Below are 270,552 nucleotides of genomic sequence, written 5' to 3' on the forward strand. Positions count from 1 at the left end.
ATAAAGATAGTAGGCAGCTGTAAGGAGGGGGGAGGGGGATGCTCTGAGATGTTAATACATTCTCATAAGGGCAGTGTCATGAAGAAAAGTTTCTTTTTTTTTTATCTTCTTTCTTTTTTATTGTTGTCACAGGCATGGATGTCTATGAATCCTTTCAAATTTTTATTTATTTATTTATTGTTATTTTTAAAGAGAACTAGAGAGCTCCGCACACTCTGTTGCGCGGAAAAATTAAGACTGAGGTACCTCAGGCAGAGCGAGTGATACAAGATGGAGTGCCTAGCTGAAAGACTTAATCATACTTGGAGAGCTCCGCCACCTAGTGGCATGGAGGACATACCCAGACAGCATGACTAATTCAGCTGCTTATCTACGTGAAAATATTAATGATTCTCTGCTCCACTAATTTCTATCACAGTACAACGTTCTTCATGTAAACTAAACAACTACTTAAAATAATTTCCCACATGGCCTGCAGATAATTAATAGTTGACTGGTGCTGCATGTTTATGGCCTTACTTTTGGGTCCAGTGAAAGCAAAATTATACAAGAAAATATCCTTTTGTTAGTTCTTGTACACTATCTGGACACGTATAATGACTCTTATTACACTTGCGGATCAAGTTTTTCAATTTGGGACTGCCCTCCTATATATTTAATTTTGTTTCAAAGGAGGGTTGTTGGGATTATTGTATGGGTAGTGATTTAATTCATGTGGGTTAACTCCAGATGGGTTGGGAAAGAAATATGGAGGAAAGGGGGAAGAATGGGAAGACTAGGGAGGATTGCTTATCGTGGTAATGAGGTGTTTTTTTTTTGGGTCATCTTTCTAAAGGCTTACTTCTGGGTAATGCATGGAGGCCTAGGTTGGGAAGCCTTCTGTGGGTCTATAAGGTTCCAAAAGTGACATAAGTAACAATTGAGACACATGAATAAAGCAGGTATACAATTGGTTTCATGAAGTGTGTGCAGGATAAACTCTCCTATTAAGAGAACCAAAATTCTTTCTGTGTTAAACAAAATGGTTGCTGACCTAGCACTGTTGCAGAAAACATTTATCTGACGTGGAACACAGGAAACTGCAGAAATGGTGGGTGGGAGAGGTAAGATATGTCAATGCTTCTATGAAAAAAGCTGGTGTGGCAATTCTGATAAGGAAGAATTTGCCTATAGGGTCAAGCAGGAAATTAAGGATCCTGAGGGGCATTATATTATCCTGATTGCAGAGTTTTGTAGGAGATGTTAGTCAGTTTTCAGACAAAGGGCATCCAGTACCCAGCATCTCCCAAGAATACTTATACTAATTAATAAAAAGAAATTATACTTTCTACTGAGTCTAAGTGTTCTTGTGTCCCTGGCCATAAGCATAGAGTGCGCTTTACATTACAAACCTGTAGCCATATGTAATTTATATGCCCCAAACCAGTACTGTCATTCCTTTTTTTTTGTAAATATCATTAGGCTATTATTGCCTAATAGAGAGGATTGTGTAGGAGGAGGATTTCAATTTGGTACAGGATCCTGGCTTGGATAAATCACACCCACTTATAGGAGATAAACTGCAGGAATATAAAGGGATATTTTTTGGTTAATGCCTGGAGGGTGTTGCACCCCTTGGAAAAAGATTTTACCCACCTTTCTAGGGCACATGCTACATTTTCAAGGATATATTTCATTTTGACTTCTGCAAGCCGCTTTTCAACTGTGATGGAGGCAAGAATTGGAGAGATTAAAGTATCAGACCATGCACCAATTTGGCTGAACTTCAAGATACTGGGGAGACAAGGAATAGTACAGATTGGAAGTTTCCTTATTTTTTAGCTAAAGATTTCAGCTTCCATGAGTTTTTAAAAGAGAAATGGTCAAATTATATTCACAATAATAGGGCATATGTACAGGATCCTATTTTATTTTGATATGCTGCTAAAGCTGTCATGCGAGGGGAAATTATTTCCTTTATTATTAAGTGCAGAAAGGATTTAGATGGGAGAATTCTGGACTTCAAAAAATGCCTGAGTAAGCAAAAAATATTTGCCAAAAACAATTTGGTCAAAAATAAGGAAGAATATCTTTCTATTCAAGTTACTGGTGGCTGGGGTAGTAAGGCATTTGTGCTCTGAGTGCCAAGGGCTGAGAATTTGAATCCAGCTTAGGGAAATAGGGAGGAGGTGAAAAATGGGTACTATTCAAGCTTTTAGCTCAGAAACCCTCAATCCAGTGGGAGCCCTGAGAGGAGAGGATCACCTTGCTGGTGGCTGAAAGGAATCAGTAAGTTCTGCTTGGGAAATTTTTAAAAATATTGGGGAGAAGTATAGAAACATAGAAACATAGAAATGACGGCAGAAGAAGACCAAACGGCCCATCCAGTCTGCCCAGCAAGCTTCACATTTTTTTTCTCATACTTATCTGTTTCTCTTAGCTCTTTGGTTCTATTTCCCTTCCACCCCCACCATTAATGTAGAGAGCAGTGATGGAGCTGCAACCAAGTGAAATATCAAGCTTGATTAGTTATGGGTAGTAGGGGAAGTAACCGCCGCAATAAGCAAGCTACACCCATGCTTATTTGTTTTACCCAGACTGTTATTCAGCCCTTATTGGTTGTTTTTCTTCTCCCCTGCCGTTGAAGCAGGGAGTTATGCTGGATATGCGTGTAGTATCAGTTTTTCTTCTCCCCTGCCGTTGAAGCAGTAAACTATTGTGGTATATTATTTAGTGTGTTTGTGCTTTAAATAGTCAGTAAGGCGGATAATAAACAGAAGTTAGTGTGTTTATTTTTTTTTTTAATAGTCAGTAAGGCAGCTAATAAACAGAAGTTAGTGTGTTTGTATTTAAAAAAAAAAAAAAAAAGGTAGCCAAAAGCTAGAAATAAGCTAGTAGCAGTGTATACCCAAGTAAAAAGGTTGAAAAGTTCAGTTACTCCCCTTGGAAAGATTAAAGAAGTTAGGGCTGTTCAGCTTGAAGAAGATATGGCTGAGGGGGGATATGATAGAGGTATTTAAAATCATGAGAGCTCTAGAATGGGTAAATGTGAATCGGTTATTTAACTCTTTCGGATAATAGAAAGACTAGGGGGAACTCCATGAAGTTAGCATGTAGCACATTTAAAACCAATCGGAGAACATTCTTTTTCTCTCAACGCAAGCCCTACGGGTCCCCAGCATCGGTACGCGAAGCTGGCTGACTGACGGAGGCTGGCTGAAGCTTCACCAATACCAATCCTCATTCCCCGCAGGTTGGGCCCTTGGGTACCGGGACCAGCTGGAGCTAGGTGGGCCTCAGTCCAAGGTCTTCTGATGGATGAGGAGGAGGTTAGCCAGGGACCAGCAGTGGTAAGAGTAATAAGTCTGATCTGGATGAGGCGGAGTCCCAGAGACCCAGGCACCAAATAGAACAAGAGGCAGACAGGGGGTGGCCGAGTAAGAACAGGCCAAAGCTTGGGAAGCCAAGACCAGAATGAGTATAGCAGAGGCATCGTTGAACAGGCTGGAGTCAGGGCAGGCAGCAGGCAAGGTAGAGCGGTAAGGCAAGGCAGTGGTCAAGTACAGGAGATAATCAATAGCATAGTCAGACAAAGCAGAGGTCAGGTGCAGGAGAAGATCAGTAGCGTGGTCAGGCAAAGCAGAGGTCTGGTCCAGGAGATGATCAGTAGCGTGGTCAACCAAAGCAGAGGTCAGGTCCAGGAGATGATCAGTAGCGTGGTCAGGCAAAGCAGAGGTTGGGTCCAGGAGATGATCAGTAACGTGGTCAGGCAAAGCAGAGGTTGGGTCCAGGAGATGATCAGTAGCGTGGTCAGGCAAAGCAGGAGTCAATCCGTAGAACAGGAACAAGGGAGAATACCAGAACTAGAATCAGGAACACGAATAAGACAGGAACCAGGAACATGAAGGAATCACCAGAGGAAGCAACGAAATACACGACCAGTGTGGAGACCTGTTGCAAAGGCAACTAACTGTGGCTGGGCCCGGCCTTATATACCGAGACCCAGTGACGTCACCATCTGGGGCCGCAGGTTAGTTTCCCGCCTCCGGCCCTTCAAAGGATGAGAAGATGCGCGTGCGCGCCTAAGGAGGGGCATGGCGCGGGACGGCGGCGTATCCCCGCAGAGCATGGACGTCCATCACGGAGACAGGAGCACTGGGGGTGGCCTGAGGTCGTAGGTGAAGGCCCATAGCCGCAAGAGGTGGAGCCAGACGATGGAGCAGGCAAAAGAAGGTAAGAGGGCCTGGCAGCGGGCCTGCTGTGGCCGGCACACGCAACAGTACCCCCCCCCTTACGCCCCCCTCTTGGAGGTCTGAGTTTGCCCGGATGGGCACGATGAAACTACAGGAGGAGGCCTTTATCCAAGATGTTATGAACTGGCTCCCAAGAATTTTCTTCTGGGCCGTAACTCTCCCAGGCGAGGAGGTATTTCCACCGATGGCCCCTACGGTAGACATCAAAACTTCATGGACCTTGTAAGTAGTATCAGATTCGGCAACCAGATGAGATGGTTCTGGTACTTTACGAGACGGCCATGAAAGATTCACCGGCTTCAGTAGTGACACATGGAATGTGTTGTGGATACCCAGAGTCGGTGGTAACCGAAGCTGGTATGTGACAGGTCCAATACGATGGGTGACTGGAAAAGGTCCAATGTACCTAGGTGCAAATCTTTGAGATGGTATCTTGAGACAGATGTATCACGTACTTAACCAGACTTTTTGACCAGGAAGGAATTCAGGAGCGGAGCGTCAATGGGTATCTGTGGATTGCTTAGCCCGGGCCGCTGCTTGACGCAGCCAGAGATTAGACTGATTCCAAAGGGCTTCAAGAGCGTCAGCAGTGGTTTGCATGGCTGGTGAGGGCACTGCCAGCGGGATAGGTAGTGGAGGCCTTGGCTGCCTACCATAGACGATGGTGAACGGCGATTCTCCTGTAGCAGCGGCGATGTGGGAATTATGGGAAAACTCCTCCCACGGGAGAAGCTCTGCCCAGTTGTCCTGCCAATCATTTATATAGGCATGTAGAAAGGCTTTCAGGGAACAGTTCATACATTCTGCTTGACCGTTGGCCTGTGGATGGTAAGCTGTGGTAAGGCTGATGTTGATGCCGAACTTGCAGCATAGAGCATGCCAGTAGCGGGCTACAAACTGGAGTCCTCTATCCGAGACTATGTCCTTGGATAAGCTGTGCAAGCGGAATACGGGTCATGGCCCTGAGGGGAGCCGCCAGAGTAGAGTAGTTGGCGATGAAGTGGCGGCAGTAATTAGTGAACCCTAGGAATAATTGTAGGGCTCGGAGACCCACTGGTTGGGGACAATCCTGGATTCCTCTAAGTTTCTCTGGGTCTATGGAAAACTCTCGTTGAGAAATGATGTACCCTAAGAAAGGCAGACTAGATTGCTCAAAAAGGCACTTGTCCAACTTGGCAAAGAGATGGTTCTCACGAAGACGTTGGAGGACAGTATGAACATCTGCACGGTGAGTAGCCAGGTCCTTAGAAAAGATGAGAATATCATCTAGGTATGCAACTAATTTAACGTACAAGAGGTCTCTGAAGATCTCATTGATTATTCGCTGGAACACAGCAGGGGCGTTACAAAGGCTGAAAGATATTACCAGGTATTCGTAATCCCCATCTCTGGTATTGAAGGCTATTTTCCAGATGTCATCGGGGCGGTTATACGCACCAGGTTGTAGGCTCCATGTGTTGGATTTGTGAACCCTTGGGCCAACTAGGACAGTTGGTGGCTCACTGAGGAGATACCCAGTGGGTGTCGAAGCCGGGAGATGGCACACACAGGAGACCAAGAGATCACCACTGGAGACCCGAGGTCCCCCGGGAGGAGCCCGTGAGGACCTGGGCCGCTTGGATTTACGAGTGGTCTCCTGCGAGGCGGTATCCAGGGAATGGAGACGAAGAGCTGGAGCCAGGAGGCCAACTGGAACTTCACCACTGGAAGCCCGCGGTCCCCCTAAGAGGAGCTCGTGAGGACCCGAGCCGTTTGGACTTAGACGAGGCCTCCTGGATGAAGCCAAAGTCGGAAGCCAAAGGACGAAGTTGAATCAGAAGTCTGTGGATGGAAGCCGGAGTCGAAAACCAGGAGTCAGAAGCCGAAGTCAGAAGCCAAAGGATGAAGATGAATCAGAAGTCTGTGGACGAAAGCTGGAGTCGAAAGCCAGGCATCAGAAGCCGAAGTCAGAAGCCAAAGGATCCGAAGCAGCAACTAGCAACTCTTACCAGAGTGAACCTTGTTGCAAGGCAAGGGAGAAGGGCATCCGGCAGGGTTATATACCTGCAGCCTCTGACGTATTCCTGAGAGGTGGAGGCTTCCTTTCCCACACTGGGCCTTTTAAATATCTGGGCCTTGTGCGCGCACGTGCCTAGGGGGCAGGGCCTGAACAGACCTTGGCGGTGTCTCCCCTGCAGAGGGGATGCCGCACCGGAGGCTGCATGCCCGACCAGGCCTCAGCCAGATACCCGGGGGTAGGTGGGGGGCCGGCCCGCGGACCTCCGCAGGTCGGGCACGCAACACCATGTAAGTCCAATTTAGTAAAGATGGAAGCCCCTTGGAGGCAATCGAACAATTCTGAGATCAGAGGCAGAAGATACTTGTCTTTATGACTTATGGCATTTAAGCTGCGATAATCAATACACAGCCTTGATCCGTCCTTCTTCGTGATGAAGAAAAATCCCGCTCTGGCAGGAGAAGTTGAAGGTCGAATAAACCCTTTAGCCAGGTTCTCTCGGATATACTCCGTCATGGCACGGGTCTCGGGCTGCGACAGAGGATAAGTCCAGCCTCGAGGAGGCATGGTACCAGGTTAAAGTTCAATTGGACAATCGAACCTACGAAGAGGCAGAAGGATATCAGCCTTCTGTTTTGAGAAAACATCCTTAAAGTCTGCGTATGGAGCTGGAATGCCGGAGGACATGGTCGCTAGAGAAACTGTAGGAGGTGGTACCACCTTTTTCAAGCAGGTCTGATGACAGGCTGGGCTCCATTCAATGAGCTGGAGATATCCCGAATCGAACTGGGGGGAATGACGCTGGAGGCAGGGTAAGCCCAAGACCTAACACGAGGAATTCCACCTCTTCAACATGGAGAGCGCCAGTGAGAAGGCGAACTGGCTCGGTTATCAAAGAAATCCAGCCGGGTAATGGCTCACCATAAATAGATAAAATACACAGAGAAGTCTATAGGGAGCGGGTAGCAATACCCAGGAGCTGAACTAAATCCTTGAGAATAAAATTCCCCCCTACTCCGGAACCAATCAGAGCAAGGATTGGGAAGGACCAGGAGTCCCAGGTTAATGTTACTGGGACAGACAACTGAGGGGCCGGAGAAGTAGCGTCCAAGTTCAAGACCCCTACTGAACTTAGGCCCGGTAGTTTCCCGGATGGACTGGACAGGTCTGGAGATGGTGGCCTGAAGCTCCACAGTATAGACATAGGCCCGACTGCCTCCGCTGGAGGCGCTCTTCCGGGGACAAACGCCCATGGCCCAATGCATGGGCTCTTCCGCTTTTGCTAACGAGGGAGTCCTGCCAGAGGCGGGACTTGTTGTAGGTGGTAAGCCAGAGCGCTCCAAGGTGGACCTCCGGGCGTTCAAGCCTCCCGATGGCACTCTTGGAGGCGATGGTCGATGCGGCCTGTTAGGTCGATGAGGACTTCAAGGGAAACAGGAGGTCTTCTTTTTAAATATTCAGTAAAGCAGCTAATAAACAGAAGTTAGTGTGTTTGTTTTTTTTTAATATTTAGTAAGGCAGCTAATTAACAAGCTGGTGTGTTTGATGTTTTTTTTAAATAGTAAAGCAGCTAATAAACAAGTTAATGTGTTTGTTTTCCCACCCCTCCCACCCACCCCTAGCTCATCCTTTAATTTATAGGCAGGTGCCACTTTCACACACACAAAAAAAAAATCAGCCCTATAACGTCACTTCACGAATTCCCCACACTTTATTGAGAGTTTGATCATTCCCTTGTAGGCCACTACCAGATATAGAGTGAATACACTAATACATTTAAAGGACGTTAGTTAGACACATTCCTACTCCCATAGCAACCTAAAACTTAACTAAGAACTGAACAAATTTGAGATGAACGCAGCAGTCCAGCAGCAAGAGGGGGGCCTCCCAGTCTTTTGCATCAAGTGTCACATGTATGATTTTTTTTACCTGCCAAGTTGTATGTGTGAATCTGATGCAAAGAGCTCCTGTCTCTCAGAGAATGAGTCAGATCTCTGGAGACTAGAGTGGCACACCTGGAGGAACTGAGGCAGACAGAGAGGTATATATAGAGATGAGAACTTCAGGGTCATAGTGGCCAAGTCCCAACTTCAGACTGGTAGCCCTGGTGCTGCTTTGAAGGAAGAAGGTCTCATGATCAGAGAGCATTAACCTGGTGTAGCAGGAAAGGATCCTATAGCAAGGACCTGCTCTATATATGGTGCATTGTCCTCTCACACCAAGGATGTGTCTCCCAGGGCTACTGCCCAGGAGGGAAGGGTTAGGTCGGCCTCATAGTTTGTGATTCGATTATTAGGAATGTAGACAGCTTGGTGGCTGTTGGGCACTTTTAGGGAGCAATTTTAGATCTAATTCTTAGTGGAGCTCAAGATTTGGTGAGAGAGGTAATGGTGGTGCAGCCGCTTGACAATAGGGATCCTAATATGATCAAATTTGAATTAATGACAGGAAGGGGGACAGTAAGTAAATCCACGGCTCTAGCGCTAAACTTTCAAAAGACAAACTGATAAAAAGAGAAAAATAGTAAGAAAAAAACTGATCATAGCAGCTTCAAAGGTAAAAAGTGTGCAAGAGGTGTGGACATTGTTAAAAAATACCATCCTAGAAGTACAGTCCAGATGTATTCCACATATTAACGGGCCGATACAATACAGTGCGCTCCTGCCATTGGACGCGCGTTTTCCCTTACCCCTTATTCATTAAGAGGCGGAAAACGCGCGTCCAACCCGCCAAACCTAATAGCGCCCTCAACATGCAAATGCATGTTGATGGCCCTATTAGGTATTCGCTTGCGATTCAGTAAGTAAAATGTGCAGACAAGCCGCATATTTTACTTTCAGAAATTAGCGCCTACCTTTCTTCGGGCACCGGGAAAGTGCACAGAAAAGCAGTAAAAACTGCTTTTCTGTGCACCCTCCGACTTAATATCATGGCGATATTAAGTCAGAAGTCCTGAAGGGTAAAAAAAGTAATAAAAAAATTAAAAAAAATTTTGAAGTCAGCCAGCGGCTGTCAGGTCGAAAACCGGACGCTCAATTTTGCTGGCGTCCGGTTTCCGAGCCTGTGGCTGTCAGCAGGCTCGAGAACCGACGCCGGCAAAATTGAGCGTTGGCTGTCAAACCTGCTGGTAGCCGCAGCTCCGGGCCAAAAGGAGGCGCTAGGGACGCGCTAGTGTCCCTAGCGCCTCCTTTTGCCCGTTTCTACCGCCGGACCTAATTTAAATACTGAATCACACGCACAGGTGAGTGGCCTGTGCGCGCGCCGGGAGAGCGGGCATTCACCCGCTCTCCCGCAGACTTTACTGAATCGGCCCGTAAGAAAGGTGGAAATAAGGCAAAATTTTAGTCAAAAGATCTTCATTCAAAAATTGGAAGAAGGATCCACAGAATAATATAGAATAAAGTATAAGCGCTAGCAAGTTAAATGTAAACCTTTGATAAGGCAGGCTAAGAAGTTGGCCGTAGAAGCAAAAACTCATAGTAAAAACTTTAAAAAATATATCTGAAGCAGAAAGTCTTCAGGGAGTCAGTTGGATCGTTAGATGATCAAGGGGTTAAAGGGACACTTAGAGAAGATAAGGCCATTGTGGAATAATTAAATGATTTCTTTACTTTGGTGTTTACTGAAGAGGATGTTGGGGAGATACCTGTTCCGAAGAAGGTTTTCATGGGTAATGAGTCAGATGAACTGAACCAAATCACAGTGAACCTAGAAGATGTGGTATCCCTGATTGACAAACTGAAGAGTAATAAATCACATGAACTGGATGGTATATACCCCAGGGTTCTGCAGGAACGCAAAATGAAATTTCAGATTTATTAGTTAAAATTTGTAACCTATCATTAAAATCATCCATTGTACCTGAAGACTGGAGGGTGGCCAATGTAACCCCAATATTTAAAAAGGATTCCAGAGGCGATCCAGGAAACTACAGACCAGTGAGTGTGACTTCAGTGCCGGGAAAAATATTGGAAAGTGTTCTAAAAATCAAAATCATTGAACATATAGAAAGACATGGTTTAATGGAACAAAGTCAGCATGGTTTTACCCAAGGCAAGTCTTGCCTCACAAATCTGTTTCACTTTTTTGAAGGGGTTAACAAAATGTAGATATAGGTGAACTGGTAGATATAGTGTATTTGTTTTTTCCGAAGGCATTTGACAAAATTTCTTATGAGAGGCTTCTAAGAAAAGCAAAAAGTCATGGGATAGGTGGTGATGTCCTTTTGTGGCTTACAAACTGGTTAAAAGACAGGAAACAGAGAGTAGGATTAAATGGACCATTTTTTCAGTGGAAAAGGGTATACAGTGGAGTGCCTCAAGGATCTGTACTAGGACTCTTGCTTTTCAATATATTTATAAATGATCTAGAAAGGAATACAACGAGTGAAGTAATTTGCAGATGATGAGATATCTGGTTGAGAACCAAGATGGCGGCTTGAGAGGCTGCTTGGAAAGCTGCTCTTCTGAGTATTTGTTACTACATAGAAATGCCTGCCAAAAGGAAGGGTAAATTTCAGGTGTATCCTCCCGAACCTGCCTTACCCACTGGTCAGAGGATGATTACGGCTTTTGCTGCCTCGATGCCGGAGAAAACGGGGGAGGAATCCCCGCTGTGGATATCGAAGGGGGAGCTTCATTTCCACCTGGGGAAACTACGCTCAGCCCCCCAGATTGTAGGCCTCCTCCGGCCCCAACGACACAGGCCAGCCTCCAGGAAGCGGCGCAGATTAGTGATGTCATCGCCCCGACAGGAGGGGAATGCCAAGGAGGCGAATCTATGCAGCTCTACTCAACCCGTTGGGAGCAACGGAGGTGGGGGCAATGGGAGAAAATTCGTCACCTATATCCCCATTCGACTCCGCTGAGGAGGAGCACAGGATCCAGGAGGTGCAAAGATCGGAGGCAACAGGCTTATCGCTTGTTCGAGCAGGGGATGAGTTTCAATTACCCCCTAAACTGACTGTCGTTACCCTGGATAAGTTGTGGGACCTGGTGGCTAGCTTGGGACAGCTAGTCACAGAATGTGACTCAAAATACCTAAAGATAGAAACGGAATTACATTCTTTAAATAAAAATCTTGGGGCCCAAATAAAAGATCTTGGAAGCAAGCTGAATGTAGTTGAACAAACGACGAGTCAAGTACAGGCTGTGAAAGTTAAAGTGATTAAAGACATTGGAATGCATTCCAAATGATTGGAATTGCTTGAAAATCACTCTAGAATTTAAATTTAAGATTTCTTAACTTTCCTAGAACTCTGGGTGAAAGTATTCAATGTACTTTTAAAAAGTTTCTGATTGAATGTCTAAAATTTGAAGAATCGCAGTTACCAATAATTAACAAAGCTTTCTTCCTAACGAAGTCAATAAGAAAACCAGGAGGTGCTCATATAGGAATTATGGAAAAGTTAACGCAATTTATTGAAAGTTCTGACATAGAAGTTATGGATAGAGGTACCTTGCTAGTGTCCTTTGTCACTGAAAGGGACATTAGCAAGGTTATGAAGGTTTATTTTCAGAACCAGAATGTTGAATTCTATGGTCAATTAATTAAAATATTTCCAGACCTATCTAGACCCACCCAGGTTAGAAGGAAAGAGTTCATTGAATTGAGGCCTCAAGTGCTGGCTTTAGGATATACCTTTGTATTAAGGTATCCGTGTAGATGTAATGTTAGGCGTAAGGATGAGAATTTCGTATTTACTCTTGTAGAACAATTAAAGTCTTTTTTGTATTCTAGAAGTGTTGTTAGTCCATCTGGACCAGATCCCACATAACAATCATGAAAATAAATCTGGCATAGAACGTTAAGCTAGTTACTATTGGAAATAATGCTTAAATAACTCCCTATAAGTTTTGGTTCTACTCTGATCCATATGATACCTCGTTTTAAAAGCATGCAAATGTGATAGATCCTTGATTAAGAATGTATGGTTATAAGAAATGCTACAAAATATGCTTTTTATTTTTCCTTAAAAGTATGAATTGTAATACTTTGTAAACAATCAATAAAGTATAAATTAAAAAAAAAAGATTTGCAGATGATACAAAATTATTCAGAGTAGTTAAATCACAAGCAGATTTTGATAAATTGCAGGAGGGCCTTGTGAGACTGGAAAATTGAGCATCTAAATAGCAGCTGAAATTTAATGTGGATAAGTGCAAGATGATGCATATAGGGAAAAATAACCCATGCTGTAGTTACACGATGTTTGGTTTCATATTAGTTGCTACCACCCAGGAAAGAGTTCTAGGCACCATAGTGGATAACACATTGAAATCATCAACTCAGTGTGCTGTGGCAGTCAAAAAAGCAAACAGAATGTTAGGAATTATTAGGAAGGGAATGGTGAATAAAACAGAAAATGTCATAATGCCTCTGTATCACTCTATAGTGAGACTACAAGTTGAATACTGTTACAATTGTGGTCGCTGCATCTCAAGAAAGATATAGTTGTGATGGGGAAGGTACAGAGAAGGGCAACCAAAATGATAAAGGGAATGGAACTGCTCCCCTATGAGGAAAGACTAAAGAGGTTAGGGCTGTTCAGCTTGGAGAAGAGACGGCTGAGGGGGGATAAGATAGAGGTCTTTAAAATCATGAGAGGTCTAGAACGGGTAAATGTAAATCGGTTATTTACTTTTTCAGATTATAGAAGGACTAGGGGGCACTCCATGAAGTTAGCATGTAGCACATTTAAAACTAATCAGAGAAAATTCTTTTTCACTCAACATACAATTAAACTGTGGAATTTGTTGCTGTTAGGATTTGTGGGTATGTGGGCCCTTTGGCCCAGGTGAGAGATGGTACCGCCCAGGGGAGGAGCCCCACTGAGCCTCACTGTCGGGAGGCGAGGTCTCGGCTGCGGGATGATATACAGAAGTAGAGAAGGAGAAGGAGAGAGAGAGGGTGACCACAGGAGGCGGGCTATGGAGCAACAGCACAGGTGCTGACATCAGACTCAGCTCGGGATAACTGGAGTCAGGCAATAGGTGAGGCATTACCTGACGAGCAGGGGTGCCAAGCGAAAGTACAGTCACTGAAGTTTCACAGGGTCCGTAGAGAAGGTACACAAGAGGGTTCCTCGGTGGGAGGTCACGGTAGTGGTCCACAGAGCGGGGTACACCTGCAAGGGTTCCTCTAGGATATCATAGCACTGGTCCACAGAGCGGGTACACCGGCGAGGTTCTTCTAGCGATATCACAGCAAAGGGCTGCAGAGCAGGGTAGACCCGGAGAGGACTCCTCTAGCGATATCATGGCAATGGTCCGCAGAGCAGGGTACACCGGAGAGGATTCCAATGTACATATCACAGCAGTGGTCCACTGCATGGTTACTCACAGTGACTGAAGATAAGGAGTAATTCCGTAGAAAGCCTCGGGAAGCGAGGCAGGCAGGAGTCCGGGTGAAAGGCCCTCCGAGGAGCGAATAGCTGAGAGACGAGGAAGAGCCCCCGAGGAGCAGATACCCGGTAGTCTCACACCACGGAAGCAGGAACCAGAACAAGTACTGAAGCGAGAGTTGGTGGATTCAGCATGATGAACTCGTTTCCAAGTCGTCGGCTGTCTGGGCTGGCGGGCTTAAGTATTCAAGCTGAGTAACGTCATCTGAGGGGTATGCCCCCAAGGTTCCCGCCATGATATGGTTAAAGGAGGCCTGGGAGCGCGCGTGCGCCTAGGGAACCCCAAGGGTAAGATGGCAGTCAGCAGCATCCATGCTGCTCAGTTAAGCCCGGGAACGGAGGCAGGAAGGCCGGCGGTAGCTGGCAGAGGCCGCGCGTTCGCCCAATGGAGCCAAAGCAGAGAAAAAGGAGGTGAGCAACAGAGGTCGCAGTTGTCTGCGGCCGCGGAGCGTAACAGTTGCCAGGGGATGTGGTTAGTGCAGTTAGTGTAGCTGTGTTTAAAAAAGGTTTGGATACGTCCTTGGAGGAGAAGTCCATTACCTGCTATTAATCAAGTTGACTTAGAAAATAGCCACTGCTATTACTAGCATCAGTAGCATGGGATATACTTAGTTTTTGGGTACTTGCCAGGTACTTGTAGCCTGGATTGGCCACTGTTGGAAACAGGATGCTGGGCTTGATGAACCCTTGGTCTGACCCAGTATGGCAATTTCTTATATTCTTATGTTCTTATAGTTGTTTCAATTCCTCTGCCGTCAACTGAACTGCTGGAGAAGGAACACTTAGAGGAAGCGGTAGAGGGGGTAGTTGCTGCTTGCCATACACAATTTGGAATGGAGACTCCCCAGTGGTGGTGTAGGGATGGAAGTTATGGGGAAAACTCCACTCAGGGAAGCAGAGCAGCCCAGTTATCCTGCCAGGAATTAACGTAATTTAATAACCAACCTCGTTTCCTTGAACTATAATTCTACAATCTCCAGAAAATCCAGGAAACCTCTAGATTTGTGGTCTTGGTGCGGTTGCTATCTATGGTTCAGCCCCTTATTTTGGCTGGCCCACTTAGATGGCTCCCGTGTTTTATTCTTTAATTTTCTTAATAGACAATTTTCTTTTTTTATTTTTTGGCCCCTGAAGCAGGCAGACAGCTGCCGAAACATGGCCAGTGTCGGGCAAGCGGAGGTGGTCCCATGAAATAGCGGCGGCAATTGAACAGCTCAAAGTTAATTTTTTAACAAAAGACAAAAATTAACGAGGGATCGCACCACACACCGGGGGAGTAAATGCACAGAAAATTCTTTTATAAAAACAAAATAGAAAAAAATAAAATTGTCTATTAAGAAAATTAAAGAATAAAACACGGGAGCCATCTAAGTGGGCCAGCCAAAATAAGGGGCTGAACCATAGATAGCAACCGCACAAAAACCACAAATCTAGAGGTTTCCTGGATTTTCTGGAGGTTGTAGAAAGAGGAATTAACGTAAGCCTGAAGGAAATGTTTCAGGGTACCCTTGGTCCTTTCATACCGCCCATTTGTTTGTGGATGGTATGCAGTGGTGAAATCTAACTAGATGTTTAATTTTTTACAGAGAGCCCTCCAGAATCTTGCTATAAATTGAATGCCACAGTCCGAGATAGTATGCTTGGGAAGTCCATAGAGATGGAACACGTGCTGAACAAAGAGTTGTGCAAGTTGCAGAGCAGAAGGAAGACCAGGCAGTGCAGTGTAATGTAACATCTTAGAGAAGCGGTCAATTACCACCCAGCTTACCATGTTGCCATTAGAGAGAGGTAAGTCCACGACGAAGTCGGTGGAGATGCGAGTCCAAGGTTGTCCCATCAGTTTCTGCTGTTTGCAGACAGGACAAGAGTCCGTATAAGCCCAGGCCACCAGTGTTGGGATTTCTGGCCATGGCAACCTGCAGCCAGTTCCCCCTACCTGCCCCGATGCTCAGCAGGCTCCCCAGCGCTCGGCGCAGCATGCTCCGACCCTGAGCCGGCCAACGGCATGGCCTCCATGTGGCTCTGGACGCCGCCGACCTTCCCTTCGCATGTGTTTCCTTAGGCGCGCGCGCGTGAGTCAGCTCGACTCTTAAAGGGGCCGCGGCGGGAAACGGCAGCCTGGACCCTGAAGATGACATAAGGACTGAGGGGGTATTTAAACCCTGGCTCAGCCCTCACTTCCTTGCCTTGGCAACAGCTCCTTCTCCATTGGAGTACGTAGTTGCTGTTCCTGATCCAGTGTTCCTGTTGTTCCTGATCCAGTGTTCCTGTTGTTCCTGATCCAGTGTTCCTTTTGTTCCTGACTCCGTGCCCTTCCTTGTTCCTGGTTCCTGCGTCCGTTCCCTTGGCTTGATCTCCTGGTTATGACTTCGGCTTAGCTCCTCGTCTCTGCTCGTCTGCTGCCTGCCCTGACCTTGGCTTGATACCTCATCTCCACTCGTCTGCTGCCTGCCCCTGACCTCCAGTTTGTCTCTCTGTTTTGCACCTTCGCTGCCTACCTCAACCCAGATTCCCGACGCTGCCTCAGCCTGCCGCTGGACTCCGTTTCTCCGAGGAGACCCGCACCTAAGACCTGCCGGCCCCGGTACCCAAGGGCTCAACCTGAGGGGAACGAGGGCTGGTATAGGCGAAGCTCCAGCCGGGTTGTCCTCAACAGCACCACCTTCCGGCGGTGAGAACCAGTGGGGGCCATCCCTCGGTGGTGGCACCAACTCTCAACCAGGCCCAAGGGTCCACAGTGCTAACACCAGTAGAATTGCTGGAGCAATGCAAGTGTTCGGGCTCGTCCAGGGTGGCCTGCAACATGGGAGTGGTGGGACCAACTTAGCACTTTGTTACGGAGCTTACATGGAACGACCATCTTCCCTGGAGGGACAGTCATGGTGGCTGCGAGAAGCATCTGGGCTGGATCTATGATATTTATTTATTTATTTATTTATTTATTTATTTAAAAGCTTTTATATACCGAAGATCATGTACAAGTACATATCGCTTCGGTTTACAGATAACCAGAATTAGAAATACCATGGACATGGTGTACATGGAACAATAAACAATAAACAAATAATACAAATATAAATTATATACTAATAGTAATAATGTTAATAATAATAATCATAATAATCATAATAATAATAATAATAATAATAAAATAAAATGAAGATCAATAAACGTTGAGCATACAACTAACAGGGTAGACAGAGTATGTGATACATTGAAGAATTATGCATGTAGAACATTAAAAATGTAAGTTATAGTTATGGTAGCATATAACTTTATTTTTATGATATGTCGAGTAGGTTCAATCGAATCCTCAGGCTTGAAGGAACGAGAGAGGGCGTTGGCTCGGAGGTTTTTTGCAGCAGGTCTATACCTGAGTTTGAAATCAAAACAGGTGAAGAAAAGTGCCCAACGAGCATGCCGTGGGTTCAGACGCTGGGCCTGGTGGAGGTATTCGAGGTTCTTGTGATCTGTATAGATGGTATTACGGTGCGAGCCCCTTCTAACCATTAGCACCATTCCTCCAATGCGAGCTTGATAGCTAATAGCTCCTTGTCTCTGATACCATAGTTTCTCTGAGCAGGAGTAAATTTCTTCAAGAAAAATGTGCATGGGTGGAGTTTCCCTGAAGACGAGTATTGACTCAGAACGGCTCCTACTCCATTGGAAGAGGCGTCTACCTCCACAATGAAAGGAGGATTGGGGTGCTGAAGACAGGGTTTCTGGAGGAAAGCCCTCTTAAGATCCTGAAAAGTTGCTACCGCCTCAGGAGGCCATAACTTAGGGTTGGCCCCTTTTCGAGTCAGAGCCTTGAGTGGGCTGCCAGCTTGGAATAGTTTTTAATAAAGCTGTGATAATAATTTGGAGGGCTTTTAAACTAGTAGGCTGAGACTAGTCTTGGATACACATGCAAAGGTCAATGTGAAACCCCTGTCGGGAAACTATGTACCCCCAAAACGGCAGGCTCTCCTTTTCAAACAGCATTTCTCAAACTTCACGTAGAGTCAGTGGTCATGGATGCACTGGAGTACCTGGGAGATGCCTCTGCGATGAGAAGGCAGGTCCTTAGAGAAAACCAAAATGTCATCCAAATAAATGATGACACAGTTGTGAAGAAGGTCCCTGAAAATCTCATTCATCATGTTTTGGAATACGGCTGGAGCTTTGCAGAGGCCAAACAGCATGACGAGATACTCATAACAGTCGTCTCTAGGGTTGAAAGCCTTCTTCCATTCGTCGCCTTCTCGGATCCTGATCAGGTTATATTCAAGTCACTGTCCAGATAGAAAAGTTAGCCAGATAAACTTATCTGGCTAACTTTGGAGGTATATTCAATAGTACAGCTAGCTATCTTAAAGTTAGCCAGATAAAGTTTAGGGCAGCTCTTTGGCACAACCAGTTTTAGCCAAATAAGTTATCCAGCTAATTCTGAATATCGGAGTTAGCTGGATAACTTATCCCACTAATGTGACTTCTTCCTGAATCGCCCTGGAACACTCCTAAGTTATCTGGCTAAATTTTAGCTGGTCAATAAGATATCTGGCAAAGCTTATCCGAATAAGTGCCCAAATATTCATTTAGCTGAATATCTGGTGAGTTATTTGGCTAAATGCCTCTGAATATGGATCTCCTTGTTGCCTAGACAAAATGTATTCTGTGCATTGAAATAGGTAGAAAGAAAATCAAATAACAGCTAGCATGGTTTAATAGTGAAATGAAAGAGGCAATTAAAGCCAAAAGGGCATTCAAAAAATGGAAAGCAGATCCAAATGAGGAAAATAGGGACGAACATAAGCACTGGCAAGTTATATGTAAAAAGATTAATTAAACAGGCTAAGACAAAATTCGAAAAGAAGTGTGCCATGGAGGTAAAACCAAGTAACAAAAACTTTTTCAAGCACATGCAAAGCAAAAGGCCTGTGAGCGAGTCAGTTGTTTTGCTAGATGACAGACGGTCAGGGAGGATAAACAAATAGCAGCAAAATTAAATGAATTCTTTGCCTCAGTCTTTTCTGAGAAGGATGTCAAGGTTATATCCACACCAGAAACATTTTTGATGGTGTGACTCTAACAGGTAAATTTTGAAGGCCTGCGCAGGCGTCTGTCACCGTGCGCATGTTATAAAATCTGATACCCGTGCGCACATGCGTGCGCGATTTTGTATCGGCACATGGGGGGGGGGGGGTGTGATTTTTTAACACAAGTGCAGCGAAGCGAAAGGGCCTTTGCCCAGTTCCCCATCCCCATTACTCACGTTTCTCATTTTTCCCCTCTCCACCTCTCCACCTCTCCACCTCAACCCCTAAACCCACCCTAACTATCCTATTTTTTTTTTTGTTTTCGAACTTACCCGCTCAACGGAGCAGGCGTAAGTTCCGTGCATCGGCTGGCTACTGGCACGCACTTCACTGGGAAAATGCAAAATGACACTGTCCCGGCCAGCCCCTGCCTTCCCTGCCCCACCCCGACTTCCACGCGGACTGACAGATACACACGTGGCCAGGCCGCAATGAAAATGCTCTTGGCGTGCATGCAGCCCAGCCACATGCGTATCTGCCGCAATTGGCGTGCGCTGGGCTTTGAAAATTAGCCCCTATGCGACTAGATGGAAACCAGAGGATGTAATAACTCAGATTGAAAGACTAAAGAATAACAAATCACCAAGACTAGATGGTATGCACCTTAGAGTTCTGAAGTAAATAAAAAATGAAACTGCAGACCTGTTTCTGGTGATTTACAACCTATCATTTAAAAAGCCAGAATACCAAAAGAATAGAGGGTGGCCAACAAGGGCGGTTCTATAATGAGGCAGGGTGAGGCAGCCGCTTCAAGCAGCAGAATTTTGAGGGGGCGAAAAATGCCCCTCTCACCCTACCTGCCCTTGCTGCGGCGGCCTCAGCTCAGGCCACCGCGGGCTGAAGAAGAACAGAGAGAGGCTGGGGCTGCTGCCAGAGCTCAGGCCGGTGGCAGCTGAAGAACAGAGAGAGGCACCACATGAGAGAGAGGCAGCTTGCTTGTGCGTGTGTATGAGTTTGAGAGGCAGTATGTGTGTATGTGCGCATGTGTGAGGCAGCTTGCTTAGGTGTGTATGCTTGGGTGAGAGGCTGCTTGTGTGTATGTGTGCATGTGTGAGGCAGCTTGCTTGTGTGTGTGAGTGGCAGCTTATGTGTATGTGTGTGTGTATGTAAGATTGCGAGTCTGGTGGGGGATGAGAGAGCATGTGTGAGGGTGCTTGGAAGTGTGTGAGAGAGAGCATGTATGAGGGTACTTGGGGAGGAGACAGCATGTGTGAGGGTGCTTGGAGGGGTGTGAGAGAGAGCATGTGTGAGGGTGCTTGAAAGTGTGTGAGAGAGAGCATGTGTGAGGGTTCTTCGGGGGAAGAGAGCATTGTGAGGGTGCTTTCGTGTGGGTGCCTGAGAGAGGGAGCCTATGGAGGCAAAGGGGGTGGGGGGAGGGAGGCGGAGGGTGAGGGGAGGGGGCGCCATCTCATCCTTTGCTTCAGGCAACAGATTGTCTTGAGCCACCCCTGGTGGCCAATGTGATGCTAAATTTTAAAATAGCTCTAGGTGTAATCCAGGAAACTATAGACTGGTGAACCTGATGCCTATGCCAGGCAAAATGGTTGAAGCTATTTTTAAAAACAAAATTACTGGCCACATAAATAAACATGGTTTAATGGGGGTGAGTCAAGAGTCAACGTGTTTTACAAAGGGAAGTCTTGCCTTACCAATTTACTAGATTTTTTTGAGGGTATAAATAAACATGCAGACAAAAGTGAACCAGTTAATATAGTATATTTGGATTTTCAGAAGGCATTTGAAAAAGTCCCTCATGAGAGACTCCTCAGGAAATTGGGAGATCAAGGGATTGGAGACAGTGACCTATTGTGGATTTGTAACTGGATAAAAGTCAGGAAACAGAGGGTAGGACTAGTCAGTGTTACGCTTGCCGCCCGTGGGAGGCCCGCGGCGCGGCCTTCTCACCTTCCCAGATGGACCTCAACACTTGGTTCTCTGTTGCTGGCGGCAGTTGGCTGTCGGCTCCGACCTCAGGCCCCTGCCAGTGTCCCTGGTCCCATCGTGCTGCCCAGAACCTCCAGCCAGGATTCCACCTCCAAGCAGGCCTCTCCGATCACTCCATGGAGAGACGCTGACGACGGTGCTGTGCCCCCTCCTAGGCGCGTGCACAACTCTGACGCCTTTAAAGGGCCCATGGCGGGAACTTGGCCGCGGACCCGGATGTTGTTGTCATCGATCCCAGCGTACTTAAACCCGGGCAGCGCTCCTAAGCGTTGCCTTTGCAACAGGTCTCCTTGGTTCCCTGTTGATCGAGTGCTCATTGCTTCCAGAGATTTGACTCAGCCTGTGTTCCAGTTTCTTCATTGTTCCTGATTCCTCGCTGTTCCTGGTTCCTGTTCCTTCGTCTACCTTGCTCCTTGTATCGGATTGATTTCACGGACTTGACCCTGCTTTGCCTGACCTTGCCTTTCGATTATCTCCAAGCTTGACCCTGCTTTGCCTGACCTTGCTTTGAGACTATCTCCAAGCCTGACCTCTGCTTCGCCTGACTACGTCTGCCTTCTCCAAGCCTGACCTCTGCTGCGCCCGACCACGTCTGCCTTCTCCAAGCCTGACCTCTGCTTCGCCCAACCACGTTTGCCTTCTCCAAGCCTGACTTCTGCTACGCCTGGCCACGACTGCCTTCTCCGTGCCTCGACCATTACTACGCCTGACCAGCCTGCCTTCTCCGTGCCTTGACCATTGCTTCGCCTGACCACGCCTGCCTTCTTCATGCCTGACCATTGCTACGCCTGACTACGCCTGCCTTCTCATGCCCTGACCATTGCTACGGATAACCTTGCTATAGACTCTTTCTTGTCCAGAGTTCTACGTTGCTCACAGCTTCCATTGGCCGCCAGTCTCCATCTGAGCTCAACAGTGACGCCACTGCCTCTATCCTCTGGATGTGGACTTTCAAGGCCTTGGCCTTTCTTTGCTCAAGCACCTCCTGTCACTCTTGGTTCCTTGGTGCTTGGGTTCCAGTTCCGTAACCCATCTTGAATAGACTTACGCCCACCTGCTGGCTGCTGTCTCTGGGCTGAACCATCCACCTCTAGTCTCATACCTCGAGGTCCGCCTAAGTCCTACCGGCCCCAGCACCTGAAGACTCAACCCGAGGGGAACGTGGGCTGGTATAGATTAAGCTCCAGTGGCCTCTAGCTTCAACCCACTCCACCTGCTGACGGTGGGGACCCATGGGCTCTTGCCACAGGTAGCATCAACACCACCTCAGCACAATAATCCACCTCCAGCGCAACAGTCAGTTTTCCAAATGGAATGTCCCTGGAGTCTGTATTGAGACCTGGACTATTTAGCATATTCTGGAGAAAGGAATAAGTGAGGTGATCAGATCTGCAGATGACACAAAATTATTTTGAGTCATTAAAATGGTGGTAGATTGTGAAGAACTGTAGAATGTGAGATTAGGAGACTGGCCTTCCAAATGGCAGATGCAATTTAATGTAGACAAATGCAAAGGGGCCGATGCAATACAGTGTGCTCAGCCGAACACACTGTTTAACCCGCTGTTGGACGCGGGTTAAATAGGTGCTAATCTACCACCTAATGCAATAGGGGGATTAGCGCCTATTTAATGCACGTCCGATGCGGAGTGAATGAGTTAGCGCTCATCACATGCAAATGCATGTGAATGAGGCTATTACTCATTCACTCCAAATGCAAAAAAATAAATGTGCATCTCAAACACACATTTATCGCTCAGCTATTAACGCCTGCCTGGAGCAGGCGTTAATAGCTGAGCGCACTGAAAAAAGTACAGAAAAGCAGAAAAAACTGCTTTTCTGTACTTTTTTAAAAGTAAAAAAAAAAAGAAAAAAAATCTCTGCCGGCTGCTTTGAAGACCGATACCGATATGCTCGGCGTCGATTTTCATAAACGGCTGGCTGCAGTAATGAAAACCAACTCTGATAAACTCGGCATTCATTTTCATATCCAGCTGACTGCAGTTATGAAAACCGACGCCGAGTTTATCGGCATCGGTGTTCATAGCCAGCAGACTGCCGGTAACCGCAGGGTCGCGTTAGCAAGGAGGTGCTAAGGTCGCGCTAGTGACCCTAGCACCTCCTTGCTAGCGTGACCTCCTAATTTGCATATTGCATGGTGCCCCCCTTGCGGGCGCCATGTATGCGTTATGAAAGCATAATGCCCGCTTTCCGCGAATAATATTGCATTGGCCCCAAAATAAGGCACATAAGGAAAAATAATCGTAACTACAAGAACATGATACTAAGTTCTGTCCTAGGAGTCACCACCCAGCAAAAGAACCTCTGAATCCTTGTGGACATTATCTTGAAATCTTCAGCTCAGTGTGCAGTAGTGGTCAAAAAGCAAATAGAATATTAGGAATTATTTGGAAAGAAATAGAGAACAAAACTGAGAATATCATAATGTTTTTGTATAGATCCATGGTGAGTATTGTTTGCAGTTCTGGTTGCCCCATCTCAAAAAAGGCATAGTGGATATAGAAATGGTAGAGAGAAGAATGACAAAAATGATAAAGGGGATGGAAAAGCTCCCTTATTGTGAGAGGCTAAACAGATTAGTGTTACGCACCCCACCCGCGGTCGTACTGAGCACGGGACCGCTCACCTTCGGGGTTCCACAGCAGGTCCTGGTCCTGTCTCTCTCGCGGCCCTTGCAAGTCCAGCTAGGCCCCGGCGTCCTGCGGCAGCGGTCGCCGGGTCTTCGTCTGCATGCCAGGCCTCATGCTGGGCCTCGGCGTCGCAGCAGCTAGCTATGCCCTTACGTGCGCAGGCGGACCAGCTGCCCTGATGTAGGTTCCAGGGCGGGGCCTAGTTCCGCGGCGCACCCTGATTGAACTCATGTTAAAAGGAAGTTCCTGGCCTTGGCAATTGGGTCGGTTTGTTCCTGAGATTGCCCTTGCTTGTGTTCCTGCATGCTTGTTCCTAGTCTCGTTCCAGGATCCTTCTGTTCCAGTTCCATTCCTGCTTGTTCCTGCTTCCTAGCCCTGCTTGTTCCAGTGTTCATTGTTCGTCTCCCCGGTCTTACCTCGGACTGTCCTTCTGGTAAAGACTTCAGCTTGTTCCTGACCTGTCTGCCTGCCTGCTGCCTGCCCAAGACCTCAGCTTGTTCCTGACCTGCCTGCCTGCCACCTGCCCAAGACCTCAGCTTGTTCCTGACCTGTCTGCCTGCCTACCGCCTGCCCAAGACCTCAGCTTGCTCTTCGACCTTGCCTGACCTCTGGATCTTGACCCTTGCTTCATTGACCATTCCTCGGACTGACTTCTGGACTCTGACCTTGCTTGCCTGACCTTGCTTGATTCTGACTCTGTCCCTAGCCTTGTCCTCACCATCTCTATTCTGGTTCGCTCTCCTCCAACCTGTTTCCAGCCTCGAACCCGATAGTGCTCCTCTAGCATCTTGGGCACGCCAGACTTATACTTTTCCAGGAGACCCTGCAAGGCCCACCTAAGTCCAAGCGGCCCGGGTCCCTACGGGCTCCTCCCAGGGGGACCTCAGGCTTCCAGTTGTGAAGCTCTATACTGCCTCTGTCTCCTTCCTTGCTCCGCCCCCTGTGGACAGTCCCTGTACTACCACAGGATAAGAGTCCACCCCCGAGCGCAACAATTAGGGCTCTTTAGCTTGGAAAAGGGACAACTGAGATGGGATACGATTGAAATTTCTAAAATCATGAGTGGGGTGGTAAATAGGGAACAGTCATTTACCCTTTCAAACACTAGACCTAGGGGACACGCCATAAAATTAGCCACCGGCAAATTTAAAACAAATTGTAGGAAATATTTCACTCAGTGCACAATCACGCTATGGAATCTGTTGCAGGAGGACGTGGTCAAGGCGACTAATACAGCATGGTTCAAAAGAAGACTGGACAAGTTCCTGAAAGAAAAGTCAATAAACAGCTTTTAGCCAGACAGAGTGAGGAAAGTCAGCGCTTATCCTTGAGAGCGTGATACAAGAAACAGATCAACTATTGGGGATCTGACAAGTATTTGTGACCCAGACTAGCCACTGTTGGAGACAGAATGCTGGGCTCCATGGACCCTGGTCTGACCCAACATGTCACATCTTATGTTCTTACCTTTAATCTAATCCTGCATGCCCCCCTCCCCCAAGGCTTTGGCCCAGAACAACAACCCCATCCATTGGCCCTTCTCCCTAATTCATCACTGCTTGACCTAGTTTTGAGGCATTATTGTTCCTATTAGCCATAAAACCAGGAATGAAAAAGCACTCATTGCACGAGTGACTAGACAGGAAGAGAAAACAATGTGCTTCCAATTTCTCATTAAGGGTCTCTGCTTCACTCAGCGTGAGACTTTTTGTTTTCATAAAATAATTTAAGAAGCAGCTCCAGAGAGCCTCCAGCGCAATTATTAGGAAGATAACCAGCTCGGATTCTTGGAAAATAGAAGTGGCAAAGGTGTTTTACATACAGTATTTAGTGAAATGAAAGGCCCAATTGAGCCATATTTAACTTTGAAGCCTCAAGCAGGGTAGCATTAATATAGCCTACCTTAATTTTGTAAAACAACTGAAAGTACCCAAATCATATTTCATAAGTTTTCTCCAAACAAGCAGAAAAACACTTGAGGAAAATGCTTTAGCGCATTGCATTTATTGTTTGATAACCTCTTAAAAAAAACAGAAGAGGGTGCAAACAGAAGCTTACAGGTTGACAGTTTTTCATAGAAAACTGGGGTCTTTTTATGGAGTTGTTCATATGCTGAGCTCATTGCATTCGGTTTTAACCATCAGTCTAGGGCAGGGGTGGGCAAACGAAGACCCATGGGTCAAATCCGGCCCTTTATTACTTTTAATCTGGCCCATGGAAGAAATAAAAAAATGCATTAGATGTGGCTCGCTGAGGCTTTGCAGCCTGCCCGAGCTCTCAATGTCATCATTAAAAGCCCAAAACGTAGCCTTTTTGATGACACGCTGAAATGGGCCTTTAATGAGTCAGCAGGCGGACGGGCGGACGGGCGGGCAGGCAGGACATCAGCATCAGCTTGCAGCCAGAATGCTGTGGACGTCAGCATGTGACCTGACAGTGCTGGCAGGAAGCCCACCAGTGAGGAGAGACTTAGAGAAGTGGCCGCAGCGCCTGCTGGAGTTCAGGTCGATGGGGCCAAAAAAGAAGAGAGATGCAGCAGCGGCGTCGAAAACAAGGAGCGATGCAGTAGTGGCACCCACCGGAGCCCAGGCCAGTGGGACTGAGAAAGAAGAGAGATGCGGCAACGGTAACCGCAAGAGCCCAGGCTGGCAAGGCCAAAAAAAGAAGAAAAAAGACACGGCAGCAGTGCTTGCTGGAGCCCAAGCCAGCGGGGGCCAAAGGAGGAGAAGAGAGATGCAGCAGCAACGACACCCTCTAGAGGAGAAGAAAAGAGACTGGGTGATGGGCCGCTGCTTCAACCCAGGCCAGAGGGGCTGAATAATGAGCAGAGGTACAATCTTGTGTTTGGGAACCTGCTTGTGTCTGTGCTGTGAAAGAGAGAGAGATTTGGAACCTGCTTGTGTCTGTGCTGTGAAAGAGAGAGAGATTTGGAACCTGCTTGTGTGTGTGCCTGTGAAAGAGAGAGAGAGATTGGGAGCCTGTTTGTGTGTGTGCCTGTGAAAGAGAGTGAGAGAGATTGGGAGCCTGATTATGAGTGTGCCTGTGAAAGAGAGAGAGAGAGATTGGGAGCCTAATTCTGTGTGTGCATGTGAAAGAGAGAGAGAAAGATTGGGAGCCTGCTTGTGTGTATGCCTGCACAAGAGAGAGAGAGAGATTGGGAGCCTGCTTGTGTGTGTACTTGTGAAAGACAGAAAGATTGGGAGCCTGCTTGTGTGTATGCCTGCACAAGAGAGAGAGAGAAAGAGAGACTGGGAGCCTGCTTGTGTGTATGCCTGTGAAAGAGAGAGAGAGCTTGTGAGCTTGCTTCTGTTGCGTCCGTCGGTCTCAGACAGCTTCGACCTCTGTGCCTCACCTTTCTTCCTTCTCTCTCCTCAAGCCTTGGGAAGATGGCTGCTGCCACGTCTTCATGCCTCTCTCTCCGGTGTCCCCGGATCGGCAACGGCGACGGTGTTCGCCATGATTTTCCTGAGGACCTCCTAGGTGCGCGCGCGCATGCCACCCACATCTTTATCCACGTCATGGCGGGAACCTTGGGGGCGTCCCCTCCGAGTGACGTCATCACATCCTGGTATTTAGCCTGCCCTTCGTTTGCTAACAAACAGGCCGATACAGTACAGTGTGCTCCGGCGGAGCGCACTGTTAACCCGCAATTGGACACACGTTTTTGACGCGCTAGCTTTACCCCTTATTCAGTAAGGGGTAATAGCGCGTTGAAAACGCACGTCCAACCCCCCCCCCCCGAACCTAATAGCGCCTGCAACATGCAAATGCATGTTGATGGCCCTATTAGGTATTCCCGCGTGATTCAGTAAGTAAAATGTGCAGCCAAGCCACACATTTTACTTTAAGAAATTAGAGCCTATCCAAAGGTAGGCGTTAATTTCTTGCCGGCGCCAGGGAAGTGCACAGAAAAGCAGTAAAAACTGCTTTTCTTTGCACCGTCCGACTTAATATCATGGCGATATTAAGTTGGAGGTCCCGAAAGTTAAAAAAAGAAAAAAAATTTGAAATAGGCCCGCGGCTTGAAAACTGGACGCTCAATTTTGCCGGCGTCAGGTTTCTGTACCCGTGGCTGTCAGCGGGCTCGAGAACCAACGCCAGCAAAATTGAGCGTCGGCTGTCAAACCGAAAAGAGGCGCTAGGGATGCGCTAGTGTCCCTAGCGCCTCTTTTTACCGCTGGCCTAATTTAAATAAATTAAATTACTGTATCGCGCGCACAGGAGAGTGTCCTGTGCACGCGCTGGGAGAGCTGGCACTCGCCCGCTCTCCCGCGTTTTTTACTGTATTGGCCCAAAACTGAGTTAGCAAGGATTGGAGTGGCTCCGGTCTAAGCTGCTCTGCCGCTTCCCAGCTGCCGCAGGAAGCTCTCTCTGCCCTTCGGGGTATTTCTCCACTAACCTGGGTACCCGCTTCTTGGGGCCCTTCTGTTCTATTTCAGGTACCTAACTTGGGATACCTGGTACTCGCTCCTCAAGGGCCTGCTCTCCCTAATCTGGTGCCTGCTACTGAACTACTTCTGCCTGCCAGGACCTTCAACAATACAGCTTTCTGCTTCAGTGAGTACTAACCCTTTCAGTCTGTCTCATATTCAGCTTCAGCGCTCGGTGTCCGCATCCGGGACCGCTTCCTGCTACGCCACGCTGCCTATCACCTACCCGAATGTGAGACTTTTCTCCTCTGCTGAGGACCCCTGGACTACTTCACTGGGTTACCTTCACTGCTGCCCGCTCCCCGGGCTGTACCATCGAGCTGTACAATAAATGCAACTTCTCTATGTCTGCGTGTATAGAGTCTAGCCTAGTACTGCGGTTCCTCACGGGGCTCCTCCCTGTGGGAGTGGCCATCTCCGCAGTACCCAAGAATCCACTCCAACACCTCAAACCCTAACAACTTGTGTGTGTGCCTGTGAAAGAGAGAGAGAGAGAGAGATTGGGAGCCTGCTTGTGTGTGTGCCTGTGAAAGAGAGAGAGAGAGATTGGGAGCCTGCTTGTGTGTGTGCCTGTGAAAGAATGAGTCTACAATCTCAGGGTGTCTGGAAATGAAAGGTTTCCAGGTATGGTTTGGGGGGGTGGGGGTTATCTATTTGTCATCTGTTTTGAAATATACTTTGTATTTGTATGGTTTCCTCACTGTTATGATTGCTTTATATTTCTTGTTTTATGAGGAATGGTGATAGTTCTGTTTTTGATTTATGGCACTGCATATGAGTTTGGCTTTTAGTGGTTTCCAGTCCAGTTTTTTGTTTGCACCTTACTATTTATACTTTATGGCCTGCATTTGTGACTAAGGTGAAGTAGCCTGCTAACTGGGAAAATGCCTTGTAGCTGTTGGGTTGAAGGTTTTTCTGATTTTGGTAGAGGCTGGGGATCAATGACTGAAGGGACTCCTTGGGTACTAAAAATGATGGCGCTTAAGCTTGTTGGATACTGAAATGCTGCAGGAAGTGGTGATTTGTTTGCTATATGAAGGACTCACTGTGCCTCACCCTGCCCCACCCTCTGGCCCTTTTTATGCTTGATAACAGGAAATGTGGCCCCAGCACAAAAAGGTTTGTCCACCTCTGCTGTAGGGGATCACTATCCCCCACTTTTCTTGCCCTGAACTCACATTTGACTCCTCCCTCTCCTCGACTCATATTCTGTCCCTTACTAAACATTATTGCTTCTTCCTCAACATAGCCTGAGCAGAAACTTCTTTCAATACTTGTCATCTCTCCCCTTGACTACTGTAACTTCCTCCTTTCCAACCTCACAATCTCTTTTTCTGCTCCTCTGCAATCCATAGTGAATACAGTAGAATCATTTTCCTCTTGGGCAATTGTCTCCCCCTTGTCTTGAACATAAGAACATAAGAAATTGCCATGCTAGGTCAGACCAAAGGTCCATCAAGCCCAGCATCCTGTTTCCAACAGAGGCCAAACCAGGCCACAAGAACCTGGCAAGTACCCAAACACCAAGAAGATCCCATACTACTGATGCCAGTAATAGCAGAGGCCATTCCCTAAGTCAACTTGATTTCTGTACGGTTGTTTGTTATTTGTTAGATATTCACAAATACTGTAAACCGTTATGATGGTTATATCCAAATAGCAGTATATAAAAGCTTTTTAAATAAATAAAAATAAATAAATAATGGACTTCTCCTCCAAGAACTTATCCAAATCTTTTTTAAACCCAGCTACACTAACTGCACTAACCACATCCTCTGGCAGCAAATTCCAGAGTTTAATTGTGCGTTGAGTGAAAAAGAATTTTCTCCGATTAGTCTTAAATGTGCTACTTGCTAACTTCATGGAGTGCCCCCTAGTCTTTCTATTATCTGAAAGTGTAACAAACATGATTTTAAAGACCTCTATCATATCCCCCCCTCAGCCGTCTCTTCTCCAAGCTGAACAGCCCTAACCTCTTCAGCCTTTCCTCATAGGGGAGCTGTTCCATCCCCTTTATCATTTTGGTCGCCCTTTTCTGTACCTTCTCCATCGCAACTATATCTTTTTTGAGACACAGCGAGCAGAATTGTACACAGTATTCAAGGTGCGGTCTCACCATGGAGTGATACAGAGGCATTATAACCATTCCCTTCCTAATAATTCCTAACATTCTGTTTGGTTTTTTGACTGCTGCAGCACACTGAGCCAACGATTTTAAAGTATTATTTATTTATTTATTTTTATATACCAACATTCAATCTGAGATATCACATCGGTTTACATTCAGGTACTGTAGGTATTTCCCTATCTCCAGAGGGTTTACAACTAAGGCCTGGATTTATCAAAATGTGATAAGTATTGCATGCGATAGCAAAAGGGGCGTGTTTTATGCTAATATACAGTTTATCGCAATTTGCGCTAATTAACTATGCAAAGAGCTAAGTTAGCGCAAATTCGATAAGTGCCATACCTCTTGTATTTCCTGCATACAACCACTGGGGGACCATTGTTAATGGGGGGAGGGGGAGAGAGAGAGAGTGAGAGCGAGCGAGGGAGCCTAGCCATAATGCCCTCTCCCTAGATAGGTATTTGTATCCCTATGGGAGGCCCACCTAGTAACTTGAGGTGAGGTTTAGGTATTAGTGTAGGGGGTTAGGGGCCACTTTGACATTCAACGTGAGACGTAAGAACAGAACAGTCGTCTCTTGTGAAGATTTGATGACTTTTGGAGTGAGGAAACTCACTCCAAGATGATATTTGTGCAAGGTTCTCCAGTGGGAGCAGACATTCCAGTGGAAGCACTGAGAGGAGAGGATCACCTTGCTGGTGGCTGAAAGGAATCAGTAAGTTTTTGCTTGGGATATTGTCTTTTTCAAACGTATTGGGTCAAAGTTAACTATTTGGGAATATTATTTAGTATGTTTGTGTGTTTGTGCTTTTAATAGTAAGGCAGCGAATAAACAAGTTAGACTGTATTTTTAAATAGTTAGTAAGGCAGCTAGTAAGCAGTAGTTAGTGTGTTTATTTTTAAAGTCTGTAAGGCAACTAGTAAGCAGAACTGAGTGTTTGCTAGAAATAAGCTAGGAGCAATGTATACCTAAGTAAAAAGGTTGAAAAGTTCAGTTCAGTTACTCACCTTGGAAAGGTATTGAGGTAGTGTGATTTGGTTTGATTAGGTACCAACATTTGATAATCAAGAGAGCAGTGAGTCACTCTGGCTGACTAACTGAAGTTAGACTGTTTGGATTTCCCAACCCTCCCACCCCTCGCCCACCCGTAGCTCATCCTTTAAATTATAGGCAGGTGCCACTTTCCAAAAAAAAAAACAAAACTTTATTGAGAGTTTGATCAGTCCCTTGTAGGCCACTACCAGACATATAGTGAATTCACTAATACATTTAAAGGACGTTAGTTAGACACATTCCTACTCCCATAGCAACCTAAAACTTAACTAGGAACTGAACAAAATTGAGATGAAGGCAGCAGCCCAGCAGCAAGAGGGGGGCTTCCCAGTCTTTTGCATCAAGTGTCACATGTATGATTTTTTACCCGCTGGTGAGAAGTTGTACATGTGCATACGATGCAAAGAGCTCCTGGCTCTCAGAGAACGAGTCTGATCTCTGGAGGCTAGAGTGGCAGACCTGGAGGAGCTGAGGCAGACAGAGAGGTATATAGATGAGACCTTCAGGGACATAGTAGCCAAGTCCCAACTTCAGACTGGCATCCCTGGTGCTGCCTTGGAGGAAGAAGGTCTCATGATTGCAAAGCATCAACCAGGTGCAGCAGGAAAGGATCCTGTAGCAAGGACCTGCTCTCCAGGTGATGCATTGTCCTTTCACACTGAGGATATCTCCCCAAAGCCTACTGCCTAGGAGGGAAGGGTTAGGTTGGCCGTCATAGTTGGTGATTCAATTATTAGGAATGTAGATAGCTGGGTGGCTGGTGGGCGTGAGGATCGCCTGATAACATGCCTACCTGGTGCGAAGGTAGCGGACCTCATGCGTCACCTAGATAGGATTTTAGACAGTGCTGGGGAGGAGCCGGCTGTCGTGGTACATATGGGCACCAACAACATAGGAAAATGTGGGAGGGAGGTTCTGGAAGCCAAATTTAGGCTCTAAGGTAGAAAGCTTAAATCCAGAACCTCCAGGGTAGCATTCTCTGAAATGCTCCCTGTTCCACACGCAGGTCACCAGAGGCAGGCAGAGCTCTGGAGTCTCAATGCGTGGATGAGACGATGGTGCAAGGAAGAGGGATTCAGTTTTGTTAGGAACTGGGGAACCTTTTGGGGAAGGGGGAGTCTCTTCCGGAGGGATGGGCTCCACCTTAACCAGGGTGGAACCAGACTGCTGGCGCTAACCTTTAAAAAGGAGATAGAGCAGCTTTTAAACTAGAACAAAGGGGAAAGCCGACAGTCGCTTAGCAGCGCATGGTTCAGAGAGAGGTATCTTCAAAGGATACTAATGATGCATTACAATTAGGGCATCCCGACAGTGTGGTTCCAATAATAAGAAAAGTAGTCCAAGTGCCTGTAACTAAAACTCACCTGAGCTAAAAAAATTCTAACATATCCCTATCAATTAAAAAGCAGAATGAAAATACAAACAAAAAACAAACTTTGAAATGTTTGTATGCTAATGCCAGAAGTCTAAGAAGTAAGATGGGAGAATTAGAATGTATAGCAGAGAATGATGACATAAGCTTAATTGGCATCTCAGAGACGTGGTGGAAAGAGGACAACCAATGGGACAGTGATATACGGGGGTACAAATTACTCACTCATAAGAACATAAGAACATAAGAAAATGCCATACTGGGTCAGACCAAGGGTCCATCAAGCCCAGCATCCTGTTTCCAACAGTGGCCAATCCAGGTCATAAGAACCTGGCAAGTACCCAAAAACTAAGTCTATTCCATGTTACTGTTGCTAATGGCAGTGGCTATTCTCTAAGTGAACTTAATAGCAGGTAATGGACTTCTCCTCCAAGAACTTATCCAATCCTTTTTAAACACAGCTATACTAACTGCACTGACCACATCCCCTGGTAACAAATTCCAGAGTTTAATTGTGCGTTGAGTAAAAAAGAACTTTCTCCGATTAGTTTTAAATGTGCCCCATGCTAACTTCATGGAGTGCCCCCTAGTCTTTCTACTATCCGAAAGAGTAAATAACCGATTCACATCTACCCGTTCTAGACCTCTCATGATTTTAAACACCTCTTGGGCTATCCTCCTGAGGGCATAGTCATCTGCCATCGGCCCAGGGAGCCACCCACAACTATATCAGATTCATTACAGATTGCTACTCCTTAGCAAGACGATATCTGAAACACTACAAGGTTGCTGACTCCTCCCTCTCCAGGAGCCCGCTACACAGAGCTTCCATCAGATTGCTCCTCCTATCTGACTGCTCCTCCCATCAAGCAACTGTTGTAAATCTGCTGCTCGAGTTAGCAATCTGTTATGGGTTAGACTGCGGAGTTAGCAATCTGTTAGAGATCTGATGGAAATCAGATGCTTGATGGGAGGAGCATGAATGAATGAAACGAGCGTGATAGAGCGTCTGCATACGATGTGTTTCGATCTCCAGGGCGAAACTTAAGCACAAAATTGAAACGATTAAAGAATAAGGCCCATCTGGCCTGTCTGTAATTCAGACGTTGTGCATAGTGGAGATACTCTAGGTTTTTGTGATCCATGAATACGGTTATTTGATGTTGAGCGCCTTCGAGCCAAGGCCGCCATTCTTCAAATGCAAGCTTTATTGCCAAGAGTTCTTTATCGTCTATCTATCCCATGGTTTTTCTAGGCTGGGATAGAGAAGAACGAACAGGGAAGTAAGGCTTTCGAATCTCCAGGTTGTCTTAATACAGCCCCTACCCCCCACATCTGAAGCGTCAACTTCTACTATGAAGGGCTTGTTGGGGTCTGGATGCTACATTAAATTTTTTTTCAGTCCATTTTCGAACACAGCACCCTTCTAACACTTTTTCTCCCTCACTCCCCCTTCCCCTCATTCACTCACCCCCTTCCCTCCACTCAGTCTTACTCACCCTCTGTCTCCCACTGCCTCCTTCCCCTCACTCTCACCTACCTCCCCTTCCCTCAGTCACTCCCACCTCTCTCCCCTTCCATCAGTCACTCCCCCACCCTCTCTCAATCCCATCCCCTCTCCCTCAGCCCTCCTCCACTCCCTTTTTCTCTGCTCCACAACTTCTTACCCTTCCACTTACTCACATCCCTGTCTCTCACCTCCCCTTCATTCTCTCTCTCCCCTCACTCTTCCCCACCCCCTACCTCCCTCCCACACACTCACCCCTCCCTCCCTCTCAGTCCCCTCCCTCCCTCAGTCCCTCTCACTCCCTCCCTCCCCCTCCCTCACTCCCTCTCCCTCAGTCCCTCCCCCTCTCACTCCCTCCCTCTCTCCCTCACCCCTCCCTCTCATGCCCCCCTCCCACTCCCTCCCTCTCTCTCACTCCCTCACCCCTCCCTCTCACTCAGTCCCTCCCTCTCTCTCTCCTCCCTCCCTCTCACTCAGTATCTCTTTCCTCCCTCCCTCTCACTCAGTCCCCTCCCTCTCTCTTTCCTCCCTCCCTCTCACTCGCTCCTCCCTCGCTCTTTCCTCCCTCCCTCTCACTCGCTCCTCCCTCGCTACTGGCCGTCGCCGCTGCCGCCGCCGCTCCTCGTCACCACTGCCGCTCCTCCTTGTCGCCGCCACTCCTCCTCGCCGCCACCACCGCCGCAGCCGCTCCTCGCCGCCGCCGCTGCCGCTCGACAATGCCGCCGCTCCTCGTCGCCGCCGCCGCTGCTCGATGCTGCCGCCGCCATGTTGGTAAATTCAGCTGATGCTCGCTGAGACCGATGTGCTTGCCCGCACATGCGCAGTAGAGCTGCTCTCTACTGCACATTTGCGGCACGTCGGTCAACCTTCATTTATTAGGTTGATTGGATCTGATTGTTTTCTATACTTGAAATAATTGAAGTAAATTATTTTAAAGTTTCATAGGTGACACATAATGGCTGTTGCAAATTACTTAAGCCATTCTAGGGTGCAGTATATGGCATTATTTATCAACAAGAAAACAACTAGTAGATCTCAGACCTGCATGCCTACAGCCCACCCATGTTAACCTTGTACCCACCCAAAAATCAATTCTGGCTACACCACTGAATGTAAGACATTGATAAGACAGGCTAAGAGAGAATTTGAAAAGAAATCAGCCATAGAGGCAAAACCTCACAGTAAAAACGTTTTTAAATATATCTGAAACAGAAAGCCTGCGAGGGAGTTATTTGAAACGTTAAGATGATCAAAGGGTTAAAGGGGCACTTAGAGAAGATAAGAACATAAGAACATAAGAAAATGCCATACTGGGTCAGACCAAGGGTCCATCAAGCCCAGCATCCTGTTTCCAACAGTGGCCAATCCAGGCCATAAGAACCTGGCAAGTACCCAAAAACTAAGTCTGTTCCATGTAACCATTGCTAATGGCAGTGGCTATTCTCTAAGTGAACTTAATAGCAGGTAATGGACTTCTCCTCCAAGAACTTATCCAATCCTTTTTTAAACACAGCTATACTAACTGCACTAACCACATTCTCTGGCAACAAATTCCAGAGTTTAATTGTGCGTTGAGTAAAAAATAACTTTCTCCGATTAGTTTTAAATGTGCCCCATGCTAACTTCATGGAGTGCCCCCTAGTCTTTCTACTATCCGAAAGAGTAAATAACCGGGGAGTTCCAAGATGGCCGACTGAAGCGTGGTCGACGTGGACGCTTGCTCTTGCTGCTGCTACCAGGCTCGTAATACCGATCGATCCTGGTAACGTTTACCTCAAGAAATTACTTTATGGGACGGAAAAGAAAGCCAAGGACTGCTTCTTACCCCGCGATCTCTCCCGGGCAGTCTTTCACGGGACCCATGGATGCCCATGTCTCCCGCAGTACTCCTTTGCCGGGGAAACAGCCGCTGGAGAGTGGGGGAGGGGAATTTGAGCTTCCCTCTCTCCCTGGCTCTATATCACCATTGAGCCCGGCGCGAGGAACGCCTCCTGGTAACCCAGCGGATGAGAGACCCACCTCGATAGCTGTGGAGGCTCCGTGGACCCAAGTGGTACAATCGGTTTTCTCTGCGGGGGACAGCGAGGTGGGGGAGGAATTCGCAAGCCCGACGGCCATCTTGGGAGAGGGAACCAGGAGAAGAATGAGAGACGGGGGAGGAGAGGAAAACCTCAGAACCGACCAGGAGCCCATATGGACTGAATTAACAATTCCAGAACTGCCCTCTGTCCAAAGACCAGGTGAGATATCTTTAATCTCTATTTGGGATGCAATAGCTGAATTACATGCTTCCATAACTAAACAGCTGGCACCGATAGTTAAAAGAAGTAATGAAATGGAACAAAAAATAACATCACTGGGAAATACAACAGTGGATTTAAATCAACAAATATCTACTATTAGAGTTCAAGCAACCTCTATTCAACAATCTCAATGTTTACTGGCTAAGGATAATGCTAATTTAGCATTAAAAGTGGAGATGCTAGAAAACAATATTAGAAATAAGAACTTGAGGATTATAAACTTTCCCAAAGTTCCTCTTGTTTCGCCACGGGATATGTTCAAGAGATACTTAATTGAAATCCTCAAAATACCTGAAAATGCTATTCCACCAACATCTAAGGTATTTTATTTGCCAACGCTTAGAAGAGATTTAAACCAGCAAAGGGGAGGAATGGAAGCATTACAGTCTGCAACGGAGCCACCAATGGACTTGACTGCAATAATTGAAACATCGGATTCAAACATTGCAATACCTGCTACACTTATAGTATCACTGGTCTTAGAGCCTGATCGGGACTGGTTACTGAAATTGTTTTTCAGGCATAGAACAGAAACCTTTCTGCGATTCAAAATAAATATTTTTCCTGACGTATCTCGCTCAACGCAGAAGAGGCGTAAGCAGTTTCTATTAATGAGGTCTATGGTACAACAGATAGGGGGTCATTTTGTTTTAAAATTCCCTTGCAAATGTTTAGTGAAACATCAAAATGTTTCTTATGTTTTCTTTGACCCTTCTCAGTTGTCACAATTCCTAATAGGGAAAACCCCTGAGAGTGGTTCTGAGGTAGAACCTCCACCCGTAGACCCTCAGGATAGCGCTCCGTAAATATTAAATGTACTGCACTGCATCAGTCATTGAGCCATTCTATTATTAGTATTGTATTACAATTTTCTTTGGATTGTGTCTGGATAACTCCCCAGCATTGAGGACTTTGAATGGTATTGTGTATATGAAGAATGTTTAACAATTTTGTTTCTTGCTATTGGTTTTTTGTAAAACAATACCTGTTTTCCATTCAAGATTATTCTTGTATTTAATTTAAGAAAATTCAATAAATAAATAATTTAAAAAAAAAGAGTAAATAACCGATTCACATCTACCCGTTCTAGACCTCTCATGATTTTAAACACCTCTATCATATCCCCCCTCAGTCGTCTCTTCTCCAAGCTGAAAAGTCCTAACCTCTTTAGTCTTTCCTCATAGGGGAGTTGTTCCATTCCCCTTATCATTTTGGTAGCCCTTCTCTGTACCTTCTCCATTGCAATTATATCTTTTTTGAGATGCGGCGACCAGAATTGTACACAGTATTCAAGGTGCGGTCTCACCATGGAGCGATACAGAGGCATTATGACATTTTCCGTTTTATTCACCATTCCTTTTCTAATAATTCCCAACATTCTGTTTGCTTTTTTGACTGCCGCAGCACACTGTACCGACGATTTCAATGTGTTATCCACTATGACACCTAGATCTCTTTCTTAGTTGTAGCACCTAATATGGAACCCAACATTGTGTAATTATAGCATGGGTTATTTTTCCCTATATGCATCACCTTGCACTTAACCACATTAAATTTCATCTGCCATTTGGATGCCCAATTTTCCAGTCTCACAAGGTCTTCCTGCAATTTATCACAATCTGCTTGTGATTTAACTACTCTGAACAATTTTGTGTCATCTGCAAATTTGATTATCTCACTCGTCGTATTTCTTTCCAGATCATTTATAAATATATTGAACAGTAAGGGTCCCAATACAGATCCCTGAGGCACTCCACTGTCCACTCCCTTCCACTGAGAAAATTGCCCATTTAATCCTACTCTCTGTTTCCTGTCTGTTAGCCAGTTTGCAATCCACGAAAGGACATCGCCACCTATCCCATGACTTTTTACTTTTCCTAGAAGCCTCTCATGAGGAACTTTGTCAAACGCCTTCTGAAAATCCAAGTATACTATATCTACCGGTTCACCTTTATCCACATGTTTATTAACTCCTTCAAAAAAGTGAAGCAGATTTGTGAGGAAAGACTTGCCCTGGGTAAAGCCATGCTGACTTTGTTCCATTAAACCATGTCTTTCTATATGTTCTGTGATTTTGATGTTTAGAACACTTTCCACTATTTTTCCTGGCACTCAAGTCAGGCTAACTGGTCTGTAGTTTCCCGGATCGCCCCTGGAGCCCTTTTTAAATATTGGGGTTACATTTGCTATCCTCCAGCCTTCAGGTACAATGGATGATTTTAATGATAAGTTACAAATTTTTACTAATAGGTCTGAAATTTCATTTTTTAGTTCCTTCAGAACTCTGGGGTGTATACCATCTGGTCCAGGTGATTTACTACTCTTCAGTTTGTCAATCAGGCCTACCACATCTTCTAGGTTCACCGTGATTTGATTCAGTCCATCTAAATCATTACCCATGAAAACCTTCTCCATTACGGGTACCTCCCCAACATCCTCTTCAGTAAACACCGAAGCAAAGAAATCATTTAATCTTTCCGCGATGGCCTTATCTTCTCTAAGTGCCCCTTTAACCCCTCGATCATCTAACGGTCCAACTGACTCCCTCACAGGCTTTCTGCTTCGGATATATTTAAAAAGTTTTTACTGTGAGTTTTTGCCTCTACGGCCAACTTCTTTTCAGATTCTCTCTTAGCCTGTCTTATCAATGTCTTACATTTAACTTGCCTACGTTTATGTATTATCCTATTTTCTTCTGTTGAATCCTTCTTCCAATTTTTGAATGAAGATCTTTTGGCTAAAATAGCTTCTTTCACCTCCCCTTTTAACCATGCCGGTAATCGTTTTGCCTTCTTTCCACCTTTCTTAATGTGTGGAATACATCTGGACTGTGCTTCTAGAATGGTATTTTTTAATAATGACCATGCCTCTTGGACATTTTTTACTTTTGTAGCTGCTCCTTTCAGTTTTTTTCTAACAATTTTTCTCATTTTATCAAAGTTTCCCTTTTGAAAGTTTAGCACGTGAGCCTTGGATTTGCACACTGTTTCTTTTCCAGTCATTAAATCAAATTTGATCATATTATGATCACTATTGCCAAGCGGCCCCACCACCGTTACCTCTCTCACCAAGTCCTGTGCTCCACTGAGAATTAGATCTAAAATTGCTCCCTCTCTCGTCGGTTCCTGAACCAATTGCTCCATAAAGCTACCATTTATTCCATCCAGGAACGTTATCTCTCTAGCGTGACCTGATGATACATTTACCCAGTCAATATTGGGGTAATTGAAGTCTCCCATTATTACTGCACTACCAATTTGGTTAGCTTCCCTGATTTCTCTTAGCATTTCACTGTCCATCTCACCATCTTGACCAGGTGGATGGTAGTATACCCCTATCACTGTAGTCTTCCCTGACACACAAGGGATTTCTACCCATAAAGATTCAATTTTGTATTTAGTCTCATGCAGGATGTTTGTCCTGTTGGACTCTATGCCATCCCGGACATAAAGCGCCACACCTCCTCCCGAGTGCTCCTCTCTGTCATTGCAATATAATTTGTACCCCGGTTTAGCACTGTCCCATTGGTTATCCTCTTTCCACCATGTCTCTGAGATGCCAATTAAGTCTATGTCATCATTTACTGCTATATTTCAAAAAAATGGTACACTTGGTATTTTCCTCTGTAAGGACGACCTCGATATGACCCTCTTTGTTGGCCCAAAAAAGGCTGCGTGTACTGGTAATTTTGATATGATTTTTTACTGTTATCGCCATCACTACTATTAGAATCTTCGGAACTGTCTTGAAAGGTTACATGTGGTGGCTTCGATGATTCTTTTTTGTTTTTCCAAAAATAAATATTATCTGTACGAGGAAAGCGACTCCATCCTGGGGTCGCATATGGAGAAATGCGATGTGAAAATTTAGCTACTAAACTCTCCTGATGGGTTGTTTGTTGTCACTGAAGAACGTTAAAACAATTTTTTCCCCTGAAGCAGGACCTTAAAGTTGTGGGTCCGAAACGCGATCGTGTTGGGATGTGCAGATAAGTACTGTGTTGAACGCTTTGAGCTTTGTGCAAAGTGACAGATTTTCAAACATGGGACTGAGTTTGTAGAAAAAATGAAAAAATGTGAAAAAAAGTTTAAAAAATATAAAGTAAAATGGACCTATGACCATGAGAGAGAGCCTGGTAAAAATACTCTGACCCTATGAGGAAAGGTCCTACAAACATATTGTAGCTATATGATTGATTTATAGAGAATACCAAGTGTACCATTTTTTGAAATATTGTTTACAACTGCGGTACTTGGAATACATAAGGGTTTAGAGCCTATTGTTGTGTGATTGATATCATTTACTGCTATACATTCTAATTCTCCCATCTTACTTCTTAGACTTCTGGCATTTACATACAAACATTTCAAAGTTTGTTTTTTGTTTGTATTTTCATTCTGCTTTTTAATTGATAGGGATAAGTTAGAATTTTTTAGCTCAGGTGAGTTTTTAGTTACAGGCACTTGGACTACTTTTCTAATTATTGGAACCTCACTGTCGGGATGCCCTAATTCTAATGCATCATTAGTATCCTTTAAAGATACCTCTCTCCGAACCATGCGCTGCTGAGCGACTGTCGGCTTTCCCCTTTGTTCTAGTTTAAAAGCTGCTCTATCTCCTTTTTAAAGGTTAGCGCCAGCAGTCTGGTTCCACCCTGGTTAAGGTGGAGCCCATCCCTTCGGAAGAGACTCGCCCTTCCCCAAAAGGTTCCCCAGTTCCTAACAAAACTGAATGCCCTTTCTTGCACCATCGTCTCATCCACGCATTGAGACTCCGGAGCTCTGCCTGCCTCTGGTGACCTGCGCGTGGAACAGGGAGCATTTCAGAGAATGCTACCCTGGAGGTTCTGGATTTATGTGGAAAGATTAAATGATGTATTTGCTTCGGTGTTTAGTGAAGAGGATTTTGGGGAGATACCCATTCCAGAGAAGGTTTTCATGGGAAGTGATTCAGATGAACTGAACCAAATCACGGAGAACCTGGACGATGTGGTAGGCATGATTGACAAACTGAAGAGTAGTAAATTATCTGGACCAGATGGTATACACCCCAGGATTCTGAAGGGACTCAAAAATGAAATTTCAGATCTATTAGTTAAAAGTTGTAACCTATCATTTAAATCATCCATTGTACCTGAAGAATGGAGGGTGGCTAATGTAACCCCAATATTTAAAAAGGGCTCCAGTGGCGATCCAGGAAACTACAGACCAGTTAGCCTGACTTCAGTGCCAGGAAAAATAGTGGAAACTATCCTCAAGATCAAAATCACAGAACATATAGAAAGACATTGTTTAATGGAACAAAGTCAGCATGGCTTTACCCAAGGCAAGTCTTGCCTCACAAATCTGCTTCACTTTTTGAAGGGATTAATAAACATGTGGATAAATGTGAACCAGTAGATGTAGTGTATTTGGATTTTCAGAAGGTGTTTGACAAAGTTCCTCATGAGAGGCTTCTAAGAAAACTAAAAAGTCATGGGATAGGAGGCGATGTTCTTTTGTGGATTACAAAACTGGCTAAAAGACAGGAAACAGAGAGTATGATTAAATGGTCAATTTTCTCAGTGGAAAAGGGTAAACAGTGGAGTGCCTCAGGGATCTGAACTTGGACCGATGCTTTTCAATATATTTATAAATGATCTGGAAAGGAATACGACGAGCGAGGTTATCATATTTGTGGATGATAAAAAATTATTCAGAGTAGTTAAATCACAAGTGGATTGTGATACATTATAGGAGGACCTTGCAAGACTGGAAGATTGGGGATCGAAGCGGCAGATGAAATTTAATGCGGACAAGTGCAAGGTGATGCATATAGGGAAAAATAACCCTTGCTGTAGTTACATGATGTTAGGTTCCATATTAGGAGCTACCACCCAGAAAAAATATCTAGGCATCATAGTCGATAATAGTTTGAAATTGTTGGCTCAGTGTGCTGCAGCAGTCAAAAAAGCAAACAGAATGATTAGGAAGGGAATGGTTAATAAAACGGAAAATTTCATAATGCCTTTGTACCGCACCTTGAATACTGTGTACAATTCTGGTCACCGCATCTCAAAAAAGCATAATAGAAGGACGAGGGGGCATTCCATGAAGTTAGTAAGTAGCACATTTAAGACTTATCAGAGTAAATGTTTTTTCACTCAACGCACAATTAAGCTCTGGAATTTGTTGCCAGAGGATGTGGTTAGTGCAGTTAATGTAGCTGGGTTCAAAAAAGGTTTGGATAAGTTCTTGGAGAAGTCCATGAACTGCTATTTATTCAAGTTTTCTTAGGGAATAGCCACTGCTATTAATTGCATCAGTAGCATGTGATCTTCTTGGTGTTTGGGTATTTGCCAGGTTTTTGTGGCCTGGTTTGGCCTCTGTTGGAAACAGGATGCTGGGCTTGATGGACCCTTGGTCTGACCCAGCATGGCAACTTCTTATGTTCTTATGACTTTAGACTAGTGGTCCAGGCATCCGTATTGCCCACTCTGGACTATTTTAATGCTATCTATCTTGGACTTCCAGACATTTTGTTGAAGTCTTTACAACTACTTTTGAATTCAACAGGTCATCAGATCAGAGGCAAGAAGAGCACCAATCATATTACATTGACTCTCTATCAGCTCCAGTGGTTACCTATTCATTTTTGGATCCATTTGAAGGTACTTGTTTTAGCTTTTGATTTATGAAGCTGTTTTCTCTAACATTGATATGTGAATGTTGTTTTGTAAATCGCTTAGCAATGTTCATAAGTGATATATACATTTTTAAATAAATAAATACTTTTTCTAATTCATAAACTTCTTAGCATCACTTCTCCTCCCTGGACAAATTTTTTTGCTATGCATTTACCAGCCTACAAGAAATGTAAGAACCCGAGAAAGAGGAATTCTTGACATGGCATCAGTAAAATCAGCACGACTATCAGTGACAAGAGATTGTCTGCACCCACCATTTGGAACACTCTACCTGTTGAACTGAGATTAATGGAATGTACCAAAACATTCTTAAAGTCCTTTCTGATGGGACTAGCTTTCAGCTAAAATGATATGTTCAGAACTGTGTCAAGACTGTAGCTTTTGGATGACGCCTCTGGAGATGACAATTTATATCAAATATCATTGTTGTGTTGTTGTTTAGCTGGTAACTTATGTATATTTTACCTCTAAATCACTTACGCTTAGGCATGAGCAATTGTTTTAATAAATACAAATGTGCTAGCTCATAGACCTTGTGGGGTTTTTTTTCTGCTGTAACAGGCACCAAGATCATAGTCAGTGGCAGGCCCAGATAGCAGCTTGTCTTCTTCAGAATTTGAGTATTAGGCAGTTTCTGCATTGTCTATGCCAAAACCTGAACAAAGAATGAAATTAGGCAGACTTGATAGGCCTGTCATCGTACTCTGTGGGGCGGATTTTAAGAGCCCTGCTCGCCGGTGCACCTATGTTCAATAGGCCTACCGGCGCGCGCAGAGCCCCGGGACTCGCGTAAGTCCCGGGGTTTTCCGAGGGGGGCGTGGCCGAGCGGCGCGCTGTTTTCGGGGCGGGACCCGGCGTTTCGGGGGCATGGTTTGGGCCCGGGGCGGTCGGGGGCGTGGCCGTGCCCTCCGGAACCGCCCCCGGGTTGCGTATAGGCGCGCCAGCGGCCTGCGGGGATTTACTTCTCCCTCTGGGAGGCGTAAATCCCCCAACAAAGGTAGGGGGGGGGGTTTAGACAGGGCCGGGGGGGTGGGTTAGGTAGAGGAAGGGAGGGGAAGGTGAGGGGAGGGCGTTAGTGAATTCCCTCCGAGGCCGCTCCGATTTCGGAGCGGCCTCGGAGTGAATGGAGGCAGGCTGCGCGGCTTGGCGCGCGCCGGCTACACGAAATCGGTAGCCTTGCGCGCGCCGATCCAGGATTTTAGCGGCTACGCGCGTATCTACTAAAATCCCGCATACTTTTGTTGGCGCCTGGAGCGCCAACAAAAGTACACCAACGTGCCGTTTTTGAAAATCTACCCCTGTATTTCTGCGACAGCTTCAACTGCCAGATCTAGTTCCTGCTCCTTGGACTGGGAACACTGTAGATGTTTACAGCCTTTGGGAAGAAAGGTGTTCTGGTCACCACACGTCAGCAATCCCTACCAGCTGACCTCAGAGTGCATAGCTCCAAAGGGAGCAGATGGTTGAACCTCTGTCAAGGGCTATCACCAAAGGCCAGGTCTTCCATGATTCTGTGGTCATGGGAAAGGACAAAAAATCTGCCCCTTCCCACTGAGATGTCCAGTTACTGCTAAATCACTGTGGGGAAAAAGGATGGGGGGCGGGGAAGGTGCTGAGCTGGGTTGTGGATGCTGAAGAAGTTCAGAGGCAGTTAACTCCTTCTCCTCTCCCTGGCTGATTCTCAGTGCCTCTTGTGATGAGCTGGCGGCAGGGAGGAGGAGAGTATCAGCACAGTGGGCCGCATCCGCCTCTGCTTTCAACCACACAGTTCACATCAGAAGTTGGTCCCAGGAGAAGATATAATATGACATGCTGCTGCTCTCCTCTTCTTGCCACCCAATCAACATAGTGGGAATGTGACAGAAGGGCTGGAGGGGAGGAGGTTGTATGAAAAGAAGAGCTGGGGGGCTGTGAGAATAGAGGGAGTGCAACTGTGACTGCAGAGAAACTGGATATTTGTGGAATTTGCTAGTGAGGCTAGGGGATTGTGAGAAAGAGGAGCTGGGGGCAGGTTTATGAGAAAGGGGAAGATGGTGTGTGTAAGGAGCTAGGGGGGGTTGGATGGATGGGTGTGTGTATTTGTAAGAGTGGCTAAGATAGTTAGATAGAGATATGTGTTTGTATGGGCACCTGCGATGGGGAGAAAAAAAGTACAGGAGATGGAGAGAGAAATGGAGAAAAAGAGGACCAGAATGGAAAGGGAAAAGGAGTTATAGGCACAAGGAGGGGAGAGGGGATATGAAGAAGAGCAGGGCTGTAGGCAGGAAAGAGACCACCTTCTCCTCTTTCTAGATCACCCCCTTCAGATTCTAGAACCACCTCCCTTTCTCCTCCATCTGTCTCCCAGAATCCCTCCTCCCTCTTTTCTCCATCTTGATCTTCCCTCCTTCTCCACTCTCCTCCTGCCTGCCCATTTCCAATTTTCCCTCCTTCCCCTGCTGTCCTTCTGCCTCTTCCTGTCTATACATTCTCAAGCTTTTCTTCTTCTTTTCCACCTCCAAGTCTCCCTTTTATCCCATCTTTTCCTGCTCTCCCCTTCATCAATACTTGAAATTCCCTGCCCATAAAATTCCAAAAAATACAAAAATTATTCAGCCACAAGTTTGGAAAATTAATTTGATTTTATTACACAAAAATACATTTATATAACACGCAAAATAATTCACATGTATACAAAGGTGTCACAGAATTGTGGAAACTTTGCTATTATCTCTTGCTACACAGTCTACCCAAATTGCAGTAATAAACTGGGGGCTCTATCATTAGTTTGTGAGGGCTAGACGAGGGATAAAATGCAAGAAGATATCAATCAATGTGCGAAGGAAGGTTCATGGCATCTTATTTATTTATATTCCGTTTTGCTGCACTTCAAAGTGGTTTACATTCAAAACGGGCATTTCAAAAATGAGCAACTGAAAGCCATCATAAAAAAAAATTTAAAAATGAAAAAAAATCTTCCAATTTAAATTGCAATGGGTTTTGAAATATTCAATTTAAAAAGTCTGACACACTCTTCAAAAATGTAAGTAAGCACTTTCTATAGGCATTGCAAAAAACAACCATCAGAATATCGATTCTACAGTTGTGCGATGCTTTTATTTTTTTCTAGGTTTACATACAATAGAATATAGGGGCCCCAAAAAATTGTTGATTAGTTGAACAGCACCCCCCAAAAAAAAAAAGACCTAGCACTAACGGCAGCCTAAAACGGACATTGCACAACTAACCGAGGAGTTAAGAGCCTGGGATTTTGGCGCCTTCTTCTTCCGGCCCGGGCGGTGAGAAAGGAGGATAGTGGCATCAACAAGGGCGGGAGACGGTCCAGAGAGGGTTTTCACACATGCGCAGAAGTAGCCTTGCTACTCGCCCTCCGCCCGCCCACTCAATCTGGAGGGTGAAGCTGCGTGCGTGCGTGCTCTCGAGACTCTTCATTCCCCCCACCCCCAGCGTCTCGAGCCCGCTGAAAGGAATTGGCGCAGTTTGTCGACTCCAGGCGGGTCCGCTCTGCAGCGCGAATTTACAGAGACCCACACACCGAGGCAGACGGAGCGCGCGCTGAGATAAGCAGGCAGGAGGGGGCTCCGCGAGCCAGCGCATCCAACCGTCCACAATTTTCGCTCGCTCTCTCTCTTTTTTTTTTTGTCCCCTCCCCCTCCCGACTTATTTTTTTTATTTCCTCTCCTCCGGAGGGCACGCGGCGCGCCTGTCCTGGTTTGTGCCGTCACGCTCGGAGGCCGCAGAAAGGATCCGGCGAGGAACAGTACGAAATAATCAGACGAAGGAAATTGAAAGAGACCCGTGGGAAAGAATAAATACAAAACAAAATCAAGATGAGCTCGCCCCTGAGCGTGAAGAAGCTGAAAGTGTCGGAGTTGAAGGAGGAGCTCAAAAAGCGGCGCCTCTCCGACAAAGGGCTGAAGGCCGATCTCATGGAGAGGCTACAGGCCGCGCTCGACGCGGAGCAGGCAGGAGGCACCGGTAACGGCGCCGGTGAACCCGAAGAAGGCGGCGGTGGCGCCGGGGAACCAGCGGAGGGAGGCTTCGAGGAGGAGGAAGAGACCGCCGCCGGGGAAGAGGAGGAGGAAGAGGAGGCCGCCGTAAGCGGGGAGCAGATGGAGCTGGGAGAGGAGGCGGCCTGCGTGGGGGAGAACGGGGCCCGGCCCAAAGCGGGAGCGCAAGAGCAGGCCGCAGCCTCCGGGGGCGGCAGCGCGGAAATGTCCGAAGAGGCGGCGGCGGCCTTGGAGGACGAGAATGGCGATGATCAGGGTTTTCAGGAGGGTGAGGATGACGAGGAGGACGAGGGAATCCCCGTGGGTGAGGAGGACGAGGACGACGACGAGCTGGGCGACGAAAACGGGCATGGTGGGCATCGGCCAGGGGGCAGCTCCTCCAAGCCTGGGGACAAGAAAGCGCCGCAGAAGGACCGGAAAATGGAGGCGGGAGGCAGCTCGCGGGCTGCGGAAGGTGAGGGGCGCGCTCTGCCTGCCTTGTACTTAGTTTAATGGCGTCGTTCGGATGGGGGAGGGGCGGGATGGAAATAGACCAGAGCAGAGAGGAGACGGCGCTCTGCAGCCGCCATTGAATATGTCGGCCTTTGTTTTTTGTTTAATCTTTATTGGTTTCATGTTGCTGGTGTCGCTGTGTCAGTTTAGTCAGGAAGAGGTGTTTTTATGTGTTTGATAGCGCGTGTAATATTCGGAAGAGGAAAAATAGATTAGGCACTTGTTCTCTGCGCGCGAAACGGGTACAGGTCTGCTTCCATGCGGGTCGCTTGAAGGGGGGAGGGGAGGCTGGTTGGGGATTGGCAGGTGTCCGGTCGTCGCGCGGCTGTCGTTTTGTGTCTTAGGATGTATTGTGTAGGACTCTTGTGACGTCACTGAGTTCCCGGGAGGGTCGAACGTTGCCCGCAATGGGGGTAGGGAGGGCGCGCCCGATTGCTTGTAGAGCCGCGCGCCATGTGGAGTGCTGCTAGCCGGGCCTTACTACCAGCATATGCCAGCCGCTTTGTTTGAAATAGCCATCGGAAATTTTAGTGTTAATGTGTTTGCGGATGAGACACATGATTTGTAGGATTCAACGCGTATCGATGGCATTTCTCCTGGGCGTAGATTACGAGACATTCTTTGCCTCTCAGCTTATTTTTAAATGGAGGATTTTGGAATGGGGGCTATTAAATAGTTCATCTTATTGTTCACCCGATAAAAGTGGCATGCAGTAAGCAGGACGATTTGTGTGTGTGTATGTATGTATGCATGCATGGAGCTTGATCTAAAGTGAATCAGAATTTAGTTCGTTTATTCAGCAAGTTTAGGACTTTTCGAGTGATTGCAGAAAGGTTTAGTTTATGGAAGTTTTTACAGTACCATTTTGAGGAAATACAATTCTAATCGTAGGAGATGGAAAGGGAGAACAGAAGGCTGGTGAGAAGAAGAGAGGCATTAAGAGACCACGGGAAGATCATGGCCGTGGCTATTTTGAATACATTGAAGAAAACAAGTATAGCAGGTAACAAACATGACCCTTAATGACAATTTTTATTTACTTACGTTTTATTTCGGGTTACTATCAAAACTTTTTTTTTTTTTAGAGCCAAATCTCCTCAACCACCAGTTGAAGAGGAGGATGAGCAATTGGATGATACAGTGGTTTGTCTTGATACTTGTAAGTTGTACTTAATTTTGAAGTTGACAACTTAAGCATGAATGTGGGCTTTTGTTGTATGGGGTGTGATATCTGTAAATCTAAACTCCAAAAACAGATTTATAGAAATGATAAATATTTCTATATTTATGTCAATGGTATTTTCTCCATACATAGTTATTTAGCATTGTTAGATTGTAAGAGTGGATGTAAAGTGCCCATTTCACTATTGTTCCCTGCACACAGTTTCAAAGAATGACCTGTTAATACTTTTCTTCATGAGGATATCCTTTGAGGTAGACTGGCAGTTATTGCACTTGAGTGTAATTGTAGAAAACTGAACTAAAATTCTTGTGTAAATATTGGATTTCAGGCTTAATTTATAAATTAGTAAAGACGTGCAATAATTTTGCTCATTTGTTTTCTTAAACTTGGAGCTCACAGGTTGCTTTGTGTCTTATCACAGGAAGCTCATGTATGGAGTACCAAAGCTTACATATGGCAAGCCGCCATGATTACCACTTTTGTCATTAATTTCTACCTTTGCTGAAGTATCGAAACACATTATTTGATATTTCACCTGATACTTTGTGTTTCGCCCCAAAAGCTGAATTGGTCAACGGACCCACAGCAGGGAAAAAGGAGTGGATCTTTAGTTCTTGCTCTAGTTCCAGGCAAGAACACACGCATGGGCCCAGATCAGTGGTGAAGTTCTTTTTAGATGCTTTATTGCCACTTTAAGTGACATCTTCAGCTCAGATCTGTTTTCTGCTAATCCAAATACAATGGTTTTGACTAGTGCTCTCTAAAATGAGTAAAATGTATCTGTTTTTTTTTGTTTTTTTTTTATCAATAAGATATTTGGTGGTAATGGCCCTTTTAATGTTTCTGTTAAAATAAGGCCACCTTCTATCTTTCCAGTGGAAGAAAACCTTATGTGGGCATAGAACTTGAAGTTACTATTATAACATGTGAAACTTTTACAGTAAAGTTTTTTTTATACACTGAAGACAGCAATCACATGGAATTGAGGGATCCCTGTAGTCATGATTGTCTACAGGATATGCCCGCTGCACCGTATCTTTGTGATTTAATGCATAAATAATTTCTCCTTAACAACCAAATGCATTTGAAGCATTTTTAACTTGGGCACTGTAGAAAAGTTTCCCTTACCTGTTGCTAATTGCTATGAATAATTCTTTTCAAATCAGTCCTCTAGGATTCTTCAGTTAGGATTCTTCAGTTATTGCTTGGAAATTACTATAAGTATGGCTTTTGTCAGGTTAATTTGCTGGTAGAAATTTCTGATCATATCCCTTGAGTAACTGCTAATATTTGAGGAATTCTTAAAGGTCTAGATTTAGGAATTGCCACTGTTCTAAAATGTTCCTAGTGTTTTGGATTATTTTGATGCTAACATGTTTTTGTGGTTTATTAACCTTTGCATGCTAAGGAATGATAGATTTGGTAGTGCGAGCCCAGAACAACATAAGATGTTTGCATATGCATGAAACACATTTTAATTAAAAAAAAAAAACCCAAAACAAAACTATATGCTTATAACAATTTTGTAAACTGATTTAGATTTTAATGAAAATGTAAGAAACAGATAATCAGCTTAGCAGTACCATGTTATCCATACATTTCATGGTTCATATGCCCTTAAGAAGAGAGTGAGACTTTCTTTACCCTTGCTTAAACTAACATGTCTTGCTCCTTTCTCACAATTTCTATTTTTTTTTTATATAGCAGTCTCTCTCCCTCAGTTAAGTGCTTGTGCTGCTTAACTTACTAGTTGAGCTGTTCAATTAGATACAAATAAAGCCTCCTGTTGGTGACTAAGTATAGTATAGTCTTCTAATCTTACTCTTGTACCCCTGCAGTTTACCAACTGCCAACTCTAGTGGAATGCAAAATTTGTTTTTAAACTTCTCTAGCATTCTGTCCTCTGGCCTAGTGGCATACCTTCGAAGGATGACATTTTCAGCTTAACTTAACTTATTTTTAAGATATTTTTACAGTTTAAACCAAGTATTTAGGTTTGGATTTTGGACTTTATAGTTTTTTAAATGTGTGGGAGGGAGAGGGATAGCCTACAAGTGGAGGTATGACTGGTTTAGTGGATGGTGTTTGGAGGCTAAAACACTCCTGGTTACTGATGTGAGCACTAAGGAGGTTGCTCTTGATCACAGTATGTGATTGTAAAGGGAGAGTAGTAGAGGCATGCATAATTTTCAGAGTTATTTTGGAATTAGCTTTTTTTTCATATCAAAACCATTTTGTGCCATTTCAAGCAAACATTTTTAAGAGACTGCCACATCAAACACTGTATGCCACTTTTTTCACTGTTTCCACAATATTTTAAATGTGGTTTATATTTGAATGGGGTTTTATTTGTGTATTTATTTTGCCACTATAATGGGGTCTCTGTGGATTCCTTGCATTTCTTGTTATGCTGACAATATAATGGGTCTCCCTGGACCTCCTTTAAAACATATATGGACTGGAATGGGGAGTGGGAATGTTGCCACAACATAATTGCACAAACCATTTCATGAACAGTAAGATCTGCCCTTCTTGTTTCATAATAACAGATGAGTAGTTTATGAAATTCAAAAACAAGACATTTGTCCTATATCATATAAATAATTTGCACGTGGTTCAAACTTTATTTTTCCTTCCAGCTTTATATAACCAGATTCTAACTACTGCATAAAGGAGTGTTACTTATAGAAGTGCAGTGCTATAGTACCCCTTCCCCAGCTATGTGTGGGGAAGTTGGGGCTAGGATTTGAAAACTGAATCTTCAACTTGAACCCTATGGTCCTGGTTAATATTTAACAAGATAAGGCACTAAATGATGCCTCTTGTTCAGAATAGACATATCAAGTGCAGTTGTCTAATTGATAGGAAATACTCATTTTATTGAATCGGCATTTAGGCCTACATATAGACAGGCCTGAATTTAAATGGGACTTGTGTTTGTAATGTTTTGAGTTGACAGTAATTAGCAGGCAGCAAAATCAAATGGTCTGAGGGTTACAAAAACAGACAAGTGGATTAGAAATATATACATTGGCGACCACACATCATTGATTTTAAAGTTGTGTATGTGTAAGCATTACAAAGTAAATGTTGCTTAAAACATTCTTTTAATATACTACTTTTTATACCTTTTTATGGTCTCTATTCTGGTTTTCTGTTCAGTCTGATTAATATATGCCTGGTTTTATCTTCAAATGGGATTCTGTGGTTACATTACTGTTAACATATGCTAATGGTAATAGTGTCAAATGCTCTTTGGAGTCAGTGTGCAGTTGTTTGACACATTGACTCTGGCCACTTGATGTCAGTAGTTGCAAACCACAGAAAAGACCCACAACATATTTTTTTATAGAAGCATTTGTACATATATGGCATAAACAAAATACGTAATGAAATGCTGAATAAGGTAAATGTTTTATTCATGTATGTATGAGGGATGGAATTTCCACAAATTGCATGTTTTTGACTGTTCTAGGGCTTTTGCCTTTTCCTCATGATTGGTTTTAGTTTTGAAGTGTGGCATTACTACAAGCCAGGATATTTTTTTGGCATGCAAAATATTGGCAGGCCTTTGCAACATTTTGAGATCTGTATATGGTATAAAAATTGGAGGTGTCTGCAGTGAGGTTGCCAGGAGGTTTTAACCTGTTTTACTCTGCTGCAATGGTTTGTAAAGTTTTTTTTGTACAGGCATGTTAGACACAGGACTATGTTTTCATGTTTCCAGTTGGAAGACTTTTTTTTTCTTGACATTCTCTTGACTAATATAATGCACTTTTTATATCACATTTAAAATTGAAGCATCCATTTTACTTTCCCTTTTCCTGAGAGTCTCTCACAACCAGTATATTTTCAGTAGACTTCCTTTTTTAATTTATCTACATACAGACTTTTTGGTTGTGAAGCTCTTAAATGAGGGCTTGGTAATTTTGGTGTTTTTCTGCTTGTGGTTTAGTAAGGGGCATTTCGAGGCAAAGCAGATGAGCATTGTCTGGAGCTCTAGTTTACGGGAGGACTCTGGAGTTGCAGCTGTTGAACTTTGGTGTAGATGTGAAATTTCCATATTTTTTTAAGCTTAAACTGCACATTGTTCTGTTCATCTTACATTCAGTTTGTGGATATCGTACATAACCTGGAAATAGTAGTATGCTGCTCTTTTGCTTTAGAACAGCAAATATGGGTCCTACACGCTCCATAGTAAAGGCCTTTACAGTCAGCTTACATATGTTAAGGTTGAACACTTTAATTTTATTTTTTTTTTTTGACATGGCAGTTTGTCGGCACTGGCCACTCCAGGGCTATGGTGACCTGAGCCTTAATTCACAATTAACCTGACATTTTTCTCTTATATTCCCTTCCCATCTCACTTAGTCTGGTCTTTGCAGTGACAGGGGCCTTGCATCCAGGGCTCTCTCCAAAACCTTGCTGTTTGGCCTTAAGTCAGCCACTGAATGTTGCTGTGCATTGGTGATTTGGAACATCCTCTCCCCAGGGGCTTTGAATACAGCATCCCCAGCCTCTCCTGTCTTGGAAATCAAACCCAGGTCCTCCTGCATGGCTGTGCACAACCATGCCACTGAAATGCTGGACTCCCTTTGGCATAGTTTTGCTAAGTGAAAATTTCTTTAGCTTACATCACCACAGTGTACATATTTACAGCCAAAGCACAGGTTTACTAATGATGTGGCTTATTCTTTATGGGGGGAGGGGGAGTGGATGCTTTTGTTTATGAACAGAGGAGCACATAAGTGCAGGAACTTTTTTTGCATCTGATTTTTCCACTAGTCATCTGGCTAGATCATCCATGCTTTCCCCCTATGGATTACTAAAGTGTTAAACAATTTTGTTTTACTAATGGAATGGTGCAGCATATAAAACAAGACATCAGGTATGTAAATCTGTGTATATACCTCATCGTTGGGAACTAAAAATATAATGGTGAAAAAGAGGAGACTACATAACGTAAGTACTGTGATGCAGCAAACAAACACAAGAGGACTCCATGAAATTTAAAAAAACAAAACAAAAACAAACCAACCTTTTGAGTAAATCAAGTACTGCCAGTCAAAATTTGAGGTAAAGAAAGCATTATGCTTACTTGTCTGTTGCTTTTTTTCTTCCTGTAACAGATGGTGTGCTTTAAGCACCAAGCTTATTGCAGTCTTTGTCTGAACTCTGTGTACTGGCTGTTGAGCCCTTTAAATGCCTGGATTTCCTCTGCCTAGCAGATGACCAAGTTTGTCTTCCAAGTTTCACTTAAGACCACTGCTGGGCCATAAATGTCCACTGGTGACAGAGCAGTTATTTAAAATAGTGAAGCCTATACTTTGGCCCTTCTAACTTCTGTTTAATCTGATTCAGACATCTGCTTGGAAAGCTAGAGACGAAATAATCTGTCATGTTTGTCTTGACAGATAACTGTGATCTTCACTTCAAAATCTCAAGAGATCGTTTAAGTGCATCTTCTCTTACCATGGAAAGCTTTGCCTTCCTGTGGGCTGGAGGAAGGGCTTCCTACGGGGTTTCTAAAGGCAAAGTCTGCTTTGAGATGAAGGTTGGTCTGTTTTATACAGTATGTTTTATACCTACTGAGAGGGTTGAGCAGTCTTGAGATCTTTAAAGCCTGACCCTCATGTATTCCAGAGCAACAAATGGGTGATAGTGTCCTGCTGTGTCACTGCAGCTGGAGCATTTCTATGACTAACTTGTTGATGGCAGTACTTGGTTCTGAACAATTATTTCCCTTTACCCCATTGAATGTGACCTCTGGGTCGATGGAGATGGTTGTAGTGCAGTGCCATTCTCCTGCCCAGCTAGCAGCCGTGCTCAGTTACAAGCAGAAGTTTGGCAGAGTAAATCCTTTGTTCATTCTGGTCTCTTGCTTTGTTTGCAGCAAATTTTACAGAGGTTCATAAATTTGAGGGAGTGGGGGCTTAATGTGTATGTTGCTTCTGTGTGTCATGTTTTTATTGAAAGGTTTGTTACCAATGTTCTTTCAGTTTCCTGTCCAGCCAGGTACTACTGGATTGCCATGACAGTTGCATGGCCCAAAGGTTAGACTCCACAATAGAGTGGCAACTTTAAAATAGATCTCTTCTAGAGGCTTCCTCTTCAAATAGACTATTGCAGTTAGATGGTGTTTTATTATTCTACCACTCCTTAACCCTTGCATGCGGTACTATTCTCCCTGAACAGAAAATCTTACTACAGTCAGCTGGAGGTCAGCAGAATGTATGATGACAACCTGTCTTAAGCAGTTGGGTGCTCTTGTCAATAAGGAGTGTACTATTTAAGCCCAAGATATACCAAATTCCTTCAGCCTGAGCAGTCAGGCTGAAGCCATGCTGGAGAGCATTCAGACTAGGGCCTAAACTTAAAGGTTTTTAATAAGAAAATTTGCGTGCTTGATAAACAGACTTTGTACTAAAACTTAGAGAAATTATGTAGTCCAGACATGAGGGCAGACTAGCAGAAGCAAAACACATTGAAGAGTTTCAGAAAATGATGGGTGCCACATGCATAATTGATTTTACTTTAATTTCTAAACATTTGATTCGGTCTCTGCCACTTATGTTTGAAACAGGTTACAGAGAAGATCCCAGTTAAACATTTGTATACAAAAGATATTGATATCCATGAGGTGCGAGTGGGCTGGTCCATGAGTACCAGTGGAATGCTGCTGGGTAAGTGACAAACTCAAACCATCGTAAAGGGTTTGCTGCTAAAGTGTTAACTAGGGTTGCCAACTGGCTCCAGATTTTCAGGGCAGGTTGGTCCAGTCCTGGTTTTACCCCATTGCATGCTGGGACTTATTCTGATTTCCCCTTTGCATTCCCTAAGAAAAGCAAGACCATAAGAACATGCAGAGGATTAAAATGAGGACTGGATCAACCAGCGAAAATCTGGAGCCAGTTGACAACCCTAGTGTTAACTGTTGTTTTTAATAGGTTAATTACCATGGGGTAGATATTCAAAATTTAGATGGATTTCTAAGTTAGACATATCTGGCTAACTTAAGTGGGATATTCAGCAGGATGGCTGTGTTGCTGAATATCCTTGTAGTAGGCACTACTTAGGCGGATAAGTCTTATCTTGAAGTCGAGACCTATTATTGAGCAAGTCTAACTTGGCTGGATAAGTTATCCGCCTAATGCAGAATATTGCTACTTAACTGGATAATTTTATTTGGCTAAGTAGTGCTGCCCCGATCTGCTCACTTCCCACCCACAATTTATCAGCTATTCAGTGGCAGCTACATAGCTGGATAAGTCTTACTTATCCAGCTTTATGCTACCATTCTCCCCCTCCAAAAAAAAAATTCCTTAAACTGTCTACTTATGTTTGGGGGGCATGCAATTTCTCTGATATTTAATCAGTCCTGTTTATTTTAGGGATTGTAAACTATCTTGTAATGCTTGTGCCAGTTAGACCTTTGGTGTTAGGAAATGGCTGTTAATAAGTGACATGAACAAGTAGAGTAAGGTTTTAGATAATCTGTGTTTAATACACCCCATGACAAAAGGTGCTAACTTTGCCACCCCCCCCCCCCATTGTGCTCCCCAAATCCCTCAATATGCAAATTAGCCACTTAACACTTTCTTCCCCCATGACTTGGACATTTCATGGCATGCAAATAATGTTCCTCATACCCTCTGTCCAGCTATTAAGTTTCAGTCAGATCAGTCCACTGCTTCTGTAGATACTAGCACTTGAATACCCCCCCCCCCCATGCATTTCATATGGGGAAATTGTCCATTTCTGTGCCCACCCCAGTCACTCTCAAACCTTGAAAACTAGAAACTGAGATGTCGTCCAAGACCCTGCCTTTACACAAATTAGTTCAGCTGGGTTTGCTCCCCAATATTTAAAGAACCACATCCTAATGGTTGCACAGAAACATTTTAGTACATTTGAGCCTCTCTTCATATAGAACCAAGCCTAATAAAGTATGTTTTCTAATGTAGTTGTCAATCATTTTTAAACACATTCAGTGACCAGTTACATTACTACCTTTTTTTCTTTTTTCCCCCGAAGAGAAATAAGTGAATTTTCTTGAAGTGCCTTCTATGAGCTGTGCTCATTGTGACTCCATGTAAATTGTGGCACATCTGTGTTAATGGTTAGTGTTTTCTGTTTGCAGAATGAAAGAATATGATCCATTTGAATTTTAGACTAAGGAACGTGGCTTTCTAAACATGAGTTATGACCATAACTCAAGTTGCCAGCTTTTTCAGTTTCAGTAAGTGAAAAAAATGGAAGGATAACAGACTTGAAAATAGACTTGAAAAGAGTCAGCAGTAGAAAAGTAGCAGGAGAGTTGGATTAATAAGGAATTGATAATTGTGAGAGATGTACTCATTTTTAAGGTAGAGCTTCCCAAAGGCACTATCTGAATCCACCAGCCTATCCGAAGACAAAACTCTAATGGGAGCAGTTACTTTGGAAATTCAAGTAAAATGCAGAACAACAAAGAGGCAATTGAGAGAGGAGACAGTTTCTTAATGCATTTTTTTTTAATTAGGTGAAGAAGCAAATTCGTACGGTTACTCCATGAAAGGGATAAAAGCAAGCAACTGCGAGACTGAAGACTATGGAGAAAAATTTGATGAAAACGATGTCATTGCGTGCTTTGCTGTAAGTTTTTGTTTTTTTTCCCCATTAAAATTTTGAATTCCAATCCTGAAGGAACAGTTTAGCAAAAATAAAAACATGGACTATAGACATTTTTAAGACTAGTGACGGTATTTAAAACTTGTGACAAAGGTTGCTGCTAATCAGAAAGCTTACTTTGCTGTGGGGATGGTCTGCATCTTGTACTCCATGGATTGAGTAGGTTTTGTTTGTTTCAGCAGTCTTGAGAAAGTTGCTGCCAGCTTGGTTAAGAAGTAAAGTGAGAGTATTAAGCCAAAGGCCTCTTTCAAAATATGAAAAGCAGACCCAAAAAAGCAAAGTACAAAAGAGCAGAAAGGGCAAGATTGAAATTGAGAAGAAACTTGCCATAGAGGCAACCCCCCCCCCCCTCTTTTCTTTCATGTAAATTCAAAGCAAAAAACACTGAATATGTTAGTTGGTCCAATAGATAACCAAGGGGTAAAAGGTGTGATCAGGGATGAGCAGCAAAAAGCAGAAACAAATTAATTGCCTCTGTTGTTACTGAGAAATATCTGCCCCAGAAACATTCTTTAATGGTGATCATTCTGAGCAACTTAAGCAAATCACTGTGAAACTGGAGCATGAAATAGATCAGTGTGATAAACCGAGTAACAAATCGCCAGGATTTAGTAGTATTCTTGCCAGACTGCTGGAAGAACTTGAACATGAAATTGCAAACCTGTTACTAGTAATCTGCAACCTATCCTTTAAAACAGCCAATGTTCTAAAGACTGGAGGATAACCAATGTAATGCCAATTTATTAAAAAGGGCTCTTGGGGTGAGCCCAAAGTTTGAGCTGGATGAAACAGTAGAAGGCATTCTTCTTAAAAAAAAAATAAAATTGCTAGCATGTAGCCAGATGGACTCATGACCAATGGGTTATGCTCCCCTGCTAACAGATGGAGACCAGTTTTAAAGCTGATGTCACCTTACACTGGAGGGCTGAGGTCACTGGGTATGTCTATCTCTCATCTCCTAGCAGATGTGGACGTGCTTTCCCCACACCAGCATTGGTGGTATAGTGGGATTGCAGTACTGGTTAGAGGAAAATTTACCTTTAAATTGGAGAAGATTGAGCGTTCCTAAGAAGGGACAGAAAGCGTCCAAATAATCTATAGCCCGCTGGTTGAAAGAGGCCATTGCTTCTGTGTACACATGTCTTGGGCAGTCTGTCCCAGAGGGTTTGAAAGCGCATTCGACTAGGTCGCAAGCAGCTTCCTGGCTGGAAAGTCATTTGGTTTCGCCGCAGGAGATTTGCAGGGCGGCAACCTGGAAATCACTGCATACCTTTTCCAGACATTACCATTTGGATGTCCAGGCTTCGGACATCAACAACTTAGGTGGCAGTGTCATCCGAGCAGGACTTTCGAAGTCTCAACCTAGTTAGGGGAGCTTAGCTACATCCCAGCAGTCTGGACTGATCCGGGTACATACAGGGAAAGGAAAATTTAGTTCTTACTACAGGAACAAAAATTATAAGGTATCACGGATCTGTTCAGACGCCTGCCCGTAAGGGTGTTCAGAAATAGGAGAGAGTCTGCTTGAGTTGTCACCGCAGTCTTTTCTTCTGGTTTTTTTCAGACTGAAGGAGGGTACAGGTTTTTCCTTATCCTATGCAGAGAGTTAATTGGAGAGTTCTTCCTTGTTCTTTGCTTGACATGCCTGTTCAATTGTTACATATTTCTGCTTGGAAGGGAGGCAAAATCCAGCAGTTTGGGCTGATCAGAGGTATTACAGGAACGAAAATTACCAGGTAAGAACTAATTTTCCTTTGATTATAGCTCCTGCAGGAAAGAAGTAAAAGCAACACTTTGTGTTGCCTGCCATATTAGGGCTGCACAGTCTGACCTGGAGTCCTTCCTGTGTTAGCCCTGTGAGGAGGCCCAGGGAGGATTGGGGACTCAGAACTTTTCCAAGCCAGGCTCCTCCCATTCAGGAGATGGGTCTGCCAGATTAGAGTAGTCCCGGGGCTGGGTCTACCTCTGAAGAGGGCAATTCAGCTGCACCTACCCCAGTTCTTCAGGGGTTAGGTATGGACATGAAAGCCTTTTTTTTGGGTGGAATTTTTCCAAGGCCTTCAAGTCTTGGTACAGGCGCAGTCTCTCTTCTGCCCCCTGGCTGGACCGACCCCCAGCCCAGAAGGCCTCTCCCTATCAGCATGCCTCGAGAGAGGCCTTGTCTCACCACAGACGATGAAGGGGATGCAGACTCATTGAAGGATGGGGAAATCCCTCCAGGCTTCGAGCCATATCTTACCATGTTGTGGTTTTTCCATAGAGATGAATTGTCGGCTCTGGTTTCCCAGACCTTGAAGACTCTGGGAGTTCCTGGCACAGACCATATGACTGAACCAAAGAACCCCCATCCTGGTGTCTCTATGGGAAGCCTCTTGCTATTTCCGATGCTGAAAGCCATCCAGGAGTTGATTGACCTGGAATGGACGCCCCGGAAGCCAGCATTGGAAGGTCTGAACCCCTGGATCCAGCGGCCAGAGAATGCCTGCATTTCCCCCAGAGTGGATGCCCTGGTTTGCACAGTTTCAAAGCAAACTACTATCCCAGTGGAGGGAGGCATGGCCTTAAAAGGATGCACATGATAGGCAGCTGGAATCAATCCTTAAACAATGACACTGCAGATTGCTTCTAGTTGTGCCCTGGTGGCACGCTTGTGCCTGTTTCTCTTGATCTCTCGACAGCCTCTCTTAAAGGTGCTCCAGGGTTATGTAGCCTGCCACTGCCTTTCTAGCGGACGTGGGCTGTACCCTAGTCCGTACCTCAGCCAGAGGAGTGGCCTCAGTGGTGGCGGCCAGAAGACGGCTATGGCTGCGGAATTGGTCAGCGGATGCGATCTCTAAGGCAAACCTTACAAAGATGCCCTTTAAGAGATCCCTCCTATTTGGTAGTGAACTGGAAAAGCTGGCCAGTAAGTGAGGTGAATCTCCAGTACCTCAGCTACCAGAAGATAAGAAAATGAGGGTGTCAGTGCCCTTTGCCAATGAGGGGTCAGTCCCGGGGCTGCCAGCACTTTTGGTCCGACAGGAGTTCGTCATTTCAGACATCTGTCCTTTCGAAGTCGACAACCAAAGAGAGGGATTGGTTTGGGTTCAGATTTGGCCCAAACTCACCAATGAAGTTTTGCCGACCCATCAATGGGACGAGGAGATAAGGGGTAGACTATCCCTCTTCTACCAGCAAAGGGTCGAGATCACGTCAGACAAATGGGTACTGGGTATCAAACGAGAAGGATAAGCGCTGGAGTTTCACAGCATTCCATGGGACATATTCATGTCCTCAATTTGAGGACTAATTCCAGTACCTACGCCCTAGGAAAATATGGGGCGCTATTCCAACTGTTTCATTGTACCCAAGGAGGAGGGTTCCTTTCGCCCCATCCTGGACCTAGAGCATCAACCGTCATTTACAAGTGATTAATTTCCACGTGGAAACTCTATGCTTCGTCATAATTGCTGTACAACCGGGGGAATTCTTAACCTCCCTGGACCTCTCAGATGCCGACCACCAGCATTTCCTACGTTTTGTGGTGCTAGCCCGCCATTATCAGTTCTGGGCGCTGCCCTTCGGCCTGGCCACCGCACCAGAACAACTTCCAAATTATGGTGGTCGTGGCAGCGACGCTAAGGAAAGAACGGATCCTGGTGCACCCATACTTGGACAGGTTGATCTGGGCAAAATTGTTAGAGGAGAGCCTCCAGGTGGACCCACAGGGTGATGTCCCTGCTTCAGGAGCTTGGTTCAGAATGGTATCCATGGGCACCATGCTTCCTCTGCTTCAACAAGGGGATTGGCTCTGCTCTCTGGACCTTCAAGACACACATGCCCATATTGCAATCTCCCCTCTTCATCGCGAATATCTGCGATTTGTGGTGGGTCACAGTCACTATCAATACAAGGTGCTACCATTCGGCCTAGCCTCAGCACCTCGAGTCTTTACGACTGGCAGTCGTGGCTGCACAATTACACGGCAGAGACGTATACGTTTTTCCATACCTGGACGACTGGCTCTTAAAAAGCCAGTCAAAACAAAGGAGCCCACGACTCTCTCACCATAAGGCTTCTATACTCATTGGGATTTCTAATCAGTTACCCCAAATCCCAGTTGACACAGTCTCATCTTCTCTCCTTTAAGAGCAGACCTAGACACAACACTGTCCAGAGCATTCTTAGCCAGTGACCATGCGATTACGCTGTCCAATCTTGCCAGCTTTATCCGCCTCAGCTGGCCAGCTACTTGGACTGTTGCCATGTGATCAAGCAACCTATGTCACCTTTATGGCATGCCTTGCATGAGAGTGACCCAATGGACTCAAAAATCCCAGTGGCGCCAAGCTACTCAGCCGCTGTCGTCCCTGGTACACATAACCAGCCAGCTTAGTCTGTCCCTTGCCTGGTGGACACACAAAGCCAACTTACAAGTGGGTCTTCCTTTCCAGCAACTGGCTCATTAGATGACCTTAACTACTAACGCCTCTAACCTAGGTTGGGGAGCCCACGTCAAAGGCCTTCAAACTCAAGGGACTTGGACAGCAGCTGAAGCAACCCATTAAATTAATTTTCTGGAGCTTCGAGTGATGCGGTATGCCCTTTATGCATTTCAGGACTGCCTCTCCAACATAGTTGTCCTGATTCAAACAGGCAACCAAGTTGCAGTATGGTACCTGAACAAACAGGAGGTAGCACAGATTTGGGCCTGGGCCCTGTCACATTCCATTCTTCTGTGAGCCACTTATCTCGCGGGCACTCAGAATGCACTGGCAGACTGCTTCAGCCGACCTTTCCAGCCCCACGAATGGTCTCTGGATCCCTCATTTATGAGCAGAATCTTCCACCAGTGGGGTCATCCGACCATCGACCTATTTGTGTCCAGTCAAAATCACAAAGTGGAAAACTTCTGCTCTCTGCACAGGGACTGACGAGCAACAGCCAGGGATGCCTTCGCCCGTCCCTGGAACAAAGGCCTGCTTTATGCTTATCCTCCGATTCCGCTAATAAGCAAGACACTCTCTCACGTGAAGCTACAACAGGACCGGGGCTTAATGATTCTCATAGCCCCATATTGGCTGTGCCAAATTTGGTTTCCCATGCTTCTCGACATTTCTGTCCAGGACCCCATTCGCCTGGGCACGTCGCCCAATCTCATAATACAGATCACAGCAAGTTATGCCACCTGAACCTCCAGGCCCTCTCTCTAACGGCCTGGATGTTGAAAGGCTGATACTACAACCACTCAGCCTTTCAAGTGACGTTTCTCAAGTCCTAGTAGCTTCACGGAAGCCTTCCACGCAGGAATCCTACCACTATAAATGGAAGAGATTTACCTTGTGGTGCACACAGAAGGGCTTGGATCCTTTTTCTTGCCCCACATCGAGTCTGTTAGATTATCTCTGGCACCTCTCGGAATCTGGTCTCTAGACATCATATATATCAGAGTGCACCTTAGTGCCATCTCTGCTTACCATCAAGGAATAGGGGATGCCCCAATGACAGCTCAACCCCTGGTGAGTTGCTTCATGAGAGGCTTATTACAGCTTAAACCCCCTCTACGGCCACAGTTCGTAGCATGGGACCTCAGTGTTGTCCCTGCACGGCTCATGCACGCTTCTTTTGAGCCCTTGCACTCCTGCGAACTCAGATACCTTACATGGAAAGTTCTTTTCCTAGTAGCGATCACGTCTGCTCACAGGGTAAATGATTACAGGCCCTTGTGACCTACTCACCCTAAACACTGTTCCTCCATGACCGGGTGGTTCTTCACACTCGCCCTAAATTCCTTCCTAAGGTGGAAACTGATTTCCATTTAAATCAGTCCATAGTCTTGCCCACTTTCTTTCCAAGACCTCGCGCTCACCCAGGTAAGCGAGCTCGCCACACCTTGGACTGTAAGCGTGCTCTTGCGTTTTACTTAGACCGCACTACAACCCACAGGATGTCACCCAACTCTTTTTGTATCTTTTGATAAGAACAAACTTGGGAATGCAGTGGGCAAGCAAACACTGTCAAACTGGTTAGCAGACTGCTACCAGCAAGCAGGTCTTCCACTGCAGGGATGAGTGAAGGCACACTCCGTCAGGGCAACATCAATAGCACACTACCATTCAGTACCGATTGCTGACACCTGCAGGGCTGCGACATGGAGCGCTCTCCACACCTTCGCAACTCACTACTGCCTAGACGAGGCTGGGCGACAGGATTCAGTCTTTGGCCAGTCTGTCCTAAGGAATTTGTTCCCAGTGTAGGAACCCAACTCGTCCTACCTAGACCTTCTGTGAATTTCAGGCTGCCTCATCCTTGCCAACAGCACCCCAGTTGTTGTGCATGTTGCACATGTGTGCTGCTTGGCACCATACGTATGACTCAGCTTGTAGCTTGCTATTCACCCATATGTGAGGACTAACATCCTACTGTCCTGAGAGAACACCTGCTACAGGTAAGCAGCACTGCTTTCTCCATTTTCAGCAGATGGTAAGCAAGCATAACATGCTGTTGAACTGAAGCCTGATAGTCTGAATAGAAAAAAACATTTGGTGCTCCTGAGGTGGAAGATTAGCTCTCTCTCTCCCTGAATTGAGAAGGGCACTCTGATAGATTTTTAAAAAAGAGAAGACAGCTCCTGAGGTGAAAGCTTTGTGTTCCCTCCCTCAGTTGGATTAGGGAAGGTCCAGAGGTTTTTGCCCTGTTTTGGGGGATTAGACTAGCACCTGCTCTGACACCCCCCCCCCCCCCCCCCCCCCCACCCACCCATATCCTCCTTTCCATTTTCTGGTCTTTTGTATGTGTTCATTTAAGACTTGGTTGTGATAAACCAAATAAAAGAATTTCCTAGCACCCAGTTAGATGTACTCAGGACCAGTGGGTCATGCACCTCTACCAGGAGATGGAGATGGAGCAGACTGATGTCACAGTATATATACTCCTACAGTGACAGCCTGCCAGCATTCTCTGTCTCCAGCAGATGGTGGATGTGCATTTCCCTACTGGGATTGCTTCAAATTTTAGAGGAGAAATGATCAGGTTTAATTTGCCTCACTCTCCTCTGTGATAGCAAATGGTTCCTCCCCCAGCTGAGAATTCCTGAGGTGATTTCCATGATCCTTCAGATGAGTGTCTTGGTCAGATAGCTGCCTTTTTCAGTCAGTGTGAATTTAGCTGATTAAAACAGCTTAAAGGCAGCAGGTGCAGGAAGCCGAGCGAGGCAGTGACTATATATGCCCTTCCCCCAGCAGCCGGAGACAGTCTCTGTACTCAGTCGGGAAAGGCTGAGCTCAGGTAAAGTTAAAAAAAAAAAAAAAAAGACAGACTAGAAGGGTTGTTTGTAGCCTTCTCTTTCTGCTGGTCTCCATGCTCAGCGTGCTGTTTCAGCGTTTGCTCTGATGGGAGGTTAAGGGACTTGGGCAGCCTGGCGGATTGAGCACACCAGGTGGACTAGACCCTGCTGTTAGGCTTTCTTTTCTGTGTGCCACATGGTAGGCGGCGGCGCCATTTTCGCACAGTTTTTTTCTTAGGCTGCCCATTTGAGGTCAGTCTGTGCATGCACTTGCCATCTGGCTGTGTCCGAGTTGTGCGCCCAGTTTCTTTTGGGCACGCCGCCTTTTTGAACAATCTCTGGGACACATTGGTTGTGTGCTTATTTTTGGCGTGGTGAAAGCGCGCCTAGTTTTGCAACGCCTGGCCTTGGGATTCCTAAATTTTGTGTGCATAAAATTTTTTTATTTTTTATTTTTCAAAATTTTTACATTAATACAAAGAAAAACCTTTGCATAGAAATCCAAGAAATTTACATTGATATTGTTTCATAACTGTGTGCATAAAATTTTGCAGCGTAAATTAAGCTGGACACACATTTCAGTCGCCTGTTAAGGGTACTGAAGGACTATTGTCTGTGGCTAAGAAACCGAAGCGCCTTTTTCTCTGTGCTGCTTGTCATTCGGGCATCTCAGCCTGTAGTGCCCTCTGACTTGTGCCAGCGCTGCTTAGAGGCTCATGGAGAATTATCTTCTTCTGATTTTACTAAGCCTGGTTCTTCCCAGCTTCATGATGGCCTGGGTAAGGTCATGTCAGGAGGGTTCGTCGTCAGGGTACAGTAGCTCAGTGGGCACAGCACAGATGCCTTCTGGTTTTGGCATGGATCCTCTGCCTTTTCTTGGGTAGAAATTTTTGAAGGATTGCAAAATCTCAATGCCGTATTCACTGGTGCCAAAAGAATCACATTCAAAAAGTTACTTCTCTTGTATATTAGTACCTGAAACTGATTTCTTAATTGAAGATGTTTCTAGTGCCTCCCTTTATATGTTTTTTACTTTTGTAGGAGACTACATGAATAAATAGTCTCCCAACATCTCAAAAGCAGACTCAAGGTTTTTGAATACCAGTTAGTATCACTTCCAGTGAGGAAGAATTTTTTTGCCCCAGTGGTCCCTCAAAAGAATGGACAGTGGGTTCTATTCATTGTCAAAAATGGTTGGTTTCAATTTTCAGTAGTGTCCTCCACTATCAGTTCCACTCCTTTTCAAATGGCTAGCTACCGATCATTCAGAAAGAAATAAAATCATTGCTGTGAGCTCACTCTTTTTATAGAAAAAATTTCCATTAAATCAAAGAAGAAAATATTTCCTCATGTCCAAAGTTTTTTGTGGAGGAATGGGGATAGTTACATCCAATACTGGACTTCAGAGACATAAATACTTAACTGCATGAAGGAGAAATTCAAGATCAACTCTTTGGGTATAATTCTTCGTCACCTGAAAAGGAATGACTGGCTAGCTACATTAGACTTAAAGGATGTGTGTCTTCATATCCCTATTCATAAGTCTCTCAGCAAATTGCTTAGCTTTGCTCTGAGAATCACAGTCAAAACTGAGTTCGTCCATTTGGTCTGTCAGCAGCTACCAGAGTATTCAGTGTCTAGCTGGAGTAGCAATATATCTTAGACAAAACATCATTCTGGTGTTATCCCAGGACAAGCAGGATGCTAGTCCTCACATAAGGGTGACGTCACTGGAAGGAGCCCTATCATGGAAAACCTTGTCAATGTTTCTAGAAACTTTTGACTAGCACACTGAGCCCACTGAGCATGCCCAGCATGCCATGATTCCTCGAGCCACAGGGGTCTCCCTTCAGTCTTAGGTTTTCTGTGCTGCAGTTAGCACCGTGGTGAAGGAGCCCTGTGTGAATTCTTCACACACCTACTCTGAGAGAGAAAAGTTTAAAAATAAAAATCTCATTTCATCCCTTAATAGGGGTCTCCCTAGTCCACCGGCTGGTGAGTACAATTTTTCCCGTTATCAATCCGGGTTAAAGTAACTTTTTGGTCAGAAGGCTGTCAACGGCTGTCCGGCCTTCACCATGACCAAGGGCTTCCAAAAATGCCCGAAATGCCCTCGCACAATATCTATCACCAACCCGCATGTCGAGTGTGTTCTGTCCCTGGGAGAGTCGCACGATGTTTCTTCCTGCGCTCAATGTGCTGAAATGACCGCCAAGGGCAGGAGGGCCAGACAAGAAAAGATGGAACATCTCTTCCATATAGCTTATACCATAGAAATCGACTCAATTGTCTCCGGCTGGAGCGTCTAAAAAATTGGTCGTTTGTAAACGTTGTACTGACGGCGCCGGAGACCAGCTATCACAGACTCCGTCTGTGGAATCGGTGAATTCAACATCTGGGCTTGAAAAAGCCATGGAGCACAAACAAAAGCATTGTCATAGGCATCGACTGATGTCTATGCCAGAGGCCTTACTGTTGCCGAGAGAGCCATCGCCGAAGAGGTCTTGTCTACAAGAGTCATCGAGGTCTTCTACTCCGAGGCGTTCCCCACCTGCAAAGGTGCTGGGTATCGAGCCACCACAGGGATCTGTGGAAGTGCCGATAACGCTTGCTCTGACCTCACCAGCTATCAGGGAGGAACTGGACGGGTTTATCCGCTAGGCAGGGAAAGAAGCTCTCAGGGATCTTCATCCGTCGACACCGCTGAAGCCAATGCCCGTGCTGTCACTGAAGCCATCGCCTGTGCTGGTGCCGATGCCAGTACCGGACTTTTCAATATTCCAGCCACTGATTTCGAAGCTCGACGTCCTAATCGGAGCTCTTCCAGTGCAGCCTATCACTCAGATTCTGGTCGGTGACTAATACCTCGGGGTCTTCTCTACCTTCTGAACCCTAGCCGGGATCCTCCGGATACTCCCAGTATCTCCGTCGATACCATTCTTTTCGCCATCGATACCTCCTCATGTTTCTCCTCCAAGGCGCCCTCCATTGGACTCTTGGGAAGACAGACACTGACACATCTTCAGAGGACTTCCTATCTGAGCCGTCCCCAATTGAAGATAGAAAAATGTCACCCCCAGAGGACTTCTTTTGTAAAGGAAATGGCTGACACTATTGCTTTTAAACTAGTGTCAGAAGAAGATACCAGACAAAAGACCATAGAGGTTCTACAGTTTGTGGACCCCCCTAAGGAGGTACTAGCAATTCCGGTACATGAAGTCCTGGGAGACCTACAACACAGGTTGTGGGAACACCCATGCTCAGTACCACCGGTTAACAAAAGGATGGATACCACCTATCTGGTACAGCACATTCCCGGTTATCAGAGGGCCCAACTTCCACACCAATCTGTGGTGGTAGAATCCGCACAGAAAAAATCAAAGCCCTCATTCATCAACTCCACCTGGCAAGGAACAAAAGTTCTTGGACACTCTAGGCAGAAAAGTCTTTCAAGGCCCAATGCTTGTTTCCAGGATAGCATAATATCAGCTTAATATGATGCAGTATCAGCGTAACCTCTGGAAACAAATGCAAGAACTATCTGAGACTTTGCCTCAACAGTATCAGGACTCTGTCAATACATCATTCACAAAGGTTTGGAGGCAGGCAAGCATGAGGTCCATGCTGCGTATGACAATATTGAGACCTCTTCACGGGTAGCGGCAACTGGTATCAGTGCACGTCGTTGGGCCTGGCTCAAAGCTTCTGACCTCGGGCCTGAAGTTCAAGAGAAACTGGTAGATCTACCTTGTGTTAGGTGATAACCTTTTTGGAACAAGGGTTCAAGATGCAGTAGCCCAGCTTAAAGAACACTCTGAAACTCTTCGTCAACTGTCTGCTACACAAGATACTTCATCTGCCATCCGTCGCACTGCATGTAAGGACACTAGACCAGTGCAAAGAACTCAGCCTAGACAGAGCTTCTAGGCCTCAACAACCTCCTCAAACAGGCCCGGCATCAGGCTTTTGAAAACCTGCCAGAGGACAGCAGCCACTCCACCAATCTGACCCAGTTACCAGTGGGAGGTCGAGTCTCTCTTCCAGCCCCATTGGTCAAACATCACAACAGATCAATGGGTGCTATCAATTATAACACAAGGTTACCATCTGAATTTTCTCACAGTACCAAAATAATTTGGATACACAAGGATCATACCACTCTTCTGCAAGCAGAATTATCCACCCTTCTGAGAGCCAGGGCTGTGGAACCAGTTCCTCGACCTCAGCAGGGCAGAGGATTCTACTCCCGCTATTTCCTCATTCCAAAGAAAACAGGAGGCCTACGTACCATCCTAGACCTCTGAAATCTCAACAAATTTCTATGGAAAGAAAAATTCAGGATGGTCTCCTTAGGCACCATGCTTCCCCTTCTTCAGGCAGGAGACTGGCTCTGTTCTCTGGATCTACAGGATGCTTACGCTCACATTCCAATATTCCCCCCTCCTCGCAGGTTTCTGCGCTTCCTAGTGGGTCATCAGCATTACCAATACGGGTCCTGCCATTCGGACTTACCTCAGCACCCAGAGTGTTCTCAAAGTGCCTAGCGGTAGCAGCGGCTCATTTGCACAAGGAAAGTGTACATGTTTTTCCTTACCTAAGACTGGCTTATCAGAAGCCAATCAAAACAAGGAGCTCTCACCTCTCTCAGGCTCACAATCAATCTGCTCCACTCGCTGGGATTGCTAATCAACTACCAAAAATCTCACTGCAATTCATCGGAGCAGAGTTTAACACCATAATTTCAAGAGCGTTCCTCCCAGAGGACCGGGCGGAGACACTCTCCTCATTAGCAAACTCTACGTGTAAAGAAACAGGTGACAGCACATCAATTTCTAAATCTGCTAGGCCACATGGCCTCCATAGTTCGTCACTCCTATGGCCAGATTAGCCATGAGAATACCCAATGGATCACAGTGGTTCCCTGTACGTACCAGCACTGTCGTCCCCAGTTCAAATAACCCACCAACTACATTCATCTCTCCTCTGGTGGGCGACCAAGAACAACTTGTGCAAAGGCCTACCCTTCCACCAACCAGTTCCACAAGTGACTTTAACTACAGATGCATCCACCTTAGGTTGGGGAGCTCACACAGATAATCTCCAAACTCAAGGTACTTGGACAAAACTCGAAGCAACATTTCAAATCAGTTTCCTGGAGCTTCGAGCTATACATTATGCTCTACATGCATTCAAGGACTGCCTTTCACACAAAACTGTTCTGATACAAACGGCAACACAGTTGCCATGTGGTACCTGAACAAACAGGGAGGTACGGGCTCGTATCTCCTTTGTCAAGAAGCTGCACAGATTTGGGACTGGGCCCTGACACATTCCATGTTTCTCCGGGCCACTTATCTGGCAGGAATTCACAACGTAGTAGCAGACCATCTCAGTCGTCAATTCCAACCTCACGAGTGGTCCCTGGATCCTTTAGCGATCAGGATATTTCAACGTTGGGGTCAACCAACCATGGACCTCTTTGCATCCGAGCTGAATCACAAAGTGGACAGATTCTGCTCTCTGCACAAACAAACAAACCAGTTAGCCAGGGACACCTTTGCTCGCCCCTGGAATTCAGGTCTTCTATACGCGTATCCCCCGATACCGCTAATAACCAAGACTCTAGTGAAGCTACAACATGATACTCATAGCCCCGTATTGGCCTCGACAAATGTGGTTCCCCATGCTTCTTGATCTCTCGATCAGGAAACCCGATTTGCCTGGGTACATCTCCCACTCTCATAACTCAGGATCAGGGCAGGTTGCACCATCCCAACCTTCAATCCCGATCTCTAACAGCCTAGATGTTGAAAGCTTGATCCTACAACCATGCAATCTTTCAACTGTCTTTCAAATGCTTGTAGCTTCACGTAAGCCTTCCACACGAAAAAACTATAGTTCGAAGTGGAAAAGATTCACCACATGGTGCGCGCAGAAAAGTATTGACCCTTTTCCCTGCCCCGTAACATCTTTGTTGGGACTATCTCTGGCACCTTTCAGACTCTGGTCTCCAGACTGCGTCAGTAAGGGTACACCTAAGTGCTATCTCAGCTTACCATCATACAATAGGGGATGCACCTATGTCAGTGCAACCCCTTGTTAGTAGGTTTATGAGAGGTTTAATTCATCTAAAACCCCCTATACGGCCACCAGTCACAGAATGGGACCTTAATGTGGTACTAACAAGGCTCATGTGTTCTCCCTTTGAACATATGATTTCCTGCAATATTAAATTTCTTACATGGAAGTCTATATTCCTAATAGCCATTACATCTGCTAGAAGGGTTAGTGAGTTACAAACACTTGTCACATACTCACCCTATACAAAATTCCTACATGATCGAGTGGTTCTCCGTACACACGCAAAATTCCTTCCCAAAGTAGTTACGGAATTCCATTTGAATCAATCCATGGTCTTGCCAAAATTCTTCCCAAGACCTCACGCTCACCAAGGTGAGAGGGTTTTGCACACCTTGGGCTGTAAGCATGCACTTGCATATTACCTAGATCGCACTGCAGTCCATAGGAAATCCACTTAACTTTGTTTCTTTTGATTCAGACAAACCGGGTAAAGCAGTGGGCAAGCAAATGCGCTCTCTCCAACTGGCTTGCAGATTGGATAGAGTTCTGCTATGAAAAAGCAGGCCTTCCTCTCCAAGGGCGAGTAAAAGCACACTTAGTAAGAGCAATGTCAACCTCGGTAGCACATTATCGTTCAGTGCCGATAGCTGACATATGTAAAGCTGCAACATGGAGTTCTCTTCACACCTTTGCAGCTCATTACTGTTTGGACAAAGAAGGATGACAAGATTCAGCCTACGGACAATCTGTCTTAAAGAACTTATTTCCAGCATAATCCCAACTCCTTCTACATCCAACTGCTGTGATTTTAGGCTGCCTCAATTTTTCCAACAGTACTCCAGTTGTGCCCGTTGCACAAGTTGTTGCTGTTGGTCTACTACAAAAGGACTCAGCCTGTAGCTTGCTAATCACCCATATGTGAGGACTAGCATCCTGCTAGTCCTGGAATAAAGCAAAATTGCTTACCTTGAAATAGGTGTTATCCTAGGACAGCAGGATGTAGTCCTCGCGAAACCCACCCGCCACCCCGCGGAGTTGGGTCCGATACGTTTTATTTTATTTTTGCTAACGCTTATTGCTATACACGAGACTGAAGGGGAGACCCCTGTGGCTCGAGGGATTATGGCATGCTGGGCATGCTTAGCGTGCCAGTCAAAAGTTTCTAGAAACTTTGACAGTTTTCCGTGATGGGGCTCCGTCCAGTGACGTTGCCCATATGTGAGGACTACACCCTGCTGTCCTGGGATGATAACACCTATTACAAGGTAAGCAATTTTGCTTTTCCTTATTTAGATGATTGGCTAGTATTTGAGCACATCTTATTCTTAATCCAAAAGCAGCATATGTTTTGTGATCAAAACTCCAGCGGCAAGGTTTTTAGTCAGTATAGAAAAATCCCAAATAGAACTGACTCATTCTCTGGAGTTAATAGATGCAATTTGAATAGTAGCTTAGAAAAAACTTTCCTTCAACAAAGGTGATCTAGGTGGTTTGTAAAACTCAAGTTGTCCAGCAGTAATAGCAAAATTGATTATGCGAATGTTGTGACCTAAGTTATACTGTTAGCAAGGATGCATTTGAAACATTCAATGGTATCTATTTAAAAAAAACCAAAACAAAACAAAAAAAAACCCCCCAATGGAATAAACACCTCCATCTGCTGTCATGCAAGATGCAAACCTCAGTCGCTATCCAAATTGTTCAAATGGGTAGACAAAGCTTCCCATTTTCTTCATGGTCAGTCATTATATTAGAGTATGTCTCTACAAATCTCTCCACATGGGTTGGGAACTCATTTCAAGAGACCTGGTCTACATGAAACTGGACTGTACATCAGTCTTCTGGGGCTCAGAGCCATTTCTAATGTTTTGCTGGTGTTTGAATCATGACTAAATCAATCCATAGCACAGATTCAAACAGACAATCAGGTGGCAGTTTTACATAAACAAGGAAGTACAGGTTCAGTAAGATTATGCAAAGAAGCCCTCAAAGTTTGGATTTGGGAAATCCGAAGGAATATCACGCTCTCAGCAGCCTAGCTTCCAGGCAGAGGTAGTGTGTCAGACGTTCTCAGATTTCTTCAGTTTCACACAGTCTCTATTTCAACTGTGAGGAACTCCTAAGAGAGACCTTTCACATCCCTTTGGATACACAAGCTATGCTTTTACTGTTGCAAGAGACCAGTAAGATGTGCAATAGCATTGGATGCATTCCTCAAATGGAACAGAGCATTCATGTACACATTTCCACTGATTCTTCTTATCCCACAAAATTCTTCTGAAGTTATGAAAGGAAAAATGATTCATGTAGCCCCCTTTTCAGCTTTGTCTGGTTTCTGTGGCTAAAAAGACAGTGGCTCCACCAATCCACCTCCCTATTTTTCCTGTCTCTCCTATGCAATGCGTTGGGCATCTTCTCTGTCTCTAGCCCTCACAGCATGGATATTGAAAGCAGAATAGTAAAGGCTATAAACATTTCCAACAAATGAAAGATATTTTACTGGCAGCAAAAAGACCTGTCACCAGATGCTCATACATTTTCAACTGGTGGGGTCTCTAAATGTGGATGCCTTTACTCATACACCCCCATCCATATATAATTTTTTTTTTTTTTTTTTTTTTTTTTTTTTTGCATTTTTAGTAACAAAATAGCTGTAGGTGTCTACGGATTGCATTGTATAGAGGCTTACCACCTTATACAATGAGAACTTAGGTGCTTTTTGGTATTTTACATGTAGAGTCAACTTTACTTCAGTATCTATTATACGTTTCCAATTCAGTCAGAATTCATTTGAGTGCATTTGCTGCCTACCAATATATCACCACATAGTTTCAAAATTTTTAAGGGAGACTTTATCTAAAACCTTCAGTTAGAATGCCCCTTCTAAATGGGACTTTAACATAGTTTTCTCAGTTGATAAAACCAAACTTTTGAGCCATTAGCTTCTACAAAGTTAAAATGATTAACGTGGAAACTTGTGTTCTTAACGCTGTAACAGCACAAAGAAAAAGTTCAGGCTTTGGTATATCCTCCATATGCCCCAAATTTTCTGAATAAAGTAATGTTGAGAACACGCCTAAGATACTTTAATTTTTTTATTTTTTTTTTTAAGGATCTTGATCCATTTGAACCAGTCAATTAAATTACCATCTTTCTTCCAAAACATCTCCTCTAGTCAGCAAAAAAGTACTTCATACATGAGATTGCAGAAGAGGATTGCTATTTTATTTAGAGAAAAAATTTTATCAGGGTATCTGTTTATTTCCTGTGATATAAACAATTTAGGAGCACAGTAAGTTTCATTGTGCCTCCCAATGTATTTCTTTCTACTTTTCAAAGATTTATCTGGAGTTTTCTCATTGTTTGTTTTATTTTTCAGACAGTTTATGGTTTTCCCCTTGTCAAAGTAGAGGCTATATGGATGTTTTTTGTGGCTCCTATATATTAGGGGCAGTAGTTTTGATCCTCTACTCTCAATGGGGTCAGGTTCTGTACTCAATTTACTCTGTGTACCAAAAAAGGGGGTACCTCCCTATTTTGGACCTGAAGTAACTCAGCAAGGCTCTGAAGGTGTTCCACTTCAAGATGGAGACTCTGAAGTCAGTTAGAGCAGGTCTAGGAGAATTCTTCATGTTGGATTTGATATATCCTGATACAGGAAGTGTATAAAAGATATCTTCGCCTTGCAGTGATGGGTGGGTGGGGCACCTCTAGTGTCAGGCTCTCCCTTTTGGGTTGGCCATGGCTCCAAGATCTTTTTCCTGGTGTCCCTGGACAAAGAAGGTATTCTGGTGCATCTGTTTGGACGATTGGGGGATCTAACTTAAGTTGGCCCAGGAAAGCGAATTGGCGTCAGTGATGTCATTTCTGTGGGATTTGAGCTGGGTTTCCAAATTAGACAAGCATGTTTCCCTTTTGATCCCTGGAGTACCTGGGGATTTGGTTTGACACCAGGAAAGGCTGGGTCTGGTTGACAGAAATACAAATCTGGAAGTTAAGGAACAAAGTGCATGCTTTTGAGGATTCTGAAATCCATAATGTGGATTTAACTTCAGATATTGGTATCCAAGGTAACTCTTGGATTTACCTTATTTTTCGCACCAGTAATCAAAATGGCGCCGACGGCCCTTTGCCCTTACTATGTCACAGGGGCCGACCAATGCCACCGGTAGCCCCTGTGACATCGTAAGGTCAAAGGCTAGCGGTGCCATTTTGAATACTAGCAGCCGTCAGCCCGAGTGCAGGAGATCACTCCCACACCCCCGTTGGACCACCAGGGACTTTTCGCTAGTCTTGGGGGGGGGTCAGGAGGGTGGGGGGTTGTAGTTAATTAACTTTAAAGGGTTGGGATGGGGTTTTGTGTTGGCTTTTTTTTTTATATTCGCTCCATAAGACGCACAGACATTTTCCCTCCACTTTTGGGGGGGAAAAAGTGCGCCTTACGGAGTGAAAAATACGGTAGTTCCTTGAGCAAGGGCACAATTGAAACCCTTATAGAAGGGTGTAAACCAGACAGTTTTGCTTTGGTAGCTAGTGAGATTCTGGAAGTGGATCTTGAATCTTGCATTTGGATAAAGGTAATCTTGCATGTCAGTCTGTGGGGCTGGGACGCTTACTGTATAGTAGCTCAAGGCACTTGGAATCTGGAAGAAGCTAAGTGGTCCATCAATTGGTTGGAAGCCAGAGCGATAGGGAAGGTACCCTTCTTTAGTTTGCTTCCATTCGTCAGGATCAGGATCTTGCTAGCCAATGCTATTGCTATAGTATGTGATTTCCCCAAGGTGGGATAAGTTGTTGGCATGTGACAGAAGAGTGAGATCAGCAGTTAGTCTGAGCAAAAAAGCATCTGAAAGGGCTCTCCACTGCTCTTTTTATAGCAGTAGTAGAGCATGCACAAGCATACTTTCTAGGTAGCAACAGGCTGGACCTCTGAGGATAGTCTGTCCCAGGAGGCATTCTCCGAGATTGTGCCCAAATGGGAGAATCAGTGATGGACGCGTTAGCGGTCAGCACAAACGCATAGGTGTGAAGACTTTTCAGCTGAAGAAGGCTAAGAGGTTCATCTGATTATGGACGCCCTGATTCAAGGCTGGCTGTTTTAGGGTTCTCTTTAGTCTGTGATGGGTAGAGTCTTGCAGAAGATTTTCAGGCATCAGAGGCTAGTGATATTGGTAGCTCGCAATTGGCCAAGACATCCTTAGTATTGGATCTAGTGAGGAAGCTTGACTGGATCTGCTATTGTTGCCTCAAGACAGGGGCATATGTTGGGAGGCTGGTGGTTACATAGTAACAGAGCAATGCTAGCAGAAAAAGACCAAATGGTCCATGAAATCTGCCCAGCAAGTTTCTTAAGGTGCCCCCCCCCCCCCCCCCCCCCACACACACACACACACTGTTTCTGTTAAGGGTAGTAACTGCTGTTCCGTACTGGTTACCCCAACCAAGCCTTATGTTAAGGGTAGTAATATTTACCATCAAACCATAACAAAATTCCTGCTAGCAACATTTTTTACAGGGTGAGCAGCCTTCTTGATTAGTACAATACTGCTTGTATGTACTTTGCTTTTGGACTTGGAAGCATTCCTCTGCTTTTTCTGTAATGACTGCGTAAAAGTCAGGCTCAGTGTTGTCTGTCATCTGACTTCAGTCCGTCCCGTCTTCCCCCCCCCCCCCCCCCCTCTTTTTATTTTTTTTTATAACCGGGATCCATCTCTGGTTTTATCTTTCAACTTTGTTCTTGAAAGGCTTATCTGTCAAAGAGAGGGTATTCTCAGAAGATTGTAAATACACTTTGGTCCAAAAATTGTTTTTTATCCTGGGCATATGTGAGAGTCTAGAAGTTTTGACGATTGGTGCTTAATTAGGAAGATCTCGGCTAGAAGGAACTTCAGTGCCAGTTACCTTTGAATTCCTGGGTGGGTTGGACAAGGGTTGTCCCTTAACTCCTTAAGGTGCAGGTGGAAACTGTTGGTTGATATGGAGGCCAGTTGAGGAGCAGACCTTTATATTCTCATCCAAATGTCTTGTTTCCTTCAGGTAGATAAGCATATTCAGCCTTCAGTAAGAGAATCTGTTCCTCCCTGGAGTCAGAATTTGGTGGTGTTGGATCTGGCTGGTCATCCTTTTGAGCCTCTTAAGTAAAGCTTCACTTAAGGTGGTGTTTTCTGGTAGCAATATTTTCCACCAGATGAATTTCAGAGCTGTGGGCTCTATTGCCTAGAGATTCATTTTTTTGGATTCTTGAGATGAAGTGAGGTAAATTCTCATAGTTCCTTCGTCCTCCTTAAGATGTCTTTTGCATGTTTTCATCTTAACCAGATGATACTCTTCTCCACCCAAGGAAGGGAGGTGTATGTTCAGTTTGGTCATTTTAGAAGTTTAGGATAGTTCTGCTGTAGTGTCACTAATAGCTTCATAACCTCAGCGTTACGTTTTTGTGTTAGTGTTTCTAGAAGTGTCAGAACAGCTTCAAAGGAGTTGATATCTCGGAATGAGGAAGTGATAAGACAGGAAAACATATCCAAGGGATTGCCACTTCCTAAGAAATTAAGGGTGTATTCTACCAAGATACAGGCAGCATTGCAGGCAGAACTTCACCTGGTGTCACAATTGGAAATTTGCAGAGTGACAACCTAGTCTTCCTTGCATGCTTATTCAGAGCACTTAGCTCAACCTATAAGCCAGGGAAGAGGCTTCCTTTGGTTTGGAAGTCTTGTGTTCTTGATTGAATCACCTAGTAGAAAGATAGCTTGGGTACATACAATGCATCTGGACTGGTGTGAAAGGACTAATTTCTCCTTGCATTAAATTGCCATCAGTGGGGAGCATGCCAAGCCCATTAAAATTCAGGTAGTAGTGGCAAAAAAGAATACCAATCTACCTTTATGTTGCTCTTTCTAAAAAGCCCACACTGGTCAACAACATAATATAACAGCAGTCTAAATTAAAAACTAAATGTGATCATCAAATACAGGATTAAATAAAATATAAAAATACCAACATTTCTAAACAGCTTAAAATAACATCAGATAGTAACATAAAATTTCTCTTCCTCATCAAATAGAATAGTATAATTTTCAAAACCTGTATAGCATCCCCAGATACAAAAACCACATAAGATTTAAAAAAACACAAAAAAACACACAGGTTCAAAAACTCCCAGATAGGAAAAACTTGCAAATAACCCATATAAAAATGCAAAATTTTAAATACTCAGGTATTGGGAAGCACATCAAATAGTCCATACTATGGCTTGTTTGTGGCAAGTTGCTTAGTCTGTACCAGGGGTAGGCAGTGCTAGTCCTCGCGTACCCTAAGCTGATCAATTTTCAGGATATTCCTAATTAACATTCATGAAGTGTATTTGAATGTACTGCCTCCATTGTTTGCAAGTGTCTTGTGTATTTTCATTGTGGATATCCTGAGCATATTTGAAACTGGATTTCCCTGTATGGACCCGGATCAGTCCAGACAGCTGGGTTTTGCCTCCCTTCCAGCAAATGGAGCCTGAAGTTTTTGACTGACTTCCTCTTAAGTTGAGGTGCCACCTGCAGTCCGCCAGTATTTCTCTGTCTCCAGCAGATGGTGGAGGTGCAAACGACACGAGATTGGGCAAGGTGTTCTAACGAAGGAATGGATCCACCAATTGCAAGCTCAGGTTTGTTCGCTGCTGGCCATATGCATGCCCACGCCCTGGGATTACCTGCAAGTTGTGGATTCCATGGCTTCCACCTTGGAGTTGGGCCCATGGGCCTTTGCACATATGAGGCCTCTTCAATCCACCTTGCTATCCCGCTGGGATCCGATCTCCAAGCAGTTTTAGCTTCTGCTCATAGAATCTGCACAGTCTCTCCTGGTGGCGTACCCTAGACAAGCTTTGCCGCGGGGTAGACCTGGAAGTCCCCTCTTGGATAGTGGTAACCACGGATGCCAGTCTCTCCAGTTGGGGGGGCAGTTTGTCAGAGCAGTTCAGTCCAGGGCCTTTGGTCAGTTACGGAGTCCTCTTGGTCCATCAACCAGTTGGAGACCAGGGGCATGCAACTGGCTCTCCTCCCCCTGGTGAGGGGGAAGGTAAGTGAGGATCCTGTCTGACAACACGACAACCGTGGCTTATAGCAATCACCAGGGAGGTACCAAGAGCCGAGCAGTAGCTCTGGAAGCCCGGGAATTGTTCAGCTGGGCGGAACTGCATCTGTAGCTGATAGCAGCTTCTCATATTGTGGGCTCTGACAATGTTCAAGCAGACTTCGAGTAGTCACCAGTTGGATCCTGGGGAGTGGGAGCTTTCGGAGCAAGCCTTTCGACATATGTAGCAGGTGGAACCAGCCCTGCATGGACTTGATGGTGACTTTTCACAACGCCAAGGCCCTGAGGTTTTTCACTTGGCGTTGGGAGATGGGAGCAGATGGGGTGGACACTCTGGACCTCCCTTGGCCATCAGCTGTCCTGCTGTATCTATTCCCCCCATGGCCACTCATCGGCAAGGTACTGCGCTGTGTGGAGGCCCACTGGGGGGCGGGGCGTAATTCTCATGGCGCCGGAATGGCTGAGGTGCCCATGGTTTGCGGACCTGGTCAACCTAGCAGTGCACGGTCCCTTGCAGTTTCAGCTCCAGCCAAATCTCTGTCAAGGGGCAGATCGCTTTTGTCTAGTGGCCTGGCTTTTGAGAGGGGGCAGCTAAGGATTAAGAGTTATTTGGATGCTGATTGCTACTCTCTTGCAGTCCAGGAAAACGTCTACTTCCCTAGCATATGTCAGGGTGTGGGGTGTGTTAGTCTTGGTATGTGGATCACAGGTTATATCCCACTCATGCCACAGTGAGTGATGTCTTGGCCTTTTTACAGGATGGACTGGTTAAATGTTTGTCCTTTTAATTCCCTGAGAGTTCAGGTAGTGGCTCTGGGTTGCCTTTGTGGTAGAGTGCATGGGGTTCATTTGGTTGTGCATCCGGACGTTGTGCGCTTTCTTCAGGGAGCGAAGCATTTACATCCTCCCGTCCAGAATCCTTGTTCTTCCTGAAGCCTCAACCTGGTCTTGAAGGCTATGTGTGCATCACCTTTTCAGCCTTTAAGGCGTGCAACGTTGAAGGATTTCACTTTGAAAGTGATTTTTCTAGTGGCGATAGCCTCCGCTCGGCAGGTGTCAGAGCTTCAGGTCTTATCCTGTAGGGAACCTTTCTTGAGGATTACTGACACAGGAGTGTCCTTACGAATGGTTCCCTCCTTTCTACCTAAGGTAGTAGCCCCCTTTCATGTGAATCAGTCTGTGGAGCTCCCTTCTTTCCAGGGTTTAGATTCCTCTACTCATCAGTCCAGAGAGTTGCGAAAATTGGACATGGGATGTGCTCTCTTACGTTACTTGGAGATTGCCAACAGTTTCTGACTGTCTGATCATCTTTTTGTGCTGTGGAGAAGACATAAAGCGTCTAGGGCCACTATTGCTCAGTGGTTGAAGGAGGCTACCAGTTCTACGTACATTTCCAAAGGTCAACTGCTGCTGGTTGGGCTTCGTGCTCATTCTACTCGATCGCAGGCAGCCTCTTCTGCTGAGTGTTAGCAGGTTTCACCGTAAGAGATCTGAAGGGTGGCTGCCTGGAAGTCTTTGCACATGTTTGCCAGACACTATTGTCTGGATGTCCAGGGCCCAGAAACGGGGGGTTTTGGCAAGTGTATACTTCGAACGGGACTCACCCAGTGTAGGGAAGCTTTGGTACATCCCAGGTGTCTGGACTGATCCGGGCACATACAGGGAAAGGAAAATTGATCCTTACCTGCTAATTTTTGTTCCTGTACAACCATGGATCAGTTCAGACTCCCGCCTGAGTTTGGTTCCCTGTACGTACCAGGATCAGTCCAGGACACCTGGGTTGTGACTCCGCACCAGTAGATGGAGACAGATTAAAACTTGTGGGCGGAGCCATATATAAGCCCCCTGTGCCAGTCACAGCCCCTCAGTCTTACTCTGTCTCCAGTAGATGGTGCAGGTCCAGTCACAGCCCTTCCTGACCTGATTCTGGTGTTTGTCAGGTTTGGTTTTTTGAATTAGTTTTTTGTTAGGTCTATTTGTTCTGGGCTAAATTGGGTTTCTTTTTAATTCTTTCCCGGTTGCCCTGCCTCCCAGGGGAGTTGAGAGGTCCTGAGGGGACTACCCTCCCCCGGTCGAGGCCGCTGCCAGGGTTGAGGACCCGGCTGAGCTAGTGGCAGCGTCAGGGGTGACACCAGGGAGCCTGGTTCACTCACCCCTGCAGGAAATAGGGCTTTCAGAACCTGGGACAGCGCTTTTTTCTGTAAAAAAAAAAAAAAAAAAAAAAAAAGTTTTACTTTTATTTTTTTGCGGCTCTCTGTTCCTTGGCGTTGCCGTTTCTGTCGGTGGGGGGCGTCGCCTGAAGGGGGGAGGTCGCCGAATTGCGCCGTTCTGATTATTTTGAATTTTTTTCTTCTGAGGTGAATTTTCTGTTCGCGTCTCTGTTTTCCCGCGTTCGCCGGCATGCCTCGCGGTTCGCAGTGCAGGGCCTGCGGCTCGGCGCGCGCGCTTCTCTCCCGGGACAGCCTTTGTTCGGCTTGTGTCCCGGGTGATGAGGGCACCTCAGCAGCACCTCGGAGAGCTCGGTCGCCGCCGCGAGGTGGGGGCCCCTCTGTCACCCTCAGGAGCTGTTCCCGCTTAGCGCGGGAGTGGCAGCCATTTTGGCCACGGGCCGGGAAATTTCCAGAGAGACAGTGGGGGCTTCGTCTCTACCTCCAGCGCTTTCCCCGCAGCGTGACAAAGCGAGGGAGGTCCCCTCGGAGGGGATTCGGTCCCCGGGGGACTCGAGTAGCGATTCAGCGGGTTCCGGAGAATTTTCTGAGGACTTTGTGCTGTTACTGCGCAAAGACCTCAGATATAAGCGCAGCAAGCGCATACGGGGGGATGTCTCGCGTACTGCTATCCGCAAGTCCCCGCCTCGGAAAAAGAAGGCCAGGAAGGGTGCGGAGATCGCCCAGAGTTCGTCCCGAGGGAAGCGGCTTCCCCGGGGGCTGCCGCAGGAATCGGATTCCGAGGATTCCCCCGGGACGGATACGGAGGCCTCCGAAGAGCCCCTGATGGGGGCCGGGACGGCAGCACCGGATGCAACGGCACAGCCTAGTGCAGGGAAAGGTGCACAGGCCTTAGACGGGGATGACCCCAAGGTGGTGCGGCTATTCCGCAGAGAGGAACTGTCACCTCTCATCCCAGCCATTCTCCAGGAGCTGGGGATTGAGGCTCCCCCAGTGGTGGTCCGCCAGGAGGCGAACATGGATCCCGTTTTGCTCGGCCTCACAGGGCCGGCGGTCGCCTTCCCTTTTCATTTCTCATCCACGGATATCCTCTTCAAGGAATGGGATACTCCGGAGCTGGGTTTGAAAGTCAGCAAAGCCATGGATAAGCTCTACCCTTTACCGGAGGAGGCGTTGGAACTCCTCAGACTCCCGAAGGTGGATGCGGCGGTCTCCGCTGTCACGAAGAGGTCTACCATCCCGGTCACGGGAGCAACTGCCCTCCGGGATATTCAGGACCGAAAGTTGGAGGTTCAACTCAAAAAGATTTTTGAGGTTTCCGCCCTAGGAGTACGAGCTGCCATTTGCACGAACTTTGCTATGCGTGCTAGTCTGCGCTGGGCCCAAGTATTGCAGGCTAATGCGGATCTCTCTCCGGAGGAGGCTTTCCAAGCAGATAGGTTGGAAGCGGCTATTGCATATGGGGCTGATGCGCTCCATGATCTTTTACGCACTTCAGCTAGGTCCATGGTAGCAGCGGTGTCGGCACGCCGTCTTCTTTGGCTACGCAACTGGGCGGCGGATGGTTCGTCCAAGGCTCACCTCGGGGCGTTACCCTTTAAGGGGAAATTGCTGTTCGGAAAGGAGTTAGATGACTTAATGGTTTCTCTAGGTGAGAACCGAGCGTTTAAGCTGCCAGAGGATAGGGCCCGGGCGCGCTCTTCTTTTTCCAGCAGAGCTCGTTTCCGGGGATCCCGAAAGTCCAGGCCACAAAGATCCACCGGGTCCTCTTATAGACCGTCCTCTTCTCGGAACACTCACTGGCAGCAGTCCTTTCGAGGCAAACGTTTTGGCAGGCAAGGAGGAGCCCCGTCGGGTGCGGGGTCCAAGCCTTCGCAATGAAGTTCGGCCGGCCCATCCCTCCTTGCGTCCTCAGCACGTTGTCCCAAACGTGGGGGCGCGTCTATCCTTGTTCCTCGAGGAATGGGCCAGCATTACGTCGGATCAGTGGGTCCTCAATGTGATAAGACACGGTTACGAGTTAGATTTTGCTCGCATCCCAGTGGACAAATTCCTGGTCTCGCCCTGCAAAGATCCCAAGAAGAAAGCGGCGGTGCTAGATACCATTCGAAGACTAGAAAGCTTGGGGGCCATCTCTCCGGTTCCGGCCGATCAGTACGGCAAGGGCCGTTATTCCATTTACTTCATAGTTCCCAAGAAAGACGGCACTTTCCGACCCATTCTGGATCTCAAAGGAGTCAACAGATGCCTTCGGGTCCCTCACTTCAAGATGGAGACCATTCGTTCGGTGATTGCGTCAGTGCGGCCAGGAGAATTCCTTGCGTCACTAGATCTCACAGAAGCATACCTTCATGTGGGCATCCAACCAGCGTTCCAGCGGTTCCTACGGTTTTGCAATCTGGGAAGACACTTCCAGTTCCGGGCTCTTCCGTTCGGCCTGGCGACAGCGCCTCGGACATTCACGAAAGTGATGGTGGTGGTGGCGGCGCACTTACGTCGGGAAGGCCTCCTGGTTCACCCTTACCTCGACGATTGGCTGATTCGGGCGAAGTCAGAGAGCTTGTGTCGGCAGGCGGTAGCCAAGGTGCTTCAATTCTTGCAGTCCCTGGGCTGGGTGGTCAACTACAACAAGAGTCATCTGGAACCCACTCAGTCCTTGGAGTATCTAGGAGCCGTCTTCGACACAAAACGGGGCAGAGTGATTCTCTCTCAGGAACGGATATGCAAATTACAGTCTCAGGTGCGACGGCTTTTGTCTCAGCACCGTCCGCGAGTCTGCGATTACCTGACGGTTCTCGGATCTATGGCCTCCACGCTGGCGTTAGTCCCTTGGGCATTCGCTCACCTACGGCCGCTGCAGTTTTCATTGCTTTCCCGCTGGAAACCGATTTCAGAGGAATTTTATCTTCCACTGCATCTCGACAGTCAGGCGCGCTCCAGCCTGAGCTGGTGGCTGGACTCCAAACATCTCTCCTGTGGAGTATCTCTTCTCCTTCCCAACTGGACAGTGGTGACCACAGATGCCAGTCTTTCCGGTTGGGGTGCAGTCTGCCAAGGGAAATCGGTTCAAGGTCTGTGGTCAGAAGATCAGACCCGGTGGTCTATCAACCGCCTAGAGTCCAGGGCGGTCCGTCTGGCATTGCAAGCTTTTCTACCCCTCGTACGAGGAAAGGCGATCCGAGTATTGTCGGACAACGCTACCACCGTGGCTTACATCAATCGCCAGGGCGGGACGAAAAGCCCTCAAGTAGCGGAGGAAGCGCGTTCCTTGATGGCCTGGGCAGAGCGGCATCTCAGCGATCTCGCTGCGTCTCACATAGCAGGAGTCGACAATGTCCAGGCGGACTTCCTCAGCCGGCACCACCTGGATCCGGGAGAGTGGGAGCTGGCGGAAGAAGCGTTTCTTCTCATTTGCAGGACTTGGGGAACGCCCCACATGGACCTGATGGCCACGTGGCACAACTCAAAAGCTCCGAGATTTTTCAGTCGTCGACGAGAAAGAGGAGCAGAAGGGGTCGACGCGTTAGCTCTTCCCTGGCCAGCGGAGGTGCTACTGTATGTGTTCCCACCGTGGCCCATGATCGGCAAAATCCTGCGGCGCATAGAATTGCACCCGTCCAACGTGATCATGGTGGCGCCGGAATGGCCGCGCCGTCCGTGGTTTGCGGATCTGATCCAATTGTCGGTGGCGCCGCCCCTTCGTCTACAGGGGTTTCCGGGGCTCCTTCGTCAGGGCCCCGTCTGTTTAGAGGATGCGGATCACTTCTGTCTCGCGGCATGGCTTTTGAGAGGAATCGTTTGAAGCGCAAAGGTTACTCAGATGCGGTAGTTGCCACATTGCTGAGATCCAGGAAGCAGTCTACATCTCTGGCCTATGTTAGAGTCTGGGTAGTTTTTGAAGAGTGGTGCGTAGAGCGGGGTCTGGATCCCACTTCCGCTACTATTCCTGATATTTTGGCTTTTCTCCAGGCTGGGCTGGCCAAAGGTTTAGCATGCAGTTCCCTACGGGTCCAAGTGTCGGCGCTTGGTTGTTTGCGTGGTAAAGTCAGGGGAGTCTCCCTGGCTCTCCACCCTGATATTTCCCGTTTTCTTAGGGGAGCGAAACACCTCCGTCCTCCTTTGCGGTTCCCTTGTCCATCTTGGAACCTCAACTGGGTGCTCTCGGCCTTATGCTCAGCTCCGTTTGAGCCTCTTAAGCGGTCTACGATCAAAGATCTCACGTTGAAGACTGTATTCCTGATAGCGATTGCGTCCGCTCGTCGAGTTTCCGAGTTGCAGGCTTTGTCCTGTAGGGAGCCCTTCTTGCGCATTTCCGATTCGGGGGTTTCCTTGCGGACCGTTCCATCTTTTCTGCCTAAGGTCGTATCGGCTTTTCATTTGAATCAATCAGTTGAACTTCCTTCTTTTGCGGTAGGGGAGTCTTCTGACCCGAAATCAAGGGACTTGAGAAAGCTAGATGTGCGGAGGTCTCTTCTTCGCTATCTAGAGGTCACAAATTCTTTTCGGTTGACGGATCATCTGTTTGTGTTGACATCGGGTCCAAAGAAAGGTTCTGCTGCGTCCCGCACGACGATTGCCCGTTGGCTCAAGGAGGCCATTGGTTCCGCGTACATTTTGCGCGGTAAATCACCGCCGGTGGGTCTTCGTGCTCATTCAACGAGGTCTCATGCTGCGTCTTGGGCGGAATTTTCTCAGGTATCGCCTCAAGAGATTTGTAGGGCGGCTACCTGGAAATCGTTGCATACATTCATTAAACATTACCGGTTGGATGTTCAGGCTGCTGATGCTGGGGGATTTGGAGAGAGGGTACTCCGAGCGGGACTCTCTGCTTCCCACCCTCGGTAACTTAGCTCTGGTACATCCCAGGTGTCCTGGACTGATCCTGGTACGTACAGGGAAAGGAAAATTAGTTTCTTACCTGATAATTTTCGTTCCTGTAGTACCAAGGATCAGTCCAGGATCCCGCCCGCAGTATTGCGCTATAGTAACGGAGAGTCCGCTCATTGTTGTTTTTTAATACGCTGACCCCTTGTTTTGTTCGCTCTCCCGGTTGGGGAGTCTGTTTTCCTGTAGGGGTGTTGTAGTTGTGTTTTGGTTTTCTTAGTGAATTTCTATAGTTAGCTATGTTGGCTTTTGGATTTTCTACTTTGACATTACGTATGACTGAGGGGCTGTGACTGGCACAGGGGGCTTATATATGGCTCCGCCCACAAGTTTTAATCTGTCTCCATCTACTGGTGCGGAGTCACAACCCAGGTGTCCTGGACTGATCCTTGGTACTACAGGAACGAAAATTATCAGGTAAGAAACTAATTTTCCTTTAGGGAAATTTTGAGAGTCCGCTCGATTAGTGTTTGGCTTCATGTTTTGGTCCCGCGCAGGTGTGTTGTATGGGCGACAAGTCTTACTGAATTTTCAATTTCCAAGGTTTTCTTCTTCCCTCTGCTCGTTTGGGGGAAATTGTATGTAGTTAGTGTAGATTGTATTATTTTCATCTGGCTTGGATACAGTTCAATACTGGCGGACTGCAGGTGGCACCTCTACTTAAGGGGCAGTGTCTGTCAACAACTTCTGTCTCCACCTGCTGGAGGTGAGGCAAAACCCAGTTGTCTGGACTGATCTGTGGTACTACAGGAACGAAAATTAGCAGGTAAGGATCGATTTTCCTATCCTCAGCACATTTGAACTTGTTGGAGATAATTCTTTTTTACTCAATGCACAGTTAAGCTCTGGAATTTGTTGCTAGAGAATGTGGTTAGTGTAGGTGGGTTAAAAAAAAGTTTTTGTATAGGTTCTTGGAGGAGAAGTCCTTTAGCTGCTATTAATCAAATTGACTTAGGAAATAGCCAGTGGGATTTAGTTAGTGTTTGGGTACATGCCAGGTACTTGTAGCCTGGATTAGCCACTGTTGGAAAAAGGATGCTGGGCTTGATGGACCCTTGGTCTGACCCAGTATGGCAATTTATGTTCTTAACCCTGATCAGATTCTGGTGCTTGGGATATAGCCTTCTCATCTGTACAAAGGCAAACTTGTTTTGGCACCAGGAAACTGTCTATTGGTAGAGTAAAGTAAAGTAACAGGAGCATAGACTTCAGGAAGTCAGATAAATGAGAAGGACTAGCCTTCTTTAGGACGTCAAAAATTAAGATAATCAACATGTACCTGAAACTTTTAAAATTGGAGAATGTGAGCATTATAGTTCAGCCCATAGAATAGATGAGCTGCTGCATTTTGAACAATTTTCAGTTTCTTAGTGCAAGCCTATATGTAGTTGGGGAGGGAGATGTGGATATAGTTAGACCCATTCTGTTTTACCTGATCATAATGAAAAATTTGGATTTGTGGATTTGAATCCTGTCCATTCTGTTCCTTTTTGAACATATTTGAATTTTGTACTCGATAAAACAGAATTTTGACAGGTCTGCAAAAATAGTAGAAAAATAGAATTTCCACATTCTTGCTGTGTAAGTAGTTGAGCAATAAAATTATTTGCGTATCAAGAATCAGATTCTTAAAAAAAAAAAAAAAAAAAGGAAGGTTAGTAAATGTGTTAATTATTCACATTTTTATTTTATATTTTTAAAGAACTTTGAAGGCAATGAAGTTGAACTTTCCTATGCAAAGAATGGGCAAGATCTGGGTGTGGCCTTCAAAATCAGCAAGGAGCTCCTGGCTGATAATGTCCTCTACCCACATGTTCTCTGCCACAATTGTGCAGTGGAATTCAATTTTGGTCAGATGGCAGAACCGTATTTTCCTGTACCAGAAACCTACACCTTCATTCAGAAGGTTTCGCTGGAAGATCGGGTCAGGGGACCAAAGGGACCTGAGCAGAAGAAAGAATGTGAGGTAACTACATCTGTGGAAAAGAATTTACTTCAGTGTGTTTGAATAAATAATTTGTTAAACTTGACTAAGTTGCTTAATCCTGCATTGGAAGTTCAATGGATATTTTATTTTGCAGCTTTTACTACTTTAGTTAGAATGTATCTCTGCTTTCATTTTCTTCTGTCTAATCCTGCAGTGTTTTGCTTCCTGGATTAATAAATGTTGAATGTTCAGGTTCACTGTCGTTTCTTGAACAGCCCTAAACAAAAAGCAGGCACATTGCAGCAGTTAAAATCCTAAAATCCCTGCTGGCAAGACTGGATAGGCCATTTCAATCTTTATGCCATTAATTGTTTTGTAAATGTACTACAGGTAATGGTTGGACTTTGCTGTTCTTGGCTGACCTGGCTGCTATACCTTTAGGGTTACTTATCTGTAATGATATCATTTCAGAATCTTTCGGTGTATTGCAGGGACATTTCAAAGCTTATACCATATTGTGAATTATTTTGGGATTTCCAGTAGAGTGTAGTGTCTGGTGTTTAGCGTTCCTTCTGCTTATAGGTAGCAGGCTGTCGAGCTGAATTACTCCTTTTTGTTGAATAGCATTTCATTTACATAAGCTTTTCTTCTGTATATTAAAAATGTGAAGTTTATAAGCTTAAGGAATATTTCTGATCTGTTAGCTTAGTCTGAGTATATCTCTACAGTAAGAGCATTGGGCTCTGAGCATTTTCTTATTAAATAAGGGAGCTACCTCCCTGATACATGCACTCATATATATTGCTCTGCAGCTTCGGTGCATCAATAAACCAGGATTGCTGGCAGATTTGTGTATAGAGGTCCGATTAATTTCTCTTCTTTACTCAAAATATGCATTGTAATAGGTGGTGATGATGGTTGGTTTGCCTGGAGCCGGAAAAACTACATGGGTTTCCAAACATGCAGCAGAGAATCCTGGAAAATACAATATTCTTGGAACAAATACCATCATGGACAAAATGATGGTAAGTAATGGTCTCTTCCTACTTTGAGAACACAATGGCATTGGTAAAGTTTCTTTGTCGACAAGAAGGTTGCAAATTAACCATAATGCATGGATGACATTGCTGACACAGACCAAATTCTAAGCTCATTAAAGACGTGAATGAGCATGCACAGTTCCCATATGTGCACGCTGTCTCTTGAGCCCTTCCTTCTTTCTTCATCTGAGCTTCTACATGGGTAGGTCTGTATCCCAGGGCTTAAAAAACAATTTTTTTTAAAACTTTTCCTAGCGTGTAGCCAGATGGACTCAGGACCAATGGGTCTAGTGGTCTTCTGCTAGCAGATGGGAGACTGAATCAGATTTCAAAGCTGATGTCACTCTAGATATACCCCTGCAGTAACCTTAGCTCTTCAGTATCTGTCTCCTAGCAGGTGCGGACACTATTCCACACACTAGAATAGTGTTAAGAATTACAACAAAGAAGAAAGAAGGAAAATTTACCTTTAAAGAAGATCAAGCCCTGCTCTCCTGAGGTGAAACCTAAGGGTCCCTCCCCCAGTTGAGAATTCCTGATGTGATTTCCGATATCCCTCAGAGGTGTGCCATGGTCCGGTAGCCGGTTCCCGGCATGGACTTAGCCCCAGAGTGGCTGAAAGGCAGCGGGTGCACAACAGAGCGCAGTGGTGAAGGTAAAGCCCTCTCCCCCTGCAGCTGGAGACCGTCCCGGCAGTTGATCGGTAAGTGCCGAGACCAGGTAAGCAGAAAACTTTAAATTCAGGTCTCTGAGGCTCGTATTGCCATACCTATTCAATTTCCTTTCTGGCGAGGTAAAAAGGGAGCACCGATCAGGTTGAGCAGCCCTGGTTGGGCTAGGCCCCGATCCGGTACAGGGGTCCACGTGGAGACCCTCGGGGGCGCCATCTTACGTGTGGGGGGCATCTGCACCATCTTCCCTGCTCGACCGGCAGTATGCGCGGGGCAGGCCGGGCGGCCGATGCGCCTAACTTGTGCGCGTCCAGTACAGATGTGCGCACAGCTACACGCACAGTGGCGAGCATAACCGCGCACACAACTGGGTCGCACGCATATCTACAAGCACAGCCGCGTTTACAATTACACGCGCACATTGAATCAATGGCACCAGCACCCAAGAAGGCCAAAAAGAATTCTCTGTGCACAGTCTGCCAAATAAGAGCCGCACAGCCTGAACTGGAGTCCTGCCAGTGCCAGCATTGCGAGGAAGCCCAGGGGGAACCAAAGCCTGGTCCCTTACTGTCTGGGGATGGGTCTGGAACTACTACAGATGATAGTTCCCCAGATCTAGCCATCTCTGAGAGAGCCTCTCCACAAGAGGGCCCCTCAGGGGCCTACACAGACTCCCCCTGGGGTTAACATGGACCCAGGGACCTTCTGGTTAGTTTTTCCAAGGGCTACAAGCCTTAGTTCAGGCGCAATCAGCCCCGGCTGCGCCCCAGGCTCAACCCCTGCCGGAAGCACAAGAGTCTCCTGGCCCTGCTCAGATGCCTTGGGACAGGCCTTGCCTAACCAAGAATTTCCCTGACAGGTATCCAGATACCTCAGATGATGGCGACTCCATGGAAGAAGGAGAAATTCCTCCAGGCCTGGAACCATACTGAACCATGCTTCGCTTCTTCCACAAGGATGAACTACCAGCCCTTGTTTCCCAGACTCTGAAGACTCTGGATATTCCAGGAACAGACCCGATGGCGGAACCAAAGAAGAACTCCATCCTGGTGTCTTTGTAAAGCCTCATGCTACTTCCTAATGATGGAAGCCATCCAGGAACTCACAACCTGGAATGGGATGCCCCGGAGGCCAGCTTCAAAGGAGGTTGGGCCTTGGAGGCCCTATACCCTCTAGAACCAGCGACCAAGGATGCCATGGTCTGAACCATCTCTAAGCGAAGAACGATTCCTGTTGAGGGAGGGGCTGCAATGAAGGATACTCAGGATAGACGACTGGAATCCATCCTTAAGCAGGCCTTCGACGCAACAGTAATGATACTGCGGTTTGCCTTCTGCTGCGTACTGGTGGCATATTCCTGCTTACTCCTCTCGAGAGAGAGGCAAATACTTACAGAAAGTATACCGGTGAGACTATGGAACCTGCAGCAGCATTCCTGACGGATGCAAGTTCAGACCTGGTGCGTACCTCAGCCAGAGGCGTAGCCTCGATAGTGGCAGCCAGAAGACAACTATGGCTACGGAATTGGTCTGCTGACGTGACATCTAAAGCGAATCTCACAAGGATGCCCTTTAAAGGATCTCTCTTGTTTGGAAGCAAATTGGAAAAGTTAGCCAGCAAGTGGGGCGAATCCCTAGTGCCTCGGCTACTGGAAAATAGGAATAAAAGATCTCTACGTCCCTCTCCCAGAAGAACCAAGGGTGAGGCTCACAACACATTAGACCCTACAGGAACTCGCAGTTCCAGGAACCTCGACCCTCCGGAAGGTCCCAGCTTTTTCGGAACCGAATCCCTATGCATGCTCAAAGTCCATATTGGCAGCACTGGATGATGTTACCTACTTGTTACAGCTAATTGTCTACAGAGAACCCTATTTACAGGTAAGCAAACTAGCTTTACCAAAAGCAACCTTTAACTAGCTCTCTAATTTTTGTGTACTTGCTTTAACAAAATATATATTCACTATTTCGCATGGACTGGTCTCCTAATGTGCCTGTACCTGCAGGTGGCTGGCTTCAAGAAGCAGATGGCCGAAACTGGAAAACTGAGCACATTATTGCAGAGAGCCCCTCAGTGTCTCGGCAAATTTATTGAGATTGCGGCTCGCAAGAAGCGGAACTTCATCCTGGATCAGGTATATTTATTTAAGAACATTTATATGCAGACTTTCAGCAGCATTCAGACAACTCATAGCTGTTACATAGTAACCATAAATAGAATATAAACATTAACAGACCAACTTCTCGCTCAATTAAATAAAAACCAACCCAGAAATCAATATATCTGAATAATGAATAACACCTGAATCCAGCCTAAACTCTGGAATATTAGATCAGACGTGATCTAGGATGGGGGAGCAGCAGAAATAACACTCTTCCTCTCTATCCAGCCAGACCAGTCCAGATAGATGGATTTATGTTCCCCTATGAGCAGATGGAAACAAAACAGTTTTGCTCACATCACCCTATATAGGATCCTGTACTTCTGCCTGCAAGATGTTATGAGAGATTCCTGTGGAATGAGGTGGTGCCTAGCCTAAGTCAAATGAAAAGACAGGAAGAGTGGAGAGTATAGACCCATGTGTCTTGACTGGTCTGGCTGGACTCAAGAAAAGGAAATTATCAAGTAAGATTAAATTTCTCTTTTTCGGGTTTAGAATGGAAAATGTCATAGCGGGTTTTTTTTGGGGGGGGGGTTAGCAGCTAGTTCCCTGTACGTACCAGGATCAGTCCAGACAGTGGGTTATGTCCCCTATCCAGCAGGTGGAGACAGACCAAAATTGTGAGGATGTCCCTTTAAGGGGAGAACCTGTACACTAACCCCTTCAGTATTCGTCTGTCTCCAGCAGGTGCAACAGCTCCCCTTCGGCTCTCTGGCTTGTCAGCCTTTTCCATTCCTTCTTAGGTTCAAGCAAGTACTTCAGAAAAGTTATATTTCTGGGGTTTTTTGATCCCTAGTGTCTTTTTCTTTTTTCTTGGGAGACTAGTCTCCTCTCTCTTGCCGGACTCATGGGGCTATTTGCCCTATTTGCGCTGCATAGTCTGAGTCCGGGTTACCTTCCAGGTGTGGGACTCGCTCCCCTTTTCTGGCTGCCGAGAGGGTTTTAGACCTGCTGCTGCGCTCAGTCACTACTGATTTAAAAAAATCAGTTTAAAAGGTACCAAAGTTCCGAAGTCGCAGGTATTCAAATACCTCTGACTTCTGCAGCAGTTGACCAGAATTTTTCTTACTTTTTTTTTTTTTTTTTTAACTTTTTTGGCCCTTTTCTGGTCCTCAGGCTTTAATCCGGCAGTCAGACAGGCAGGAGTCGGCAGGGTCTCCCTTCTCTCTCCTTGGTGCTGAGACTGTCACTGAGTTTTTACCATTTTTTTCACTTTTGTTCTCAGACCAGCTTGGGCTATGCCTCGGCAGGAAGTTTGTTTTGCCTGTGGGCTTTTTTACTCCCATTTTTCGCGGCAGAGTCTTTGCCCTGCTTGCCTGCCGGGTGGGGAAGGTCCCTCCTCGGCTGAGAGGACAAATTTAGCCCGGGGATCGACTCCCCCAGGCTTGGCCGTTTTTAAGCCGGCAGAATTCTTCAGCGGTGGCCATTTTGGATTTTTCAACGGCTCCGATTTCGGAGCTGCCTGGGGCTGGGGGGCCAGATTTTTGTGATTTACCCCCCGATTTGAGCCCTGTGGACCCCCAGGAGGTGAGTACTGACCCCCCGTCCCGTTTTTACAGGGTCCCTTTTTCAGCTGAATTTGTTCTCCTCATGCATAAATCTTATTTAACTAGCTTGCATGAGGAGCAGGAACCCCCCCTCCTCGACCCTCCCCCTGCAAAAATACCCCGTTCCTCGCCGTTGACTACTAGCCCGGCTGCGGAACGCCAGGGGCCAGTTAGGGTCCGAGTGGTCCCCGGGGTGGCTCCTCTCCCAGATCCTCCTACGGTTCCGGTCTCTCTGGATCCAGGTCCCTGCCCAGATCCTATGGATACCTCTCCGCTGGAGGGAGATGACTCCAGATTTCTTCGTTTGTTCCGCAGGGAGGAGCTGGGGCCTCTTATCCCCTTCGTCCTACAGGAATTAGGTCTGGAAGGTCCCTCGGTAGATAATCTACTGGACTCCCTGCCCAAGAATATGGATCCGGTCCTAGTGGGGCTTAGTGCCCCAGCCACGGCGTTTCCCTTTCACCCTATGCTGAAGCATTTGATTTTACGGGAGTGGGAGGCTCCTGAGGGGGCTCTCAGGGTGGGACGCGCCATGGAGAAACTGTATCCCCTTCCTGAGGAAGGCTTGGATCTGTTACGGTACCCCGCGGTTGATTCTTATGTCTCCGCGGTCACTAAGCACACCACGATCCCGGTCGAAGGGTCTACGGCCCTCAAGGATCCGCAGGACCGTAAGTTGGAGTCATATCTTAAGCGCATCCATTAATCCTTAGCTTTGGGGGTCCAGGCTACTTGCTGCAGTAGTCTCATGCTGCGTGCAGGCCTCCGGTGGGTTCAACAGCTCCTTGGTGCACAGGCTCTTCCGTCGGCGGAGACATAACAGGCGGAGCGTTTGGAGGCTGTCATAGCGTATGCGGCTGACGCGTTTTATGACCTGGTCTGGGTTCAATCCAAGGCGATGGCTTCGCAACTGGTCGGCTGATCAGTCTTCTAAAGCTCGACTGGGTACCCTACCTTTTAAAGGTAAGATGTTGTTTGGGGAGGATCTTGAGAAGCTTATGGAATCCTTAGGGAAAGACAAGGTCCATAAGCTTCCGGAGGATCGCCCCAAGCCTTCGCGCCCCTCCGCGCCCTTGCGTTCTCACTTCCGGGGCCAACGGCGTTTTACTTCTCGGGGACGGGGTGGTTCTTCAAGAGGCTCCTCCCAGGCTCAGTCCTGGTTGCAGTCCTTTCGCGGGCGCCGGCCTTTTCGGGAGGGCCAGCCTGCGCGTACCGCTCCTAAATCCTCCGCCCAATGAAGGTCAGTTGACTCATTCCTTTGTTCCTTACCTTGGCGGCCGCCTCTCTTTATTTCTCGAGGAATGGGTCACAATCACGTCGGACCAGTGGGTCCTCGACATTATCAGGGACTGCTACGCCCCCGAGATCGTCCGCACCCTTCCGGATCTGTTCCTCTTCTCGCCGTGCGGGCAGTCCAAGAGGGCCGCGGTAGAACAGACGCTGACCAGACTTCTGGATCTGGGGGTGGTGGTCCTGGTTCCGGAGAGGGAGCTTGGCGCCGGCCAGTATTCTATTTACTTCATCGTTCCCAAAAAGGATGGGTCCTTTCGCCCGATACTGGACCTCAAGCGGGTCAATTGTGCCCTGAAGGTTCCCCACTTCCGTATGGAAATCCTTCGTACAGTTATAGCGGTGGTCCGTCCCGGGGAGTTTCTCGCCTCTCGATCTCACGGAGGCATATTTTCACATCCCCATCCACCGCGACTACCAGAGGTATCCTCCGGTTCCATATCCTCAATCGTGACTTCCAGTTTCAGGCACTTCCCTTCGGTCTTGCAACGGCGCCTCGTACTTTCACGAAGGTCATGGTAGTGGTTGCCGCGGCTTTGCGCCGGGAAGGGATCCTGGTCCATCCTTATCTAGACGATTGGCTCATCAGAGCCAAGTCGGCTTCCTGTTGACAGGCAGTGGATCGAGTGTTAGCTCTTCTCTCCTCCCTCGGGTGGATAATAAACTTTGACAAAAGCAACCTTCAGCCTTCCCAGGAGTTAAAGTTCTTGGGGGCCCACTTCGACACGCGAGCAGGCAAGGTATTTTTACCCCTCGCACGAGCTCTCAAGTTAATCGATCAGATCCAAAACCTGGTGGCTCTGCCTTCTCCCACGGCCTGGGATTACCTGCAGGTCCTGGGTTCCATGGCCTCCACCATAGATCTTGTCCCTTGGGCTTTCGCTCATATGCGACCTTTGCAGAAAGCTTTGCTGTTACGCTGGAAGCCGGTGTCAGAGCAGTTCCAGATGGTCCTTCCACTCTCCGCCTTTATAGTTGACGATTTGCAATGGTGGCTCTACCTATCGCATCTCCTTCGGGGGATGCCTCTCGAAGCTCCGCAGTGGACGATAGTCACCACGGATGCCAGCCTTTCGGGTTGGGGTGCGGTTTGCCCCTCTCAGTCCATTCAAGGTGTCTGGAATCCGGCACAATCTCGCTGGCACATCAATCGTCTGGAGACCTTGGCGGTGCACCTGGCTCTTCAGGAGTTCCTTCCTCTCCTTCGCGGCAAGGCGGTGAGGGTACTCTCCGACAACTCCACCGCAGTGTCTTACATCAACCGCCAGGGGGGTACTCAAAGCCCCCTGGTAGCTCTGGAAGCGAGTCTTCTCCTCTCCTGGGCGGAACTTCATCTGCAATGCCTGGTGGCTTCCCACATTGCGGGCAAGGAGAACATTCAAGCGGATTTCCTCAGCTGGCAAGTCCTTGATCCGGGAGAGTGGGAACTCTCGGAGGTAGCCATGGCTTTGATAGTGACCAGGTGGGGCCCCCCTCACCTCGATCTCATGGCGACTCTACACAATGCCAAGGCCAATCGATTCTTCAGCCGCAGGAGGGAGCACGGATCAGAGGGAGTGGACGCGCTAGCTCTGTCCTGGCCGTTGGGCGTACTCCTGTACGTGTTTCCTCCGTGGCCACTGGTGGGGAAAGTTCTCAGAAGAATCGAGCTCCACCAGGGTCCAGTCATTCTCGTAGCTCCCGAGTGGCCGCGAAGACCGTGGTTCTCGGATCTCGTCAATCTGGCGTCGGACGGGCCCCTGCGTCTCTGTCACCTACCTAGTCTTCTCCGGCAGGGACCTGTATTTTTCGACCAGGCCGATCGCTTTTGTCTAGCGGCCTGGCTTTTGAACGGCGACGCCTGAGGCGCAAGGGTTATAAAGAAGAGGTTATCTCCACCCTCCTTCGAGCACGGAAGCAATCTACTTCCCTGGCCTATGTACGGGTTTGGAAGGTTTTTGAGTCTGTTTGTGCGGAATCAGGCTCCTCTGTCCACTCTGCTTCGGTCCCAACGATTCTTTCTTTCCTCCAGAAGGGTCTTTCTAAGGGCCTTTCATTCAGCTCGCTCCGCGTTCAGGTCTCGGCGCTTGGCTCTCTCCAAGGGCCCTTGGATGGTCACCCTCTTGCGAGTCATCCCGACGTGGTTCGGTTTCTCCAGGGTGTTCGACATCTTCGTCCTCCCTCTCGAGCCACTTGTCCGTCGTGGAGTCTCAATCTGGTCCTTCGGGCACTCTGTGTGGCTCCCTTCGAACCTCTACGCCACACTACGCTTAAGGATCTTACGCTTAAGGCCATTTTCTTGGTCTCTATCTCCTCGGCGCGGCGAATTTCTGAGATCCAGGCGTTGTCTTGCCAGGAGCCCTTCCTGCGATTCTCAGATTCTGGGGTCTCTCTCAAGATGGTGCCCTCCTTTTTGCCCAAGGTGGTTACCTCCTTCCACGTCAATCAGTCTGTAGAGCTCCCAAAAGCAGCTCATGATACACCAGACACTCGACAGACTCCTTGCTCTGGGGGCAATTGCCCGAGTGCCTCCCACAGAAGTGGGACGAGGCCACTGTTCCATCTACTTCATGGTTCCCAAGAAGGAGGGCACTTTCCGCCCAATTCTAGATCTCAAGTCTGTGAACAAGTCCCTCATGGTCCCTCACTTCAGGATGGAGACCCTGCGCTTGGTCGTTGCGGCAGTCCATCGAGGAGAATTCCTGGCCTCTCTGGACCTTATGGAGGCTTACCTTCACATTCCGATCGTCACGGCGCATCAGCGCTTCCTCAGATTCTAGATCTTAGGTCAACATTTTCAATTCCAGGCCCTTCCTTTCGGTCTGGCGACAGCCCCACAAATCTTTACGAAGGTTATGGTGGTGGTGCCGGCTGCTCTCCACCGAGAGGGAATCCTTGTTCACCCTTACCTGGATGACTGGCTCATTCGAGCGAAAACCTTGAGCCAGGGTCATCTGGCGGTCAGCAGAGTGATACAACTCTTCCAATCCCTCAGTTGGATCATCAAGTATGCCAAGAGCAGTCTTACTCCGTCCCAGTCGTTGGACTTGCTGGGAGCGCGGTTCGACACGGTGGGCATGGTCTTCCTGTGGCCGGATCGGGCCCAGGCGTTAAGGGCGCAGATCCAGCGCTTTTCTGGTCTCTCTGCCCACAGCTTGGGATTATCTGCAGGTTCTGGGATCCATGGCATCCACTATCGATCTGGTACCCTGGGCCTTCACGCATATGCGTCAGCTGCAGAGAGCATTGCTCTCCCACTGGAAGGCAGTGACGTGGGAGTTCCTGGTCATCCTTCCGTTTCCATGAGTCACCGGGGACAGTTTTCTCTGGTGGCTGGACCCACTCCACTTGGTGCAGGGAATGCCCTTGAACATTCCAGAATGGATAATAGTCACCACAGATGCCAGTCTCTCCGGTTGGGGAGCAGTCTGCCAGACAAGGTCCCTGCAGGGACAGTGGACGAAGTCTCGAGCACTGTGGCTGATCAACCACTTGGAGACGAGAGTGGTCCGACTAGCACTGAAGAGTTTTCTTCCCCTTGTTCGCCATCGGGCAGTCAGGATCCTCTCTGACAACGCGATCACGGTGGCGTACATAAATCGCCAGGGCGGCACAAGAAGTAGTCACGTCTCATTGGAAACGGACAAGCTCATGGAGTGGGCGGAACTACACCTTGCTCGGTTGACGGCCTCACACATCGCAGGATTGGACAACATTCAGGCGGACTTCTTAAGTTGTCAACGTCTCGATCCTGGGGAGTGGGAGCTCTCCGAGGTGATGCACCTCCTTGTGCGGCGCTGGGGGATCTCTCACCTGGACCTCATGGCGACAGCCCACAACACGAAGGCACCTCGTTTTTTCAGCCGCAGAGGGCGTGGATGCGCTAGTGCTGCTGTGGCCCCGTCACCTTCTCCTCTACGTGTTCCCACCGTGGCCCTCGTGGGCAAGGTCCTACGAAGGATCGAGGTTCACCAGGGCAGGGTGATTCTGGTGGTTCCGGAGATGGCACTGCCGTCCATGGTTCGCGGACCTACTCAACCTGGCAGTGGATGGGCCCCTTCGCCTAGGTCATCTACCGCACCTCTGCGCCAAGGGCCAAAATGTTTCGACAGGGCAAATCGGTTCTGTCTTGCGGTTTGGCTTTTGAGAGGCGCAGGCTAAGACGCCGTAGTTATCCGGAGGCTGTGGTCTCGACCCTCCTTCAGGCTCGGAAGACGTCCACCTCCGTCGCTTATGTCCGTGTGTGGAAAGCTTTGGGTTTTTTTTGAGTCGTGGTGCACTGCCCACTCAGCCCAGCCACGGAATGTCTCTGTGCCTCAGATTCTCTCCTTTCTGCAAGCGGGTTTGGAGAAGTATCTAGCCTACATAAGAACATAGAAATTGCCATGCTGGGTCAGACCAAGGGTCCATCAAGCCCAGCATCCTGTTTCCAATAGAGGCCAAACCAGGCAGACGATCCCATGCAACTGATGCAATTAATAGCAGTGGCTATTCCCTAAGTAAAATTGATTAATAGCCATTAATGGACTTCTCCTCCAAGAACTTATCCAAACCTTTTTTGAACCCAGCTATGCTAACTGCACTAACCACATCCTCCGGCAACAAATTCCAGAGCTTAATTGTGCGTTGAGTAAAAAAGTAATTTCTCCGATTAGTCTTAAATATACTACTTGCTAACTTCATGGAATGCCCCCTAGTCCTTCTATTATTTGAAAGTATAAATAACCAATTCACATCTACCCGTTCAAGACCTCTCATGATCTTAAAGACCTCTATCATATATCCCCCCTCAGCCGTCTCTTCTCCAAGCTGAACAGCCCTTACCTCTTCAGCCTTTCCTCATAGGGGAGCTGTTCCATCCCCTTTATCATTCTGGTTGCCCTTCTCTGTACCTTCTCCATCGCAACTATATCTTCTTTGAAATGTGGTGACCAGAATTGTACATAGTATTCCAGGTGCGGTCTCACCATGGAGCGATATAGAGGCATTATGTGACATTTTCCGTTTTATTAACCATTCCCTTCCTAATAATTCCTAACATTCTGTTTGCTGTTTTGACTGTTGCAGCACACTGAGCCAACGATTTTAAAGTATTATCCACTATGATGCCTAGATCTTTTTCCTGGGTGTTAGCTCCTAATATGGAACCTAACATCGTGTAACTACAGCAAGGGTTATTTTTCCCTATATGCAACACCTTGCACTTGTCCACATTAAATTTCATCTGCCATTTGGATGCCCAATCTTCCAGTCTTGCAAGGGCCTCCTGTATTGTAGGGAAGCTTTGGTACACCCCACAATCTGGACTGATCTGGGTATGTACAGGGAAAAGAAAATTATTCCTTACCTGCTAATTTTTATTCCTGTAGTACCACGGATCAGTCCAGACGCTCTCCCTCAGACTTGTTTGGGATTTATCTTTGGAATCTACTGCTTGACTTCCTTGCTTTCGCCTCTGTGTATCTATGGCTGTCGTATTCACCTGTGGAGCTGTTTCACAGTTCTCTTTGCAAGTTTGCAGTTGCACACAGGTTGGTTCAAGTTTCAGTTCAAGGTTGTAATAACATGGTTTACTTGATCCCTCATTCTCCTCTCTCTCTCTATGGCTTTGATAGTCTGTTTACTGAAGAAGGATAGTGGGTATGCTGGCTTATATGGTAGCACTCTCGGAAGTTTAAAGGTTGGTAGGGCGATGGTGAAGCTCTACTCGCTGTCGCCGGTGGTTTTGGACCTGCTGAAGATTCCAAAAGTGGACGCGGCTGTCTCTGCGGTCACTAAGAAGACCACAATACCCGTAGTGGGTTCTGCCGCGTTAAAAGACATGCAAGACCACAAACTGGAGATCCAGGTGAAGTGGGTCTTTGAGGTGGCCGCTTTGGGCCTTTGAGCAGCAGTCTGCGCTAGTCTTATGCAGAGGGCGTGCCTAGGCTGGTTCCAGAACCGGGAACGGCGGCGAGGGTGCTCTGCAGGTTGCCCGGTTGGAAGCAGGCATTGCGTATGGTGCAGATGCGCTTTACGATCTTGTTTGGACCTAGGCTCGGTCCGTGATGGCAGCTCATCGGCTTCTCTGGTTGAGAAATTGGGCAGCGGACTTGTCCTCCAAATCCCAGCTTTGTAACCTTCCTTTCAAGGGCAAGCTCCTTTTTGGGGAGGAGCTGGATCAGCTGGTTAAACTGCTCGGGGAATCCAAGGGCAATCGGTTGCCAGAAGATAAAGATCTTCCAAAAAGGTTCTTCCCCTTCGGGCTTGTTTTCGGAATTCTCGCCGTTTTCAGTCTACCAGATATTCCGCTCCGTCTGGTCCTAAGCAGACTCAGGGACGCCAGCAGTCCTTTCGCGGTGGTTGCCGCTCCGGAAGGGACTCTGGACACCTCTGTGCGGGAACCTGTAAGCCTGCCCAATGAAATCAACGAGCACCCATTCCATCATCGAAGCAGTAGGACACAAATTATCCAACTTTTACATAGAATAGACAAGAATTTCCTTGGACCACTGGGCCCTGGAGTTCTCGCTTCCGGTTCGGGAGGTGTTTGTGGAGTCCCGCGTGGTCTCTTGCAGCAAGCGCAAGGCAGTTTGGGACACCTGAAACGGCTTCTCTAGCTCAGAGCCATTGTCCTGGTTCTGGAAGCACAGCAGGGACGGGGAAGGTACTCTGTTTACTTTGTGGTTCCCAAAAAGGAAGGTACCTTTCGTCCCATCCTCGATCTGCAGAAGGTCAACCGTTGTTAGAGTCCCTCGTTTTCGTATGGAAACCCTGAGGATGGTAATGGCTGCGGTGCGAAAAAGGGAGTCTCTGGGGTCCCTGGACCCTCACGGAGGCGTATCTTCATATACCAATCCGGCTGAGTCACCAGAGGTTTCAGCGCTTCAAGGTCTTGTGGTCAGCACTTCCAATTTCGAGCCCTCCCGTTTGGTCTCGCAACAGTTCCTCGGACTTTCACCAAGGTGATGGTGGTAGCGGCCTTTCTTCACAAGGAGGGGATTTTAGTCCATCCTTATCTGAACGACTGGTTGATTCGAGCCAAGTCACGAGAGGATTGCGAGAGATCAGTACGCACTGGGATGTTCACCTTAGTTTCTCGGGTGGGTCATCAATTTGTAAAAAAGTCACTTGGAACCCACCCAGAAGCTGGTTTACTTGGGAACGCAGTTCGATACCTTGCGCGGCAAGGTGTTTCTGGCGGAGGATCGTCTAACAAAGTTACAAGGCCAGGTCCACGCTCTGCTGCTGAGGAAAAGTCCCACAGTATGGCATCTGCAAGTCCTGGGCTCCATGGCTTCCACCTTGGATTTGGTTCCCTGGGCGTTCGCTCACTTACGTCCCTTACAAAGTGCACTTTTGTCACGATGGAGGCCGGTGTCGGAACAGTTCCACCTCCCAATACCGCTGCTTCCAGAGTCAGTCTGTTGTGGTGGCTGTCGCGCGACAATCTTGGCCGGGGAGTGGACTTCGACCCTCCTAATTGGCTGATAATCTCCACCGAGGCCAGCCTGTCTGGTTGGGGAGCAGTATGTGCAGACAGATCCGCCCAAGGTCTCTGGTCTCCAGTGGAGGAATCCTGGTCCATCAGTCGACTCGAGACGTTCGCCTTGCCCTACAAGCATTTCTACCCTGGATGCAGGGCAGAATGGTACGAGTGTTCTCTGACAATGCGACGACGGTGGCTTACATCAACCGGCAAGGAGGGACGAGAAGTCATGTGGTAGCGCTAGAGGCGCGGTGACTCTTCGCCTGGGCGGAACACCATCTCAAGGGAATTGCAGCTTCTCATGTCGCAGGAGTGGCAAACGTGCAGGCGGACTTCTAAGCAGTCAGCAGCTCGATCCAGGAGAGTGGGAGCTGTCTCTTGAAGCGAGGAACCTCATTTGCGCCAGGTGGGGCATGCCTCAATTAGATCTGATGGTAACAAGGGCGAATTCGAAGACACAACGCTTCTTCAGCCGTCGGCAACAACAGGGCTCGGTGGGTCTCGACACGCTGATGTGCCCTTGGCCTGCGGGAATTCTTCTTTATGCCTTCCCTCCCTGGCCCCTCATCGGCTGGATTCTCCGGCGCATAGATCTCCATATGGGCAGGGTTGCCTGTGGTTTGTGGATCTGGTTCACATGGCTCTGGAGGGTCCTTTGCAGCTGGCTCATCTGCCGCATCTACTTCGGCAGGGACCCATATTTTTGGATCGGGAGGATCACTTCTCTCTCGCAGCTTGGCTTTTGAGAGGCGACGTTTTCGCTTGAAGGGTTATTCTGAACAGGCCACTTCCACTCTCCTTCAGGCGAGGCGCCCGGATCCTGCTCTACGGATTTTCCTCCTTGGCATCTTGTAGGTCACGTCTTGCCTCACATAGAGGGTCACCCGTGGAGGGTGAGTGATTGCTCTGGAGTGCCATGCCATTTGTGGTTCGCAGATCTGGTACATCTCACAGTAGACAGCCCTCTCAGGTTGGCTCATCTGCAAGGGCTGCTTCAAGGACCCATCTTTTCGGATCGTGCAAATCACTTTTTTCTTGCAGCCTGACTTTTGAGAGGAGATGCTTGCAGCTGAAAGGATATTCTGAGCCAGTTATTGCCACCTTTCAGGCTAGGAGACCTGCTACTTCCTAGCATATACATGTGGAAGGTATTAGAAGTCCTGGTTTTTGGAGGAAGGTCTGGATCCATTGCAGGTGGACCTCCCTCACATCTTGGCCTTTATGCAATGGGGATTGTCAAAGGGATTGGCCTATAATTTGCTCCAGGTTCAGGTGGCAACCTTGGTATGCTTTGGCAAGCTGCGGCGGAGGTCTTTGGTCTCTCATCTGGATGTCGCTTTCTGAAGGGGGTCAAGCAATTGCGGCCTTTATTGCAGAAGTTGTGTCCAGAATAGAACCCGCCACTTAGAGATCCTTTCTTGAGGATTTTGTACGTTGGTGTGACGCTGCGTATGGTTCTGTGTGTTTTTTTTGTTGGTTTTTTTTACTGATGGTAGTTTTCTCTGTGGGAACCAGACGGAGCTTCCCGCCTTTCTGAATTGGTCATGGGAGATGCCGGCGAGAGAACGTTTTGTTGGATTTCGGATTCTGTTGCAATTAAGATCACGAATTGTTTTGCTCTAATCTAAAGCCATCATCTTTCGCTGGTTAAAGGAGACAATTTTATCTGCCTATCCTTGTAAAGGATGTACGGCCCCATTAGGGTTACGGGCGCCTTCTGCTGGGACTCAAGCTGCCTCCTGAGCGGATTATCAGTTGGTATCACCTCAGGAGATCTGTAGAGCTGCAACATAGTCTGCCTTCATTACTGACTGGATGTTTGGGCATATGAGGATGTGGCATTTGGTAAGTGTCTTGAGAGTGGGTCTTTCGGGATCCCGCCCAGTGTAGGGGAGTTTGGGTACATCCTACTTGTATAGACTGATCTGGGGTATGATCAGGAAAGGAAAATTGGTTCTTACCTGATAATTTTCGATCCTGGAATACCACAGATCAGTTCAGAGACCCATACCCTTATTTCCAGAAAACTGTTGTAGTTGCGGTTACAATTGAATTCAGAGATTTCCGCTTGTATATATGTTGAACTGAGTGAGCTAGTCTGTTTTCAGTTTCTTGTTCGTATGTGAAGGCTCCAGGTCAGGGGTTTCCAGCCCTGGGTTCTCTGTTTTCCCTAGAAGGGAAAGTTTGTTTTAGAGTTTTTTTTCCTCCACATTGGCTTGGGTATAGTTCAATATTGAGGAACTGCAGGTGGTGCACTCTATTATGTAGCAGTGTCTGAAAAGTTTTTATTCTGTCTCCATCTGCTGGTAGGGATGCAAAACCCACTTGTCTGGACTGATCTGTGGTATTCCAGGAACAAATGTTAGCAGGTAAAACCAATTTTCCTTTCTCCTCCTCCTTTGTTCCTGAGAGTAAAAGCTTCCCTAAGAGTGAGAGGCTGGAGAGAGCAAGGTTGGGCCTATGGGTGCCGATATAGATCCATCCTCCTCTTGGGTGGAATGATTTCAGGACCTGCTAGGATTCCAATCGGGAATTGTCTTTCTCACCTCTAGAAGAGGGAAAAATTGTCTCATTGAGAGCCAAGTCAGACTCTGCTCAGATTGGTTTGTTTTTATGTTTTTTTTTTCACAGAGGTGTCTTGCTGAGTTTGTTGGCTCAGACTCTGACACCCCCCCCCCAAATATCCAATTCAAAAGATGGATTTAAAGAAGAAAAATGTGGCTCAAGGTTTCCCATTCCACATGGAAACTCTGAGGTGTGTCATAGCAGTAGTACGGAAGGAAGAGTTCTTGGCATCTCTTGCCTTGACCGATGTGTATCTGCACATAGCCATCAGGCCAGAGCACCAGAGTTTCTTGAGGTTTATGGTCCTAAGGGAACATTTCAGTTTTGATCCCTTCTCTTCGGCTGGCAACAGCTCCATGTACTTTCACTAAGGTGATGGTGGTGGGGGCAGATGCATTGCAAAAGAAGGGTGTGTTGGTGCATCCAAATCTGGATGACTGACTCATTCGTGTGAAATCAGAGGGCCTCTGACAATCAGTACAAAAGGTACTGATGCGCTTGAAGGCTCTAAGATGGGCAGTGAACCTAGCAAAGAGCTATTTAGTCCTTTCAAACTCTGGAGTACCTGGGAGCTCAGTTTGACACACTGGTGGATCAAGTGTTTCTCATGGAGAGCATGTGAAATTGCAGTAGGATCAGGCTTCTGCTAGAACTTTTTGTATCCAGGGGCTGGGACTATTTATAGGTCCTAGGTTCTATAGCATCAACATTGGCATTAATGCATTAGGTGTTTACACATATGCAGCCTCTGCACGGGGCTTTTCTCTCCTGCTGGAATCCATTGTTAGAGTTTAATCTTCCTCTTCTGTTAGAGGAGGAAGACAGGGACAGTCTTTCATGGTGGCTTACTCGCACCCATCTTGATCGTGGTATGGAATTGGAGGTTCCAAATTGGGTAATAGTCACCACCGATGCAAGCTTTGCCGGATGAAGGACGGTGTTTCAAGATCTGTCTGCAGAGGGCCAGTGGTTGAAACAGGAGGCCTCATGGTCTGTTAATCGGTTAGAGACTACAGTGCTGGATTTCATTTTGCTTGCCTGTCTGGCAAGGTTACTCGGCCATCCAGTATGAAACCTATCAGACAATGAGACAACGGTGGTCTACATAAACCGTTAAGGCAGAGCCAAGAATCAGGCAGTGGCTCGAGAGTCTTGGGAGTTTTTCTTGGCAGAACAATACTTGGTGGCTGGCAGCATCTCACAACACCGGAGTGAACAACATTCGGGTGGATTTTCTCAGTCTGAGAAAGTTAGACCCCAGGGAATGGGAGCTGTTGGAAGCAGAGATGTCTTTAGTCACGGAAAATGGGAGTATCCCGACCAAAGAGAACACCAAGGTGTCGCAGTTTTATAGCAGCTGAACAGAACACTTAGAGAAGGATAAGGCCATTGAGGAAAGATTAAGTGATTTCTTTTCTTCGGTGTTTACTGAAGAGGATGTTGGGGAGGTACCCGTACTGGAGAAGGTTTTCACGGGTAATGATTCAGATGGACTGAACCAAATCACTGTGAATCTAGAAGATGTGGTAGATCTGTTTCATAAACTGAAGAGTAGTAAATCACCTGGATCGGATGGTATACACCCCAGAGTTCTGAAGGAACTAAAAAATGAAATTTCAGACCTATTAGTAAAAATTTGTAACCTATCATTAAAATCATCCATTGTACCTGAAGACTGGAGGATAGCTAATGTAACCCCCATATTTAAAAAGGGCTCCAGGGGAGATCCGGGAATTTAGACCGGTTAGCCTGACTTCAGGGCCAGGAAAAATAGTGGAAAGTGTTCTAAACATCAAAATCACAGAACATATAGAAAGACATGGTTTAATGGAACAAAGTCAGCATGGCTTTACCCAAGGCAAGTCTTGCCTCACAAATCTGCTTCACTTTTTTGAAGGAGTTAATAAACATGTGGATAAAGGTGAAGTGGTAGATGTTGTGTACTTGGATTTTCAGAAGACATTTGACAAAGTTCCTCATGAGAGGCTTCTAGGAAAAGTAAAAAGTCATGGGATAGGTGGCGATGTCCTTTTGTGGATTACAAACTGGCTAAAAGACAGGAAACAGAGTAGGATTAAATGGACAATTTTCTCAGTGGAAGGGAGTGGGCAGTGGAGTGCCTCAGGGATCTGTACTGGGACCCTTACTTTTCAATATATTATTTATAAATGATCTGGAAAGAAATACGACAAGTGAGGTAATCAAATTTGCAGATACAAAATTGTTCAGAGTAGTTAAATCACAAGCAGATTGTGATAAATTGCAGGAAGACCTTGTGAGGCTGGAAAATTGGGCATCTAAATGGCAGATGAAATTTAATGTGGACAAGTGCAAGGTGATGCGTATAGGGAAAAATAACCCATGCTATAGTTACACAATGGTTAGGTTCCATATTAGGTAGGTGCTACTACCCAAGAAAGAGATCTAGGCGTCATAGTGGATAACACATTGAAATCATCGGTTCAGTGTGTCCTCGCAAACAGAATGTTGGGAATTATTAGAAAGGGAATGGTGAATAAAACAGAGAATGTCATAATGCCTCTAACGCTCCATGGTGAGACTGCACCTTGAATACTGTGTACAATTCTGGTCGCCGCATCTCAAAAAAGATATAATTGCGATGGAGAAGGTACAGAGAATGGCTACCAAAATAAGGGAAATAGAACAGCTCCCCTATGAGGAAAGACTAAAGAGGTTAGGACTTTTCAGCTTGGAGAAGAGACAGCTGAGGGGGGGGGGATATGATAGAGGTGTTTAAAATCATGAGAGGTCTAGAACGGGTAGATGTGAATCGTTTTTTTACTCTTTCGGATAATAGACTAGGGGGCACTCCATGAAGTTAGCATGTAGCACATTTAAAACTAATCGGAGAAAGTTCTTTTTCACTCAACGCACAATTAAACTCTGGAATTTGTTGCCAGAGGATGTAGTTAGTGCAGTTAGTATAGCTGTGTTTAAAAAAGGATTGGATAAGTTCTTGGACGAGAAGTCCATTACCTGCTATTAATTAAGTTGACTTACCGTTGCTAGTAATAGCTGTGGTTATTATGTAACATGGAATAGACTTAGTTTTTGGGTACTTGCCAGGTTCTTATGGCCTGGATTGGCCACTGTTGGAAACAGGATGCTGGGCTTGATGGACCCTTGGTCTGACCCAGTATGGCATGTTCTTATGTTCTTAACACAGTATGGGAGAAATTGGAGCTCTGGTGCTGCCAAGGATTTGAGGGATGCTTCTTGGTCCGGTAGAGGGCACGGAGGGAAGACTAGGGCTTACAGTGGATAGAGAAACATCTGGGCAATGTGATCCTGGTAGCTCCAGAGTGGCCACATTGACCTTATTTCTAGATTTCATCAATGTGGCCATAGAGGGGCCCCTGAGGTTAGGACATCGGTTAACTTTTTCCACCAGGGCCCAATATTTTTAGGTCAGGCGGCTCACTTCTGACTCGCAGGTTCGCTTTTGAGAGGAGACTGAAATGGAGGGGATATTTAAAGCGGTTATCTCCACCTTACTGCAAACTAGGCAACCTTCTACATCCTTGACATATGTGCGAATTTGGCGGATCTTTGTGCCTTGGTCTGCTGTTGATGGAGTGCAGTGTCACACATTTTGGCTTTTCTATTGAAAGGCTCTGGTCAAGGGACTGGCCTTTCTCTTTGAGAGTCCAGGTATCAATATTGGGTTGTTTCCAGGGTAAGCTGCAAGGGTATATTCTCTCCCGTACATCCGGATGTTGTACGGTTCCGTCCAGGAGGTAAGAAATTGCATCTTAAGGTGTGGAACATTTGTCTGTCTTGGAATCTGAATCTAGTTCTTAGATTGTGTGAGGCTCGGTTTTGACTCACTAAAGAGAACTACAGTTAAGGTCTTGACTCTTAGTGTTTTTTGGGGGGGTTTTTGGGTTTTGGTTTTTTTTTTGGTGGCTATTCAGCCAGGAGAACTTTGGCGCTTTAGGCACTGTCATGTTGATCACTTTCTATATATGCCTTCTTTTTTCTACCTGAGGTAGTCTTGGTGTTCCATCTTAGTTGGAGAGTGGAGCTTCCAATTTTTCTGGATTTGGATTCCTCACACAGGGGAGCTTAGACTCTTAGATAGGAGGCATGCATTATTGAGGTATCTACTTATGATTTTTGTGGGTCGGCTTGCCGATTTTTGTGGGTCGGCTCGCCCCTTTTGTACTGTGGAGTAGTCCAAAGAAGGGAAGTAAGATGTCTTAAGATTTCAGTTGTATGGTGGCTGAAGGAAGCAGAGTAAACTTGCATTTCTAAAGTGTGCCTGCCGCCAGGGCATTTAGGGGCGTTCTGAATGAGTTCAAGTGACTTTCTGGGCTGGATCACAACAGGTGTCTCCACATGAAATTTGCTAGGTGGCTACTGGGAAGTTGTTGCACACTTTTTTTTTTTTGCTAGGCATTATCACTTGGATGTTGGGGCTCCGGCTTCCATGTGCTTTGAGTGTTCTCAAGCAGAAGTCTCCAAATCCCACCCAAGTTAAGGGGAGCTTAGGTACATCACAGGAGTCTGGATTGATCTGGGTACATACAAGGAAAGGAAAATTGGTTCTTTCCTGCTAATTTTCGTTCCTATAGAACCAAAGATCAGTGCAGAGACCTGCCCATTTACTGGGTGGGGGGTCGGCCACTCATACTGTCACTTTGTATATAGCGTGGAGTTGGAGGCTTTTGATGCTAATTGCTTATGTTAAGTTTGTGAAATGAGTTTTCTGGGGGTTTTTTGGGCAGCTTCACCTTCTGGCTCATTGGAGGGGAGGAAGTTTGCTTAGAAATTTATGGTGGTTGCTGTCATCTTGGCCTGGGTACAGGTCAGTACTGAGGGACTGCAGGTGGCACACTGGGTTATGCACATTGTCTGTGAAACTTTCTCTGTCTCCATCTGCTGGCAGGGAGGCAAAACCCAGGAGTTTAGACTAATCTGTGGTATTACAAGAACAAAAATTAGCAGGTAAGCAATTTCCTTTACTGGATCATATGCATGAATTTTAGGATACACAACCTAACCTGTAAATCTTTACCAAGGTAAATCAGGGATTTCATTAGGTAGGCATTTTAATCCAGCAGGACTTCATAAGAGGCTGGATCCATACATTCCAATGGGTAATGTTTGGGTCCTTAGGGAAGGAGACATGACCTGGAATAGCTCTCTCACGGTTGGTGGATGTTAATTAACTTGTTTTGCCATGGTAGGGTAACTCCACCACACGATTATAAAGGGGAGTTGGGAGTCTAGTACATCATGTTTTATGTTAAGGTAACTTTCAAAATTTGTGTGTAAGCATTGGATTGTATAGAAATTGGCTTTTGAAAATTAACCGGGGGTTGTGCAAAAAGTATGTGTATAACTAGACTACTTTTCCCCCATACTCATGGTAGATGTTTTCATGGATTGGATTAGGGCAGGGAAGAAACATTTACATGTGTTCTTTAGTTTTTTGAAAGTTCAAATTAGGTGTAACTTTTTTGCATGTACACTTCTCAAGAGAAGGTGTGGTTTCACATATATGTATGCACTTGCTGGGGACAGCTACATATTTTCAAAGCAGACTTGCTTCCACTTTGAAAATTCAGGCTAAAGTGTGTGGGTAATTTCTACCTGCAGTCTTCCTGCAGACTTTAGCTGTATATATGGGCTGCTGGAAGCTACTGCTTAAAAAAAAAAAAAAGTTTGAAAGCATCACTGACTGAAATGATCTTTTTAAAATTTTTCTCCTCAGACTAATGTTTCTGCAGCAGCTCAGCGGAGAAAAATGTGCCTATTTGCAGGCTTCCAGCGCAAAGCAGTTGTGGTATGTCCAGCTGATGAAGAGTACAAGCAGCGGACACAGAAGAAGGCAGAGGTGGAAGGGAAGGATCTCCCGGAGCATGCTGTTCTTAAAATGAAAGGTGTGCATCCTCAGGCTGCTACCTGGAATTCTCTGCAGCATGTGTATTACCAAGCTTGTCATTTTTTTTTTCTTCTTTCTGGGAAGACCCTTATTTTTTTTTTTTTTGTTTTATATTGAGGATTGGATGTGTCTCTTGTGGGGCTTGTCTGAGGATGAGACTGGTGCATCTTGGTTGCCTGCAATTATAGCTGAGCTGAGACCTTGAACGTCGTCCATGCTTGGCCTTCTCTCTTGTTTTTATCTTCCTGATTTTGCAAATGCTCCCTGTAATCTACAGCAACTTTACTGTTGATACCACAGCTGTGTCTAAGCAGACATTTTGTTCCCTGTACTTATCCAGATCTGTCCAGACTCCTGGGTTTTGCCTCCCTGCCAGCAGATGGAGACAAAGTTTTACTGATTTTGCTACTTAACCACGTGTGCCACCTGCTGTTCCTCAGTTTCCCTGTACGTACCAGGATCAGTCCAGATGGTGGGTTATGTCCCCCGTTCAGCAGACGGAGTCAGACAAGAACTTCAGAGGGTGCTGCCACTTAAGCCAGTACAACCAGTCTCCTTCAGTATCTTTCTGACTGCATCAGATAGGAACAAGGGAACAGTTGTTCCCCCGTACACTGTATTAGGTGTTCATTTTCTCTTTATTTCTTATGTCTTCTCTAGTGAGTTGTTAGAGGGATCAAGTTGTTAATTGAAAAAAAAATTTTTCTTCAGACTTTACAGCCTTGCAGGCAGACCTGGTTCTTTCATTTAGTTTGCTGTCCTTCTCCGACCAGGGCGAGTTGTTTTGATTTCTCTCCGTTTTAGGGTAGGACTTGTTTTCTCCAGCCAGGGGGGGAGTTTGAAGATTTTTCCTCCCCTCTTTGCTGTGCCCTGACCTGCGGCCCCGAGACGCACATTCCCCGGGGCTGCTGCCTGCCAAGACATAGCATTCCTTGGCGGGCCCTGCAAGACCGGACTGTCGGGGGGGTATCCCGGGCGGATTCCCCTCCCCCAGCCAGCATGCCGAGGGCAGCAGTTTGTGTGGCGTGCAGACAGCTGGGGGGGGGGGGGTAGGCTTTCCAGGGAGGGGATTTGTACCGGGTGCCTCCCCAGTGGGAAAGGTACCTCGTGGCCAGCAGGAGGCTGTTTTTCACACGCTCGGGCACGTCATGGCAGGCAGCTTCAGGCCCCGTTCCTGCTGAGCGCGGGAACGGCGGCCATCTTGGAGCAGGGACCACTGGACCTGGGCACGTCTGAGGACAAGTCCGAAGTGAATTTCCCGCCTTTGCCACCGGTTCTTGCCCCGGTCCCTCCACTGGATTTGGGTCCTCCCACGGGGGATCCTTCAGATAGGCTTCCCCGGGCCCCCCTGCCTTTACCACTGATTTTGTGCTTCTCATGCACAACGCATATTTAGCCAGACTGCCACAGCCACCGGATCCTACTCCAGGACCCCCTCCTCCCAAGTCCCTGGGCAAACCCCCAGGGACTAGATACTCCGGGGGGGCATTCCACAGGGGCCCCCAAGCCTGCGACGATGCTTCCCCCGGGGGAGGGGGCAGTTCTACAGGCAGACCCTACCCTAGATGATCCACTCATGGCGGACCAGATGGAAGGAGACGATCCGAGGGTTTTGCGTATTTTCCATAGGGATGAGTTGGAGAGTCTGATACCGCACATTCTACATGAACTGGATATTGAGGCTCCCTTAGACCCGCCTGGTCCAGCTATCTCAGGGAAGAAGGGGGACCCCCATGTTGGCGGGGCTCCGCCTGCCCGTGAGAGCTTTTCCTACGCATCCCATGTTCCACCAATCGCTCTCCAGGGAATGGGATTCGCCTGAAGCCTCTCAAGGTCAGCAGGGCAATGGAAAAACTAAACCCTCTCCCTGAGGAATTTCTCGACTTGCTCAAGGTCCTGGCGGTTGACTCCGCAGTCTCGGCGGTCACCAAACGCACGACCATACCAGTTACCAGGGGTACCGTGCTGCGGGATCTACAAGATCGAAAGCTGGAAGTTTATCTCAAGAGAGTCTTTGAGGTTTCAGTGCTAGGGGTCCGGGCAGCTATCTGTAGCTCGCTGGCTCAAAGGGCGGGCCTGAGATGGGTTCAGCAGCTCCTCACTTCTCAGGAACTACCACTGGAGGAAAGAAGGCAGGCGGACAGGTTGGAGGCCGTTATTGCCTACGGGGCGGACGCCCTCTATGATCTTCTGCGAGTGCTGGCTAGGTCAATGTTCGCGGCGGTCTCTGCTCGATGCCTCCTCTGGCTGCGCAACTGGTCGGCGGATTCCTCCTGCAAGACGCGTCTGGGATCCCTCCCGTTTAAAGGGAAATTTTTGTTTGGGGAAGATCTGGACCAGATCATCAAGGACATTGGCGAGAATGCGGTCCATAAGTTCCTGGAAGATCATCCACGGTCCACGAGATCGTTCAGCACATCTAGGAGCCGGTATCGCAGTCAACACCATTTCCGCACTACGAGACAGCAAACACCGCGGACGCCCTCGTCCCGATCACAAACCTGGACCCGGCCCTTTCGTGGGCGCAGACCGGCCAAGGACGGAATGGCAAGGTATTGCATTGCATAGAGAGGCATCTAGGTTATGTGGTGTTGGTGGCTCCGGAGTGGCCACGTCGCCTGTAGTTCGCAGACCTGATCAACATGGCAGTGGACAGCTTGATTCGCTTCGGTCACCAATTTATTTATTTATTTATTTTTAATTTTTATATACCGAAGTTCTTGTGGGAATTACAAATCGCTCCGGTTTACATAAAACGATGAACTGCCCAACAGCGGATGGGGGCTTTACATAGAACTGTAGAACATAAGGAACAAGCGGGCCTTCTTTGTCAGGATCCCATATTTTCAGACCAGGCCGCTTGCTTTTGTCTAGGCACATAGCTTTTGAGAGACGGCGATTTGAGAGGTAGGGGTTATCCTGGGGTGGTCATTGCTACATTGCCATAGGCCAGGAGGAAATCCTACTAATCTTTCGTACGTACGGATATGGAAAGCTTTTGCGTCCTGGTGCTGCTCTAACACTGTTTAGCCTCCCAAATGCTCGGTGGCTGACATTTTGTCTTTTAAGCAAGAAGGTTTAGTCAAAGGGTTGTCTCTGAGCTCGCTTAAGGTGCAGTGGCAGCTCTGGGTTGTCTTCGAGGCAAAGTAGAGGTCTCTACTTTATCAGCTCACCCAGATGTAGTTTGGTTTCTTCGGGGGATGAAGAATTTGCGTCCATCCGTGCGGAAAGTATGTCCATCTTGGAATCTTAATTTGGTCCTTAGAGGCTTATGTGATGCTACTCTTGAGGTTGTTTTCCTTGTGGCCATTTGTTCGGTTCAAAGAAATTTATGCCGTGATCCATTTCTTCAGATTTCGGACTCTGGGATTTCATTGCAGACAGTACCTTCTTTTTTACCTAAGGTGGTCTCTGCATTTCACGTGAATCGGACAATGGAGTTTCCAGCTTTTCCTGAGTTGGATGCCTCCACTCTTCATGCGAGGGAGCTCCTGTTGTTAGATGAGAGGAGAGCCTTGTTGAGATTTCAAGGTGATTGACTTCCAGAAGTCGGATTATCTTTGTTCTATGGAGAGGGTGAAAGAAGTTTGAAGGCATCTAAGGCTACTATTCCACGATGGCTTAAGGAAGCTATTGGATCCACTTACATTACTAAGGGTCGCCTGGTTCCTGAGGGCCTGAGTGCTCATTCTACGGGTTCTCAGGCAGTGTTGTGGGCAGAGGTTCAACTAGTTTCTCTGCAGGAGATTTGTAAAGCAGTGACCTAGAAATCGCTACGTACTTTTGAAAGGCACTATAGGCTAGATGTGGAGGATGTGGTTTTCCCATCTTTGGCAAAGGTGTCCTGCAAGCCAGACTCTCCAGGTCCTGCCCTGAGTAGGGAGCGTTGGTACATCCCAGAAGTCTTTACTAGTCTGGGTACATTCAGGAAAAGGAAAATTGGTTCTTACCTGCTAATTTTCATTCCTGTAGTGTACCACAGATCAGTCCAGAACCCACCCGATTGGTAGAGTGGGGAGAGTGTTTTGCTTTTATAATATGTAAAACAGGGTTATTTTAAATAAGATTTAGTTGAAGAGTTTTACTGGTTTTGGGTAGTTTGTTCTCATTCTGGCTTGAATACAGACTAATACTGAGGAACTGCAGGTGGCACATATGGTAAAATAGCAGTATCAGTAAAACTTTCTCTGTCTCCATCTGCTGGCAGGGAGGCAAAACCCAGGAGTCTGGACTAATCTGTGGTACTACAGGAACAAAAATTAGCAGGTAAGAATATTCCAGGCATGTAAAGCATAGGTTAATTTATCCCTGCTTATGCAATAAGGGCTTGTTTATCATATTCACAATTTAACATTGAAGTCTTCAGTTTGCTGTGACTGGCAGCTGTTGTCAATTTGCCTTGTCAGGAAAACTGCCTGTCTGTTTTCTTATTTGTGTGTCTGTCTTATTTCTTTCTGGTGCACAGGGAACTTCACACTGCCTGATAAGGGGGAGTGCTTTGATGAAATAATCTATGTGGAACTGCAGAAAGAAGAGGCCCAGAAGCTCTTGGAGCAGTATAAAGAGGAAAGCAAAAAGGCCCTTCCACCAGAGAAGAAGCAGAACACTGGATCCAAGAAGAATAATAAGAAAAGTGGCAAAAACCAGTTCAATAGAGGTGGTGGCGGCGGCGGTGGCAGCAGTGGGCACAGGGGCCGTGGTGGTGGAGGATACAACATGCGTGGCAGCAACTTCCGAGGTGGAGGTGAGCTTAGTTACCATGATGCCTTGAGAAAACAGTAGTCTTAAAACAGCAAGACTTGCCAAGCTTGTGAAGTTATTATATAATCAAGATCATTTTCCCTTATACTAATTCCTTATTTCCTAGCGTGTAGCCAGATGGACTTGGGACCAATGGGTTATGTGCTCCCCTGCTAGCAGATGGAGACAGCCAGGTTTCAAAGCTTGACGTCACCCTAAATATTTATTTATTTTATTTGTTTTATATACTGTCAATCTGAAGCAGTCTCAACGGTGTGCACTCAATCATATAGAAAAACCTATATAATATTACAATAAAAACAAATTTTAAAAATTGATCTCAATAAAACATTATTTGCTACATAATAAAATTAAATTCAAAATAAAATACAAATATTTTAACTAATATGGTAAAAATATAGACTTAAACTTGAGAAATAAAAATAAAATAAGATAAAAAAACCAATATATTAAAATAAAATGAGAGAATATAAAAACACACAAGCCAGATATTATAGCTTTAAGCGCATCAAAATAGCCAGAATAAGGGAGTATTGCTCGCACAGTCATATTGATTATTGCTCTGCCGTTAGCTCATATGCATTTTTAAATAATAAAGTTTTCAGTTTTTTAAAAATGTTAGTCCTTTTGTAATCTTAATTCTTTGGGTAATGAGTTCCACAGTTTGGGTCCTGCAACTGAGATTGCCCATTCTCTGACCTCTGCCAAGTGTGCGGTTTTAATTGATGGAATTGATAACAAACATTTGCAGAGCGCAAATTCCTTTGTGGAGTGTGAAGGCGCAATAATGCATTTAACCATTCATTTCCTAGCGTGTAGCCAGATGGACTCAGAACAAGTGGGTATAGTGTGCTCGTGCTAGCAGTTTGGAGCTCCTGCACGCTCGCTGAGCGTGTTTTCCAAATCTACTTTCTTCTTTCGACTTTCTAAATTTCTAAGAAGATACCAGAAGACGAGCCCCGCACTCCTGCGGTGATACCCTCAGGTCCCTCCCCCCAGTTGAGTTTCCCGAGGTGATTTCCGCGATCCCTCGGAGGTCTAGGCCTCGGTCCGGTGGCCGAATTGCGGCAGGGATCTAGCCCCGAGCGAGAAGGGCTCGGGCCTGGCTGAGAGGCGCCTCGGTCCCGGCGTGGACTTAGCCCCGAGCGAGACGAGTTCAGCGGCTTAGAGGCAGCGGGTGCACTTCCTCGAGCGCGGCGGTGAAGGTATTTCCCCTCTCCCCCCACAGCCGGAGACCGCCCGGGTTACAGCCGGGAAGCGCCGAAGATCAGGTAAGGCGTACATCTCTTTCTTTTGGTCTCAGAGGTACGAGGATCGGTGGCGTTGCCGGTAGGCGACACGCCGCGGAGGTCGCCATTGTGTCTGCCTTGTTAAGGTATTGAGCGCCCACGGATAGGCGCACAACGTTGAGCGCATAGTGCTGAACGCATATTCTTGAGCGCATATTGTATATTATTGAGCGCATAGTGCTGAGCGCATATTCTTGAGTGCATATTGTAAATTATTGAGCGCATAGTGCTGAACGCATATTATTAAGCACATATTGGCATATCGTATATGCGGCGCCCTGCATTCGCAAGACGCGATGGAACACTTGAACGCCCCGGCGTTTCCAGAGGCGGCACCTCCTGACTCCGGTGTGAAATCTCTTGGCCTGTGCTCAGCGTGCCAGCTTAGAGTCACGCAGAGCAAGGAGCCAGACTCCCTTTGTGCCCAATGTGAGGAGGCCGTGGGAGCCCCGGGCCAGGACCAGTCTCAAACGAGGTTTACCGACAGTTCCCCAGGGGCCACCCCGGATTTAGCGGGGCGTCCTGAACAGCCAGGAATTCCGGGGGACTTGGTACCCCGACAGCTAGAGACCGCTTCCATTTCCTGGGTGGACTTATTTAAGGGGATTCACGCCTTTGTACAGATGCAGTAGGCTTCCCGTCCAGGCCCTGCTGCCCCTGTCCCCGGACCTTCTCGCCCTTACCGCGGGCACCCGCCTCCGGGCAGTCTGGCTCCTGCGGACCCTGATGTCTCAGAGGACGAGTCCGAACCCCCCGAGGAGGGGGATCTTCCCTCGGGGATAGAGCCATATCGAACTATGAGGCGGTTCTTTCCCAAGGAGGATCTCTCCGACCTGGTCTCTCAGTGCCTGACGGAGTTGGCTATTCCAGGCCCCAGCACCATGGAGGCATCTACACAGAACCCCCTGCTGGAGGGTCTTCATCCCACAGTCCGCCATTTTCCCTTCCTGCAAGCGGCGCAACAGCTGATCGATCTGGAGTGGAATGCGCCAGAGGCCTCATTCAAAGGGGGTCGGGCCCTGTCCGGCATGTACCCCCTGGACCCGGCAATCAAGGATATGCTGGCGTGCCCTAAGGTGGACGCCTTGGTTAGCGCTGTGGTCAAGCGCACTACCATTCCAGTGGGGGGGGGGCAGCCCTCAAGGAGGCTCATGACCGGCGTCTGGACGCCATCCTGAAACAAACCTTTGAGGTGGCAGCTCTGTCTTTGCGAATCGCAACCTGCTGCACAGTGGTAACGCGTTCCTGTTTGTCACAGGTCAGGAACAATGTGCCGGCAGCAGACATTGTAGTCAGCTCTCTCGTTCCTTACGGATGCCGCCTCCGACCTAGTCCGTATGACAGCCAAGGGGGTCTCATCCTCAGTAGCAGCCAGGCGGCAGTTCTGGATACGGAACTGGTCAGCCGACGCTCCTTGTAAGACACGTCTCACTAGAATGCCGTTCAAGGGGTCTCTTCTGTTCGGCAACGACCTAGATAAACTGGCCAGCACATGGGGTGCCTCTCCAGTACCTCGACTGCTGGAAGACAGGTCCAAGAGGAACCAGCGCACCTTTCCGAGGCCCTCCAGAGGTAGAAGCTCCCAACGTGTCACTCCCTATAGGAGTCGCTACCAGGCACCTCGTCCTCAGGCCAGGAACCAGTCCTTTCGGACCAAGCGCACAAGAGGGGAGCCGGCTCGGGTTCGGGCCCCGGCCGCACCCCACAATGAGAATCAGCCGATCCATCCAGGGGTCGAAGCCATAGGGGGCAGGTTAACCCTCTTCTACCCCAGATGGGTCGAGATTACGTCGGACCAGTGGGTCCTCGCCATCATCCGAGAGGGGTATTATCTGGACTTCCATCACATCCCTCCGGACAGGTTTGTGGAATCTCCGTGTCCAATCCACAAGAAGGCAGCATTGGAAGCTACCCTGGCGAGGCTCCTGTCCTTGAAAGCTATAATCCCAGTACCTGCATGGGAAATGGATTCTGGGCACTATTCCATTTATTTCATGGTACCCAAGAAAGAGGGCACTTTCCGGCCCGTATTGGACCTCAAGTCAGTCAATCGATACTTAAGGGTCCCGAGGTTTCGCATGGAAACTCTGCGCTCAGTCAAGACCGCAGTACAGCCAGGAGAATTCCTCACAGACTTAGACTTATCAGAAGCCTACCTGCATATCCCGATCCATCGGGATCATCAGCGCTATCTACGCTTCAAGGTTCTGGGACGACACTTCCAATTCCGGGCTTTGCCCTTCGGGTTAGCCACGGCGCCGCGGACCTTCACCAAGGTGATCGTAGCGGTGGCAGCAGCGCTCAGACGGGAAGGAATCCTTGTCCATCCCTACGTAGACGATTGGCTGATTCGGGCGAAATCCCGAGAGGAGAGCCATCGGGCAACCAACAGAGTGATCTCCCTGCTGGAAAGCTTGGGATGGGTGGTCAACCTAAACAAGAGCTGCCTACAGCCTTCCCAATCACTAGAATACCTGGGAGTCCAGTTCGACACCCAGGCAGACTAAGTCAGCCTCACTACCAAGAGAAGGTTAAAACTCCAGACACGTCTACGGTCCTTGATGGCAGCCAGCCGGCCCATAGCTTGGGACTATCTGCAGGTTCTCGGTCTCATGGCATCCACCCTGGAAGTGGTACCCTGGGCGCGGGCCCATATGAGACCACTACAACGCTCCCTCCTCTCTCGATGGAGCCCTCTCTTCCGGAATTACTCCGTGCATCTACCTCTACCAGCCAGACTGCAGACCCAGCTACGGTGGTGGTTGCAGTCCGACCACACGAGCAGGGGGTCGAAGATGTCCTCCCCCACGTGGACTCTGTTCACCACAGATGCCAGCCTGAGCGGATGGGGAGCACACTGCGAAGAGCTCACCGCCCAAGGGCAGTGGAACAGAGAAGAGTCGGGGTGGAACATCAACCGCCTAGAGGCACGGGCAGTCCGATTAGCCTGCCTGCGATTTGCTCACAGACTGAGGAACAGAGCAGTTGATGTCCGACAACGCCACCACAGTGGCATACATCAACCGACAGGGCGGAACCAGAAGCCAACAGGTGTCCCTAGAGATAGCCCTGCTGATGGCTTGGGCAGAGGCGAATCTCCAAGACATCTCCGCCGTCCACATTGCCGGAAGGGACAACACCACGGCAGACTTTCTCAGCAGGGAAAGCCTAAGTCCAGGAGAATGGCAGCTGTCCCCCACAGCCTTCCAGATGATTGTGGATCAGTGGGGGACTCCGGACATGGACTTACTGGCGGACAGGTCCAATGCTCAAGTACCCAGATACTTCAGCCGCAAGCCAGATCCGTTCTCTCACGGGATCGACGCCCTGGTTCAGCCATGGCCTCCAGGGACCCTGCTATATACGCCTTTCCTCCGTGGCCCCTGCTGGGCGCCCTTATACACAAGATTCAGAGGCACAGAGGCCTAGTTCTTCTAGTGGCACCAGACTGGCCAAGAAGACCCTGGTACGTGGACATTAGAAGACTACTGACAGGGGAGCCTCTTCCCCTGCCTCCTCTCAGGGACCTGCTACGTCAAGGTCCCATCCTCCACGAGGATCCGGCTCAATTCTCTCTTACGGTCTGGCCATTGAGAGGGCTAGACTGAAGAAAAGAGGTTACTCGGAGCCGGTGATAGATACACTCCTCCGAGCTCACAAGTTTTCCACATCCCTCACCTACATAAGGATCTGGAGAGTATTTGAAGCCTGGTGCGACACTCATGGCACCAATCCACATGCGACCACAATCCCTATTGTTCTGGATTTCCTGCAGGATGGGCTTCAGAAGGGTCTCTCCCTAAGCTCCATCAAGGTTCAGGTGGCTGCGCTGTCTTGCTACGGTCCCAGGAGGGATGGCAAGTCCATTGCCACGCACCCAGATGTTTCCCGCTTCCTGAAAGGAGTCAAGCACATTCGTCCGCCACTGAAGTGGCCAGTGCCCCTGTGGAACCTCAACATAGTTTTGGATTTCCTCGCAGGATCCACCTTCAGACCCCTTCGGGGCCTGTCTCTCCGTTCGCTAACTTTGAAGATGGTGTTCTTGCTGGCAGTGGGTTCCGCACGCCGCATCTCAGAGCTACAAGCACTATCCTGCCGTGATCCCTTTCTGAGAATCACTCCGGAGGCTATCCATCTTCACACAGTTCCCTCTTTCTTACCTAAAGTAGTCTCACAATTTCACCTCAATCAAACCATATCTTTGCCAACAACGGCGGGTTTGAAGAAATCAGGAGAAGGGCGTTTGCTACGCCATCTCGACATCGGCAGATTGCTACCCAGATACCTGGAAAAGACAGAAGCAGTACGAAAGACGGACCATCTGTTCGTCCTTCACAGCGGGAAGAAGCAAGGGGAAGCGGCCTCTCGGCCCACCGTAGCCCGCTGGATCAAAGAAGTTATCAGAGTGGCCTACGTAGAGGCCGGGAAGTCACCACCTCTACAGGTCAAGGCTCATTCCACCAGAGCGCAAGCAGCATCTTGGGCAGAATCTGGGATGCTGTCGCCCGCAGAAATTTGTAAGGCGGCGACATGGTCCTCCCTCCATACCTTTTCTAGATTTTACCGTCTGGATGTCCAGGCCAGGGAGGACACAGCATTTGCGAGGGCAGTCCTACGCGGTCCTCAGGCAGCCTCTCGCCCAGTCCGGGAGTAAAGCTTTTGTACATCCCACTTGTTCTGAGTCCATCTGGCTACACGCTAGGAAATGTTGAGATTACTTACCTGATAATCTCGTTTTGCTTAGTGTAGTCAGATGGACTCAGCATCCCGCCCGGCTGCCAGTGTACATGGGTTTCACCAATTCAAGGTGTAAGCCATGTCATTTTCTTACATAAGAGCATCCACTCTACCAGGTGTCGACGCCTTCCGGTTGGAAGCGCTGGCGGTCTCCAGCTACCATCAATCGGTCAGGGGAATCCTGTTTCACTAATTCATTGATCGTCAGTACACATATATCCATAACAGCTTTTGCAAGGAAGATTACTGAGTTGCTTCACTTCCTGTGGGGGTATATGTACCCCTGCTGACGTCAGATCTGTCTCCAACTGCTAGCACGAGCACACTATACCCACTTGTTCTGAGTCCATCTGTCTACACTAAGGAAAAGGAGATTATCAGGTAAGTAATCTCAGCAGTTTGTTTATAGATTTAAATAAAATACATAGCGACTTGTATTCAATTCGTTGCTTAATCGGTAACCAGTGCAGTTATACATAAGAACATAAGAAATAGCCATGCTGGGTCAGACCAAGGGTCCATCAAGCCCAGCATCCTGTTTCCAACAGAGGCCAAAACCAGGCCACAAGAACCTGGCACGTACCCAAATACTAAGAAGATCCCATGCTACTGATGCAATTAATAGCAGTGGCTATTCCCTAAGTAAAATTGATTAATAGCCATTAATGGACTTCTCCAAGAACTTATCCAAACCTTTTTTGAACCCAGCTACACTAACTGCACTAACCACATCCTCTGGCAACAAATTTCAGAGCTTTATTGTGCGTTGAGTGAGAGAGAATTTTCTCCGATTAGTCTTAAATGTGCTACTTGCTAACTTCATGGAATGCCCCCTAGTTCTTCTATTATTCGAAAGTGAAAATAACCGAGTCACATCTACTCGTTCAAGACCTCTCATGATCTTAAAGACCTCTATCATATCCCTCCTCAGCCGTCTCTTCTCCAAGCTGAACAGCCCTAATCTCTTCAGCCTTTGCTCATAGGGAAGCTGTTCCATCCCCTTTATCATTTTGGTTGCCCTTCTCTGTACCTTCTCCATCGCAACTATATCTTTTTTGAGATGTGGCGACCAGAATTGTACACAGTATTCAAGGTGTGTCTCACCATGGAGCGATTATTAGAGGCATTCTGACATTTTCCGCTCTATTAACCATTCCCTTCCTAATAATTCCTAACATTCTATTTGCTTTTTTGACTGCTGCAGCACACTGAGCTGACTATTTTAAAGTATTATCCACTATGATGCCTAGATCTTTTTCCTGGGTGGTAGCTCCTAATATGGAACCTAACATCGTGTAACTACAGCAACGGTTATTTTTCCCTATATGCATCACCTTGCACTTGTCCACATTAAATTTCATCTGCTATTTGGATGCCCAATCTTCAAGTCTTGCAAGGTCCTCCTGCAATGTATCACAGTCTGCTTGTGATTTAACTACTCTGAATAATTTTGTATCATCTGCAAATTTGATAACCTCACTCGTCGTATTCCTTTCCAGATCATTTATATATATATATTGAAAAGCACCGGTCCAAGTACAGATCCCTGAGGCACTCCACTGTTTACCCTTTTCCACTGAGAAAACTGACCATTTAATCCTACTCTCTGTTTCCTGTCTTTTAACCAGCTTGTAATCCACGAAAGGACATCGCCTCCTATCCCATGACTTTTTAGTTTTCGTAGAAGCCTCTCATGAGGGACTTTGTCAAACGCCTTCTGAAAATCCAAATACACTACATCTACCGGTTCCCCTTTATCCACATGTTTATTAACCCCTTCAAAAAAATGAAGCAGATTTGTTAGGCAAGACTTCCCTTGGGTAAATCCATGTTGACTATGTTCCATTAAATCATGTCTTTCTATATACTTTACAATTTTGTTCTTGAGAATAGTTTCCACTATATTTCCCGGCACTGAAGTCAGGCTCACTGGTCTATAGTTACCTGGATCGCCCCTGGAGCCTTTTTTAAATATTGGGGTTACATTGGCCACCTTCCAGTCTTCAGGTACAATGGATGATTTTAATGATAGGTTACAAATTTTAACTAATAGATCAGAAATTTCATTTTTGAGTTCCTTCAGAACCCTAGGATGCATACCATCCAGTCCAGGTGATTTGCTACTCTTTAGTTTGTCAATCTGGCCTACTACATCTTCCAGGTTCACAGTGATTTTGTTCAGTTCGTCTGACTCATCACCCCTGAAAACCATCTCCGGAACTGGTATCTCCCCAACATCCTCATTTGTAAACACAGAGGCAAAGAATTCATTTAGTCTTTCTGCAATGGCCTTATCTTCCCTAAGAGCCCCTTTAACCCCTCTCATCTAATGATCCAACCGACTCCCTCACAGGTTTCTTGCTTTGGATATATTTTAAAAAGTTTTTGTTATGAGTTTTTGCCTCTATGACCAATTTCATTTCAAATTCTCTCTTCGCCTGTCTTATCAATGTTTTACACTTAGCTTGACAATGCTTATGTTTTATCCTATTTTCTTCAGATGGATCCTTCTTCCAGTTTTTGAAGGATGTTTTTTTGGCTACGAGAGTAGGGGTTATATGATAATTTCTTTCCCCCACTTAACACTCTAGCTGCTGTATTCTGAAGTAATTGTAAAGGTCTAATATAAGACACAGGAATTCCAAGAAAAAGCGCATTACAATAATCAAGGGTAGAAAAAAGCAGAGATTGTAAGACCTTTCTAAAATCATTAAAATGCAACAGATTTCAGTCGCTTTAAAATTTGCAACTGAAAATAGCCATCTCTTGTTTTTTTTTCTTAATATCAGCATTCAATCTAAAATCAGAATCAATTAAAATACCAAGGTCCCTTACATTACTAGAAGATTAAATTTGCATCGAATTGGTGCTAAAGGGAAGGTTTTATTAAAAATGGATTTTCTGCTTAACAGGATTAATTCTGTTTTTTGATTAAAATCAATTTCATGTGAGATAAGTTGCCTAATGGCTTTTAAATAGATTTCTAGTTCTTTTAATGTGTCCTCGAGAATTTTTTATAGGTATTAGAAGCTGAACATAGCGTAGATATAATAAATAATAGCAAGTCCAGATAATTTAGTGTTAAAAGATAAATATTAAAAAGGGTAGCTGATAATGCAGACCCTTGAACACCTGAATCAATATCTATTTTCTGAGAATAGACATTTTGAAAATGAACTTTGTGTGTTCTCTCAGAAATGATTCAAACCATTTATATACACTTCCATTTATACCAATTTCATGCAGTCTGTGCAGTAAAATTTGAAAGTCAACAGTATCAAAAGCAGCTTCCCTGTACGTACCCGGATCAGTCCAGACCGTGGGTTGAGCCTCCTTTCCAGCAGGTGGAGACAGACTAAAACTGAAAGGGTATCCTATATGAGGACAGTGCCTATCCTGTAACCCTTCAGAATTTGTCCATCTCCAGCAGGTGGATCAGCTCACCCTTCGGTCTCATGATTTCGGCTAGTCAACAGTCTCTTCTTCTTCTTTTCTTTGGATCAAGCAAGTACTTCTTCCTTAGGTTTTGGATTGGCTCTTTCTCCGAAAAAAAAAGAAAACCTTGAAAACAGTAGTTAGTCTTTTTTTTCTGTGCAGGAGACTGCACAGTCTCCTGCACAGTCTCCTGGCTCTTGCCGGTCGCAGGGGGGCTTCGCCCCTTGTGCGGAGCATAGCATGAGTCCGTGAGTGCTTCCAGGTGTGGGGACCGAGGCTGGTGGTCCAGTTCTCATCTCCCCCTCCTCTAGCTAAAAAATACAGAACAGCAATAGAACTAAATTTTTTACATCTGTACTTCAGGGGGATTGAACAGGCAGTCAGCAGGTTTTTCTCCTCTGCTTCACTCCTGCCGGCGGGCTGCCAATCAAATCTATTTTTACCTTTTTTTTTTTCTTTCAGTGCGGCTCCTCTTCATGCTGCGGCCGGCAGCCTGCCTGCCTGCCGGATGGGGAAGGCCCCTCCTTGGCAGGACAGGCAAATTTAGCCTGGGGATTGCTTCCCCAGGTCGGCAAAGCCTGGGAATGGTGGCCATCTTCGATTTTTCGGCAGCTCCTGTTTAGAGCTGGCTGGGGAGCCGGATTTTTCGGAGTATCCCCTCGATTTGAGCCCCAGGATGGGATCCCCCCCCCCTCCGGGAAATCCAGAGCCTGTTTTTCTGCAATTTTGTTGTCGTCCTGCACAAATCTTAGCTAGCCTGCCAGTAGGAAGAGGAAGGTCTCTCCCATGACACCTCCCCCCCCCCCCCCCCCCCCCCCGGCAAAAATTCCACGCTCCGTGCCATTGACTGCCTGGCAGCGGAGCCCCCAGGGTCGCTCCGGGTGTGGGTGGCCCCGGTACTTCCGGATCCTGACCCCATTTCTGATTCAGCGGGGACCCTCCCACCCCTGGATGGGGACGATCCCAGGGTCCTCCGTATGTTCCAAAGGGAGGAGTTGGAGCCCTTCATCCCCTTTGTCCTCCAGGAATTGGGGTTGGATGGGCCCCCCGCAGATACCCTTATGGCCTCCTTGCCCACAAATATGGGCCCGGTCCTGGCGGGACTCAGGGCTCTGGCAAGCGCTTTTCCATTTCATCCCATGCACAAGCTGTTGCTCCTGCGGGAATGGGAGGCTCCCGAAGCAGGACTCCGGGTGGGGCGTGCTATGGACAAGCTCTACCCCCTCCCGGAGTAATGTTTGGAAATGTTGAAAAATCCCTCCGTGGACTCCTCCGTCTCAGCAGTCACCAAGCACACTACTATCCTTGTGGAGGGATCGAAGGCTCTGAAGGACTGACAGGACCGCAAGCTCGAGGCACATATGAAACGCATTTTTTAAGTCCTGACTCTGGAGGTCCGTGCGACTATCTGCAGCAGTCTCATGCTGCAGGCAGGTCTCAGATGGGTTCAACAGTTACTCGGCACCCAGGACCTCCCGTCGGCAGAGGCAAGGGAAGGGGGTTTCCGAGCAGGTTGAGCTGCCCTCCAATGGGTTAGGCCCCGCTTCAGGCTTGGTGAGGCACTCCACCATAGCAGGCTGCAGTGGCGCCATGTTACACGCGGTTTTTTGTTGGGCCATTTTCCCCATAGACCGTTGGTTTGCGAGGTGCAGGCTGGCCCTACTGCACGGACCTTATGTCTGAGCCAAAGAAGAACCCCATCCTGGTGCCTAGGGGAAAGCCTCTTGATATTTCCCGATGCTGGAAGCCATCCAGGAATTAATTGACCTGGAATGGGATGCTCCGGAAGCCAGCAGATGTCGAACACCCCGGAGAAACCGAACCACGTCGGGATGACTCGCAAGAGGGTGACCATCCAAGGGCCCTAGGAGAGAGCCAAGCGCTGAGACCTGAACGCGGAGCGAGCTGAATGAAAGGCCCAATGCTAGCAGGGGAGCACTATACCCATTGGTCCTGAGTCCATCTATCTACACTAAGGAAAATGAAATTATCAGGTAAGTAATTTCTCCATTCTGGCTTATATGTAATTGATTTGTGTTTAAAAAGAAATTGAAGTTGCTCTGACTTGGCCACTGAATCTTGAGTTAAATTGGGAACCTGCTGTGATGACACTTACTGAATTCCTATGCATGTTATAAGACTGGTATGTCTTTGGTGTAATTACATCTGTTTACATGTCAACTTAATAGGCATTTCCCTGTACGTACCCGGATCAGTCTAGACTGTGGGTTGAGCCTCCTGTCCAGCAGGTGAAGACAGACCAGAACTGTGAGGGTATCCTATATCAGGACAGAGCCTACCCTACACCCCTTCAGTATTTGTCTGTCTCCAGCAGGTGCAGGCAGCTGAACCTACGGTTGCCCTTCTTCCCTTAGTTTCCCTGAGGGGATTTTCTTTACTTTTGGTCTGGATCAAGCAAGTATTAAATTCTTGTTTTTAAAAAAAAAAAAAAAAGGCTTTGAAAGTTTTCTCCCTTTTTTTCCTCACAGAGACGGTTCGGTCTCTTTGCTCTGCTGGGAGCCTGGGGGGGGGCTTGCCCATCCTAGGCCCTTTTTTCCCGGTGACCATCTGGGGTGATACTGGTGGTCCAGTCCTTCCCCCATTATCTAGCTGTCCACTGTAAAACGGTACCCTCTCAGGGAGTGGTTTTCCCCTGGCTTCGCTGAGCAGTTTAAAAAAAAAAAAAAAAAGTACAAGCAGGGCTGTATTTGTTACTTGTATTTGTTACTTTTTAAGAACTGGACAGCTCCGGCAGCATGCAGAGTTCAGACGCTGGCTCTGCTGACGGACTTCAGCCCTGCACAGCTCAGCTATTTTTACTTTTTTAGCGATTTTTTTTTTTTTTTTTTTTTTTTTAATCCCAGGAAAAGCAGGATGCTAGTCCTCACATATGGATGACGTCACTGAACGGAGCCCAGGCGGGAAAGCTTTCTGTCAAACAGGTCGATCCAGTATCGTCCGCTCGAGGATTGCCCGTCTGTAACGTGCTCGTAGCGCACAATTCGGGCGCGCAAGGCAATTCGGCGATACAGTCTCCAGTTTCACGTGTCCGTATCGCTTCTGAAAACAGACGCATAACCCTTTCCGCACCCGGCATGTAAATGAACGAAAAAGCTGTATAATGAAGGAATTAGCTATTCACCTGCGATACTGTAACGGGCGCTGATATTATCTCCTCCGTAACCCGCTGTTCTGCCGCGGCCTTAACCTGCTAGTTTACCGCCTCCCCCTAGTAGGAGTTAGTGTAGGGTAGTGTAGGGTAAAAACATTGCTTACCCGCCCTGGTCCCGTCCGGTCTCCTGCAGCCCCGTCCGGACCGGACGGGGCTGCAGGAGACTGGACGGGACCAGGGCAAAAAAAAACAAACGAAAAAGTAGCAAGGCTCGGGCCTGCTATGGTAAGTGTAAAAAGTGTAAAAAACAAAAAACCTGTGTGTTATATAAAAAAAAAAAACCAATTTTAAATACCTGTCGGAGGGCCGTGGGTCCAGGCGGCCGGCGGGCAGCCATCAGCGGCATCCGGTAGTCCCTTCTCCCTTCCTCCCTCCCTCCCCTGCCTGGATGAGCGCCAAAATCGCACGGGCGGGTCGGCAGCGGGGGGGCGGCAGCGGGGGGGCGGCAGCAGGATCCGGGAGCGGCGGGTAGGCAGCAGCGGGGTCAGGGGGGGGGTAGCGGCAGCGGGGTCCGGGGGTGGCAGCGAGATCCGGGGAGCCAGCAGCGGCAGCATGTTCGATCGAGCAGGCAGGTAGGTGGCAAAGTAAAGATGGCCGCCTGCACGGGAAAATCGTGCAATTGGCCGCTGAAGACGTGACGTCACGACGTTTGGCGTCACGGGGTGTGATGTCACGTCTTCAGCGGCCAATTGCACGATTTTCCCGTGCAGGCGGCCATCTTTACTTTGCCACCTACCTGCCTGCTCGATCGAACATGCTGCCGCTGCTGGCTCCCCGGATCTCGCTGCCACCCCCGGACCCTGCTGCCGCTGCCCCCCCCCGGACCCCGCTGCTGCCTACCCGCCGCTCCCGGATCCTGCTGCCGCCCCCCCCTCCCCCCCCCCGCTGCTGACCCGCCTGTGCGATTTTGGCGCTCATCCAGGCAGGGGAGGGAGGGAGGAAGGGAGAAGGGACTACCGGATGCCGCTGATGGCTGCCCGCCGGCCGCCTGGACCCACGGCCCTCCGACAGGTATTTAAAATTGGTTTTTTTTTTTATATAACACACAGGTTTTTTGTTTTTTTACACTTTTTAAACTTTTTTACACTTCCTGGTGCCTGTCATTTCAAATGTCATTTGAAATGACAGGTACCAGCGCACCCAGGTTACTGTATAGGCGCTGTTACAGCGCCTATACAGTAAAATGGGTTGCGCGGGCATAACCCTTCCCTAACGCTTCACAGCCGCGGCATGCATTTGCATGCGATTAGAGGAGAGTATCGGGGAGTTAGTGAAGAGAACTGTGCGTGCGGGGAGGAAGGGTGCGCCTGACACTACCTCACTGTTTTTACCGCGGCCTTACTGGATCGAGCCGAAAGTTTCTAGAAACTTTTGACTGGCCCTGTGAGGCCACTGAGCATGCTCGGCATGCTATGATATTCTCTGCCACAGGTGTCTCTCTTTAGTCTTCACTTTTCCGCGCTGCCGTTCGCACCGCGGACTGATAGCCCTCAGTTGGGAATCTCTTTTTGACTGAAAAGTCAAATTTCTTTAAATATTCTCTGTCACGGGAAAGCCTCTGCCTCGCCGGCTGGTGAGTACTATCTGTAATAATAATTTTCGGCTGAAAATTTTTACACACACACACACACACACGTTCGTTTCATCGACGGCCGTCGAGCGAAAATGGCGACCGGTTTCAAAAAAATGTCCGGTATGTAACCGAAATATGTCCATCACCGACCCGCATTTGGAGTGTGTTCTGTGCCTCGGGGAACAACACGACGTCAACACATGTACCAAATGCGCAGAAATGACAGCCAAGGGAAGAAAAGCCAGACAAGAGAAAATGGAACACCTATTTTCTCTTCAGCTACTCCCTTCTCCCTCAAAAGCACCGAGGTCGTCTCCGGTGGGAGCGACAAAGTTTTACTGAAGAAACCGCGTCCGGATGGCTCCGGTGACGTCCGTCTTCGCCATCGAAATCGACACGAAATCTACAGACCGTTCCAAAGTAAAACATCGCCATGGACATCGATCATCATCCGCATTGGTGTCCCAGGACGAGTCGATGCCAAAGCGGCCTAAACATCAAGATACGCCGGTGGTGGGGCCTTCACAGTCACCACGACCGTCATCAATGGACATCGCGGCACCGCCACCGCATACACCATCGGTGTCTTCACAGCCAGAATTGTCTACACTTATTAGACAAGCTGTCTTACAAGCTCTACAGGAGCAACAAATTCCGACAGGCTTGTCGATGCCGACCTCAGGATCGATGCCGATACCCTCAGGGTCGATGCAGATGCCTCCAGCATCGATGCCGATGACTCTCATCGATGCCGATACCTCCACCGTCAGTGCCGTTACCTCCACCGTCAGTATCGATGCCGATGTTTTTTCCTACAACACCGATGACTACAATATCTTTTCTTCCAAAATCCTCGATGGGATTCATCACCACAACACCGAGGCTCCACACACAATCCACATCGATGTTATTTCAGATTCCATCGATGATTCCATCGACAGCATCCCTGCCACCACCGGATCAACCTACAGAAATACAAGATGAGGCTTTTTACCGTCGCCTCCTACAAAGGTACCAGAATGTCATCGACAATTTACCACCTATCACCCCAAGAACATTTTCAGAAACTTTCATTGATGATCCTCAACCTGGGCCTTCAGGACTTCTTGTCCCACCAGCACCAACAACCCAGTCAACTTATAGAGAAGATTCAGAAGACTCCTGGGATAATGAACCCTCTCAATTTTCTTCAGAGGAATTCATGTCTAACCCTTCTTCACCTGACAGAAGGAAGAAGTCACCCCCAGAAGATCTTTCCTTCTCATCATTCATACAAACTGTCTGATTCCATCCCATTTAAGTTGACTTCCGAGGAGGACACAAGAGCACAAACGCTTGAAGTGTTACAGTTTGTGGATCCACCCAAACAGGTATTAGCAGTACCTGTACATGAAGTCTTACTGGATCTTCAAAAGAGAATCTGGGAACACCCAGCTTCAATCCCTGCAGTCAACAAAAGAGTGGAAACCACCTACATCGTTCAGCCAGCTCCAGGGTACCAAAAGCAACAATTGCCACACCAGTCTGTTGTAGAATCAGCACAGAACAAAAACTAAGCGTGTGCGCCCACATTCCTCCATCCCCACCAGGCAGGGAGCACAGGTTCCTGGACACAATGGGTAAGAAGATTTACCAGAGTTCCATGCTGAGTGCAAAAATATCTGCATATCAGCTCTACATAACTCAACATCAGAGAAATCTCTGGAAAGAGATGGAACAATACATCACTTCCCTACCCACACAATGTCAAGAACCTCCTCAAGCAATCATATCAAAAGGTCTTGAAGCAGGGAAACACGAAGTAAGAGCAGTGTATGATAACTTTGAAACTGCTTCAAGATCAGCAGCAGCAGGAATCACTGCTCGTCGGTGGGCCTGGCTCAAAGCATCTGACCTCAGGCTTGAGGTACAAGATAAGCTTGTTGACCTTCCTTGTCTTGGGGATAATCTCTTTGGAGATAAAATTCAAGAGGCGGTACAACAGCTGAAAGATCACACAGAGACACTTAAACAACTGTCTCAAACCCCTCAAGAACCTGCTAACCAAACTTCTCGTCGTCCTCCACGTAGAGATGTGAGACGCTCTTATTACAGACCTCGCAGGTATTACCAACAAGCAAATAGGGGTAGATCTACCAGACCAACACAACGCTCCCAAGCCAGACAACCCAGACCGGCTCGTCCACAACCGCCTGCACAGACAGGGCCTGCAACAGGCTTTTGAGAACTACACCAGAGGACAAATATTCAGCCTTGCAATCCCAAGCCAAATCTTCCAGTGGGAGGCAGAATATCCCTCTTCCACACAAATTGGCAAAATATAACCTCAGATCAATGGGTTCTTTCCATAGTCGCCCGAGGTTAAAAACTAAATTTCACCTCCGTTCCTCCAGAATGTCCACCAACATTCTGCTGACAACAAAATTCTCAACTTCCTCAATTACAAACAGAATTATCCACCCTTCTGAGATCCAAGGCCATTCAACCAGTGCCCAGGACACAGAAGGGCAGAGGATTCTACTCCAGATATTTCCTCATTCCAAAGAAAACCGGAGGCCTACGTCCAATTCTAGACCTCAGAAATCTCAACAAATTTCTAAAGAAAGAAAAATTCAGAATGGTTTCTCTAGGCACCATACTTCCACTTCTTCAAGCAAGGGACTGGCTTTGTTCTCTGGATCTTCAAGATGCTTATGCTCACATTCCAATATACCCTCCTCATCGCAAGTACCTGCGCTTCATAGTAGGCCATCAACATTTCCAATACAGAGTTCTACCATTTGGCCTAGCATCTGCTCCAAGAGTCTTCACCAAATGTCTAGCAGTAATAGCAGGACACTTGCACAAAGAAGGTGTCCATGTTTTTCCATATCTAGACGACTGGCTCATAAAGCGTCCATCCCAAAAAGGTGCAATAACATCTCTCAACTGAACAATTACTCTACTTCATTCCATGGGGTTTCTCATCAATTATCAAAAATCCCGTCTTACTCCAACTCATCTACTTCAATTCATAGGAGCAGAGTTGAACACAGATCTAGCAAAGGCCACTCTACCTATGGAACGAGCAGAGGCCCTCATTCTACTAGCAAAGTCCATTTCCTTAATGACACGAACCACAGCTCATCAGTTTCTCATACTGCTAGGTCACATGGCCTCCACAGTTCATGTTACTCCTATGGCAAGGCTAGCCATGCGAGTTACCCAATGGACTTTAAGGTCACAATGGATTCAAGCCATTCAACCGCTTCACTATCCAATTCAAATGACCCACCAACTAAGATCATCTCTACTTTGGTGGACCATCAAGGACAACCTGTGCAAAGGCCTACCTTTCCAACAACCGGTCCCAGAGATTACTTTAACTACAGATGCATCCACCTTGGGATGGGGAGCTCATGTAGACAGTCTCCACACTCAAGGGACTTGGACAAAACTCGAAGCGACATATCAAATCAATTTTCTGGAGCTTCGAGCGATACGTTATGCACTACATGCATTCCAGGACTGCCTTTCACACAAGACTATTCTTATCCAAACAAGACAACACAGTTGCCATGTGGTACATCAACAAACAGGGAGGTACGGGCTCGTATCTCCTTTGTCAAGAAGCTGCACAAATTTGGGGCTGGGCCCTGAATCATTCAATGTTCCTACGAGCCACTTATCTGGCAGGCATACACAATGTAGTGGCGGATCGACTGAGTCGTCAATTCCAACCACACGAATGGTCCCTGGATACTGCAGTAGCAACCAGGATATTTCAACGTTGGGGTCAACCAACAAATAGACCTCTTTGCTTCACCTCTGAATCACAAAGTGGACAAGTTCTGTTCACTACACAAACAGAACAACCAGCCAGCCAAGGACGCCTTTGCTCGCCCTTGGAACTCAGGCCTTCTATACGCGTATCCTCCAATACCGCTTATAACCAAAACTCTAGTGAAGCTACAGCAAGACACAGGGACCATGATACTCATAGCCCCGTATTGGCCTCGACAAGTATGGTTTCCCACACTCCTAGATCTCTATCAGGGATCCAATTCGTCTGGGGGTAGCTCCCATTCTCATAACTCAGGATCAGGGCCGGTTGCGCCATCCCAACCTTCAGTCCCTATCCCTGACAGCATGGATGTTGAAAGCTTGATATTACAACCACTCAATCTTTCATCCCATATATATCAAGTGCTTATAGCTTCACATAAACCTTCCACAAGAAAAAATTATTCTTCTAAATGGAAGATTCACTTTCTGGTGCTCAGCAAAAGATATAAATCCTTTCACTTGCCCCACACCTTCGCTATTAGAATACTTATACCACCTTTCGAACTCTGGTCTCCAGACTTCATCTGTACGAGTACATTTAAGTGCAATCTCTGCTTACCATAACAAGATAGGAGATGCCCCTATTTCCACACAATCTCTCGTAAGTAGATTTATGAGAGGTTTAACTCGCCTTAAACCACCAATTCGGAAACCCATCCCAAGCTGGGACCTGAATTTGGTTCTAACCAGACTTATGCGTTCTCCTTTCGAACCCATCGACACTTGTAATCTTAAATTTCTCACCTGGAAGACTATCTTCCTCATAGCTGTCACTTCAGCTAGAAGAGTTAGTGAGTTACAAGCACTTGTCACATACGAACCTTATACAAAATTCCTACATGACAGAGTGGTTCTCCGTACACATCCTAAATTCCTTCCCAAGGTGGTTACGGAATTCCACTTGAACCAATCCATAAATTTACCCACATTTTTTCCAAGGCCTCATTCCCATCCAGGGGAAACAGCCTTACACACCTTGGATTGTAAGCGTACACTTGCTTTCTACTTAAATCGTACTGCAGTCCACAGACAATCCACTCAACTTTTTGTTTCTTATGATCCAAACAAACCGGGTAAAGCAGTGGGTAAACATACTCTATCCAATTGGATAGCAGATTGCATAGAGTTCTGCTATGAACAAGCAGGCCTTCCTCTTCAAGGGCGAGTAAAGGCACATTCAGTAAGAGCAATGTCAACTTCAGTAGCACATTTTCGTTCAGTGCCAATACTAGACATATGCAGAGCAGCAACATGGACTTCTCTTCACACTTTTGCAGCCCACTACTGCTTGGATAAAGAAGGAAGACAAGATTCAGCCTACGGACAATCTATCTTAAAGAACTTGTTTCCGGTTTAATCCCAACTCCTTCTACATCCAATGTTCTGTGATCTTCGGCTGACTCATTCAACAACAATACTTCACTGTTGCCTCAATACAACATGATTCAGCCTCTAGCTCGCTATTCACCCATATGTGAGGACTAGCATCCTGCTTGTCCTGGGATAAAGCAAAATTGCTTACCTTGTAATAGGTGTTATCCCAGGACAGCAGGATGTAGTCCTCACAGAACCCACCCGCCACCCCGCGGAGTTGGGCCTCATACCTTTATTATTTTATTTTTGCTAACGCTTCTGCTATATAACAGACTAAAGAGAGACACCTGTGGCAGAGAATATCATAGCATGCCGAGCATGCTATGTGGCCTCACAGGGCCAGTCAAAAGTTTCTAGAAACTTTGACAGAAAGCTTTCCCGCCTGGGCTCCGTTCAGTGACGTCACCCATATGTGAGGACTACATCCTGCTGTCCTGGGATAACACCTATTACAAGGTAAGCAATTTTGCTTTTTCTTCAGCGCTGATGCCCTGTTCCAGCGCCTGTAAAGCGTGTGGAGAGTCTGCCACAAGTTTTTCCCACGGAGGCCTCTGTTCAGGGTGCCTACCGGGTGGGGAAGGTCCCTCATCTGTCCCCTCGCCCACAGAGACCCGGGGGCGAGTTCCCCGCCGTGTGGCCAGGCCGTTCCCGGTTCGGAAAACCATGGGAACTGCTGCCATCTTGGAAGCAGGCTCAAATGCAGGAGGAAGGTGAGCCTGATTTTTTTTAGTTTCTCCTCCGGATTTGAGCCCTCCTTATGCCCCGGAGGGGGGTGCCTGACCTTTCCCTACCCCCCTTCCCCCTGGAAGTCTGTTTTGTTTTTCCGCAGAGTTTGTGCTTCTTATGCACAAGTCCTATTTAGCCAGCTTACAGCAGGAGGAAGATCCATCCCTGGACACTCTTCTCTCCCCCCTCCCCCCCCCCCCCCCCCCCCCCCCCCCCCCCCAAACCACCACCACCCAAAAACCCGCAAACTTCTCCGCAACCTCCAAATGTGCTGGAGGGCCAGGGCTCGGTTAGGGTGGTCCCAGGGGTCCCGCCGCCTCTGGATCCGCCACAGCTGCCACCGGTCCCTATTCCAGATCCGGATGTTGACCTGCTGCTTCCTAACCCCCCCCCCCCCAACCCCTTTGAGGGGGACAGGCTTCAGGTGCTACACTTATTTCAAAAGGAGGAACTAGAACCACACATTCCCTTCATTTTGCAGGAACTGGGAATTGAGTTGCCCCAGACTGTTATGGCTGCAATACCTGCCAACATGGACCCGGTCCTGGCGGGACTTAGGGCTCTTCCATGTACTTTTCCTTTTCACCCTATGCATAAGCTGATGCTCCTTAGGGAATGGGAATCCCCTGAAGCGGGACTCCAAGAGGGCAGGGCTATGGACAAACTCTACCCCCTTCCTGAGGACTGCTTGAATCTATTTAAGATGCCCAAGTTAGATTCTTCTGTCACGGCGGTTACCAAACACACCACCATCCAGGTGGTTGGGGCCACGGCTCTAAAGGATGTCCAGGACCGCAAGTTGGAATTTTACCTCAAACGCATATTTGAGGTCCTGTCCTTGGGAGTTCGGGTGACAAAACTGCGGCAGTATCATGCAGCGGGCAAGCCTCAGGTGGGTTCAACAATTACTCAGCACCCAAGACCTCCCATCTGCAGAGGCGGAGCAGACGGATCGCTTGGAGGGAGCAATTGCTTATGGGGTGGACGTCCTGTACGATCTTCTTCGAGTGCAAGCCAAGGCAGTGGTCTTCGCGATCTCGGCCAGGTGCCTCCTGGCTGAGAAATTGGTCTGCGGATGCCTCTTCCAAAGCGCAGTTGGGAACCCTTCCCTTCAAGGGCCAGTTGCTTTTTGGTGAGGACCTAGAGCAACTTATCAAATCCCTGGGAGAATATAAGGTTCATAAGTTGCCGGAGGACCGCTTGAAACAGTCTAAGTCCTCTTTACCCTCGCACTAAGATTTAGGAGGCAATGCCATTTTCCCACCAGGGCAAGGGGCTCTTTCCCGACGTGTAATGCTTCCCGATCTCAATCCTGGTCTCATTCCTTTCGGAGACGTCTGCCTTTCAGGCATGGTGACCGAATGTTGCTGGCTACTAAGTCCTCCTCTCAATGAGATGGGGCCAGCTCATTCGTCAGTTTGAGAATTAGGTGGACCATTGTCCCAGTTTCTCGGGGAATGGGCCACCTTAATGACAGCCCAGTGGGTCCTAGAGGTGATAGAAAAAGGCTACGCATTAGAATTTGCTCGAGACCTACCGGATCTTCACCTGGTCTCCCCCTGCAGAAGTCGAAAGAGGCCTGCGGTCGAACGAACCCTGTGCAGGCTGCTGGAACTGGGGGCCATAGTCCCAGTCTCAGTGGAAGCACAAGAGTCCGGCCAATATTCCATCTACTTCGTCGTGCCCAAAAAGGAGGGATCCTTTCGTCCAATTTCGGATCTCAAACACGTCAACCGGGCTCTCAAGGTTCCCCATTTTCGGATGGAAACCTTGAGGGCGGTGATAGCGGCAGTTGGATCCAGAGAATTCTTGGCCTCGCTCGATCTGACGGAGGCCTACTTACACATCCCGATTCGCTGCGATCACCAGCTGTATCTTCGGGCCAGCATTTTCAGTTTCGAGCACTCCCCTTGGGTCTTGCTACGGCGCCGCGCACTTTCACCAAGGTAATGGTGGTAGTGGTGGCCACCTTGTGTCAAGACGGAGTCCTAGTCCATTCTTACTTGGACTATTAGCTCATCCAGGCCAAATCAGTCTCTTTGCCAGCTGGCGGTCAGCAAGGTCCTGTCATGTCTGACCTCTCTGGGGTGGGTCATCTTTCCCAAGAGCAAGCTTCAACCCTCCCAGACATTGGAATTCCTGGGGGCGCGATTCGATACTCAAGTAGGCAAGGTGTTTCTTCCAGAGGAACGATCGCTCAAACTCAGGGGCCAAGTGCACAATTTTCTCTTGCCCTGCCAATGGCCTGGGATTATCTCCAGGTTCTGGGGTACATGCCCTCCACTATTGATCTGGTCCCCTGGGCTTTTGCTCATATGCGTCCGTTACAGAAAGCTTTGCTATCCCACTGGAAACTGGTATCTGAACAGTTTCAGACGCCCCTGCCGCTCTGAGTCTCACAGAACTGCAGTGGTGGCTATCGCCTGCCCATCTTCAGAAGGGGGGGTGTCCTTTCTGACACCGCAGTGGATCGTGGTAACAACGGACGCCAGCCTCTCCAGCTGGGGAGCTGTATGCCAGACCCAGTCTGCTCAGGGGTATTGGTCTCAGACCTAATCTCGCTGGCACATCAATCGACTGGAAGCTCGAGCGGTCCCACTGGCTCTCAAGGCCTTCCTTCCCCTACTCCACAAGGCAGTGCAGGTCCTGTCGGACAATTCCTCCACTATAGCCTACATCAGTCGACAAGGGGGCACCAGGAGTCACCTATTCGCTCTGAAAGCCAGCAGGCTCTTCGCATGGGTAGAACATCACCTAGAGCGCTTAGCGGCATCCCATATTGCAGGGAAGGAGAACGTTCAAGCGGATTTCCTCAGTCGCCAGAGGTTAGACCCAGGTGAGTGGAATTGTCAGATGCAGTGATGAACCTGATCATCCGCAGGTGGGGTCCCCCTCACTTGTATCTGATGGCCACCATGACCAATGTGAAAGCTCCTCTGTTCTTCAGCCGCAGACGGGAACATTGCGCAGAAGGAATGGATGCCCTGGTCCTTCCCTGGCCCCGCAGCATTCTTCTGTACGTGTTCCCTCCCTGGCCGTTAGTGGGCAGAATACTCCGAAGAATCGAGCTTCATCGCGGGTCTGTCATTCTAGTGGTTCCAGAATGGCCTCGCAGACCGTGGTTTGTGGACCTCGTGAATCTAGCCATGGACGGTCCCCTACACCTCTGTCATCTTTCCCATCATCTTCGGCAGGGTCCCATATTTTTCGATCAGGCGGATCGCTTCTGTCTAGCAGCCTGGCTTTTGAATGGCGGAGATTGAGAAAGAAGGGATATATGGAAGAAGTTGTATCCACTCTATTGCGGGCCAGGAAGCAGACTACCTCGCTTGCTTATGTCTGAGTATGGAAGGTTTTGGAAAATGCGTGTGTCGCCTCTGGTATCTCGGCTCGTAAGGCTCTGGTTTCCCAGGTCCTTTCTTTTCTCCAGAATGGTTTCGCCAAGGGGTTATTGTGCAAGTCTCCGCTCTCGGTTCCCTCTTAGGCACCATTGACTGTTCAGTGGCGGCTCATCCGGATGTCGTCCGTTTCCTCAAGGGAGCCAAGCACTTGAATTCTCCGGTCCGGGTTACTTGTCCCTTGTGGAGTCTTATCTTGATTCTCCAGGTTCTCTGTGAAGCTCCTTTTGAGCTCTTAAGGAAGGCTACGCTCAAGGATTTGACTCTCAAAACAGTCTTCTTGGTGTCCATTTGTTCAGCCAGAAGAATCTCACAGCTCCAAGCGTTATTGTGCAGAGAGCCTTTGCTACGTTTCTTGGATTCAGGGGTATCCCTTAAGATGGTACCCTCTTTCTTGCCAAAGGTCGTGTTTTCTTTTCATGTCAATCAGTCTGTGGAACTTCCGGCTTTTTCTTTGTCAGAAGTAGCAAATACAGCTGGGGGTGATTTGCGGTGCCTCAATGTGAAACTGGTCTTGCTGCGTTTACCTTCAAGTTACAAATGAGTTCTGGGTCTCTGACCACTTGTTTGTTCTGTGGAGTGGGCCAAATAAAGGTAATACAGCTTCCAAGGCCACTATCGCGCGTTGGCTAAAGGAGGCCATTGCGTCGGCTTACATCCTTAAGGGTCGGCCCGTGCTGGAAGGCTTAAAATCTCATTCCTACGGTCTCAGGCTGCTACTTGGACGGAGAGTCAATCTGTGTCTCCGCAGGAAATATGTAGGGCAGCTACTTGGAAATCCCTGCATACTTTTGCTCGTCATTACCATCTGGATGTGCAGGCTCCAGTTTTTGGCTCCTTCGGGCAGCAGGTTCTTCGAGCGGGACTATCTCTGTCCCACCCTATTTAGGGAAGCTTTGGTCAGGACTGATCCAGGTACGTACAGGGAAAGGAAAATTTGGTTCTTACATGCTAATTTTCGTTCCTGTAATACCACGGATCAGTCCAGACACCCGCCCATACTAGATCTGATACGACCGCTCTAATGTTCTGTTTTTCTACAGGGGTTTTTTTTTTTCAATTATCTGATTTGTTGTCTACTATTACTAAAGGCACTGGAAGCATCTAACAGATGAAAATAAAATTGTTTGCAAGAGTGTTTTTATTCATACGGAATCCTTTGTTGTTCACTTGTTCAATTTGGTTTTTTTTCTTATTGCTTGCTTGATCTGTGGGAAGTTATATCTGCTTTGAAAGTACTTTATACTGAAGGGGTGTAGGGTAGGCTCTGTCCTGATATAGAATACCCTCACAGTTTTGGTCTGTCTCCACCTGCTGGACAGGAGGCTTAACCCACGGTCTGGACTGATCCATAGTACTACAGGATCGAAAATTAGCAGGTAAGAACCAATTTTCCTTTTCTGTTTAACTGAATTTCTGTCTCTAGAACATTTTGTTTCTTGGCCTGTTGAAGCATAAAGGCAACATAATATAGAATTCTTGGATTCAGATTCAACAGGCAACTTTTATATTTACATGGATTGTACACTTCTAAATATGGGTGTCCTGCATAGCTCTTTATGCTCTGCAAATCCATAGCAATAGAATTTAAGTAGAAATTTTGGTCTCCATGTCCGAAAGCATTTTAATGGTATAATTAGAACACTTTTTCAGTAAATGAAACAAGCCTCTGGGGGGAAGATGATATGGATGTTGCCTAACATTTGAAAGGTAAACTAAAAATGGATAGAATTACATACGACTCTCAAATATTATATCCTAAACACATCAACATGAATGAGTCACTATAATTTTATTGTACCATACTACAAAAATACAAAATAATTTAAATACCCCAAACTATATACATATCCCCCATAAAATAACTTTTAACAAGCAGCATATGTGTACAAAATATCAAAAATACTAATACAAACTCCAAAAGACACTATACAAAATTCCTGAACATACCCAGATCAGTCCAGACAAGTGGGCTTTATTCATCCCTACCAGCAGATGGAGGTAGAGAACAAAACTTTGGGCACTGCCACATATACGAGTACCACCTGCAGTCCTCAAAATATCCAATCAGTCAGAACTGCAGGTCTAGCACCTCTACCATCTGCTGGAGGTAGAGAAATACTGAGGGGACTGCAGGTGGCACTCGTATATGTGGCAGTTCCTAAAGTTTTGTTCTCTACCTCCATCTGCTGATAGGGATGAATAAAACCCACTTGTCTGGACTGATCTGTGGTATTACAAGAACGAAAATTAGCAGGTAAGAACCAGTTTTCCTGTCCTTTGCACTTTGTTCACATATACAATACAACATATAAAATGTCAATGCAAATTGGATCTAAACAACAATTTGTGCCAACCCAAAATTATTTGAAGCAACACGGAAAATAATTAGACAAGCTGTCAGCAATTGTTGGTGGTGAACAAAGTGAACATATATGCCAGCAGACAGTATACATTGGGTCATTTGAACTAAAAAAAAAAAAAAAAGATATTGTAAGGTTAGAGGGCTTATGGAAAAAGCTAATGAGACACATACATACAAAAGATATTATATATGGTATGTTTCTTATTGAATAGAAACTGTTATATCCTTGTGGAGTAATCAAAACCCCTCCTTATATTGTCATTTTTGGGTTGGCACAAATTTAGATCCAATTTGCATTGACATATTTTATATGTTGTATTTTGTATATGTGAACAAAGTGCAAAGGACTTTTGTATATTGTCTTTGGAGTTTGTATTAGTATTTTTGATATTTTGTACACATATGCTGCTGCTTAGTTTATTTTATCAGGGATTGGTGTGTGTATGTGGAGTGCATGGGGAGATATATATGTAGTTTGGGGTATTTAAATTATTCTGCCTAACATTGGACCAGAATGGGACTTCTGTATGTGTGTATATTTGTAGTTTATTCATAGGCAGTATTTTTCAGTGCTAGCAGTGCAACTATGGGCATAGATGAGTTATATTCTAATTAATATGCTTTTCAGTCCCAGGGAACCGTGGTGGATACAACAGGCGGGGAAATATGCCACAACGAGGAGGTGGATCTGGTGGGGGTGCAATTGGTTATCCATACCCTCGTGGTCCTGTTTATCCAAGCAGGGGTGGCTATGCCAGCCGAGGAAACTACAGCCGAGGTGGCATACCTAACAGAGGCAACTATAACCAGGTAAATAATGCTGCTATTTCTAGATGTGTCCGCACATATTTTTTGAACTGCCCAGACTCCTAGGTTTTGCCTCCCTTACAGCAGATGGAGACAAAGTTTTGCTGACGTTGACACACAACCTGGTGCTAAAACAATCAAAAAAAACAAGGGGGGATACCTTGTAAATATATATAAATCTCATTAAAAACTCGGCATGAGAAAAATGGTGTTTACTTAATTTACATCCACCACCTCTCGCAATGGTCCATAAGTGGTATCAGCAGCAATAATTTGATTTTGTTCACTTGCCTTGAGTGCTCACAATTAATATATCCAAAAATTATTTTAAAAAATTTGATACCACTCTCAAAAGTTATATACACTTCTAACACAAAAACTGTAAACAAAATATGAAAAACAAAAAGTAGAAACACATCTTAAAAAGACACGGTGTTGACCCCAGAAACAAAACACCTGACTTGAGCTCACATTTTGGTGGACTGCCTCAGGTGACAATTGAGCAGGTATTTAAGTACCCTTTCCAATGTTCATACATCTAAAAAAGAAAAAAACTTTTACAAAACTATGCACAAAATGATATCCAAATCTCATAACTTGTATAACTCTTTAAAAATCACACACAAGCTCTAAAAACCCAAGCACATAAATTCTAAAGAACCTGGTGCACAAATTCTAAAAAAAAAAAAAAAAAAAATCAGCACCTTGCTGGTTCAAAACCTGCAATTATCTACATATGCTTCAATCATAATGGCGAAATGCTCAACCAGAGCAGATGAAGGGGGGGGAGACAGTTTAAATAGAGGACAACCAATCACATGCTAAATGTGACATGACGGAGACATCAAAATCATATGTAAACAAAACATGAGTGGAAACTGTAAAGGAAAAGAATCAACATCAAGCTAACGATTACCTCATTAAATCTCCTTATTCAATTTCCTTATTCAATCCCTCAGGTTGTACTGTGCCCAAACGATAAATCCACTGTTGCTCTCTATGGACTAAGACAGTATTGATATCTCCTCCACAAGCACAATGAGAATAGTCTCCAAATCAGCAAAAGTAAAATCTGTAAATACATGTCCTTTCTCATGACAATGGGCAACCAGTAGAGTTTTGATCTTACCATGTTTAATGGTGTCGCGATGTTCAATCATCCTATTGTGGACAGGATGTCTAGTCTTCCCAGTGTACATAAAAAAAAAAATGTGTGCACCACATGATGTAAACAACCCTAGCAGTAGCACAAGAAGTGGCCACTTTCAACTTGTAATTAGACAATTTGTCTAGTGGCAAAACATTTCCCATTAAAAGATTGAACGAACACAGCAGCTACCACATGGGTAATGCCCAGGACGTTGATCCAGATATTGTGTTAAATTCAGATTTCACTACCCATACCTCTAATATTCCTACCCATAGTTCGTGCACACAGTGGTTTCTCATTAAACAGGGAGTGGAGACCTAAAACCCTCCAATGTTGCTTAATATTATGCTGAGTCTTATAAATATGGGGGGAATATGGTAACACAATCTGGTCTCGTGGAAGCTTCCCGATTGCTGGGAGTCAATAATTGCCGATTGACTCATCTCGCATGCTTATAAGCCCGTTTGACAACAGAAGGCGGATATCCTCTCCTGACAAGACAGACCCATTTCTTTTGCTCTCAGCTAAAATCACTCAACTCAGAGACAACCTCCTCAATGTAAAGAACTATCCCACTGGTAAATTATCACATTACTGTTTTGAACGGCAACTCTGATAAATGTTCCCTGTACGTACCCGGATCAGTCCAGGCTCCTGGGTTTTGCCCCCCCCCCTCCCCCCAGCAGATGGAGACAGAAGTTTAACAAACAAAACTCCGCCTATATCTAGGACGTGTCACCTACAGTCTGGCAGTATTCTTCTGTCTCCAGCAGGTGGAGGAGGTGCAAAACCTACAGTCTGTGCTAGGGCCTAGCTTATTGTTGGTGACAGGGTAGTTAGGTCAGAAAGTTTTTGGTAGTTAGGAAATAGGAGCACTGGTGTGCTGAAGACCACAGAGTGTGCCTGCAGGTCACAGATTATGCCTCCTAGGGGGTTGTGAGGTCCTGAGAGGACCATCCCCCCTGGTTTCAGAGGCAGCTGAAGTGCTGTGGGGTGCTCCCCAGTTTACCAGCTTGTGGAGGTCACTGGGGGTGATACCAGGGAGCCTGGCTCATTCCCCCCCCCCCCCCTCCCCGGAGGCTTGAGCAGGTATTTAAAAGATTAAAAAATTAGGTATTGTGTTTGCAGTCTTTTTGGCTTGCTGTGCTCTGCTCTCCCTTCTCTTCGGTTTCAGGCGCTCAGTGCGCTCTGTTTTCGCAATTTCGTTAGTTGGGGAGGGAGTTTGTGTCAGCATACCACGCCAGGCCGCATGACAGCAGTTGTCGCATGAACAGGGTCTGCGTGGATTGTCTCCCGGGGGGAGAAGGAGCCTCTACGACCCGAGGTAGGGTTTTTCTTAGAGTCCACACAGTGACCGGCGCGTTTGGGGACCTGCAGCCTCCGTCCCGTTCCCGCGGAGCGCAGGAATGGGCACCATCTTGAATGCGCTCGGAGCAGCGTCTCAGGAAACGGGCACCATTTTGCCTCTGATTGGGCCGGCAGTCTCCGTAGAGCAGCCTGTGATTGCGGAGGAGGACCCTCCGCCTCATTTGTTGCCGCAGCGCAAGGTCCCTGAGGGGGGACAAGTCTGCAAAGTCTGCTCTCTCGATGGCTGAGGACCCGGATGCGGAGGGGGATGTTCCCTGTACGTACCTGGATCAGTCCAGACAGTGGGTTATGTCCCCAATCCAGCAGATGGAGTCAGCCCAAAGCTTCGAGGGGGCGTCACCATAAATACTACTACCCCCTCTGCAGGAGTTCAGTATCTTCTGACTCCAGCAGATGCGAGTAGTGGAATCTGGGCTTGCTCCCGTTCCCTATCACCTATTTCTTTTGCGTCCCTTGTTTGGGGCTCTGTTTTCTGTAGGTTTGTTTTAAATTGTTTGGATCAAGTTGTATTAGCGTCTCAGGAAACGGGCACCATTTTGCCTCTGATTGGGCCGGCAGTCTCCGTAGAGCAGCCTGTGATTGCGGAGGAGGACCCTCCGCCTCATTTGTTGCCGCAGCGCAAGGTCCCTGAGGGGGGACAAGTCTGCAAAGTCTGCTCTCTCGATGGCTGAGGACCCGGATGCGGAGGGGGATGATATGTCCTCTGATTCCTCTTTTTCGTCTGACTTTGTTTTACTTATGCACAAGGCCTTTAAGGCCCGGAGGTCTGGAAAAAAGAAGGTGCATAGTCAGGGCTCCGTTCTAGAGTCCCGGAAGCGAGCTAAGAGCACCCAGGATCCGGGTCCATCAGGGGGACCGCGTCCTTTGGGGTTGCGAACTCCGCTCATGGATCCGGATTCTTCGGATATGGATGGTCAAGACGACTCAGACTTGCCCACCCCACCTCAGAGGGGGGTTGAGGGGGAGTCTGACCTCCTGCTGGGGGGTCTAAAGGGATCCCATGGGGTGGATGGCGATGACCCGAAAGCTGTCAGTCTTTTTAGGAAAGACGCGTTGGGTCTGCTCATTCCTGCTATCCTGGGGGAGCTGGGAATCCAGCTTTCTCACAGGACAAGCAGGATGGTAGTCCTCACATATGGGTGACATCATCAGGATGGAGCCCAATCACGGAAAACTTCCGACAAAGATTCCAGAACTTTGACTGGCCCCTTCTAGGCATGCCCAGCATGGCACTAACCCTGCAGCCAGCAAGGGTCCCCCTTCAGTCTTCTTTTTTCCGCGCAGCAGTAGCCTCGCGGTTTAGGAGCTCTGAACAGATTCCTGACAGGAATTTTCCTCATGGACTTATTTAAAATTATTTTGCCCCACAGGGGTCCCCCCTCTAATTTTTCTCAGGCCGCAGTACTCTGGTAAGTTTTTCACCGTTTTTCGTCTATTACAGTCTAGTTTGGCCCTCGCGGTCTACTGGCCGTCGACCATACCGCGGCTCGATTTTTTTCTATGGCCATGGCGTCGGGTTTTCGTCGGTGCCCGGACTGTACTCGCACCATGTCTATCACAGACCCTCATGGAACCTGTGTAATGTGTTTAGGCTGTGAGCATGATGTCCTGACTTGCACCAAATGTGCCCTTATGACATCAAAAGGTCGCAAAGCCAGAATGGAGAAGATGGGACTCCTTTTCCATGCTCACACCCCGACGCCGTCCATCGCATCGACGTCATCAGAACCGGCATCATCGAAGTTGATCCACCATCGACAACCGTCCGGTGACCGCCCGCCATAGACTCCCGTTTCTCCCCCTCAAGATCGGGGGGAGAAACATCGGCATCATAAGTCTCGGACCGTCGAGGGAGCGAAATCGAGCCACCATCGAAGAAGCCCCGTCCAGGAACGGCACCGACCACTCCTGCGGGACAATGAGGCCACCCTCACCCGATCGGGGTTTGGGAGTCGAGATTCCGCCTGTAAAGGTGGTCCCTCCGACTGTGCCTCAGCCTCCCTCTTCCGTCACGGAGCCGGGGCTGATTGCCCCAGGGCTCCGGGAAGAACTGGACCAGCTGGTCCAGGAGGCCATCGACAAGGCGATGCAACGACTCCAGGTCCCTCCGGCATCGACACCAGCACCGAGAGTGGAACCGGTCACAGACCTGATTCCAGCAGCGCTGGCACCGCTGCTATCCCGGATGGAGGCGCTCATGACCGCCCGTCCACCGGTAATTCCCGGGTCTCCGATGGTCCCGGTGCACTCCCCGATGACAGCTTCATCGGGAGGAGAAACACAGTTTCGCATTCCTCCTTCGGGGGTATTGCCTCAGCCATCGATGCCATGTCGTCCCTCGCCACCGATTCATTCATCGGGAGCGATACACACATCGGCGCCATCAATGCCTTAGATGCCAGCTCCGATGCCCCCCAGGGTGTCCACGGTGCCCCCGGTGATTCCTTCGATTTTCTCGGAGCCTCAGCCGGGCCCTTCGGGTATACAACCCCCTTCTCGTCCTACAGGTCAGTCTGCTGATCCTTATGACACCTGGGATGATGATACTTCCACAGACACCGATTTACCTTCACCTCCTTCTCCTACTGAAAGTAGAAAGCATTCCCCTCCAGAGGACCTCTTTTTCGTTAATTTTGTGAAGGAAATGTCAGAATTGGTCTCTTTCCAGCTTCAGACGGAGCAAGATGATAGGCACCAGATGGAGTTTCTCCAATTCCTGGATGCCCCTAAAGTGATCACTTCTATTCCCATTCATCAAGTTCTTCTTGACCTCCTCAAAAAGAACTGGGAAAACCCTGGATCCATTGCCCCAGTACACAGGCTGACACTACTTATCTGGTACAGTCAGCCCCTGGCTTTCAAAAATCTCAGCTTGACCACCACTCAGTTGTGGTGGAATCTGCTCAAAAGAAAGCAAAAAGGACGAAACCACACTCCTTTACCCCTCCTGTCAAGGAACACAAGTTCCTCGACAATATTGGTCATCGAGTGTTCCAAGGGGCCATGCTTATCTCCAGGATTGCGTCTTACCAGCTGTACATGACCCAATACAACAGGGTCATTTTCAAGCAAATACAGGACTTCTCTGAAACCCTGCCTGACCAATTTCAAGAACATCTTCAAACCCTTGTCAACAAGGGGTTTGAGGCAGGAAAGCATGAGATAAGAGCAGCTTACAATATCTACGACACCTCCACTAGAGTGTCTGCAACTGCCATTTCGGCAAGACGCTGGGCCTGGCTCAAGTCTTCTGACCTTCGCCCAGAAGTACAAGACAGGCTCTCTGACCTACTCTGTATAGGAGATAATCTGTTCGGTGAACAGATCCAGCAAATCGTGGCTGAATTAAAGGACCGTCAAGAGACCCTCAAACAGCTCTCATCGATACCTTCTGACTTCCCTTCTAGACAGCCCTTCAAGAAGGACTCTAAGAAGTCATTCTTCCGCCCAAGGAAGTACTATCCTCCTCCAACAAGGTCCCGAGTTACGAGGCCTTATCAGAAATCTCAGCCTCGCCAGCCCCGGAAGCAAAAGCCACAAGCAGCTCCCCAGCCGGGGCCTGCTTCAGGTTTTTTATGTTCCCTTGGGGAGCAGCAGCCTGATCCCTCTGCCAGGCATATCAGTGGGAGGTCGATTGTGCCACTTTCACGGCATGTGGCAATCAATCACAACCGACCAATGGGTGCTAGCAATCATTGCTCAGGGTTACCACCTGAACTTCCTTGCTCTTCCACTGGAATCACCACCTCTACAAGCGTGGAGAGTAACCGACCACTCTGTCCCTCTGGAGCAGGAGGTTTCCCTTCTTCTCCAGTTAAGAGCAATAGAACCCGTCCCTCTCAAGGCCTAGGGTTCTATTCCCGGTACTTTTTGATCCCCAAAAAATCTGGGGAGCTTCGTCCAATTCTGGACCAAAGTGCCCTCAAGCACCTCCAGCAGGAAAAGTTCAAGATGGTAACCTTGGGCTCGCTTCTACCTCTTCTACAAAGAGGAGACTGGCTCTGCTCTCTGGACCTCCAGGACGCGTACACCCACATTGCGATAGCTCCAGCTCATCGCAAGTACCTCAGGTTTTTAGTAGGCCCAAAACACTATCAATACCGGGTGCTTCCATTCAGACTAGCATCGGCACCACGAGTCTTTATCAAATGTCTCGTGGTTGTCACAGCCTTTCTCAGGAAAGAAGGTGTTCACGTCTACCCCTATCTAGACGACTGGTTAATCAGGGCCCCAACCCAGCAAGCCGCTCGATCGTCCCTGGATTTGACCCTACACATTCTAATTTCTCTAGGATTTCTAGTCAATTATGAGAAATCCTATTTAGTCCCATCTCAAACCTTATCGTTCATTGGGGTAGACTTGGACACCTTACAGGCAAAATCCTTTCTACCTCAACAACGAGTGCAAACTCTCGTGTCCTTCGCTCATCAGTTGCAGTCTCAGTATACAGCAACAGCTCGACAATTCCTTGTCCTTCTCGGACACATCGTGTCCTCAGTCCATCTCACACCAATGGCCCGCCTGGCCATGAGAGTCATGCATTGGACTCTGAGGTCACAATGGATTCAAGCGATTCAGCCTCTGTCAACCATTGTCCACATCACCGCACTCCGTCTGTCTCTTACCTGGTGGAAAGATCAGAACAATCTCCTCCAGGGACTGCCTTTTCACCTGCCAGATCCTCAACTCATTCTCACCACTGACGCTTCCAACCTCGGCTGGGGAGCTCATGTGAACAATCTGCAGTCACAAGGATTTTGGTCTCCAGAGGAAGCCAAATACCAGATAAATTTCCTGGAGCTTCGAGCGATGCGCTATGCTCTCAGAGCTTTTCAGGATTGCCTATCAAATCACGTCATCCTGATTCAGACGGACAACCAGGTGGCCATGTGGTACATCAACAAGCAGGGAGGCACAGGCTCCTTCCTTCTGTGTCAGGAAGCTGCACAGATTTGGGCGGAAGCGCTCTCCCACTCGATGTACCTCAGGGCCACCTATTTGCCGGGAGTGCACAATGTCTTGGCAGGCAAACTGAGTCGTGTCTTCCAACCGCGAGAGTGGTCTCTCAATCCCTCGGTAGCGACCTCTCTCTTCCAGCAATGGGGTCATCCCCAAATAGACCTCTTTGCGTCCCCTCAGAACTACAAGGTGGACAATTACTGCTCCCTCATTCACAGCGAGCGCTCTCAGCCCAGAGATGCATTCTCCCTCTCGTGGGCGGCCGATCTGCTTTATGCATTCCCTCCACTTCCTCTTCTCTCGAAGACTCTCGTGAAACTCCGTCAGGACAAGGGAACCATGATCCTGATAGCATCTCACTAGCCACGCCAAGTGTGGTTTCCCATACTCCAGGATCTCTCCTTCCGCAGGCACATTCCCTTGGGAACGCATCCGCTTCTGATCACTCAGAACGACGGATGTCTACGCCATCCCAATCTTCAGGCCTTGTCCCTGACAGCATGGATGTTGAAAGGTTAATTCTTCAACCACTTAACCTTTCAGATTCGGTTTCTCGTGTCCTGATTGCTTCACGAAAGCCTTCCACAAGAAAATCTTATTCCTATAAATGGAAAAGGTACACCACATGGTGTTCTTTGCAATCCCTTGATCCCTTTTCCTGTCCAAACCCAAGGTTTTTGGACTTGGGTTATCTGGCATTTATCGGAATCAGGTCTAAAGACCTCTTCCATCAGAATGCATGTCAGTGCGGTAGCCGCCTTCCATAAAGGTGTCGGGGATGTCCCTATATCGGTACAACCCCTCGTAACACGTTTTCTGAAAGGCTTGCTCCATATCAAGCCACCTTTACGTCCTCCAGCCCCTTCTTGGGACCTTAATCTGGTTCTCGGGCGGCTCATAAAACCACCCTTCGAACCTCTTCACTCCTGTGACTTAAAATATCTCACATGGAAGGTGATTTTCCTTTTGGCTATCACTTCAGTTCGCAGGGTTAGTGAGTTACAGGCCCTAGTTACCTATCCGCCTTACACTAAACTCCTGCAGGACCGGGCAGTACTCCGCACTCACCCTAAGTTTTTGCCTAAGGTAGTTTCGGAGTTTCACATTAATCAATCCATCATACTACCTATCTTCTTTCCCAGGCCCCACTCCAACCCAGGGGAACAGGCTCTGTAAACAGGCTCTAGCGTTCTACCTAGACCGTACAGTTGCCCACAGGAAGAGCACTCAGTTATTCGTCTCTTTCCATCCTAACAAATTAGGGCAACCTGTGGGTAAGCAGACTCTCTCCTCCTGGTTGGCGGACTGCATATCTTTTTGCTATCAGCAAGCAGGCATTCCTTTCCAAGACCGTGTTAAAGCACACTCTGTGAGGGCCATGGCGACTTCAGTAGCACACCTACGATCGGTGCTGCTTCCTGACATTTGCAGGGCTGCCACCTGGAGTTCTCTCCACACTTTCGCAGCCCACTATTGCCTAGACAAAGCCGGTAGACAAGATTCCATCTTCAGCCAATCTGTCCCTGCGTAATTTATTTCCAATGTGACATATCAACACCCTTCCGCCTGCCCGGTGGGGTTCAGGATGCCCTCTACCAAATTCCACCCCAGTTGTTGTGCCTGTTGCACGCCGTTGGGTACATTTGGTACATGTTCGGACATCCTCAGCTGGGTACTCACCCATATGTGAGGACTACCATCCTGCTTGTCCTGTGAGAAAGCAAATGTTGCTTACCTGTAACAGGTTTTCTTACAGGACAGCAGGATGTTAGAAGAGTCCAGGTTGGGGGCTACGGATCCGGTAGTTCTTGGTCCATTGCATCGACGTCATCAGAACCGGCACAGTCAATGTTGCGCCAGCATCGTCCACCGACCGGTGACCGCCTGGCGTCGATCACTTCCCGGCCTTCGACACCCTCTTCTCCCCCTCAGGACAGAGGGGATCGTAAGGAGAAACATCGGCACCGGAAGTCTCAGGCCATCGTCCGAGCCGCCGCCGAAGAAACCCTGTCCAGAAAAGGCACCGACCTTTTCGGCGACCGGGTCATCGAGGCTATCTTCACCCGACAGGGCGTCAGGAGCCGCGACTCTGCCTTTAACGGTGGTCCCTCCGGCTATGCCTCTGATTCCTTCTTCTGTTCCGGAGCCGGGGCTGGACGCACTGTTCCTTTCATGGCCACAGATGTCCCACTTTGTGTTTTCGCCTTGGCCTCTCATCGGTAGGATCCTTCATCAAATAGAGCTGCATCCGTCTGAGGTAGTTCTCATAGCTCCCAAGTGGTCGCGACATCCTTAGTTTGCGTATCTAGTGAACCTAGCCATAGCGCATCTCTTACGGTTTCTTCATCAGGGACCAGTCTATTTCGACTAGGTTGAGCACTTTTGTCTAGCGGCATGGCTTTTGAGAGGAAGTGACTGAGATCCCGGCGATATTCTGAGGCTGTGGTCACTACCCTCTTGCAATCTCGTAAGGTTTCTACTTCCATTTTGTACGTGCGCATTTGGAAGGTTTTTGAGGCCTGGTGTCTTGACAAGGATGTTGTTTCCACTCAGGCATCCCTGCCTGAAATCTTTGGTTTTTCTTCAGGACGGTTTGTCGAAGGGATTATCGTGTAGTTCTTTGAGTGTGCAGGTGGCAGCGCTAGGTTCCTTATGCAGTACCATTCAAGGGGTGTCCTTGGCAAATCATCCTGATGTCTCGTTTTTTGCGAGAGGCGAAGCATTTGTCTGCCGGTAAGACAGCCCTGTCCTTCCTGGAATCTGAATTTGGTTCTGAAGGTTTTGTGTGGGGCACCTTTTGAACTATTTACGCAGGGCGACGTTGAAAGATCTTACCTTGAAGGTGGTATTTTTGGTGGCTATTGCGTCAGCATGCCAGATATCGGAACATCAGGCTCTATCCTGTAGAGAACCCTGTCTATGGATCTCTGATTCAGGGGTGTGTCTGCGCACGGTGCCCTCCTTTCTGCCTAAGGTGGTATCATCTTTCCATTTAAATCGGTGGAATTACCGGCTTTTTCGGACCTGGAATCGTCGGACCCTTTTATATAAGGAATTGAAAAAGCCGGATGTTCGTAGGGCATTTTGCAATACCTAGAGGTTACCAATGGATTCAGAGTTTCCGATCACCTGTTTGTTCTCTGGAATAGTCCCAGGAAAGGTAATAGCTAGGTGGATGAAGGAGGCCATAAATTCTGCATATGTTGACAGGTAAGTCCCTTCCTTTGGGGGTTCGAGCGCATTCGACTAGTTCACAGGCCGTGTCCTGGGCTGATTTCTCCAGAAGAGATCTGCAGGGCGGCCACGTGGAAATCCTTGCATACTTTCGCCAGGCATTATCGGTTGGATGTTAGAGCTCCAGGGTCTGGTGGATTTGGAGAAGGTGTGCTCAGAGTGGGCCTCTCCGGATCCCATCCCAAGTAAAGGTTAGCTCTGGTACATCCCAGGAGTCTGGACTGATCCGGGTACATACAGGGAAAAGAAAATTGGCTCTTACCTGATAATTTTCGTTCCTGTAGTACCACGGATCAGTCCAGAGTCCCACCCATTTGTCCTTTGAAGGGAATGGAGAGTCCTCACTGCTATCGTTTTTTCTCTTACCAAGTCTGTTGCATTGTTTAAGCACGGGTTCTGTATCCATTTGGGGATTGATGAGCCGGTTTATGGTTGTTAGCTTACTGTGTATAGTTAGTGTGAGTGTTTTGGGGATTGTCTGCTCTGACATTAAGAGTACTGCCAGACTGTAGGTGGCACCATCCTAGATATAGGCAGAGTTTTGTTTGTTAAACGTCTGTCTCCATCTGCTAGAGGTGGGGGCAAAACCCAGGAGTCTGGACTGATCCGTGGTACTACAGGAACGAAAAATAGGTAAGAACCAATTGTCCTATACTCTGCATTACAAATAAACATGAAGACATGCAGGCATGCAAGTAGCTTATCAGAATCCAAATAGATAACAAATGATTTACATTGAAAGAACTATCTGCCACCACTCCCCAAATAAACCACAAAAAATCTTTTCTCCCAGGACAAGCAGGATGGTAGTCCTCACATGTGGGTGACATGGGATGGAGCCCTAACACGGAACACTTTTATCAAAGTTTCTAGAACTTTGACTGGCACACTGAGCATGCCCAGCATGCCACGAACCCTGCATCCAGCAGGGGTCCCCCTTCAGTCTCGTTTGTAGCAAAACGTACGAGCGAAAAATAAAATAATAAAAAGTGAACCCAACTTCGGGGTGGCGGGTGGGTTTCATGAGGACTAACATCCTGCTGTCCTGGGAGAACACCTGTTACAGGTAAGCAACTCTGCTTTCTCCCAAGACAAGCAGGATCGTAGTCCTCACATATGGGTGAATAGCGAACTAAAGGATGCCTGAAGAGAGTGAACTAATAGCACCCAACAACGTGCAACAGGCACAGCAGGGGTGCTGTTGGATATGAGGGCAGCCTGAATTTCACAGTGGGTCGCAGGTAGGAAGTTGGGTTATTAAACTGGAAACAAATTACGTAGGACAGACTGGCCAAAGATGGAATCTTGTCTGCCAGCCTTGTAGAGACTGGTATTAGTAGACAAGTCTAGAGATGAAAAACTCACCTTGACACACCGCCACCATCACTGATAATCTCTGTACAGAAATGAAAGATGTGAGGTTTGCTGTTCATCCCGTTCAAATCGTGAAAAGGCCTGAATGAACTGTCCTTTGTTGGGACTATAGACTTAATGGCTTAGTGACTAAGACCTTGTTCTTTGCAAGGACCTGGAACCACTGCCTGCAAGAGCTGTAGTTTGAGTAGGAGAAGCATAAGCTGAGACTATGAAGATGGGGATGGGAGCTGCAAATTCTAGAGTTCTCTAAATCTTCCTTGAAAGGGAAGATTACATAAACTGGTTGTGGAATAACTATCCAATCACTGGGGAAACCATAACCTTTTTTGTTGATAGTGCCCCAAAATAGGCAGTCCTTTGTATAAATAAAGGCTTTTTTCATCCCATTAGACTGGTCCAGATGTTATGCTCCTCTGCCAGCAGATGGAGGCAGAGTAACTGGTTTGCTGTTGTCATCCTATATAGGGTCCTGTGCTGATCTCAGCCTCAGTATTTTCTATCTCCAACTAAATAGATTATAGGATACCCATTCTTCTGGAGTTTGGTGCTGGAAAAGTTGAAGAGGAAATTCTGGTCTCTTGGGATGACAGATCCTCTCCCAGTGCAGTAGGCTGGCACTGGGGGACTTCCAGGGGAAAGGAGCTGACCCCCCCCCCCCCCCCCTCCCGGGAGGAGAAGTCAATAAGTGGTTATTAACCAAGAAGACCAAAGACTTAGCACCATTAATCATTGCGCGATAGCAGCATGGGATCTATTATTTGGGATCTTGCTAATACTTGTGATCTGGATTGATCACTGTTGGCAACAGGATACTGGGCTTGATGGACCCTCAGTCTGACCCAGCATGTCAAATTATGTTCTATGAGGTTGAATGTAGCTGAATTCTCCATTCCCTTATACTCTGTCCCTCTATCTGGTTCCTTCATAAAGTTATTTTTAAAAAAGAGAATGGGAGAAGAACGAGAGGAAAGTGCAAGGGAGTTTGAACAGTCACGCTGTTTAGTTACGGACAACTCTGGAGCTAGAACCTGATTCCTCAAAAGAGCCATGGTTTTTGTTGCACTGCTTCAACCTCCAGCAGCTGCTGCCACATTTGCATCAGGAGGGCAAGGGGATTTCTGAATCAGTAGAACCAGGTGCTCCAGAATCGCAGCCTGTGGCTAGCCCTTGTCAGTCATTCCTGCCTGTTGAGTTTTCAGTCATCATGGGAACTGCCATTTTGGAGCTTCGTAGCTATAAAGAGGCAGAGGAAATGGAGCCCCCAGTGTTCATCCCCTGCTGCCTTGGGAGAGGGTCAAGGATCTGGCTTTGGATCAGTGCAGGATTCTTCAGTGGGTCCTGCAGAGCCGCTTGCCTTGCCTGCAGAACCACTGTCTTCCCTACCTTCCCCCAAATTTATTCTTTTATTGCATCAGTGTCCTGGGGGGTGGGTGCTCCTTATCAGGTTGGTCCTTTCTAGAGACTTGGGGGGCCAAGTGCTAGGGAGCAAACAGTCTTGGTGGTATGCAGATTGGGAGCTTGAGGATGAGGCCCTCATGTTTGGACACTTCATTGATGTTGCTTAAGGAACAGTGAGATGATTTGAGGAGAGACTAGAAGAGGGAGAGATTTCCTCCTAAGGAGGAAGAATCTGCTGCATTCTACCTATTTTAAGAGAGAAGGTGCCATCTCTGATCACCAATTTGCTAATAGTGTGGGGCTTTATAGGGTACAGGCATAAGGGAGTAGGGTTTCAAGGGATCCTATCTTAGCATATATGAATAAGCTGGCCATAGTTTTTACCTTGCGTCAGACAGCCAGAATTTAAATTGTAGCTGAATGGGATTCCCCCAGAAGCAAAGGGAGTCGGGACGATGAGCCAAGGCTTAACTATTATGAGCATAGGAAAGAAAAGCTGAAGGCTCCAAGAGTTCTATCCTATAGGCTGCTATCCATAATGGTTATATGACTGGAGTATGTCTTGTGCCCGACTCGAAAGTACCAGGAAGTCTGGTATGGACTGGGAGGAAGCAGTACAGCATTTCTGGCAGATGCTTCTTATGACCTGATCAGAGTGTGAGCGAGGAGTATGGCCACTATAGTGGCAGCTTGTGTACTCTGGTTATGGAACTAGGCAGTAGATTCAGCCTCAAAGGCATGCCTAGCCAAACTGCCATTTAAGGGCAAGCTCCTTTTAGGGGAGTATTTGGAAAAGCTGATGAAGGACCTGGGAGAGTCCAAGGCTACTAGAGGATGGAGTGAAAGGTGTCTTCCGTGATTCTCTAGCTAGCATTTTGACTCCTTGAAGAGTTTCCTGTCATCCTGGGAAAGCATCCATGTCACAATGAAGGTAGCAATTTGGAAGATTACAGCCCTTTTGTGGGGATAGGAGGGGCAGAAAAGATGTCTACTGGTGGGACTGGTATCCTCTGCAGCTCTCAATTGAAGGTTTGAGGACCCCCACCTCTGGAGTTTCAGGTAAGCAATTGCCTGGCATTGTTTATCAGAGGCGGGTCCAAATTACTTTGGTCTGGAGGATGTTATCAGAAGGTTGTGCCTTGGAATTTTCCCATTCTATTTCAGATGCCTGTTTGCTCTCTCCCCTGTTACTCCCTTCTAAAGAGGGAAGTGGTTCAAAGGACCCTGTCATCTTTGTCATGTAGATGTGATCCAGTTCTGGAATGGAGTGGGGACAAGGAAGGTATACGATTTATTATGTGGTCCCCAAGAAAGTGTGTACCTTCTGGCTCCTCTTGGATTTGAAGCACGTCAACAGATTGTAGAGGGTTCTTTGTTTCTAGATCGACTCTTGAGTATCTTCTATCTTCCCTGGATTTGACAGAAGCCTATCTCGTATTCCCTTCAGGAAGGGTGATCAAATTACTGTTTCATGGTACTCTGAAGGCATGTCCAGCGTATTGCTGATCTGGCGACAGCTCCCAAAACTTTCTTGAAAATAATCATAGTGGTGGTGACCGTGTGTCAGAGGAATTCTGGTGCATCTTTAGCCAACTGCCCAGGTAAGAGAGATACAGCTCTTGCAGGAGCTGGGCTGGGTGGTAAATTTTGCAAAGTGTAAATAAGAACTCGCTCAATCTTTGGAATGCCTGGGGGCCTATTTTAACAAAAAGAATGGTGAAGTGTGTATGCCAGTGGAAAGAATTCTCCAGATTCAGGGCAAAGTGTGAAATCTTATGTTGGTCCAGTGTTCCAGGATATGGTACTTTGTGCAAGTCTTGGGCTCCTTGGCAGCACCATGGACTTGGTAACCTCTCCCGTCTCGGTGGTTGCCTCAGTATCTGATCTGTGATGCAAGGCTTCTACTTAGACTAGTCTGCCGAAGACCACAAATCTGGAATCTGGGGTAGATCTGGAGATCATATCCTGGGTTACAGTTACAACAGATGCCAGTCTCTTTAGTTGGGGAGCTCATTGTTGAAATCAAGTAGCTCTTGAGACATAGGCCCATCACTCACCTGAAGATGAGAAGACCCGTCATGGACCGTATGCCAAGCTGGACAGGTTCTTAGCCACAGATCAGAGGAAGGCTTTGAAGGACTGAATACACTGATGCAGTCATGCCCAAATTAGTCTCCTGTATAGCTTTCCTCTGTGGCCCTGCATGGGGCGAGTCCAGAAAATAACTTGAATTTAGATCCTGGTGGTGATGGATTGGCCCAGATGCCCCTGGTTTGTGGATCTTATGAGGATCAAAGAAAGAGAACTTCTTTAGGCTCTTGCAGAACAGGAATTTGTTTATATGGGTCTAGTATTGTGTGAAGGTCCAACTCCATTTTATTTTGTAAACTGGTCATTGAGAAGAGATGTCTAAGGAAGAAAAGTTATTCAGACAAGGTGATCTCCACACTTTTGTAGGCCAGCAAGTGGTGACTAAGCGATCCACTTTTTTATTGAGGGTGTGGTGAATTTTTGAGGCTTGATCAGAAAATGATTTCCCTTTGGAAGGCATCAGTGGCTATAGTCTGGTGTTCAATTCTCTGTGTACAGATGGTGATTACTGCCTGTTACGTATTTTTCAAAGTGTTGCTAGTGGCACATCTGATGTTTTGTGTGTTCTGCTGTCAGTGAAGCATATTAGGCCAACCAGAAGGGGACTGATAATTTTGGTTCTGAAAGCCTTGAGTTTTACTCCTTTTTAAGCACCTTAAGGTGTGTGAAAGATCTAATGTAGAAGTATTTCTGGCAAGGTGAATCTCAGAGCTTCAAGCTCTTTCCTGTAGGGAACCCTTTTTGAGGTTCTTTGCTGAGATAGCATCAATCCACACAGTTCCTCTCTTCTCATAGGACAAGCAGGATGGTAGTCTTCACATCTGGGTGACATCATCCGATGAAGCCCGGCATGGAAAACTTTTGTCAGAGTTTCTAGAAGCTTTGACCAGCACACCGAGCATGCCACTATTCGTGCATCCACACAAGGTCCCCCTTCAGTCTCTTCTCCGCGATGCAGTTGCCTCGCAGATCGTGGAGCTCCACTCTTTTCGGTTTTTCGTTGAAAAGTTCTTTTCCCATATCCATCATCTGGTCCCCACGATTGGTGCTTCCTTGGCATGGTAGGTTAAAATTGTAGGTTTTTCACGTCTTTGTGGTCGATTCCTGACTTCTCCCCTATCTGTGACCGGCAGCCATCGACCGCACACTGGGTAACTTTTATGGCATTGTATGGTTTTTCGTCTGTGGCCCCAATGCCTGCTGACCATGTCCATCACGGATCTGCATGAGGTTTGTATCCTCTGCCTGGAGGCCTCTCATGACGTCTGGGGGGGGGGGGGGGTGTGGCCTGTGTGATCACATAACACCCCCCCCCCCCCAAAGAAGGTTGTGCACGTCTTGGTAAGATGGAGAAACTTCCAAGTCCTCTCCATCCACACCTGTGTCAGAGTAAACACCACCGAGAGGTTGTGGGGAGCCCCTTGACACGCTTCCTCTAGCTGCTACTCTCTCCACTTCTTTGAAGGATCGCAGGGATGATGACAGATATTCCGTGATTCTCCATCTTCTTGGCTCCGGGGAAAGTCCGGGCCGAGCACCTGTCACTGTTGGCACACGGCTCCGGTTCGGCGTAGTACCAGCAGCTGTCGTACTGCCACTGAAGTGACCCTGACTATCGAATGCCCCATCCTCAGATTGTCCCCAGGCATTCCCCACCGATATGTTGGGCACCTTGCCACCTCGGAAACCCAAGGAAGAGCCGGTGACATCTCATCCCCCTCCCTCAGTCCCGGCCTCACTGGCTTTCAGGAGGAGCTGGACCGCAGGGTTCAGACCATGGTGCTCAGAACTTTCCAGAGCTTAGAGCCGCCCATGCCACCGGCCCCCATACCTGTGCCTGAGCCTCTGCTGTTTGTCCTAGCACCCCTGCTTGAGCGTCTGGATGTCCTTTTAGGCACCCTACCGATGCAACTGGTGCCCGAGGGGCCTTCGATCCCCCAACGGCCACCAGAACGATCCCGGTACTCGGGTCCTCCAAGGAGGAAGACTTAACCGGTGTCGTGTTTCCGAGGCCTCGGTTCCCCGAGCCTTTACCAGGTCCTTCCAGCCTCACGTGGCCCCCGGTCCCCTCAATGCCAGGGGAACCATCGATTCCTGTGGTGCCCCCGAAGCCGTTGGAGCCCAGGTCTGATGTCCCCCACAAGCCTCGCCCACGTTGCACTTGCCTTAGTAAGGTAGAAGGGCCTTATGACCCATGAGGGGGGGGGGGGGGGATGATTCCATGGAGTCTTCCTCTGATTATTCAGATGAGCCCCCTCTCAGAGCCCCGGCTACTGGCTTTTGACTGGCGGTGAAGGAGCATGAGTCAGTTGAGCACATCCCTGAAGCTGGATCCCCCAGTGGGAGGCAGGTTTGTTGGCTTTGCCCATCTCTGGGAGGATGTCACTTCCTTTTCAACGCATAGCACTCTGCTTCAGCGGCAGGGGAGAAAGTCTGATAATTCACTTTCAACGCATAGCGCTCTGCTTCAACGGCAGGGGAGAAAGTCTGATACTTCACTTTCAACGCATAGCTCTCTGCTTAAACGGCAGGAGCAATGTAGAAAAGAGTATCTATATATATATAGACAACCAACAAGGACTAAATTACATAGTCGAGTAAACAAAAGCATGGGTGTAGCTTGCTTATTGAGGCTGTTACTACCCCTAGCTAAGCTACATATTCAATTAGATGCAGTTTCAACACTACTCTCTACATTAATGGTGGGGTGGAAGGGAAATAAAACTAAAAGGTACTAAGAGCCAAGCGTAACAAGTAAGAGGAAAAAAAAAAGTGCATAGCCTACTGGGCAGACTGGATGGGCCGTTTGGTCATCTTCTGCCGTCATTTCTATGTTTCTATGTATGTTTCTATCTAGATGACTGACTCATCAGAAGTCAATCTCATCAAGGAGCTCTGGCCTCTCTGTTGAACAATTACTCTACTTCACTCCATGGGCTTTCTTATCAATTATCAAAAGTCCCATCTCATTCCGTCTCACCTGCTTCAATTCATAGGAGCAGAATTGAACACCATACTTTCAAAAGCCTGAGGACCGGGTAGAAACACTCGCTGTACTCAAAAGAAACAAGCAACAGCTCATCAGTTTCTAACCTTACTAGGCCACATGGCCTCCACAGTTTGTCACTCCTATGGCAAGACTAGCCATGAGAGTAACCCAATGGACATTAAGATCACAATGGATCCAAGCCATTCAACCACTGTATTCTCCAATTCAGGTAACCCACCAGCTACATTTGTCTCTACTATGGTGGGCGAACAAGGACAACTTGCGCAAGGGACTACCCTTCCAACAACCAGTCCCACAGATAACTTTAACTATAGATGCATCCACATTGGGTTGGGGAGCTCACATAGACAATCTCCAAACCCAAGGTACTTGGACAAAACTCGAAGCAACATTTCAAATCAATTTCCTGGAACTTCGAGCTATGCGTTATGCGCTGCATGCGTTCAAGGACTACCTTTCACACAAGACTGTTTTGATTCAAACGGACAATACAGTAGCCATGTGGTACCTGAACAAGCAGGGAGGTACGGGCTCGTATCTCCTTTGTCAAGAAGCCGCTCAGATTTGGGACTGGGCCCTGACACATTCCATGTTTCTCCAGGCCACTTATCTAGCGGGCATCCACAATGTAGTTGCAGATCGCCTCAGTCGTCAGTTCCAGGATCCCTCAGCGACCAGGATATTCCAACTTTGGGGACAACCAAGAATTAGACCTCTTTGCATCACACCTGAATCACAAAATGGACAGATTCTGTTCTCTACACAAACAGAAAAACCAGCCAGCCAAGGACACCTTTGCTCGCCCTTGGAACTCAGGCCTTCTATACGCGTATCCTCAGATACCGCTAATAACCAAAACTCTAGTGAAGCTGCATCAGGACAAGGGGTCCGTGATTCTCATATCCCCGTATTGGCCTCGACAAGTATGGTTCCCCACGCTTCTAGACCTCTCGATCAAAAGGATCCAATTCTCCTGGGTGTAGCTCTCAATCTCATAACTCAGGATCAGGGTCAGTTGCGCTATCCCAACCTTCAATCCCTATCCCTGACAGCATGGATGTTGAAAGCTTGATTTTACAACCACTCAAGCTTTCAACCAATGTATCTCAAGTGCTGATAGCTTCACGGAAACCTTCAATACGAAAGAATTATTCTTCGAAATGGAAAAGGTTTACTTTGTGGTGCAGACAAGAGTATCTATCCTTTCTCCTACCCCACAACTTCTCTACTAGACTATTTTTGGGTTGGCCTCGGCCTCTTGCGTCTTCACAGAGTGCCTGGCAGTGGGGGCTGCGTTTCTCAGGCATCGTGCTGTGCATGTCTTCCCGTACCTAGACGACTGGTTAATCAAGAGTGATTCCCACACAGGGGCGTTGAGTGCTTTAGCCCTGACAGTGCAGGTTCTACAAGCCTTGGGATTCGTGGTCAACTATGCAAAATCTCACCTCTGCCATCTCCTCAGCTGGGCTTCATAGGCACCAGACTAGACACGGTGCATGGAAAGGCGCTCTTGCTCTCGCCTTGCTGGCGCCCTCCATCTGCAGCAGCTGGCATGTGACGGCCCACCTTCTGCTCCATTTGCTGGGCCACATGGCAGTTTCCATCCATGTTGCTCATCTCGCCCATTTGTGCATGCAGAGGGCTCAATGGACCTTGTGGTCACAGCAGTGACGGGCCTCTTAGGACCTTGAGACTTACGTTGTAGTCAAGGAATCTCTGCAGGTGCCTGTCCTGATGGGAACACCTCTCCAATTTGGAGTGGGGAATTTCCTTCCAAACTGCTCCACCTCAAGTGATCCTCGCTACTGATGCCTCTCCTCTGGTCTGGGGTGCCCATGTGAACGGCCTCCACACGCGGGGTCTCTGGACTGCTCATGAAGCCCTCTGTCAAATACTTTGTGGAGCTTCGGGTAATCCATTATGTCCTGTGGACTTTCAGAGACTGGTTGTCACACAAAGCAGTCCTGATCCGGACAGACAACCAGGTGGCAATATGGTATATCAGCAAACAGGGCGGCACGGGATTGTTCCTCCTCTGTCACGAGGTGGTGCAGGTGTGGACCTTATCCCTGTCACAGGGGATGTCGTTGCACGCTGCGTACCTGCCTGGGACTCTGAACGTGCTGGCAGACCGGCTGAGTAGCTCCTTCCAGCCGCATGAATGGTCCCTCAACCTGGAGGAAGCGGTCAACCTGTTTTGTCGGGATACACCAGATGTGGACTTCTTCGCCTCCCCACACAATCACAAGGTGAACAGGGTCTGCTCCCTGTTGGGGGACAGACTTCTTGCTTGCGTTGCCTTCTCCCTTCACTGGGGGAGAGGTCTACTGTATGCATACTCTCCTCTCCTAGTCCTCTTGAAGACCCTACTAAAGCTTTAACAGGACAGAGGGACCATGATCCTCGTGGCCCCGATAGGTCTGGTTCCCTCTCCTGCGGGCCCTGTCGGTCAGGGCCCCCATCTGGCTGGGGACCGTGCCCGATCTGATCACACTGAACCAGGGCACCCTGCGCCATCCAAACCTCCAGGCGTTGGCCCTAATGGCTTGGATGTTGAGCACTTAGTCCTTCAGCCCTTGGCCCTCTCAGACAGTGTCTCCCAGGTGCTGGTGGCTGCTAGGAAACCTTTCAGCAGGAAGTCCTACAGTTTGAAGTGGAGAAGATTCTCCATCTGGTAGGCGGGGCATGGCTTGGATCCATTCACATGCCCCCTTCCCCAACTCTTGGACTACTTGTGGCACCTTTCCGAGTCTGGGCTTCAAACCAGCTCAGTCAGGGTCCATCTCGGTGCTGTCAGTGTGTACCATTGGGGAGTCACTGGCACTCCCATCTCGGTGCAGCCTTTAGGTTGCTTTATGAGAGGCCTGTTCCAGCTGAAGCCCCATCTTTGGCCTCCTGTTGCATCCTGGGACCTCATCATTGTCCTGGCGTGGCTCATGCATCTTCCCTTTGAGCTGCTTCATTCCTGTGACCTGAAGTTCCTCACCTGAAAAGTTATATTCCTGGTGGCAATTACTTTGGCTTGTAGAGTACGTACCTGCCATACATGAGATTCTTTCACGATTGTGTGGTTCTGCATATGCACCCTAAGTTCCTGCCTAAGAATTTCCACCTTAATCAGTCCATCGTTTTACCCACCTTCTTTCCTAGGCCTTATTTCCACCTAGGGGAATGGGCTTTTCATATTTTGGACTGCAAAAGGGCCTTAGCTTTCTGTTTAGAATGCACAGCCAGTCCACTCAGTCAGCTCTTTGTGTCCTTCAATACCAACAGGCTGGGAATGGCGATGGGTAAATGGACTTTATCCAATTGGCTGGCAGATTGCATTGCCTTCTGCTATGCACAGGCAGGCCTTCCACTGGTCAGCAGACTTAAAGCTAACTCTGTGCGGGCCATGGCGACGTCTGTGGCTCATCTGCAAAACACGTTTGTGGCTCACTACTTAGATAAGGATGGGCGTCAGGACAATGCCTTTGGTCAGTCCGTTCTGCGCAATCTGTTCCAGACCTGAACCCAACGTTTTCTGCTTTGTGCCCCTAGTGGGAGCCAGACTGTCCCCCTGTCTACCAACAGTACCGCAGTTGTGCCCTTTGGCACTTTGTTCGGTAACTGGTCTCACCTGCTAATGGGGACAGCCTGGAGCTTTGTATTCAGCCACATGTGAGGACTACTAACCTGCTTCTCCTAGGAGAAAGTGCAGATGCTTACCTGTAACAGGTATTCTCCTAGAACAGCAAGATGTTATTCCTCGGGAATCCCGCCCACCTCCCCTCGGAGTTGGGTTCTCCTTCCGGTTTGTCATATTTTTTCGCTCATATTTTTTCTGTTACGATACTGAAGGGGGGACCTCGCGTGGACACGCGGATAGTGGTAGCTGGGCATGCTCAGTGTGCTGGTCAAAGCTTCTAGAAACTTTGACAAGTTTTCCGTGCCGGGTTCCATCGGATGAGGACTAACATCCTGCTGTCCTAGGAGAGCCCCTGTAACAGGTAAGCAACTGCACTTTCTGCTTAAGGTGGTTTTGCAGTTTTTTTAACCAAGCAGTTTTTCTTCATTCGTTCAAAAAGGATTCCTTGGTGGAAGGTTGTGAAGAGCTTCTTGGGTTGGATGGGTACTGCTGTGATATTTTAAAGTAATTTCTGGAAATCAGATCATTTGTTCATACATTTTAGTGGACAAAAGAAGAGAAGCTGTTTCGAAAGCTTTGATTGCTAATTGGATCGAGGGAAGCCATTGAACTGTGTACATCTCTAAAGGTTTCTGCTCCCTGGAAGCAGTAGAGCTAACTTGACAAGGGCCCAGGCCTATTTGTGGGCTGAGAGTCACCTAATTTTACCTTTGAAGATATGCAGTTCATCTACTTAGGAATCCTTGCATTTCTTTATGAAGCATTATTACCTGGATGTTCAAGCCAGAGAGGACACATTCTTAGATGTTTTTGGGATGTAGTGTTTTGTTTTTGTGAGCAGGATTCACAGTATCCCAGCCAGTCTGAGACCTTTTTTGTATATCTCTGTGGTCTGGCTGGGATGAAAAGGAAGGTGCAGTTTAGTCTTATCTGCTAATTTAATTTCCTCAAGTCTTTCTAGACTAGTCCAGGCCCTAGGCTCCACTCAGATTACAAATTGGTTGTTTTGTTCTTGTCAATCTGTCCTCTCAGGATTTGGTTGCTGCTGGTTTTGCTGAAGATATTTGTATGCATATAGTTCAGATATTTATGGGTTAGAGCTTTGGTCAGCCACTTGTAAGCTGGTCTCAAGTTTTTAGGGAGATTGCTACTGGCTTGCTTCCTGGTGTGCAGGGAGGAGGAGTTTGGCTTGTTAGAGAAAATACTGGCAAGCTGAAATCAGTATGGGGTCCTATATGGGGTGACAGCAAACCAGTTACTGTCTGCTGGAGAGGAGTATAGCCAAATTATCTGGACTGGTCTGGCAGGACTCAAGGAAAGAAAATTTGCAGGTAAGACTATTTCACCTTAGTTAAAAGCACAGTCATTGGATCTGCTTCAGAGCTTGCCCTCATCCTGTACTTGCTTCAACATGACAGACAGACAAAAAAAGTCTGCAATAAAATCTGTTTGCTCACCACACAATTATATCATGCATTTACTCACATATTACAACTATTATTTTAACGGTTTATTTATCTATTTTACAACTATTATTTTTAACTATTTATTTATCCATTTTAACTGTTTCCTTGTTCCGTTAACTTGTTTTAGTAATTTTTTTCTACATTATAAATTTGTTATAACTTGTTGCAATGTAAACCTTGTTCAATGTAAACCGCTAAATGAAGCGATAGTTTGAGTTCCTTGTAAACCGGGGTGATATGTATTCTATACAGGAACCTCCGGTCTAGAAATACTATAAATAAATAAATAATTTACCAAAGGCCTGGGACTCAGTTGGTTTTTTGTTTTTTTTTTTAACTCTCTCCCCCCCCCCCCCCCCCCCCTCCACCCCATCCATCCCTGAAGCAAGATATAGTAGTCTGTGAAATCTGATTGCTTTCCAGTTTGGACTAAACTGTTTTCTTTGGACTAAAGGGATCCTGCAGTTTAGTATATCGTGCATCACTGTACTTGTTCAACAGTACTTCCAAAATGATCAGAGTTGTGTAGTTTGGGTTAAGTTAATGTCCATTGGATGTTTGATAGGGAAAATGCCCACTTTGTATTTGATATCACTTAGCTGCCTTATGATGTAACTTAACAATTTGTTTGTCATTCTTCCTAATGTCCTTTCATAGGAGAAGCTGTCTGTGGGTACATGTTTACAGTGATGCTGGATTTAAGCCTTCTGAGAGATAGATAGATGTGTGTGTGTGTAGATATAATGCAAAAATTAATATTTCTAAAAACATAATGCAATCTCCCTACAGAACTACAGAGGAAGAGGAAATAATCGTGGCTACAAAAATCACTCTCAGGGCTACAGCCAGTGGCAGCAGCAGGGTGTAAGTACTTCTAGTTCCCTATACGTACCCAGATCAGTCCAGACAGTGGGTTGAGCCTCCTGTCCAGCAGATGGAGAGATGGAGATAGAGAAAAAACTAAAGGGTATCCTAATCAGGACAGTGCTCACCCTGCATCCCAGTATTTCTCTATCTCCAGCAGATGGCAGACCATGCGGCTCCCCTCTAGTCAGATTGTTTGGGAAAGTCTTCTTTCTCCCTCTTTCTGTCTTATTTGTTGGATCAAGCAAGTACTTAATTTCTAATTTCAGTTTTAAAAAAAATCTTAAGTTTTCATTTTTTGTAGGGAACAACAGTGTTTGCCCCTTGCTCTTACTGGGTGCCTAGGGGGGGCTTTGCCCCTGGAGATCCTCAGCCCAGCACCCTACCTGGTGACCTGCATGGCTAGGGGTGAAACTGGTGGTCCAGTCCCTCCCTCCCCGCTCAGACCCAGAGACAAAGCATACCTCTGATCTGCTGCAGAGAAGTTTCTAAGCAATTCAGTTACTGTACAGAAAAGCCTGTTGGTGGCAGAGGTCATACACTTAATGCTTGCAGTTTTGTGCTTTCATCATTGGACCACTGCATCAAACCAGCACGTCAGCTGAGCTGGCTGTAATGTCATCTATAATGTGGAAAAAAATAGGATAAGGGAAAACAGTGTACCTTTTTTTGTGTAATTGGGGGCTAGTGTGTATGAGAAATGTTTCCCTTTGGTATTCTTGACACCTAACTGAGCCCATCACACAGCATTCAGTCTGAAACTGTACTTTGATGTACCTGTAAGGAGTATAGCGTCTATAGCCAGTCTTGAATATTTGGAAAACCTTAGCAAAACAGCAGGGACTAGTTAAATTTGCCAAAATGTCAATTAATATAACTCTCTTGCTCTTGAGTTTTTCTAGATTTTATGGATTTTTTTTTGTCCTTTCTAATTTTTATCTGCTTTTAGAGTAGAGTATGTAGTACCTGAATGTAATCCACTTTGAAGTGCTGAAAAAAAGTGCAAAAAGCGGAATAAAAATCTAAATACAATTAGCAATATGTACAAACAAAAGGTAGAACAAACTGATTCCAAAACTCTACTATCTTTAACATGAAGGAATCATAAACACTAAGAACATAAGAAAATGCCATATTGGGTCAGACCAAGGGTCCATCAAGCCCAGCATCCTGTTTCCAACAGTGGCCAATCCAGGCCATAAGAACCTGGCAAGTACCCAAAAACTAAGTCTATTCCATGTTACCATTGCTAATGGCAGTGGCTATTCTCTAAGTGAACTTAATAGGTAATGGATTTCTTCTCCAATAACTTATCCAATCCTTTTTTAAACACAGCTATACTAACTGCACTAACGACATCCTCTGGCAACAAATTCCAGAGTTTAATTGTGCGTTGAGTAAAAAAGAACTTTCTCCGATTAGTTTTAAATGTGCCCCATGCTAACTTCATGGAGTGCCCCCAAGTCTTTCTACTATCCGAAAGAGTAAGTAACCGATTCACATCTACCTGTTCTAGACCTCTCATGATTTTAAACATCTATCATATCCCCCCTCAGCCGTCTCTTCGCCAAGCTGAAAAGTCCTAACCTCTTTAGTCTTTCCTCATAGGGGAGCTGTTCCATTCCCCTTATTATAGTCATATTACAAATCTTTAATTGATAGACAATTTTAAAAGTCCCATAATCTCAAATTTCCTAGCGTGTAGCCAGATGGACTCAGGACCAATGGGTATTGTGCTCTCCTAATAGCAGATGGGAGACTGAGTCAGATTTCAAAGCTGACGTCAGCCTACATATACCCGTGCAGCATGCTTAGCTCTCCAGTATTTCTCCGTCTCCCATAGCAGATGTGGCCATTCTCCAAAAGAATAGTGTAACATTTACAAGAAAAGAAAATCTATCTTTAAGAAGAGAGCCCCACTTCTCCTGCAGTGAAACCTAACGGTCCCTCCTCCAGTCGAGGCTTTCCTGAGGTCGATTCGATATCCCTCAGAGGTGAGCCTTAGTACGCCGGCTGATTCCCGGCGTGGACGTTGCCCCCAGGGTGGCTGAAAGGCAGCAGGTGCAGATTCGAGCGCGGCGAAGTTATTTTCCTCTCTCCCCCCCCCCCCCCCCCCCCCCCCCCAACACAGCTGGAGACCGCTCAGCACGTGACCGGTAAGCGCCGAGACCAGGTAAGGTAGAAGCCTGTTCTTCTAATTCTCCGGTCTCCCCGAGGGTCTCCACACACGTGGAGACCCTCGGGGGGCCGCCATCTTGTTGCCAGGGTCGTCGGCGCCATCTTCCTCCCTCGCCCATCAGTACATGCGGAGCAGGCCAGAAGCACGAGGCACCTAACTTGAGCGCGTCCTTAGGGATACACGTGCACATCTGGGTTCTGTGCACACAACTAGGCTGCACGCACAACTGCGCGCATACCTGAGCCACGCGCACAAAATCCGCCGCCTGCACGCATAACTTGTGTGTACGTACCATGCATAACTCTCGCACGGATGAGTTTTCAAGCTCTACCTGCGCACAAACAATGGCACCACCATCCAAGAAGGCCAAGGGACCCTTCCTTTGCCCAGCCTGCCACTTGAGAGCTGCGCAGCCTGATTTAGAATTCCTTCTGTGCCAGCAGTGCGAACAGAACCAGGGAGAACCCAATCAAGACCTCCCACAGCCAGGAGCGGGATCCGGAACCACTGATGATGGCACCCCGGACCTAACTATGTCCAACTCAGCGCCCCCACAGGAAAGTTCCTCTGGGGCTACCACTACAATCCTCCTGGCATCAACACGGACCCAGGAACCTTCTCCTGGGTGGAATTTTTCAAAGGGCTGCAAACCTTTGTCCAGGCGCAACCAGCCCCAGCTGTCCACTTGCCTCAAACTCTGCCGGAAGCACAAGCCCTTGCCAGCACCTCCCGAGGCTCTCGAGATATGCCTCTCCTATCCTCCAACATCCCGGATGGGGATCCAGACACCTCAAAGGAGGAAACAGACTCCCTGGAAGAAGGGGAAATCCCCCCCCAGGGATGGATCCATACGGACCATGCTCCGATTCTTCCACAAAGACTAATTACCAGCCCTCGTGTCCCAAACTATGAAGGCACTGGGTCTCCCAGGCATGGACCTTACATGGGAAAAGGGTAAACAGTGGAGTGCCTCAGGGATCTGTACTTGGAACGGTGCTTTTCAATATATAAATGATCTGGAAAGGAATATGATGAATGAGGTTATCAAATTTGCGGATGATACAAAATTATTCAGAGTAGTTAAATCACAAGCAGCAGCACAGTGCATCCACCGCCTCCACACAGCCTGCTTCGGTGCTCCCCCACGCCTTCAGAGTTTCTTTATATTTTAAAATTGAAGATGGCGGGAATACTGTACCTAGGTTGACCTACTAGATTATGTAGCAGTGAGAGAACAATCAAGGTCTTAGTTTGCCGTCCTTCTTTACTACATAGGATATGTAGTTTCATATAATCAACAACTGTGTTTTGAGCCCCTGATGCAGCCTTGTTTGGCGAAACTTGGCCGGAGTCAGGCTTTTTAATAAAATTCCTTCTCGATATAAGGTTATCCCCTTGTTTTTTCGCCTTGGCTACGTAGGACCGCCTCCCGATTTGTTTTATCGGATCATAGTGAATAATACTTTAAAATCGTCGGCTCAGTGTGCTGCAGCAGTCAAAAAAGCAAACAATGTTAGGAATTATTAGGAAGGGAATGGTTAATAAAACGGAAAATGTCATAATGCCTCTATATCACTCCATGGTTGAGACCACACCTTGAATACTGTACAATTCTGGTCACCGCATCTCAAAAAAAGATATAGTTGCACTGGAGAAGGTACAGAAAAGGTCTACCAAAATGATAAAGGGGATGGAACAGCTCCCCTATGAGGAAAGGCTGAAGAGGTTAAGGCTATTCAGCTTGGAGAAGAGATGGCTGAGGAGGGATATGATAGAGGTCTTTAAGATCATGAGAGGTCTTGAACGAGTAGATGTGTCTCAGTTATTTACACTTTCGAATAATAGGACTAGGAGGCATTCCATGAAGTTAGCAAGCAGCACATTTAAGACTAATCGGAGAAAATTCTTTTTCACTCAACATACAATAAAGCTCTGGAATTTGTTGCCAGAGGATGTGGTTGGTGCAGTTAGTGTAGCTAGGTTCAAAAAAGGTTTGGATAAGTTCTTGGAGGAGAAGTCCATTAATGGCTATTAATCAAGTTTACTTAGGGAATAGCCACTGCTATTAATTGCATCAGTAGCATGGGATCTTCTTAGTGTTTGGGTAATTGCCAGGTTCTTGTGGCCTGGTTTGGCCTCTGTTGGAAACAGGATCCTGGCCTTGATGGACCCATGGTCTGACCCAGCATGGCAATTTCTTATGTTCTTATTGGAACCTAAAAAGAATCCCATGTTGGTGTACCTCCGTAAAGCCTCATGCTATTTTCCTATGTTGGAGTCCTTCAAGGAACTGATTGACCTGGAATGGAATGCTCCAGAGGCCAGTTTTAAAGGGGGATGGACACTAGAAGCCCTATACCCGCTGGAACCCACAGCCAAGGAATTTCTACACTTCCCTAAAGTGGATGCCATGATCGGTGGTGTCTCAAAAGGCACCACAATCCCTGTGGAGGGAGGAGCGGCACTGAAGGACGCCCAAGACAGAAGGCTGGAAGCCATCCTTAAGCAGTCCTTTGTCTCAGCAATGATGCTACAAATTGCCTCCTGCTGTGCCTTGGTGGCATGTTCCTGTTTGATCCTCTCCAGAGATGCTACCACGCCCGGAGAAGTGATGGAACCTGTGGTCTCCTTCCTCACTAATGCTACCGCTGACCTCATGTGCACATCGTCCAGGGGTGTCGCCGCAGCAGTGGCGGCTAGAAGTCAATTATGGCTCCGAAACTGGTCCGCTGACGCGACTTCCATGGCGAATATCACAAAAATGCCTTTTAAAGGATCTCTCCTATTCGGAAGCAAACTGGAGAAGTTAGCCAACAAATGGGGCGAATCTCCAGTACCCCGATTACCTGAAGACAGGAACAAAAGAACATATCAGCACTCCCCCCCCCCCCCCCCCCCCCCCCGAAGAACCAAGGGTAGAGGATTGCAGCGTTTTAAACCTTACAATAACACACAGTCCCAAGCACCTCATACTTCAGGAAGGTTTCAATCCTTTCAGAACAAGCACATTAAGAGAAGAGCAAGCTCAGGGGCAGGCTCCGGCCCTGCCCCATAATGAGAAGACATAGGGGGCACACTTACCCTCTTCTACCAAAGATGGGTCAAAGTAACATCGGACAAGTGGGTTCTAATGATCATACGAGAGGGGTATGCCCTGGAATTCCAAAGCATCCCCCCAGACAAATTTATGAGATCACAGTGCCACTCCCACTCCAAGAGACTGGCAGTGGAAACCACGCTAGCAAGACTACTCAGCCTGAAGGCAATAACTCTGGTGCCTACGTCTCAACAAAATACTGGTCACTATTCCATCTATTTTATCTTTCCCAAGAAAGAAGGAACATTCCGACCCATCCTGGACCTCAAGGCAGTCAACCATTACCTGAAGGTACCACGCTTCCGCATGGAAACCCTACGCTCCGTCATAATGGCAGTGCAACGGGAGAATTCTTAACATCCTTGGACCTATCCGAAGCCTACCTTCACATCCCGGTCCATCAGAACCACCAGCACTTCCTGCACTTCGCGATACTGGGTAATCATTACCAATTTTGAGCGCTACCCTTTGGAATAGCCACTGCTCCCAGAACCTTCACCAAAATTATGGTGGTAGTAGCGGCTGCACTGAGGAAAGGAGGAGTTCTGGTACATCCTTACTTGGACGATTGGCTGAACAGAGTAAAGTCTCCGGAGGAGAGTCGCCAAGCGACCACCAGAGTCAAGAACTTACTACAAGAGCTCAGGTGGTTATCCCAGGACAAGCAGGATGCTAGTCCTTGCATAGGGGAGGAAGGAATAGCCTAGTGGTTAGAGCAGTGGACTATGAACCAGGAGACCAAGGTTCAAGTCCCGCTGTTGCTCCTTGTGACCTTGGGCAAGTCACTTTACCCTACATTGCCTCAGGTACAAAAACTTAGATTGTAAGCCCTCTGGGGATAGAAAAATACCTACAGTACCTGAATGTAAACCGGTGTGATATCTCAATTGAGATCGAATGTCTGTATATAAAAATAATAAATAAATAAAAATAAATAAATAGGGGTAACATCATTGATGGAGCCCTATTGCGGAAAACTTTCTGTCAAAGTTTCTAGAAACTTTTGACTGGCCCTGTGAGGCCACTGAGCATGCCATGATATTCTCTGCCACAGTCTTAGTTTTTCTGTGCTGCTGTAGGCAGTGTGCTGCTAAGTCACTTTTTTTTTTTTTTTAATTTATAGTTTGAGATTTTTACAAATTACACAAAATGCAAAAAATCAAGGAATAGATTTAGGTTTGACATCATATAAATCCACCAAACATTTACAAATAATTTTCCCACTACCTCAAACTTATAGTCCACTACATGGGAGGAATCCTACTAATCTTTAAACAAAAGGAAAATGTATTTCTAACAGATTACATATAGCTGGATTACTTTATTGCAGTCAACCCTAACTCAACCTCTTTCTTTATCTACCAAAACAATTTCCAAGTAATATGGATCCTGGAAGATAAACTTATTCTTTTGATACACTACAACGCATTTACAGGGAAATTTCAGAAAATATGTTGCCCCAATGGACAATACTCTAGACTTTAACACTAGAAATTGCTTCCTCCTGTACTGAGTGGAACGCGATACATCAGGAAATACCTGGACTTTACATCCACAAAACAAAGATTCCTTATTTCTAAAATATTTTTAAAGAATATTAACCTTATCCTTTTCTCTGCAAAAAGTCACTAGAAGCGTGGCTCTTTGTGGAATGTCGTCTATTGATGACTCCAGGAAGGAGGTTAAATTGGGGGACTTTTGTTGAATACTGTCCATACCTTCCTCTCCTTCCTGTCCCTTAATTCTAGAGCTCAAAACATAATATATTTTTTAGATAGATTGATCATCCACATTTAATATAGACAAATTTTCTTTTAAATATTTTTTTTAACAACTCAGTGGCTGAAAGGAGTCTGGTCATAGGAAAATTCAAAAGCCTCAGGTTTCTAAACCTATTCTCATTTTCCAGTCTCTCAATTTGCCTATGAGTTGTCAAAGAATCCTTAATAAAAGAATTATTTGCAGTTTGCAGGGTTGCTTTCTGAACAGTGGCCCCCCTGCTTACTACTTCCAGTTGTTTCAAGCGATTATCATGTAACTCTATAGCATTTTTCAACTCAAGATTCCCTTTTAGTCTGAGCCATAAATCCAGTCATTACTTTTTGCAAATCATTAATTGCTCTCCATACGTCAAGCAAGGTTATATTTTGGGGATCTATGGTTGCTGGACTAAACACCTGTAGTCCAGATCCCCCATTAGATCCCAATTCCACCACTTCCCCCAATATCTATGGGGTGTGATTCATCTTTATCCATAATACTTTCTTCTGTCATTAAACCTGGTTGATTAGGAGCTTTCAAGTCCAGGTGGGGGTTGAGTTTGTAACTGCTGGCTTGGGCTGTCAGAAGATCCAGAGGAAAAGGATATATCAGGGATCGTATTGTGGGCTACTTGACTTACCCACCTTACTATATGTTGGTCCATCGGTCCTCTAGCCTCCATAGTCGCTGGGGAAGAGGTCCAGACTTTTGATTTCCTTTTCCTGCCCATATGGTTAGGAAAAGCTTAAAGAAATTTTTTTCACCAAGGGGTGCACGGCACCGGCGGCTGCGCGCCGCAACTTGCCTGGATTTATACCAGCGATTCCAGCCCCTCCTGATGACGTCACTTCGGGGGCGTGGCTACAGGGCGGCTCGATGAAACAGCTCAACAGGTGAAAAAATGAGCTTGTAACCTGCCCTTCTCTGCTAGCCTCTCAGAGAGAGGTTCCCAGCTGAAAGTCCTCCCTAAGTCACTTATTTTCTCATTCATTTTCTCCCACAAGGGATCTCTGATTTCCACCGGCTGGTGAGTAATCATAGTCTCATTTTTACTCGTTGAGTAAACACTTTTTCTCTCATAATTTTTCCCTCATTTCATCAATGGCTGTCGATTTGAAAAAGGACATTTTTTAAATCCGGTAGCCAATCTGTAATTGGACAATGTCCATTACAGACCCACACCTCGAGTGTGTCCTTTGGGGGACAAACATGATGTTACAACCTGCCCTAAATGTGCAGAAATGACTCTGAAGGGAAGAAAACTTTGCCAAGAGAAGATGGAGCATCTATTCCAACTACAGCTTTTGCCTTCTCCCTCGACATCGACAAAATCATCTCCGGCTGGAATCTCAAAACGAATAATATTGAAAAAAACGTCCGGAGTCGGGAGACCATCGCCAACGACATAGATAGCATCGAGGTCAGTGGTTGAACACCGATCGAAACACCATCATAGACATAGACACCGGCGGCGCTTCTCTCCCCGGAGGAACAGACTGCAAAGCAGCCAAAACTTCAGGAAACACCGCTATCCTCTACGCCGGGGCCTTCACCTTGCGAAGAAACACAAGTGGTCGAACCTCCACAGGGCTCTGTGGAAGGAGTATCGACGTCGCCACCGCGTTCAGCTGCTCTACCTGCACCAGCTGTTCTGCAGGAATTGTCGGATTTTATCCGGCAAGCGGTTCTTCAGGCCCTTAAGGAGCAGGTGCTGGTGCCTCCGCCGATGCAGACTACTCCGCCGTTGCCGGCACCATAGCCTAAAGTGATACTGGACCCGATGCCATCGATGACACAGACACCTGGGAACCCAGGGCATCCAGAACTAGCACTATATCAACTCATAATGAAGAGATTTGATGAAGTAGTCGGTGCTCTTCCTCCCAAGCCCCGAAAAGAACATCCTGAAGGGATACCCCTCGACCCACAGTCAGGTCCTTCAGGGCTTCCTCGTCCACCTATAGATCTTCTCCAATATCTCCTCATCAAGAAGATCCATACGATACTTGGGACGAAGGGCATACAGATACTTCCTCTGAAGATTTTATGTCCGATCCTTCACCTCCAGACCCAAGGAAGAAATCTCCACCGGAGGATTTATCCTTTACAAATTTCATCCAGGATATGGCGGACTCCTTGGTGACTGAGGAAGATTCAAGGCAACAAACATTGGAGGTTCTCCAATTTGTGGATCCTCCAAAGCAAGTAGTAGCCATACCTGTCCATGACGTCCTCCTGGACTTACAACATTGGCTTTGGGAGCATCCATGCTCAGTACCTGCTGTAAATAAAAGAATGGACACAACTTATTGGTGCAGTCTGTTCCTGTCTACCAAAAGACACAGCTTCCTCACCAATCTGTGGTGGTAGAATCCGCACAAAAGAAGTCAGAGGATAAGACCCCATTCCTCCACTCCCCCAGGAAAGATTCTTGGATTCCCTGGGAAGAAAGGTTTATCAAGGAGCCATGTTAAATTCTAAAATATCATCTTACCAATTATACATGACTCAATATCAAAGAAATCTGTGGAAACATGCAAGAATTTATACCATCATTGCCACAGCAACATCAAGAAGCAGCCCAAGCAATTATTCACAAAGAACTTGAGGCTGGCAAGCACGAAGTCCGTGCTGCCTATGATGGGTTTGAAACAGCATCCAGAGTGGCGGCATCTGGAATAAGTGCCAAGACGTTGGGCATGGCTTAAAGCCTCTGACCTCAGTCCTGAAGTCCAGGAAAAATTAGTTGACCTCCCATATCTTGGTGGTGATCTTTTTGGTTCTAAGGTGCAAGATGCGGTTGCTCAATTGAAAGAGCACACAGAAACCCTGCGACAACTTTCATCGATTCCGCAGGATCCAGCTATACAGTCATCTCGTCAGCCTCAAAGAAAAGAACCTAGAAGGCCCTTCTATCGACAGAGGCGTTATTACCCTCCAACATCATGGGGCAGATCTACTAGGCCCCAACAAAGAGCTCAGCCCAGACAACCTAGGGCGGCTAGGCCTCAACTTCTGCTACAGACGGGACCGGCTGCTGGCTTTTGAGGCCTTTCCCAGAGACCAAAGCCATCTCTTCAGTTCTCATCCAGATCTCATCCAGATCTTCCAGTAGGAGGCAGAGTATCCTCCTTCTACAACCATTGGTTACAAATAACAGACTAATGGGTACTTGCAATAATATCTCGGTTACAAACTGTTTCCTCTCAATTCCAAGAGATTCTCCTCCGAGACCTCTTTCGCTAACAGAAAATCACATAATCCAATTGTAAGTAGAATTATCCACTCTTCTGAGAGCCAGGGCTGTACAGCCGGTGCCCCGGACTCAGCAGGGCAGAGGATTCTATTCCCGCTATTTCCTCATTCCAAAGAAAACCGGAGGCCTACGTCCCATCCTAGACCTCAGAAATCTCAACAAATTTCTAAAGAAAGAAAGGTTCAGGATGGTTTCTCTAGGCACCATGCTTCCACTTCTTCAAACAGGAGATTGGCTTTGTTCTTTGGATCTTCGCTTACGCTCACATTCCAATATTCCCTCCTTATCGCAAGTATCTGCGCTTCATGGTGGGTCATCAACATTTCCAATACAGAGTACTGCGATTCGGACTTGCCTCTGCTCCCAGAGTATTCACCAAATGTCTGGCAGTAATAGCACACTTGCACAAGGAAAGTGTCCATGTCTTTCCCTATTTAGACGACTGGCTCATCAGAAGTCAATCTCAACAAGGAACTCTGGCTTCTCTGTCGAGCAATTACTCTACTTCACTCCATGGGCTTTCTCATCAATTATCAAAAGTCCCATCTCACTCCATCTCACCTGCTTCAATTCATAGGAGCAGAATTGAACACCATCCTCTCAAAAGCTTTTCTACCAGAGGATCAGGCAGAAGCACTTTCCCTACTGGCAAACTCGATTCACTCAAAGCAACAAGCAACAGCTCATCAGTTTCTAACCTTGCTAGGCCACATGGCATCCACAGTTCGTCACTCCTATGGCAAGGTTAGCCATGAGGGTAACGCAATGGACTTTAAGATCACAATGGATCCAAGCCATTCAACCACTGTCCTCTCCAATTCAAGTGACCCACCAGCTATGTTCTTCTCTACTTTGGTGGGCGAACAAGGACAATTTGCACAAGGGCCTACCCTTCCAACAACCAGTCCCAAGATAACTTTAACTACAGATGGGTTGGGTTGGGGAGCTCACATAAACAATCTCCAAACCCAAGGTACTTGGACAAAACTCGAAGCAACATTTCAAATCAATTTCCTGGAACTTCGAGCTATACGTTATGCGCTGCATGCGTTCAAGGACTGCCTTTCACATAAGACTGTTCTGATCCAAACGGACAACACAGTATCCATAGCTCACAGATTTGGGACTGGGCCCTGACACACTCAATGATTCTCCGGGCCACTTATCTGGCAGGCATTCACAATGTAGTGGCGGATCGACTCGGTCGTCAGTTCCAACCACACGAATGGTCCCTGGATCCCTTAGTAGCGACCAGGATATTTCAACGTTGGGGACAACCAACAATAGATCTCTTTGCATCATACCTGAATCACAAAGTGGACATTTTCTGCACTCTATACAGACAGAATCACCAACTAGCCAAGGACGCCTTTGCTCACCCTTGGAACTCAGGCCTTCTGTACGCATATCCTCCGATACCACTAATAACCAAAACTTTAGTGAAGCTACAACAGAACAAGGGGTCCATGATACTCATAGCCCCGTATTGGCCTCCACACTTCTAGACCTCTCGATCAGGGATCCAATTCGCCTTGGTGTAGCTCCCACTCTCATAACTCAGGATCAGGGTCGGTTGCGCCATCCCAACCTTCAATCCCTATCTCTGATGGCATGGATGTTGAAAGCTTGATCTTACATTGGTTGAAAGATTGAATGGTATCTCAAGTGCTTATAGCTTCACGTAAACCTTCAACACGAAAGAACTATTCTTCGAAATGGAAAAGGTTTGCCTTGTGGTGCATGCAAAAGAATATTGATCCTTTCTCCTGCCCCACAACTTCTCTACTAGACTACTTATGCCATCTTTCAGATTCTGGTCTCCAGACATCATCTGTAAGAGTACATTTAAGTGCAATCTCAGCTTACCATAACAAGATTGGAGATGCACCAATATCCATACAACCTCTTGTCAGCAGGTTTATGAGAGGTTTAACTCAACTTAAACTACCAATTCAGCCACCAGTCACAGAATGGGACCTGAATCTGGTCTTAACAAGACCCATGAATTCCTGTGATGTTAAATTTCTCACATGGAAGACTATCTTCCTCATAGCCATTACATCAGCTAGAAGGGTTAGTGAGTTACAAGCACTTGTCACGTACTCACCCTATACAAAATTCCTACATGACAGTGGTTCTATGTACACATCCAAAATTCCTTCCCAAAGTAGTTACGGAATTCCACTTGAACCAATCCATAGTTTTACCCACATTCTTTCAAAGGCCTCATTCACACCAAGGAGAACATAAGAAACTGCCATGCTGGGTCAGACCAAGGGTCCATCAAGCCCAGCATCCTGTTTCCAACAGAGGCCAAAACCAGGCCACAAGAACCTGGCAATTACCCAAACACTAAAAAGATCCCATGCTGTTGATGCAATTAATAGCAGTGGCTATTACATACCTTGGACTGTAAACGTGCGCTAGCATTTTACTTAGACCGCACTGCAGTCCATAGAAAATCCACTCAACTCTTTGTATCTTATGATCCAAACAAACCAGATAAAGCAGTGGGCAAACACACTCTCTCCAACTGGCTAGCAGATTGCGTACAGTTTTGCTATGAAAAAGCAGGCCTTCCTCTCCAAGGGCGAGTAAAAGCGCATTCAGTAAGAGCAATGTCAACCTCAGTGGCACACTATCGTTCAGTGCCAATTCTTGACATATGTAAAGCAGCAACAAGGAGTTTGCTTCACACCTTTGCAGCTCATTACTGTTTGGGCAAGCAGGGACGACAAGATTCAGCCTACGGACAATCTGTCTTTAAAGAACTTGTTTCCAGTTTAATCCCAATTCCTTCTACATCCAATCTGCTGTGATTTTCAGCTGCCTCATTTTCAACAATGCATTCTGTTGCTTCACTACAAAATGACTCTGCCTCTAGCTTGCTAATCACCGATATGTGAGGGCTAGCATCCTGCTTATCCTGGGATAAAGCAAAACTGCTTACCTTGTAATAGGTGTTATCCCAGGACAGCAGGATGTAGTCCTCACGAAACCCACCCGCCACCCCGCGGAGTTGGGTCTAAAATTTTTTTTATTTTTGCTAAAGCTTATTGCTACATACGAGACTGAAGAGAGACCCCTGTGGCAGAGAATATCATGGCATGCTGGGCATACTCAGTGGCCTCACAGGGCCAGTCAAAAGTTTCTAGAAACTTTGACAGTTTTCCGCAATAGGGCTCCATCAATGATGTCACCCATATGTGAGGACTACATCCTGCTGTCCTGGGATAAACACCTATTACAAGGTAAGCAATTTTGCTGTCGTGAACACAGCCAAGAGCTGCCTACAGCCCTCCCAGTCATTAGAATACCTGGGAGTCCGGTTCGATACCAAGCTGGACAAGGTCTACTTCCCCCTCCAAGGAGAAGGAAACTGATTGGTCAATTGCGAAACCAGTTGAACTTGGTTCGCCCCAAGGTATGGGACTACCTTAAAGTCCTCAGCCTCGTGACCTCAACTCTGGAAGTTGCTCTGTGGGCAAGGGGCCCATATGCGACCACTACAACGCTCCCTATTGTCACGATGGAATCCAGTGTCCCAGAACTACTCAATTCGCCTCCAGCTATTGACAGAGGTTTGGCGTCAGCTTCAATGGTGGCTACAGGAAGAACACCTAAGCAGAGGCGTAAACCTATCCGAACCGAAGTGAATCTGGCTCTCCATGGACGCGAGTCTGCGAGAGTGGGGAGCCCACTGTCAGGAACTAACAGCCCAGGGACAATAGAACAAAGAAGAGGCGGAATGGAACATAAGTCGCCTGGAAGCTCGAGCGGTCAAACTAGCCTGCCTGCGATTCAGCCACAGACACCGAGGCGAGTCTATCAGTCATGTCGGACAACACCTCAACTGTGGCCTACATCAACCGCCAGGGAGGAACCAGGAAGCCAGCAGGTATCTCTGGAAATAGACCCTCTCATGGAGTGGGCAGAAACAAACCTGCAAGGGACCTCTGCCTCCCACATCGCAGGAAAAGACATCTCAGCGGATTACCTCAGCAGAGAGCCTAGACCGACCCAGGGGAATGGTCGCTGGCGAACACAGCCTTTCCAGATGATTGTGAATCGATGGGGTCCCCCAGCCATGGACCTCCTAGCAACTCGTCATAATGCCCAGGTCCCCAGATTCTTCAGGCGCAGACAAGAACCACAGTCTCAAGGAATCGACGCTCTTGTCCAGAGCTGGCCAGAGGAAGACCTCCTGTATGCCTTCCCACCCTGGCCGCTACTGGGCAGGATCTTTCACAAGATAGAGCACCACAGGGGACTAGTCTTACTAGTCTCCCCACATTGGCCAAGACCATGGTACGCGGACATGTGAAGACTATTGGCGGGGAATCCTCTGCGTCTACCGCCATACAGGGACCTTCTTCAGCAGGGACCGATCTCCCTCGAAGACCCGGCTCGATTCTCTTATCTTATGGCCCTTGAGAGGACTAACCTAAAGAAGCGCGGCTACTCAAAAGCAGTGATTGACACCCTGCTCCGAGCACGCAAATTCTCCACATATCTGTCTTACATACGGATCTGGAGAGTATTTGAAGCCTGGTGTGAAGACCGCGCCCTCCTTCCAAGGTTAGCCAAGGTTCCCACGATCCTAAAATTCCTACAGGACGGCATGCAGAAGGGTTTCTCTCTCAACTCCCAAAAGGTTCAAGTCTCTGCACTGGCTTGTTTCAGGTCCGAAGCAGACTGCATCAGACTATCAACTCATCCTGATGTGTCTCGCTTCCTGAAAGGAGTTAAACAACTCTGGCCACCTCTAGTGGCCGATGCCTCTATGGAACCTCAACCTAGTACTAGACTTCCTTGCAGGGGAGTCCTTCACACCAACAAGTGGCCTGCCTCTATGCCTCTTGACCTTAAAGACTGCATTCTTGATCGCAGTATGCTTAGCTCGGTGCATCTCCGAACTTCAAGCTTTAACCTGTCGAACCGTTTCTCAGGTTCACCCCAGGCACCATACAGCTGCGAACGGTACCATCCTTCTGAAAGTGGTTTCCCAGTTCCATATGAACCAGACCATATCCTTATCACCAGTTGAACACATATTTGGAAGCCTCGCGCCTCCTTCGCCGGCAGAATCCTAGTCCAATACCTCAAGAGATCGGAATCCTTGTGCAAAACTGATCACCTGTTCATTCTTCACAGCGGGAAGAAACAAGGGGAAGCAGCATAGCGGGCGACCATAGCCCGCTGGATCAAAGTTGTCATTAATGCTGCCTACATAGAAGCGGGAAAACCACTACCTCTGCAGGTCAAAGCACATTCTACAAGGGCCCAGGCAGTCTCCTGGGCTGAAACCAGGCTGCTTCCACCAGCCGAGATCTGTCAGGCGGCGACTTGGTCATCCCTACACACCTTCTCCAGGTTCTTCCACCTGGATGTCCAGGCTAGGGAGGATACAGCCTTCGCAAGGGCAGCACTAGGCAGGCCACGGGCTGCCTCCCACCCGGTAGGGGAGTAGCTTTTGTACATCCCATTGGTCCTGAGTCCATCTGGCGACACGCTAGGAAATGGAGAAATTACTTACCTGATAATTTTGTTTTCCTTAGTGTAGACAGATGGACTCAGTATCCCGCCCACGGCTGCTCCAGAAATAGAGAACCTCGGATATCAATCTCGAGATTGTACGAGTAAGCCTCAGCCTACTTTTATGTTAAGACACCCACAGTTACCTAGGTGTCTGCATTTGTTTCAGCACACCAGCGGTCTCCAGTGCCCAAAAATTTTTTTATATATATATAGTCAGTTGAATCTGTTCAAAGTTAATTAAGTATACTCAAGTGTAATCAAGTATCAAGCAACATATATCCACACTGGCTTTTCAAGGAGAATACTGAAGAGCTAAGCATGCTGCCCGGGTATATGTAGGCTGACGTCAGCTTTGAAATCTGACTCTGTCTCCTATCTGCTATCAGGAGAGCACAATACCCATTGGTCCTGAGTCCATCTGTCTACAGTAAGGAAAACGAAATTATCAGGTAATTTCTCCATTATCAAAATACAATGAAATTGCATATAATAAACATGTTACCTGTATCAATTGTACATAAGCATCTGTAAAAATATTACTGACATATAGTCATACACACCCAGAAAAATCCTAACTAATATGCTGCAAATTCATATATTCCAAAGAGAACAGTTACCAAAATAATACATATACATCAGACAACCATGTGTCATTCACAATTTATTAAACATTGTATCACTTCTAAACCAGTGAGAAAATGTATTTAACAAATAAACATCATGTATCCCGGTGTAGCTGATAAATATTAAAGCTGATGGCAGATTCAAAGAAAGTATGACCACACCCCCTGGTTATCAAAGTCCCTCTATTACTGCTACTGTCATAATTTATTTTTGTTGATAGGCAGAGCTGAATTAGCCAGTTCATGTAGGTGATGTCATCCGGCAGCGCTGAAGCTCTACTTGAGCATGTGTGGGAATTCCCAGTTGAGTGCCTTGTGAACCCCCCTCAGTCTGAGCACCAGCACAGACATGAACATGTCTGGCTTTTTTTTTTTCTGAGAAAATCTTAACTTTTTTCTTTAAAATTGCATCAGCAGTCCAGAAACAGCACTTTTTAGTGCTAGGAAAAAAAATTGTTCCACACCATGTCTGGAAAGAAGAAAAGCAAGTTTGCTTATCGTAAATAGTGTTTCATACATAGAATGATTTAGCCACAACATATGGTGACTTCATCCAGCAGCACCAAGCAGATAGAAATTTTAGCTGTACTGAGCATGTGCAGGAATTCCTGCATAGGTGTTGCCCTCAAGTGTACAACTTATTTTAGCTAGGTAGTAGTCTCTCCAGGAGGCAGGTACATATTTAGCGTGGCTGTCATCCTATCTATGGAAAACAGTTTACGGTAAGCAAACTTGCTTTTTCTGTCGATAAGCAGGGGTGAGTTAACCACGACAGGAGTCTCAAGTTGAGGGCTGCAACAGAGCAACCTGGACACCACGCAGAACTGCTTGTCCAAATTTACTGTCAATCCTTAAAGTTGTCCAGACAGTAATGGGATATAAAGATGTGTACTGACAACAGAATTGCAGCTTGCTGATATCTTCGAGGTACTGTTCGCAAATGAGCCATGGAAATGTGGGTTCCTGAGCTTCCCCTAGGTCAGTCCAGACACATGGGTTTTTCTTCTCTACCAGCAGATGGAGACAGAAGACAAGCTTTGCTGAGACTTGTTACTTGTGCCCCCTCTGTATTTCTCTGTCTCCAGCAGATGGGAGAGGTACAAAATCTGCAGTCTGGAGATTCAAAAAAGAGAGAGAAAGGAATGCTCCCAGGGGTGTTGGGAACTTAGGGGCAAGAATAAACAACAAAGAATCGCATCCAATCCTTACAGAGCAAGGAGTCCCGCAAGGATCCTCACTTTCACCCACCCTTTTCAATATCTACCTCCTCCCTCTCTGCCACCTACTCTCAAACCTCAAGCTTACCCATTACCTCTATGCTGACGACATACAAATCCTTCTCCCGATTACAGAATCCCTTCAAAAAACCATCACATACTGGAACGAATGCCTACAGCCTATTAAAGACTTACTCTCAAGCCTCAACCTAGTATTGAATGCCAATAAATCCGAAATGCTCATTGTCTCTCAGGATCCCCTCACAATCTTTTCTAGCCTCTCTCTTCCAAACGTAAATAACATGTTCTCACCTGACGTCAGAGACCTTGGAGCATGGCTTGACAATCATCTAAACCTAAAAAAGTTCGTAAACAATACCACAAAGGACTGCTTTTACAAACTGCAAGTCCTCAAAAAACTCAAACCCTTCCTTTACTTCTCTGATTTCAGGCTAGTACTACAATCCATCATATTATCTAAGCTCGACTATTGCAACTCCCTGCTACTAGGTCTACCCACCAACACCATCAAACCATTACAGATGGTACAGAATTCTGCTGCTAGAATTCTAACAAGCACCAACAAAAAAGATCATATCACCCCAATCCTTCGTAACCTACATTGGCTTCCCATTAAACAAAGGATACTCTATAAGGTACTAACTATCATCCACAAAGAGATAAACAGTCTAGCACCCATCACATTAAGCGCTCAACTACAACCGCACACATCTTCTAGACCAATCAGAAGTGCTTACAGAGGAACACTGCATGCCCCGCAAGTAAAATCATCATTGAGCAAACAAGCGCTATCTTCAGCAGGCCCCCACCAGTAGAACTTGCTCCCCCCTGATCTAAGACTAGAACCCAATCATCAAGAGTTTAAAAAAAGATTGAAGACTTTTCTTTTCCAACAAGCCTTCCCAGACTCTCAATTCAACTGAAACAGAAAGACTTCCTAAATATGAGGTATCCCCTAATTATGGACACCGTACCAAGTCCTCCTTTCAGGACTCTGCAACTGGACAACAATCTTTGAGCTCAAAAATTCATTTTACTTTATTATATATATTTTGCATTGTTTATATGCCATTATTCTATGTTAATTAGTTAAACTGTATAGATTATATCATATAATTTTTATTTATTACTATGTTAAGCTATAATATTTATTTATCACTATGTTTAATATGTTTAATTGTCATCCAGTTATTGTTCCATCGGTGCTACTGTTCTATGTAAAGCCCCTCTCTCTGTTGGGCAGTTTTTCGTTTTCGTTTTATGTAAACCGGAGTGATTTGTAGTCCCTACAAGAATTTCGGTATATAAAAATTAAAAATAAATAAAATAAATAAGCGGGAGGTTGATGACCTTTCTTTGGCTCTGCCCATGGACATGAGATTGATTGCTAGTGGTGCTGGTTCCCTTCCCCACGAAAGACTCCCATCTGACACACCATCTCAGCTGTTGACTAGGAAAGTATTTTTAATTTATTTCTGGGAGGATTCGGCTGAGAGGATGTCTCTGGTTCAGGACTGAGGAGAGAGGTTTCTAGCAGCAAGGGAGGCTGGGGTCCAGTCGTTGCTGCCATGGGCCATTTTTTTCGTGCTTTTGGTGTGCCCAATTTGGGTGCACAGGCTGGATGTAAGCACTCAGGCCAAAGTAAAGCATCCACTTTGGAGTCCAGGCCTCAGTCGCCTAGCACCATGAAAATTATCCAGGTTGGCCATCCATTATAGGCACATAGCGGCTGAGCCTGAGAAACGCTGCCAGACCTGCTCGGACCAGAAAGTGCACATAAATTGAGCGGAATCTGCAAGAAGTGCGCACATGGAGGGGGAAGGCAGCTCTGACTGGCTTTCATTTGGCAGAAGCTGCAAAGAATGTGCCTCCTGGCAGTGTGAGAATGGTAGACATTTTAGAGTCTGACTGCTGGAAAGAGCAGGAGAGAGGTGCCTTCTTTACTCCACAGTTATCACCAGTCATGTAGGAGGAGTCAGACGAGGCTGAGGATTTTTCAGGTTCAGATGAGGATTTGGGGAGGCTTTTTCAGCAGATTTTGTGCTTTCTGTTCAAGGTTGCTTTGGTTTGAAAGCACCCCTGCTCTAGCAGTCTCCCACGCTAGAGTACGGCGCACAGGGTGTCACCTCTGGGGGGGAGTCATTGGGGTCCTGCATATCCCCAGCTGTAAGAGCAGAATTGCAGAGCAGTCGGAGAGCTCAGGGTTGTCAGACATCACTCATCACAACCTCTAGAAATGAGGATGACTATCCCACTGGAAAGAATGAGATTCCAGTGGTGGAGGGGTACGATCCTAGAGTGGTTCGTCTTTTCTGGAGGGAAGAGTTGTTCCCTCTGATTCGCCAGCTATTAGAGCTGGGTATTAAGGAAGTCCAGGAGGAGTCAGAGTATGAGCGAGTTGATACCATCACAGGCTCTGGGAGCCAGCAAAAAATTTTCCCTTCCATTAGACCATTAAGTTGGGAGTGGGATATTTTGGATGCTGGGCTGAAAGTCAGTAGGACAATGGTAAAGCTATACCCACTGCCGCAGGATATATTGGAGCTCTTACAGCTACCCAAGGTGGATGCATCATACTTCCTTCACTAAGAAGGCTACCGATATTATTTCTATACTGCCGCCTTTGGACATAACCATTCCACCGAACCCACTACCATTCCGGTAGTGGGTTCGGTGGCACCGAAGAACCCGGGACCGGAAACTGGAGAAGATGTTTGAAGTCTTGGCACTGGGCATAAATGTGGTGGTGTGCAGTAGCTTCATGGCATGTGCTTGCTTGCATTGGGTGCAACAAATCCAGGTGCGGGGGTTGTAGACCTTTTTCCAAACTAAGCAGGCGGAACAATTGGAAGCTGGAATAACCTACATTGTGGATGCCTTGTATGATTTGCTGCGTGAGTCTTCCCAGGATATGTCTGCAGCAGTCTCTGCCAGATGGCTCCTGTGGTTGTACAATTGGTCAGACACTGTCTGATTCAGTTGGTGAGTCTTCTCTTTAAAGGCAAACTGTTGTTTGCGAAAGCCTGGAGCAATTAGTAAAGCACTTGGGCAAGTCTTAGGGGCATAAGGTGCTAGAGGATAAGCCCAAAGAGATTAAGAAAAATTTCATAAGCAGGCAGAAGCACAGAGATGTGAGGCACTATCGCCGGGGGGGGGGTCGCAGATAGGTCACAGTCCTTATGGAGCTCCTGTAAGCCTGTGCAGGAGAACATCTGCCAGGGAGCTGGAGGAGGTAAAGTGCACAAAGAATCTAGGCTGCTCCACTCTTCTCCAGAAGTAATAGGAGGGCGGCTGGCCCTCTTACAAGGAACGGACCCAAGATTGCGATAGACCAGTGGGTCCTGACTGTCATAAGAGATATCTATGCCTTAGAATTTACTCGACAGACACGTGAAGCTTACATGGCCCCCCTTTGCGCCTCCAGTGCTAAGCAAGTAGCGGTTCACTTCATGCTTCGGAAGCTAGAGGCAATAGTCCTGCTGCCCCAAGGAGAGCAAGGCTGCGGGCAGTACTCAATCTTTGTGGTGCCAAAAAAGGAGGGGACTCTTCTGCCCATTCTCAACCTGAAGAATGTAAATATGACCCTGTTGGTGCTGTTTCCAAATGGAGACTTTGCGCTAGATGAGTGCAGCGGTCCACAAAGGGGCATTTATTGTGCATCTTGATCTTATGGAAGTTTATCTTTATATTCCCAACAAGCCAGAGCATCGGAGGTTTCTGAGATTCGAGGTGCTTAGAGAGCATTTTCAGTTCCACGCACTTCTGTTTGGGCTATCGACAGCACCGCAGAGTTTCACCAAGGTGGTGGAAACCACTCTTTGGAGAGAGGGCATCCTAGTGCATCCATATCTGGATGACTTGCTCATTCAGACAAAATCTGAAGGAATGGTGTCTGTGTTTGATTCAACAGGTTCCTCAGCAATTGAAGATTTTAGACTGAATGGTGGGTTTGTTACAGAATAAGTTGGTCCCTCTCAGACACTGGATTACCTTGTTGTGCATTTTGACACCGCGCTGGGGAAGGTATTTCTCACAGAAGAGAAAATGTGGAAATTGCAAGCACAGGTCCAGAGTTTTACTGCTACCCATAGCCAAAGCTTGAGATTATTTGCAGGTCCTGGGTTCTATGGCGTCTATGCTACATCTTGTTCCGTGGGCATTCACACACACACACACACACCCCCCCCCCCCCCCCCCCCCCCACACACACACACACACACAGCCTCTTCAGAAGGCACTGCGATCCTGCTGGAACCCTCAGTCAGAGGATTTTCAACTATGGTTACCTCTGGAGGGGGAATCCAGATAGTCTCTCCTGGTGGAACTGGGCATGGCATTGGATTCTGGATTGGGTTATCGTGACCACTGATGCCAGCCTGACAGGTTGGGTCTGTCCCCTAGATAAATCAGACTTTCCTAGCATGTAGCAGATGGACTCAGGACCAATGGGTATAGTGTGCTCTTGATAGCAGTTGGAGACTGATCAGATTTCAATCTGATGTTAGTCCTAGTACATATACCCCTGCAGGAAGCCATGCTAGTCAGTATTTTCCATCTCCATAGCAGTTCGGGACTCTATACTAGAGTATTCTAACCAAAGAAATCCAAAACAAAGGAAACTTACCTTTACAGACAAGCCCCACTCTCCTGCGGTGATACCTACAGGTCCCTCCCCTAGTCAAGATTCCTGAGGTGATTTCCGCGATCCCTCAGAGGTAGGCCTCTGTCTGGCAGCTGGCTCCCGGAGTGGACTTAGCCCTCGGCAATGGGTGCGGCCTGGGACAAGACCAGGAAACGCCGAGACAAGGTAAGGTAGAAAACTTCTTAAGTCTCCGATCTCCAAGGTTCGAATAGCTGCACAGATCGCCAGCCGGCATCAGCCCTATCCGGGTTAGACACCGGTCCGACACAAGGATCCTCCCACGTGGAGACACTCTGAGGTGGTAGCCATATTGCTCGCGTGGTCGCCGCCGATTCGGTCCATGCGCACAGAGGCGAGCCGTGCGCACACCGGTGCGCGCATAAGGCCGCGCGCACAAGGGCGCAGGCGCACAGCCACACGCTTCACTGTGCCGGGCGCATAAGTAAACCCGTGCGCACAGTGGCGCGCGCATCTTATTGAGCGCGCATCCGACCTACACACACAACTTCGGCGCACCTGGAGCGCATAACTAAGCCTCCCGGCGTACACTTGAATGCACAAACCAGAGTTTTCCTAGTGTGTAGCAGATGGACTCAGGACCAATGGATATAGTGTACTCCTGATAGCAGTTGGAGACGGATCAGATTTCAATCTGACGTCAGCCCTTGTACATATACCCCTGCAGGAAGTGCAGCTCTTCAGTATTTTCCGTCTCCTTAGCAGTTAGGGACTATATGCACGCTCGCACAGCATTAGAGTAATTTTACTAAAGAAAACCAAAATAAGAAATCTTACCTCTACAGACGAGCCCTGCTCTCCTGCGGTGACACCCAATGGGTCCCTCCTCCAGTTGAGAATATCAGAGGTGATTTCCGCGATCCCTCGGAGGTAAGCCTCAGTCCGGCGGCCGACCCTCGGCGGGGACCTAGCCCCCGACATCGGGTGAGGCTGAGAGGCAGCGGGTGCAGCTTCGAGCGCGGCGGTGAAGGTATTTTCCCTCTCCGCCTGCAGCTGGAGACCGCCCAGAACGAGACCGGGAAGCGCCAAGACGAGGTAAGGTAGAAATCTATTTAAAAGTCTTTGGTCTCCAAAACTCGAGGAGTCGCACAGGTCGCCAGCCGGGACCAGTGCCACTGGGTTGATCTGCCCTAGCAGGGCTAGACCCCAGTCAGATCCGAGGGTCCTCCCACGTAGAGACCCTCCGAGGTGGTCGCTATATTGTTCACGTTGTCACCATCACCATTTTGATCTGTTCGCCGCCCTGTCCACCGTCCCGATCCATGCGCACAGAGGCGAGCTGCACAACGTCGTGCACACAAGCGACGCGCATAGCCACACGCTTACTGTGCCGGGCGCATAACTTCGATCTATGCGCACAACAGTGCGCGCACCAAATCTACGCGCACATCTTCGCACCGGAGCGCATAACTGTATTTTACGCGCATAAGCCATGGCACCACCGGAAAAGAAATTAAAAGCTCAGGGCCTTTGTCCAGCATGCCGCATTACAACTGCACAGCATGAGGAGGCCACGGCCCTGTGTATTACAATATGAGGAGGCCCTAGGGGATCCAGCCCATGGCCCTCCCCAGCCAGTACCGGGTTCCAGCCTCTCGAACAGTACGCCGGACCTAGCATCTCCCAGCGGGACCCTCAAACGGGGCTCCCCAGGGACACGGTGCCTCTGAATTTAGACTCAGCATCTATCTCCTGGGTGGACTTCTTCAAAGGTCTGCATACCTTCGTTCACATGCAACCGGAGCCTCCGATAATACGGCCACCAGAGGACCTCAACATCCTGGGACCCTCTATGCCTAGGGAAGTGATTCCACCGCCCAGAAGCCCCACCTTCGGGGACATGGACAACTCAGTTGAGGATTCAGAACCCCTGGAGGAAGGGGAACTCCCGGGGACAGAGCCCCACCGAACCATGATCTTTTCCAAGGACGAGCTTCCAGACCTGGTCACACACAGCTTGAAGGAGCTTGCTATCCCGGGCACAAGTGCCTCGGGGGAACCTAAGACGAATCCCCTACTATAGAGGGACTCAGTCAGACCTCCCGTCATTTCCCACTATTACAAGCCGTCCAGCAGTTAATTGACCTGGAATGGGATGCCCCAGAGACTACGTTCAAAGGGGGGCGTACTCTGGCAGCCATGTACCCTCTGGACCCAGCTGCCAAAGATCTCCTGGTGTGTCCGAAAGTGGATGCCATGGTCTGCGCGGTTTCGAAGCGCACTACTATCCCATGGAGGGAGGAGCAGCACTCAAGGATGCTTAAGACAGACGCCTGGAATCCATCCTCAAACAGTCCTTTGATGTCTCCGCTATGTCTCTACAGATCGCGGCCTGCTGTGCCGTGGTGACACGTGCCTGCTTATCACAGACCAGGAACAACACTCCTGGGGAAGCCCTAGAACCAGCAGTATCATTCCTCACAGATGCCACTTCTGACCTGGTGTGCACTGCAGCTAGAGGAGCAATCAGCCGTGGCAGCCAGAAGACACCTCTGGCTCCAAAGCTGGTTGGCAGATGCATCTTCCAAAACAAGACTCACAAGGATGCCCTTCAAGGGAACCGTCCTGTTCGGAAGTGAGCTAGAGAAACTAGCCAACAAATAGGGCGAATCCCCACTGCCGCGGCTACTGGAGGACAGGAATAAGAGAAACCAGCGACCCTTCCCCCAAACGTCCAGGGGCAGAGGATCACCCATACAAAAGCACATATAAACTAGCCCGCCCCGCAGGCCGGAGCCAGTCCTTTCGGAAACCAGCACAACAAAATGGGAGCCAGCTCGGGCCCAGCCGCTAGCCGTGCCCCACAATGAAAATCAGCCAACCCATCCAAAGGAAGAAGCCATAGGGGGCAGACTTGCCCTATTCTACCAAAGATGGGTCGAGAGAACTTCAGACAAGTGGGTCCTAACCATCATTCGAGAGGGGATATTACCTGGATTTCCACTACCTCTCTCCAGACAAGTATGTAGAATCCCCCTGCCATGACCCTTCCAAGAGGATGGCAGTGGAAGCTACACTGACCAGATTGCCTTAGAGGCTATAACACCAGTGCCCACACAACAAATAAATACTGGGCATTATTCCATCTTTTATCCTTCCCAAGAAAGAAGGAAAGTTCACACCCATCCTGGACCTCAAGTCGGTCAACCAGCACCTGAAGATTCCTCGCTTCCGCATGGAAACCCTACGTTCTGTAATAAGGGCAATACAACCGGGAGAGTTCCTTACATTCCGGGATCTGTCGGAAGCCTACCTATACATTCCGATCCATCAAGAGCATCAGCGTTTTCTACACGTCACGATCCTGGACCGTTATAACCAATTCCGGGCACTACCATTTGGGTTAGCCACAGCACCCCGGACGTTCACCAAGATCATGGTGGTAGTGGCAGCAACACTGAGGGAGGAAGGAATCCTCGTACACCCTTATCTAGATGATTGGCTAATCAGGGCAAAATCTGAGGAAAGCCACCAGGTGCCCAACAGTCAAAACTCTACTGGAGAGCCTCGGGTGGGTGGTCAAAACAAACAAGAGCAGTCTGCAGCCTTCCCAGTCTCTAGAATACTTGGGAGTCTGGTTCGACACCAAACAAGACAAGGTTATCCTGACACAGACAAGGAGATCAAAACTGATGACCCTGTTGAGCGAGCTTCGTCCCACGACATGGGACTACCTCCAAGTCCTCAGCCTCATGGCATCCACACTGGAAGTAGTGCCATGGGCAAGAGCTCCATGAGACCCCTACAGCACTCATTACTATCACGATGGAATCCACTGTCCCAGAACTACACCGTACGTCTTCAGCTCCCGGACAAAGTTTGGACCCAACTACTATGGTGGCTACAAGAAGGCCATCTGAGCCAGAGAGTGAGACTATCCTCACCATCCTGGATCCTGCTCACCACAGATGCCAGCATACGAGGATGGGGAGCACACTGCCAGGAGCTAGCCGCCCAGGGACAATGGAACAAAGAAGAGTCTGGGTGGAACATCAATTGCCTAGAGGTTTGGTCACAGACTCCGAGACAAGTCAGCGTAATGTCAGACAACACCACAACAGTGGCCTACATCAACCGTCAGGGAGGAACCAGAAGCCAACAGGTGTCTCTGGAAATAGACCCCCCAATGTCATGGGCGGAAGCGAACCTTTAAGAGATCTCGGCCATCCACATTGCGGGGAAAGACAACGTTGCTGCGGATTACCTCAGTAGAGAAAGTCTAGACCCAGGAGAATGGAGGCTGTCGACCACAGCATTCCAATTTTAAAGTAAACCGTTGGGGAACACCAACCATGGACCTCCTGGCAAACTGGTCCAATGCCCAAGTACTCAGCTTCTTCAGCCGCAGGCGGGAACCCCAGTCCCAGGGAATCGATACCCTGGTACAGACCTGGCCACGGGAGACTGTTATATGCCTTCCCGCTGTGGCCCCTATTGGGCGCAATCATCCACAAGATAGTACACCACAGGGGACCAGTACTTCTAGTGGCCCCGGACTGGCCAAGAAGACCGTGGTATGCAGACATGCGAAGGCTGCTGACAGGGAGCCCCCCTCCTGCTACCTCCACACAGAGTCCTGCTCCAACAAGGACCAATCCTCCACGAGGATCCAGCTCGATTCTCTGTTATGGTCTGGACATTGAGAGGACTCGCCTGAGGAAGAGCAGATACTTGGGGGTAGTAATTGACACCCTACTCCGCGCACGCAAGTTCTCCACATCCCCAACATACATAATGATTTGGAGATTATTCGAAGCCTGGTGTTAGGACCACGACATTATTCCACGCTCAGTCAAAATTCCTGCGATTTTGGAATTCCTGCAGAACGGACTACAGAAGGGATTGTGTCTCAACTCCATCAAGGTACAGGTTGCTGCATTGTCATACTACGGAACCATGAGCGAGAGCGGCAGCATAGCCTCTCACCCGGATGTCTCCCGCTTTCTGAAAGGAGTCAAGCAGATCCGACCACCCCTAAAGTGGCCGGTGCCTCTTTGGAACCTCAACCTAGTCCTAGATTTCTTAGCAGGAGCTTCTTTCAGACCTCTTCGCGGCCTCTCTCCGACTTTTAACATTGAAGACAGCCTTCCTGGTGGCAGTCTGTACGGCCCGTCGTATCTCCGAGCTACAATCACTGTCCTGCTGGGAGCCGTTCCTCAGACTCACCCCAGGAACCATCCAGTTATGCACAGTTCCATCATTCTCCCCAAGGTGGTATCTCACTTCCTTCTCAACCAAACCATCTCGCTACCATCGCCAGATGAGCATAAGAATTCGGAAGAGTCTCGCAGCCTACGCCATCTCAATGTCTGCAGACTCCTAGTCAGATACCTGAAAAGGTCGGAATCCGTACGAAAGACGGACCATCTGTTCATCCTTCACAGCGGGAAGAAGCAAGGGGAAGCGGCCTCGCGAGCAACCATAGCCCGCTGGATCAAAGAAGTCATCAAGGCGGCCTACGTAGAAGCAGGCAAGCCACCACCTTTACAAGTCAAGGCCCCTTCTACTAGATCCCAGGCAGTGTCCTGAGTGGAAACCAAGATGCTATCACCCGCTGAGATCTGCCGGGCGGCGACATGGTCCTTCATCCACATCTTCTGCAGGCTTTACCGCCTGGATGTTCAGGCTCGGGAGGACACAGCATTTGCAAGGGTAGTACTAAGTGTGTCATGGGCAGCCTCCCACCCAGTTCAGGAGTAGCTTTTATATATCCTATTGGTCCTGAGTCCATCTGCTACACGCTAGGAAATGGAGAAATTACTTACCTGATAGTTTTGTTTTCCTTAGTGTAAACAGGGACTCGGCATCCCACCCACGGCTGCCTTTACTCATGGAATTCTCAGGTGACATTCCCAAGAGCGAGTGATTCACAGGTGAGCCATGCTTTCCTTCAGCTAGAACACCCATCCTACCAGGTGTCGACGTTTCTCGGTTGAGGGCACTGGTGGTCTCCAGCTATAACCAATTCAACCGGTTCAAATTAAGTTAACCAAGTTAGTTATAAAGTTATTCAAATTATTCAGTCATACATATATCCACAATGCTTTTCGAGGAGAATACTGAAGAGCTTCACTTCCTGCAGGGGTATATGTACTAGGGCTGACGTCAGATTGAAATCTGATCAGTCTCCAACTGCTGTCAAGAGTACACCATACCCATTGGTCCTGAGTCCATCTGTCTACACTAAAGGAAAACTAAATTATCAGGTAAGTAATTTCTCCATTTCTGCAATCCTACACGCACAAACCATGGCACCACTGGACAAGAAGCTCAGGGCCTCTGCCCAGCATGTTTTTAAGTCGTGGTCTCAGATGGGCAAGCTCCCTTCAAAGGAATGGTGTTTGGGGAAGACCTGGAGCAGCTGGTTTAGAGTTTGGGAGACCTGAAACCTTGGGGGCTCTGAGGATAAGCTGCATTCCTTCAGGCTTGTAAAGTGAAGTCTGTTCCAAGGGCATATGGTGTAAGCAATCACTTTATTTCTTCCAAGGTTTGCAAGCCTCGAGAGGCAGGGGGTTGGTCCTCATTTCCAGAAGCCTAAACCTGATTCCATTTTAATCTTGGGAATTGGTTGAGCTTCTCAATGAAGCTCCATGAGTCAGCTTGCTGGTCCTTTCAGTGTGGGGTGGCTACAGCGTTTTTACTAGGAGTGGACCCAGATAACCTCTGATCATTGGGTGTTGGAGGTAATCCTCCCCAGTTACACCTTGAAGCTCAGAGCTCCCATTCCTGATGTTTTTATAGTCTTTCCCTGCACTTTAACCATTAAGTGATTGTCGATATTCTGAGACTCGAGCTATTACAAGCTGTGATTTCAGTTCCTCCCTTCTGGGAGTGGGCACTGTTTTTTCTCTATCTGCTTGTGGTTTCATAAGAACAACAAAGACAGGTCTTGCAGAACTGTTCTTGATAGCAGCCTCATATATTTTCCTATTTCTGAAGAGACGCTTTAGTGCTCATGGCTGTGCACCAGGGCAAGTATGCTTTTTTCGATCTTTCAAAAGATGATTTTTGTATTTTTCTGGCGAGGATCAGAAGTTTCTGAATTTTATGCTCCACAGTTTACCAAGGTCATGGTGGTAGTGACAGCATTTTTGAGAAAGTATTGAGTCATTCAGCAAAGTAGTCCAAGTTTTAGAAAGCTTGGGCTAGGTGATCTATTTTGTAGCAAACGGATCCCTTCTTGATCATTGGAATATGTAGAGACTCACTTTGCTCAAAAGCGGACCAGGTCTATCTGACGATAGAGTGAACAAGTTGATACATCAGATGCAGAGGTTTCCCAGGCCTCTAGCTTCAAGAGCTAGGGATTATCTTCGGCTGAGATTTCTGACTGCTCCTGGGCTTGGTTTCACAGGCCAGAGCTCATATGAGAGTTCAGCAGTCTATTGATGATCATCCCAAGTTCTGAACTCTGCCAGCTTTGGTCAGAGGAATTTCATGTGGTTGACACTCCTCAGAACCTCATGCAGGGTGTCAGTCTGACTTCATCCTGGTTTCTGATCACAATGGATGTGGGCTACCTGTCTGGATCAGGTAGCCAGGTATGTAGTCTCATTTCCCTCCCTGAGTGTTATCTGCCATTTGCTACAGCAGTGGCATATGTGAGTAGATGGGGTGGCACAATGAGAAGGGGTGTTGGAGGAGTTGAATATTCTTTTTCCCTGTGCAGAAGAGAAGCATGCAGCTCTTGGCGGCTTATATTGCAGGGCAGAAAACATACCGCTGGGTTTTTTTTTTTGCTAAGCAGGAATCTTCTGGATTCCAGCAAATGGGAGCTCAACCATGACACCATCATATAATTCTGAAGTGGGCTTGCCTTATAGGGTTCTGATGGTAACTCGGAAAATTTCCAAAGTCCCACAGTTCTGCAGTCACAGGTTTCGGCACTCTTGGCATGAACGCTCTGGTTCGGACTAGGAGAAGAGGAGCTGCTTTGGTTTCCTTCTTTGACCTCTGATCGTCAGGGTCGTTGCCGGATAGGAATGGGGAGCAGCCGTATGCATCTGGTGGCTCCAGATTGGCCTCAACATTCTTGGGAGGCAGATCTGATGACGTTTCAGATCAATTTTCCCCAGATGCTTAGGGCAGGGCTTCCCAACCATTTAACCAATATGACCCCATGAAAATTTACATGACCCTAGAGGATAACCAAAATAAATTAGGGGTGTGGCCCCTTCCAGCAGTCACTCCTTCTCACTCTCCTTGCACTCCAGTTGATCTTCTTACTTAACTTCCTTCCCCTCCTGCAGATGCTTGTTTTCTCAACCTCTGCTCCTTTCACCTTCCCAGCCCATACCCTTTCACCACCTTCAGCCCTTTTCACAGTCCCCTAGATTCTCTCTTGTCCCCAAGCCCTTCTAAGCTCCACCTGGGGTGAGGGAGGGTCTGTCATTCCCTCCTCACCCTTTCCTCTCTCTCCCCAGTCTCACCACTTCCTCTCACATTCCCCACAATTGATCCTTGTTCATTCCCCACTTCCTCTTAAAACACCCAATTGATCTTCTCTCATAATTCACATCTCACCCGCCACAGCCAATCTCTTATCCAACCCTCAAATCCCTCATGCATCTCATCCCTCCCTTCAAATAGCCCCTCCTCCAAACATCCCCCTAGGCAGGGCCAAAGGTAGATGATAAACCCCTAGGCAGGGCCAAAGGTAGATGATAAATAGGGAAGGCTGATAAGGGCAATAGTTTTCTCTGGAGTAGATGTAGTGGTAATCTCCATTCGTCCATGCATATTCATCTTTCTCCTCCCATCTCTTTATGGCTGGTCCCAAGCCCGATAGTGATCTGCAAGCAGTAGCAGCATTATTAATGAAAATCAGCACAGGCCCTGTAGGTTAGTGTATCCTATAGTGGCCCTGATCCCATCTCATGCAGGGGCTTTCTGTTAACCGCTGAAACTCGTGCAGGGACAGTGACACTGCAGGGCCTGTGAGGATGTGCTGGCTAACAGGTCTCTTGCTGACTTCTTACTACTAATGTTGGTGCTGCTGACACCTGAAGAGCACTGCTTTTTGAGGCACTTGTGATCCCAGCTGAAGGTTGTGTGACCTATTTGTGCTCAGGGGAATAGTTGCTAAAATTAAGAGACAGCATGTGGCATTGACAGTGCAGGCCCTATCTATGGGACAGGAACAGCAGTCTTTCCATATTTCTAGAGAACTCCCCTTCTGACAGTTCCAGCGATACCAGTTGCTGTCTACTTCCACAACAGCAACAACTTCCAACTTGTGTGCAATAGTGTGAGTGCCATCGTCTAAATACAACACAAGAAGTCCAACCAAAGCCTGGACCAAGGTTTTGACCACCTTTCCAATCCAACAACAATCCTTTCCAGTGGGGGGGGGGGAGAATCCAGCACTACCTGGAAGCATGGCAATTCATCACCGAAGATAACTGGGTTCTCAGATTGTGGAGTTTGGATACCTGATTCATTTCTCCTGGCTTCCCAAGCTTTCTCATTGCTCAGCCTTCAATGCAGATCTGTCTTTCTTGTATAACTCCACTTGGGAGTCTCTTCTCAGACAATAGAACCTGTTCCTCCATCTCCATGGCCAGGGGTTTCTACTCCCATTACTTTCCTATCCCCAAGAAATACAAGGGACTGAGACCCATTCTAGATTCAAGAAGCCTGAGCAAGCATATACTCTGGGAGAAATTCAAATTGAATTTCCTCCACATGATTCTCCCCTTCATCTAGAGGGGGGGAGAGTGGATGTGCACTTTGGATCTAAAGTATGCTTTGCTCATATTCCCATCCATCCCTCCCTCCCACAAGCATTACCTCCGATTTATAGTGGACTGCCTCTCAGCGGTATTGAGTGTCTTCACCAAGTGCCTGACCATAATAGCATGTCTGCAGTGTCTTTCCCTTACCTGAACAACGTGATTGTGAACTCCAAGGAAGGTGCTAAACTCCCTGCAGAAGTCAATAAACCTGCTACAGTCATTAGGCTTCCTAATGAATTTCGAGAAATCTAATTCCCTCTGAGAATCAAATTCAATGGCGCGTGGATAGATTTTCTACAGGAGAGTTCCCATCAGATCAGCAAATGCTATCAGATCCTTTGTACAAACTGACTGGATCGATCCATGGCCAGAAAGTCACAAACAGGCCAAGCTTTTAGGACATCCATAACAAGTATGCATGAGATAATTTACATGCACTGCCTCCATTGTATACAAATCTATCTCATGTATATTTGTTATGGATATCCTGAAATCCTGGCATGTTTGTGGCTCTCAAGAACTGGAGTTGGTCACTCCTTTTCTAGCCATTCTGGGCCACATGGTGGCAGCAATTAACAAAGTTTCACTAATCTTCACATACAGCTCCTGCAGTGGCATCTCTGCTCCCAGTGAGACCAGCTTACTCAATCTCTGACTGCCAAAGTGAGGCTTTCATGGTAAATGGGACAGGATCTATGCTGGTGACTAGATCTCTGCATTCTTCAGGAAGGATCTCCACTCTGCCTACTTCCTCACCAAGTTACGCTGATGACTGAAGCCTCAACTAAAGGGGGGGGGGGTGCAGAAAGGCCCTTTTTGAACTCTGGGAATGTGGTCATTCATAGACTATTTCAAATCTTCTAGAATTGAGTGATCAGATATACTCTAGCATTTGCTTGCTTCCTCCAGGCAAAGAGTATTCTCAGTCAAACCAATAACAGGTAGCCATGTTCTCTGTGAATAAGCAAGAGGGCAAAGGGTCTTGAACTGCCAAGAAGCGATAAAGATATGGGAATGGGCATATAGGGTGTCCTGCAAGTAACCTACCTTCTAGGGATTTTCAACAGTTTTTAAAGTTTTGCCTCATTTTTTCCAGTGTAGCTGGGTTCAGAAAAGGTTTGGATAAGTTCTTGGAGGAGAAGTCCATTAACGGCAATTAATCAAGTTTACTTGGGGAATAGCCATTGCTATTAATTGCATCAGTAGCATGGGATCTTCTTAGTGTTTGGGTAATTGCCAGGTTCTTGTGGCCTGGTTTGGCCTCTGTTCAAAACAGGATGCTGGGCTTGATGGACCCTTGGTCTGACCCAGCATGGCAATTTCTTATGTTCTTATGATGCTCTCTTCCTGGATTTGGAATGTAGTTCTCATGTGCTTTTCCACCAGTTCCACTGATGGGACCATGTGACCCCTTTTGTTGCAAGAATTGCATTGGCTTCCTATTCCTCAGCAGGTGCGATTTAAGGTAATTGCTTTGGTCTTTAAATCACTGCGAGAGGATGACCCTGCTTATCTCTTCAGTTTACTGCAGCAGTGCATAACTGTCCCGTGCCCTGCGATTTTCCAGCTAATCTCATGTTGGGCTAATGTTATGTAATGTTCTGCCAGAGACCTTACAATCCCTGGAAGATGCTGAAGTCTTGTAAACAGCTAAAGAGCCTTTTTTTTTTTTTTTTTTTTTGAGAACTTTAGCAGTTGGTAATTGGACACTATTGAGAAATAGAATCAATGTCATTGAGCCCCATGAAGCCTGTCTGTCAAATGTTTGTTTTATGTTTTCTCAGTGCTTTATGTATTTTATTGTGATTTGCTTAGCACATTTTGTTAAAAGCAAAAACATACTTTTAATAAATAACCACAATGGTGAAAAAAGTGCTCAAAGACTGGGCCTGTCTAATCCTTATAGCTCTAGCATGACCCAGGCAAATTTGGTTTGTGTCTTCAAGTCAGATCCATCTTTATTAATTCGAGGAAGAGGATCTTGTATCCAAGCCTTGCCTTCCTCAGCTTGATGGCTTGGATGTTGAGTGCTTAACGATCACTGCATAATCCTTACTCAAGCAGGCTAAAGACATAATAGTCTGTGCCAGAAGACCGTTAACTAGAAGAGCCTGTTTTTAAATGGAAAAGATTCTCCACATGGTGTTAACACAATATCTTGGCTCTGTTCACATGCAAACATAAAGAATTATTGAGCTACCGGTATTTGCGCGCTTTCTGCTTCAGGAATTAGCACATCAGTAAGTGCATCTCCATGCCAAGGTAGCTTACTGTACTCAAATTGAGTGAACCTATGTCCACTCATCTGTTGAAAGGCTTATAACATATTAAACCTCCAGTTGTGAAAATACCTGTTTCATGGCACATAAATGTGGTTCAGGCACAACTGATGGATTTGAACCATTGGTGTTGGCTTCTCTCTGGTATCTTGAAAGTAATTTTCCTGGTAGCAGTAACATCAGCCAGATATCAGTGAGCTTGAGCGTTTAGTCCATTATGCACTTTATATGCAATTCTTCCATAATAGTGGTGCTCTGCACCCACTTAGTTTCTGTGGAAGGGTAGTATCAGCTTTTAAAATTAATCAAGCCATTGTGTTGCCTTTGCTATTTCCAAGGCCACACATGCATGAAGGTAAGGCCTTTCATACTTTAATTTATAAAAGGTTCTTGGCTTATTACAAAAGGTCTCTGCCCCATCATTGGACTTCACAACTGTTCGTCCTTTACGATCTTAATAGACTGGGCATAGCAGTGGCCAAGCATACATTATCCAACTGGATAGCAGACTGCATTGCACACTGCTATATGTTAGCATATCTACAATTAAGACACCATCAAGGTGGTTCAAGTTAGAGCCACAGCTGCATCAATGGTTTATCTGTGAGCCATACCGCTTGACATCTGCAAAGTGGCAACTTGGTTGTTCATATACACCTTTGCATCCCATTACTGTCTAGACAAACCTCTGAGTGACAGTAAACTTTGCATAACCTGTTCACCCAGTAGTCTGCTCTTCATGGTGGAGTCCAGGTTGCTTGTAGACTACATAGCTAGAATTAGCTCTAAAATTGACTGAGGGGACTCATGAGGCAGTGCTCAAGTGGGAATTTCTGCACATGCTCATTAGAGCAAAAGCTCTATTAGCTGAGAGGTCCTTTCAGTGCCATTAGATGGTGTTGCCCACATCTAAAGGTTAATTCATTCTGCTGTTTATGTAAAACATTTATGGTAAGCAAACTTGCTATGTAAATACAGTGGACCCTTGACTTACGAACACAATTCGTTCACGAGGGCTGGTTATAAGTAGACTGTTTTTCCCATAAAAAATAATGGAAATACCCATAATGCGTTCTGCACCTCCCAAAGCACCCCTTACCTAACCTTTTCATAATAAAAAAGGGGTGAACAGTCTAATTTACCAGAAACACCAATAATTTTCCTAGTGTAGTTACCAAAAAGTTATAAAATGTGCCTAGCCTACCAGAAACAACAATTTCATACTGTACTCGCCATTCAAGTTGACATCTTTGGCTTGCAAGAGGGGGAGGATTCCCCCCTCCCCTCCCCCTCAGAGCACATCTCTGGCCCCCAAACACTCATTTCCCCCTCCCAGCATATTCATTCTTCCCTTCCTGATACCTTGCTATAGCCAGCTGAGTGCTACATTCCCTTTCTGCTGCTGCACTGAAGCTTCCTTGGTCACCAGTGAAGCTGTTGCTTGCTGCAATGCAATGCTGGGTCTGCCTACATACTCCTGTGAACATTTGCAGCTCTGGGTGCGCCTGAGATGGACAGGCCTCAGCAGCAGCCAATCACTGCATCAGCAGAGCAGAACTCCCACCCACCATGCCCAAAAAAACGCAATTGACAGGAAAAAACGCCCAATTAGAAGCAACCTCATGCATGAGCGGATACACATGGCCTTGGCCAGCATTCAGGTTGTAACTCTAAGACTTTGGTTGTAACCGAAGTTGTTCGTATGTCAGGCCAGTTGTAACTGGAAGGTCCACTGTGGATGATTCCTGTATAAGGACCAGTATGGCCCTTCCCAGATTAAGATTAATGGGGGGGGGCTAAAGTTGAACAAAACTTTTAATGCTTCAGAAATCAGAGGCCTTGGAAAAAAAGGAAAGTGACTTTTCTTCAGTTTTACTATTACTACTTTAATGATCTTGTTCTTTCAGAAGGTGCTTGGATGCCTGTATTTTAGCATTACACACTTATAAATGCAATGTAAAACCCACAACTTTTATAGGGAATAGGTCAAAGTACTCCAAATGGACATACAAGGAAAAAACTCTCTTAAATTGATTCAATCTGGGCAAAAATATGCCATTTAATTTATTTGTAGTAACTATACAAAACTGTTTGGGGGTGTTTTTTTTTGGGGGGGGGGGGGGTTCTAATAGGCAGCAAGTCAAAATGTTTATTTCTTGAATATGTAGCATTTTTATATAGTAGAAGGGGGACATTTTCACTTGACACTCGATTAGGTATTCCTTTCCCCTCCAGCAAATCAAGGTTGTTAAATCCTTGTCAAGATGTTTAATGTCTCTTTGTTTTCCTTTCCCTCACAGCAATTTTGGGGTCAGAAGCCATGGAGCCAGCAGTACCACCAAGGATATTACTGAAATACCCAAATATAAATGAACTGATACATATTTCTCTTCAAAACCTTCACAAGAAGTCGACTGTTTTCTTTAGTAGGCTAACTTTTAAAAACATTCCACGAGAGGAAGTGCCTGCAGGTTCCCTTCCCCCCCCCATTTCTTTTTTTTGTTTTGTTTTTTTTGTTTTAGATACTAAGTGGGTTGATTTGAATTTTCCTTTTTTGTACATTTTTAATTGCAGTTTTAAAATGAAATCATAAGAGAACCTCGGCATCATGCACGATAAGAGAATGTGTCAGTATTTCAGGGTTCTACGTTTTATCTGTAAAATGTGATCTTTCTCTCTTTTCCCCTTTCTTAACATAACTGAAAGTAAATGATGTTGCTTTGTATCTGGTGTCCTTTTTATTAAGGAATTTTACTCCCTCAAGTTCTCACAGTAGAAAATAGCTGGGAGTCCCTGTGTCAATAACGGTAGACATGTTGGCAGTCAGTTCTGGAATGGCCCTGGATAACTTCGAATTTCTTGGGAGTGCGTACTATTTGCATTGCACACTGTCCTTCCTACACAGTTCTTGGGAGCCTAGCAGTGTCTGGCAATAATAGTGGGGTGGGGGGCTGTAACAATTCTAGCATAGTGGGAGCAAAGGTGTAAATTGAGCTTACTAGAGCCACATAGCAAGGGTGGAGTGTTTATGTAGAAGGATTCTTTAAAAACCTAGTAACTTGGTTGGGTTAATCTGTGGAAACCGTGGAGACTGAAACTTGTGAAGGTTACAACACCATAATTCTTTTCTCTCCATTTGTTATGCATTTTGATTCTGAAAAGAAAAAGGCTACCTTGGCCTGTTTCTTATTAAACAAAACTTGTTGTAAATCCAGTTGTCTAATGGGATCTATATGAAGTTAGCTGTGTGTGTGTATGTAACCCCCTTTTCCTTCAAAAACAAAAAAATAGCATATACCGAGTGTGCTTGTAATTCTCTACCATCTTTGTAAACTTAAGATATTGTGAGTGACCCATTTCTTATCTAGTATCTTTTTTTTTTAATCATGTCAGTTCTTGAAAGGGTATATCTTTTGCCTGCTGATTTTAACTGGAGGTGGGTGGAGATTAAGCTTAGACCTTTAGTCGCAATAAACACATTTCATTTTATTCTGTGTTCTGGGATTCTTAGCATCAAGCAAAATCCCTCAGTTAAGATAAAAGGGAGGAAACCTTTTAAAGATGTATGTCTGTAACTACTGTTAAAATCTTACAGTTGTATTAGACTGCACAAACTTTTGCGGTTGGAAATATTTTAATGTAAAAAGTTTGATAAATGCAGACAAGTGTGTAAAAATTAGATTTTTTTTTTTTTTACCCTGAAGTTGGACACAAAGTTGATTCAGTTGTTAAATCTACCTGAACAAAAAGCCATATTTTTCTCCTGTAGTTGTCCTGGCTTCTTGATTTTTGTTTGGCATTTTTCTTTATCTTGTGAAGTATTTAATAATTTTCACAAGAATTAAAATAAACATTGTACAAGTTTTAAGGAATTTGTGAGAGTCCCACCTCCCTTTTTCTTTTGGGAGAAAAGGGTGGTACAGGGAGCGCTGCTTTGGGGATCCTGGTCTCCTTTTCATTCTACAAGGTCTGTTCTACCCTCTTTGTTAGTGGTGTGCAACATAGGTTCTTGCAGAGATGGATGAGCGATTTTTTTTCATCAGTCCTAGCGGGTATCCTTTTGTACCCCTCCCTCCCCCACACACACACTTCATAGGAAACCATGAATAAGGGAAAGTTGTGCCTTGGTACAATGCAGATGGGAGGAGTTGAAATCTGTTAAAAATGTGACTGCTACATTTCATTCAAGTAATCATATGTATAGTAGGGCATGCTGTCCTGAACAGAGCCATGAATCCTATACAAGATTGGCAGCAGAAATAATAGTAGTAAATTTGTGAAATCAGTGGTTGGTTGATCCCTAAATTCTTTTGCTGTCCTTTGAGTCCATCACATAATCATCTCTTAAGTAACTGCATAAAATGGGACTTCTGAATTTAGAAACACATAGGGGAGGAGAGTGCCTGCCAACTTTTTTTTTTACAAAAAAGTTCACACACTTTATCTTGCAAGTTGATGCCACTTCCCCCAGAAGCGCTTTTTTGATAAATACAAATGCAAAAATCCCTAAATTAATAGAAAAAAGGCAAGTTACTTCCTGCAGAATACTGACTGGGTGAGGGTGGAAAGAAGGGATAAACAGATGCTTTTAAGTAAATTAAACAATCACTAAGATGCTGCCCCCTCCTGCACTTAAAGAAAAAGAATGTTGAAGTTATAAAAATTACTTTTTTTTCTTCTAGGGGTGCATTTTTTCTTTCCAGTTTTATTGTGCACGTAACATTTTTTGGGTGGGGCTTTTATTAAATATTGATTCCTTTTCAAAGTTCGACCATGTTGCATATTATGTGATAGTTTTATACATTGCTGTGCCTGGAATTATTTTTAATTCCAAGTGCAGAATATGCACCTGCATATTAGCTATTTTGTATTCATTTCTGGATTAACTATACCAGAAGAAGATTTCAGTTTCTGTCCTCAGAGGGAGGGGGGGGGGGGGCTGCAGATGGGATTTGTTTTCATGGTAACAGTGAAAATTACTGTTGGGCAGTATGTATACAACTACTACAACTGAGGAATAGTCATTTCAGCTATTCTGAAAAACATACTTGTTCATGGCCCTGAGCTGTGTGCCCCCCCCCCCCCCCCTCCCAAATCCTAGTTTGACTTCGTCCTTTTTTCTTTTACGCTATGGAACTATTCCAATTTTAAATATGAAAAACTTCTGTTTGTGTTCAAACTTGATTCACAAAGTTGACTTCAAAATGCTATTTCTTAGTGTCCAGACAGATGAATCCAGAACCAGTGGGTTATGTACCTCTGCCAGAAGATGGAAACGTAACAAAGTTGACATCACAGTATATATATCCCTGCAGTGACAGCCTACCATTATTCTCTGTTTCCAGCAGATGGTGGATTTGCATCTCCCTATTGGGGGATTGCTTTAAAAAGAAAAACGATTATACACACAGCTCTCCTGAGGTGATAACCAAAAGGTTCCTCCCTCGGTCGAGTTTCTCCTGGGGTAATGTCCATTCAATTCCTCCCCAGTTGAGTGCCTTGGTCCGGCAGCCGGTTCCCAGCATAGACTTAGCTAATGGAAGATCCAGCTGAAAGGCAGAAATGCGTGGCTGTGAAGGCAATAGCCCTCTCCCGCTGGAGACTGGAGCTGTTCTCAGCTGGGATGGGCTGAACCCAGGTAAGGAGTTATGTTTAAAAAAAAAAAAAAAGGGGGGGGGGGCTAGAGAGTTTAAGGACCCCTCCCCCCATTCTGGTCTCCAAAGCATCTGTGTGCTGATTATTTACCACCTCTGTGGAGGGCTTGGGGATTGCAGCAGTCTGGTGGGTTGAGCAGCCTTTTTAGGCTAGGCCCCATTCTCACACTTTTCTGTAGCATAGCATAGTAGGCCGAGGCAGTGTTCGTGTTTTTCGCATTTCCACTGCACATCGGACTTAATTGCTGGAGGATAAGAAGCAAGTGTCTCAACCCTTTAGCATCGGAAGCGGTTGTTGGGGGCTCCATATGTTTTCAACCTACAGAGGATCGACTTTTCGGAGGACATGACCTTTGGGGGGTGGGGCTTAGTCCTTCATCCCAGACAGGGTATACGTTTGGTTAGTGGAACCTCCCGAGTCTCTCAAGGAGAGTGTACCAACCCACTCCTGGGAACAGGAGATAAGGGGTCGTCTCTTTCTTTTTTTTTTTTTTCTTTCAATCCGAGGTGGGTTGATATCTCGTCAGCCCAGTGGTCCTGAAGATGATACAAGATGGATATGCACATGGTTCCTCCCTGCAGACAAGACAGGCAATGGAATGTATATTGTCAAGGCACCTCTATCTGAGGGCTGTGGTTCCATTGCCTACGACTCGGGAAGAAAGGGCTGATATTCCTTTTTTTTTTTTTTTTTTTTGTGCCCAAGAAGGAGGGCTCTTTTGTCCATTCTGGATCTCTAGGGGGTCAACCGACATTGCGGGTGGCTTGGTTTCAGACAGACACCTTGTGCTTAGTGATAATGGCCATGCAGTCTGGGGAGTTTGACATCCTTGGTATTGTCCGAGGTGTACCTGCATATCTCCATCTGGCTAGAGCATCAGTGATTCTACACTTCACAGTTATGGGGCATTATCAGTTTTGAGTGCTACCCTTTGGTTTGGCTGCTACACCCAGTACCTTTTTTTCTACTAGATTCTGGAAGAGAGTCCATTGAGCATGGTGAACCTGACCAAGAGCAATCTTCAGCCTTCCCAGTCGCTAGTCTCTTTGTATTCGCTTCCACACGAAACGGGGCAGGGTGTCTCTGCTGGGGGGGGGGCATACTCAGATGTTGCTGACGCAGGTGTTTGTTGATGAACACAATACGCCAGATAGTGTGGTCCTGTCTTCAGGTACTTGAATTGCTTGCCGGTGACCCTGGAAATGGTACCATGGGCAAGGGCTCATTTGCTTCCTCTTCAGGGTGCACTGCTGTCTCATTGGAGCCCATAATATCAGGACTATACAAATCAGCTTCATCTGCCTATCTACACACACCTGCAGTGGTGGTATAAAGCGGATCATCTGAGGAAAAAGGGGGTTCCCCTAGGCTCATCGGACTGGCTAGTGCTTATGACAGAATCAAGCCTCCAGGGTTAGGGAGCTCACTGACCTCAGCTGACAGCACAAGGGCACTGGAGTCTCTCTGGAGTATCAAGTTGGCTGGAAGCCCATGTGTTCCAGATGGCATGCTTGCAGCTGAATGATCGTTTTCAGGGTCGAGTGGTTCGAATAATATCAGACAATGTGACAACAGTGCCTTGCATCAATTGGCAGTGTGGAACCAAGAGCCAGCAAGTGCTGCAGGAAATAGCCCAACTTATAGTCTCGAACATTGTAGGAAAAGACAATGTAAAAGTGGACTTTCTCAGCAGACAGTCTGGATCCAGTTGAATGGGAATTATCAAATGCGTTTCAGCTGGTAGTGGATCACTGGGGCCTTCAGTTTCTGGATCTACTAGTGGCATTTTGCACTGCAAAAGTTCCTCGTTTATTCAGTCACAAGAAAGATGTGAAGTTCTTGGGCATCAATGCTCTCCTGCAAGAGTGGCCGGAGGGTGAACTACTCTGACTTCCCCCATGGCCCATGTTGGGCAGGGTGATTCAGAAGATCGAGTCACAGAGTGGCACCAGTTTGGCCCAGAAGATAATGGCCTGTAGATCTGCAAAGGCTCCTAGTGGTCTCTCCCCTCCAGCTTCTGGCGCACAGGGATCTGCTGCACCAGGGGCCTATTCTTCAAGAAGATCTGTCTCTTTTGTCTGACTGTAAGGCCCTTGAGAGGGCTCGCTTGCTGAAGCATGGATATTCTTCTGCGGTGATTGCCACCTTGTTATGAGTGAGAAAGGTCTCCCTCAGCCTTTGTGTAGGCTTGTCGTGAAGATCAAGGTGTTCTTTCTCATTCGGTTAAGATTCTTCTCATTTTGGAATTTTTGTAGGATGGATTGAATAAAGGGTTGGTCTTTAATTCCTTAAAAAGTACAGGTAGTGCCTCTTGCCTGTTTAAAGGGTCGGGTGATTGGTGAACCCTTGTCGGCTCATCCAGATGTGGCCCATTTCATGAAAGGAGTGAAACATCTTCGACCTCCCTTGCGGTTACCAGTGCTCTTGTGGAGTCTTAATCTGGTTTTGGATCTCATAGCAGGCCTTACGTTTTGACCAATGTGTAACCTTTCCTTGCTGTTACTGACCGTGAAAACTGTATTTGTTGTGGTGATCTGCACGCAGAATATCTGAGCTGCAGGCCTGGTCTTGCCGGAATCTGTTCCTTCGAGTAACTATGGGCATTACAGCTGAGTACTGTTCCTTCCTTTTAGCCAAAGGTGGTCTTGGAATTTCACTTGAATCATTCCATTTCTTTGCAGTTTCTGGATAGGGAGAGAGATGCGGAGTAATATCGCCTGTTGTGACCCTTGGATGTTAGACATATTGTGCGATATCCGGAGGTTTCTAGACCTCTCGGGAAGATGAATTGCCTATTTGTCCTCCACGGTGGAAGTAAGCAGGGCAAGCTGGCTTCACAGGCTACAATAGCTTGCTGGATTAAGGAGGTAGTCAAGGCCGCATATGTGGATGTTAAACAGCTGATGCCTAATCCGGTTAGGGCTCATTTCACTAGGGCTCAGGCAGTGTCATGTGTGGAAGTTAGATTGTCTCCCATCGCCATTTGCCAAGCTGCAATGTGGTCTTCCTTGCACACCTGTTCCAGGTATTATCATCGGGATGTGCAGGCCCGAAAGGAAGCAGTCTTTGCATGTGCAGTTTTGACTGTAACGCGGAGCAGCCTCCTGCCCTGTTTGAGTTTAGCTTGGGTACAACCCACCGGTTCTGGATTTGTCTGGACACTAAGAAATGAGAAATTACTACTTACTGCTAATTTCCTCTTTAGGACAGATAGATGAATCCAGCTTCTCGCCCTTGGCTGTCAAATGATTATTCTTTGGTCCTGCGTGATTACATGTTTCCAGGGGTTACTGGTAAGTGTTAATCCAGTTCCTAGACTAGTGTTAATACGTTCTTTGTCTGAGCTCAGTGTTTTCTGTTGGCTGAGTACTGAAATGGTTATCTGTTATTAAAGTTTATTAGTCTATCCACAGTTGGCTTTTGCAGAGAATACTGGTGAGCTGCTGTCACTGCAGGAATATATATATATATATATATATATATACACACACACATACATACTGTGATGTCTGCTCGCTCTGACTCTAGCTGCTAGTAGAGGTGCACAATCCACTGGTTCTGGATTCATCTGTCTGTCTTAAAGAAAAGGAAATTATCAGGTGAGTAGTAGTTTCTCATGTATGGTAATAAAGGATTGCTACAACCTTCCTGAGCAGGATATTCCACAATCTCCTCTGAGTGAACACAAGCAATTTAGAGCAAATGAAAAATCACTACAGCAGTAGAGGCATTAAGTGGTATACAATAAAACATCTAAGCAATGCTATATGGAAACCGCAATGTAGAATGTCTTTGCTTTGAAGAAGTGTCTTATAACATTGTATTAATTAGTAAACTGATAATCAGAAGCCAGGATAACTACTAAGAAGGAAAACAAGTGTGCTTTTAAAATCAGAAAAAGTTGCCAGTTATGTTTGGGTAATTTGGGTTGTATTGCACACATTCAATATGAGCAGAAGACTTGCACCATCTTTTTCGAGTCTGATACTTTAAGATTTAAAATGTGGATTTGAAATTCAAGCTTAAGACATTTTTGAAGCCTTCTGATTTTTCTTCCTGCATTTCATTTTCTTTCAAGGCTCCTTGTATCCCATCCAAGTCTGCTGCAAGGTTCTAAGTGCTGTAAGAGAATGCCTTTTTAAGTATATTAAACTACATTTTTAGGTCTTGTAGTATTGTCAGAAAAAAGCTTAATACGCTGATGGTCTGGAGCTCCTGTTGCTTAAGTGGTAAATGCAATTTCTTGCTTTGGGAGTGTGATCCCAACATTAAATTATTGCAATATGGAATTCCATAAATTGTTCAATAAAGTTTGTAGACTATCAGAACTATTGCTGATCAAGAAGCTTTAATGATTTATCCCTAGTCTTATCTGGTGGCAGAGCAAACAAAACTGTATTTCAGGCACTGCTCTGTATTTCTTTTAGCTATGTAAACCTTAATTCTCTTTCCAAAAGATGGTCTCTCCCCACCCCTTCATTTCTTTCATTAATTATGATAGCTTGTGGGATCACTATGTTCATGTTAGCTAACATTTTCTGCCATCAACTTTGAGGGAGGAGGATACAGTATTTAAACTTTCAATACAATTCAGTCTTGCCATTATACCACTTCCTTAGGCCAATGCGACTCATTTTTTTACTTGGTCAATTTATAACAGTGACTGAATTTCAAAGTTGCCTAGTCTTCAAGAGCCACAGGTTTGAGTATCAAATCATTAAGTTTTCTGGAATTATAAATTGTAGCTCTGGCTAGTAGCAGAAAAATTCCATGGAGGTATATCAGTCAGTTATTTGAAAAAAAATTGTCAGGATCTCCAGGTTTCTGCCTAGTAGATTTTCCTGCTGCCACATCTTCCTCTGTTGCCATGTGTCTCAGCTCAGCAGCTTCTGTTTACTATTTCAGATATTCCCTCATGCAGTTATAGTAAGCCTGTTGCTACCCCCTCTGTTTGCCTGTATTTAGAGTGATGTCTGCAATGTCTTTTATGACAAAGTGTTATTGGGGAGAAATAGCCTTGGAGGGAGGGACTGGAAGGACAAAGTGACAGGGTAAAAGATATTGGAAAGGAAAGGACGAAGGAGGTGAGAAAGATGAAGAGGTATGACTTAAAAAGAAAGGTGCTAAGAAAATGTGGAGGGGAGATGGGTGCAGGAAAAGAGAAAATGTAGTGGGCAGGTAAATTAGAACAGAATAAATAAAACTATTTGTATAATTGAAATGAGAAGAAATGAACATTTTCTCTGTGGCCAAGCAGAATAGTTTCACAAGTGAGGTGATTGATGCTGATGCGGGAAAACGATCTCATTGCTCTAATTGACTAACAAGCCTTTTCCGAACATCTGTGGCAGTCCCTGCATGAGCCACCCTCATCTTTTTTTGCCCAAGGTAGCTTTCAGATATTGAGTGAGAGATTCTCACAAAGCCCATCCCCATGATTTTTTCCTTTACTAGGTTTTACTTTTTTGAGCCAAAAAAGTCTTTGACATGACAAGTCTTATAAAACAGGAAAAAGTCCATTTAAATTGTGTATGCGGTATCTGTATAAAATGGGTATTCAACACTACATGATTGGTTTCAGGTTCCTAGTGCCTCAAACTGCAGCCCATACAGAAACATTTCTCTATAGGTGATTGGTTAGAGGAGCATGAAACTGAAACTGGAAAATTGGGCATCCAAATGCCAGATGAAATTTAATGTGGATAAGTGCAAGGTGATGCATATAGGGAAAAATAACCCATGCTATAGTTACACAATGTTAGGTTCCATATTAGGAGCTACCACCCAGGAAAGAGGTCTAGGCGTCGGCTCAGTGTGCTGTGGCAGTCAAAAAAGCAAACAATGTTAGGAATTATTAGGAAGGGAATGGTGAATAAAATGGAAAATTTCATAATGCCTCTATCTTCCATGGTGAGACCGCACCTTGAATACTGTACAATTCTGGTCGCTGCATCTCAAAGATATAGTTGCAATGGAGAAGAGCGACCAAAATGATAAAGGGGATGGAACAGCTCCCCTATAAGGAAAGACTAAAGAGGTTAGGACTGTTCAGCTTGGAGAAGAGATGGCTGAGGGGGGGGAAATGATAGAGGTGTTTAAAATGAGAGATCTAGAACGGGTAAGAGCGAATTGGTTATTTACTCTTTTGGATAATAGAAGGACTAGGGGGCACTCCATGAAGTTAGCATGTAGCACATTTAAAACTAATCTGAGATTTATTTTTTTTCACTTGGCGCACAATTAAGCTCTGGAATTTATTGCCAGAGGATGTGGTTAGTGCAGTTAAATGTAGCTGAGTTTAAAAAAGGTTTGGATAAGTTCTTGGAGAAGTCAATTATCTGCTATTAATCAAGTTGACTTAGAAAGTAGCCACTGCTATTACTAGCATTAGTAGCAAAGGATAGACTTAGTTTTTGGGTACTTGCCAGGTACTTATAGCCTGGACTGGCCACTGTTGGAAACAGGACGCTGGGCTTGATGGACCCTTGTCTGACCCAGTATGGCTTGTTCTTATATGAGCTATCTTCAGCTTTGGAAGGGGGAAATTCCGCCTCATTAAGGCCAGCCCCATATAGGTGAGAGCCTTAGCTACACAAGGAATTAAAAAGAGAGAAACCATGACCATTTATTTAGCGGGAGGGAAAATACTGATTCAACAAAATGATGCAACAGCACTCAGGAGCGAAGAAGCACCATTCTGATATTTTGGCACTAAAACATTCCACAGAGCTGATCGCAGATAAACTTGTCTCAATGCTGAGACGAGGGAAAAAAAGGGTAAAAGCAAAAATAGTATCAATACAGGGCAAAGTAGTTTCATCACAGATCCTCCCCTTCAAATTTTAGAGCTGGAGTTGAATAATTCATCCAGGAGATTTGTAGCCTCAATGTCCTCTGCTGCCTGAATCCTTTATACGAAAGATGTGGAAGTACTTTTATATTTCTATATTCCACTTTTCAGCATTTTTAAATTGCAGATGGACCTTGTGAGATTGGAAGATTGGGCTTCCAAATGGAAGATGACATTTAATGTGGACAAGTGCAAAATGATGCATATAGGGAAAAATAACCCTTGCTGTACTTACACAATGTTAGGTTCTATATGAGGAGTTACCACTCAAAGATCTAGGCATCATAGTGGATACTAAACTGAAATTGTATGCTGTGGCAATCAAAAAAGCAAACTTTCAGGCCAATACAGAACTGTGCGCTCAGCCCCCGTTTGGCCGTGTGTTTTTGATGTGCTATTATTACCCCTTATTCTGTAATGTTAATGAGCATATTAGTCACCTAAAATACAGAAAGAAAAATGTGCGGCCAAGCCGCACATTTTACTCTTAGAAATTAATGCCTGCCAAAGGCAGGTGTTTAATTTCAAACGGCATCAGGCAAGTGTACATACTCTCTGACTTAATATCATAGTGATATTAAGTCGGAGGCCTCAAAAATTAAAAAAAACAAAACTTCTGCCTGCGGGTTGGAAAACAGATGCTCAACTTTGCCGGTGTCAGTTTTCCGAACCTGTGGCTATCAGCGGGTTCGACAACTGACACCGGTAAAATTAAGCATCGGCTGTCAAACCCATTGACAGCTGCCACTTCTGCCAATAAGAAGGCGCTAGGGACGTGCTAGTGTCCCTAGCGCCTCCCTACTAGCACAGGCCCTAATTTAAATAAAAAATTACGTGCCCAGGAGAGGTGCCCGGGCGCGCGTCAGGAGACTTTATTGAATGGGCCTGAATGTTAGGAATTAAGAGGGGATTAGCAAATAAAACAATGGACTTCATAATACCTCTTTATCGCTCCATGGTGAGGCCGCAGCTTGAATACTGTGTGTAGTTCTGGTCGCCACATCTCAAAAATGATTGCACTGGATAAAGTGCAGAGAAGAGCAACCAAAGTAAGTGACATGGAACAGCTGCCCTATAAGGAAAGGCTAAGGAAGTTAGGGCTGTTTGGTTTGGAGAATATGATAGAGGTCTACAAAATCATGAGGACTTGAACAAGTTAATGTAAATGGGTTATTTACTCTCTCGGATAATAGAAGGACTAGGGGGCACTCCATGAAGTAAGCAAGTAGCTCATTTAAAACAAATCAAAGATAATTCTTTTCTACTCAACGTATAGTTAAGCACTGGAATTCATTGCCAGAGGATGGGTTACAGCAGTTAGTGTAACTGGGTTTAAAAAAGGTTTGGATAAGTTCTTAGAGGAAAAATCCATAAACTGTTGTTTCCTGTCGTGTAGCCAGATGGACTCAGAACGAATGGGTATAGTATGCTCGTGCTAGCAGTTGGAGACGGATCTGACGTCAGCACGGGTGTATATATACCCCCAGAGGAAGCGTAGCAACTTAGTAATTTCCGTCTCCAAAGCAGTTTGGAGAGCCTGCACGCTCGCTGAGCGTGTTTTCCATTGAGCGTATATTGCTAAGCCGCATATTGTTGAGAGCATATTGCATACCATTGAGCGTATATTGCTAAGCCACATATTGCTGAGAGCCTATTGCATACCATTGAGCGTATATTGCTAAGCCGCATATTGCTGAGAGTACATTGCATGTCATTGGGCGTATATTGCTAAGCCGCATAGTGCGGAGAGCACATTGCATATCATTGGGCGTATATTGCTAAGCCGCATATTGCTGAAAGCATATTGCATATCGTTGAGTGTATATCGCTAGCCGCCTATTGCTGAAAGCATTTTGTATATCATTGAGCATATATTACTGCCGCATATTATTAAGCGCCTGTTGTATTAAGCGTATATTGCTGCCGCATATTATTGAGCGCCTGTTGTATTAAGTGTATATTGCTGCCGCATATTATTGAGCGCCTGTTGTATTACAGCGTATATGGCTGCCGCTTATTATTGAGCGCCTGTTTCATTAAGCGTATATTGCTGCCGCTTATTATTAAGCGCATATTTTTCAATGGAACAGAATGCCTCAGCGGCTTCAGCAGGGGCACCTCTTGCCTCAGGCATTAAAGCCCTCGGCCTCTGCTCTACATGCCAGCTTCGAGCCACACACAGCGAAGAGCCGGATTCTCTGTGCCCAATGTGAGGAGGCCGTGGGAGCCTCGGGTCAGGACCAGTCTCAGCCACGATTTGCTGACAGTTCCCCAGGGGCTACCCCGGATTTAGCTGGCTGTCTCGACCAACCTGGAATCCCGGGGGATCTTGTACCCCGGCGATTAGAGACCGCCTCCATTTCCTGGGTGGATCTCTTTAAGGGGATTCATGCTTTTGTACAGATGCAAACGGCTTCCCGTCCAGGCCCGGCTGTTTCTGCTGGTCCGGCTGCAGCGGCGGCTGCCGCTGCGGTTACGGCTCCAGCGGATCCTTTTCCGGGACCTTCACGCCCTTATTGTGTGCCGGACCTTCTGCCTCCAGACAGTCCGGACCAGTCGGACCCGGATGTTTCACCAGACGAATCCGAACTCCCGGACGAGGGGGAACTTCCCTCAGGGATTGAGCCATATAGAACCATGAGGCGGTTCTTACCTAAGGAGGATCTCTCGGACCTGGTGTCTCAGTGCCTGGCGGAGTTGGATATTACAGGTCCCAGCGCTACGGTACCCTCTGCGCAGAACCCCCTGCTGGAAGGTCTTCGTCCTACAGCCCGCCATTTTCCATTCTTGCAAGCAGCACAACAATTGATAGATTTAGAATGGGCTGCACCAGCGGCCTCATTCAAAGGGGGTCGGGCCCTGACAGGCATGTACCCCCTGGCACCGGCTATCCAGGAGCTGCTAGCGTGCCCTCAGGTGGACGCCTTGATTAGCGCTGTGGTCAAGCGCACTACCATTCCAGTTGAAGGGGGGGCGGCCCTCAAGGAACCTCCTGACAGGCGATTGGATGCCATTCTGAAACAGACTTTTGAGGTGGCAGCTCTATCTTTGCGGATCGCAACCTGCTGCACAGTGGTGACGCTTTCCTGTTTGTCACAGGTCAGGAGCAATGCTCCAGCAGCAGACATGGAGTCTGCTCTCTCGTTCCTCACGGATGCCGCATCAGACCTAGTCCGGACAACAGCCAAGGGGATCTCATCCTCTGTAGCCGCAGGAGGCAGCTCTGGATCCGGAAATGGTCAGCTGATGCTCCTTCGAAGTCACGCCTCACCAGATTGCCCTTTAAAGGCTCTTTCCTGTTCGGTAGCGACCTTGATAGACTGGCCAGCACATGGGGCGCCTCGCCAGTGTCTCGACTGCCGGAAGATTGGTTCAGAAGGAACCAGCGCGCCTTTCCAAGGCCCTCCAGGTGCAGGAGCTCACAGCGCTTCATTCCCTACAGGAGTCGCTACCAGGCGCCGCGTCCTCAGGCCAGGAATCAGTCCTTTCGGACCAAGCAGCGCAAGAGGGGAGCAGGCCCGGGCTCAGGTCCCGGCCGCGCCTCACAATGAGAATCCGCCGATTCATCTGGGGGACGGAGCCATAGGGGGCAGGTTAACCCTCTTCTACCCCAGATGGGTCGAGATCACGTCGGACCAGTGGGTCCTCGCCATTATCCGAGAGGGATATTATCTGGACTTTCATCATCTCCCTCCGGACAAGTTTGTGGAATCTTCATGTCCCATACACAAGAAGGCAGCATTGGAAGCTACCCTGGCGAGGCTCCTGTCCTTGAACACTATCATCCCAGTACCTGCCTGGGAAGTAAATTCTGGACACTATTCCATTTATTTCATGGTACCCAAGAAAGGGGGCACCTTTCGGCCCGTACTGGACCTCAAGTCAGTCACTCGATACTTAAGGGTCCCGAGGTTTCGCATGGAAACTCTGCGCTCCGTCAAGACCGCAGTACAGCCAGGAGAATTCCTCACGGCCTTAGACTTGTCGGAAGCCTACCTGCATATCCCGATCCATCCGGATCATCAGCGCTACTTACGCTTCAAGGTTCTAGGCCGCCACTTCCAATTCCGGGCTCTGCCCTTCGGGTTTGCCACGTCACCACGGACCTTCACCAAGGTGGTCGTAGTGGTAGCGGCGGCACTCAGACGGGAAGGAATCCTGGTCCATCCCTACCTAGACTGGCTGATCAGGGCAAAATCGCGAGAGGAGAGCCATCGGACAACCGACAGAGTGATCGCCCTTCTGGAAAGCTTGGGCTGGGTAATCAACCTCAGCAAGAGTTGCCTACAGCCTTCCCAGTCGCTGGAATACCTGGGAGTACAGTTCGACACCCAGGCAGACACAGTCATTCTCACTACCAAGAGAAGGTTAAAACTCCAGACGCGTATCCAGTACTTCATGGGAGCCAGTCGGCCCATACCCTGGGATTATCTGCAGGTTCTCTGTCTCATGGCATCCACCCTGGAGGTGGTACCTTGGGCAAGGGCCCATATGAGACCTTCTACAACACTCCCTGCTCTCTCGCTGGAGCCCCCCGTCTACGGAACTATTCCACACACCTACCTCTGCCTGCCAGAATAAGGACCCAGTTACGGTGGTGGTTGCAGTCCAACCATATGAGCAGGGGGTCGAAGATGTCCTCCCCCATGTGGACTCTGCTCACCACAGATGCCAGCCTGAGCGGCTGGGGTGCACACTGCGAAGGACTTACCGCACAAGGGCGGTGGAACAGAGAAGAGTCAGCGTGGAACATCATCCGTTTAGAGGCTCGGGCAGTCCGATTGGCATGCCTTCGATTTGCTCACAGATTGAAGAACAGAGCAGTCAGAGTGATGTCCTCCAACGCCACCACGGTGGCATACATCAACCGTCAGGGCGGAACCAGAAGCCGACAAGTATCTCTGGAGATCGCCCCACTGATGGCTTGGGCAGAGGCGAATCTTCAGGACATCTCCGCCGTCCACATTGCCGGGAAGGACAACACCACGGCAGACTTCCTCAGCAGAGAGAGCCTAAATCCGGGAGAGTGGCAGCTGTCACCCACAGCCTTCCAGATGGTTGTGGATCACTGGGGGATTCCGGACATGGATTTACTGGCGGACAAGTCCAATGCTCAAGTACCCAGATACTTCAGCCGCAAGCGCGACCCGTTCTCACACGGAATCGATGCCCTGGTTCAGCCATGGCCTCCAGGGACTCTGCTATACGCCTTTCCTCCATGGCCTCTGCTGGGCGCCATTATCCACAAGATTCAGAAACACCGGGGCCTAGTTCTTCTAGTGGCACCAGACTGGCCAAGAAGACCCTGGTACGCGGACATGAGAAGACTACTGGCAGGGGAGCCCCTTCCCCTGCCTCCTCTCCGGGACCTTCTACGTCAAGGTCCCATCCTCCACGAGGATCCAGCTCAATTCTCTCTTACGGTCTGGCCATTGAGAGGGCTAGACTGAAGAAAAGAGGTTACTCTGAGCCCGTGATAGATACACTCCTCCGAGCACGCAAGTTTTCCACTTCCCTCACCTACGTAAGGATCTGGAGAATATTTGAAGCATGGTGCGACACTCATGGCACCAATCCACATGCGACCACGATCCCTATTGTTCTGGATTTCCTGCAAGATGGGCTTCAGAAGGGTCTCTCCCTCAGCTCCATCAAAGTTCAGGTGGCTGCACTGTCTTGCTATGGTCCCAGGAGGGATGGCAAGACCATTGCCACGCATCCAGATGTGTCTCGCTTCCTGAAAGGAGTCAAGCACATTCGTCCGCCACTGAAGTGGCCAGTGCCTTTGTGGAACCTTAACCTTGTTTTGGATTTCCTCGCGGGATCCACCTTCAGACCCCTTCGGGGCCTGTCTCTCCGTTCTTTAACCTTGAAGATGGTGTTCTTATTGGCGGTCTGTTCAGCACGCCGCGTCTCAGAGCTACAAGCACTGTCCTGCCGTGATCCCTTTCTCAGAATCACTCCAGAGGCTATCCATCTTCGCACGGTTCCCTCCTTTTTACCTAAAGTGGTCTCTCAATTTCACCTTAACCAAACTATATCCTTGCCTACCACGGCGGGTTTGAAGAAATCTGAAGAAGGGTGTTTGCTACGCCATCTCGACATCGGCAGACTGCTGCCCAGATATCTGGAAATGACAAAAGTATGAAGGACGGACCATCTGTTCGTCCTGCACAGCGGGAAACGACAAGGGGAAGCGGCATCTCGGCCCACCATCGCCCGCTGGATTAAAGAAGTTATCAGAGCAGCTTACGTGGAGGCTGGGAAGTCTCCGCCTCTACAAGTCAAGGCTCATTCTACCAGAGCACAAGCGGCATCTTGGGCAGAATCCAGGATGCTGTCGCCTGCGGACATCTGTAAAGCGGCAACGTGGTCCTCCCTCCATACCTTCTCCAGGTTCTACCGTCTGGATGTCCAGGCCAGGGAGGACACAGCATTTACGAGGGCGGTCCTACATGGTCCTCAGGCAGCCTCCCGCCCAGGCTGGGAGTAAAGCTTTTGTACATCCCATTCGTTCTGAGTCCATCTGGCTACATGATAGGAAATGTTGAGATTACTTACCTGATAATCTCGTTTTCCTTAGTGTAGACAGATGGACTCAGCATCCCGCCCAGCTGCCGGTGTACATGGGTTTCACCGATTCAAGGTAAGCCATGTCATCTGTTTTCATAAGAGCGTACACTCTACCAGGTGTCAACGCCTTCCGGTTGGGAATGCTGGCGGTCTCCAGCTACTATCAATCGGTCAGGGGAATCCTGTTTCACTTTTCACTGAGCGTCAGTACACACATCCATAACAGCTTTTGCAAGGAAGATTACTAAGTTGCTACGCTTCCTGTGGGGGTATATATACACCCGTGCTGACGTCAGATCCGTTTCCAACTGCTAGCACGAGCATACTATACCCATTCGTTCTGAGTCCATCTGTCTACACTAAGGAAAACGAGATTATCAGGTAAGTAATCTCAACATTAATTAATAAGCAATAGTAGCTTAAGATTTATTTAATGTTTGGGTATTGGCCAAGTACTTGTGACTTGGATTGGCCACTGCTGGGCTTGATGGACCCTTGGTCTGACCCAGTATGGCATATCTGATGTTCTTATGATTACATTCAGATTCTGTAGGTATTTCCGTATCCCCAAAGGGCTTACAATCTAATTTTGTACCTGAGGCAATAGAGGGTGAAGTTACTTGCCCAAGGTCTCAAAGAGCGATGGATTTTGAGCCCTGGTTCATAGCCTGCTGCTCTAACTACTAGGCTACTCCTCCATGCCACCAATTTGCCAAATCAGTTTGGTCTTTGAGAGACACTTCATCCTCTTCTAATATTAGGCTGGCTAGAAATTTTTTCAACACAATCAACTGTTACTTGGGCCTTTTCAACAGTTTTCACCATCTGCAATTTCAACGGTGAAGTCTTGAACCAAAACTTTTCCTATCTTAATTTTGGGCTATGAGGATTCAGATTATTCAGACCCTCGGATTCTCTGCATTTGTTATAGTAGTCATTTGAACTACTTACTACCAGATCAATCTTCAGAACCACAGAGGTAGTACTCTTCCAGAAGAAAATACTCAGTAAGTTAAGGATCTGCAGGGAGTGTTGAAATTTATTCAGCTGCAGAAACAATAGCCTATTCATAAGGCATTATAGGATCTAAGATATAGAAGAATCTTGACAATTCAGCCAGTTGCAAAGAAAGTAGACATGAAAAGCAGAGTGCAAAAATGTATTGGACACATGAAAGATAAACTTCCTCATGATTTCTACAAGAATTGGCAATGAAAAACTAAAAATCCAGGCCTTAGCAATTACACACACAAAAGAAGTCTAGGTTAAATTCATGGGAAGGAAACAATTACAAGTGGCCATGCTTGTCAAGAGTAGCAGCCCATTAATTACAGATGGTGCAATATCTTTACACCACCTTACAAAAGATGAGATGCCACTAACTTTCTATAGTAAGAAGATTGAGATTTTTCTTTTAAATGAAGCTGAGTTTACGAAACTAATGGCCAGATCCATAAGAACATGCCATACTGGGTCAGACCAAGGGTCCATCAAGCCCAGCATCCTGTTTCCAACAGTGGCCAATCCAGGCCATAAGAACCTGGCAAGTACCCAAAAACTAAGTTTTTCCATGTTACCATTGCTAATGGCAGTGGCTATTTTCTAAGTCAACTTAATTAATAGCAGGTAATGGACTTCTCCTCTAAGAACTTATCCAATCCTTTTTTAAACACAGCTATACTAACTGCACTAGCCCTATCCTCTGGCAACAAATTCCAGAGTTTAATTGTGCGTTGAGTGAAAAAGAACTTTCTCCGATTAGTTTTAAATGTGCCACATGCTAACTTCATGGAGTGCCCCTAGTCTTTCTGTTATCCGAAAGAGTAAATAACCGATTCACATTTACCCGTTCTAGACCTCTCATGACTTTAAACACCTCTGTCATATCCCCCCTCAGCCGTCTCTTCTCCAAGCTGAAAAGTCTTAACCTCTTTAGTCTTTCCTCATAGGGGAGCTGTTCCATTCCCTTTATCATTTTGGTCGCCCTTCCTGTACCTTCTCCATCGCAACTATCTTTTTGGAGATGCGGTGACCGGAACTGTACACAGTATTCAAGGTGTGGTCTCACCATGGAGCAATACAGAGGCATTATGATATTTTCCATTTTATTCACCATTCCCTTTCTAATAATTCCCAACATTGTTTGCTTTTTTGACTGCTGCAGCACTCTGAACCGATGATTTCAATGTGTTATCCACTATGACGCCTAGATTTCTTTCTTGGGTGGTAGCTCCTAATATGGAACCTAACATTGTGTAACTATAGCATGGGTTATTTTTCCCTATACGCATCACCATGCACTTATCCACCTTAAATTTCATCTGCCATTTTGATGCCCAATTTTCCAGTCTTACGAGGTCTTCCTGTAATTTATCACAATCTGCTTGTGATTTAACAAGTCTGAACAATTTTGTATCATCTGCAAATTTGATTACCTCACTCTTCGTATTTATTTCCAGATCATTTATATGGATACAAATCTATCTTTATCCTATCACGTTTCCAATTTGGTAAAAAATTCATTCTTTAAATTGCACACTTTGAAACGACTAAAACCTTTACTTTTCAAAAATGATTTTCAAACTGTACTTCAGTCTCTCCTGTTCTCGGGTTTAGACTATTGTAACAGTTTGTTTCTGGGTCTTCCAGACTCTGCGATAAAACCATTGCAGCAAATACAGAATTCAGCCGCTCGTCTCTTAGTAGGACTACCTATGAGATATCATATTTCCCCTATCTTATATAAACTTCATTGGCTCCCAATTAAATATCGAGTAAAATATAAGGTTCTCTCTATAATTCATTCACTAATTCATGACCATGATTCCACATGGCTCTGTACATCTTTACGGTTGTATAAACCAATGAGACACCTTCGATCAACATCTCAATATTTGCTCGATGTTCCCACAGTTAGAATAGCAAGACTCAATATGACCAGGGAGAGGAGGGCCTTTTCAGTGGCAGGACCGCTGTTGTGGAATTCTCTCCCTAACACCTTAAGGCAAATTATTAGTCATAGTGAATTTAAGAAGGCAGTTAAAACTTATTTATTTAAGATTGCATATGCTCATCTTGAAAATTGACTAATTCACTTTTTTTTAAGCCACATTTTTTTGTAGCAATCTACTATTCAATTACACATTTTGAAGGAATATGGTTTATATGAGTTATATTTTTAGATTTATTATTTCCTTTCTATCTTTGACTATTTTTGTTAAAAAATTAGTATATTTATTTTATGAGTAGGGATTATGACAATATAATGTATTTTTATTCTTTCTATTTCTTATCTATACTTTTTTAAATTTGACGTTTTATTTTATTTTATTTTTTATTTTTTTCTTTGGTTAATGGCTCTATATAATCGAAATTTGTAAACCGTCTTGATCAAACTAGTTTGAAAAGACGGTATAGAAATATTTTTAAATAAATAAATATATTAAAGTACGGGTCCCAATACAGATCCCTGAGGCACTCCACTGCCCACTCCCTTCCACTGAGAAAATTGTCCATTTAATCCTACTACTGTTTCCTGTCTTTTAGCCAGTTTGTAATCCATGAAAGGACATGGCCACCTATTCCATGACTCTTTTTTTTTTTTTTGAAGCCTCTCATGAGGAACTTTGTCAAACGCCTTCCGAAAATCCAAATACACTACATCTACCGGTTCACCTTTATCTACATGTTAACTCCTTCAAAAAAGTGAAGCAGATTTGTGAGGCAAGACTTGCCTTGGGTAAAGCCATGCTGACTTTGTTCCATTAAATCATGTCTTTCTATATGTTCTGTGATTTTGATATTTAAAACACTTTCCACTATTTTTTCCTGGCAGCGAAATCAAGCTAACCTGTCTGTAGTTTCTCAGATCGCCTTGGAGCCCTTTTTAAATATTGGGATTACATTGGCCACCCTTCAGTGTTCAGGTACAATGGATGATTTTAATTATAGGTTACAGATTTTTACTAATAGGTCTGAAATTTCATTTTTTAGTTCCTTCAGAACCCTGGGGTGTATACCATCCAGTCCAGGTGATTTACTACTCTTCAGTTTGTCAATCAGGCCTACCACTTCCTCTAGGTTCACTGTGATTTGGTTCAATCCATCTGAATCATTACCCATGAAAACCTCCGGAATGGGTAGCTCTACAACATCCTCTTCAGTAAACACCGAAGCAAAAAAATAGTTTAATCTTTCTGCAATGGCCTTAAGTGCCCCTTTAACCCCTCGATCATCTAACAGTCCAACTGACTCCCTCACAGGTTTTCTGCTTCGGATATATTTAAAGTTTTTACTGTGAGCTTTTGCCTCTACGGCCAACTTCTTTTCAAATTCTCTCTTAGCCTGCCTTATCAATGTCTTACATTTAACTTGCCAATGCTTATGCATTATCCTATTTTCTTCTGTTGGATCCTTCTTCCAATTTTTGAATGAAGATCTTTTGGCTAACATAGCTTCTTTCACCTTCTGGGGTTTTTTTATACTTTTATTTTTCATTTTTAACACTTGCAAAAACAGCATAGTTGATACAAACACAAATAGCATATAAAACTCCCCATTGCCCACCTTCCCCACCCCTCCCTTCTCTTCCTCAATCCAAACCGGTGCTTTCCCTGAGTCCAGGTAGTAGAAAGCCATCCAAACAAATCCAGTGACTGGTCCTCCAGATTCCAAATTGTTCATCTTCGTTCCAAAATGGCATTTCGGGCTTTAGTTGGCAAAAACATAAGGTAGTCCCTTCAAAGAGCCATGTATTTAGCATATTTCTTAGCGGAGTTATGTCCCTGGGATCTGCAAGCTGTCAAGTGTTCATACACGGCTAGCTTCCGCAACTTATTATTCTAATAAGTAACAGACTGAGTTTCGTCCTTCATTCAGTAAGCCAATATGGATTGCTTCAATAGGAATCCTTTTTGTAAAAATTGCTTCTGTGTGCTCTTTAGAACTCCTTCATGGCCATCTATGCCTCCAAAAAGGCAAAGCGTGGGAGACTGAGGTATTCTGCATTGCAATATCCATTCTAACACCTCCAGTATTCTCTTCCAGCATCTTTTTACCTTTGGGCATTCCGAAAAGGCATGATAAAGCGTTCTTGGTTCTTTACATTTTAAATATAGATTTGAATTTACCAATTTAGCTCTATAGACCCATGTTATAGGCACATACATTCTGCATAAAAACTTAAACGGTCTCTCTCGTAACACCATATTTTCCGAGATGTCTTATACTACAGAGACCCCTTTTTATCATACCCGAAGATATAGGGTGCTCCAGTTCCTTATTCCATGAATCAGTCAATTTCTGCTAGGCATTTGTGCTGTCCATCTGTCTAAGGGTATTAGAAATAAGTCATAGGTGTTGCCCTGGAGGTATATAAAAAAAAACTTGTCTAATACCTGCATCGTAGGCCTCACGCTTTTGAAAAGATCATTCATAATAAAGTGTCGAATTTGAAGATACACAAAATTCTTTTTTTTTATTCTTTAATCATTTTATAATTTTACATAAGGTTATCCTATCATTAAATTATAATCCAACATAATATAGTAAGTAATATATCCTTAACAGTCTTAAATATCTTAAAGTTGGACAAAATTAACTCACCAATATATGTCTAATAGGATATTAACAACCAAATTATAAATTAATAAATATACCTAAGAGAGGTGTTCAGTATGTAACAGGAGTTATAACATAATATCAAATAAGAAATAGGCAATTACATAGACAACAGTGATATTATTAAATAGACCTTCAACCTTTTAAGCTTGGGTAGTTGGTGTAGCGGGCTTATGGGCCTCAATAAACTTTCTCAGCTGGTCAACTTGAAAAAATACAAATGTCTCCTCTCCTTTCTTTATAACACAACGTGAAGGATATCTTAACAGGAAAGAAAATCCTAGTGAGGTTACTCTCTGCCGCAGAGAGAGAAATTCTTTTCTGCGATATTGTGTGATTGGTGCCATATCTGGGTATATTTTATCTCTTGATCACAAAAGTTAACAGGAAATCTCCTAAAATAATTTCTCATTACTGATTTTATATCTTGAGTAGAGATAAGAGAAACTAAGAGAACTTTACGTTCTGTCACCTCGAAGTTGGACGATTCAAGAAAACTTGTTAAATTAGAAGGAATCTCTATATTCACATTCTCACTTCTTGCCATTACCCTATTTGAAAGAAATCTACATGAATTAATTGAAGGCATATTTTGATCATTGAAACCCAGGTAAATAGTCAGAAATCTTTTTAAAGTAGTATATGGAGTTTCTCCCATTATTTTGGGAAAGTTCAATATCCTCACGTTTAATTGTCTCAGTCCATTTTCCAATATCTCTAAACGTTTAGATGTAGAAAGTTGCTCTTTAATTATCACCGAATTTACTGTAGTATTAGATTGTACTCTCTTCTCAATTTCTAACATCTTATTCGTCAGCGTTATTTCCTTTTCTTGGAGACCCAAAATCTTCCATTGTATGTTATAGTTTAGGGAATCTACCTTCTTTTCCAGCCGGTTTAAAGAGAACCGCTGGTCCGCTATAAGGTCCCATATGGCTTCAAGGGTTACCGTCTCCAGCCTAGATATCCCCGGTGTCGACTCACCCTGAGTTTCCAAGCGTGTGATGTTCTCGCCAGCCTCTAAGTCCTGGACCTCTCCCACCAATGCGGGTTCCATCGAGAAAATGAGCCTCTCACCACCACCTTCTTGGGTAATTAGCTGGTGAGCCTGTTCAATGTCGCTTCCTCGCTCCGGGATCTCCCCCCTTAAACTTGGCGCTCCGGCCACGTCATCCGGATGCGCCTGAGCCGGTTCCTTGGGCTGGTCGCGTTGCACCGGAGGCGCACGAAGGTCGGGGCTGAGGAACGCCTCTTCCAGCGACACGACTTGCTCTCCTGTCGCAGCGCTCGCAGTGGATTCCTCGGCTCCCTCGAAAATCGCTGCTTGGGTCAGGAAACTAACTATATCCAGCTGACTGGGTCCTGGTAAGGGTTCTGAGGGGAAAACCCTCACCTTTCCCTTCCTTTTAGAGGGCATCCTGTTAGAAATCTATATATTCATGGAAAGCTTAAGGTAGCTGGCGTTTCTCCGACCTGCTATGCCGCCATCTTTAAAGCTTCTCCGATACACAAAATTCTTTGTGAAATATCATACCCGGACCATAGTGCAGCAAAAGTTCTAAGTTCTGAGCCCGTATTATTTAAATAATTCTTAAGTGTCATTAAGCTCTTCTGTGCCCAAATTTGAAGGGTTCTATTTTCAATACCCAGTAGAAACCTGGGCTGGCCATTCACTGTAAGAGCTGGAGTAACCTCCCATGACATTCCCAATTTTTGACACAATGCCTTCCAGGCAAACCTCAAGGATGTCACCATAGGGTTAGCCTGGATATAGCCGGGTAAGTGTTCTGCACATGAAGCAGATTCCCCAAAGTAAATGGATGGCACTAGCATTTCAAAAAAGATGTGGGGGATTACAGCTCAGAAGTATAAATCCAGTCTGAGACATGTCTCAGCAAACTAGCTAGATTGTATTGGGACATAGTTGGATAGGCCATGCCCCCTGCCTCCCAGCTTAATTGGAGCTGCCTAAGGGGCAAATGGGCTGCCTTATTGTTCCATAAGAACCTTCTTAGCACCTTATCCAACTCCAACCAGTGCTGCTTTTTAACCCAGATTGCCATTATCTGGAGCACATATAACCAACGGGGTAACTCCATCATAAGCTGAATTCGCCCACTTAAGGAAAGGGGTAATTTAACCCATTCAGCTAATCTATTTTTAGTTTTTGTTAAGAAAGGGAGGCTAGGATGCGATGAGCTGAGTGAGACGCTCTCACAGCAGCTCCGGGTGCCGACCCTCTATAGCCTGCCAATTTACCGAACCTAAAGCCGAATTTGTAGAAATAGAAGGCACCGGGCTTGAAGGGAAAGACCTGCAACACCCGTCATTTGGTGGAATGAGCAGGGAATGACTGCAAGACCGCTGCGGAAAGAAAAACAAAAACCCAGTAGCGCAGAGCCTAAGATGGCTGACAGCAAGAAAGCAACGGAGGGCGGGGGTCTGGACGATTTGGCTGTGGCACGTCTGACGGCAGCCGTAGTAGAGGCCCTCTAATCCAAATTTGAAGGAATCAATGCAAATTTTGACACAGTAAAAAGAAATCTTTGGGAGACATCGGGAGGCGCATAGACATCGCTGAAGGAAGGATCTCAGTGGTGGAGGAAGACCAGCAGGCCCTAGCGAACCGCGTGCTTGCACTCGAGTCCTCGGTTAAAATGGCGGATGCCAAATTAGAAGACTTGGAAAATCGCGCACGACGCAATAATCTGAAATTTTTGGGTATCCCCGAGGAAGTACATGACGGAGAACTGGCCTCTTTCCTAGCAGGTTGGCTACCGGGTGCGTTAAATTTGACTGAACTCGCAGGGACTTTGGTTATTAAAAGGGCACATCGCCTAGGTCCCAGGAGGGATACAGACCGGCGCCCAAGGCTGGTAATAGCACAGTTCCTGAATTGGGCACAAAGGGGGAGTGTACTGACAGCTTTCAGGAAAAATAAAGAGCTGTGCTACAAAGATCATAAAGTGATAATATTTCAAGATTTCTCCATGGCCGTGGCAGCGAAGAGGCGGCTTTTCTCACCTATATGTAATTATCTCTTTAATCAAAATATAAGATTTGCTTTGCAGTTCCCGGCTACACTCAAAATTTGGAGGGATGGAAAGATACTGAGTTTTGACACTCCCGATGCTGCAACAGCATGGCTGAGCAAGAAAACCTGCACATCTTGAGCCTTCAGAAGGGGTCTGGATATGGACTTAGAAGCTGGACTCTCATTAACTTGCTTTTCTTTCCTGCAGACTCAGGTTAATCTTTTTTTTTTTTTTTTTTTTTAATGTCCTTTGCACACTCTGGGGTACCTCACCACTGCTTCGGAGGGGCAGAATACTGTATTAATGTTAAAGGGGGAGGTCTACTGGGTGAGGAAATATATTCAGAAGTCTCAATTGCATGTAAACCTTTGACCCTCGAATGAGTTTCAGAATGACAAATAGTTTCACAGGAGGGGTACGCACCCGGTCGCATCATATATGGAACTCCTACCCGTATTCTTTCAGGTATTATTCTTTTAACTTTGTTGTTGAACAATAGTTCTGATTTCATAATGGGGGGATATGGGGGAGGGAAAGGGGGAACTCTCACAGGTTACAGATACCATTGGAGGAAATGGGGACTGATAGGGCAGCAGGAATAGATGGAATAGGCGTAGAGCTATTGGGAAACATCAGGAGGGTGGTCCAGGCTTGGGGACCACCTGCCTATGGGAGGACTTCAGACGCAGAAAGTTATGCTACTGCTTTAGTGACGGGATAGGGACGCTACGCTATATTTCATGGAATGTGGGAGGGATTGGAAGGCCAGTTAAGAGACAAAAAGTATTGAGTGCTCTCCAGAGGCAAAAGGTGGGGATCGCTGCACTTCAAGAAACTCATTTATCAGCGGCAGAGAGCCTTAAACTGAAAAGGCAGTGGGTTGGTCAGTGCTTCTCTGCACCAGCTGTGGGGCGTAAAGCGGGAGTAGCGATCTTAATTCATAAAAATATAAAGTTTGAAGTGATGCAGCAGGTATCAGATGATAGTGGGAGAATTCTCATAGTGAGTGGTAAAATTCAAGGCCGGGAAGTCACAATTTGTGCTGTATATGCCCCAAACTCTTATTCTCATGTGTTCTTTCAGGGCCTAGTGGGCAAACTCCTCCCGGTAATGACAGGCCCATTAATTTTGCTGGGCGATTTCAATTGTGTGAATGATCCTCTGGTTGACAGATCACATCCAGTGGCGACCTTACCTAATTTGACTGATAAAGGGATTTCTTATCTGTGTGCAGAGCTCCAGTTGCTGGATATCTGGCGTACCTTAAATCCGACTGAGAGAGACTACACACATGTATCCAAAGCGCATTCTGCTATGTCCAGAATAGATTATGTATTGGTATCTGACTCACTGCTCCCCAGAGTGGCTTAGGCAAAAATTGGCCTGATAGAAATATCGGATCATGCAATAATCTGGGTAGAACTTGGAGAAGGGATCGGGAAAAATACACCAAGATTGTGGAGGTTTCCGGGTCAGCTGAGTGGAGACCCTAAATTTAGAGATTTTCTCAAAACAAAATGGGAGGAATATGAGTGTTATAATGAGAAACACAAACAGGACCCTTGGTTATACTGGCAAGCTAGCAAGGCAGTCATGCGAGGCGAAATTACCTCCTATATGATTGCTAAATCCAAATGGTTAAAATATATTAAATTTAGAAAGGGATCTGAAGCAAGCTCAGCAGAGATTGGCACAAAGTAATACACCCATAGCCCAAACAGAATACAATGAAATTTTAAGGATACTAAATGCTTTATTGCATGAGCGGGCACAAAGATGGCTGCAGGGGGGAGCGCACAGGTTGTTTCGATATGGAAACAAGTCAGGCAGGTTACTAGCCAATATGCTTCGTGTGGCCAGAGGAAATACCATTATCGATAAACTGCGTGGAGGAGATGGGAGACCGCTGGTATCTGGAGAGGAAATCTGTGCAGAATTTTGTAAATTTTATGAGAAACTTTATACCGAGGATAGGGTAGGGGGGCCCATCCAAGAAGAGGAATTCTTTAAAGGGTTACAAATCCCAAAAATTAAAGCTCAACAATTGGAAACTGAACCAGCCCATACAGATAGAAGAATTAAGAAGAGCCATTATGGCTAGTAAGGCCAATAAGGCACCAGGCCCTGATGGCCTTAGTGCAGAATACTATAAATGCCTAATAACACATTCTGCAACTGTTCTATCAGGAAGCTCAAAAGCGGAGCCAATTCGCCGATGACACTACCAGGGCTTTCATAACAGTGCTCGAAAAACCTGGCAAGGATCTTTCCTCTCCAGCTGCTTATCGGCCAATATCCTTGCTTAATTTTGAAGCTAAATTGTTTGCGAAAGTTATGGTGGACAGGCTCGGTAGGGTATTCCTGGATATTATTACTCATAACCAAGTGGGATTTGTTAAAGGACGAGCCATAAGTACAAATATGACTAAATTGATCATAGCTATGGAGGAATGCAGAAAAAGGGGGATGGCAGCTATGGTAGTGGGCTTTGATTCAGAGAAAGCGATCGACCAAATGTCTTGGGAATATCTTTTCTCCGTACTAAAGCGATATGGGTTTGAAGGTGCGCTCCTGCAAAATATACAGTTACTTTATAGAAACCCCAAATCTGCGATACGGGCAAATGGGCAGATTTCAGCAGATTTCCCATTAGCAAGGGGTACAAGGCAGGCGTGCCCCTTATCTCCCCTCTTGTATATCCTTTCCATAGATCCCCTTCTCAGAAAGATAGAGGTTGACCCTTTGATTAGGGGATTTAATTGGGGCCGGCAGGTATTTAAGGTGTCTGCATTCACGGATCACGTACTAGTTTTGGGGCTTTCGCAGGCCTGAAAATAAATATCGATAAATCAGAGGCTATGGATCTAGGTGTTTCTGTACGGGCAGATTGGGAGGGGGAATTCCCCTTAAGATGGGTGGATCAGACCATGAGATACTTGGGTATTCAGTTGACCAGGAATCCTGCAAAAATTCATGAGGTAAATATACGACCGTTACTTCAAAATATGATTAAGAAGCTGAAAATATGGGGGTCTCTCCCGCTGTCATTGAAGGGTAAAATAGCATTGCACAAAATGCTTGAACTGCCTTGTTGGCTATATACTTTACAGCACCCTCTATGGTTATTAAAGCTGGAGATAGATATCAGTCGGACAGTACGCCATTATTTGTGGGGAGGCCGTAAAGCACGACTCCTGTTTGCTGCCTTACAGTTGGATAGCAGGCAGGGTGGCCTAGGGTGCCCAAACTGGAGGGATTATAACCTAGCTTGCATACTAAGACATACAAAATTGGTTAGACGGTACGGGGAAATTTACACCGATAGCTTTCATAAGGGAATGATTATCCCCATATCGGTCTGAAATGTTGATGCAGGTCCAAGGTACACAGGTGCCTGTTACTTATAAGCAACACATGTTTCCTGGCGTGTAGCCAGATGGACTCAGGACAAATGGGATAGTATCCGCGTGCTAGCAGTTGGAGACGGATCTGACGTCAGCACGGGGGTGTGTATATATCCCCACAGGAAGCGCAGCTGTTCAGTAATTTCCGTCTCCAAAGCAGTTTGGAGTGCCTGCACGCTGGTTCAGCGTGCTTTCCAAGACTACTTTCATTTTTGTTTTCTTCTCTTCTAGATCACGTCGGACCAGTGGGTCCTCGCAGTTATCCGAGAGGGGTATTATCTGGACTTTCATCATCTTCCTCCGGACAAGTTTGTGGAGTCTTCATGTTCCCCGCTCAAGAAGGCAGCATTGGAGGCCACCCTGACGAGGCTCCTGACCTTGAACGCCATCCTCCCAGTGCCTGCCTGGGAAGTGAATTCTGGACACTATTCTATTTATTTCATAGTACCCAAGAAAGGGGGCACTTTTTGGCCTGTTCTGGACCTCAAATCCCTCAATCGGTACTTACGGGTACCGCGGTTTCGCATGGAAACTCTGCGCTCCGTCAAAGCCGCAGTCCAGCCCGGAGAGTTCCTCACGGCATTAGACCTGTCCGAAGCCTATCTTCATATTCCGATACATCCAGATCATCAGCGCTACCTACGCTTCAAGGTTCTGGACCGCCACTTCCAGTTTCGAGCTCTCCCCTTCGGGTTGGCCACCTCCCCAAGGACATTCACCAAGGTGATCGTAGTTGTGGCGGCGGCACTCAGGCGGGAAGGGATCTTGGTCCATCCCTACCTAGACGACTGGTTGATCAGGGCGAAATCCCGAGTGGAGAGCCTGCGGACGACAGACAGGGTGATCGCCCTTCTGGAAAGCTTGGGCTGGGTCATCAACCTCAGCAAGAGCTGCCTACAGCCTTCCCAGTCCATAGAGTATCTGGGGGTACAGTTCGACACTCGGGCGGACACGGTCAATCTTACGACCAAGAGACAGTTGAAACTTCGGCAGCGTATCCAGTATCTGTTGGGAACCAGTCGGCCATTAGCTTGGGATTATCTGCAGGTTCTGGGTCTCATGGCATCCACCCTGGACGTGGTGCCTTGGGCACGGGCCCATATGAGACCACTTCAGCATTCCCTGCTCTCTCGCTGGAGCCCCCATCACCGAGCCTATTCCACGCACCTCCCTCTACCGGTCCGTGTTCGGACCCGGCTGCGGTGGTGGTTGCGGTCCGACCACCTGAGCAGGGGGTCGAGGATGTCCGCGCCCACGTGGATCTTGCTCACCACGGATGCCAGCCTAAGCGGCTGGGGAGCACATTGCGAAGAACTCACCGCGCAAGGGCGCTGGAACAGGGAGGAGTCCACATGGAACATCAATCGCCTGGAAGCCCGGGCAGTCAGACTGGCCTGCCTTCGTTTCGCTCCACGGCTGCGGCACAGAGCTGTCAGAGTGATGTCCGACAACGCCACCACGGTGGCCTACATCAACCGTCAGGGCGGAACCAGAAGCCGACAGGTATCTCTACAAATCGCCCCACTAATGGTTTGGGCAGAGGCGAATCTGCGGGACATCTCTGCCGTCCACATTGCCGGGAAGGACAATACCACAGCAGACTTCCTCAGCAGAGAGAGCCTGAATCCAGGCGAGTGGCAGCTGTCCCCCACAGCTTTCCAGATGATTGTCGATCACTGGGGGATTCCGGACATGGATTTACTGGCAGACAAGTCCAATGCTCAGGTACCCAGATACTTCAGCCGCAGACGCGACCTGTGCTCGCACGGCATCGATGCTCTGGTCCAGCCGTGGCCTCCGGGGACTCTCCTATATGCCTTTCCCCCGTGGCCTCTACTGGGTGCCCTCATCCACAGGATTCGGTCACACCAGGGCCTAGTTCTTCTGGTGGCCCCGGACTGGCCAAGAAGACCCTGGTACGCGGACCTCAGACGCCTACTGGCAGGGGAGCCTCTCCCCCTGCCTCCTCTCCGGGACCTTCTACGTCAAGGTCCCATTCTGCACGAGGATCCAGCTCAGTTCTCGCTTACGGTCTGGCCATTGAGAGGGCTCGACTGAAGAAAAAGGGTTACTCGGGGCCTGTGATTAATACACTCCTCCGGGCTCACAAGTTTTCCACATCCCTCACCTACGTACGGATCTGGAGAATTTTTGAAGCATGGTGCGACTCTCTTGGCACCAGTCCACATGCCGCCACTATTCCTATTGTGTTGGATTTCCTGCAGGATGGGCTTCAGAAGGGTTTCTCCCTCAGCTCCATTAAGGTTCAGGTAGCGGCACTATCGTGCTATGGGCCCAGGAGAGGTGGCAAGACCATCGCCAAGCACCCTGATGTTTCTCGTTTCCTGCAAGGCGTCAAGCATATTCGTCCGCCACTAAAGTGGCCTGTACCCTTATGGAACCTTAATCTGGTTCTGGATTTCCTCGCGGGATCTACCTTCCGACCCCTTCGGGGCTTGTCTCTACGGTCTCTAACCCTGAAGTTGGTATTCCTGCTGGCCGTATGCTCCGCACGCCGCATCTCTGAACTACAAGCACCGTCCTGCCGTGATCCCTTTCTACGTATCACTTCGGAGTCTATCCATCTTCGGACGGTTCCCTCCTTTCTCCCTAAAGTGGTTTCACAATTTCATCTTAACCAAACCATATCCTTGCCTACCACGGTAGGTTTGAAGAAATCTGAAGAAGGCCATTTATTACGCCATCTCGACATCGGCAGATTGCTGCCCAGGTATCTGACAATGACTCAAGACCTGCGGAAGACAGACCATCTGTTCGTCCTACACAGCGGGAAGAAGCAAGGTGAAGCGGCCTCTCGGCCCACCATTGCCCGCTGGATTAAAGACGTTGTCAGAGCCGCCTACGTGGAGGCTGGGAAGGCTCCGCCTCTACAGGTTAAGGCTCATTCTACCAGAGCCCAAGCGGCGTCTTGGGCTGAATCCCGGATGCTGTCACCGGCGGACATCTGTAAAGCGGCGACATGGTCCTCCCTCCATACCTTTTCTCGGTTCTACCGTCTGGATGTCCAGGCCAGGGAGGCCTCGGCTTTTGCAAGGGCGGTACTACATGGTCCTCAGGCAGCCTCCCGCCCAGGCGGGGTGTAAAGCTTTGGTACATCCCATTTGTCCTGAGTCCATCTGGCTACACGCCAGGAAATGTTGAGATTACTTACCTGGTAATCTTGTTTTCCTTAGTGTAAACAGATGGACTCAGCATCCCGCCCAGCTGCCTGTGTACATGGGTTTCACAGATTCCAGGTAAGCCTTTGACATTTGTTTTCCTAAGAGCGTACACTCTGCCAATGTCCACGCCTTCCGGTTGGGAAGGCTGGCGGTCTCCAGCCACTGTCAATCGGTCAGGGGAGGCCTGTTTTTCACTTTTTTTCTTTACTTTTCACTGAGCGTCAGTACACACATCCATAACAGCTTTTGCAAGGAAGATTACTGAACAGCTGCGCTTCCTGTGGGGATATATACACGCCCCCGTGCTGACGTCAGATCTGTCTCCAACTGCTAGCACGCGGATACTATCCCATTTGTCCTGAGTCCATCTGTCTACACTAAGGAAAACAAGATTACCAGGTAAGTAATCTCAACATTAATTACCTCAGGCAGGCAGGCCTGGAGGTATCTATGTCTCAATAAATTACGCCTAGGGGGGAAGTTTGACGCCGTATGTTACACTGTGTGGGAATCCACAGTTTCTTGTGGGATTGACGGGACATGTTTTTCAAGGGTGGAATGCCAGAGGCTTGAAGAATGTATATCAGTTATACGTGCCTGGGACGGGAATCCATTGGTCCTTTCAGGATCTTAAGGAGTGTTATCAGATTCCCCAAGTGGACTTTTTTGCTTATCTACAGGCAAGACATTATTCTAAGCTGATCTTTGGAACCCAATTGCCGGAGTACTTGTGGGATAGGCTGAGAACATTTTTCATACCAGGGTCCCGGAAGGGTCACTCATGTTCCACATTTTCAAGGGCTTTTCGAGAACTGTCTGATAATTCGGCTAAACTCACTATTCAAAATAAATGGGTGCAACAGGCAGATATTTACCTTGCCCAATCGGAAATTGAAGAAATACTAGTGAGCTGCGTAAAGGTGTCTGAAAATGTGATACTCCAAGAGTTGGGGTTTAAAATTATTCACTGTATGTACATTTCTCAAGCCTGATTATTTGCGGCAAAACTCTGTGAATCGGATGTATGCATTAAATGTCAAACGGGAAAAGGGACATACATACATGGGTTATGGGAATGTGATCAGTTAGGTCTATTTTGGGGGGAGGTACTGGAGAGCCTAGGAAAGATCATGCAGCTACAACTCTCCATGGACATAAAACTCTGCTTACTGCGCCTACCCACTGCAGCACTTCAGGACATTCCGGAATGTGACTTGACATTTGTGAAAAAAGCATTACTGGTGGCATTACAAACAATAATATCTATGTGGATCAAAAAAGAAAGACCAACTAGAGGACAATGGCATGCTAGGCTGGTAACCTTGCTACATCATGAGCTTTTAATCGCAAACTCACAACCACGGGATAGACAAACCGTTTGCTTCTCAGTGTGGAATAAATTCTGGTGGTCACTTCCAGCATCGCAACGAGACCTGATCACCCGCTCTACTCCCTATAACTATAAGGACTCTGTGCAGATGTTAATGCCAGCGTAGAGGGTGAGAGACTGAAGTGGTTTTTCATCTTCGCACGTAATAGGACACAAAATTTATTTTTCATATATTCTCAGTTCTCATTCCTGCTGTGGAGGGATGGGAGGGGAGGGAGTTGGGGGGAAGTTATATAGTTACCGTTGTTCTGTAGTTTATTGTACGCTATTTAATAAAATTTTTAAAAGGAAAAAAAAAAGGGAGGATATTTGCCGTATAGAACCGGGAGATACAGACTGGTATTTTTACCCCCAGGTAGGTCATTTCCGTAGCAACCCAACACAAGGGAAACTCCATTGGCCAGTGCATCCTCAGATCTCCCAGGACATCCAGAGCCTCAGACTTGTCTAAATTAATTTTTAACCTGGAAAACTTGCCAAATTGTCATTGTAATTCCATAACATGGGGTAGTGAACGTACCGGGTCTGTCAAGAATACTAACACGTCGTCTGCAAAGGCCGCCACCTTAAAGGCAGCACCTCTCAACTGCAGTCCTTTAATATTTGGGTCTCCTCGATTTTTCTCAGTAAAGGGTCTAAGGCTAAAATATAATGTAAGGGAAACAATGGGCATCCCTGTCAGGTACCCCTATGGGGTTGAAATTCTTTGGACATATTTCCGTTAGAATGCTGGAACATGGTTCATGATATAATAAGGAAAACAGTTTTATTATGTCCCCCTCAAGACCATATTTTTTTAGGACCAAGAATAGATATCTCCACACCACCTGATCAAAAGCTTTCTTTGAATCGAAGCCCACCACCAGAGCTGATATTTCCTGAGATTTGCAATAGGTCATCGCTGTCCATAGGCGGGCAATATGTTTGCCGGCAAATCTCCCCTTAACAAACCCAGCCTGGTGGTGCGAGATAAGCATCAGGAGAACCTGGTTTAGTCGTGCAGCCAAAATCTTAGCAAACAATTTTAAATCAATGTTTAATAATGAGATCGGCCTGCATGAAGATGCTAATGTGACATCTTTCCCTCCCTTAGGTAATACTATAATATAGGCTTGTTTAGCCTCCTTCGGAAAGGCTCCCTGTACCAATGCCCCCAAATAGTACTCTTGAAGGACTGGACTCACTTCTGTGCAAAGCAATCTATAAAACTCTGCATTAAGCCCGTCTGGTCCCGGGGTTTTTTGTAAGGGGCACGTTTTGATATTAGCTATTATTTCCATTTTGGTTATAGGGCTATTCAATAGGGCCAATTGATCTGCTGTCACTTTTGGAAGCTGCAATCCTTGAAAAAATGTGTTCTTCCCCTCCCCCCCCCTCCCAATCCTTCAGTTGTATTCAAAGGCTCTTAAGATTTGGCAAATTTCCCCCATCGACGATTTCTTAATCCCATCTTTATCCAGGAACGCCTCAATGAAATGGCCACTTTGTCTTACTTTTACCAGATTTGCTAAAAGTTTACCCAATTTGTTGCCGAATCTATATAATTTGTGAGCTGAATAAAGTACGTACTTCATGGCTCGTTGATGGAGAAGGCAGTTTAAATGATACAGGGTATTCCTAAGTCTGCATTTATTAGCAGGGGTAGGGTTGTCTATATATTGGGCTTTTATAGTCTGATGGTCCTGTTTCCAGCTCTATTATGTGCCGTGACATTAGCTTATTTCTTCTAATAGTATACGCTATATCCTCTCCTCTAATTACTGCCTTCCTTGCTTCCCAAAACACTGGATTTGTTTTATGAGCGGAATTATTCTCCTCATATTCTTTCCACTTGGTTCTTATATACTGTTGAAACTCAGTATCCCCATCTAGGTAAGAAGGAAACTTCTACCTGCGCTGTCCTTTCTGAACAGGTCCCCAGGTGACATCCACCCATAGCATAGAATGGTCTGAAAATTCAGATGGTCCAATTTCCGCCCTGTGCACTTATGAAAACAGCTTTGGGGGGAGGAGTATATAATCTATACGGGACATGGTGTCATGCACCCTAGAAATGTGTGTAATCTTTCTCCTCCAGGTGCAGTACTCTCCAGATATCTATCAACCCAAGCTGATGACACAGATATCAAATACCTTTTTCCCCAGTTTAGAAATAATTACTTCCAATTTCCTATCCACTTGGGGATCTAACACACAATTGAAATCTCCCATCATTAATAACGTACCTATAACATTCAGATTTAACATTCACACCAGTTCTTGAAAGAAACCATGGGAGGAGCATGCATTAGGAATGTACATGTTGCAAATTGTGAGGTTTTTACCATATAGTCTCCCAGTTATGATAACCCATCGTCCCTCTGTATGCACAAAGGGTGTTCCTCTAGCCACCAAAGGGTATGCACAAAGGGTGTTCCTCTAGCCACCAAAATGGCTTCTCCCCCTTTCCTATGAACAACAGAAGAATAGACCTGTTCCACCCATGCTCTCTTTAATTTCCTGTGCTCTGTCTCGCTTAGCGTGCATACAAGAAACGCATCTATGTGGGCTTTGTCTAATAGAGGCTAGCATCTTAGTACGCTTCACTGGGGATCCCAATCCCGCTATATTCCAGGACAGGGTTCGGAGTTTATCAGCCATATTTTATCCAAAAGTAAACTCATATAGTGATACACCAAACTATAGTTTCACTGTTCCACTTGGTTCCCCCCAGCCTGGGAAACCGGCATATGTTTGGCTCAAGATCACTCTGTGCCTTTTGGTGTGAAGGAACACTTCGGACATGCTTTCTACCAACCTGCAATGGATAACATGGTCTTACACTTAACTTGACCAAAAAATAAACTAACCGTATGAAGTAGCAAGTTATACAGACATTAACATTTAAAAGCCAATCTTTATTATGCTATGAGACAGAAACCTCAGAACTGGTAAACCTTGTTATTTTTTACAATGGCTTTTTAAAACCAGTAAACTCGATCATAGGTTTCTCTGTGTCTCTCTGTTTTATATTTTTTCTAAAAATAGTTTCACTTGTAATTTACATTAATCTTAACGTTGTTTTCTCAATGTTTGATGGAACTTAACGTGTTGTGTTTGAAATGAACTTCCCACAATCATTGACACGGCCAAATTTTTTTCTTTTGCTTGTTGATTTCTGGCATAATCGGCTTGTGTGCCACTGGTTAACTTTGATGTATATTTTTTAACCAGAGTTTCTTAACTGGGAAAGTTCTCAACTTGCTCACGTCACAAATTCTTAAAAGTAATGTCCATATCAGCTTGACTATAAAGCCCAGAATTGGACAGGCAAAATGACTCTTATAATTCTTTGCCTTAAACAATGTGACATTAAGTTTAAAGACTTGTTGCTTTGCCTTGAACAATGTAGCACCGGATTTAAAGACTTGTTACAATCTTATAAATTTTAAACAAGTCTGTGCTTCTAATCCCCGCCACAGTATTGCACTTATCTTTCAAACTTGTTGCGATTTCTTTAAATGCTTGAAACAAGTGTGTGCTTAGAATCGCCGCCAACGTTAACGTTTCGCATGTTGCTTCTTCAGGGCGGATTGAAACTGTCTGTGGCTTATGACACGCGGGCTTCCCCAGCATGTAGACACAAATCTTCTCCCCAAAGGAGGAGGTACGGAGACCACATTTGTACCCATCCCAGTGCACCCCTTCTCAAACACAATTGACCTAAAATTTAGCGCTGCTAGAACCATTGCCATTCCTTAGTCGGCCAAAAAGGAGATACTCAGCTCAACAGAGTCCTGCTAGTGTCTTCTCAAAAGTCTTTCCCAAGAGTCCATCAGTCTCTTTGATTGCAAAAGCCTATGCTGGCTTTCAATGTTCGGTTAAAGACTTCCACAAACTGTTTGGAAAGCTTTTGACATGGTATCCTCTGCCAAACACCATTTTGTTCCACTCTCAGCTGGGTATTGAAGATTGAATCACAGGTGCTTAGTGAACAGGCGCAAAGGCCCGCCTCTTCTGCAAAGCTATAGCCGAGAAATCTTGAAACAACAAGATCTTGTGCCCTTCATATGAGAGTGAAGTTTTCTTTCTGTATGCCTGTAATATTTTTACTTTATGCACATAGTTTAAGAATTTTGCTATCACCGTGCGGGGTTTCCCCTTGCTTTCCATTCGTGGCCCAAGTCTGTGCGCCCTTTCAATCGCACATTGAGATATGATAGAGTCTAACCCCAGCTCTTTCAGCAGCCATTCTTCGAAAAGTGTATGGATCTCATGATCTACCAGAGACTCTGGGAATCCCACAAATCTTATTTCGGCGTGCCCCGTTCTCTAGGTCATCGAACTTATCCTCCAGTAATGTGCACTGCTTCTGCAGCGCTGCTTGTGAAACCTGCAAGGCCTGAGCCTCCATTTCCCCTGTAGTCACGCGCTGCTGGGTGTCTTCCACCTGTGCTTGAATTTTGATTAAAGTTTCATTACCTGCTTGCACTTGCTGTGAAATTTCCACGAATCAGCTATCCAGAGCTCGAACTACTGCTTGAATTACTTCTTCCACCAGCAAGGAATTTGCTGTGCTTGGGCCTGCTCCGGGGCTCGGTGGTCCGTCGGCCATTTTAGGGTCTGGGGTGTGGCTTGGCACCTTTTTCTCTCGCTGCACTTTAGAAGCCATCTGTCTGCTCTCCTGCAGCAGAAATTTGTCTGTACCATTGGGAAGCCAGCAGGAGTAAGAGCTGACTCTCTACGGCCTCTCTGAGTTATGATCTATTTTCGAAGGGGACACCGGGAGCTAGCAGGACCCACGTCCTACTCTATCATCGGGTCACGTGGTCTCAGTCTTCAGCTCCCCTTTTAACCATGCCAGTAATCGTTTTGCCTTCTTTCCACCTTTCTTAATGATCGTTATGTTACTTCTTCTAGGTCTTTGGCTATAACCATAACCACTTGAAAAAGGGTATGGCTTAAGGCTTTGGACATTCGGTAAGACCTACATGACAAAATAGCTGATGCCGACTGTTTGGGCAGAAGGTAAAAAAGGATGCATGTTAAAGATCATTGCACCACTCTGTGCACACTGGCATTTCAACATTAGTGGATCATTCATTGCCACAGGTACCAACCATGCTCCTTTTAGAAGACCTTATAATTACAGTAAGATTGTTGTCCATATCTGTACTACAAGGGCATACCCACAGTAGTGTCATTACCATATCAGTCTCATCAGGTGTCACAAAAATACAGCCGAGGTTTTGACTGCAAGCTCTGTATTTGTATTCCCTTCCAGTGGGGGGGAAGGCTTTAATTCTCTCTTCCGCCCCCCCCCCCCCCCAGTGGACACTTATAACCTAAGATCAATTTCTAAAGATCATAAATTCTGTTTATTTAAATCTTAATCATGTCCTCCAATCACCACATCTCATCCTTATTACTGCAAAGACTAGTTTCTCATTCTTTAAGAAGAGGTGGGGGGGGGGGGTTACGTGATGCACTGTTGGAGACAGATATGAGAACTCCGCGTAGCGCCTAGCCTCGGGAATCCAACCCCATCCACGTACCTAAATCTGATTTTTTTTTTGGAGTTTTCCTGATTCTATTCACTCTCCTGGGTCAACATCTGTCCCCCATTGCTGGCGATGACTTTGCGTTTAGCTAAAAAAAGATAAGGAGAAGGAGCGGCCCCAAAACCCGGAAGTGCTGGCAGGAATGGCACAAGAGCCCCCCTGTCTCGCTGTCTAAAGCAGTGATTTCCGAAATGAAAGCAGCAATTTACGAATTGCGAGGCCCAGAATTAAAATTGATCTCTGGGAAGCTAACCGAGCTGACTGCAGCAGTTGTGGGGTACGAGGGCCGGTTTACAGAGCTAGAACAGCGCATGTCTGACATTCAAGATGGCGGACACGCGGCCCAGGCCGAAATAACAGCACTCAAAGCACAGCTGGAAAAACACTGAGTGGCTAGAGGACCTCGAGAATCGATCGAGGAGATCCAACCTGCACTTTTTGGGGCTTCCGGAGACCCTGGACGAGAGAGGACTTCCCACGTTTCTGGAAGGTTGGTTAACTAAAGAGCTGAACATCTCTACAGCACATGGCCCGCTCCGCATTGAACAAGCGCATCTCCTCGGGGTCAAGAGGGCCTCTGATACAAGGCCCATGGTGGTCCTGGCAAAAGTCTTTAACTTTGCCCATAAAAAACAAAATTCTGCAGGTGACCTGGGCCAGCAAAACTTTCGGCTATGAAAATAAAAAAATATTACTATTTCAAGATTTCTCGGCAACTCTAGCTGCCAAACGTCGCCTCATGGCTCCCATCTGCACCAAGCTGATAAATGGGGGTCTGAGAGCCACTGTGGTGTATCCTGCACGGCTATGGGTAACGACCACAGGAGTCCGGTGTCTTACAAATGTGGAGGCTGTGCAGGCTTTTCTGCAGACACAGCTTCCTTCTAGCCCATGCAGTGTGGAGATGGCTGGATCTTCCACGGGCTGAGAGGCTGGACTTTATAACGGGGGAGCTTGTTTGACCCGAGGGCTGGAAGCGTGTCCAGATATCTGGGAATGTGTTTTACAAGTTGCTCCTGCCAGTCTTGTGTTGCGGGACTGAATTTTTCTTCTGGCAGAACAAGGAAGAGGTGAACCCTGCTGGGGGCTCCATGGTTTGCATGAATCATTCCCATACCTGGTTTTGACTATCGCACTGTTTATCCTGTTTGTTCATGGTTAAATATTCCAGGATTGGTTTTGGGACAATCTAATCTGATTTGTTCAATATGTAATTCAAGTGGATGGGGTTGGAACGGGAGGAGGGTGGGTAGCTATCTGCATGGTGGTGGCTTCCGTGTTGTCAGCGGGGGGATTGAGAGGGGTGGGGGCGGGCATGGTAAGGGTAGGGTGGGAACAGGGCGGGCTTGGGGGTGTTTTTTCCAAAATGTTTACTTGTCATGCTGTGGGAAGAAGGTTTGTCACTATTGAGGGGTGCTGTTGGGCTCTGTGCTTCAGGGTCACGATGTCTGGCTATGCAGAGCTTGGGTGCCTATGCTGGGAGAGCACTCAGGTGGCTGAATAATGGTAAAAGTTTGTCATGCTGTTTCACTGTAAGATATCTCTAATCAAGGTACGTGCAGAGTCTCCTGGAACGTTTGTGGTATAAACTCGCCAATTAAGAGGTCCAAGATTCTCAATTCCCTGAAAAAGAAGCAAGTAGATATTGCGTTTTTAGAACATGGTAAACTCCGTAGGGATTGGGTGGGGGATGTTTACTTTGCTTTCGCCACAACCAAGTCCGCAGGCGTGGCCATACTGTTAAACAAGCAGCTGCCTTTCAAACTCAAACTGTGATCAAAGATCCGCAGGGGCGATACATTCTTTTGGTTGCGCAGGTATGATTGTACCATGATTCTATGTAACGTTTATGCTCCCACTAATTGCACTCCAGGGTTTTACAGAGAGAGCTTCAATGTCTACTTCTCCCCTATCTTGATGAGCATGTCCTCCTTGGGGGGGGGGGGGGGGATTTTAATGCTGTTCGTGACCCCCAATTAGATAAATCTAAGTTCCCCCCGTGATGCGTGAGTGAGTAAAGGTTTACAGCATTTAGAGCATTCACTGCACCTGGTGGATGCTTGGCGCACCCTCCATCCAATGGAGTGAGATTTTACGCACCTGTCCCGGAAGCATGCCACCTGGTCCTGTTTAGACTATTTTTTAGTCAGCACACATCTTTTTCCTAAGATTAATGATGCCTGTATAGGAGACACATTGATCTCTGACCATGGACCTATTTGGGCGGATCTTCAGATTGCTGCCCGACAAGTCTCCTAAGCTCATGTGGCAGTTTCCATACTATCTGGCGGATGACCCTCAGTTTAAGAGCTATCTTTTAACCAAATGGGAGGATTATTCTCGATTGAACTCTATACATTCGAAGAACCCAGTTCTCTTTTGGTATACCGCTAAAACGGTCTTAAGAGGCGATATAATTGCATATGTAGCTCATTGACGAAAAGCCATAGATAAGTGTATACTGGTCTTAAGTTCACAATTGAAGTTTGCCAAAGCCCGGCTAACATGTTCCAATTGTAGCTCGGATAGAACCAGCTATCTATCTTTGCAGGAGGCTTTGAATACCCTTTACCAGCGGGCAAAAAAAAGTTTACTATATTACCAATTTCAATTACACCAGTATGGTAATAAGTTGGACGCTTATAGCCAATTTGTTTGACAGCACATCGGTCACGTCACATTGCCGCAATTCGCACCAATACGGGGCACATCCTCACTGATACAGAGGGTATTTTGGCACAATTCTATCATTTTTAATCAGGAACTCTATGCCTCGGAGAGGTGGCATCAAGAGGCGTGTGATCAATTCTGTGATAGGATTGAGTTGCCCCGGCTGAGTTTGGAACAGAGGGACTGGTTAAACCGGCCTTTAGAGGCTGAGGAGGTACACTTGGCCATTCACCAGACAAAACGTTTTAAAGCCCCTGGCCCTGATGGATTCACCTCAGAATTCTATAAGTGTCTCGGAGACTCAGTGGGACCAGTGCTGGTGCTTGCTTTCTCAGATCTAATTAAATCCGGGGCATATCCAGCATACACTAATGTTGCTCATATCACCCTCATTGCTAAGCTTGGGAAGAACCCGCAATCCCTGGCTGCCTACCGGCCGATTTCGCTGCTTAACGCTGACCAGAAGTTATTGGCCAGGATATTGGCAGACAGATTGGCACAGGTGATACCTTACTTGATTAATCATGGGAAGGTCTGTTTTGTTCGAAAGCGCTATGCGTTGACTAATATTAGGAAACTATTGGCAGCTCTGGCAATGGGCCAACACATGGACACCCCATACTTGATTAGTTTTGACATCGAAAAGGCATTTGATAGGGTAGAATGGGGTTACCTTTTTCATATTTTACGGGGCATGGACTTTTGTGGCCTGTTTCTTGATGCCATTCAATTGTTGTATCATGATCTCACTGCACTAATAATAGTGAATCGTTCCCACTCTGAGATGTTCCCAGTATCCTGCGGCACGAGGCAGGGTTGTCCTCTATCCCCCACCCCCTATTGTTTCTTTTACAGCTGGAACCCCTTCTCTTAGCAATCCAACAAACATCGGCAGTGCGCGGGATTCAGATGCAGACGGAGGTATTTAAATATGCAGCATTTGCAGATATTTCGGTTTTTCTGACCAACCCTGAGCGTTCCCTTCCAGCTCTTTTGCAGCTAATTGGTGATTTTGGCTTTTTTGCAGGGTTGCGCCTGAATACTGATAAGTCTGTAGCGATGGCCTTCCTAGATGCTCTTAAAGAGAGGTGGGCTGGCTCCTTTCCTTTACAATGGGCTTCGGGGCCAGTTCGGTATTTAAGGGTCTTTATTCCCGACTCCCCTAGCAGTCTCTATCAGACTAATATCCCCCCCTTGGTTTCCTATACCTTAGAGAAATTACATACCTGGTGGAATTTGCCGCTCTCATTAAGTGGAAGAGTTAACATGTTCAAGATGATTCTGTTACCAAAGTGGCTTTATGTCCTTTCAAACTTGCCCTTATTTCTTAAACATAAAGATTTGCTATCTCTGGGTAAAGAATTACGGGCTTTCTTGTGGCGAGGTGGGAAATCTTGCATTCCGCTAGCTACTCTGAGGGCCCGCTGGGGAGAGGGGGGGTTAGGGGTACCTGATCTAGGGTTATATAGTCTGGCAAGTAATCTTTGTATAATACGAGATTGGCTATTAGAGCAATCTTCCTATGTCCAGGCTCCAGGCCAAGCAAGCCCTGGTGGCCCCCCCTGAATTTAAAATATGTACTACAGACTGACTCGCCTTCTCTACCATCCTTTTTTGTCCAATCCCCGTCAGTAGCGCCCATCCAAAAGACTTGGATAGCGGTGACCAAACTCTTAAAAGTCCCTCGGATCTGTGCATACCTCTTGCCGCTACAGGGGAATTTAGACTTTAATCCCGGTTCTCAGACGGAGGGTTTCCAACTTTGGAGAAGCAGTGGCATAACATACTTGGGTCGTTTGCTTAAAGGGGAGGGGCAGTTGTTGTTCTTCCCGGAGATACAGAATCTACACCACTTGAGTTCCAAACAGGTATTCTCATAATTGCAAATCAAACATATTCGATCTTTGCCCTTGGACACTTTGTTCTTCAACTCATTAAGATAAGCCTTTTTTTTGCTAGAGGACACTAACCCTCCCTCCATGTTCCGCTATTATAAAACTCTTGTGAAGCTTACCGAACTGGAGACTTACTCGGTCTTACTGGATCGCTGGAATAAAGATGGAGTGTTTGTGGTGAATGTTTCAACTCTCCAAGGATGCTTTCGGCAAGTTTCCCGCCTCACAGTGAGTATGTACTACCGGGAAATGCAATACAAATTTTTGTGGAGAGCTTATGTGACTGCGCAGGTAGTATACCACTCTCGTATTTCCCTATCTGAAATTTGTCCTAGATGTAAGCGGGCCCCAGGCACGTTGTCTCACTCCTTCTGGGCGTGCCCTCCCATCTGACAGATCTGGGGGCGTCTTGCACACTATCTTATGGCACTGTTCGGATTTACGTTTCCGGTTACGCCCATGTCTCTTCTATTTGGCTGTTTACCCAAATTACCTGTAAGAGGGGGGGGGAGGCCCTCGTCTGTTCATTCAGAAGGCATGCTTGGTGGGGAAGAAGATGATTTTGTTGCATTGGAGAAGTACTGACCATTCCTCATTTTGGGCCTGGCGGAACCATCTTCATCAATTACTACGTATGGAGGATTTGGGGTCACATGCCACTCCCCAGCGGCAACAACGCTTTCTGGCAGTCTGGGACACTTATCTTCAGGCTTTGCTGCACCGGTGCAGGAGTTGAATTCTTAACGGTTGACTGTTTTTACAATCCATGGACTCAGAGCCCTGGCCGAGAGTCCCCTCTACATTATGACTCACAGCATGGACTTGTTGGCTATTCTGGTGTCTTGTTTTTTTTTTGGGGGGGGGGGGAGGGAGGGGTTGATTTCCTGGATGCTTTGAATTATGTTTACATGTGGGCCAAGAGAGCTTGAGAGTACACACTATTGGCCTAGTTTGGTGTACTGTTTATTTAAAACAATAAAAACCTTTGCAAATTAAGAAGAGGTAAATTCCTTGCTAAAAGCTTGTGCAATAGAACATGTTCCCCAACAACACAGAGGAACCAGAATTGTATTAAAAATATTTCCTCATCCCCAAAAAAGCAGGTGGCTGCAGATTTAAACACTTATCTAAAGAGGGAAAGGTTCAAAACAAACTCATTGGATGCTATCATCCCTCATCTGAAGAATGATTGGCTAACTGCGCTAGACATGAAAGATGCTTACCTTACATATTCCCATCCACAGAAAATAACTTGGGTTTACTCTGGGGAATCAACATTTTCAGTACCAAGTTCTACCTTTCAGTCTGGAAAATGCACCCAGAGTATTCACAAAATATCTAGCAGTGTGGTGGCATATCTCGGAGAAACATTGCCCTACTTCTTTATTTGGACTGTTAATTAACATCAAGCAGATCTTAAGCTCCTTTCAGAAAGAACGTGCTTGATGACTAAGACTACTAGGTGTCATAATCAATTTGGAAAAATCCATTTTAAAGCCTTCTAGATATCTAGAGTTTATTGGAGCCCAAATAAACATCAAACTGAGCAAGGCTTTCCTGCCCCTCAACAGAATGCACAGCCTGATCAATTTAGTTCAAACTATCGTAAGGCATCGAATGATAACAGCCAGAATTTTTATGAAGATGTTAGGACACGTGGCAGTCATTGAACAAGATTACATATGAGAGAAGCACAATGGCACCTAAAAATACATGTAATTATTCTTCACTATTTAAAATATTAGTGATTAAGATCTCCTAAATTCTATAATGTAGTGGGGACAGCCTTTGAACCTTCTCCGCAGCCTTCCATTCCACCCAGCAGAGATTCAACATATAAATATGGATTCATCACCACAAGGATGGGGAGCACATCTCAACATCTGTTTACAAGGGATCTGTTGAAATCAAGAGAAAAACTTAAATCAATTGTTTACAGCTCAGAGCAATTTTCAGGGCTGTCCCAAGTGTTTGAAAATTGGATAAAACATTCATCACCATGTTCTACATAAACAGGGAGGCACAGGCTAAGCAATCTTATGCAAGAAGCAGAAATAATTTGGAACTGGGCATTGCAAAGAAACATCACTTTATCAGCTGTTTACCTGCCAGGCAAGGACAATGTACTATCAGATTCAGTCAACTTTGGTCACACAAATGGGCCCATCACACAGTAGCGTGCACTTTCCAAAAATGGGGGGTTCCCTCTCATAGATCTGTTTACATCACCGTCCAATCACAAGCTTTATACTGTTTCAAGAGGACAGCTTTGGAAGCATATGTCCAGATATGTTCCTCATTCCATGGAACAAAGATCTTGGATATGCTTTTCCTCCAATATCTATGATCTGAAAGACTTTACTGAAATAGAGGAAGGATGATCCTGATATTGCGTTTTTGGCCTCATCAAATATAGTTGCCATGGCTTCAAAGGTTAGCCGTATCTCCACCTGTATATTTACCTATTTGCACAGCTCAATACAGTAACAAGATTCTCTTCTTCATCCCAACCTTCAGTCTGCTCTCAGTGTGGATGTTGAGAGCAAAGTAGTAATGGCTTTACGTTTTTTGACAGCAAAGTAGGTTTCCTTGCTGCTAATAAAACATATCACTAGGTATTATTGCAATTTAAGTTGAAAAGGTTTTCATCTTTATATTCCTCAGTCAATAAGGACTCCTTCACCCACTAAATGGCATTACTACAATATTGATGCCATCTGACTAATGCAATTTTGAAATCAAACTCAAATCTTACCACCACCCTTTAAAAAGTGTTTCCTAGCGTGTAGCAGATGGACTCAGGACCAATGGGTATAGTGTACTCCTGATAGTAGTTGGAGATGGATCAGGTTTCAATCTGACGTCAGCCTCTAGTACATATACCCCTGCAGGAAGTGCAGCTCTTCAGTATTTTCCGTCTCCTTAGCAGTTAGGGACTATCTGCACACTCTCACAACGTTAGTACAAAATTCAACGGAGAAAACCCAAATTCGGAAGAAAACGTACCTCTGAAGACGAGCCCCACTCTCCTGCGGTGATACCCTCGGGTCCCTCCCCCAGTTGAGAATTCCCAAGGTGATTTCCATGGTCCCTCTAGTAGGGGATTCGGTCTGGCGGCCGAATCGCAGCAAAAACCTAGCCCCCGATCTCGGGCGCGGCTGACAGGCAGCGGATGCACCCTCAAATGCGGCGGTGAAGGTATTTGCCCTCTACCCTAACAGCCAGAGACCGCCCGGGACGAAACCAGGAAGCGCCAAAGACAAGGTAAGGTAGAAATCTTCAGCATAGACTCCGGTCTCCGAGGTTCGAGGAGTCGCACAGGTCGCCGGCCGGGACCTGTGCTGCCGGGTTGATCCACCCTAGCAGGGCCAGGCCCCGGTTAGTTTCAAGGGTCCTCCCACGTGGAGACCCTCAGAGGTGGTCGCCGTCGCCATATTGGCCCTATTCGCCGCTCTGTCCGCCGTCTCGATCCGGGCGCACAAGGCCAACTAGGCACACAAATTACATGTGCACATAAAGTTATAAGCACAAGGTACATGTGCGCATAAGTTATATGCGCCTCGTGCACCTATCGGGCTGAGCGCATATCTGCGACTTAGATGCACAACCCACACGCACATCTTACACGTTGGAGCGCATAAAAAGAAGAATTTACGCGCCTATGGCCATGGCACCACGGGGAACAGAGCTCAAGGCCTCTGCCCAGCATGCCATCTCAGAGCCGCACAAAGCGAAGAGGCCAACACCCTGTGCGCCCAGTGCGAGGAGTTCCTGGGAGATCCAGGCCAGGGCCAGTTCTACCCAGGACAGAGTACTAGCTCCTCAGTGAGTACCCCGGACCTAGCAAATTCCAGCGGGACACCCCCTCAGATGGGGACCTCTAGGGACTCAACGCCCCTTAGCTTGGACCCAGCATCTATCTCATGGGTGGAATTCTTTAAAGGGCTACACACCTTCGTCCACCTGCAGACGGAGCCTCCGGCTAAACAGCCACAGTCTCCACCAGAAGATCTTTATCCCTCAGGCCACGATAGGCCTAGACAAATGTTTCCATCGCCCAGAAGCCCCACCTATGGGGACACGGACAACTCTGAAGAGGAAGCAGAGCCCCTAGAAGAAGGGGAACTCCCCCCGGGGACAGAGCCTCAAAGAGCCATGAGACGCTTTTTCACCAAGGACGAGCTCCCAGACCTGGTCACCCACAGCCTGAAGGAACTCACTATCCCGAGCGCAAGTGCTTCGGGGGAGCCTAAGACGAATCCCCTACTAGAGGGACTCCGTCAGACCTCTCTTACAAGCCACCCAGCAGCTAATTGATCTGGATTGGAGTGCTCCAGAGTCCACATTCAAAGGGGGACGCACTATAGCAGCCATGTACCCCGTGGACCCGGCCGCCAAAGACCTTCTGACATGCCCAAAAGTGGATGCCATGGTCTGCGCGGTCTCGAAGTGCACTACTTATCCCAGTGGAGGGAGGAGCAGCGCTCAAAGATGCTCAGGACAGACGTCTGGAATCCATCCTTAAACAGTCCTTTGACATCGCTGCTATGTCTCTACAAATAGTGGCTTGCTGCACTGTAGTGACACATGCCTGCCTTTCTCAGACCAGGAGCAACACCCCTGGAGAGGCCATGGAACCCACAGTATCATTTTTTGCGGACGCCGCCTCCGATCTGGTGCGTACAGCGGCCAGAGGAGTGTCGTCAGCTGTGGCTGCCAGGAGACAACTCTGGCTCCGAAACTGGTTGGCCGACGCATCTTCCAAAATGTGTCTCATAAGGATGCCCTTCAAAGGATCCCTTCTGTTCGGCAGCGAACTAGAGAAACTGGCCAACAAATGGGGCGAGTCCCCATTGCCGCGCCTACTGGAGGACAGGAATAAGAGAAACCAGCATCCCTTTCCCTGGGCCTCCAGGGGCAGAGGTTCTCAACGCTTCAACCTATACAGAAGCAACTATCAAGCGCCCCATCCTACTGGCAGGAACCAGTCCTTTCGGAACAAGCACAACAAGAGGGGAACCAGCTTGGGTCCAGGCCCCAGCCGCACCCCACAATGAGATTCAGCCGACCCGTCCAAGGGAAGAAGCCATAGGGGGCAGACAAGCCCTATTCTACCACAGATGGGTCAAGATAACTTCGGACAAGTGGGTCCTAGCCATCATTCGAGAGGGGTACTACCTGGATTTCCTAACAACCCCTCCGGACAAGTTCGTGGAATCCCCCTGCCAGGACCTCTCCAAGAGGGTGGCAGTGGAAGTTACACTGACCAGACTACTGGTCGAGGCCATAACCCCAGTGCTTCCACAAGAAATAAATACTAGGCATTATTCCATTTATTTTATCGTCCCCCAAGAAAAAGGGGACATTCAGGCCCATCCTGGACCTCAAGTCGGTCAACCGCCACCCGAGGATTCCCCACTTCCGCATGGAAACCCTACGCTCTGTAATAAGGGCGATACAACCAGGAGAGTTTCTCACATCCCTGGATCTTTCGGAGGGCTACCTTCACATCCCAATTCATCAGGAGCACCAGCGCTGCTTATGCTTCAAAATCCTGGACCGTCACTTCCAGTTCCGGGTACTACCCTTCGGGTTAGCCACAGCACCCCAGACCAGATGTTCTCCAAGATCATAGTGGTGGTGGCGGCAACACTGAGGAAGGAAGGAATCCTCGTACACCCTTACCTAGACGATTGGCTGATCAGGGCGAAATCCCCAGAGGAAAGCCAACAAGCAACCAACAGATTCAAAACTACTGGAGAGCCTCGGATGGGTGGTCAACACAAACAAAAGTTGTTTGCAGCCCACACAGTCGCTAGAATATCTAGGAGTCCGATTCAACACCAAAAAAGACAAGGTCAGCCTGACTCCCACAAGGAAATCAAAACTGAGGAACTGGTTACAAATGCTGCTGAGCAAACCTCTGCCCACAGCATGGGATTACCTACAAGTCCTCGGTCTGATGGCATCCACACTGGAAGTAGTGTCATGGGCGTGAGCTCACATGAGACCCCTACAGCGCTCACTCCTATCGCGATGGAACCTACTGCCTCAGAACTACACCATTTGTCTATCGCTCCCGGGCAGGGTCTGGACCCAGTTACAATGGTGGCTGCAGGGCAGCCACCTGAACCAGGGGACAAGGCTATCCTCTCCAACCTGGACCCTACTCACCACAGATGCCAGTCTGAGGATGGGGAGCACACTGTGAGGAGCTAACCGCCCAAGGGCAGTGGAACACAGAAGAGTCGGGATGGAACATCAACCACCTAGAAGTGCGAGCGGTCAGACTAGCCTGCCTGCGATTCGCTCTCAGACTTCGAGACAAAGCGGTCAGAGTAATGTCGGACAATGCCACAACAATGGCCTACATCAACTGTCAGGGGGGAACCAGAAGCCAACAGGTGTCTCTGGAAATCGACCCTCTAATGTCGTGGGCAGAAGTAAACCTCCAGGAGATCTCAACCGTCCACATCGCTGGGAAAGACAACATCACAGCAGACTAGCTCAGCAGAGAAAGTCTAGACCCAGGAGAATGGAAGCTGTCACCTGCAGCGTTCCAAATGATAGTGAACCGGTGGGGGACACCAGACATGGACCTTCTGGCAAACCGGTCCAACGCCCAAGTACCCAGGTACTTCAGTCGCAGGTGGGAACCTCAGTCCCAGGGGATCGATGCCCTGGTACAGACCTGGCCACAGGGGACCCTACTATACGCCTTCCCGCCGTGGCCCCTATTGGGTGCAATCATCCACAAGATACAGGGGACTAGTACTTCTAGTGGCCCCGGAATGGCAAGAAGACCGTGGTACGCAGATATGAGAAGACTACTAGCAGGGACCCCCCTGCCACTGCCTCCACACAGATCTGCTGCAACAAGGCCTGATCCTCCTCGAGGATCCAACTCAATTCTCTTACGGCCTGGCTATTGAGAGAGCTCACCTGAGAAAGAGTAGATACTTGGGGGCTGTAATCGACACACTACTCAGAGTACACAAGTTCTCCACATCTTTAACGTACATAAGGATTTGGCGAGTATTCGAAGCCTGGTGTAAAGACCATGACATCATACCACGCTCAATTAAAGTTCCCGTGATCCTGGAATTCCTGAAGAACGGGCTACAGAAGGGTCTATCCCTCAACTCCATCAAGGTACAGGTAGCTGCACTGTCATGCTACAGCTCCAAGAACGAGGGCGACAGCATAGCGTCTCACCCGGACATTTCACGCTTCCTGAAAGGAGTCAAACACGTCCGCCCACCACTAAAGTGGCCGGTACCTCTTTGGAATCTCAACCTGGTCTTGGATTTCCTAGCAGGAGCCTCCTTCAGGCCCCTCTGAGGTCTGTCCCTCCGCCTGTTAACCTTAAAGACAGCATTCCTGCTGGCAGTTTTTTCAGCCCGCCGTATTTCGGAACTACAAGCGCTGTCCTGCCGTGAACCATTCCTCAGGTTCACCCCAGGAACAATCCAGCTACACACGGTCCCTTCGTTCCTTCCCAAAGTGGTGTCACACTTCCATTTTAACAAAACCATCTCTCTACCATCGCCGGATGAGTTGAAGAATTCAGAAGAGGCTCGTAGCCTACGCCACCTCAACATCGGCAGACTCCTATCTAGATATCTGGAAATGTTGGAGCCCGTACGAAAAACGGACCACCTATTCGTCCTTCACAGTGAGAAGAGACAAGGGGAAGCGGCCTCGCGGGCAACCATAGCCCGCTGGATCAAGGCGGCCTACGTAGAAGCAGGCAAGCCACCGCCTTTACAGGTCAAGGCCCCATTCTACTAGAGCCCAGGCAGTGTCCTGGGCAGAAATCAGAATGCTTTCGCCCGTCGAGATTTGCAGGGCGGCGACATGGTCCTCCATCTACACCTTCTCCAGATTCTACCGCCTGGATGTCCAGGCTCGGGAGGACACGGCATTTGCAAGGGCAGTACTAAGTGGGTCACAGGCAACCTCCCACCCAGTTCGGGAGTAGGTTTTATACATCCCATTGGTCCTGAGTCCATCTGCTACACGCTAGGAAATGGAGAAATTACTTACCTGATAATTTTGTTTTCCTTAGTGTAGACAGATGGACTCAGCATCCCACCCTTGGCTGCCGTTACACATGGAATTTCGAATGATTCAAGGGTAAGCCATATTTTCATTCACCTAGGACACCCACCCTACCAGGTGTCAACGCTTTCCGGTTGAGTATACTGGCCATCTCCAGCTATAACCAATTCAACCAGATCAGGTTAATCAAATTATAAAGTTTAACCAAATTATAAAGTTTTTCAAGTTAATCAAATTAGTCAGTCACACATATATCCACAATGCTTTTCGAGGAGAATACTGAAGAGCTGCACTTCCTCCAGGAGTATATGTACTAAGGGCTGATGTCAGATTGAAATCTGATCCATCTCCAACTGCTATCAGGAGTACACTATACCCATTGGTCCTAAGTCCATCTGTCTACACTAAGGAAAACGAAATTATCAGGTAAGTAATTTCTCCATTCCTGTTTTTCAATTACCAATAAAGTCAGGTTTTTTTTATAAAGTGATTATTCCATTTGAAAGCTCTGATTAAATAACATGCTGAATCAGACCAAGGTTCATCGAGCCCAGCATCTTGTCTGACAGCCAGTCTGGATCACAAGTACCCAGCAGATGCCAAGTAGTTGATCTTTTTCTCATATCTCACTCCCAGGGATAAGCACTGGCTTTCCCAAGTCTCTCTGGCTAATAACTGTATATGGACTTTTTCATCAGGAACCTGTCCTGCTCTTTTGAAACCCCCAGTGTGTTGGTTGCTTTGACCACATCCTCTGGCAACAGATTCCATAGCTTGATTATACACTGTGAAAAAGCAAGTTTTTGTACCATAAATGGTATTTTCCATAGGATGAATTGGTCATAATCTGTGGGATGACATTAGGTGGCACTGAATGGAACTGCCCAAGCTAGTAGAGCTTATGAGCTCTACTGAGCATGTGTGAGAGTTCCTCCAGAGTCTCCTCAGTCTGTTCCAAAACCTAGATTAAGGATAGCCTGATGTCCAGGGAGGAGGGTGGGCATCTCATAGCTAATTAATCCTATCTATGGAAAAGAAAATTTGCAGTAAGCAAATTTGCTTTTTTCCATTGATAAGCAGGGCTGAATTAGACAAGATTTGTTGGGGAGTCCCACGCTGAGGGCTTATTGAAAAGCAACCCGGACTCCACCAGGGAGAGCAGACTATTTATGTATTGGGTAATACAAGACCACTTGTCCTACTGCACTTTCCTTGAAAACCAAGGTATCTAGGCAGTAATGGGAACTGCAGGTGTGCACAGATGACCAGGTGACTGCTTTACATGTGTCTTCAGTTGGGACCTCTTTGAGGTGTGCAGTAGAAGAAGCTGTTCCTCATATCTGGTGAGCTCTGACTGGATTAGTGAGATTGAGTCCTGCCGTTGTGTAGCAATGTTGAATGCAACTCATAATCCAATGGAAAGCGTTCTTTGCTACTGCTATACCAAGCTTGTTGAGATTATACAAGACAGGTACTTGTGACACTTTCCTGTGAGATTGTATATGATTGTAGTAAGTCAGTCTCTAGCAGTCTAACGAATGTAGTCTTTTCACTGTCGTGTATGAGGTTTTGGATAGAAAGTTAGAATTTTTGACCGGTTTAGCTGGAGTGCAAAAACCACTTTTAGTAAGAATTTGGGGTGAGTTTAGAGAACCATCTTATGATGGAAGAATTGCATATCTGGCAGGTAATGCACCAGTGCTTGCAACTCACTGATTCTTCGAGTAGAAGTAACCGCTACTAGAAGTAGAACTTTCCAAGTATTTTAAAGGCACAGCCTCAAAGGGCTCGAACACAGCTTGCATTAGATGAGTAAAGACTGTTTGTCCCATGTTTCGCACTGGTGAATGAAGTTGCAACAGACCCTTCATGAATTTGGATTAGTGCATAGAAATAGGTGCTGCATTGTCAGTGGAGTGGTAGGCACAATTACGCTGAGATGCACTCGGACTGATGCAATAGTAAGACTTGATTGGGAAGGGTGGTGAAGATAGGTGATGTCTTAGTTCACAGTTGAACAGATTTAGGTTGAAAGACCTGCACCATTCTTAGTAGCGTTTCCACTAAACAAGTAACTGCACCTTGTTGATGGCTTTCTCACAGGACAAGCAGGATGGTAGTCCTTACATATGGGTGACATCACAGGATGGAGCCCAATCACGGAAAACTTCTATCAAAGTTTCCAGAACTTTGATTGGCCCCTACTGGGCATGCCCAGCATGGCACTAACCCTGCAGCCAGCAGGGGTCCCCCTTCAGTCTTCTTTTTTCCTCACTTCAGTAGCCTCGCGGTTTAGGAGCTCTGTGGAGATTCCTGACAGGAATTTTCCCCATGGAATTAACTAACGTTAAATTGCCCCACAGGGGTCCCTCCTCTAACTTCTCCCTAGCCACGGTACTCCGGTAAGTTTTTTGACAGTTTTTCATCGATTACCGTCGAGTTGGCCCTTGTGGCCTGCTGGCCGTCGTCCATCCTGTGGCTCGATTTTTTTCTATGGCCATGGCGTCGGGGTTCCGCCGGTGCCCGGACTGTACTCGCACCATGTCTATCACAAACCCTCATGGCGTCTGTGTAATGTGTTTAGGCCGGGAGCATGATGTCCTGACTTGCACCAAATGTGCCCTCATGACACCCAAAGGTCGCAAGGCAAGGATGGAGAAGGTGGGACTCCTCTTCCGTGTTCACACCCCGACGCCGTCCATTGCATCGACGTCATCGGAACCGGCACCGTCGCATCAGCATCAACCACCGTCCGGTGACCGTCTGCCATCAACGTCTTCACGGCCATCGGCGCCCGTTACTCCCCCTCAGGATCGAGGGGATCGTAGGGAGAAACATCGGCATCATAAGACTCAGACCATCGAGGGAGCGAAATAATCGACCTCGCCACTGTCCGAGCCTCTGTCGAAGAAGCCCTGTCCAGGAAAGGCATCGACCATTCCTGCAACTGGGTCATCGTGGCCACCCTCTCCTGATCGGGGTTTGGGAGCCGCGATTCCGCCTGTAAAGGTGGTCCCTCCGGCTATGCCTCTGCCTCCCTCTTCAGTTCCGGAGCTGGGGCTGCTTCCTCCAGGTCTCCGAGAAGAACTGGACCGGCTGGTCCAGGAGGCCATCGATAAGGCAATGCAATGACTCCAAGTCCCTTCGGCACCGGCACCGATTGTGGAACCGGTCATCAACCCGATTCAAGCAGCGCTGGCTCCGCTGCTATCCCGGATGGAGGCGCTCATAACTGCCCTTCCACCAGTGATTCCCGGGTCTCCGATGGCTCCAGTGCGCTCCCCGTTGACAGCCTCATCGGGAGGAGAAACACCGTTCCACATCCCTCCTTTGGGAGTTTTGCCTCAGCCATCGATGCCAATTCGTCCCTCGCCACAGATTCATTCATTGGGGGCGATATGTACGTCGGCGCCATCGATGCCGGCACCAATGTCCTCCAAGCCATCCTCTGTGCCCCCGGCGATTCCTTCGATTTTCTCGGAGCCTCAGCCGGGGCCTTCGGGTATCCAACCCCCTTCTCGTCCTACAGGTCAGTCTGCTGATCCTTATGACACCTGGGGTGATGATACTTCTTCAGACACTGATGACTTACCTTCACCTCCCTCTTCTACTGAAAGTAGAAAGCGTTCTCCTCCAGAGGACCTTTCTTTCATTAATTTTGTGAAGGAAATGTCTGAGTTGGTCCCTTTTCAGCTTCAGACAGAGCAAGATGATAGGCACCAGATGATGGAGTTGCTCCAGTTCCTGGATGCCCCTAAAGTGATCACTTCCATTCCCATTCATCAAGCTCTTCTTGACCTCCTCAAAAAGAACTGGGAAAACCCTGGATCCATTGCCCCAGTCTATAGAAAAGCTGACACAACCTATTTAATGCAGTCAGCCCCCGGCTTTCAAAAATCTCAGCTCGACCACCACTCAGTTGTGGTAGAATCGGCTCAAAAGAAAGCAAAAAGGACGAAGCCTCACTCATCTACCCCTCCTGTTAAGGAACACAAGTTCCTAGACAATATTGGTCGACGAGTGTTCCAAGGGGCCATGCTCATCTCTAGAATTGCTGCTTACCAGCTGTATATGACCCAATTCAATAGTGTTATCTTCAAACAGATGCAGGACTTCTCTGAAACCCTGCCTGAACAATTCCAGGACCAGCTTCAAATCCTTGTCAACAAGGGGTTTGAAGCAGGAAAGCATGAGATAAGGACAGCTTATGATATCTTCGACACCTCTACTAGAGTGTCTGCAGCCGCTATCTTGGCAAGACGATGGGCCTGGCTCAAATCTTCTGACCTTCGCCCAGAAGTACAAAACAGACTTTGACCTACCATGTGTAGGAGACAATCTGTTCGGTGAGCAGATCCAGCAAATAGTGGCTGAATTAAAGGACCATCATGAGACCCTTAAACAGCTCTCATCGATACCTTCCGACTTCCCTTTAAGTCAACCCTTCAGGAAGGACTCTAAGAAGTCATTCTTCCGTCCAAGGAAGTACTATCCTCCACCAGCAAGGTCCAGAACTATGAGACCTTATCAAAAGCCTCAGCCTCGCCAGGCCTGAAAGCAAAAGCCACAAGCAGCTCCCCAGCCGGGGCCTGCTTCCGGTTTTGACTTTCACTTGGAGAGCAGCAGTCTGATTCCTCTGCCAAGCATACCAGTAGGAGGTTGATTGTGCCACTTTCACAACATGTGGCAATCAATCACAACCGACCAATGGGTGCTAGCAATCATTGCTCAGGGTTACCACCTAAACTTTCTTACTCTTCCATCGGACTCACCACCTCTGCAGGCGTGGAGAGTATCCGACCACTCTGTCCTTCTGGAGCGGGAGGTTTCCCTTCTTCTCCAGTTAAGAGCAATAGAACCCGTCCCACTCTCGCAGCAAGGCCTAGGGTTCCATTCCCAGTACTTTCTGATCCCCAAAAAATCCAGGGGGCTTCGTCCAATTCTGGATCTATGTGCTCTCAACAAGTACCTCCAGCGGGAAAAGTTCAAGATGGTAACCTTGGGCTCGCTTCTACCTCTTCTACAAAGAGGAGACTGGCTCTGCTCTCTGGACCTCTAGGACGCATATACACACATTGCGACCACTCCAACTCCTCACAAGTACCTCAGGTTTTTAGTAGGCCCAAAGCACTATCAATATCGAGTGCTTCCTTTCGGCCTAGCATCTGCACCACGATTCTTCACCAAATGTATCGTGGTTGTAGCAGCTTTCCTAGGGAAGAAGGTGTGCACGTCTACCCCTATCTGGACGACTGGTTAATCAGGGCTCCAACCCAGCAAGCCGCTCGGTCGTCCCTCGATTTCACCCTACACACTGTAATTTCTCTAGGATTTCTTGTCAATTACAGGAAATCCTATTTTTAACCCCATCTCAAAACTTGTCGTTCATTGGGGCAGACTTGGACACTTTACAGGCAAAAACCTTTCTACCTCGACAACGAGCGCTAACACTCGTGGCCCTCGCTCACCAGTTGCAGTCAGCTCGCCAATTCCTCGTCCTGCTAGGAGACATGGCGTCCTCCATCCATGTTGCTCTAATGGCCCGCCTGGCCATGAGACTCATGCATTGGACTCTGAGGTCTCAATGGATTCAAACTGTTCAGCCTCTGTCTATCATTGTCCACATCACCAACTCACTCCGTCTCTCTCACCTGGTGGAAAGATCAGACCAATCTCCTCCAGGGACTGCCTTTTCAAGTGCCAGATCCTCAACTCATTCTCACCACTGACACTTCCAACCTCGGGTGGGGAGCCCACGTGGACAATCTAAAGATCCAAGGATCTTGGTATCCACAGGAAGCCAATCATCAAATAAATTTCCTAGAACTTTGAGCAATGCGATATGCTCTCAGGGCTTTTCAGGAACGCCTATCAAATCACGTTATCCTGATTCAGACGGACAACCAGGTGGCCATGTGGTACATCAAGCAGGGAGGCACAGGCTCCTTCCTTCTGTGTCAGGAAACTGCACAGATTTGGGCGGAAGCGCTCTCCCACTCTATGTACCTCAGGGCCACCTACTTGCCTGGAGTGGACAATGTCTTGGCAGACAAACTGAGTCGCGTCTTCCAGCCACACGAGCGGTCTCTCAACCCCTTGGTAGCAACCTCAATCTTTCGCCAATGGGGATAACCCCAGACAGACCTCTTTGCATCCCCTCAGAACCACAAAGTGGACAATTACTGCTCCCTCATTCGGAGCGAGCACTCTCAGCCCAGAGATGCATTCTCCCTCTCGTGGGCAACCGGTCTGCTCTATGCATTCCCTCCACTTCCTCTTCTTTCGAAGACTCTTGTGAAGCTACGTCAGAACAGAGGAACCATGATCCTGATAGCACCTCACTGGCCACGCCAAGTGTGGTTTCCCATACTCCAGGATCTCTCCATCCGCAGGCACATTCCCTTGGGAACGGACCCGCATCTGATCACCCAAAACGACGGATGCCTACGCCATCCCAATCTTCAGGCCTTGTCCCTGACGGCATGGATGTTGAAAGGTTAATCCTTCAACCACTTAACCTTTCAGATTCAGTTTCTCGTGTCCTGATTGCTTCACAAAAGCCTTCCACAAGAAAATCTTATTCCTATAAATGGAAAAGGTACACATCATGGTGCATTTCGCAGTCCCTTGATCCCTTTTCCTGTCCAGTCCCAAGGTTTTTGGACTATCTCTGGCATTTGTCAGAGTCAGGTCTAAAAACCTCTTCCATCAGAATGCATGTCAGTGCGGTAGCCGCCTTCCATAAAAGTGTCAGGGATGTCCCTATATCAGTACAACCCCTCGTAACACGATTTTTAAAGGGCTTGCTCCATATCAAGCCACCTTTACGTCCTCCGGCCCCTTCTTGGGACCTTAACCTGGTTCTTGGCTCATGAAACCACCATTCGAGCCTCTTCACTCCTGTGACCTAAAATATCTCACATGGAAAGTGATTTTCCTTTTAGCTATCACTTCAGCTCGCAGGGAATAGTGATTACAGGCCCTAGTTACCTATCCGCCTTACACTAAACTCCTGCAGGACCGGGCGGTACTCCGCACTCACCCTAAGTTTTTACCCAAGGTAGTTTCGGAGTTTCACAATCCATCATACTACCTACCTTTTTTCCCAGGCCCCATTCCAATCCAGGGTAACAAGCTCTGCATACCCTTGACTGTAAATGAGCTCTAGCTTTCTATCTAGACCGTACACTTGCCCACAGGAAGAGCACTCAGTTATTCGTCTCTTTCCATCCCAACAAATTAGGGCAACCTCTGGGTAAGCAGACTCTCTCCTCCTGGTTGGTGGACTGCATATCTTTTTGCTACCAGCAAGCAGGCATTCCTTTTCAAGACCATGTTAAAGCACACTCTGTGAGGGCCATGGCGACTTCAGTAGCACACCTAAGATCGGTGCCGCTTCCTGACATTTGCAGGGCTGCCACCTGGAGTTCTCTCCATACCTTCACAGCCCACTATTGCTTGGACAAAGCCGGAAGACAAGATTCCATCTTCGGCCAATCTGTCCTGCGTAACCTATTTCCAACGTGACGTACCAACACCCTTCCACCTGCCCGGTGGGGTTCAGGATGCCCTCTACCAAATTCCACCCCAGTTGTTGAGGCTGTTGCACGCCGTTGGGTACATTTGGTCCATGTTCGGACATCCTCAGCTTGGTACTCACCCATATGTGAGGACTACCATCCTGCTTGTCCTGTGAGAAAGCAAGTGTTGCTTACCTGTAACAGGTGTTCTCACAGGACAGCAGTATGTTAGTCCTCATGAAACCCGCCCGCCGCCCCGCGGTGTTGGGTTCGAAACTTTTTGTTTTATTTTTTCGGCACTGCCTGTAGCTATCAAGACTGAAGGGGGAACCCCTGCTGGCTGCAGGGTTAGTGCCATGCTGGGCATGCCCATTAGGGGCCAGTCAAAGTTCTGGAAACTTTGATAGAAGTTTTCCGTGATTGGGCTCCATCCTGTGATGTCACCCATATGTGAGGACTAACATCCTGCTGTCCTGTGAGAACACCTGTTACAGGTAAGCAACACTTGCTTTCTGGCAGAAAGGAGCACATTTTGTATTGGATCAAGAAGACCATTGTGCTAGGATTTAGCATTCAACATCCATGCTGTCATATTAAAGGATGGCAGTTCTAATTGAAGATAGTGATCCTCTTGTGATAGGAGTGAAGAATAATCTCTGAGATGAGGTCTCATGGAGAATTGAACTAGATAGGCATACCATGGCTGTCCTGGCCACGCTGATGTAATTAAATTAATCATGATTTGTTTGCACATGAGTTTTTGAACAATCCTTGCTTTGAGTGGTATCGGTGGAAAAGTCAACATATCCGAAGCAGAAAGCCTGTGAGGGAGTCAGTTGGACCGTTAGATGATCGAGGGGTTAAAGGGGCACTTAGAGAAGATAAGGCCATCGCAGAAAGATTAAATTATTTCTTTGCTTCGGTGTTTACTGAAGAGGATGTTGGGGAGGTACCCGTAATGGAGGTTTTCATGGGTAATGATTCAGATGGACTGAATCAAATCACGGTGAACCTAGAAGATGTGGTAGGCCTGATTGACAACTGAAGAGTAGTAACTCACCTGGACCGGATGGTATACACCCCAGAGTTCTGAAGGAACTAAAAAATGAAATTTCAGACCTATTAGTAAAAATTTGTAACTTATCATTAAAATCATCCATTGTACCTGAAGACTGGAGGATAGCAAATGTAACCCCAATATTTAAAAAGGGCTCCAGGGGCAATCCGGGAAACTACAGACCGGTTAGCTTGACTTCAGTGCCAGGAAAAATAGTGGAAAGTGTTCTAAACATCAAAATCACAGAACATATACAAAGACATGGTTTAATGGAACAAAGTCAGCATGGCTTTACCCAGGGCAAGTCTTGCCTCACAAATCTGCTTCACTTTTTTGAAGGAGTTAATAAACATGTGGATAAAGGTGAACCGGTAGATATAGTATACTTGGATTTTCAGAAGGCGTTTGACAAAGCTCCTCATGAGAGGCTTCTAGGAAAAGTAAATAGTCATGGGATAGGTAGCGATGTCCTTTCATGGATTGCAAACTGGCTAAAAGACAGGAAACAGAGAGTAGGATTAAATGGACAATTTTCTCAGTGGAAGGGAGTGGACAGTGGAGTGCCTCAGGGATCTGTATTGGGACCCTTACTTTTCAATATATTTATAAATGATCTGGAAAGAAATACGATGAGTGAGATAATCAAATTTGCAGATGACACAAAATTGTTCAGAGTAGTTAAATCACAAGCAGATTGTGATAAATTGCAGGAAGACCTTGTGAGACTGGAAAATTGGGCATCCAAATGGCAGATGAAATTTAATGTGGATAAGTGCAAGGTGATGCATATAGGGAAAAATAACCCATGCTATAATTACACAATGTTGGGTTCCATATTAGGTGCTACAACCCAAGAAGGAGATCTAGGTGTCATGGTGGATAACACATTGAAATCGTCGGTTCAGTGTGCTGCGGCAGTCAAAAAAGCAAACAGAATGTTGGGAATTATTAGGAAGGGAATGGTGAATAAAACAGAAAATGTCATAATGCCTCTGTATCGCTCCATGGTGAGACCGCACCTTGAATACTGTGTAGAATTCTGGTCGCCGCATCTCAAAAAAGATATAATTGCAATGGAGAAGGTACAGAGAAGGGCTCCCAAAATGATAAGGGGAATGGAACAGCTCCCCTATGAGGAAAGACTAAAGAGGTTAGGACTTTTCAGCTTGGAGAAGAGACGGCTGAGGGGGGATATGATAGAGATGTTTAAAATCATGAGAGGTCTAGAACGGGTAGATGCGAATCGGTTATTTACTCTTTCGGATAGTAGAAAGACTAGGGGGCACTCCATGAAGTTAGCATGGGGCACATTTAAAACTAATCGGAGAAAGTTCTTTTTTACTCAACGCACAATTAAACTCTGGAATTTGTTGCCAGAGGATGTGGTTAGTGCAGTTAGTATAGCTGTGTTTAAAAAAGGATTGGAGAAGTTCTTGGAGGAGAAGTCCATTACCTGCTATTAAGTTCACTTAGAGAATAGCCACTGCCATTAGCAATGGTAACATGGAATAGACTTAGTTTTTGGGTACTTGCCAGGTTCTTATGGCCTGGATTGGCCACTGTTGGAAACAGGATGCTGGGCTTGATGGACCCTTGGTCTGACCCAGTATGGCATTTTCTTATGTTCTTATCCTTTGTCTTTGAACACGCATAAGACATTGTGCTATGCTCTGAGTTCTAATAGACTGATTTTTAATAGTTTTTCTCAAGTCGACCATACATCTTGAGTTTTGTAGTGGCCGGTGCGGGCTCTCCAACCCACGGTGGTGGAGGTATCTGTGTCTCGAATGACCTGACATAGAACTTACGTGGGGCACCTTCCTAAAGAATAGCTGGCTGTAACCACCAACAATTTCTTCCTTCATCCCCTGAGTGAGGGTGATCTTTATAAGAATTGGGCGGCTTAAATATTGTCCAGCAGTGAACGGGGGGGGGGGGGGGGGACACCTGCTTTTGTCGGGGACCTTGCCCACTACAGAGAGGCTGGTGAATTTGAGGAACACTAGCAGACAATTTGCTATTAGTTATGGCGCCTCCAGCTGAGCGTGTTAAACGCCAAGCGTATGGAGTTTAGTGGGGCAGTTCAGATGTGGCTGGCCTTTTTTGCACTTGTATCATGGGTTGGGGAGGGGAAGGGTCATTTGGCAACAGCTCTGGGGAACCTAATTCTCCCTTCTCCACATGGAAAGTGCCTTGGGAGAACATTTTATGAAGCAGGGCCCCAGGTTAAGCTCAAGTGAAGCAGCTGCCACTGTGGGAGAAGGCATGGCAGCCATTTTAGAAACCGGCCAAGGCAAGAAGAATTTCTGGAACACCCAATTCTCTCTCTGGCCGGTGGGGGTCAGAACATCAGTGGGCCACGAGTTGAGGGGAGGACTGGTTCAAATTAGCAAGGTTGGTTGTATCAGGCATTTAGTATAAAACAGGGCTTATCTGTGGTAGTCTCTTCCAAACCTGGATCATCCCTTGAGAGATTTTAGCCCTTCAGCCCAGGCTCCAAGGCCCAGATGGGAGCCGAATCTGGATATAAGGTGTCTGCTGTAAATTCCTTGAAGCTCGGTCTGGGGGGGAGACAGTGATCTGGAAGCAAAGCCTCGAAGATCTGTAACAGGTGTTCTCTGGACAGTAGAACAAACAACCAGCAAGATAGATGATGTTATCCTGTTTTTTTTTTTTGTTTTTTTTTTCTCCTCTCCCCCAGAAACTTCTGGATTCTGTTCTGGGCATGCATGGGACTTCCACGTGATCTCTCAGTTCATTTCGAAGCTTAGAGTCCAGTTTCCTGTGGAGGGAGGGGAGGGGATTGTGTGCCTGTTTGTTCTGCTATCCATGGAGAACACCTGCTGCTTACCTAAATTTAATTTTCTCTGTGGACAGACATCACATAATCACACAAGATGGGACTCTCCAGCTAAGGTTTGCTATGATAAATGCTTTTTTTTTTTCCTTTGCAACCATGGTATAGATGTGAGAAGTTGTCAACACAATGTTAGAGAACACATGTCCAAATTTACTATCTGAGCATGATTCTTGCGCCAAACAATAATGCTTTGCAAAAGTATATATCGATAGCCATGTTGCAGCTTTGCATACGTCAGGTAGTGAAGATGAGTTTAGGTAAGCTAATGTTGTGGTGACGGCTCTTAGCTGATATGTTTTATATGCTGTGGAGCATGACTGTGCTTAGTCTCATAAATATGCACTATACATTAAATAAGCCTCTTAAATAGGGTTTGTTTAGTGACTGCAATTCTTTGACAAAAAAAGGAAAAGGATATAAAAGCTGTGCGGATATTAAGTCTTAGTTCTGTCTAAATAAAACAAAAGCACGCTTTGGCAGTCAAGTGTCTGTAAAGCCTTGAGCAATGTGGTTTTGGATAAAATGTAGGCAGAACAATTTAGTTTTGGATAAAATGTTGGTGGTTAAGTGGAAAAGTGAAACTCTTTGGCAAGAATTTGGGATGAGTTTGTAATATTCTCACAGGACAAGCAGGATGGTAGTCATCACATATGGGTGACATCAGGATGGAGCCCAATCACGGAACACTTTTGTCAAAGTTTCTAGAACTTTGACTGGCACCTATTGGGCATGCCCAGCATGGCACTAACCCTGCATCCAACAGGGGTCCCCCTTCAGTCTCTCTTTTTTTTTTTTTTTCTTTCTTTTTTTTTTCTGCGCAGCAGTAGCCACGCGGGTTAAGGAGCTCTCTAGAGATTCCTGACAGGAATTTTCTTCACGGAACTTCTTTAAAAATTTTCAAAAAATTCTACCCCATAGGGGTCCCCCCTATCGATATCCTTACGCCACAGTCAAAAGGTAAGGCTTTACCCTAGTTTGCGGTCGATTCCCGTTGAGTTTTCCCTTCGGGACTTACCAGCCATCGACCGCACCACGGCTAAATTTTTGTCAAAGCCAAGGGGTCGGGTTTTCGTCGGTGCCCCGATTGTCCTCTGACAATGTCCATCACAGACCCGCATAGAGTTTGTGTATTGTGCTTGGGGGTCCAACCATGATATCCTAACTTGCACCAAATGTGCCCAAATGACGCCAAAGAGCCATAAGGCCCGCTTAGAGAAGACGGCGTTTCTTTTTCATTCAAAACCCCCGACTCCATCGACTGCTTCGGCTTTGTCTGAGCCGGTGCCATCGACCTCTAGCCAGCAGCGGGACACAGGGGCTGCCCGACTGGCATCAACTACTCCAAAGATGTCTACTTCTTCCTCATCGCCTCAGGCAAAGGACAGAGGAGAACATCATGAAAAGCGTCGACACCGGCATCGGAAGGCTCAATCCGCTGATCCAGGCAAGCCATCTGCGTCGACAGAGCCACAGACAAAGAAATCCCATCCAGAGAAGGCCCCATCCTCCTCTGTGACCAGGTCACCGAGGTGTTCCCCCCCACCTTCATCAGTGCAGGGAGCCGCGACTCCACTTTTACTGGTGGACCCTCTGGCTACGCCTCTATTGCCTCCTATTCCGGAGCTGGGGTTACATGCCCCAGGCTTCCGTGAGAAATTGGATCGGATGATCAAGAGGCATCGGTAAGGCACTTCAGAGCTTCCAACCTCCATCGGCACAGACACCAATGCCAGCCCCAGTCATTGACCCCATGCCCACTGTGCTTGCACCACTGCTAGGCAGACTGGATGTGCTGATCGGTGCTCTTCCACCGGTGGAACAGAGTACCTGTATGTCCACCGCCTTCTACACAGATACCTTTGTCATCAGAAGATGAGGAAACACTGATACCCATACCGCCATCTGGAATCTTGCCACCGACTCACCCGTCGATGTCGCCGGTTCCATCAGTGCCTTTACTGCTATCAGTACCGCATCATCCTCCGTCGGTGCCACAATCGGTGCCTAGGCCTGATCCTTCAGGATTAACACCATTTCTTCCCTCTGGTGATCCTATGGGATCTGGGGATCAACCAGAGTCATCCTTGGACCGATGACTCTTCCCAGGATTCTAATGATTTGCCTTCAGAGCCCTCTTCCCCTGAAGAAAGACTATGCTCTCCTCCAGAGGATCTATTAATTTCATAAAGGAAATGTCTGAAACTATTCCATTTCAGCTTCAGACAGAAGAGGACTCTAGGCAAAAGATGCTGGAAGTACTCCAGTTTCTTGATGCCCCAAAGGAAATCATGTCTATTCCTATTCATGAAATCCTAATTGACCTGCTGAAAAGGAATTGGGAGCACCCAGGCTTGGTACCACCTGTCAACCGAAAGACATATGCTACCTAACTTGTCCAGACAGCCCCTGGCTTTCAAAGAACATAGCTGGATCACCATTCTGTGGTTGTGGAGTCAGCCCAGAAGAAGGCACGACGTTCTAAACCTCATTCCTCCATATCTCCAGGGAAAGAACAGAGGTCCCTGGATGCTTTTGGTAGGCGTATCTTCCATGGCTCAATACTCATTTCACACATTGCTTCCTACCAGTTATACATGACCCAGTATAACAGGGACCTGTTCAAGAAGATCCAAGATTTTTTTGAATCTTTACCAGAACAATTCCAGGATCCACTCAATGCTCTGCCTCAAAAAGGCCTAGATGCTGGCAAGCACGAGATCCGCACTGCCTATGATATTTTTGACACTGCCTCCAGAGGTCTGCAGTGGGGATTAGTGCAAGAAGGTGGGCCTGGTTGAAGTCCTCAGACCTACGACCAGAAGTGCAGGGACTGGTTAGCAGACCTACCCTGCGCTGGGGACAAAATCCAGGAAACTGGCATAGCTGAAGGACCACCATGAAACGCTGCGCCAGCTTTCCTCAGTACCCTCTGATTTCCTGTCCATGTGCTCCTGCACGTAGGTCTTAAAATTCACCTTTTAGATTTTAAAAAAATATATATATAACAAGAACTTTAGCTTTGAGTTAGCCTACATTTCCTCTTAAGTGGGCAAATGAAAAGATTAAGTATTTGACGGGTGAGGATAGCATGGACACCTTCTCGTTTGTATACATTGAATATTCCTCCTATATTGAAGTTCTTAAGTCAAAATATGGATGCATTTCCCTCTATCTCTTCAAGGTAGGATTGCTTTGGTAAAAATGGTATTCCCCTTGCCCATTATGTTCAGATCTAAAGACATTTTTTAGTTTGTGGCTGGTTTCATGCTTTTTGTGGAACTGCAAGAGAGCTGCTGCTTGTCCTGGCAATGGTCCACCAGAAGTCCTGCCCTCTGCAACCTGGAACAAGGGTGAGGCCCATATGCAGGCCTTCCACCGAAGGGCCTGTTAAAGGCCCTGCCCCTTGGTGAGCCCCTTTGAGACAAGTGAGGCATGTTATATGTTTATGGATTCTGCTCATGTTGTAAAGCCTGGAGCTATGAGGGTAAGCTTATTTATACTCATTGGATGGCAATGATCCTGGTGTTGAGCGGGAGTGGAAAACATACGGGGACTTTTAGTTATAAGAATCAGGGGAGTACTGTTTTGTGCAGCCTGATCGACAGAAACAAGAATCTTGTAAACTTAAGATGGAGGATGACCATTTGCACATAGCCCTACATAAACACTAAAGCCATTTGAGCTAAGGAAGATTGTATTAATATTATTCAATAGTATGCCCAGCATATGTTTGTATAGCAGAAACATGGCATTATCCCTATGACATGGTGCTTCTGAATGCCATATGCCTTATAGGCTATACGTTTAAACAGTGGGCTTGCCCAAACAAGTGTGGAGGTAGATCAGTGAGAGAGAATGAGAGACTGGTTTGGTGGGAAGGGGGTGACAGAGACTGGTGAGAACAAGAGACTGGTCTGTGGGGGGATGACAGTGACTGGTGGGAGGAGGAATGATAGTGACTAGTGAGAGACTGGTTTGGTGGGAGTTGGTGACTGACTGGTGAGTAAGCAGTGTTGATCTTTGGGAAGGACAAGCTGAGCAGTTGCTTTGGACACCACCAGAATCACCTATCCTGCAGGCCCTGCGGGGCCACAACAGACTCCATTCCAACATGGCTCAAAGATAGGTGGAGGCAGTGAGACTGTGTGTGTGTTCATGTGAGAGCAAGAGCTAATGTGTGAAAGAATGAACATGTGTAAGTGCGTGTGTATATGAGAGCCTGTGTAACATATGCACACACATGTCACAGATAATGAGTATGTGTGTGAGGGAACGAGAGAGCCTGTGTACATGAGAGAGTGTGAGAAGGAATGAATATGGCTGTGTGTGAGAAGGAGTATGTGAGAAAATGAACATATGTAAGTGTGTATCAGAGGATAAAGTTTGGGCATCCCCCGCTCCTCCCCCAGTCCACAAAAATGTGAGGGTGACTGAAAATGAAAACATCCCAGGTATGGAGAGGTTTTTTTAATTTTTTTTTTTTAATTCTTCAAGTATGTTAAAAAAAAATATAATAGACAACTTTACAATTATCAATGAACCAGTCATAATTTCAACCAAAAGTTCTCACAAATATTGGTATACATTGCAATGTGAAGCAACAAATAATTTTTATAATATTTTCTAAAGGTAATGTCTATACCGTTAATGTTTTCTAAATGTTCAAAGAAATTACAAAACTTTTATACCAATATC

The 270,552-nt window shown here is 46.8% G+C and overlaps 1 protein-coding gene across 1 annotated transcript; it reads left to right on the forward strand.

Annotated features, from left to right (window-relative positions):
- Positions 1-46,154: 46,154 nt before the first annotated feature.
- On the forward strand, positions 46,155-204,035 carry HNRNPU (heterogeneous nuclear ribonucleoprotein U). Its single transcript, XM_029593953.1, has 14 exons — positions 46,155-47,245; positions 48,175-48,286; positions 48,369-48,442; positions 53,881-54,020; positions 55,050-55,149; positions 56,988-57,100; positions 87,321-87,584; positions 88,451-88,570; positions 91,262-91,390; positions 110,004-110,172; positions 114,640-114,918; positions 141,458-141,639; positions 166,107-166,181; positions 202,847-204,035. The coding sequence occupies exons 1-14, from the start codon at positions 46,612-46,614 to the stop codon at positions 202,898-202,900; spliced, it is 2,445 nt and encodes an 814-aa protein (XP_029449813.1). The 5' UTR covers positions 46,155-46,611; the 3' UTR covers positions 202,901-204,035.
- The last annotated feature ends 66,517 nt before the right edge of the window (positions 204,036-270,552 follow it).

This window comes from Rhinatrema bivittatum, chromosome 3 (genome assembly GCF_901001135.1).
Source record: "Rhinatrema bivittatum chromosome 3, aRhiBiv1.1, whole genome shotgun sequence".
Taxonomy (NCBI): Eukaryota; Metazoa; Chordata; class Amphibia; order Gymnophiona; family Rhinatrematidae; genus Rhinatrema; species Rhinatrema bivittatum.

Excerpts from the sequence above, each read along its gene's own strand:
- HNRNPU (XM_029593953.1), top strand. The coding sequence starts at position 46,612 with ATGAGCTCGCCCCTGAGCGTGAAGAAGCTGAAAGTGTCGGAGTTGAAG. Across the intron at positions 54,021-55,049 it reads AAGTCTGCTTTGAGATGAAG|GTTACAGAGAAGATCCCAGT; the intron begins GTTGGTCTGTTT and ends TGTTTGAAACAG. Across the intron at positions 141,640-166,106 it reads ACAGAGGCAACTATAACCAG|AACTACAGAGGAAGAGGAAA; the intron begins GTAAATAATGCT and ends ATCTCCCTACAG.